We start from the raw sequence: 288,358 nt of genomic DNA, 5'->3' as shown, positions 1-288,358 counted from the left end.
AGAAGGGCTACGCTTTCGCCCCTGCAGGGTCCTGTAATTATTTTATCTCCAGTCTTGAGCATTTGTTGCATTAGTAACAGCTACTCAGCACAGAGAGAGACAGCTTCCCTGAGGCAAGGGCTACTAAACTGTAATGTGACACTTGGCTTCCATGTCGATGATATCAATACACATGCACCTTCCCTCCCTGCCTCCACCCCCTGGAGTGAGAAGCAAGCTAGTTTTGGAAGAAAGGCAGTATTAAATCAAACCGTGGCTGAAGGATCATCTCATGGCTAAAGCACAGGGCTGAATGGTCAAGAGAGTGACTCCTGCTTTTGCAACAGCTCGCTGGGTGACCTTGGGAGAGTCACTTCCACTCTCCATGCCTCAGCTTCCTCCTTTGTAGAAGGGCAATAATGCTACTTACCTCAGGGGGATCGTGAAGCTTAATGAAGGGATCAAGTAATTTGTCTATCCATGTATGGAGGTACTGTAGAGGAGCAAAGTTTTCAGGTTACAAATTTCATGTGCAGGAAGATGATTTGGTATTGATTGTAATTATATTTCCCTTCAAAGCAGGAGAGAAATGGTGGTGCTTTGGGGGGCCCCCCGACATTCCTCCCCACCACCCACTCTCTAGACCCAACACCAGCCTTCGAGTCTAGGAATATGGAACGGGTGTCCTACCAGAACTGTCAAGCCTGCTCCCTTTTCAGCCACGAGGGGCACCACTGAGCAATGCAAGGGTCTGCCTCCACTGTCCCAAAAGCTGAGTAGGTTGCAGGTGACTGATGGAGGAGAGACAGCAGGAACTGGATTTTCCTGTACCTCCTGCTGTGCCATGCAGAGTTCCTTTTTTACTGTTTTTTTGCTATTTGCATTTAGCCAGCAAAGCCTTGAGTGGATCCTGGCCTGTAGGCAGTTGTGTGCATACAGTACACATGCAAGCTAAGCCTTGTTTTTATTGGAAGAGGACCTATGGGGACCTACCAATTCACTGTTCTAGCAGTGTGCACAGTGCTCTCATGGCCAAATTAACAAATTAGAGACTCCAGGAACAACAGCTTGTTAGTGAAGCAGCACCGCCAGCCTTAAGCATTCAAAGATCAGCAGCCAGGCCCCAAAGAATCAGGCGATTGGCTTAAAAGTCATAGGATTTTGAAAACAATTAATCCAGGTAGGTTCTTTCTCTTGCCTTCTGTTATATGAGCCTTTGTGATGTACTTGGGTCACATTTTCAAGCTTTTCTCTGCAGCCACGAGGGCTAGAAACTTAGCTTTTTTTTTCTTAACGAAAGCTGAGATTCTGCCATAATCACTTGACTCCAGGAGCTGGGGCTTAATGAAAAACACCAAGAGGCTTGTGATAAAATCATGAGAGTTGGCAGCATGGACCTCCTGGGACATAGGCAGGGCCTAATTCTGCTCTCATTCTCCCTGTTTTGATGCCTGTGCAACTCCACTGACTCCACTGACTCTCCCTAATGCAGAGTTCTGTGACTGAGAGCAGGGTTAGGCCTACAGTCTGGTCTGTCACTTTGGTACTGTTCCCCCGTGGGCTCCCCACCCAACACAGAGCAGCTGTGAAGCTGGTGCTGTGATGGGCACCCAAAGCAGGGTTGGCTTCTGCTTGGAAACCACAGAGTGTCTTGTTGACGTCAGTCCCATGGAAACCTGCAGGATACAGGGCTTGTTAAATAAACTGCCTGCAAAGGGCTGGGGAGCGCTCAACAGACAGATTGCTCTCACTTCTAGCAGAGTGATATCTATCTGACATGAATAGACAGGCAAAGTGAGGACAGGAGGAAGAAATACATAGCCCTGAAACTGATTCCATTGCAGCCCGCTCAGTGATCAGACAAGACATGAGTCTGTTGACTCAAATTCTACAAGAGCAATGCCACATGGCACCCCACACCAGGTGGACCACATAGGAAGCTACAGTGGTGTTGGTGACCAAGTCTTGGAATCAAAGGGGCCATAGGGCCCAGAGTCTAATCTCCCACCTCTAAGCAAGCTGTAAAGCTTGCAAAAAGCAGTCTCCAATGCCAGTGTCCTGGATCACTTCCAGTCTGACTTTCACCAGGGCATAGTACACAACCAGCACACATTGCTCTGCTGGGTGACCTCCTCCTGTCTATTGACTAGGGATTACATCCATATTCACTCTGCTGGGCTTCCCTGCTGCATTCCGTACCACTGAGCAGCAAATACCCTCCAAGGAGCGTCAGGGGTGAATGGACATATCTTGAAACAGCTCAGGTCCTTCCTCTCTGACCAAACTCATAGGGTCCTGTGTGTTGTGTGAGCAACTGCTTCTCCCCCTCCAAAGCCTTCACCCACAGAGTGGCTCCTTCCACAACCATGACCACTCACGACAGCTGCAACGACATTGTCAATCCATAGAGCAAGACTGGTGAGTGCAGGAGACTAAACTTTCACAGCCACTTGACCTAGGATGATCATGGAGCTCACTCCTGGAAGAGACCACATGCCTCAATACTTCCAAGAACAAATGCAAATCTCATTTTTTTCATTAGCTTTCACCCAGTCTGCTCTTCAAATGTTCGCACAAAAACAAGACACATAGACACGACATGCTCGCACTCGGTGAATAAACCAAAACCATCCTGCAAACTCATCCAGCTATTCCTCCTCCAGGTTGGGATGGGGAAGGGCTATTGTTGTTGTTCTCTTTAATGCTCAGAAGCACTCAGATACTGCAGTGATGGGACCAAATCAGACAGAGAAGAGATGCAGAGCAAAATGGACAGGCTATCAGACCCACATGGGGCAACGGTAGGCCTGGAATCCTTCTTGGGCGGCTGGAGAACTAAGCACTAGGAGCCCCGTGTGGGAGGCATCTGGGAGCTGACAGGGCAGGGGAGTCCATGAGAGGTTCTTTCTCTTCCATGCATATTTCCCAAATCATTGCCTCACCTTCTGGAGATCGTCCTGTGTACTGCCTCTTCCTAACCACAGCACGTCCACCTGCTCATTGGTTACCAGTGCTAGGTGCCTGCCCTGCTGTGGCTCAGTGTGTCCTTCTCTCCCACCGTGCCTACCAGCCTTCTCAGACAGACCCTCTGTATGGACACAGCATCAGCTTTACTTTATAGGCCCCATCAGCCCTCTTCAACAAAAGTACTGATGGGGAGACCATGCAACACTGTGTTCTCCTCTTTGGTGATACAGGGCTCAATTCATCCCTTCAGTGGAGTTATAGCAGGAGGAAATCAGTGAATGTGCAATGGCCCATGTTCAACACCGGGGCGTGCCCATCAGACGAGAGAGGCAGTGTTAATGTCACCGACCCCAGCTCATTGCTGCACACTCTCTTTGGCTGGGCTTTGACCGTGAGTGTCTCCCAACTTAGTCGCCCGGAGGGAAGCCAGCTGACAGGCGTGGGCCCCCAGTCCCCGGGCAGCATTTCATGCTGCCCATCAGCCAGTTCTGACACAGGACTGATCCAATCACCCTAACTCAGGCACAGCCCACTTCGGAGTCCTGTCCCCCCCCGCCCTCCATGGCTCGCCTTCCGCTATGCACCTACAGGTTTATTAGGCTGCACTTCCCAAGAGTCTGGAGAGATCGGAGATGTGTCAAGAGCTCTGACACAGAGCTGAGAAGCGACTTGAGTCTCACAGCTATAGGTGCCCAGCATGCAACAGACTGGGTTTACTCAGCACTAAATTGTCAGACAATTTTTAGTGGCTTTCATGCTGGCTCAGCCCCGATCATGTCTTTTGTTCATCCACAGAACAGACAGCATGGATAGCTGCAGTGCAAACGTCATACCACCCATTCTAATGTGCCTCTCATGGACAGAGCCCACTAGCACGGGTGTTCAGTGCCCATGGCCTGTTCAGTCCTTGATCTCTCAAGATAGTTTAGTGCCATCTGACATAATAGTTTCCCAGATGCCTGTCTTAGGTGGCCCCATCCCCACAGTATCTGAGCTCTTTCTACTCTTTAGTTAATTTATCCTCATCACGCTCCTGGGAGAGAGGGAAGTGCTGTGATATTAGTTTACAGAGGGGGGATGGGGGCACAGAAAACCTAAATGACTTGCCCATGGTCACATAGGAAGTCTGTGGCAGAGCAGGGAAGTGCTAAGCTAAGACCCTAACCACTCCATCTCTTCTGTCCATCATGGGCATCTATATTCACCATGAGCTGGACTGAGACCATGGAGTTAATCCAATTTATTTCACTTAGGCCACTAAATGAGAGAAACTATCCGTCACTACTGTGAACCTGCGCAGGAGTCAACCTGGCAACCTAAAGGCAAAGGGCTCTCCACAATAGGAGCAATCCTGTGAATTAGCCACAAATGACACTTGTTATTAATTCAGTGATCATTAAAGGGGAGTTAAGAACTCTGGCCCTATGGAACAGAGAACAGGCATAAAGAGAAGGGGCTGTGACAAGAAAACAGCAGGGAAACACCAGCCCAGGAGAATTTTCTGGAGTTCAGCATTGTTGTATCCAGCATTGTTGTATCCTTAAGATTTCTTCCTAAAACTGTTGCCCCCAAGGATACAACAATGTGGCAACGAAGGTGGGATAATGACATGTCTCCCGCACAACAAACAACCAGACTGGATCGATAATTCCATCCTCCTGGACATGTAGGTAACAAGGTCAGATGAGACAGGAGAGGTTCGTCGAGATGTTCCATGCATCACCAGGTCCATAACTTGGGTCAATACTGGGTTAACACCTGTTGCTTTCTTTTCCTGAGTAGCAGTGATGGGTGTGTTCTCTACCTGTTCAAAGTAAAAGATTTCCTTCTGGGCAATATCTTGACGTTTGACTGGCAAAGGCAGCCTTGAGATACCATCTGCATTCCTGTACAGAATGGATTTCCGATATTTGATTTCATATGTGTGTGCGGAAAGCAACAACGCCCAATGTTGCATACGACTATCAGCTAATGGGGGAATGCCTGTGTGGGGTCCAAAAATTGAAGTCAGAGGTCGATGGTCTGTGAGAAGTGTAAACTTCCATCTGAACAGGTACTGATGAAACTTCCGAATTCCAAAACCGATTCCCAATGCCTCACGTTCGATTTGGTTAGTTTCTGCTTTGCTTAGAGCGCGTAAAGCAAAAGCAATAGGTCTCTCGTCTCCCGAAGGCATAATTTGTGACACAACCACTCCCACTCCATAAGGGGAGGCATTGCAGGCCAACCATAGGGGTAAGGATGGATCAAAGTGCGTCAGAACTTCAGAATTTAGCAGTGCACCCTTAGCTTTGTTAAATGCAACATCACAGCCACACTGCTAAAACCACTTCATGAACTCCTTGTGCAGAACAAGGCCTGGAAGTGGACTGAAGCCTATCTGCGAGATGAACTTTCCATAATAGTTCAATAGTCCTAGAAACGAGCGAAGCTGGATAACATTTTGAGGAGGGAGAGCCTCCACAATAGCCTTAACTTTTGCAGAGACCTTATGAAGACCTGTAGCATCAATGATGTGTCCCAAATATTCAACAGAGGGCTGGAAGACTTCACACTTGTCTTTGCGGACTTGTAGGCCATACTCTTCCAATCTTTGTAGGGTAGCCTCTAAATTCTTTAGGTGATCCTCCTCATTCCTTTCAGTGACCAGGATGTCATCCAAATAGCACTGAACTCCTGGCAAGCCACACAAGATCTGGTCCATAGCCCTCTGGAACAAGGCAGGAGCCTTATTCCAAAGGGTAGGAGACAGTATCGATAAAGCCCTTTATGCGTCACAATAGTCAACAGCTCTTGGGACTTTTCATGGACGTGCATCTGTAAATACGCTTGACTCAGATCAGTCTTACTGAACTTTTGTCCCCCAGCCAGGCCCGCAGAGGTCATCAATGCACAGAAGTGGGTATTGCTCTGCACACAACACCGGGTTGACAGTGACTTTAAAATCACCGCAAATCCAGAGAGAGCCATCTTTCTTCACTAATGGAATGATAGGAGTTGCCCATGGGCTATGGGTAACTGGTATTAGGACTCCATTTGTGACCAGGTGCTTCAGGTCTGCTTCAACTTTTGGCCTGATGGCATATGGCACAGTTCTGGCTTTCAGATATTTTGGTTGACTATCAGGTTTAATGTTCAATGTCACAGTGATACCCTTCATACTTCCCAGATCCTCTCCAGAAACAGCAGCATGTTTCCTTAATAAAGCGGTCAGACTGGTTTCTTCTTTAGTCATTCAGTACACTTCTGCCCAGTGTAGCTGCATCTTCCTAAGCCAAGACCTACCCATTAAGGCTGGGTAATTACCTCTCACCACAAACAGTGGAAATTTAGCAGCCTGTCCATTGAGCTCCACCTTAACATCAGTAGTGCCCAACATGGGCACAGCTTCTCTCGTATATGTCTTCAGAACAATTTTTGTTGCCTTAAGCAGAAGATGCTGTAGCTTTTCTTTATACACAGTATCTGAGACCAGTGAGACGGCTACACCGGTGTTCAGTTCCACGCATATAGGTTTGCCGTCCAACAACGGGGTTACCCAGAATTCATGTGAGCCTACCGCCAAAGACAAAATGTGGAGTGGCACTTCTTCTTGCGATGAGGTGTCTCCTTGGTCATCCTGGGTCTGCTCTAGGATATGCAGATTTCCCTTTTTGGTCGGCCAGACCACCAGCCTCTTTTTCTTTTGTTTACAGGCACACTCAATGTGTCCCTTTCTGCCACAGTGTCGACACACCAGGTCATTACACCAGCATTCTGATGCATGGTGACCCAGCTTACCACAGCAGTAACATTCCTGACTCCCCACAGTTTGTGGGTAAGTTCTTGTGACACCTTGTGCACCCTAGGGGATGCACCAATGTATTGCGCTTCCTTTGTAGCCAGTTCTATGGAGACCGGAATATCAACAGCCTTCTGTAAGGTAAGCTGAGCCTCTGTCAATAGGCACTTCCATATAGCTTCACTGTGCAGGCCACACACTAACCTGTCACATAGGGCATCATTTAATATCTCCTTAAATTCACAGTGTTCTGCAAGCTTTTTCAAAGTTGCTACGAATTGTACAACTGTTTTGTCTTCTTTTTGGTCTCTTTTGTGGAACCTATATTTTTCAGCAATTACCAATAGTTTTGGAGAAAAATGGGACCCCAGGATTTCTACAATGTCACCGTAAGATTTGGTCTCAGGCTTAACAGGGTGTAGTAAGCTGTGTAGCAGGGAGTAGGTCTTAGGCCCTACAACACTTAAGAATACTGGCACCTTCTTCTTCTCTGTAATGTCATTTGCAATAACAAAAAGCTCAAAACGCTCAGTATATACGTGCCATTGCACTGTAGTCTCCTCAAAAGGTTCCAGCAGCCCTGTAAGTGTAGCCATGGTTTTGGTTTCAGTTTGCACAGTCCATGCAAACAAGCCAGTTCTCACCCCCTTCCAACAGCAAGCAGGGTTTGTTTTTTGGTGGGGTTTTTTGTACCTTGACTTCTACTTCCTTCTGTTGCTGGGGCAGCACAGGAATCCCATCCTCGTCACCGTGTTGTTTTATTCTTGGGGGCAACAGTTTTAGGAAGAAATCCCTTGAGACACGGAGAGCTGTAAACCTTGTAAGCAGCCATTTATTGCCCCACACTGAACTAACCAAAAACCAGCCAAAATCGGCTGGGCAAGATTCTATTACGAGGACAACCAAATACACAACAAGCAGAGGTTATGAGTCTTCTCATTATTCCCCCTAAGCAAAAGACCACACCCAGGTCCTGCAAACTATTCTGCTGTAGCTAGTCTTCATGGTTTAGGGTGCCTAGAAGTGACCTGCAGCCCCCCTTCACCCATGATCTGCAGCCAATATTTCCTGATTCAGGCCCTGAAATAATTAAGTGACTGAATGGGAAGAACATATTGAGACCTTAGCCATGGCGTTCCTGGATTGACAAAACGGCTGAAAACAAGCTCAGGCAGGATGAGCCTTGCAGCACTCCTGATTTCCACAAGGTGGCAGGGTTGAGCAAGCACAGTTTGCCTACTGACTCCAGTAGAGCTATCCCACAACCAAGCTCGCCCAACACATCTTTTATTAGACATTAGCGCAACTCACAAATGGCCCATCTGGGCAGGGGATAACATTGTTAGTCAGGCAGGAAGACTGAGATAAAACAATGGGATTATTGGCAATCAATTAATTTCCAGGGTATATCACAAGCTAAAGGGAGAGAGATTGTGGGAGCCTGCTGTTTATAACATTGGCAGCACACCGCTGCTTTGATCTCTGCTTCGGAGGGGTCCTCAGGGCTGCTTCCTGAGGTTCAGAGACTCAGGCTCAGCATAATTCAAATGCTGCCTCGTGAACAGAGCTTCCCACAACAGAGAAAACCCGGAAGGCCAAAGACACAGATGCTGTCGCCAGTTCCGCATAGGAAAGGCCCGACCTGATCTCTGCTAGTCTCACCCACAGCCATTCTGCATCTGCTCCTCCTGCACTCCGCCTATGCATCTGGATACTGTAGTCCTCTACGTTCCCAGGCCCCCTGGTTCCACAATGGTCCCTTCTGCTGAGTTCTCATTATACTGCCTTACTGAGGTGCTGATTCTACTTGACCCATTCATTTCCCACCTCCTCCCACTCCTTTCCCCCCGTAGCACTGACTCGCCCTCTCTTCCCATTCATTACCCCTGTAGCTTTACAGAAGCCCTCACCCTTGAAATTCTCCTCCCTGTTCAATTTTGCCCTTGGCTCTTTTGTCTCCCAAGCCCACGCACCAAAGGCAGCAATTCTTCTGGCACCCCTTGCCCCTCCCCTTTTTAACAACTGTTGTCCCCATATTTTGTGGCGAGAGTCTCACCTCTTTTCGCATTTCTCAGAGCGGGAATTCCCGGGGAGATCTGTACCTCCAAGAGGGGGGGGTTGTATAGCTCTATCTAGTTACCTACCTATCTGTGTCATAGGCCTGTCCCCATGGTATCTAGATTCATCAACCTGAAAACTCTTGTAGCTGTGCCCATGCTTTGAAGACCCTGTGGGAAGGCTGCTGTTGATCTCTGCTCTGCCAGGGTTGAGCCATAGCACCGCTTCTTTGAGAGACACAGGGAGGTGGTCCTGAGCACAGCTGGCCAGGCTGCTATGGACTGACAGGCAGAAGCTGGAACATTGCCGCCCCACCCCAGTGCAGAGAACCAAGTGCTAGCCCTACCCAAAAGGTCTCCTGCTGTTAATTGATTTACCTCGTTAGACTGACCTCACACTTGGTAAAGCAACCCCCATCCTTTCATGTATTTATACTGCTCCTGTATTTTTCACTTCATGCATCTGATGAATTGGGTTCTAGAACACGAAAGCTTATGCCCAAATAAATTTGTTAGTCTCTAAGGTGCCACAAGGACTCCTCGTTGTCAGAGCTTAGTGTAATCACTAAATGCAGCACCAAAGCTCTTCAGCGTGCCAGGTATACCATGACTCTGAGGCAAGCACTGAGGACAATTCTTCTTCTGGGCCCTAAAGGTGCCAGCCCTGATGGGTCTCAGTAAGCACTCAGAAACAAGGCTCAAGCAAGGGGATCTTTGCCTAGGGCTGGTAGGGAAGGGAAAGGTTGCAAATATCCCTAAGTGCAGGGGCTTAAGCAGTGACACGTAAAGGTAAATCCCAGTGGTTCCTGGCTTGGCTGCTGGGGTCAGTTCACGTAGGGTTAAGGCCAAGCTAGCCTAGAGCCTGGGGAGCCTGCTCCAGTCCTGTCTCTATTAAAGGTTAGTTTGTAACATGCAGGTTTCCAGGCCAGGATGAGTCCATGGTGTGTCTCGCTATGGGGACTCTGTGTCGGCCTGCTGCCGCTGAAGCAGCTCCTGGTCGTGGGCTGCTTCTGCCACAGTGGTAGACAGGATACAAGGCCCCCAGAGCTCCTGACTGAACACAATTGTCCTTGTGTTGGCAAGCACACTAGCCCCTTCCCTGGCCTGCTGTCGAGGACACTTTTGCTGTAACAGGCTGCTGTCCTTTGAAAAGCTTGAGCTCCGCCTGCGGGCTAGCTCCGTGCCACCGAGAGCACCTGGCAGGCCCCTTTCTGTTCAGCCTGGAGAGTAGCAAGTGTCAGCATGGAGAGGGTTGATGAAATGGTAGTTTCCTGCTTAGCCTGGTGCTTCATGCTGTGCACTGGCTCCACTCCCTCCTAGACTAGGATGTATCCCATATCCACTGAGGTGGAACCTGGCAGGCTTCGTTTACCTTTTTGACCCCACTGTCATTCCTCTTGCAGTTGCTGCTGCGCACACACGGACATTGAGCCACTACTTGAAAGAGCTACGTGCTGGCAGCACAACAAAAGCTGGCAGCTGAGGGTGTCGCAATCAGCACATTGTGAAGAGCTGGGTACACACTGTACTGCCTGTGTGTGTGCGTGATCTATATACACCCCTTACTCCAGACTCCCTGCAGTACTTTGTCTTGCTTCATGAGGACTTGGAATCTATTGTGGGAAGGGAGAGGGGAAACGGGGCTTCTCTCACCACTGAAAAGCAAAGCTTGTTTTCTTCTCCCCTTGGGTAAAGACCCTCTAACCAATTCATTTTGATCCAATGGATTTAGAGCCCCATCCATCCCGCACACAGGCCTAGATCCCATTCTTGTCTATCTGGGATAAAAATTAAAGGGGACATTTTCTGCCACAAGCAATTAGGCCCACAGATTTGATCTGCTGTAAATTTGTTCTTATTCCCTGAGGAAATTTGTCTGAACACTCTAGTGAAAGGTTTAGCTGGGTAAGATGCTCACAGTCTGGCCCAGACTGGCACTACGCTCACTAGGTTTGGGAAAAGTTAGGGTTTGGTTCAAGTGCAAAACTCAGACCAGCTTTGTTACAAGGTCTCATGGCCTTTTGGATTCCAACCCTGGGAAATTTATGGTTTGGAGTCAAACTTGGTAACTTAGAAGGAACTTAGGTTTGAATTTGGTCCCACTGACCCAGTTCCTGTCTCCCAGACTGTTTAATGCCAAATAATAAACAACTCCCCCCCCATTTACTTTGAACCCCAACTCTGCAAAATTTTAGGATTTTAACTCAAGATCACATTTGCAAAAATGTTTACACAAAACCCTTATGAATTGAAGCCTCTGGGCTTCGTCCAGGTCTACTGAAAAGCAGAATTAAAATCCATCCCCCTGTGATGGAGAAATGAAAATGGCACCATTTATTGGCCTGCTGTGTATCTCTGCAGCCCACAGAGCAGAGGGAGCAGATGTTAGCTAACAAACCTTAAGCCTGGGCTACATTTAAAATGTTATACCAGCAGAGTTATGTTGGTCGGGGGTGTGAAAAAACACACCCCTAGTGACACAGCTCTGCCAACAAAAACCCCAGTGTAGACAAAACCATGTCAATGGAAGATAGTGTCTGTTGGCCTGGTATATGTAAGGGGAAATGGAGTTTCTACACTGGCAGAAAAACTCCTCTTGGCGTGTGCTGCATCTACACGTAGGGGCTATGCCAATGTAGCTACTCTATCATGGGCTCTGTAGCATAGACATCACCATGGTCCCCATGCCATGCTGACAATGATGACATCATTGGCAGAGCTGATGGGTGCGAGGAAGCAGCTAGGACAAAGCGATGCTGGTTGGTGCATCATCGTAACTGGATGAGGGTGGGATTGAATGTGAAAATGACTAAACCTGTTGTGAAAGAAGTGGCATCAAAGAGGGTGTTACAGACTGAAGAGTACACGAAATCAGCTCCCAGTTAAGCTCATCTGATCCAGATCATCTGTAGCTTAAGGGATCTGAGTGAATAGAAGGCATGGTAATGAAAGGGCGTTGGTAGAGTAGAGTGTAATGAGCCAGCTCCAAGCTGTTGTATTGCTTGAAATGACAGGGAGAGGAGGCAGGTAACCCGGGATGTGGTTTGCTCCAGGTGTGAATATATAAATATTTAGGATGTTGTATAGCATCAATTATGCAATTTTCTCATTTAATGTGTTAGCCTAGGAGTGAAAAATTGCATAAACACTGGATGAAAGATGAGAATCTCCTGCACATTAATAACTACAAAGTGTGAATCACAGCCCAAATCAAGGACAGAATGGCAAATAATCCAACAACTGAGTACCTTAAGGGGTAACTGCAAAAAAGAAATAGATGAACCAGGTGACAATAGAGCTGACATTCTCGGAAAGAAATGCCATTAAAGATGCTGGCTGTAAAGCACATGTGGAATGCCACTGAGAACCAGGCACTGATAGAATATATATTTGGGCTTAAACATTACATAGGAGTCTGCTTTGCAAAGTGGCTGGACTTTGCAGATTGGGCCCTTACCTCTAGGACCCAAGAGAAATAAGTAACATGTAAGGCCTCCTGTGTCATAGATTCATCAATTTTAAGGCCAAAACAGACGGTTAGAAGTTTGACTTCCTGTATAACGTAGGCCACTAAATTTCATCCAGTTACCCCTGTATTGAGTTCAGTAACTTGTGTTTGGCTAAAGCCTTTCAGTTGGGAGGTGAAGTGGACTGAAATTGGATCACATGCCTCAGACCTACAATTATTAAACTCCAACAATCCATGGTAATTTTGCTGTATATTGCGTGAAAAAATGCAAGACAGTCTGCAGTGGCAACCCATCTGGCATGTTCAATATGTCTTTATTCTTCTAACTCTTCTAACTTTATTCTTCTAACTTGACTGGAGAGGAAAGAGCTTGTCTGATACAGGAACGGGCATTACTATCCTGACTAAAGAAAATCTCATGAGTCAAAAAAAGCCTGGCATTTTAAGACGATAAAATTATTTTACCTCAGGGTGACCTGATTTCAGATCCCTTAAACATGTGAAATGAGCTGGCTGGTCCCATCCTAATTGCCTGTGAGCAATTGTCCACCTAATGCAATAATCACAAGACCTAACATAATTTGCCAGGCTGGTCAATCTTTAATACACAAGAGATGACAGAGTGGCGTGGCATGGGGTGCTGCTGAGAAGCATTGTCAGGACGGGACACCCTGGGGGAAGAAGTTTTCTTTCACAGCTGTTAGCCACCTTACACCTCAGGCCAGCAGGTGATTTTAGTTCTTCAAAACTCATGTGCATTAAACTAAGCCAAAGCTTATTTCCTTAAACCAGTGGTTCCCAAACTTGTTCCACCACTTGTGCAGGGAAAGCCCCTGCCAGGCTGGGCCGGTTTGTTTACCTGCCACGTCTGCAGGTTCAGCCGATCGCAGCTCCCAGTGGCCGCGGTTCACTGCTCCAGGCCAAAGGGAGCTGCTGGAAGTGGTGTGAGCCGAGGGACGTACTGGCCGCCGCTTCCAGCAGCTCTCATTGGCCTGGAGCGGTGAACCGCAGCCAGTGGGAGCCGCGATCGGCCGAACCTGCGGACGCGGCAGGTAAACAAACTGGCCCGGCCCGGCAGGGGCTTTCCCTGTAAAAGCGGCGGAACAAGTTTGGGAACCACTGCCTTAAACTATCAAGTTAAGAAAAAGCAATTCACATCAATGTATTGATTCAGGAGAATTTTCCTGGGTGCTAGGACTGAAATAGACACACACAGAGCTAATGTAAAGTCACACGAAGGCCACGCATACTGAAAACTGCTCCCGCACAGCATAGATAATGCAGAGAAAACCTCCCTAAAGTTTGTTTGGTTTTCTTCCAGCAGTTCCTAATCATGACTCTTTCTCTCTCTGTATCTGCGGACATACTGAATGCACCACATAGGATATCTCCATGTTGAATATAAAACACTTCATAAAACCATTTCATAGTGTGAGATCCATTTAATTTGTCCAAATGATGCAGTAATTTTATGCCTTTTTTATGGGATGTTTTAAAACCCAGAGTCACTTCAGAGTGTGTTTCCAGCCCAGGATGGCTCAGGGATTCGTGCTGAGCTCATTCCACCGCATGAGGTGGGAGCCCTCTGAGATCTGTAAAACTGCATGAAAAATGGACTCCTCGCGAGACAAAGAAGCGCTTGAGAAAGGTCCCCCCTGACCATGAGCACAGTTGAAACAAGGCTTAAAATGTGGATGTGGATTCTCACCTTGATTTCATACCCCACCAAGGGCTTGGCTACACTTGCGAGTTACAACACAATAAAGGAGTCCCAGGCACACTAGCTCACTCCCCGTCCACACAGGCAAGGCATGTCGAGCGCTCTGACTCCATGGCTACAGAGCTGCTGGTACTCCACCTCGGCGAGTGGAATAACGTTTGCTGTGCTCCCGCTGGAGTGCCACGGCGCCAGTGTGGATGAGGTGTTGCATTACTGAGCTCTGATCAGCCCCCGGAAACGTCCCATAATCCCCTTAAGTCAAGTGGCCACTCTTGTCATTGTTTTTGAATCACTGTAGGAATGCGGATATGCCCTTTGAAAGCTCCATTTCTGACATCCAGCATGTTTATCTGCTCCGAGACAAAGCAACCATTAGTGTGGAATGCTGTGCGTGAGAGAGAGAGGCGGGGGGGGGGGGAGAGGGGTCTGCTGCTGTCTGAACTTACAAGACAGCATGCTAACATGCTCTTAGCCCCTCAAAAACCCACTCTCTCTCCCCCCACATACACACAACACACTCCCTGTCACACTCCACCCCACCTCTCACCCCCCCATTTGAAAAGCATGTTGCAGTCACTTGCAATCTGGGATAGCTGCCCATAATGCACCATGCCCAATGCCGCTGCAAGTGCCGCAGATGTGGCCACACCAGTGTGTCTGAAGCTGTCAGTGTGGACAGACTGCAGCGCTTTCCCTACTGCACTCTACAAAGGCTGGTTTAACTCAAAGAGCTCTACATCTGCAAGTGTAGCCATGCCCCAAGTTCAAGGATCCTCTTTTTGAACTGAGTGCATTATAGAGATAAGGACCATTTGTAAAATCCAGATCTGCACCCAGATTTAAAATCTGGGGGTGTTTCCAACCAGGGCTTTGGTTCAGTCCCATTTTTCACCAAGCGGGTCAAAGAGTTGTCCAGCAGTGATAGATATATTAACAAGAGGAAACTTGCTCTGCATTGGTGTATTTTGTTTCCTTCTACTGATTTGGAAATGCCATGTAGTTCTTTATGTTTCAGATTTTCAGTGGGCCTTCAACTTGTACATATCGCACCTAGCACAATGGGGCACCTTTCTCAGTTGGGGTCTCTAGATGCACTGCAATGTAAATTATAAATAATAATAATTCTGAGCCAGTCATTTGTTGCCTGCAAACCAGATTTGTGCATTCAGATGGGATAGTCTGACATCTCATTGCTGAAAGTGAATGCACAAAAGATTGCAAAAGTGCAGATTTACAGTTTGTTTTAGAAAGTGTAGCCCCGTGCTTAGCAATTTTGCCCTCATAAGCAGCCCTATAATAACAAACCATGTACAGCCCAGAACTCATAAGCAATATTCTAATCACAAGCCAGACCTAACAGATGTTGCTGAGCAGGATAAACCAAAGGAAACGAAGAGAGAGAGTCTTAAACCAAGTTCAAGTCCTAACAATGAGTGAGGACCTGCCAACACAAGCCTTCTGGGTGTCATAGATAAGGAAATTTCCATTTATAGCCACAGGTGCAAAAAGACACAGGAAGAGTTCATGGTATCATAAATTTTAAAGCCAATTACAAAATATTGCTAATTCCTGGCTCCCGGTGGCTGCAGTTTGTGTGATGCACTGTGGTTGTTTTTAATGAAATGACACAGCCAAAGATAGTTACATAATCCGCCATTCAGACACTGCATGGAAATGGAGATTAAGGACAATGGCCCTTTCTTCATATCTGCATTGGGTATTATTGGCCATACAGAGCCCGACCTTTAGAATCAACTCAGGTAATTATGTTCTGGATGGTTTACTCCGGAGGTGTTTTAACTCTACATCATGTATTAGATCTAGTTTATAACCTTTGAGGAGTTTTGCTCATAACCTAGTGTTTGTCTAGGCAGTTTAGCATGCTTGTTCTCCCTTCTCATAGTGCTGTTGGTTTCCTGACCTTGCTGCATCACTGGTGCAAGAGAGGTGTTAGAAAAAAATGTTGTGTTGGTATTGTTTAAATGAGTTTAATTAGTTGTTTTAACAATGTATATAAGATAAAGGTTACGTAAATCACTGGCGCTAATGAAATCCAATATGGAGTATATCATCTGTGACCCTTGGCCCCATCTTTGTAAGCAAATTTGTTTACAACTTAGACACTGGAGTCCCCTGGCTCAAACCGGACAGAACCAGTTTTTCCCGCCAAAACCAACCCCCAACACTCTACTCCATCAGAACTTTTCCCGCCTTAAAGATGGTATAAGATCTTGCTCAGCGCCTGCACGGGGCTGTCCATTCCAGCAGCAGCGTGTGCACGGTCGGGTCTTCCCAATGTTCCAGAGCTAGCGAGAAGAACAGCGTCTATCCCGAAGTGAGACGGAGGAAGGAGAGGCCTGTCATCATCAACATTCCTGCCACAGCGAAACCATCTTACCTGTGAGGGAATCTTGCAGCTTTCCTGGTGTCCATCATCCCAGAGGGTCTCCCTGCCTGCGACAAAGTCCACCAGTTGTCAGGACTCCCCAATGGTCCTCCTCGAAGGCTCCCAATCAGCCAGGGAGTTGAAGGTCCTGGGCCTTGCGTCTGTCCATAGCATCCACTGTGCCTGAATATAGTAGGAGAGGTTTCTGTATTGGGGTTTCATTTATTATTTTTCTGAACACCAAGGGAGGTTTTGTGGGTCTGAGCTTCAAGCTCCTAAAGCCAGTCACTGTTTCATTGTATTGGTTAGGTTTGTGTTTCTTCTTCCCCCCCCCACCCATTTCTCCCAGTTTTCTGTACCTTTACCCTGAATACACTTACCTTTGTTCGCACCATATCACCTTGTCTTCTCTTTATTTTATTTACGTTACATAAGGAGGGAAAGACACCCTTATTGTCAGCTAAATCGACTGGTGACAGATACAGGAGGGAGTCAAGTCTGCGCCTTCTGAGAAAAGGGGCTTTCTTTTTATCTCCCCTTTACCATTTCTAAAGTTTTCCTTTCTGAAGTGTTGCCTTATTCCCCTTGAGGTAACAGAGGAATGAGGACAGAAGTTTAGGAGAATGGCATGAAGCTCTTGACAGTTCCCACCAGTCCCTGGGAAAGAAGAAACGAGAACACTCAGATCCTAGTTGTAGACCATAGCCATGGGTTTGTGTCATTGCATAACAGCCTCAGATACCACACTGTGCTGTAAACGCATTAACAGCCAGATGGATAGATACATTGTAGTGACAGGAATCCGCTCAAGGGAAACACTCCACTTCTTCATCACGCTGGTGCTAAACTGTAATTTAAACCAAAAGTAAATATAGCCCCAATCCTTCAAATCCACCCACACACTCAACTTTGACATGTATGTCAGGGTTTGTAGGATGAGCTCCATATTTGTAATTATATTTACATGATAATCACTATTACTATTTTATAAATAAAATGGATATTCTGAACAGGAACTGGTTGGTTTAAGCAACTGGCAATGAGTCTCCCACTTCAAGGTCCCTGGCTTGAATCTCACTAGATTCAGTAGTAAGTGGAACATAATGGACAATTATATATATCAAGACATGTATCATCATCCCACTGTGCGCTAACTAGGGTTAACTGGTTGCCATACTCGGCTTTCAGCTGGCCGCCAGGTACAGGCCAGTGGCTGTTCTGAGTCATATGCTCTGCCCTGGATTCTGGGAATGGGATCTTGAACTTCTGTGTGATAATCAGAGTGGCAGACTTCAGTCCTTTTCAGGACAACAGGCTAATCAGCAAAGTACCACACAAAGCTTTGCTCCTCCACGAAATGCTCCGATTTGCTGACCAAGCTATAAAAGTCAGGTCAGCTTCACACCCGTTCTCATTTGAATGGAACAAAAAGCTCCCAGGAGGAAGCATTCAGACCAACATTGGAGTGATGCCAGCCCTGAACCCTGCCTGGCACTGGAACAAGGAGCCCTGCTACTTCCTGTGATGGATGGGGCAGGGAGGAGGTTCATACTGAATGAAAATGTTTCCCACCTACTATCTTTAGTGGCTAAACTGCAGCCCTGCTACAGTGAATGATTTGTTAGCTGTCCCTTTATAGAAGATTGATAGAAAGTAACCACCTGGCTAACCATTTCTCTGCTTCTTTGACTCTCAGCAAAACTTCTTTAGAACATCACAATGCCCACCATAGCCCTGGCAATCAATATTGGGCAGTACATGGTTCCACTTGCCCTGGACATTCACACCCCAGCCTAAGTCACTAGACAGGGCACTAACCAGAAGAGGGATTCATCCTGCTATGGACTTTATGTAATGATTTGATTTATTGTTAATGGAGGGCAGGGAGGATGGAACGGAGACTCTGGTATGGGTTGTTCTGTTGTGACGGTTTTGACATGCAGCATAGAGTCAGTATGACAAGACTCTGTGACTTAAGCATCTCTCTGAAAAATAGCAGGACTGTTAACTTTCCCTGTAATTAAAGAACCTTGGTAAGCTAGATCTAGGGATCAGCTGTGAAAAGCTCATGAACTGAGTGACCCTTTTATTTCCCTTCCAGGTGCTGTAACAAATGAATAATGGCAAAGCATATAATACTGCACTGTGTTGTGTCTGCCCTGCAAGATCTGCACCTCCAGCACACTGCTTACATAGACTACAGGATCTGACAAGCAGCTCACAACCTGTAAAGATGAAACAGAGCCTAGATCCATTCCACATTTGCAGGGTGGTTAGAGTCCTGGGCCCCAGCTTCAACCTTCCATAATCTGTGACTGTAACATTTCTGACCCTCCCCATCCAAGAACACAGCCCGGTCAATGAAAAGCTTGGGGATAGAAGACAGTTAGGTATTGTACCACATCTGTACCCTAAATCCTGCTAATATGAGAGCAATTCTGTATGACCCTCTACAGAATTATACAGAAGGGTTTTAATTTCCCCCCATGGGTTTTGACATAAAAAAATCCATCCCAGCTCTTCCACACTTCCCAGCTCCCCTGCAATAACAAACCCGTGTCCATATCCCTACACCCACACGCTGGGGTTGTGTTTTATTACCTACCCCGTACACAGAAGTTCATGGTGAAAGCACTTGACAAACATTAATCTCTCCTAACAGCCCCACTGCAGGGCCATCTGAGGCACACAGAGGTCATGTGACTTGCCCAAAGTCAAAAGAATGACTGTGAGAACCCAAACTGGGACTCGGGCTTCCCTAGCTGCCAGGCCTAGGTTCATCTGCTGAATCCCACAACTCTATTATTAAAAAAAAGAGTGAATAAAATGACTGACTGCATAATGCTTCACATACTTTGACACTGTCCTTTTAATGGCTGTTCTGAGTGCTGTGTGCATGGACTGTAATTCTACCCACTGGCACAGGAAAGGATCTGTCTGTTACAGACAGTATAATACATCTCAGGTGGCCTGGCCCAGAGAGCAAGCCTGGATGCTGCTTTTCCATTTTCCTTTTAAAGGATGACTGGCTTCCTAATGACAGATTTCAGAGTAACAGCCATGTTAGTCTGCATTTGCAAAAAGAAAAGGAGTACTTGTGGCACCTTAGAGACTAACCAATTTATTTGAGCATAAGCTTTTTTGTGAGCTCACGAAAGCTTATGCTCAAATAAATTGGATAGTCTCTAAGGTGCCACAAGTACTCCTTTTCTTTTGGCTTCCTAATGTCTCCCTAATTGCACATGCCCTGTGCTTCCCATTGTTCAGCTGTTGAGTGCTGCAGTCGGTCCCCAGGTTATAATGACCCAGGGCTTTATAGCACAGTGCAGTGGATAGGAAAACTGAAAGCAGAAAATTAACCTCTGGGCTTGGTTGCACATACAGTGTAAACTCAGCCATTCTGCAACAGTATGGGAAAAGCTTTGCTGCACCACAGATCCATCATCCAGTCCCATTGTCTGCAGATAACAAACACTTTGCTACCAAGCCAGCAAGGCATTTCATGGGTTAGCAGGTGGAAAGGAAAGTTCACGAAGAGGCACAACTAGCATCATATTTACAAGAGCATTGCAGGGCACATACATATTTTTACTCTGAGCCATACTTTGATTATTGTTATGAAGTGCTCTGAGATGCCTGCCTGCAATATAAGTTAGGAAGATTGATTGATTGTCATCTTTAAAGGTCAGACAGCATCTTGTGATGCCTGCATGATCACCTGCTTTGCAAATGAGATTGTAGCCAGATTTTTTAGAACCATGTGTATAAAAATACACATGCATTTTTTTTTGCATGCTCAGTTACTGTGATTGCAAACTCCAGGTGAGATATCTGTTTCATGCATATATATATATTAGGGCTGTCAATTAATCGCAGTTAACTCACGCGATTAACTAAAAAAATTAATCGTGATTAAAAAAATTCATCGCGATTAATTGCACTCATAACAATAACCAATTGAAATGTATTAAATATTTTGGATGTTTTTCTACATTTTCAATATTGATTTCAATTACAACCAGAATACAAAGTGCACAGTGCTCACTTTATATTATTATTTTTTATTACAAATATATGCACTGTAAAAATGATAAACAAAAGAAATAGTATTTTTCTATTCACCTCAGACAAGTACTGAAGTGTAATCTCTTTATCATGAAAGTGTAACTTACAAATGCAGATTTTTCTGTTTACATAACTGCACTCAAAACCAAAACAGTGTAAAACTTTAGAGCCTACAAGTCTACCCAGCCCTACTTCTTATTCTGCCAATCACTAAGACAAACAAGTTTGTTTACATTGACAGAAGATACTGCTGCCCGCTTCTTATTTACAATGTCACCTGAAAGTGAGAACAGACATTCACATCCCTCGGCCCACGCAGCTTCCCGCAGCCCCCATTGGAGTGGAATGGCAAACCGCAGCCAGTGGGAGCTGTTATTGGCTGAACCTGCAGACGCTGCAGGTAAACAAACCGTCCTGGCCCGCCAGCAGATTTCCCTGACAGGCCGCATGCCAAAGGTTGCCGATCCCTGTGCTAAACATTTGTATGCCCCTTCATGCTTTGGCCACCATTCCAGAGGACATGCTTCCCATGCTGATGATGCTCGTTAAAAAAATAATGCATCAATGTGACTGTACTCCTTGGACGGAGAATTGTATGTCTCCTGCTCTGTTTTACCTGCATTCTGCACATATTTCATGTTATAGCAGTCTCAAATGATGACCCAGCACATGTTCATTTTAAGAACTTTCACAGCAGATTTGACAAAATGCAAAAAGGGTACCGATGTGAGATTTCTAAAAATAGCTATAGCACTCAACCCAAGGTTTAAGAATCTGAAGTGCCGTCCAAAATCTGAGAGGGACAGGTGTGGAGCATGCTTTTAGAAGTCTTAAAAGAGCAACACTCTGATGCAGAAACTACAGAACCCAAAACACCAAAAAGGAAAATCAACCTTCTGGTGGTGGCATCTGACTCAGATGATGAAAATGAACATGTGTCAGTCTGCATTGCTTTGGATCGTTATCAAGCAGATCCTAACATCAGCATGGAAGCATGTCCTCTGGAATGGTGGCTGAAGCATGAAGGGACATATGAATCTTTAGCACATCTGACACATAAATATCTTCCAACGCCAGCTACAATAGTGCCATGCGAACGCCTGTTCTCACTTTCAGGTGACAAGAAGCTGGCAGCATTATCTCCTGCAAATTGTAACCAACCTTGTTTGTCTGAGTGATTGGCTGAACAAGAAGTAGGGCTGAATGGACTTGCAGGCTCTAAAGTTTTACATTGTTTTATTTTTGAATGCAGTTTTTTTGTACATTATTCTACATTTGTAAGTTCAAATTTCGTGATAAAGAGATTGCATTACAGTACTTGTATGAGGTGAACTGAAAAATACAGTTTTTTTGTTTTTTACAGTACAAATATTTGTAATAAAAAATAAATATAAAGTGAGCATTGTACACTTTATTCTGCATTGTAATTGAAATTGATATATTTGAAAATGTAATAAACATCCAAAAATATTTAAAATAAATGGTATTCTATTGTTGTTTAACAGCGCGATTAATCGTGATTAATTTTTTTAATCGCATGATTAATTTTTTTAATCACTTGACAGCCCTTATATATATGTGCCTTATATAAATGCACAGATATCTAACTAGCTTTTTGCCTTGCCTATGCAATTACCACACTTGTGCACACAATCTTGCCCTGTATGATTGAATAGCTTTGAATTTGGATGTGTCATACTAGATATTATTGTACTATATACAACTACACTGTGCTCTATTGTTCTGTACAGTAATTCATTGTATTGTACTGCATTGCATGGTGGGGCACTCTGAGGAATGAATAAACTCCATTCATGTACAACACTGCTGCCAAGCTAAAGTAAAAGCATTTGCCAGCTGCTACATAGAAACAGTGTACCTAGACAGGTAAAAATAAATATACTTATTTCAGATATACAATGTTGTAGAACTGACCACTTTTAATTAAATATTGAATTAAATGGCAAAACAAAAATTTCAAATATGGTTTAGATACAATACAGCGTACATGCTCCTGTGTGTGTTCTGTCTTACAAATTAACTGGCTTTGTGGTATGTCTAGTAAGGCCAGTAAATACTGGACAGAGTTCTAGATAATTGTATCTAGGTAGTGGCGGGCGATGGCCTGGATAGACCTTTTCCATCTCTTGTATCTAGGATTCGGCCACATTCAGGACTCCAGCCACTTTTCAAGCATTAAAAGTAACTGCAACTTTTTTTAGGGGTTCTCAGTCCAAACACACCCCTCAGCCTCAGTACGGGGGGAAAGTAATCAAAGCGGCCTCTCCCTACTGAAATCGTTCCTGCTGAGTAATGGCAAAACTCCAGTTGAATTCGTTCCCTCCTTCCATAGCCTGTGGGAATACTCTTTCACCCAGGGGAATGATTCCAGGACTCCAAAGGTATAAAACTGACAAAAGTTTCCTCAGCTGAGATCTGTTAGACCATGTCCCTGGGGCTATGCACTTGCTTCACTAATGAGTGGAATGGATTCAGTCCGGAAAGGCCAAGCCCACCAGGGTTGCAATTGGTTCAAATGAGTTTGCACTGGCATGATGAAGAGAATTTGATGTGAACTAATGAGGGGGGCCTGCCTCTTTGAGGAGACACAAATCTATGGTGGGGTGGACCCAGGTGTTCTGCTATTGCTGATAGGTAGGCTGAGGAGGAGGAGGCATTCTACAGTTCTTTGGCACCATTTTGCATAAGAGGAAGAATTTCCCACTGGAATGTTTCTCTCCAGAGTGTGGTTAGATCTTAACCAATACAGACCTGTGCAACATTTGTCTTCACTTTAGTCTGAAATGACACTAAATGTTGTTGTCACAGGAAATAGAGGTCTCCCACCACTCTGCATCTGCTCTATTACACTGAGTGATTCCCAGTTATTAGCACCACCCAACCAGAACTATGCATCAACCATCTTGCTGCCCTTATTTGTGTCTGAGTGAAGCAATGGGCTTTCCTCTCTCTCTCTCATGCCAAACATCTCCTTGTTAAGGTGCCATTGCAGTCACCCAAAATATCCCCTCCTTATTCAGCTTACCTGCTCCTTAGGTCTCTCTGAGTCACATCTGCATACCCAGCTTTCAAAACCAAGTCTTCATTCCGCTTAAAACTGCACAGCCAGCAAAGCCACAAGAGAGCAAGCTGGGGCTGGTCTGCCTCATGCCTCATCAACCAGTGTTGCCAGACCAAGTCCTGACTGCGGAATCTTTATTACTGGGGAGGACCCCAAGAGGCAGGAGTAGCTCAGCTATGTTGATCCCAGATCCCAGGCTGAATCTGTGGCAACAGTGAATAGAAAGTCAGCTTTTCACTTGTAAATAGAGAAAAAATCATCTGGCATCCCTGAAAGAATAAGTATGAAAGCTCCACGGTGACAATTTGTACAGTCACTCTTCCACTGTCACTATTCTATGATGCTAGAAGCTTAGTGGTCCTGTCATGGGCTCTATCCACCCCATGCTGGTTCGGCAGCCAAAGGGCTAACAAGGCAACTGCTTGTTCAGCCAGAACTGATTGGCAGCCCCACAGCGACTGTGAGGATAAAAGGTTGTAAGGCAGGAGGGTAGGGTGGGGTGACTGCCAGGGAGAGGATCTCCCCCTCTGGCTGGTGAGAGGCTTCCAGGCAAACCAACTCTCCAACGAGGGAGAAGCAGGACAAGAGGCTTGGGAAGCCTACAGAGCAGGAGCAGTAGGGAGTAGCTAGGGTGCCCCAAAGGAACTGAGAAGGACTGGCTCTGGCTGTTCCAAACAAGGACCCTGAGCTGAAACCCAGTGCAGTGGGCAGGCCTGGGTTCCTCTACCTACTCCAGCGAGGGGCTTTTTGAGAAGGAGGTCTTAAACCCAGGAGATCTAAGGTTGACTAGCCACTGCTAGAACCATGGAACTTTGACCCCATCCGCTGAAGGGGACAGAGACTGTTGAGGACCTGGCCAGGAGGGCTCAGATCACAACAAGGATTTGATAAATGCAGAATTGGGTGTGGTGACATAAAAGGATGGCGTCAGGTTGTTGTAGCTCCATATCTCACCACAAAGGGAGGCTGAAGGACACAGGCCTCTAGATTAAAGCATAAGAATTTATTTTGCATGGTCCCTGGAGTCCCTCCATAGCAGAGGGCATACACAGTGGAGTCTGGAAAGGAGCTCATTGAATTCAGAAACTGATCAGTCAGGAGCAGCCCTTCCAAGTTTTTGCATTATTATATTATTTAGAAAGAGACGATGTCATAAATTTGGGGAAGCTCTCAGCCAGACCTGTCAACAAGTCTCTCCCTCTGCACTCTCGAAGGTCTTAAGTGAGCAGACTAGCAACCACAAATCATGTATGGTAAGAAATGGATGATGGATTAGAAATGATCATCCACAAGGCCCCAGCTGTTTTCTTTTAATGTAATCCCATTTTTGCATGGCACACATAAAGTGCAGAGCCCCATTTCTGTGTCAAAAAGAGCTGAGCACGCCTCCTGTTCCCCCTCTCCCACACAGATTTCCCCCAACATGTCATACACTTCATTAAAAATAGGACACCAGAGAGAAAAAATAGTCACTGTTAATTTTCTCATTCTGACACTTCAGTGACAGCTCTATCATTTCCACAGAACCATCCTCCGCACCAGGTGAAAATGAAATGTTACGTTCTCGACTTCATAGATTCCATGTCCTTGGCAGCTGTCAGTTAAGCCTCTGGCATCCACTCTCTGGTGCTGTAGGTGGGCAGACGGTGTTCATAAGCATACGGGGGATTGAGGGAGAGGTGCTCATTGTTTTCATTTATCTCTATCTGCTTAAGGCTGGTTAGGGCACCCATCAGCAAAGAATCTCAGTGCACCTACAGCAGCACAGTTATCTACCACCAGACCGCCTCTGTCTTCTCAAATTGTCATTGACATAAAACAAAGTTAAGTTGAGTTCCAAAGTTAAATGCAGGGGAAGGGAATATTTAACAATGTTTAAGAAGTTTAGATACTGATGGGAAAACAATGATGTTAAGCAATGTTGTCTCATGGTTCGAGTCAGATGCTGGGATCAAGGCTCTTGGGTTTTATTCTTAGCTCTGTCACTAATCTGATGAGTGACCTTGGCCAAGTCACTAGACTGCTCTCTGCCTCGGTTTCCCCAAGCTAAAATGATAAATGGTAAAATGAGCATAATGGGCAGAGAGCAGCTGAGAGGTTTAATTTGTTAATTCCTGTAGATCTCTTTGAGAGCTATCTTTAGCTATTCCTTCCGGGACTGAGAGATCCAGCTATGATTTCACAGCAGGCGGTTCTGGATTTCAGGTGCCTCATGAGTAGCAGTTTATGGGTGGGTTGTTCGTATGTTTTTATTTTGTTCTGGGCAGTTCTTGTGTGTTAAACAAAGCATGTTAGAAAGAGCAAATGAAAAGGGAGACATTGTTCTCCGCCAGGGTCTATTCGTACTCCATAGAACACAGCGACATGGAAGGAAAGCACCGCAACACTACAATAGGCAGTGGGCCCAAATAACTGGGGAAAGGGTAGCATGAGAATGAGTGGGTTGAGAAGATCTCATGCTGCTGTAACCCTCCTTGTTCCCCTTTGTTTGTTTGTCATTCTTTGACATGTTATTTCTAATCTACTGTGAAAGCTCCTTGGGGAAAGACCTGGCCAATTTTATTCCTATGTGACGTGTCATGCAAACAATAGCTAACAAGTATCAGTTGTACTCCACAAAGGTAACAGATGAACGATACTAATGCACCAAATTCTCAGCTACAAGTTCTTTCCCTAGCCAATCTGGCCTCGGCCTGCCTTTCAAGAGCTGTGTGACATGGCACGGCTCAGATTGTTAGCTCTTTGGAGCAGGGACTGTCTTTTAGTTACATGTTTGCACAGCAATTAGCGCAGTGGTCCATAATTAGGGCTTCTAGGCTCTAGACCAATGAGTGTAATTTCTCCGGTATAGCGTAGGTGTTGATGAGGTAACAGAGCATTAAAGGGGAAATTCACTCCTGGTAATAAGTTTCCCAATAGGCTGTAGGGGGCGCTGCTCAGTCCAGTGTGCCTCAGCACCCTTTAGGTAACCATGGGAACTCAACCTCAGGGAAAGAGCTCTTTGTGCATCAGGGGTGGAAGAACAGAAGACAAGGAGAGTCTGAGTCAGCAGGGGCTGTAGCATGCTGCAGAGGGAGTGCTCTGGAGACAGAAGAGAGGTTAATGTGCTGATCACTGCAGCTCCCTTACACCATAATGGCTTTTGTGAGTGCTCAGCATGCCTGGAGGTGTATTTTGCCCATGGTTGGGGCCCAGTTGCTTGCCGGAGCTGTGATTTTGAATTAATCTCAAGCCCATCTATAAGAGTAACAGGCACAAACTGAGACAGGTGACAACCCTACTCGTTCAACCACTCCTATTCCCTCTCCGGGACTGATCCAGTTCCCCTTGGAACCAGCGGGACATGTTCCATTGACTTCAATGGGAGCAGGATTGAGCCAGCAGGGTCTGAAACAACAACAATGTCCTGGGCTTTGTCTATTTGTTATCTAATGGCAGCATCCCTTCAGTTCACAACTGATTTAGCCAGACAGCATTAACTATGGCAATACTGTTAGTTTTAAATTTGAAGAGTTCCTATGCAGAGGTGAAACAATAACAGCGCAGATTCTTGGCAGTGTCCTTGAGAAAAGGAATGTTAGCAACTCCCCCTCTTGTTTATGTTCCTGTGCATGCCCCCTCCAATATGGTTTATCAAGCATAAGCAGATATTTCTGGGGCATCCTGAAGCACCGATAATGACCTCTAGAAGTGCTTATATGACTGTGTATTGCATTCACACTCACATCCTGTAACAGCTGGCCAAACATAGTGTTCTGACTTATTCTTCAATCGCTTTAGGTGACAAAAACATAAATGGCGTCAGGAAAACTGCCAGATACTAATAGGCACCTGGAGGAAATGGGATCATTTATATCACAAAACAGCTTCTCGGCAACTTTGCGGCTGCTGTGCATTCTAGGTATGTCTAGTACTTCTTCGGTTTCGTTTTGTTTATCAGCGTGCCCACCCTGGGCTAAGGGTCCTAAGGAAAGCAGCCTTTGCACCCTAACACTTCATTGGCCGTAATAATATTGGTAACAAAGCAAATAGAGAACCACCCACAAAACAGTCACTGCTCAATTTAGCTGCAAATAGGGACCCAAAGCTGACCTGTCCTTGGGAAGGGGACTCCTATAGAGGGTGGGGTTCTGCTTATCACTGGCTTATCTAAACACTGCCCAGTCATCAGTGACTTCATCCTCACTTCATCCTCACATGCCCCTATATAGTACAGGAGTGTCATTAGCCCCATTCTATAGATGGGGAATTGAGATGTAGAGAAATTAGGGCCAACATTTTCAATAATGGCCAGTGATTCTGAGCGCCTCAGATCTCAAGAGTTCAACTTGAGACAGGCCAGGCCTGATTTTCAAAGTGCTGAGTACTCACAACTTCTATTAAGTCAGTGGGAGCCCTGGGGTTCAGCACTTCTGAAAATCACTCCCATAATACCTCAGCATGAACTCCCCACATTAGCAGCCACTCACATTGGTCACCATTGTTTGAAAATTTGTAATTTCAATGACAAACTTGAGGGTTTTTGTTTAATTTCCATCATTTTTTTTGACCAGCCCTACGGGCCACCTGTGACCTAAGCAACTCATCCTGGTCACATGGGGAATATGCGGCAGAGCCAGGAATAGAACCTAGATCTCCTGAGTCCCAGTTCAGAGCCATAACCATAATAAAACCATTTGGTGTGATAGTCAGTGGAAGGCTCACAATGCTTCGCTAGTCACCACACTTCCATTATGCTTGAGATGGACCTAACCGTGGACAGCGTGAGTCATAGCTAATGATAATAATATCTCAATGTATGCAGCCCAAAACAGTCTTTGTTTTTCTTTGCTACTATATCATTATGGTATATGCACTGTGAGTCCTTGCTTTGCAAACTCTCAGATATGGACAGGCAAATAATGCATGACCGTGAAAATGAGGCAAGCCTTTCAAAATGATGAGAAACCCCCTCCACCCAAAAAAGCCACATTGCTGCAGGGTGAGAGATGCCATCTCTGTAGCATCTAGAAGACTCCTTCTATTTCCTGCTTTCATAAAGGCATTTTCCCCTCATTAAACTGAACAGAGTCTGACATATAGCAGAAGGCAGAAATTGAAAGCGTTCCAGCTGAAAGGAGATGTGTTTTGCAAATGACACTTCAATAGTGCTCCGGTCACCTTGCGATCTGATTGCCTTTTTAAAATGAAACCTTGAAATGATCAAACCGTGAGGATACAACAACAATATTCCCTCCAACAGGGTGTAAGGAGACAATCTGTAGTAACAGAGTGTGAGCTACACGGAAACTCCAAACCTCGTACTGCGATAAAAGCAGATGGGGAAAGAAGGGCTCTTGTCCCATTCCCTTGTTAAAGGGCCTGCATGTCCTGTTTCTCCAGGAGGGGCTTTCAGTCTTTGAAATGTTGCGCAAGGGCAGAATGCATAGCAGAGGGAAATGCAGGGAGAGAAAAGCCTACAGGGGGAGAATATTGACTTGATAAATAATATCCTATTAAGTAGATCTCACAAGGCAGAACTGCCCGTGCCCCGTTAACCAAAATGGATAATTACAGATGAGGTTAGGGCATGCAAGCCCTTCTCCTGTCTGGAATAATGGAGGGGATAATAAACTTAGCATACTCACAAAGGCGGCTGAGGAAATCTGACCCCTTCTCACACAGTTATCTGGGGTGAAGTGAATGTGATTAGGCCCATAATGCAATCAGTGCCACCTGAAGCTTAACGTTTCTGACATAGTGAGGAGGGTATTGACACCAGTCCTTGGTAATTCATCTAATTTCTGCATTAAAATGCCTCCTGTACTGAAACTAACAGGGAGAAACCGAATAAACCTCTTGAGTAAAAGGGGATTCATTGCCTGCGGAGGATTTACAGGGTACCATCGTTACTGAGTTAGCCGCTTTGGAAGCAGCCAGCTGCTCTTACAGAGCTTGAGCTGAATAATGATACCGGGCCCTCATGTTGTGCTTTTCAGCTAAGGAACGCGTTGCACTTCACAATGGAGAGTTTCCATTTCAGTGATGGGGAGAGTGAAGCACAACGAGGGGAAGTGACTTGCCCAAGGTCACCTAGCAAGGGGAAGGACAGCAGTCAAGGGTCAAATTTATCCCTACACCAGCACTAAGGCAGGATGTGGGAACAGAGGCGAGGTGCTTGCACCTTCTCTATACTGCTGGGGGCCAAAATGCAGGCTAGGGCTGCCCTGATTTGCACCTCCCATCTCTCCATATCCTGTATGTTGCTTGCTGCACAGGAGAGTCTTTGGGACACATCTGCCTCGGCCTTGCCTTTTCCTGCCCCCTTCTTCCTCTGGTCCATATATGCACCCCCAGACACTCCCTGCACTGGGGCATCTGTGGACAGAGTTGTCAGAGATGGCTCTCTGCTAGGTGGGGGCATGCTCTTGCGCTGTGAAGAATTGACTAAGAGGGCTGTGTAACACAGAGATGAATTCCCCTCAGGTCTTCTGTACCTCAGTCCCTGCTGTAATGATGAGACTTTACTGCCTCTCCTCTTTAATGGACTTCTTCTCTTTGCTCCTTGGGAGGAAGAAAAGGTGCTTTTTATAAGCCAACTGTTTTAAAGGGATAAGTACAGCTCTTTCATTAATGCGCTAGGAACAGAGATGTATGTTAGACTGGATAATCCATATTCAAAGACTGGAGAGAAACAGGAAAGCTTTGCTGAAGGCTAAATCTTCTGCATCCAGGTAAGAAAAGGGATGCCCAGATGCAGGACCCAGGTGTTAGGACACCCAGGGTCTATTCCTGACTCTGCCACTATTACATTCTGTCGCCTCAGTCACATCATTTATGACTTGATTTTTTTCAAATGTAGGCACACACTTTTATGCTTACAAAAATAGGTACACAAGCATATGAATAAATTATATATGCAGATCGAGTAACTGTGAATAGTAAGAAGAGTTACACATTTAACTGGCCACATACATGCACAATTACCCAATGTACATGCACAACCTACGCCATTTTGCATGCCTTCACCAGTCTGTACCTCAGTTTCCCCATCTGTAAAATCAGGGTAGTTACACCTGTCTACTTCACAGCTGGGAGGATACGAGGCTCTTTTAATTAATTTTTGTAAATTGCTTTGGGATCCTCAGAATGATGGCTCCATTGAAGTGGAAAACACTGCAATTGTAGTCACCTAAGATCATTGCTAATGCAAATACTTACATTTGATAAAAGCTTATTTTTACAAAACAGGTTAAATCTAAGCAGAGTTTATCCCATTAATGCTTTCACAGTGAATGTGAATCAGAGTGATCATAGCTAGCAGGAAAATAAAGATCTTTCTAAATCTGAGCAACTTTCCTGAAGAGCATTTCAATTATCCTGATAAACAGGAGTAATGCAAGCTGAAGGTTGTCAGTCATTGTGCAGCCTGTGTTGGATTCTTTAGCATGATAGTGATTTGCAGGACTTCCCTTTTATTCTTTATTGTTTCTGAGCACTGGATTCTGAAGCAAACAGGTTCTGTTCTGTCTGTTTGGCTTTGACCTTCACCTGGGAGGATTGTGAAATGAAGCATCAAAAAAGAAAGAAAGGAAACCAAGGGAATTTAAAAAAAAACACAAAACACCCTGCAGCACTAAATAAGTTTAAAAATAGCCTTAACCAGAGAGAATATAAATGCTGGCTGCTGATTTTCCTGCTCTGAGTTAAATTGCTGTAAAATGAAAAACTGAGAGGCATGAAAAGCTAAAAGCTTCCAAACTTTAGAGAACAGCTTCTCCTCCATAAGGGCATAAGAGCATGAGACAATCATCCTCAGACTTTGACCCATCATACTACACCTAGAAGTAGTTGGGGTGCCACCTTTCTAAGTTTAATCAGTGTCACTATGATGGATTATGTTGATACTGTACTTAAGCCAACCCACATACCACATGATATGTAGTTTGAATCCTACCTGTGGTTCATGGACCTGAAAAAGATGATCTTGTGACTAAAGCATAGGACTTAGGAGGCAGGACATCTGCATGATCTTCTGCTCTGCTGCAGACTTCTATGTGATGTTGGGCAAGCCACTTTGATTCTCTGAGCCTGACTTTCTCCATCCTTACTGCATGGATATTCATATTTAACTGCATCATGGAGGGGCGTCATTCACTAATTTTAGTGAAGGGCTTTGAGATCCTTGGGTGGCAGGCACTAGAGAATGGCAGAGTATGAATCACAGTCCCCTGTCTATTCATCAGGCTCCTCTTTCCATCTCCTAGGTGTCTCTGGAACTCCTGTAGTCTCTTTGCCCTAATCACCTTCCTGGATAACTTACTCCATGTGTTTCTCATCCTGTGTGCAGAGAGTGCCAGAGGGCAGGATTCTTGGGTGTGGTTAGTTCATAGCATATAAGTACCACACCTCTTGGCGAATTCACCTTTGTAGGGGAACCTCTAGCTCAGTGTGGAACAGACTGAAATGATACTGCCACCTGCCACTGTGCTGCCCACCCAAAGGGGGAGAGAGGCTATGGCATGGGCAGGGTGGAAAGGTATGGAACAACACTTCACTGGAGAGATGGACTGGTTTATCTAACAGGCCCTCTCCAGCTCCAGCTCTGGGCTTCACTCCACATTGTCCTGCACGTCGTATGGTCATTGACACCAGTGCAAAGTGAGCATAAGACACTACTGTTTGATTGGGTAGTTTATACACCCGCTTGCATTCATGGTATAAAGGCAATGGAGAATCAGGCCTTCCACTTCAATGGTTCTGTGATCCAGGCCTGAAAAAGGAAACACAGTACCACAGAAACATTTCTAATCTACCTGGAAGTATGTAGTCTTCCAGGAGAGCCTGTTCTATGCATCCTGATAGCTAGACCAAAGAGGGCAGAATACTCTCTTAGGTACTTTCTGAACTTAACCTCCAAACTTTGAGATTTGTCCATCAGTGACACTGGAGGAGGAGACTCATCAGTCTGGTGTTTAATGTACTTTATAGGACTTTCTGACTTGTTACTATTTTGCACATGGCTGACTTTTTCCTCCCCCTCCTTGTGTGTGTCTTGTCTGTTCACATGAGCACCCACTCCCAGATGCATTAGTATCCTGGGAACCCAGGACTGCTACTGACAGAATGTGAGTGTTTTATCAGTAGCTACTGATAAAGCACAGCTACAGTCGGGGAAGGGGGGTATTTAAAGGACACAATTACATTTCCAAACCCACTTAAGGTGGCTCTTTCAGCATGATTCAAGAGCACTCGTGGCTGGCTGCAGATGAAGGACAAGGATGTAGGGCAGAGGGCTGGAGGGTTCAGTGCAGTGGAGAACTAGCTTTTCACTTATGCTTCATAATGTCACATTGGGACTAATTTTTGCAGTTAACAAAACCAGTGTATAATTATTGGACACAACTGGCAATTGCTGCTCAGAGGAAACCCTGGAACTGAATAACAGATGTTCAGGTCAGGAGTGAGGTGCCTTGGCAGAGCTGTCTGGGAAGGTCAGGACTGGAATAGGAGAGGAGGCTGCTGGTCAGAATCAAGACACATTGAAGATGAGGGACCCATAACTGGAACACCAGGAGATGTTGCAGGTCAGGTTTGAGGTGCCTTATCAGAACGGGGTAGGGAAGAAGTATTCAGGACTGAAATACAGGGAAAGACTTTTCCCCCCGTGCTTATTTTTAACTCCTAATGCTTCTCGGATACTCTTACTTTCACGTCTGTAACCCTCACGCCTAATACTGAAAAAAGCCAGAGAGACAGTTATAAACAAACCCTACATGGTGCCTGTAACAGGGTCAGCTGCACCCTGAGGGCCTCTTCTATTTCTCCCCATGGCCTGGGGTGGCTCAGCAGCACCTGGCCTCAGTGTCCCCTCTCAAGTAACCCACTAACTTAATGCAAGCTCTGCTCTCTCAGTAATACCCCTCACTGGAGCTGGTTTCTTATTAAAGCCTCATGCAAAATAGTTCATAACAAAAGTCACGACATAAAACTCATTTATCATCCCCCGTGCTTAAACAGTCATTAAGATCACCTGACTTCTCATCCCTCCTTGCCCTACATATCACATCTTCTGGCCCTGACCAACTATCCAAGCCCTTCCTTCTGGAATGCAAGCCCACTCTTGCCCTTTGTAATGCCCACAGCCCCTCTGCTGGGACCATCCTTGCCAGGAGAACATTCCTCACATCCTGGCCCTCACTGTTCCTCTGGTCCAGCTCTCCAGCCTGGGAGATGTCAACAGGTAAGCTCCTCCACTGCTGCCCTGCCTCTTCAGCCCTTGGCTCTCTGGCTTGGGGACACCAGCCAGCAAACCCATCTTGCTACTCTCCTCCTTTCAGCCGTCTTCCAGGAACCACATAGGCTCTCTGCCAGCTGTCATCTCCCACTCATTCTCCTCCTCTCAGGAAGCCCTGACTCACCAGGTCTTTCTTCCTCTAGCACTCAGGTCCCTTCTTTGAACACCAATTAATTGGCCAAATTGGAGTGTGCTGATAAGTCACAGGAGTACTGGCCCCTCTCCTTCTTAAAGAGCCAGTTTCACCCTGTAACAAAACCCAAATGAGAAGTGCTTCATTCCTCATGGAGGTTGTCCTTATCAGTGTTGTAAAAGTAAACGAATACAATAGCCTTTCCTACAGAGGGAGACTCTTTCTACCACTGACTTCAATGGCACCAGGATTTCACCCCCGATCTCGGCCTTTCAGCAAAAGACCACTTCATGCTGTTAGAGTGAAACTTGTGTTAAAGGCCCTGGGCTTGATTCTGCCCTCATAGCAGGGCATATCAGGAGTAACTCCACTGAAGTCAATGGATATACCCCAGTATAAAGCCGGTGTGAGGAGGAGCAGAACCAAACCCAGAGGGAGAGAGGAGAGAGGCCAAATCAAAGTATTTAGACAAGCAGCAAATCCAGATAGGAGTAGGTACTGTATGGAGTGAAACTTGTATTAAGCAACTGTCACAGTTCAGGGCGACTGCACTTGTATTCCCCCATCTGTGGTTCAGCACAGGCACCCACTCTAGACTCCCAGCTCCTCAGCTGTCATCACTCCTGGTAGAGATCCATATCTTTCTCCTTCCAGACTGCACGGCTCTCAGCCTACACTGTGAATTCCCCAGCGGGTCAGACTGCCTAAGCAGGCCTGCTTTGCTTTCTCTTCAGTGACTATAAACCCACAATTATAAAGTACCACACAGCTTTTCCTAAGGAAGCACATTTATTTTTAAGGTGAAAGCATTACCGAGAACTTATTAATAAAAATACCTACACGTATGCTAATAAGATTATCAGAGATCACCTCAGCTCCCACAAGGGCTCTGGTAAGAGTCAGTCCTTCAAACCTCACACAGGGATATTTCTGTGCTCACAAGTTCATAACACCTTTTGCTCAGAACATGAACACCCATGCCTTTATACCAGTTGGGCCTCAGACTTTGTCATTGTGTAACAGGTGAGCAGCAGACACAGGTCCCCTTCTCAAAGCGAAGCTTCAAAAGGCTGCCTTCTTGCTTAACCAGAGGTGGTATATTTGCATGCCCCTCCCCCTAGAGATATCCTGGGAACCCCACTTAACTTTAGAAGTCCATTCGTGTCTGGCATATTGTTTCAAATTGTTCTTTTATGCGGATAACATTTCCCAGGGTTTACATTAGTCTTGTCTTCCCCAGAGACATTACATACAATCCTACAACAACACATAAACATTTGCATTTTAATATAATGAACTCCTCAAATACTTAAATTTAATGCCTTAAGGTTTAACTTAATTCAGTAAGGGTTGTCCAGGATACTGCACGAAATTGCCATACTTGTTACAGCAACCACTCAAGAGACTGAGGAAAAATGGTCTCTTAAGAGTGTTGAAACCTTTACATGAACAGCTCAGAGCAGACAATTGCATAGAACAGTAAATCATCATCTCTGACACCAGCTGTTATAAAGCCCTTACCATAGACAGTCTTGAATTATGTGATTTGCATAAACCTCAAAATACAAATATTTAATAAAAGGAGATTTTCAGTGTATAAAAGGTCCCTTACCGCAACATGCTGCTTTGATTCTGACAGTTCCCTTTTGAAGAGGGAAATAAGCACATTGTGTTTATTACCTGTGATGGCTGGCTGATGTTTCAGAATAAAAACTAAAGGTAGCACACAGGTGTGGGCCAAGGGCGCAGTCTCCTGTGTATGAACAGTAGGGCTGCTTCTCTAGTGCCCCGCACTTTGTGTCAGCATTTACACCTTGCAGAGTGAGCGTAAAAGTCTACCACTCTGATCTGGTGGCTTCTTGTACCCACTCTGTACAGGTGTAAATGATGAGAATCAGCCCCCCATACAATCTTGTCTGCCTCCTCTTGGTCCTTTAATTGGAAAGTATATTTGCTTGCTCCTGCTTCATGACGCATTCCCAGTATCATGTTCCATCCTGATGGTTTCCACTCTGTTTGCATATGTATTAATTCTTACAGATCACTGCTTGTTTCCACAAAGGCAGCCCATGCCTCCTGAAGACAGCCAGCATGCCAACCACACACACCACATTGTACACAGGGCCATTTGACTTTCCTGCTGCACAGCGAAAGAACACATTGTCTGGAATGGCAGGTGGAATTTTCACTCCCCATGAGAGCGCAGCTGACATGGGGCTTTGGCAGAGGATAGGTGGCAAAGGGCTCATACCAGGATGTCTATTATTATTGCATGGTAATGAAGTACAGCATCACAGGACCTGAGAAATGAGACCTCTAGAACTAGGTCATCTTGTACATACCACTGAGCAGTGCATGCTTGCACCCTCAGGTATGTCTCTCCAGCGCTTTGTCCATGGAGTGTGCAGGAGAACTGTTTGGTCCCTGGTAAACAAGGAGTTAACCTCGGCTCAGCCTTACCCTCCCCTTGCACAGGTGCTTACGGAAGGTCTCTTCATTTGTTACTTGGAAAGCAAACTGGGGAAGACGCCTTTGGAAAGAGAGAATTCCATACCCAGGGTCCTCAAGCTCATTGAACCCCAAGCTGGGGAGCTTTCTGTTTCCTTTTCTGCATTTGCTTTCTTGTTATAAACACATCCCTTCGTAGCTGCCTCCATATCCTATTCTGAGCCACTGCCCACAGTCCCCCAGTGCTGCAGCGAGCCCAGGCACAGTGACACCATGCTGGTCCTTCCGACAGGCAGTACAATGCCACTCTCATTTTATGGATCCCTGTTCTTTCTGGGGAAGTGTCTAGTTGGAAGGAGCCCACCAACATACTCTAGGCCAAATTCTTCTTTCCTTAACACCACTGTGGCACTAGACCAGTGGTTCTCAACCTATTTACCATTGTGGGCCACATCCACTACTACCCATATGGCCCTGAGGATATTACACGGGCTGTAGCTCTGTGCTGATTGGGCCACAAGCAGCCCACGGGCTTCAGGTTGGGAACCACTGCACAAGACCATCTCCCAAGGCCTTTGACGCTTCTCAAAACCCAGGGCTGACTTACGTGTAACTGTTGCTATTAGAGGCACTCAGTCTCACTGGAGTGCACAAGACCAAGGCAGAGTTGCACTGATTAATCGCTTTGTGTAGAGTCGTTGGATCCTTTGGCCCATCAGGAAGAAACTTCAAGGGGTTCTTCCTCCCTGCAACGATGAGCACTTTGCTTTCATCTCATTTATCATCAGCCTCGCTGTGCTTGGCAAGCCTTCCCACTCTTTTCTTCCTTTAGCTTGGATACATTTTGTCTTATGACTTTGGCATCCTCATTATCTAACTTACCACAGCACAGAGCTTTGTTCATGCAATCGGCAGTAATCACACCGCTCGCTTCCCAGCAGGTACACACAGCATAATGGCACAGGAGACATCTGGCCCGGTTTCCTGTTGTCTTCCCCTTTTCTACTTGGTCACTGGATATTTACTGGTATAACAACATACTTTCTTTCGAAGGATTCTCCCATCTCTGTGGCTGTGTGAGGGATTTTGCTTTGATGCCTGGAAGGAAAAGACAAGATAAAGCAATGCATTTTTCCTCTGGCAGGGCAAGGATATAACATTTGAAGAAGACACAAGTGCCATTTCCTGTATCACAGGATACTCCTGGAGCAGAGAAGGGCTCATGTACTCTTCAAATCTTATTTCCTGCTCTCTGCCACAATCGGGAACAAAATTAGCAAATTAGCATTTGCTTCCATTCTCTGATAAACAGAGGCATGGGACCAGCTTTCTCATACACACCCACACACCACTTCAATGGGTTTTAATTATGCCCTTGAGTTTGGAATTCATCATACTACAGTCATGGTCACCTGACACACTTGGCTTGTGACATTGCACAAACCATCACTGGGTGTGGTTTGGCCAGTACTGCCTCAAGTATCCATTGCAAGCTCAGCAAAAGGGCACAAAACATGCAAGTGATCACGTACGAAAGGTGGGCCAGAGCCAGACAGTCTTCAGCCGATTTCTAGCTCCTGTTACAAACCAGCGACACACTTCAGTGACTTCATGCTAGCGTCACTTCTAGGGATTTCTTCTCCACAGGCCAGAGCAATGCTGTCTTTCTCCAAAGGAAGGGTAATCATATGCACTGCTCTGTCCCGTATAGAGGAATTAAAATGATATGTGACTAATTATGTATTGTCAGTGGGGCCATGCTTTGGAGGAGACATGAAAATGAGGTCTCTTTGGCCCAGCTCACAATCTCTGTCCAGATGAACGTCAAGGACTGGGAGTGGATGGGTCATTGCACTGTTTGAAATGGGCCATCCTGATTATCACTACAAAAGTTTTTTTCTCCTGCTGATAATAGCCCACCTTAATTGATTAGTCTCGTTACAGTTGGTATGGCAACACCCATTTTTTCATGTTCTCTGTGTATATATATCTTCCTACTGTATTTTCCACTGCATGCATCCGATGAAGTGGGTTTTAGCTCACGAAAGCTTATGCCCAAATAAATTTGTTTGTCTCTAAGGTGTCACAAGTACTTCTCGGTTTTTTTGCTGATACAGACTAACACGGCTACACCTCTGAAAAAAAGGATCCTTCTGCATCTCTCCAAGAGCTGGGTAGTGAGCTTAGCTGCATTATCCCCTCTCTCAGTACTACTGCAATATCCAGCACTATGAGAGCTAATCCAGATGCAGAATGGCAACTAGCCTGCCCCATCTATGAGTTACTAATACCTAACTGATTGCTCTGGGATGCACTGAGCACAAATTGGTGCATTAGAAAACCCAGTCGTAGTCTCTTGTTTCATAGCATTGCTACAAAAAGAAAGCCCTTTCCCCACTCTGCCCCAGCTCAGGTTTTCCTCCTGGGGTGCTTTTTGTTAATAACATTTACATTTATAGAATAAGACTTGGCACATGCAGGGCCTGATCCACACCGCTGGAAGGCAATGAAGCCTCCCATTGACTTCAGTGGGCTTTGAGTCAGGTCCACACAGCAGCAAGAACCTCGAAGCACTATCCAGACATGAATGAACTGAGCCGTGGGGTAGAGGAGGTGACTACTGTTATTATTCCCATTTTACAGAGAAGGAGAATCAAGCACAGAGAGTGGCAGTCAATCAGTCTGGGGTTTCCATACCCCCAAGCCCAACCTTCCTCCATTAGGTGAAGACTATAAACAAACAGAAACGTCAAGTGGCTCCTGGGACAAAAAGTTTCTCTTTCCCCCCCCTCCGCCCTCTGCACTTTGGACTTGAGGAAACTACTCTGCCACAGCTAGTCAGAGCAAAACGGTTTTGTCAAATCGTCCCTGCTGGGTTGAGCGGAAGCAGGAGGCTAAATGACATGGCCCCCTCACGTGAGGGTCTTGAGTAGTCCTCTCGGCCATTGTTCCATTTGTCTCAGGACGTTCCAACCAGGCTGTGAACAATTGCCTGGATAGAGCAATTTGCCTACTTGCAGTTTCAATGATTTTGGGAGCTTTCCTGCACTGCTGCTGGGAAAGGAACAGAGTGGCCTGATTGATCTTCATATTCTCCTTCGTTTGAAGAAAAACACAGGGCATTATTTTAAAATGCCTGAAATTATCCTTTTGGTATTTAAGACCATGATTTGCCCCCCAGCTGGGGAAGGCAAATGACAGGAACCTGCTGTCTAACTACAAAAGAACAGGAAAACTGCTGTTCCTAATAGCTCCTGCTACTCATTGATTACCATTATCTGGGTCCCTGGAGTGTGTACTGTAATATCAGCTAATCTCCCCTAATTACTGGAGCCGCTAGGAGACTCACACAGCTCTGCCAATGCCCCTTATTTCTGCCCACCTGTACCTCCTTCTTATTCCAGTCCTGCCCCTTCCCCCCTTCCAACTCTGCTCGTGCATGTCAGTAACAACCTGCAGCAACCCCTGAACTCCCAGTTCTGGATTCCCATGCAGCTCTGCTGATGTCCCTCAGTCCTGACTGGCAACATCCTCTGCTCGCTCACTCCTGAGCCTATTTTAAGGGGAGATTTTCCTTTCATACTCAACTCTGTGATGTGAGTGTAAGGGGACTGCTGCCCCCTTACTAACATACAGTGGGGGGTTTTGATTGGCTAGCTCCCAGTACTAGAAGGGGAAGGGTTGATGGGAATAAGGACCCTGAGACGGACAGTCCCCAGGAACAATGGGGAGAGGCCAATGCTCCAGGTCAGCCTGCATGATAGGGCGGGCAGGTTAATCAGGGAGTCAGGAGGCCAGGCGGGTCCTGTCCTCCATGTGAGCTGGAATTGCCTGGGTCAGACAGAGTGAGGCTGAGCTAAGGAGAAAGCAGGGGCCCGAGCTGAGCTGGGGAGCAGAGCTGTGCCAGATCCAGAGGGGCCAGAAAAGCAGCCCAGGAAGCAGGTCAGAGTTGGGAGCAGTCACAGAAGCAGCCCATGGAGAACAGATCCTGTGCTGGGAGCAGGGCTGCAGCCACAGAGCTAGGTGTGGTGAGCAGCTAGGGCCAGCCAAGGGGGGACCCTGGGCAAAGGGCCCAATGCAGAAAGACGCCCCCAGCCAAGGGTCCTTGCCGGCCAGACTGGGAAGGGGATCTTAACCCAACAGGGGGCTGATGCTGGGAAGAAGGGTCCCACCACCCAAAGCCCGGAGGTGTGTGGCCACCACCAGAGCGAGTGTCCAACCCACAGCATCCCTGCAGCACAGCCAGGGCCTGAGAAGAAGGCCTGGGACCTACATGGAACAGCCTGTGAACTGCCCTGATGTTCCAGAGACACTGTTTGTGATGTTCCCTGCCACAGAGTGGGGTGATGTGTTTCCCTTTAACCTTTCCCATTTTTCCTTATTCTTTTTTAAATTAATTGTTGATTAAACAACTTGTATTTGCTTTAAATTGTATGTAATGCTCAGTGGGTCAGGGAAGTGCCCAGTGCAGAGAGAGCCCCTGTCCTAGGTGACCACAGCAGGGTTGGGGGTCGAGCCCCCCAGGAATTCTGGGCCCAGCCTTGTCAGGGTTATGAGGACTCTGCCAGACAGGAGAGTGGAAGGGGAGTCCTCGAGGGCAGGGAGGTCTCTGGGTAAAGGAAATGGGAACGAGGACTCAGATCCTTTTGCTAGCCCACTTCACCAGGGTAGTGCAGAAGCCAGGAAAGTTCCCCACAATAGCGGGACCATTCCCCCTCTTACATGGGCATGGGCCCACTTAGGACTGTGAAGAGCTCCAACAAACTCATTTGTCTTGTGATCCAAGCCAGGTTTTGCATTCACATCTCCAGAGCTGGAGCATTAACTCCAAGCATCCAGACAACGTGTTCCAGTTGGCAATCCAGTTGGGTCAATGGTGGCATTTACTGCACTTAACTGTGTGCAGACATACAGGAGCCCTAGGGCTTTTAAGATAGCACGTACTCACTGTTCAGAAAATCAACTGACTGAAGGAGCAGAAAAGAGAGAAAGCAGCAGGGAGAGGTTCCCGCCTCTGAGGCTTTGTCTACACTGGAGGTGAAGCACAGAAAACACGACCCAGAGAGGCAGGTGGCTCTAGGCCATTTTTGCAGCACCCAGGCTCTGGACTGCTACAGGAGCTAGTGAAGTCCCCAGGATAAACAGCAGGCCTGACATCACACTACAGCAGCCTATCCAGGGCTTCCTACGGGCTGCTCCATAGTCCAGAATCTCCACAGCAGTGTGTAGTGCTGAGACATCCTATTCTGCCCCTGGCATACCCTTGCATCCTATACCGGGGATTGAGGGCTGATTATGGCAGCCCTACTCTGTTCCTGTACCAGGGGAATTATCCCCTAGCCCCTTGCAATGTCCATACATGCCCTGTACACTGCTGGGTGGGGAACAGGATTTCTCCCTGGGATTTTAACAACCCATGTACCTGTCCTGGTGCAACATCCTAGTGTAGACATGACTTCAAGGGCAGTGCAGCTAAATTTGTACTGATCTGATGGAGTAAAATGTATAGCATTCCAGTGTGATCTGAAACTAGGGTGAGCTGCACAGTATGAATCATGCAGCCCTGGTGTAAATCAGTTCTGTGCAAAGGCTACATCTACACTTGGAGCTGGAGGTGTGAGAGGCATACTCAGGCTAGGTCTCATTGAGTTAGCATTATAAAAATAGACGGTAGCTGCAGTGGCATGGGCAGAGGTGAGCAGAGGCCAGGGATGGGCACCCTGAGTACAAACCCACCCAAAGCCTGTGAGAATGTACTCGGGGCAGCTAGCCCATGCCACTGGTGCTTCCTATGCTACCACAGCTACACTACTATTTTTAGCACAAGCTTGATGAGTATGTCTGTTGGAGGTGGGAATCACACCCCTAGCTCCACGTGTAGACGTAGCCTACGGGGCTGCACTGGTGCAGCTGTACCAGTGGCTATAACCCCAAAGCAGACAAGGCCTGAGACTTGAGAGCAGAGTGAAGAAGGGGCGATGTTGCGTTGATATGGCCTGGGCAACAGTACATCAGTGCACGTGGCGATGCTGAATCTGAGTGGGGTGACATCCTCACACCCCATTCTGTCTCATGTCATATTTTCCTTATGTGCTCTGAGGTGGCACCGAGCAGTCTCTCTCTCGGGTGTTTGGCTGGCTGGTTCTGGCTCACATGCTGAAGGCAAGGTCAGGAAGGAATTTTCCCCCGGGCCAGACTGCCAGTGGCCTTGAGGTTTTTTTGCCTTCCTCGGCTGCATGAGTGATGTTTACTTCCCAGGATTATATGGTTATATCTCAGTCATTTCTCTGCCATTGCAGGGGCCCAAGGCATTGGTGCATCTTGGTCTTTCCTGTTTTCTGCCTGTGGCACAGAATAGTTTCATCTCAGGAGGGCTGTAGCACTTTGGTCTCATGCTGGTTGTTGGGTTTGGTGCAGGGGTGTCTTGGTGGTGTTGGTGGTCTGTGATCTACAGGAAGTCAGACGAGAAGATCTGGTGGTCCACTCTGGCCTAAAACTCAGTGATTCAGTATGATTCTATGTACTCCATGCACACACACACCATACAATGCCAGGACGTTTCTATGAGATAACTCCATAAGGATCTCTGCAGCTCCACTCAATTTACAGAGCACCCCCTCAGCTCATAGGAGAGCAGTGCTGCTGTGAATGGATTGTCTTTCCTCTCTGTGTCTGAGGGAGTGAATACAGGTTCCTGGGCTATTTTACGGTAGCCCCTTTACTGTAATTCCTTGAACTCCAGGGCATTGTAGAGCTGCTGTTGCACAGAGAGACAGCTGAATATCCAGTGGTATTTAACCCCAGCTAAGTCTTTCAACGAGCCCTGTACTTCAGCCACTGGAAGCCAGGGCAGGCAGTTTGGAAAAGTACCTAAAGCTTCAGTGATTCTTTCCCTTTCAGCCTCTCCAAAGAACAGCATAACTTTTAGGCCAAAGTAAACTCTTTGGTTCTGATGCAAGGAAAGAAGGGGAGGGTCTGGATGGATAAAATTGCCCTTCCCGGGCTCTGGAATCAAGCCGTATCAGGAGATATAAATGAGCCAGATTTGTTGGCCCCAATTCAGACTCCTCTGGGCAAAAATCCACAGCGAATAGTGCAGAGCTCACGTACACTCAGATTAGTGCCACGCTGCCTTTGATCTGAAGTAGACTGGGACAGAGGAGAACATATAAGCACCGAGTGGCATTCCATTACCTCTCCCCTCTGCCCAGCAGGAGCTGCCAGCACTTCTGGCTTGAAAGAACAGGAAAACAAGATCAAGAGCCACTGAGGCAAAATGTAGGGGGGGCCACAGCCCCCAGAAATGCTGCTGTGTGCATGGCAGATCACTGAGGATCTCCCCATGTGGCCTAGTGCAAACTCAGGACAGGTGGGTTCTGGGCTCATCTAAGGTCCTTTCGCATCACTCTGATGGTGCAAAGAGCCCTTAGTGGGGATTTGAATCTGTCCCAATTATTGTTCCACTCCCAAATCCTTGACCTCTCAATTGGCAATTTGAATGTAAAGCTCTTCAGGACAGGGACCCTCTCTTCATATGCTTCTGAACCACCTCGTACATCCGTTGTGTTATATGAACAGAGGAATAAATAACAATCATGCCAGCACACAAATGACTCAGATCCAATGCCCATATCTGGTCTGTTCAACTGGGGAGTACTCCATGGTACCACATGAAAGTCCTAAGTTTGATGCCCATATCTGGTCTCATTCCCCAGGCTAGCCTGGGCCAAGTTCACTCCACGATTCCAGTTGAGACATAACTGGTCTTAAACACTTGCAATGTGTACACATCCCATTCTGTGTTCTTACCATACATCAATTGATTTATTGGTTGCTGCACCAAAAACATAGCTGCACCAAAACTCCACCCCATGTGCACACAAAAAACACCATCTCCCCCTTCCTGGCATTGCTTGCATATATGCGGAGAAGCTGTAAAAAACATCCCTCTCAGAGAAGGAGAGTAGGGAGCCATGTTTCCCAAACAGTGGGTTCTGACACACCAGTGGGTCCCAGGAACGTTCCTGATGGGTCACCACATCCAGCGCTGTATTAACCCATCACTGGACCCTGGCCTAGGAAAACATAAATTTCTCCCAGCGTGCTGCACAGAGGAGGCCGCGGGAGGTGAGAGGGAGGTTGGGGAGTGAGCCAGTCCCACACTCGACTCACAGCGGTGGCGGTTGTCCCATGGGGCTGGGCCTGGCTCCCCATTCTGGGCATTGTGACCTGGCATGCTGGGTTGCAATGCCACTCAGGTTTTTGCCTGCCTGCCTGTCATCATAATGGAAGTGTGGCTGGGCCAAACCTGAGTGGCGCCATGACCCTGTGTGTCAAGTCGCAACACCACTCACTCAAATATGCTCCAGCCACCCCCGTTATCCCCAGAAGCAGGGTAAGAGCAGCTTGGGCTCACTGTCTCACAGCCGCCCACAGCCCTAGGCCTCCCCTCTGTACTGGGGTGGGTGTAGGGTCGCAGTGCCGGTGCAGAGGGTGCGTGCATTTAATGGTGGATCTCAAAAAGCACAACATGCAATTGATCGGTCACCTTAATCAAAAGTTTGGGAACCCCTGCTTTGTAGGGACCCTTGCAGGCAATCCAGGAGCGGTGCTGAGGGGCCTTGAAGATGATTCTCTCCATGCTTCCTTTAACTCCACACAGACAGTAACTGCTCTTTGCCATGCCAATCCTGCTGAAATACATCCAAAAAAGTTTAAAAAGAAGTGAGAGTCTACAGCACTCCCAAGCAGCAGGATAAGAATGGCTTCTCTCTGCTTCCTTATACTTCATGTAGGGGAAGGCTATAAAGTTTGTAAACACTCTCATTTGGCAACTTAATATTTACTTGGACTGTGAGTTATAACCCTGGCACTCTCTCTCCAAGAATAAGCTGTTTGTTATCTCAGTAAGGAAGTGTTAGAGGATCACACAGGGATGTGCTGTTTATAGCACATTTCTGTTAGGTGTGATATAAAGAGGTCAATGTTATTTCTCACTGTTTTGCATATTTATTACTTCATGCATTCTCCCCTTTTCCTTCCCCCCTCCCCACATATGTATCACAGCTGGCTGTTGGCTTTTCTCAGCTGCTTTTGAATCGTGATCTACTTTAATTCAAAGTATATTTTTTAAAAGTCTCAGTGTAAGAAATTGGCCATTGTGCATTCTCAGCACTGTCCTTTGCAGGATAAAATTAGAACTGCTCAGATGTGGGTCAGAAGATCCTACATAGCTAGCAGAGGTTTTCTTGCACCTCAGGTGATAGGGGCCAGCAGTTTTGGAACAGACAAGTCTGAGTTCTTTCCCTGCCATCACTAGGAATTGCCCAGTGTCCATTTTGTGCTGCAGTAGTGACGGCCCCAAATTTATTGCTAAATGTTCACAACCATATCTATTTCCTGGGAGTCTGATTTGTTGGAAGTGAACAGCCCAGATTACCGAGTGAGGGCCGTGCAATAACTAATGATCCCTTAGACATGCAAACCCAGCACCTATGTTTCAGGGCAATATTTTCACCCACACTGTGCTAGAATCACCTTGGTGGGGTTACCTACTTGGCCAGGCCCCAGATATGCCCAGGTATTGTGACACATTTAAAAAATATTTGAGTGTAGCCATGTTCATAGGGGCTCTCCACTGGATGTGCCACAATCTCAGCCATTCATGGGCCTCTTTTGAAGTGTGGAGTCTGGGATATTGATGTTTGCTCTGGACAAGGAATGGGCTGTTTGGCAAGAGATACCATGGCCATAAGTAGTCCATCCCAGGCACTGGGAACTGATCAGATTGTATGTGAGGTGCAGGGGCAGCAGCTGACCCTCCATTTTGTCTGAGAGCCACGGGGGTTGGTGCCGTACCTTACTCTTCTGCTGACCCTGAGCACTCAGATGCTCATGCCTCAAGAACGGCTGCAAAATGCCCTCCAGACAAGAAGTGAATGCCGTTGAATTTCAATTGCACCAGTTAGTGCTGGGCATGTTCTGTGAAGGGCAGGACGCCCAGAAGTGAGGGACAACAAAAACGGAGCAGCTGCTGCGGTGATTAAAATCATCTAAGGGAAGTCACTGCCCATTCTGAGAAGGAAGAACTGTTTCTGGGCAGCAGTCCCAGGAATTCATTTATCTTTCAATATGGCGCATAGATTTATTTATTAAGCCTCTTTCCAGCTGTGATGTCGGACAGACACGGGTGGTATCTAGGGGCCAGCTGAGAACAGAGTGCCCATTGTGCTAGGTGCTTTTCAAGCAGAGTAATAGACATCCCCCTCTCCAAGGAGCTTACCATCTAAATAAGACACGGCTGGGTAGCATATATTGAATATACCTCAGTACAGGCCCATATAGGTACTGTCACAGGGTGGCAGGCCCCTCAACGAAAAAGAGGCTTCAATCCCACCAGTTACACTGTTAACTCACCTCCCCAGGTGGGAAAAATTAAGATGGGTCATGTGATTCAATCAGGCCTTGGGAATAAATAAAGGACAGGCCTGGGCAGAGGAAGAGAGTATTTTGATAAAGGCCTGGAGAAGACTGCTGAGAGCAGCAAGGCTCCTCCAGGACACTGTGAGTTTTGAACTTTGTTATTTAAACCAACCCCAAGCAGTGGAGTTATTAGTCACCAGAAAGCCTTTGTGGCTTATTTCCCAGAACCTCAGAGGGAAACTGAGGCAGGGCTTTTGAAGAGCCACCCCTAGCTGGAGGGGGGGGCACTCTGGAGACAGTGACTCTGTAACAAGCACCTACATCGACTTAACTTCCCCATCCCACCAAACCAACCACGCTATTTCAGAATTTTCCTTGCTTTCTGCTCCTTCTCTAATGGATCAGGATGCTGAACAGTCATATATGTGGTGGTAAGTGACTTCAGACCAGGGGACAAGAATAGGTAGATGGAAAAATAGACCACCAGACAGATTGTGATAAGGCCCTGGAGGACTAGAGGCCATTGGTAGTTGTTTTGTGGCACTAAACTATATCCACAATCCCTCTAGTGAGCCACACTCTGGAGAAGTTCACTGGAGGTCTGCCCTCAAGTGATTCCTCCAGGGCCACATGATTTCAAGGGCTGTTCCTTTTTGAATTAACCTAGGAAACCATTGGGAGCTTGGAAACACCCTTTGGGTATAAAAATAGCACCTGGGAAGCCTGAAGTCAACCCTTGCTTTTGTATGAGTGGTTTATTATTATTATTATTATTATTATTGTATCTTCTAATCTGTTCCAAACCCACTATTTCTGAGGTTATCTGTTTCAAGGAAATAAGGAGTCACCACAGGAGCTCTGACACTACAAGGACCCAACAAAGGAAATAATATTCCATCTGAACTTGGCCTCAGGGCTGGGGGAGGAAGCAACAAAAATAGGTTTGATCTGACAGAAGAGAACATAAAAACAGCCATACTGGGTCAGATCAAAGATCCATCTAGCCCAGTGTCCTGTCTTCCAACAGTGGCCAATGCCAGGTGCCCCAGAGAGAATGAACAGAATAGGTAATTATCAAGTGATCCATCCCCTGTCGTCCATTCCCAGCTTCTGGCAAACAGAGGCTAGGGACACCATCCCTGCCCATCCTGGCTAATAGCCATTGATGGACCTATCCTCTATGAATTTATCTAGCTCTTTTTTGAACCCTGTTATAGTTAAAACAGTTTGGTATGTTGCTATAATGCCACCTAGTGGTGGTGATGCAAAAGAACTATTTGCATAAAGATGGCTGATGGATCCATCATCAATGACTCCTGGGGGAAGTCTGCACCATTGTGTGCAAACATAATTAATGAGCCATGCATATTTTTAATTTTTTGCGCCAAAAAAAGCTGCTGTTGGAACACTACTGCAGTTCCAACTTTTGCTAACCAGAGGGCACTGTGGTGATAGAACAGAGCAGCAGCTCCCGACCAGCTAGGGAAGAGAAAGAGCTGGCCTTCCTCACAGCCCCTGTTCGGCCAGGTCAGGAGATAGGGACTATGGGGAGACAGACAGTGTGGGGCTGCTGGGGGGTCAGACAGGCTCTTAAAGGCTAGTGGGGGAGGACAGACTGGAGCAGGGGCATGGAGATGCAGGGCCACATAGGGGCAGGGGTTGGCTGTGTGGGGGTACAGAGGCACACGGGGACAGGGGTAGAGGGTGCAGGGCCACATGAGGATGGGGCAGTGGGCATCTGAATTGGGGTGGAGGGACACATGTGGACAGGGGCAGATGTGCCTGACAGAATGGGAGAGGTTAGGGGTCAGCCAGTGTCTGCATGGGGGAAGCTCCTTAACAATCCCTCCCTGACCCCCAAAAGATTCTGTTCCATACTTTCTCACCCATACCCAACAACCCTCCAAGTTCACAACCAGGCTCCTTCCCAGCATTGACTTCCCACTCCCTCAGCTCCTCCATTACCCCGACTTCCCCCAAGCCTTTGCACTGCTTCTGAGTGGTATGGGAAATATGGTTCTGTATTGTATTTTAAATGAATTATTACTCAGAGTTCTGTATTAATATGCCTAGTAAGGAATCTATTTGTCAAAGATTTCATGAATCTTTTCTGTTGTCTGTATTGTTACAAACATACTTGCTGATGGGTATTTTGAAATAAATAACCAAAAATAATTGAAACTGGTGTGATTATATTGTATGTTGACAAATAAGATATGCAGAATTTGAAAATATTGTGCACAGAATTTTAAATTTTTTGGAACAGAATTCCCCCAGGAGTAGCATCAACTCACCTACTGCAGAAATTCTATCATGGGATGGCAGTCTAACTAGAAAGTCCACCTGGGCTCTCCCTGCAACCCCCTTATTGTCTCCATTGTTCTTTCTTGGCTGACTTAAGGTTAAGATTGCTTGGCTGTGAATATTTTGTTAATATCACAATGCCAATGGGAAGCCCTTGAGAGCAAAAAGACAACTCACTTTGCTATGTTCCTGGATTTTCTTTAAATGTAGCCTGTGAATTTACATTCACCTTCCAGTACATTTTAGAAGAACAGTTGGCTCTGCAGCTGATGGAATCCTGACCAGGATGATCCCTCTCTGCTATAGGCCCAGGAAAAAATATAGTAGAAGGTGTCCTCTTCCAGCACTCCAAGGCTACTCCACCAGTAGATAATGAAGAGAGAATTATTTTTCCTGGGTAGCGCAGACACAGAGCTAAACAACTGGTGAATAAATAAACCCAGACATTAAAGGATAAAGAATTTATTGATTTGTACAGTTAATCTGCAACCCCCATAAAAGGGGGAAAGTAATCACTAACAGATATAAAATTTATTGCAAAGAGGGTTTCATTTAACAGTTTATTGCATATTTCATTGGGTTTTATCAGTTGTTTTCCTTTCTGACAGTGTGACTTGATCAATTTTAGCACTTGCAATGCAGCCCCATATTTTTTATAATTTGTTTTAAATCATGCAGATGCCACTTGGCAACGCTAAAATAAAGTGAGAAAAGAAGCATTTAGATGTAGAGATGTAATGAATCATTATGTTGGCTTCATCTGAGACCAAATAATTGTTCCCTCCAGCCATCAGATAAATGAGCAGGATTGTTGGATATACAATGAGCTCACAATGCTGTCTCACTTTTCAAACCACAGCAGTGCAGGGATAACAAGACCTGATATTCCAGATAAATGCAGATGTCAAAGCGCAGCAGAATGCACCATCAACCAAAGACCTGTAGGGCCCAGGGCTAATTAAATATTGATTTCAAATTTTATTTGGGTTTTATTAAAGTCATTTAAGTTGTCTTGTTGTTGTAGACAGGGCTTTAAAATAAGAACGGAGAGATAATTTGTGAATATTCAAATGTTTTAAATAATTTCTCAAGATTAATTACTGTGTTTTCATAGACAAATTAGGAATCAGGTGGCTAGGTACTATTGCAAACAAGCATGCAAATAACTGCATGAACAGTTTCGGTAACTGCATGTGCAGATGTCAGAGTGCACTTGAGACACTACAAGCTAAGACTCTGGCTCCCAATATTGAGGGGTTTGAACCCTAGGCCCTGGTGTGTTTTGAGTCCTTTTATAGCAGTGCTGTAATCCCAATACTGGGAAGGATTCTCCTTCCTACTGTGATGTGCAGAGGCTATAAAAGCTCCTTAGCTGGCCAGGTTAGAATCCCCCTGGTACGACCATAGGCTGCCCCCTGCAAGTGGTGACTAGACGGGATATGTATAGAATCCCTACAATGTAGTGCAGAATCACTCAGTGACTGTGTATACTAATGAAATCACATGTTCCAGCCTCCCATTCCAATACATCAGAGGAGGAGTGTAAGCATAGAGAGGAAGACCCACCAAACAAATAGGATTAGTTTAGCTTCCCATCCAGATTCTTGAGAGAAGCAGCCTGCCTTCAGTATAAAGCCATTCTGAGGGACTCTTTTATCCAAAGTCTGTTCCCAATCTGAATAATTAAATCTCCCTTCCGGTTAGAGAGAAGGAACAAGCCGTACAGTGAGTTACCGTTCCCATGTCAACAGCCCTGAGTTTCCCATATCCATAGAAGAGACGCTTCCTGTAAGGCACCAGCTCTACATTTAACGCTTATTTGCTAATCTCTGCCATTCATGGAGCACGCGCAGGGCTGTGCTGATGCTGAACAGAAATTAGCCTCTATTTATACAGCAGATGCGCAAGAGCTGCTGGAATCTATTAGTTAAGCAAATAAGGAAAGGCTGACTTAACGAGCACAGCTGAGGTGGCATAATTCACTGAGTTTCCAGTCATGGGACCTAAAGCCTTATCTATATTGGCCCCGTCCGCTAACTTCTTTTGCCTTTTTCTCATCATGTGTTTTCCCATGTTGTACTGTTCTGGCTCAATATTCTTGACTAGACCCTCCCCTCTACTGGATATACTGCCAGAGCTGCTCCAATGCATGCAGTTATGTCTCCCTCTAATGGCTGCAGCCTGTGGAAGATATGAACACTAAGTCACCACAGCTAATGTGGAATTTTCTTTAGCTCCAAAAATAGAGTCCTGGGAGCATAGAATCCTAAATCCTGTCTTCAGTGCTGGGTGTCCCTGTTTAGGTTCCCTGCAACCATGGATTCACTACAACGGGAATGTACAGGCAGACTGAGTGGCAATGCTACAAGCTTCTGAGAGGAAGGGAGATAAGAGTACTGATCCAAATACATGACCTAGAGGGATAAAGAGCATGGGGCAGCAGACTGTAGGTCTCATGTGATGCGCTTTGGCCCAGTGGTGGCTCTGTCAGTCAAGTTAGAGTAGTTCACCGAAAATTCTAAGTGATCCACATGCTGCTGCTGCTGCTTTGGAATCCCCTGTAGAAATGCATTCATTCCTTAATGATACTTTTGAAAGTGCCGCAGTGATCTTTTGTGTCTCCTAGGCTATTCTGCTGTTCTGGAGGCCTGTGAGGGGCTCACTCACCTCAGGAGTACCTCCTCATGGCCAGGTACAGGATAGAAATTCTCTCCCCATATGGTGCCCCCTGCCAACGGTTCTTCTGTCACTGTAATATTCACTCTTCCTGCAACTTGACCCTTTGGGCTGGTCATGCTTTAACCCCTCCCGTCCAGGGTAACAGAGTTAAACTAAGCTACAGTCCAGTGACCTAACCACAGATCTTCCATCTGTGTCTGGGCTCCATGGTCCTTACCTCAAGGGGTTTCACGCCACCTTGCTCGGTGGCTGGTTGAGAAACCCAAAGTCTACTCCCTCAGATTCCTTGCAACCTCCATGGACTGCTTCCTACCTCTTCTATCCCCCAGAGAGTGACTACAGACTCTCTCCCTGCAGCCCACTTCTGCTACAAACTTCCTCTCTTTATACTAACCAGCCTGCTCACGCCAAGCTAGGCTTCATGATCAGTGAAGCCTGGCTCTCCCTCCAGGGGCAGCCAGGTAACATAACTGGCTTCTCAGGCCCACATTAACCCATTCAGGGCCTGTATGGGCTACACATCCCATCACAAGCCCCTTGCTAAAATGTGTATACTATGCATTATGTAGCCTGGGGCCCTGGAGCAGCTGCCTTTGCATGGAACTTTCACCTAGAAAAATTATCTGTAATGTTAGCAGCTCTGGACAAGGATTGAGGGAAATCCCTGCGCAATTGTGTTCCTGCAACTTTTAGCCTACTCTTCCTCCTCCCTGCACCTCCTTTCTGCTGTACACCTCCTGCCCTGTCTTATATTGTAAGCTGCTTGGGGAAAGACCTTTGAAGGAGAACTCTTTGAGGAAGTCACAAGCATATGGACAATGGTGATCCAGTGCATATAGTATACTTGGACTTTCAGAAAGCCTTTCATAAGGTGTCACACCAAAAACTTGTAAGCAAAGTAAGCAGTCATAGAACAAGAAGGAAGGTCCTCTCATGGATCAGTAACTGGTTAAAAGACAGTAAACAAGGGGTAAGAATAAATGGTCAGCTCTCACAGTAGAGAGAGGTGAATAGTGGTATCCCCTAGTGATCTGTACTGGGACCAGTGCTGTTCAACACATTCATAAATGATCTGGAAAAAGGGGTAAACAGTGTGATGGCAGAGTTTGCAGATGATACAAAATTATTTAAGATAGTTAAGTCCAAAGCTAACTGCAAAGAGTTACAAAGGGATCTCACAAAACTGGGTAACTGGGCAACAAAATGGCAGATGAAACTCAATGCTGATAAGTGCAAAGCACATTGGCAAACATAATCCCAACTATACATGCAAAAATATTGGATCTAAATGAGCTGTTACTGTTCAAGAAAGAGATCTTGGGGTCACTGTGGATAATTCTCAGGAAATCATTTGCTCAGTGGACAGCAGCAGTCAAAAAAGCTAACAGAATATTAGTAACCATTAGGAAAGAGATAAAGAATAAGACAGAAAATATCTTAATGCCACTGTATAAATCCATGGTATGCCCACACCTTGAATACTTTGTACAATTATGGTCTCCCTAGCTCAGAAAAGATGTATTAGAATTGGAAATGATGCAAAGAAGGGCAACAAAAACTATTAAGAGTAGGGAAGAGCTTTGATATGAGGAGATATTTAAAATCCTAGGACTGTTCAGATTAGAAAAGAGATGACTGATGGGAGGATATGATACAGGTCTGTAAAATCATGAATAGTGTGGAAAAAATGAATAGGGAAATATTATTTATCCTTTCACATAACACATGAACTGGGGTCACCCAATGAAATTAACAGGCAGCAGATTTAAAAGGACTTCTTCACACAACTCACAGTCAACCTGTGGACTCATTGCCAGGGGATGTTGTGAAGATCAAATGTACAACTAGGTTCAAAAAAGAATTATATAAGTTTATGGACGATAGGTCCATCAATGGCTATTAGCCAAGATGATCTGTGATGTTACACCCCATATTCTTTACGGAAATATGCTTATGATATGGATATGGCATAACTGAGATATATTTTATGCAAGATGGGACTTGTAAGGTATCATTGGAAAGGTTATAATTTACTGAATGTGATTATCCAATTTGTATCCATGTATCATTTCTGTATCTAAAATTAGGAATATTGAGTATGTAACAATTATAACTGTGTGTGTATTTGGGAGACACCCACCAGACAACAGGCCATCAGCCTTGATGGGCCATTAGGAAGAAACAATAAGACTTTGAAGATATTAATCTCTCTCCTTCCTGAGAGGCATCCTAGAATGTAGCTGTGACGCTACTATGTCAGGTGGTCCTGTCACCTGGTACTAAACACCATCTTGGACTTCTAGTAATTTTCCACTAAAAGGAGGGGGAGGTCAAGATTGGGAAACAAAAGATTCCCACCTTATGTAAATCTTATTTAAGACTGGGGAGTAAGGCAAATAGAACTCTTCTCCATTACCTTCCTGCCCAAGAAGAAAGATTGCTGAAAGTACCTGATGAGATAAAGGAACTGAGCAGTAGGAAAGGCAAGGGCTGAGTCCAGACTAAGACAAGAGTTTAGTCTGTAAAGAGAAATAACTGGAACTCTAAGCTACAGAAACTGCAACTTGCCTAAAACAACATTTAGGGTGAGAAATTACTTCTTGAAACCAGTCTCTTTAAGATCTTAAGCTTATTATGCGTGTTTTGTTTTATTTGCTTGGTAATCTGCTTTGTTCTGTTTGCTGTCCCTTATAATCACTTAAAATCTGCCTTTTATAGTTAATAAACTTGGTTTTGTTTATTATTAAACCTGGTTTGTGCAATTTATGCCTGGGGGGGGTGCAAGAAGTTGTGCACATCTTCCTCCACATTGAGGGAGGGGGTGAATTTATGAGGTTACATTGTATAGATTTTTCTACAGTGCAAGACAATATTATCTTGACTGTCCTTTCCAGAGGGGAATTGCACTGGACTGCTGGGCCATTTCCTAGCTGAGTCTTCTCATAGAGAGCTGTTTGCAGACTCTGTGTGATTCTACAGCTGTGCATCCCTATTTGTGTGTGTGCAGCCAGAGGCCAGAGAGCCTAATTCAACAAAACAGGGAGAGGGAACCCAGGCTAGTGGAGCAGGCAGGCTCAGTGAAATCCCAGTACATCAGGTAGCATCCCAGAAGTGCGGGTCCAATGCGTCACAGATGTAATCCTATGTTTCAGGTGTCCCTAAACCTCTGACTGCAAGAAGCTGGAACTGGACAACAGGGGATGGATCACTTGATAAATTTCCCTGTTCCTGCTGCCCTCTGAAACATCTGGCACTGGCCACCATGGGAAGACAGGATACTAGACTAGATGGACCACTGATCTAACCAGTATGGCAGTTCTTATGTCTACAGAGCTCTGCTCAATGCAGCTGCAGCCTGACCAGGGCTTCTTAGCACTTCAGTAATAATAATAATAATAATAATAATAATTGGGTTTTTTTCTGGTAGTATCCGCAGTGTGGTAGGGACTGACTACATACAAAAGAAGACACCGTTCATACCCCAGAGAATCTGTTAGATCCCTCCACAGTCTAATTTGAGGAGTAATTCTGGGATGCAGTGTCACAAGAGCTGCATTTCAGGAGGGATTAGAATATCACTTGTCTGCATTACTGGGGCATGGAACTGCAGTCTCAGGTACCATGGCAATATGGGGGCCATATAAGTATCTACTGTAGATAAACAGAGAGATCAGATGTCTGAAGAAGAACAATATTCCCCTTTTTTTCAGAACCTAGCACAACGGGGTCCCTACTTGACTGACTGCTGGGCACTACTGCAATATAAATGATAATAATAATATCAAAAAAGGTGCTTACGTGACAAATAATTAATTAAATTTGGGCCTCTTGATGGACAGTTGCCTGACTTTTGCTGAGAGGTGGGGGAAGGAGAGAGAATCTTTATCAGTCTTGGTCTCAAATATTTCTTCAGGGGTTCAGTTGTGCTCCTTAAAGTTGTTTTACTTGAATAAAGAGTTAATTTCATTCCCATGAGCCCATTTCACAATCTGAGTACAGGCCTAGCAAGCAGTAACATCAGAGTCCACATCCCTACTCCTTTGGAGGCCTTGGCTCTCAGCAACAGGGACATTATGACTTACCTCACAGAAGAGGTCGGGAGGGGAGGTTTGTTACTGTTTAAGCAGTGCTCTGAAGATGAACATTGACAAGGGCTAGACAAGTGCTACTTAGTATCATTATTAGTCATCAGCACTCCCTTCTGCAAGTCCTAGGATTGTTAGCCTGGAGCCCTGCACCAGGTCCCTTCTTTAAGACCTGTATGAAGAAATGAAATTGAACTGGCAGGGGAAAGAGAGAACCTGCTAGTTCCCATTGATCTACAGCAGTGCGGGGAGATGGATAATTCTTTGATCAAAACTCACCTTCCTGTTCTGAAAGTAGGGTGCAGGCAGTTCCACTGCATTTCTCTCATGTCCCTGCCAATGTTGTTTATTTGCTTGCATTCACTGTTTATTCACTGCATAGGGAGAGACCTTTTTAGTCTTGGCAAGCTGATGGCACATTGCATTCCTTCTGGATACTCAATGCACACTGCTTACTCTGAGAGAGAGAGAGAAGTGATGAAAACTCTCCATGGTTCCTGCTCATATCATGGCAAATGCAACAGAATTCTTGGACCAGCCAGTCCCGAGAAATCTAGCTGTTATCCAGACTTATTCATTTGTATTCTTTGGTTGGAATAGAAATAGTCTGAAGGTTTCATCATTGTTACACTCACTGAGCCAAAGGTATCCCTGGTGGACTTCAGTAGAGTCTTGCTAGGGATGAATTTGGTCCCATGTGGTGGCTGTACAAAGTTAATCTTCCATCCAGTGATGTGCTGCCAATATTCTTTGGGTCTCCAACAACTTTTTTCCCCCATAGCCTATGTTTCAGCAACAAATGTGTTTACAGGCAGGAGGGGTGAAACACAGCAGAATCTATTCAGTTTCCCGTTTAAATCAAAATGTTTTCCCATAAAGGAAAGGAGGGAGGCAACAGCGCTGGGCAAATAAACACTTATTAAAGTGCCCTCTGAAAATGTTTACACTTTGTTCCTGAAAAGTATGCTAAGTATATTGATTGTGTAGCACTGTTCAATGGGGTGACTTGGAACTGGGATTGGGGGGAGCATTTTTAGGGATGGCAGGAGAGAATGTCCATCCCACCACAATTTTTTTTAATTCCTGCCATTTTTGGTGCAATCAGCTGCCTAGCAAAGAGGAAAAATTGTTCTTCAGAAGTATGGTTCTGAGCCTAGTGGACAAGGGCTGGTGATTCAGGGGTATACAGAAGGGGAGTAGAGTTGCCACCTATCCAGGTTTCCCCAGGATTAGCTCTGTTTTGAGGTAGCTGTCCTGGGAAATCTGTCAGGCTGTTCAGTACACACTTGCAGCTGTCCAGTTTTATGGGCTCAGGATCATCCCAGATGTGCTGGTTTTTTGTACCTCAGAGGTGGCAACCCGAAAGGGAGTCATTCCATCACAGGCAGCCCACTTTGCTTCTTTCCTTCAGCACACGTCTTGGGACAGAGCGTGGGTGGGCTCATCAGCCCAAAACTGGATTTACTTTTTTTCCCTCTTTTCTCTCTTTGTCAAATCCATTCAATTCTTTATTTGGATTTAATGTTCTCTTCAATTTCATAGCTGAGCTTTAACAAAGGGGCTCCCATGAGAGATCCCCCTTTTTCCACCTGCTGTGCTCAACATGCAGATCTCTTCTCCTTTCTCAGCTGACAATTTACCCTTCTTTAGCTCAGCATGTCATTCTCCAGCTATCCAAATATTTCTTTCTCTTTCACATCCTTCAGTCTCTCCACCTGCTGATCTGTCTCACTCTTCCACTGGTGTGCTCACTCTCACTCTTTTTCTCTCTCTTCTCCATCTCCATTTCTCTATCCATTTTTCTCACTCTTTCACATCCTGCCTCACTCTTCTTCCCCATCTCTCTCTCATTCCTGTGCTGTCTCTGTGTCTCTCTATCTGTACATGTTTTTCTCCACCTCCTTTCCACTGCTTATTTTTCTCTCTCCCTTTTCATCTCTTTCTCACGCTCACTCACTCTCCACTTCTCAGTTTAGGGCTGATCCAAGTATGTGTCTCAATTTTGTCAGCCACCTGTTACTGTTTTATTTAGAGCAGGGATGTCAAACAGCCCACTTGATGTACGTATGTGGCCTGCAGGACATATTCAGATTGTCCAGAGTCTCATCTTTTGTGTTAAGAAAAAATAAGTGTCTAGTCCTCATGGTTACGGAGAAAACCTTCCAAACGTAAACTGAATGTCAGCTGATGTGGCTAAGCCTTCCTGAGTCTGCAGCCAGCCTTGAAAAATGACACAGAAATGTAAACTCTCAGTCTCCTATTAATCTCACTGGAATAATGACTCCATATCCCATGAGAACACTTCAATGTCAACATTAATTGTTTCATTGCCTATCATTTTAGTGGATATAGCATGGTAAGGGGTGGGAGGAAAGACAATGGGAAGGTGAGAATTGGGAGTTCCTGTAGGGAAGGAAAGGTAGAGGGAAGAATAGAGCAGACCCTGACGGGAGGGAGAGAAACAGAGAAGAGAGAATAAGGAAGGAAGAGAAACAAAGAGCAGTTTGGCTTCTCACCCACTAACCCACTGAATGACCATTGACCACCTGTGTCCAAAAAAGCAAAACACTGAAGCCTTTGCTGACATTTGACTTTCTGGAATATATTTTTCTTCCCCAGAATCAGGTGCTTTGTTCTTGTAAACAAATAGCCTCGGGAAAGCCTAGTTTCTTAGCCTCTTATTGGCATGTTACTTGCCCGACATTGCTAGCTGCATGCAGGGTGTAGCTTCCTTGTGTGAACTGACTATGATGGAGCTGCTCAAGGCCAGGACCATACAGCAGCATGAAATGACTCGTCTTATTTTGGCTGCAAAAGATTTTTTATGGTTAGTCTTTCCTTTAACTTTGTCAGACGACTCTTACTGCTAACTGTTGTTTTACAAGTGGAACCTGCTCACTGTGAGGCTGCTGTTTGGTTGGACTGAGTTTCCCACATAGGACAAGGTAGCAGGGCAGCTGTGTATCCATTACACCAGCAGGAAGTCTCTCGCTTCACCAAGGCTAAATAAACTTTGGATTCTTAAATAAGAATTGGACATTTGTGGAAATATTAAAAACAATTCCCCTAAGGTCCCTGCTCCAGGGAGTCTCCAGAATTGCCATCAAATGGTTGCAAATCCTCCAGGGTTGTCCTGGAGTGTCCAGGAATTAAAGATTAATCTTTCAGTAGAGATTATGTCATGTGATGAAACCTCCAGGAATACATCCAACCAAAGTTGTCAACCCTACCAGGGGGCTGGGGCTTTTGGAAGAAAGAGCACTGCATAATTTGCAGTCAGTCCAACGTTCTTTGAAGCCAATAGGAGCCTTCCCATTGATTTATGAGATTTGGTTCAGATCCTTATTTTGGAAAAGTAACCTCACCTATTGCCCCAAGCTTTTGGGGTGAGCAGTGAAAGTGGGTGATGCAAGGGGCATCTGTTTCTGTTTCTATTTTGCTCGGCCATTGCTGGCTATGAGGTTAAGCTAGTCGGGAAAGTATCACACTTTTTTTCAAAATCCCTCCTCTCCCCACCAATCTCTTCCCCTAAAAATTGAAATTTTGTAAAACTTCACAATTTAAAACATTTCCACCAGCCCCTTGGTTGGATGGAACCACAGAAAAGCTATGGGAATGTTGGCCACATTTCGTTTTTAAATTTCAAAATTTGGAATTTTGAAAAAATTTGGACCAGCCGCGCTCTGGGATTTGTAAAATCCCACAGGCTAGAAGAAACAGAACCCAGGGCTCTTATCACAAAGGGTACCCTTGTCTAAAGCTGCTGGACACACACAGACACCTGTGCTCCTTGGGTCTTTAGTTTGCAGATGGAGGCATACAGTCTCTGCTGTACAGTCACCGCACAGGGACTTCCTAAATCATTGCCTGGATTCAACAGTTGTGGAGCAGAACTGCTGGTTACACTGCAGGTGCAGGTGAAAGTGCTGAATTTAAATATCTGCCAATGTCACCAAGGGGCTCAGGCAGGCCCCTTTTTAATTTTTTAACTTTTTATACAACTCAAAATAAATAAAAATAAAGAATTGTATGGAATTTACAAAGAGATAAGAGAAAAAAAGAAAATTTTATTCTGGGCTAGCAGACCACATACTCACTGACGCAGGACTTATGCTGAAGTAAAGAAACGAAGTAGGTTGAATCTTAAACTCTATGAAATTCCATTATCAGACAATGTGTGCACTATTTATTAGAGTCCCTTTGGATATTAAGTGCCATATATCTATAGTGGAGCACCCCTGCATTAGAATGTGAAATCCCTTCTTTAGTTTCCTGATATTCACCCCCATTGGATATTTATCCCACCCCTCACTAGCCAAATAAGCAACATATTTAGATTGTTAAAACATACACCAAAATACTGAAAAACAAGATGAGGATGCTGAAAGCAGCAGGAAGGATTGATCACAGGCATCAAATGTAAGGGTGGATGCTACTGACAATGTAAATTATGCTAGCAGTAGCAGGAATCTCACCCTTAATGGTAGGGCTCATATCATCTCAAATGATCCACTCAGTGAGAGGTGAATGAAGCAGGAGGCAACCTAACCAGAGGAAGCACAGTACCGCACTCAATGCTGTGAGAGACGTAATAGATACAGAAGTGGACGGGCAAATGTTGGTCTGAATCAGGACTGTTCCTAACTGGGAATTTGTTTAATATATTTAGTTATAATAATGGTTCTCAACCTTTTCCATACCCATGCCCCTATGTTATAACAGGAAAAATGTTTTGGGACCGCTCTTCCATCTAGATGTACAGAGAAGGCAGGCGTTCATGACCTCCTGAAACTTATTTGTGATTTCCCCAGGAGCTACAGCATTGTTGTGTGGATTGAGCTGCCTGAACACGTTAGCAGTAGACAAATAGCAAATGACAAACATATACCAGACCTGGACAAAATCTTAAAGAAGCTGAATGTCATCCTCTGGTATCCATGGGCCTAAACTTTCTGCTCTGGCTCACCCATCTCTTAGAGAATAGGGTGGATTTCATGCTGTTTGTTCAAGGCAGTAAAAATTCCCCAAAGACTATTCACTTCTCTGCATTAGTGAATGTGGGGAATAAATGATGTCAAGCCACAGCTTTTGTTTTTTGCTTTTGGATGCACATGAAGGGAAGAACTATGTGACCATTTAATCTTAATAATGCAAAGCCTTCTGCACTCACATGAGAAGCCTGTTTGTTTAACCAGCAATATTGCACGCAAGTACTTGGCAGGCTATTTTAAAACTATTTCAAGAGGCCTTTTCTTAAATAAGAAAGAGCCTCTGCCACCCCTTGAAATGTTCTCCATGGGCGTGTTGTCAGGACTCACACTGCATGGGTATTCACCCTCCAGTGTGACTGAGCCAAGACCTCATGGGCCTTTTAGGGTTGTAAATGACTTAGAGCAGGCCCCTGCCAGGTTTATAATTGTATTTATATAGGTTGCATTGTATTTGTTGTCTCCACCTTTCGCCATGTAGCTAGAAAGGCTTATGAATAAATAGACGAACATCTGCGCTCCTACACTAATAGTCTTCACAGCTCACTAGTGGTTTCCTTTCCAATTAATTTGTAATAATTTTCTTTCTACTTTCTCCATCCACCCCCACACTCCCAAGCCCCATATTGACTTGTGTTGATTTATTAAAACTTCTGAAATATCCTGGGTAGATTCCTGGTCAGGAATTTGGAACGCCTTCCTCAGATAATCCATCCCAGTTTTTAAACTGAGCCCAGTGCATGCTGGGTTACGACTTTGGAAGTTTTGTCAGTGTGGTGTGAATCTTCATGCACCAGGAATAAGGTCAATAACATTTATTGTTTGTGTATCACCCTATCAAACCTCCATGCCTTGACTTTAGGCCCTCCACTCACTGAGGACATATTGTGCATTTCCCAAACTTATTTTAACAGTTTAGCAAGGCTGTGGACAGCGTTAAACTGAACTTAAACTGTTTGTTAAGGGACTGAGACTAGATAGTCAACTACTAACCTACATCTGTACTGAACCTTTTCTTTAAATTTCCCTCTGTTGCACTGCTATTTGTGCAGCGCCACTGGTGGGACACCGGCATTTTTAACCAACAAATCGTCGTCAAATCCTCCTCAGAGCAGGTCTAGGTGACAAGGTGGTAGAACCAAGAGCAGCTACTGGTGCCTTGGCTATGCAAGAGCTTCCACTGCTACTACCGCAGATGGGAAATTTTAAAGAAGAGCTCAGGGTAGATAAAGCCTGTATTAAAATCATGTACATGGTTTTAATCCAACTGAAGACAGGGCCAGAGAGCTAGAGGTCTGCACCCCTAAAGACATCTAGCACTATTGAGATTGCTGGGAAAAGCAATGGATAATTACATACAACCCACTGTGCTAATAGTGCACTAAGGGCCAGCTTTTCCAAAGAGCTCATCTCCCGCTCTGTCTGCAAAACAAGGGAAGAGGGGAAAAAAGTTTACCCAAAAGGTGTTGGGTGGAAGTTTTAATTGATTTTTCTCTTATCCAAACCTGTTTGCTCATATTATCTTGATTTGTAGTTGCATTTCAATTAGGTTTTACATCACAATTAGCTTTGGATATAATCTGGCGCACCCTAGAGGGTGCTTAGTGAGATCTGTGTAATTGCTTAGGGGGTGGTTTTGTTACAAAGCAAAAGTTAGTCTATTGCTTTTGAGCACTTCATATAAACAAATCCAAAAGCAAAGTGGGTTTTGCTGAAGATTCAGTGATCTGTTGCCAGGTGATAAGTGCTTTTTTATAAATCTCATGAAATCCCTTTTTCTGCTGCATTGCAATATCATTTGGTTTTATATGGTGCATTTCATAGTTACTAAAATAATAATTTCAACAACATAAGGTCTCGCCTGTTGGATGGCAATATAATCAAGAACTGTGCCATTAAGAAAGCCAAGAGCATGATCTGATCTGATCTAATCTTGCCCCCATCTCATAAATATGTTCCTAGAGGGCTGAGAGCTAATTAATGAATGAATGAATGACATAAATGAGTTGGAAGCTCCCAGTCTGGATCCTTCACTACCTGCCAGTGATAATCAGTGCTTTCATATTTGACACTGTAACAAAATGTGATGGTAAATATTGCACAATTAAATACTTAGGCCCCGATCCTGTGAATGTTTACATACAAGTATCTTTCTAGGTGTTAGTAGTACCATTGGCTTCAGTGTTGTGCATGTGTAAATTTGCAGGTTGAGACTTAAGGCAAAAATACACCCACATAAATGATGGGTCCCTCTCATAAAACATGAGACAGCAAAACAGCAGACCAAGGCCTTGACCCAAAGCCTGGTGACATCGAGAGTCTTTCCATTGACTTCAGTGGCTTCGGACCAACCCTAAATCATCAGCAAAATAGTTCTACTCTCTTCAGAGTTATTCAGAGGTTTGGGTTCTTATACTTCTGGTTTCATTTTAAAAGCACTTTCAGCTCAGACTTCCAGGCTGGCGTTTAGTTCCTAGAGAGGTCCATAAATGCCTCTGCACCCTTGTCTGGGGCTTGATTGCCCTCAGAGAGCTATGTTGTATCACCAGCCATCTGGCCAAGGAGCGTTATCCTGTACAATTTAATAGAAAATGATATTAAGCTGATAAACTTTTTAGAGATTGTTATCGAATCACCCAGTAGAACTGGGCAGAGAATTCAATCCCTGCTATAGAATTCTATAGGCTGGTTTTAAAAATACCCACACAAGTAATTAAAGCAATAATCCTGTGCTCAATAGCATAGGTTTTTAGTGTAATTGCTAAAGAACCTCTTTGGTTTAATCCCTATTAACATTGATATGGTTTCCCCACACAGGTGATGAAGTCTCCTTCACAGTCCGTCACTGATTCTCCTTGATTGGTATGGAAGGGCCACAGTTAAGTAGATTGAGTAGGCCTGGACAGAGCCATTGGGTGAATGGACACTGGCCTCAGGGGCCACTCTGCTTCACGCTGGTTGCTTGTTATGAGACCCCTCTTTCTGCCACATCTGTCATGTTCTGAAGGAATTCACGTTGATTCTGACAGTTCCTTCTCTTGCTTTTGCTGCCCGTGACTCACCAGACAGAGAACTCAGCTGACAAGACTACCTCAACTGCAGTCCCCCAGCCCCTGTCCGGGGCCTTCATTAACAGGCACAAGGAGTGGCAGGCCTGAGGGCTCTCTCTCTCCATACCATGTCAGGCTGAGCAGACCAAGGGCTGATCCCATTTCATGACACCCAGCAGTACTGCTGCCATTTGGAAGAACGGAATCACCTGCTCCCCAATAACTCAAAGCACCAGCTTTCATTTTGTTTGTCCGGGCTGCAGACTCAGTCCTGACTCCCTGGAGCCAAGTGAATGGCGGGTGGGGGAAGGGGGGGAGAGAAGAGATGGATTTGTGTGGGGAGGAGTCAAGAGCTGAAGTCTATATATCCTATGAAATCACACACATAACTTCATTTGATGTTTGTGTAACCCACACACCTCCTGGGTGTGGTGTTCTATCCCATCTAGTGGCACTGAGACCACTTAGAGAGAGAGTTAAATGAGTCTGCTCTACAGCTTAGCTAATAGTTAACTGGCTTTTAGCTCATGCTGTAGAGGCTCATGCATTAAGCTCTAGAAGTCCCAGGTTCGATCCCGCCTGCCAACGACCGGGGTCTGTCCGTGTTACATTTGCTCACATTATTGAAGGGAACAATCATGGGGGTCTTTGCCCACAAGCCGCTCCTCTGCCCCTTCCAGGAACTAAGTATATAATACTTCAGTCCCCAATACAAGCCCCCCTCCTCTAGGGGAGCAGCAGACCTGACTGGCAGTGACACACAGGTCTCTGGCATGGCAGGCAGGATCTCAGAAAGGGTGATGTCAGCAATGACTTTACTCCTTCTCTTACTGTGTGCACAGCTTTTCTCCACTAGGGATGGGCAAAATGCCTGGGGCCTGAGGTTTGGCAACCTCTTGAGATACTATTTGGTATGTGCATGGTTGGTGAAAGCTCATGAACTTTTTTTTCTGTAATCAAAACTTATTTTTTTCCCAAGCTGATTCCTAAGAAAATACTTTTTGATTAGGATGTAGCTGAAGGGAGCCCTGGGGTATGTGTTAAGACTAATAGAACCATACCACCAAATCTCAGCCGGCACAGTATGTGACTTACGTAGTTCATTTTTACATTAGAATTTGTCTCTCTCTTCCTCTGCTCCATTTTCAGAGTCTTCATATTGTTGGGGTTTTTTTTTCAGTCTGCCCTGCCCTTCGATGCATTTCTATTATTCCCCCATACGCTCTCCTAAGGGAAACAACAGTCGGTATTGAGTGTCTCTTTAGGATCCATAATTCTGAATGTGTTTAAAATGAGAGATGGTGTGGTCTAGTGGCTAGCCCACTGGGTTACAACTCAGGTGACTTGGGTTCTAGTTCTGGCTCTGCCACTGACCTTGGGAAAGTCACTTCATCTCTTTGTGTTTCTGTTTCCACTTCTACCATTTCTCTGTCTTGACTGTGAGCTCTTCAAGGCAGGGACTGTCTCCTCTCCCCATGTTTTTGTGCAGAGCCTGACACAATGGGGCCCTGATCTCAGTTGGGGCCTCTAAGCATTACTGTAATACAAATAATAAAATTAGGCCAAATGTTTCATCTGAAATATCTACAGCATACAGATACTATGGACCAAAAGCAGCTCAGGAATAAACATGTGCACCTCTCTCTGTAATCAATGAAAGGTACATTTGCTCACACCAGGGTGGAATTATGGCCCTAGTAGTGCAGTCATTTGAGTTCCAGCCAGCTGTGTGCAATGGCTTCCATCCATCAGCCATGAATTTCAACAAGGAGCAGATTTGTTAAAAAAGAGACGTGCTTGAACCATAATATTCATGCGTGCACTAAAAAAATCATTATTTTATATCCCTTCTGTCCCCTCCTAAAATCAAAACTGTGGAAATTAGTTACCAAGATATAACTCTGCCCTCCCCCTCCTCACACACATTACTAAAGAAAAAGACAAAAGAGCAGGAATTTGACCTGAAACCCATCTTTGCTGTTTCTGTACCAGGTGAGCTAAAGAGGCAGCTCTATAGCAAAGCTGGGGGATAGTCTTGCATATACTTCTGGAGTTCACCCCACACAGCCAAACACTTCTCATTTAACACAAAATGCTAATCTCAGGAAAGCTGTATTTTCAGAAGTGTGCTGCCATCTACAGACAAGAGATATTAGTCCTATAATACTCACCTGAGGAGTATGTGATTTGCCATACCTCATCAGACCAGTGCTCTATCTAGTTCAGTAGTGTCCCTAACAGTACCAGCTGCTTCAAAGGAAGGCACAAGAGATCTCAGAACTGTCATTTATTAAATAACCATCCCTTACTAGGTGTTTCTTCCTCATTCCTGGGAGTTAGTTGTTGTCTTAGATCCTGAAGCATGAGGGTTTATAGCTCTTATACACTGTTGGCTTATCTAATGAAACTTTGGATGTTCTTATTATTTATATCAATATGCAATCCTTTCCCTGAATACTTCCGGGCTCTTTTCTTTAGTATTATCTTGTGTCAGTGATTTCCACAGGTTAACAACACTATTTTGTACACTTGAAATTAGGTGCTTGGATGTTATTATACTGTCACCATTACTGAGTTTGCTTTTTCATAGGCTCCCCGATCACATTAGAACATATCAAAGTAATGAGGTGTTTACACATGGGTGTAATCATAAACACTGGCTGCTTAGGTGGGAGATGGTATATTTCTAACTGTTCTTTGGCTTTTAATGAACACTTCACTTTGATCTATGTGGTTTCCTATGTGTTACGTAGGGTATTTCATATGCTGCAGGTTCTCTCTATCCAGGTTTTATACTGTACCCGTCACCTATGCCAGTGGTTCTCAATCGGGTGCGTGTACCCCTGGTGGTATGCAGAGGTCTTCCTAGGGGTACATCCATTCATCTAGATATTTGCCTAGTTTTACAACCAGCTACAACCCACTAGCAAAGTCAGTACAAACTAAAATTTCATACAAAATGAGAAAGTAGCCATTTTTCAGTAACAATGTGCTATGGCACTTTTGTGTTTTTATGTCTGATTTTGTAACCAAGTAGTTTTTAAGTGAGGTGAAACTTGGGGTAAGCAAGACAAATCAAACTCCTGAAAGGGGGACAGTCGTCTGGAAAGGTTGAGAACCACCAGCCTAGGCATGGTAACCTCTCAGCCAGACCTTCCTCCGATTGTTTATGTGCTGAGGGGTGGCAGGGAGAGTCCACTGGCACAGCTGCATGCACTTATTGCTTAGTTTTGACTGTATTTCAGCATATTAAACAAGGCTCCCAGCAAGTAGCCAGCTGCTGTTTGAGTACCAGTCTCTCGCCCACCTCCAGTACATGGAGGCTGCACACAGATCGTTGACTTTGCACTAAAGTAGATCCGTATCTGTATAACTCACCTGAATCTTCGCTTACTGGGAACTTTATGTAGCTGTGCCCTTGTGTACCTGCACAGGTAGGGGTGGCATAGAGAGCTGTGTTTTTGTAAGGAGGTGTGTAAGAATGGGGCGCTATTAGCAGCACCCTGGTCACTGAGGTTCCTGCAGCACTGGGAAGAGTGCAGACTTAATTGAAGCCAATTAATCAGTATCAGTTGGGGATTACAGACACTTGGGTGTCAATTGTTTGGCTAATGAGGCAAGTGGCTCAATAACAGGGAGGATGTGAGTGAGAGGATAGGAAGCAAGGGGAAGCTCACAGGGTGATCCTGGTTTGAGGAGAGACAGCTGTGCGGAAGTCTCTTCCTGCTGTAAACCTGCAACATAGTCTATCATCCTTGGTAAGTGAAGAATAAATACATGTGTGGTGACAGGGTTAGACCATGGGGGGGGGGGCGGTGTGGTTAGGAGATCAAGAAGCAGGCAGTGTGGCAGGCTGTGTAGTGACAGAGGCCTCCCCATGACAAGGTGTGATGATTCTGTTTTCTGTGCATTGTGTGTTTTCTTGAATGATCATCAGGGAATGGGGAGTGTTGTGAGGCAATTAGAAATAGAGAATCTTATGGAGTGACAGATATTGTGTCTCAAAGGGGCCTCACTTCATGGGCTAGCACTCACATTAGTCCCAACTTAGCTTCTGGATAAGCTTGGCATCCCTCGTTTTAATTGTTGAAAATGACTTGCACTAGAAATACAGAATCATGGGGCTGAGCTCACAGAAACAGGTTTTCATCCTAAATGGCTTTAAATTCCCTGCATGTGTCCCTCACTTGGGGTCTTTGGCTCAATTGCACCCCACAATTGGACCATGGCAGGCTAAGAGAGATGCATACACTCTGTTCTCTCTCCCAGAGACATTTGTTATTTCCCTTGATTTCAAATGAAAAGCATCTCGGTCAGGAGCATATGATTCTCTTTGTTGGTGGGAAATATAACAATAGGATTCTATTCCAAATTGTTGGGCCACTATGCAGCATAAATGGCTGCCTAGATGCTTTTTGTGGGCTGACACATGTTGGTGATGGGTTTTTTGGTTGTTATTTTTTTTATCTCATCGTCAAAACTTCAAACCAGATACTGAGCCAAATTTGTCTTTGGTGCAAGTCTGTCAAGGTCAATAGAGTTACCGGAGGGATGAATCTGGCTTGTTCTCATTAAGTAAAGTTATAAGAGGGGTCAAGTTTTTCACTTAATAAAGACAATCAGTCAGGTGCTGTCAAACCTTTTTTTTTTCCGACACAGAACTTTATTATCGATAAAAAGAACAAAAATACTTCACCTCCGGATGTTGCATGTAATGCTAACTTCTCTGAGATAAAATATGTCACCTGGAACTAACAGTCCGTGAGTATCCTGTATAGTTTAAAAAGTGACCTTTCCCAATCTTACTGTTAGTGTCCCGCCTAACAAAACAGAGGTTGTTCCCTGTGCTCTAAAATGCATTATCCATTTACACGTTTTTGAGTTCTCTGTTAGCTGTTTGATATAGGTTCATAGACCTGCATGTTAGACCACACACTTGCAGGATGGGGACTCTCTGCTATGGATATAGTGCCTCCTATGCAGACATAGGCCAGGTCTACACTACACGGTTAGATCTCTGCAAGCTGCCTTGTGTCGACCTAGCTGTGGCAGTGTCTTCACTGAAATTTGGCTCGCACCGACATGCCTCTCTGTGCCAGTTTAGTAACACCACATCCCCAGGTGGCATAGAGTCACAGTCGATGTAATTAAGTCAATGCAGTGTCAGTGTAGACGCTGCATTGCTTACATTGACTGTTACTGGCTTTCAGGAGCCATCCCACAATGTCCCACACTGACAATACAAGTGCTCCTAGGGAGAACACACACTGCCAACACAAGGGGCCAAGTGTGCATGCACACAAGTGATTTAATAACTGCAGTGGCTATATGCCAACGTAAGTTAGGTCAACTTAATTTTGTAGACATGGCCAGAGGCTCAACTGCTTCCAAAGCATTTTTCCTCCTCTGGACCACATGAAGGGTGCTCCATGTGTGCCGTCTGTACAGGAGAGGGTAGTGACTTGGCAGGCCACGGTGAGGAGTGGGGTGGCCGGCAGGTGTGAACACTGTCCTCCTCCCAACCCTACCGAGCTCGGGTGCAAAGAGTAACACAGCCTAGGGTTGGGTTCTGTTTCTGTCTCTATCACTCATATACAGTGTGGCCTTGAGTATGTTACTTGCCCTCTCTGTGCCCCAGTTTCCTTCTTTGCAAAATAGGGATCATGCTGTACACCCTCCCTTGTAACATGTTTTGAGATTTATGGATAAGAGCTCAGCATTAGCTATGACAGACATTTTCTATTTGTACTATTCAGCCACTGCATAGTGTTAAGGAGGAAGCTAGTACTATTCAAGTGAAAGCTTCCCAGATATGACTCTGCTTCCTAATAAGCAGCCCAAGAGACTGTTTGAGACAGAGATGTTAATTTTCCAAATATTTGTGATCAATCAGTTTTGTACATCTCTTAAAGTAGCATGTTTCGAGCATGGTTGATCCCACCATATGGGGACATTAGTCTGCATCATTAATGCCTGGCACTGCTTTTCTTTTATCAAAATCAGTTTGTTGGGTGATAGAATCTTTCCTCCCCGAAAGCGGTCTGACTTCCCCTTGAGTGCACCCACCCTTTAGAGCTCTACAGGAGGGCTACCTCCATGCTCCCCCTACCAAACAGTTCCTTAACTTGAGTGAGTGCTTTACATTTCTCCCAAGCAAGGCTGAAGGCAAGAGCAGAGGAATTCTATCTTTCCAGAGGGTGTCTTGCTGTTCATCAGAGCTAAGTAAAAGAGGTATGGGAGAGATGGGGGATGAGGGATTTTCTACAAACACTCATTCAAATTCAAAAGCGTATTGTCTCCTCCTGTCCCCTGCATGCTCTGCTCTGCCAGTGAGACCAACCATACCTACCAGTTTGTCAGCCTGTCTCTCAGCCAGATCCATGCTTCCTTCCATGCTGCTCCTTATGCATAGAACACCATCTCCCTCTGTGAATTAATTGAAACAGAAGAATTGGAGGACTGGATTAGACCCAGATAGTCTCAGCCAGTAGCCAATGCCAGCTACTTTAGAGGAAGGTGAAAGAAACCCTGCAATGAGAAGATCTGGCATAGTCTGCCACCCAGGGGAGTCTCTTCCTAACTCCCAAAAGTTAGAAAGATTGTCTTATGCCCCAGAAGTGTGAGGTTTCTCATTCCTTCTAAAACTTTTTTGTATTTACTATTATAACTCTGGCTATTCTTGTTATCTATATAAAAACTCATTTCCTATTTGAATTTTGCAAGTTCTTGCCTTCAGTGATTCCCTGTGGCTATAAGTTCACAGTCCAGTTACACATTAAGTGAAAACATTCCCTTTAATCAATTTTGAATTTGTCACCTTTAACTTTCATTGAATCTCCCCTTGTTCTTGCATTGTGAATCAGGGAGAACAGACTCTCTTGATCCAATTTCTCTGTCCCGTTCATGATTTGACATACTTGTCTCCTCTTATTTGTCATCGTTCTAAAGTAAACAATGCCAGCCTTTTCACCTTCTCTTCATAGGAGAGATTATCCATGCCCTTAATCATTCTCATTGCTCATCTGAGTCCCCTCCTATTCTTCAACTTCCCTTTTTGAGACACTGCATACAGTATTCCTAATGAGGCCATACCATTGATTTATATAGTGCATTATCCTATTTTCTGCATTGTTCTCCATCCCATTCCTTATGGCTCTGAACATCTTGTTTGCTTTTTTGACCACAGCTGATCAGTGAATAGAACTCTTCATTGAACTGTCTACAATGACATCCAGGTCCTTTTCTTTAGCTGATATTGTAAATATAGAACACAGTAAGGCATAGAAGTTCACATATTTCTTTCCAATTTGCATTACTTGGCACTTACCAGCATTGAATTTCGTCTGCCATCTTGTTGGTAGATTTCATAATCTGATATATGTAGGGCCACAATCCTCTCCTTCATCTCTGTCCTCTCTTCCCAAGACACTCAAGTGCTGTGATGCCTACATGAAATCAGCCAATACACAGTGGTTTGGTTGCATGTCATTCAGGGAGAGCTGATTTTGGTGCCTCTGGGAACAATCAGCTTGTGCATTAGCCACATATGTAACCATGTGATCTTATTTTCATAACTCTTGCCCTGATCCTAATGGAGGTCTCTAAGCACTACTGTAATACAAGTAATTGTTGAGAGGCCATTGAAATCCTTCATTACATAGTCAGTCATTCTGTGCTGGCCCTGTAGTATCCCGCAACCTGTAAATCAATTCATATTGCATCACTGTGTTTTACAAAAAGAAAAGGAGGACTTGTGGCACCTTAGAGACTAACAAATTTATTTGTGCATAAGCTTTCGTGAGCTACAGCTCTCTTCATCAGATGCATTCAGTGGAAAATACAGTGGGGAGATTTATATACACAGAGAACATGAAACAATGGGTGTTACCATACACACTGTAACGAGAGTGATCAGGTAAGGTGAGCTATTACAAGCAGGAGAGCGGTGGGAGAAAAACCCTTTTGTAATAATAATCAAGGTGGGCCATTTCCAGCAGTTGACAAGAACGTCTGAGGAACAGTGGGGGGTGGGGCGGAATAAATGTGGGGAAATAGTTTTACTTTGTGTAATGACCCATCCACTCCCAATCTTTATTCAAGCCTAAGTTAATTGTATCCAGTTTGCAAATTAATTCCAATTCAGCAGTCTCTCATTGGAGTCTGTTTTTGAAGTTTTTTTGTTGAAGAATTGCCACTTTTAGGTCTGTAATCAAGTGACCAAAGAGACTGAAGTGTTCTCCGACTGGTTTTTGAATGTTATAATTCTTGACGTCTGATTTGTGTCCATTTATTCTTTTACATAGAGACTCTCCAGTTTGACAGTTTGTCCAATGTACATGGCAGAGGGGCATTGCTGGCACATGATGGCATATTTCACATTGGTAGATGTGTAGGTGAACGAGCCTCTGATAGTGTGGCTGATGTGATTAGGCCCTATGATGGTGTCCCCTGAATAGATATGTGGACACAGTTGGCAACGGGCTTTGTTGCAAGGATAGGTTCCTGGATTAGTGGTTCTGTTGTGTGGTGTGTGGTTTTGCTGGTGAGTATTTGCTTCAGGTTGGGGGGCTGTCTGTAAGCAAGGACTGGCCTGTCTCCCAAGATCTGTGAGAGTGGTGGGTCGTCCTTCAGGATAGGTTGTAGATCTTTAATGATGCGTTGGAGAGGTTTTAGTTGAGGGCTGAAAGTGATGGCTAGTGGCGTACAAAAAGAAAGATTCTGGGTGGACTCCTCCTGAAGGTCGAAACAACAGACTGGACTTCTACATAGAGTGCTTCCGCCGACGTGCACAGGCTGAAATTGTGGAAAAGCAGCATCACTTGCCCCATAACCTCAGCCGTGCAGAACACAATGCCATCCACAGCCTCAGAAACAACTCTGACATCATAATAAAAAAGGCTGCCAAAGGAGGTGCTGTCATCATCATGAATAGGTCAGAATATGAACAAGAGGCTGCTAGGCAGCTCTCTAACACCACTTTCTACAAGCCATTACCCTATGATCCCACTGAGGGTTACCAAAAGAAACTACAACATTTGCTCAAGAAACTCCCTGAAAAAGCACAAGAACAAATCCGCACAGACACACCTCTGGAACCCCGACCAGGGGTATTCTGTCTGCTACCCAAGACCTCTCATTACAGTGTGTATGGTAACACCCATTGTTTCATGTTCTCTGTGTGTATAAATCTCCCCACTGTATTTTCCACTGAATGCATCCGATGAAGTGAGCTGTAGCTCACAAAAGCTTATACTCAAATAAATTTGTTAGTCTCTAAGGTGCCACAAGTCCTCCTTTTCTTTTTGTGGATACAAACTAACACGGCTGCTACTCTGAAACCTGTGTTTTACAAGGAGATCTCAGGGCTACTTGGTTTGTCCCAGTCCCACTAAGCCACTTCATTATTTAAAGCACTGATACATAATATCCACCTCCAAAAGGACAAGTAAATTAAAATGCAGTTGGAAGTGCAGGAAGATCTATACTCGCATATCTCTTCAGTCCATAGAGAGACAAGACTTGTATTGCTGGTTGAAATTTTGCATTATGAAACGGTGTGGTTGAACTTTGAATAGGGGACTCAATTTCTACAGATGCAATGTTATTATATACAGTGATATTCATGTTTACCTAGTATTTTACATTTAAAAAACCACCAATGACTCTATAAAAAAGATCATCAGAGTAACATTTTGTGTGTGTGAGTAGTTTAGTCTAACATCCGATGAAGTGAGCTGTAGCTCACGAAAGCTTATGCTCAAATAAATTTGTTAGTCTCTAAGGTGCCACAAGTACTCCTTTTCTTAGTTCAGTATTTGTGAATCTTTTTCTTGTGCATTACAGCAAGCTCACCACAAGGGGGAAGCTGAGTTTCATTTCTGGCTCCTTAAGAACTGAGGCTAAATCAGAAATAGTATACTTTGGCCAATAGAAAAGCTTCCACTGTGGTGACAAAACAGCACTCATTAAATATTTCATTCCAAGAACTGAAGGGGACAGGCACTGGAGTGATTGTGGGTTAAAAAAACTGATTTCACAACAGCTCGCAGAAGTCGGAACTTGTTAAAAAGGAGAAGTGCTTTTAAAAGCAAAAGATGCAGCAAAGCTGTCATCTTTCGTTTTGCTTCATGATAGTCCACAATGTCAGATGCCCTACCACTTGGTCTATCACAGTGGCATCCACCAGCTGACAGCTACTGCTTTATGGTACATTCATAGCACTTCTAGAACCAAATGATCCATCAAATGAGTTTGCAAGTTCTCAACTTCCAGTGTGGACAAGAAATTGAACCAATACTGAAATTGTGTGTATGTGCATATATAAATGTTTGGCCATACTGGATGTTCAAACTGATTGCAACTCTTTGCCCACATAAAAATAAATGTTTGACGAATATGATTTTTTACAACTTTTTTTCTGGAAGAATTAACAGTGAAATATCTGCTTAAACTGTAGGCTGATGATTTCCCCTACTTTCAAACTTCAGTGTAAAAGGCAAAAGATTTTTTAGAGCCCTTGTTCAAAATAAAGGCCCTGAGACAAGCAACTAGGAAATCCAGGTGTCTTCTGAATTAGAAAGATCTGGAGTTTCCTTATGAGAGTCAAGAAGATTGTTTGTCAGCAGAGTATCTATCTACCATTGCCTCCAGTACATTGAAGACTTCTGAAAAGTGGAGATGCCTCCACAGAGGAATTTGGGGGAACTCTGTGGCATCCTGCAATAGAATCTGCCTCACAGCAGCTAGATTCCTATTGAAATGATCTATCCCAAACATTGTCATTATACATTAAACAGCTATTTTCAGCAATCTCCAGAGCAAATAAACTCTTCTCTACAGTGTTATAACAATGACACATATTGCACAATCCTCCAGCATGAAGCTTGTAAGAGTTAGAACATAAATTTTGTTGTTATGAAGGGAGAGGAGAAAACCTGCAGATATAGCCCAGTTTTCAAACTTTACTCTTTCTCCTGGTCTCCAAATAGGGTGAGCATATTTCCCTGTGCTGAATATGGGACACCTGCTAAAATTACTCGTATTCAAGCAAGTTCAATGGCAATCAATCAGAACTATGCAGTACAAACATTCAAACTAATAGCAAGTTGACTGAGCTCCTGTTAACAAGAAATACTGCGTAGTTGGATTCTTTTTATTTACCTTCTTATCTTTAAGGCTTTAGGGGTCACACAGGGAGGGGTGACACACACACCCCTAGCCCCCCACACACGGAAAGGTGTCACACACGCACTCCTGTACACCTCTCTCACGAGGGGGTGACCAACCCACCTGACCCTCCCTGTCCAGCGCTATTTGCCCTCTGTGCTGGGCTGGGTCCCCAGGATGAACCTGCCTCTGCTGGTACTTGGCGCTGCATCTTTCCAAGGCAACATGTGGGGGAGGGGCATGCAGGGTCACGTGCCTCCCTCCCCAGATTTCTGCCAGGGTTCACACCAGAATGTGGCCAGCAGCAGCCTTTCAGCACTTTGCGCGAGGGGAGAGATGGGAGCTGCTTCCAGCTGCAGAGGGAGGGATGACCTGGCCTGTGTCTTTGCAGAGATCATCTCTTTTCCTGCTGCCCACCACACCTCCTTTGGCTGGAAGCAGCTTCTCCCTTCCTGCCAACACAGTGTCAAAAGGCAGCTAACACCTCCAAGCTGCTGCTGGCCACCAATGAATGAATGAATCCATCCGATGAAGTGAGCTGTAGCTCATGAAAGCTCATGCTCAAATAAATTGGTTAGTCTCTAAGGTGCCACAAGTCCTCCTTTTCTTTTTGCGATTACAGACTAACACGGCTGTTACTCTGAAACCAACATAACTCAGTCACCTCTGGCTACAGCACAGGCAGGAAGGGGTTAAGCCCTAAGGATTCATTGTGCACCAGGGCCCAGGGAACCTGACTTCAGGGGCTTCAGTGAACCTGGCCAGAGAGGTGGCTCAGCAGGGGATGGTGCCTAGGGGATGGAGCAGCCCCACGCTCCTTTGGGGGCAGGACCCAGGACTGTGGGGGGTCAGGTGAAGAGAGTGCTAAGCCCCTGCCCTGGGGCCTGATGTGGAGCCTGCAGGTTTGGGGCCTGAACAGGCTGGAAATTGATTTCCACCCCACTCCAGAGCTTAGCTGAGGGGCAGAGAGGCTTCCCCATGCCAGCGCTGCGCAGGGATTTGGCACATGCAGGGATTGGCTCCTGACCAGAGCCTCAAGCGGAGGATCTTGGGCTTTCCCAGAGCACCGGCCTAGCCAGAGGCAGTGGGGGAAGGAAGGAGCCTGCCAGCCAGGCTGTTGGTGAGCTGAGCACTCCGACCTGGAGCTGGTTCTCCATAAATGCTGAGAGTGGGATGTGTCCCGCCAGGGGGATATGGAGGAGCAGCAGGGCTGTGGGGGCAAAGAGGCAAAGCAGGGACAGGACAGCGTGGGGGGAGCACATAAAGGGCCAATAGGTGGGCAGCAGAGGTCACATGTAATTGGCCGCCATCTGGCGCCTGCCTGCACACACCAACCACTGCAGCTTGCAGCGTGCAGCCAGTGCTGGCTGGAAGCGGGGCAGGGCCCCACTGGCCAAGAGGCAGCACACAGCAGGGGCTGTGCTGACGGACCAGAACAGGGAGCGGCCAGTCCTGCACACTGCATCTTTGCCCCACCACCAGCCTTGCACACACACCCCCATTGTCAGCCACTGGCCCCTCCGACTCACCACTGGTGTGCGGATGGCTGGCGAGCAGAGATCCGGCCAGCAGCAGGACCGACCAGTACAGTGGTGCTGGAACATTTTTAATAGTGGGGGTGCTGAAAGCCAGTCCCCTTACCCCCTGTCCACCTCCCACCCCCCAAAGCTGAGGCCAGGACTCCAGGGGCGCGAGGCCAGCAGCCGGGGCTCCAGATGCACAGGGCTGGCAGTCGGGACCTGGGGGGCTGACAGCTGGGAGTCTGGGGGTGCTGCAGCACCCCCTGCACCCCTAGTTTCCATGCCTATGCATCAGTATTGATGAGAGGGGAGATAGAAAATACAGGACAGTTTGCCTATTTTTAAGAAAAAGTCGGGACACCTTCAAGAGGGCTTAAACATGGGACTGTCCCTTTAAAAACGGGACGTCTGGTCACCCTATCTCCAAACATGTGGGGCTCTGTGAGTGGGAAAAGAGGTCATAGATAGGGGAAAGCTGCTCGTTGTGGCATTATCCTCTTCCAACTGCATGGGGATTTCCTCACATAAAACAAGTTGACCTTACCAGTATCTTATCTACCAGGGATAGGTCCTTTCTGAATGCAATAATGAGCCCACTGGAATGCATGGGGGCATGTCTACTGAGGGAGACATGTTAGGGGAAATGGGAGGATCAGGGAGTAGTATAGAGGCATTGGGTCTCTATGGGACATGCCTTAGCCAGCTGTGGAAGTCCTAACATCTGCTGGGTTTCCTCAAGTATTGTGGGGTCTCTGCAGATTGGGAGAATTATTTCCTTTGCAAGTTCCATGAGGATGGAGCAAATTCAGCCCACCCTGACACAATGATTTTGAAAACTCTGAAGTCTCCAGGCTTCAGGAGGGTTGTAACTTTAGCCTTCCTCTGGGGTTTTTCCATAGGTGATTGTGGTTAGATGTTCTGCTGCATGTGTGCTTTTTATATGTTCTTCCTGTGTGCTGCCCCAGCTCTGCACAGACAGCCGGCACAGCGGAACTGCGACAAGTATAGTTCGCCCAGAGACAGGCTAACTATAGCAGGTAGATATTTTGTACTGGGAGCTAGAATTCTAGAAGTTGCATCTAAATGGATGTTCTGTTTGTTATGTTGGATCATATTAAAGAAGTTCTGTATTAAAATCACAAATGAGTTTGCTTCCCCATAGTTTAAATTCCAGGATATTACTAATTGAGAGGTCTCTTGGTTTTTGGTCTCTGTTTTTTACTGTTTCTCTCCCTCTCTGTGTGAAACTTGCAAGCTGCTAATTGTGTTAGTACATCCTAAGATAGAGTCTGTTCTCAAAGCAATACTTTGTAACAACAACTATTCACACAGAGAGGGACTCAAAGCGATACTTTGTAACAACAGAAACAGCACACAGAGACTCCCTGCCCTTTTGTTGTTTTTATCTCACTTTGTTAACAATTGTGATTAAAATAGAGATAGAGGATGTATGTGGATGGATGCTTGGTGTGGATAATAACTGAATGATCAGGGAGGTGCCAGCCTAAGAATCCAGTGTCGATCAGCCAAAGAAGGCGTCAAGTGGAAACAACCAGAGGACCCCCGGAGGGCAGACTGGAATCCACCCGACAGCCTCAAGGATGGGAGAACCAAAGAACAAGATAACATCTGGCAGCTTGGAGCCGTCAGGAATGTGCCATCTGCTGATTGATTCAGCAACAGCATGATGAAGCAATTCCCATAGACTGGAATAGGAATAAATTCCTATAAAAATGGACTCTAGAAACTGAGAACTTTGGGGTCTGATTCTGAAAACCAACTTTCAGGAGCATCAGATGAGTATCTGACAAGGCCCTGCTCCCTCCTCATGTCCAGGCCACCTGGCCAGGGGCTTGGCACAAGCAACTCTAAGGCTGGTAACTATTATAACAACCTTGCAGAACCTCTGTGTGTGTATATGAATTAATGTGTGAAAAAATATGAAATTGAATGGAATGTTATAGCTATAACTAACTGCTTACTATGATTCTTTCTGTATTCACAATAAATGTGGCATTTTGCCTTATTCCCTTTAATAAGATCCTGCTGGTTTTTTATTTATTGATATAGCATGTTTATCATGCAGAAGAGGGGAACCTTCCTCATGTCCCATTTCAAAATGGGGCTACTGCCTCAGTAGGATGAGGGAAGAGAACAGTATAGAGGTAAATCTGAAAATTGTACAATACCAGATTTCCTGAAACTCTCTGGGGAGAAGGATGGTCTCATAGTTACACTGAACTGGGCTGCAGGAGATCTGGCTTCTGATCTTGGTTCTGCCACAGACTCTATGTGACCTTGGACAAATCAACTAATCGCTGTCTGTTTCTCATCTATAAAAGGGGGATAATTCTCTATCTTGCGGGGGTGCTGTATGGCTCAGATACTCTGGTCGTGAGTGCCACTGAAAAGCCTCTAAACAAATATAAAAATGCTGATGCCTCAGCCAGAAGTTTGAGTACTCATGCAATTCATCAGCATCTCATACTGGTTCCCACGCAAAGATGAATCATTGGAGAACAGGGATTTAGCATGCTGTATCATCAATGTGATGGCAAAAGCACTATCATTCGCTGCAAGCAATCTGTGAGGCCCAGGGTGGACAAGCAAGAATGGCAAGTTTGTCATACAAAATATCTTAATAAAAATTTAATCCTGTAACACACAAATCTGGGCCTTCTTGGGGCTTTATGGATGCCTCTATGCTGCACAAAAGGCTACCTGGATAGTGAGACTTGACCTTAGATCCTCCTGCCACAAAAACACAGCCCCATAGCACTTGTGCCAAAGGAAAATCGCTCTGAGCTGTTGGCATGATAGAGTTTATGACTCATAACTGAACAATTCTGATGCCAGTTCATACCACTGTTGTGTTATACAAGTACTATTTGAAGATCAAAAGTATTTTACCACCAACATGCAGTCAGCAGTTAACAAGTAATGAAGATGAGAGTTAATCCTAATCATACCCCTGAAATGTATGTATATACATACTATCTTACCTACAGACACAGAAAAATAGAGAAGTTAAGGGATTTGCCCAAGGCCTCAGAGAAAGTCTATGGCAGAGCCATGATTAGAACACAGGAATTCTTTAGTGCCCATACCAGAGCTTAGGCCATACCCTTCATAAAACGTTTCCGAACGACATATAGTACAGCCTTCAAAATAAAAATTGCATTTAGAAACAACCATTGGTCTGTCTTCCGTGGCCTATTCCCTGAATTACAAGTATATCCAGAAATATTGGGCCAGTATGATCCTGCTGTAGGTTTGACTTTGGCCCACAATGGGTAGATTTACAACATTTTGGAGCATCCCAACCCAGGTCAACAGACTCAGACTAGCAGAGCTTGCACTGATGCTCTCAAACTGGCTGTACAGGCAGCTCTTTGAAGTTGCCACTTGGATGCTGAAACCCATCCCCCTCTCTCACTGTTTAATTAGCCTACTATTAAATGCATTAATATGTTGTGTGTTTAAACTTCATTGGATAGGCTATACCACTTCATGACCACTGAGTGGAAAGCTCTTTATGTTATGTAACCTGAATGTCTGTCTCATTTCAGTCTCATGCTCTTAGCCTGTAGAGTTAAATTTCCAAACTCTAGGGGTGGACACACAATCGATCTCAGAAATTTGTAAATTGTCATTACTTCTCTCCACAGTAGTTCTGCAATTCTGAACAAAATGTGTTGACTCTTCTAAGCCTTTCCTGAAAAGATTTGCCCTGATTATGCCTATGTTCTAGGCAAACACCAAATTAAACAGAAATTTCCAAATAAGACCTAACAAGATACCTAGACAACTGGGATCAATCAATATCTCCTTTGTTTTGTAGTTAATTCTTCTATACACCCAAGTACTTTGCCATCCCCTGTAACTAATGTGCTCTTTACTTTCATATTCAGTTAGTATCTTCAGAGAGAGCTCCTTCCTCATGTTTACTTATCAGTCCTGAGCATCATGCTTGGTCCTGACTGAGTGAGATGCAGAGCACCTTCACCTTTCAAATCAAATGGGAGTTGAAAGTGCTCAGCATCTTGTAGCAATGGGCCCTCTGCCTATATCACACCAGTTATTTGGGATCTTAATTATTTATACATGCATTTTCTTAAAGGTTACTCAAGTTCCTTTTAAAAGTTGCAAATCCAAATAAAACTAGAAAAATGAATTTGTCAATAGATTTTTGTTCCTTTGATTTTAGGGAATTGCAGTCCCATAAACAGCTATGATTTTTTTTTTAATTATGAAAAGTATCTCTGCAATGTGTTTTTAAGCAGGTAAAATAGTTTCGTTTTCTGTTGCCTTTTTTATCAGAAAAACAGCCGACTTCTTCCCTGCACAAACTTGTAGGGATCCTAATTCTCAGTCTGTTAACCAGATTTTATTTTTTTGCACTTTCTGTTTCCCCTTGAAATGTTCTGAATTACTGCTGAGTTGTTCTGAAAAGCTACAGTGCATCTGATAGCACATTTGAACCATAACTTTCAAAGCCTACTGTGATGTTGAAACTGAAATGATGCTTTTAGACATGAAACACCAAAAAAACCCCACCTTTTTTCCCACAGCACTGAAGTCAGATATTGACTAACTGCGGTGGCGGCGGTGACTTTGAGCTTTTAATTTGAACTGATATTTTATTAACTTGGATTGAGGATTTAATAAGTAGTGGTTATTAGTGAGCAGTGTCATCTTGTGTGAATCTAAGTTATTATGAAACTACCCAAAAATTAAGGAAAACAAATCATACAACAGGAAAAAGTAAAAAATCCTTAAATAAAAAAGAAAAAAAAACTCTATTAGAATCTAGTCACTCATGCTATTGTCCTGATAAGACTACTGCAAAATAGACAAATCAAAATCCACCATAAAAGTGTGGCATAATAAACAGATAATATGGGGTAGAAGACAGGCTGGTGTTCTTTTCTTGTGATCTAAATATAAACAAATATGTTATTCTAATCTGGAATATTGTTCACAACTTTCTGGTTCTGCATTCTTAATATTTATTCAGTTTAAAGATATCATTACATGTTTTCTTTAAAATAGCATTTTTGTTTGTAGACTCATCTGTATTCATTCCCAATAGCAAATACAAAATATCTTAGGCCAGGCTTAGCTGGTATAAATTGGTGTAAAACATAAAAATCTATTTTTACCAGTTGAGCATATGGCCTCCTGTCCTTATACAAAAGGGTAAAGAATTTTTTCATGAGGCACTTTAGCAAAGTTAATGTATTTTATTATCTAAAACACCAAACTATATAAGGAATCAGCTGTGATTAATGGTTAGAGCAAGGCAGTCAGGAGGTTCAGTTCTCCCTTTTACTGCTGACTGTTGACAATTGGTTAATTCAGTATATACTTTAAGAGTCCTCCTGGAAGAGTCCTCCTTCCTCACTAAGGCTAAACTCGCGCATCGCATTCATCCACAAGTAATGCTTTCTACCATCTCTGGTTAGCTAGGAAATTCCTTCCCATCCTGGTGGACAATGACCTGCCCCTTTGTAACCACCTGTCCACACTTCAGCAGGGCAAGACACCTATGCATGAACACATCAATCCTTAGGAAGTTCCAGCTAGTACAGAATACTGCAGCGCGTATCCTCAGCAATGGGAGCACATCAAATCTGTCCTCTGTTCTGCACACTGATTTCCCATAGAGTATCAATTCAAGTTGAAGATCTTGGTCCTTTTCTTCAAGGTGCACAATGGCCTGGGCCCAGGATATCTAAAAGATCACCTAAGTTCCGGGTTGAAGACCACAATTGACAGTTCTGCTTTTCATGCAAAGTGGAACCTTCTACCATAAGGGTAAAGCTTGGCTGTGCAGAAGATGGAGTTTTCTCAAAGTCCAGCCTGAGACTGTGGAATGAACTCCCACAGGAACTAAGGACCACCACAAACCTCACCGCCTTGCAAGGTGCATTTCTTCAATCTTTCTTCTGTATTGTAAACACAGACCAGCATGTATGTAAATATATCAAAACACTACTGCATGAACAGTTTTCTCCCTGGGGGAGGGCTGAGAGAACAAACCATGTGTGACAGATGTTAGTCACTTTGCTTAATGAACTACTGAAAGGTGGTCAGATACTACAGTAATGAGGATGGTATGAGAATCTTTTCGACTAGATCACAGACTAGAATAGACTCAGTGTGTGAGCTTCAGCAAGACATTTAATTTTTCTGGGCTTCAGTTTTTCATTGGTGAAATGGAGATTATAACACTTATGTATCTTGAAAATTATTTAATATTTGCAGGGTTTATTGAGATCATCAGTACAACACAATGAAAATATTGGGGGCAGTTTATACACTCATAAGTATTACAGATGTGTATCAGTATTTTACTAACATGCATTTAGTGCAATATTTCATTTGCTAAAATAAATTACATGAAAACCTAGATAACACAGAGGGCCTGATTTAAAAACAAAAGTCAGGAGTACAACTGTACAATCAAAAATGTGTAACTAATTTATATGTGTCTGGCTGGCATGATCCCTGTCTGGCGAGCAATATATTTTGTTCACTCAGACACCATAGTTGTACCTGTATATTAGGTATGCAATTGTACAAAGAGTTTTGCACAACTTCTTGGAAATTGGGCCCTGAATCTGAGTCATAATAATAATCCTTTGCCATCTTCTAGTGCTTCTCATCTCAAATACTTTGCAAGCTCTAACGCATCCTCACAGCTGAGACTGGGTTATGGCTACCCTCTGGTGTGTTATGTCTGATTTAGAACCTAAGCTTAAACACCCTCATGCACATGAATAACTTTATTCAGGTGAGTAGTCCCCTTGAAACTAATGGGACCACTCCGATGTGTAAAAATACTCCAATCCCTGAGCACTTGTAGGATCAGGCACTTACAGTCTACAGGCCTCATCATTTTCCGTCTGTCAGGGGCCGAGTCCCTTATGTACGGGATAAATAACAAATAGTCACAATGATTAAAATAATGAATCAAATTCATTATGAAGAGTAAGGCCTCCGCTTTGAGCTGAGATGCGGGGGCAGGGGGCCTGCAGGTGTGTGGACTCTGCCATGAGACAGGGAGGTTACTCTGGCTGCTGCCTGCATCTCTGAGCTTTGGGGTGGCGGAAAGAGGTGAGGAGAGAGGGTGGAGGATGACCCCAGGCTGCCCTCCATCACGGAGGGGGAGTTACCTTGGACTCCCCCAGGGTTCCTGACACAGGTGCAGGCAGGGGGCTCTCCCAGGCTGTCCCCGGGTCTGTACCACGGGTAGGGATGTGTTGTAGGTACTGGGGCGCTTCTGCCCGTGGTGGAAACAGAGATGGGGTGACGGTAACCCCAGGCTGCCCACCCTGTTCCCTACCCGGGCGAGGGGCTGAGGGGTGTTGCCCACAGGTCTATGGGCCGGGCAGGCGGGCGGGGAGACCCGCCCCAAGGCGGGGTACGTGGGGAGGCGGGCCCGGCGCAGCGCCGGGGCTGGAGGAGGAGGCGGGCCCAGGCGCAGCGCAGCGCGGCGGGGCGGGCAGGGAGCAGGCGGCGGCGGCTGCTTCGGAGCCATCGCGCCTGCCCGGCCGGTGGCGGAGCTCGGGCGGGGAGCGGCGGGTCTCCGGGCCGGGCGGGCCCCATGGGCGGGTGTGTGGGCTCCCATCACGACTCCTCGGGCAGCCTCAACGAGAACTCGGACGGCACCGGAGGTGAGAGGGGCCGGGCGGGACTCCGCGCGGTCCCCCGTCCCCCAGCCCAGGGACCCCCTGGGCACCGCGGCACTCGGGCCTGAGGGGCTCTCCCTGGGGGGCCTCGCCATGCATCGCCGCCCCTCCGGGGCCCCTCGCCCCCTGCCCAGGCCCTCCATCCCCTCCCCCCAGGGGTACAGTTGTTCAGGAAGGGGTGCCTGGCCCACCCCTCCTCAACGCCCCCCCAGGGGTACAGTCCCCCCCGTACCCCTCCCCCGCTCTGCCCGCCCCCACCCGGGGGGCATCCCCCGAGCGAGCCTCGCCCCTCCGCCTTCACTCCAACTTCCCCGAAGTCAGCTGCCATCAGCTGCCCGGCTCCGGGCCACTAGGGCAGGCAGGGGCGTGGGGAGAAAGCAGCCCTAGTCCCCAGCCCAGGCCGCGCACTCCCTCTGCCCAGCCGCAGGGCTCAAGCTCCCCAGGAGCCGCGGGAGCTTTTAAAAATGCCCTACGAATGCACAGTTCTGCAGGGTTCAAAAGGGCTTTGGGAGTGGTCCAGCTGGACCTAAGCCGCCCGCCCCCCCTTCCCATGCCTTGCTCAGAGGCCATCCCTGAAAAGGAAACATTTTTGTCAATGTTCAAAGAAATTCAGCTTTTGTCTCTCCTCCATACAAAGCCATAATTAGCTTAAAACCCAATACCAGGCACTAGAAACTCTTCTTGATAACGTGTCCCTTCAGTGGAGATCATGCTGCACTCAAAGCAGTGTGCTGATCAGAGTGGTGCCTTGCATTTTATTTAACTTGCATAGGTTTTTATCCTATAAAGTAGTGTTTGAACTCTGTTCTCTGTCTGGGACTTACCCCCATTGTTTCAGTATATAGAAAATAATTTAGCTGGTGGGGATTATCTCCTGATTACATTGCGTTACTCTGCTTTCCAATAACAGATGGACATTTTCCAAACCCTGTTTAAATTGTTGGTATTAAATAGTCACTTTAGTACAATTAAGTGCTGAAAACAGTGTGTTTTATCTATCATGTTAGTTACATACCTGTTTAAAAGGGGAGGGTGGGCAGGGAACAGTACTGCAATGTAAATAGTCTCTGTACTTAACTAGTTTCAGAGTAGCAGCCGTGTTAGTCTGTATTCGCAAAAAGAAAAGGAGTACTTGTGGCACCTTAGAGACTAACCAATTTATTTGAGCATAAGCTTTCGTGAGCTACAGCTCACTTCATCGCTTCTCGGCCTTATGGCTAAGATCAAGCATAGTATCTGTTCTTATCAGTTTAATAACTGATATGTCCTTTATTTAAGGACTGTATATTAAATTGATTTTTGGAACAGGGGGATGGAATAGGAGCTTGCTCTGTCCACCCCATGCATTGACCTGGTATTGCAGTGCCTCCAGGAACGGAAGGAATGCATCCGATGAAGTGAGCTGTAGCTCACAAAAGCTTATGCTCAAATAAATTTGTTAGTCTCTAAGATGCCACAAGTACTCCTTTTCTTTTTGTATTTAACTACTTGACATCTTATTTTTTTTTTAGGAAAACATAAGATAGAAATATGACCTATTGGGTCACCTAAATCGTCCCCCTGCCACTGCAACGTTGTTCTTGACAGTATACTGTGTATTGCTTTGTTTGATCTTCTTTCAAATGACCCTAGTGATGGAGTATTTTTAGAAACGCTGTAGATTTTGTGTGTATTGCATAAAATATAAAAAGTACAGATCTTAAAAGAACTTTTTGAAGCAGCTGCCTGTTCATTTCAATGGCTCTTTGAACTATGTGTGTATCTTAAATAAACTCCTGCTGTTTTGTTTTGTTTTTTTTAAAGCCGCGTAAGATTTAGTGTCACAATTCCCATTTAAAGTACAAGGGAATTTGGTAGCTCTTTCCAAATCAACTTTTTTCTGACTTTAGGAGGGAAGTGAATAGACTAACAAATTTTTCAATACCAGCCTAGGTGTGACCAGTTAACAAAGAATAGTAAGAGTTTTTAGGGGAGTGGGGAGAACAGGTTCATGTTGAAAGCCAAACAAGAAAATTTACAACAAAAAGTTGTCTTATAGCTTTTAATACTATTTACAGGAGGCCTGGATTTTTCAGCACATCCATGCAATGTCAGCCATTGTTTAGTAACTAAGCATTATGAAGTGAGGCAAAGTTGCAGGAACAGCCTTGACTCTGAATTTTCTCACTTTTATCTCACCTTTGATATCTAGTGGATTACATACAGTATCCACAAAATACGTTACAATTCTTCAGTGGAGGGTGTAATGCCATATCATTACACTCTCAATGGTGGTGTGTGAGGCAGGCAATTTCAATGGAATTGGTGAAGTTTAGTGTCCCAGATTTAGCTGGGAAGGACTCGCTTCTGCTTGCAGTTACACAGCATACATCACTGTGTATTTTGGGGCAAATAGCCTATTGTGCATGGGTGCGTTAGCACAGCAACTAGATTTTCCAAGCCCACAATTGCAAACCACATATTGGAGTGCAGGCTCAAACTCTAAGGATTATGCACTCCGAGTCTGTTTCATGTAAATGATCTGATATTTCAGTTGAGCTGTATGGGACTGAATGAAAATATATTTATAAACTACCTACTGCTGTGTGTGTATAGTAGCCTATTTTGAAATGTGCACTCTTTTTTTTTTTTTTAAAGTAGCTATAGTTAAGCTGAAAGTGCATCACAATATGTTTTTAATATACCATAATTTAACAGTCAAGATATCAAAGACCAACTTTTCTGACTCTTGGATCTAAAACTTTATAAAATGATTGTGATAAATATAAAATCTGGCTCTTGGTGTCTCAAGAGAACTTATGACTTGAGACATCTGACACTGAGCTAGGCAAAGCAGTAGAGCACATAATATAAGGAACAATCCTATTTTAGAAGGGGGATGGGCTAAATCATCTAGTAGGTCATTTCTGTCTCTAATTTCAGATTCTGTGATCTAGTACGGTGTTATCCACCTTTCAACCTGTTGCAAGTGACTAGGGCCATATCATAAACTCCAGGAAAATAGTTTAGAACCAAAACTTCAATGCTAAATGCTTCATTGCCAGTGTCTGAAATGATGATGTGATAATTGTTTGTTGCAAAGCTTTATACTGTCTCCTAAAGACAGTGATACATGAAGCAACTTTTCTTAGCGATGAGACTGGTTAACCATGCTTGATCCTGGAGGACTCTCAGAGCCAGATGTTGATCTCCATTGCACCAGTCTGAATCTATAAAAACTCCAAGGAAGTTGATGGAATTTTGTTGGATTAAATCAGTGTAACTCATATCAGAATCTTCTCCTATAATCTCATGAGTTCTTCAAGCAATCACTAGCACTTTATATATCCATTGCTGCTCATTTAAGTTGCTAAAATGGCTTGATCGAATACAGTTTTGTTCTCTTCTGATTTGCTGTAGAGCAATTAGCATACTTCAAGGTCAGCAAGATATTTAAATTAGCTGGTCCTTAGGGTAAATTCATTAAGGTGTGTGGGTGCGTGTACGTGTACACAATGAGTTGGCCAGAAATATTGGCACTTCTTTTGTTTGTCATAAGTTATTCTGGAGTGCAGGCCTGAGGCCCGCTCCTGCTCCCATTGACTTCAATAGGAGGAGCAGGCTCTTAGTTAACAAAAATATCTGGTCATCAGCAGGCACTGCTGTGTCCATCCTGGAAGAGGAACTGTCTCCCCAGGGTAGCTCCAGCTTTTCCACTATTTGTACTTTTTTTTATAGTACTATAGTGTTATACAATACTTTATAACATGGAAAAATAAGCTAAGCATAAAACAAAATTGTTGCTCCAAAATGCTTACTGTGTAAAAGCTAGCAGAGGTAAACAGAGTGATATGTGGTCATTACCATAGTTGGTCTTCGTGGAATTGGGGATTTCCAGGAGAAATGTGAAAGAAGAAAAGGATGATTGATGTATACTGATCAGGACAGTACTCCATAAAAACCCACCAACTGATGTTCTCAAATTTCTCTTTGTTATGCCTTTTTAAAGATCATGGTGAGCTTTGCCCAGGATTGTAAATGTGGGTTGGTGAGAAATTTCTCATCCCTAGCCACTCCATACGACAGGTTATTTGATCTGTTCAGGTGTGCTGTCTTCCAGTATATGAATCTGGGGTTAAATAATGGAGGGCTTCACATTTTTGTGTCTGCTTTTAGGGTTTCTAAAGATCTGCACCAAATTATGTTCAGCTTGGTTCACCATTACATAAGCATTTAGAAGAATTCTTTTTGCCAGAATGTTACATCTGGGTCCCATCCCCTCATGCAAGCTATTTATTTTACCTTCTATCCTTTGAAATTCTCTTTTCATTTTCTTCTGGTAAGTCTGTTAAAATCTTTTCTGTTAGGCATTGTGCAATGTTAGTTTGTCTTGCCTTTCTTTTGCCTGCAAAGTTCAGCAAGACAGTTATTTGTATGGAGTGAAGAGGAGGCAAGAGATCCAACTTCTTGAAGTATGGGCACCGCAAGTCATTACAGATTAAGTCTTTGGGCTGCAGCTGTCTCTCTGCTGCTGTTCTCTTTCTGACATGATGTTAGCCTGCCCATTGGAGTTCTTGTCTTCTCCATTGGTAAAAAAAACTCCAGTAGTTGTGTTTTTACCTTTGTCTTCTCTCCTTTTGCCTGTAACTTGGGGTGACAGCAGGAACAAATAGAAGCAGGTGATTGCATGCTCAACTGGCACACTGGGATAGCTGATTGATCTGAGTGCAAATTCTTACTACAGTGCTTAATATGGTGCCATTGGCTCAAAAACACTGGAAGGCCAATTACAGCCCTTGGTCTAAACTTTGGCCAACTGTAGAAAAAACAATTTTAAAATATCTTTATTGGATGGTAGCGTAGCATTGCACTGAGCACTTCTGTTTTGAGGTGACAATAACTGCTTTCATAGTTTGTTGAAGACTGACTACGGGAGTTTGTGTATTAAGTAGTCAGAGGTTTGTCTCTCACAGTCTGACCAATGCAGTAGCTCCAACCATGGTTAGCTTAGATTTTTTTAAAAAGGTCTAGTGACTGAAAGGTCAGTAGCTTTTTGGTACGCACCTTTTGTATCAGAACCCATGCAAAGAGTCCTCCACTTCTATATAATGTAATCTGGCTTGTTTTAGCTATTTATTTTAAGCCCTAAACTTAAAGTTTGTGGAGGAGATGGTATGATGGGATAACATGATTTTGGCAATTAATTGATCTTTAAATTTTCATGGTAAATAGGCCCAATGGCCTGTGATGGGATATTAGATGAGGTGGGATCTGAGTTACTACAGACAATTCTTTCCTGGGTATCTGGCTGGTGAATCTTGCCCACATGCTCAGGGTTCAGCTGATTGCCATATTTGGGGTCGGGAAGGAATTTTCCTCCAGGGCAGATTGGCAGAGGCCGTGGAGGTTTTTCGCCTTCCTCTGTGGCATAGGGCACGGGTCACTTGCTGGAGGATTCTCTGCTCCTTGAAGTCTTTAAACCACGATTTGAGGACTTCAGTAGCTCAGACATAGGTGAGAGGTTTTTCGCAGGAATGGGTGGGTGAGATTCTGTGGCCTGCGTTGTGCAGGAGGTCGGACTAGAAGATCATAATGGTCCCTTCTGACCTTAATGTCTATAAGTCTAGTGTATGCCAGTACATAGAACATTTGATTTGTCTTGCTATCTAAGAAAAAAGTGCTTACTTCAGCATTCTCTACACTGTGTACCAGGTATATTTTTGTAAGAGATGGTCTTGAATTCACAGATGGCGTATACTGTTGGCTTTCATCATACTTTTTGGTGTGTCATTTTCTTTGTGAATTTTGTGAAAATATAGTATAAAAGTTGTTTTACTTTTAAAAGCTACATAGTAAGAAAAGTTTAAACATGAACTGACACTTTTTATAATTTGCTCTAGATCTGTCATAAGAATGTTGTGGAAACTGTGAAACAGTCAGTATGTCAGAGATTTGTACAAAAATCAGTCAAACATTTCTTGTTCAGGTAGCCTAGAACTCCTGATTTCCAGGGGTGCTGAGCGTCCACACAACACCGGTTAAAACCAATGGCATCTGCAGTTGCTGTGCACGGCACTTCTGAAATCAAAACATTTTTCTTTTGAAGTAATGGGCCAGCTTAGGTTTATGCAGTTGCTTCAGTATCACTTCAGTCTTGTTTCACCAAATGAAATAAGGTGTCATCTCTTCTGTCAATAGAAGCAGACTAATTAATGCAACTGTTCTTTTCATTTGCTTGTTAGCATCATTCCCCTCCCCCAGCAATTGTTTGAGTTCAGTTACTGTTTGGGGTATAGAAATAAACAAATGTTTGATTACTCTATTTGGGGTTTCCAGTGCTACATGCAGCAAAATCATCCACTACTGAATATTAAATAAATATAATAAGTGAAACATTAGTGGTGCTTTAAAGATTTATGACTTTAGTAGATATGGAGAGAAGGTATCACAATTAGTATTCTGTTCCTGTGAATTGAATTTTCAAGAGGATTGATCCCTTTTTATTACAGCAAAGAATATAATTTTTTTTCCTTCATAGCAATGTTGAGTAATATTTTGAGTCACAAGTTGTATTTTCCACTGAATGCATCCGATGAAGTGAGCTGTAGCTCACGAAAGCTTATGCTCAAATAAATTTGTTAGTCTCTAAGGTGCCACAAGTACTCCTTTTCAAGTTGCAACACCATTCATGTAGTTAACGAGAACTCCACCAGTATAGTGTTCCAAACATCATAGTAAAGTGTTAATAGCTCAAGTCTTGCTCAGGTAATTTAGCTAAGAAAAATTATATGGACTTTCTGGCAAAAGGAATTCTTGTAAATATTTTTTCTCTACCTAGTAGGTACTAGGGAAGGTGAAATGATGCATGTTGGAAGTTGGTGGTTTGAGTACTTGTAAAATGTTTCCCAAGAAATAAAAATCTGATTTCATAGTAAACTGGGTCACTCCCCACAAAAATTTTGTTGCAAGTGGAAAATAGGTTCTAGATAGCTAAAGCTGATCTGGCATTGTAGTTTAAAATCAAGCTTCCGAAAATTCCTTTCATCTAATGTCCTGGTTTAAAATGAAATAAATGAAAAAAAACCCTACTCTTAAGCAGTGTTTGGTTTTTATAAGCAAAGAAAGATTGAAGTACTTGAGAGATCGTGTGTGTATAAAAGAATTCCCAGTCTCTCTCATGAATTCATCATACATTGTGTTTAAAAAGTCAGTTAAGTTCTTAAGCAATTGTTTTTCATTTACTGTCTCTACTTCCCTAAAACTCATACTGTTTTGATGTAACCACTAAAGTCTGTAGATTCAGACTGAGACTCACTGCCGCAGTTCTAAAACAGAGTAGACATAGCCAGTAACTTCTTGAGCATGACCTGACGCAATACCCTTTCCTCCTGCCGTGAGTTGTTGCCTGATCTGTAGGTTGCGTATTAGTTACATTGATCCTTAGTAATCCCCAATCAACACTCTGTGGTTTGGCAGGGTCTCATCAGGAGATCAGGCCTAGAGTTATTAGAATTACAATTAGTTTGGGAACCCTGGTGTGCACAGGAGCAACACTCACACTGAAGAAAAACCTTTTGAATTTGCAGTAGTTTTTATTAACTCAATTAATAAAACCACAGATGCTCCAACCCAAAGAAATAGGTAAATATACTACAGAATTGTCCATACATCCAGCATCAGAGCAATCATACACTCACATCGTCTTTGTGGAGACTAGAACTGATGGGTCCATGAAGATCTTATCCTATATCTGGCATGCCAAAAGATCCCAACTGCTTAGGCGATGGTTTACCCTATTGTAGGGTCGGTGGCCACGGTAAATATTCATAAGGATGTCCAGCCTCTTTGGTCCATTACTAAATTTCCTCACCCTGATAATGTTGGGATATTCTCATATTATAGGTTAATATATTAGTTACCTCAAAATTATTAGCATATAGATCAGTGGTTACTAAGGCAATCTTGCAGTTCAACTTCTGCTGATGTTCCTATCCTAAAATAACCAAACTTGCATTAATTGGTATTTTGCGGTTACCTGTCAGTAGTTTAGTCATACTTATCACAGGATTCTGTCTTATGCTGTCTTGTGATTTAAAGTTGCTCCTGGTTAAACTACTTATGCAAAAGCTTTATAAGTCTTATATCCATATGCTAAGCTATTGTCTTACAGGGTCAGGTGTGCGGGCTTCATGCATTGGTGCCTTATACCTATATCTTATCAAACAAATCTCTGTTATAGGGTCTAGAGGCAGCCCCCAGTACTTTTCTGTTCTTCATAGCTTTTCCAAGCATTACTCAGAGTGAAACTGGACAAAGAGGTTGGTTTCATGGCTAATATTAAGATGCTGGCAGAGGACTCCTAAAAGGGGCTAGATAAGGTGGCAGAGACTCTCCTCCAAGACTGGGAAGATCTTTCCACTTTGATGGAGAGGGAGGAAAGTTTGTGATGGAAGGGAGCTGTCTCCCAGCAGCCAAAGGTTTTCGGGAGGGCCTTCACATTTATCAGATATATACTAGAAGGATGTGTATATTTGAGAGAACTCTTTCTTGGCCCACCCTCATCTGGGGGAGGGGGGGACAAATTATGTACAAGTATCGTATGATTAAATACTTTCCAGTACTGCTGAACAGCAGCTATCAAAGTTAGACATTTTAAAATCAGCAGGTCCAGGTAACTTTTATCCCAGATTTTTAAAAGAGCTGACTGAGGAGCTCTCTGACCATTCATGCTAATCTCAATAAGTCTTAGAACACTGGGGAAGTTTCAGAGGACTAGAAGAAAGCTACTATGCCACTATTTAAAAATGGAAAACGGGATGACCCAGGTAGCTCTAGGCCTGTCAGCCTGACATCAATCCCAAGCAAAATAATGGAGCAGCTGGTAACTGGTTTCCTTTAATAAAGAATTAAAGGGGAATCATATAATGCCAATCAACATGGGTTTATGCAAAATAGGTCTTGTCTAACTAACTTGATATGTTTTGATGGGAACTGATCTGCTGATAAAGGTAATAGTGTTCATGTAATATACTTATACTTGGTACCACACAACAGCTTCATTAAGAAACTAGAACAATACAAAATCAACATGGCACATAGTAAATGGATTAAAAACTGGTTAAATGATAGGTCTCAAAAATATAATTATAACCAGGGTAACATGGTCAAATAGATGCTTCAAGTGGGATCTTGCAGGCATCAGTTCTTTGCCCTATGTTGCTTGATATTTTTTATCAATGATTTTGTAGGAAAATCCCATATAATCATTACTGATAAATTTGCAGATGACTCAAATTGGGGGATTGGTAGATAATGAAAGAGGACCGGTCACTGATACAGAGCAGTCTGGATTGCTTGGTAAGCCACAAACTAACTTTGCATTTTAGTATGGCCAAATCTAAAGTTATACATCTAGGAACAAAGAATGCAGGCCATTCCTACAGGATAGGGAATTTTATTCTGGGAAGCAGTGAGTCTGAAAAAGATTATCCACCATGGCCCCCAAGTCAGTTGAATATGAGCTTCCAGTGCAATGCTGTGGCCAAAAGGGCTAATGAAATCCTTGGATGTGTAAACAAGGGAATGACTGAATAGGAGCGGGGACATTACATTACCTCTGTATTTTGATACTGGTGTGACCACTACTGGAATATTGTGTTCAGTTCTGGTGTCCACAAATCAAGGAGGTTGTTGATAAATTGGAGAGGGTTCAGACAAGAGCCCTGAGAATCATTAAAGGATTGGAATACATGCCTTCTGGTGAAAGACTTAAGGAACTCAATCTAATTAGCTTATCAAAAAGAAAGTTATTGGGTGACTTGATCACAATCTAAGCACCTACAAGGGGAACAGAAATTTGATAATGAGGGCTCTTCGGTCTAGGAGAGAAAGATAGAACAAAGTCAAATGGCTAGAACTTGAAGCTAGATGAATTCAGACTAGAAATAAGACACAACTTTTAAAATAACTATTGGAGTATCTTAGCAAAGGTTGCAGTGGATTCTCCATCATTGGAGATTTTAAAATCAAGATTGGATGTTTTTCTAAAATATGTTCTATCTCAAGCACAGATATTGGACTTGAAATAGGAATTAATACAAGGAAATCCTATGCCCCGTATTATACAGGAGGTCAGACAAGTCAATCACAATGATTTTTTTCTGGCCTTAAAAACCTATTAATCTTTCCTGTCTGCTTTGGGCTAACAAGTGGCTAGGATGTAATTCAGGACCTGAAAGATTTATACTGTGACTTTTCTCCAATTGTAGCAATACTATATTTCTGTTAATGGAAGTTGAATTAGTGACATTTGGAAAAGCTGAATTTCCTAAATACATGTTAATTAAAGTGGTACTCCATACTGGACTTCAAATTCCCGATCCCTGCATTATAGGAATAAAGTTGCTGAGCTTGTAATACAATCTTAATTGACATCTTATTATTTTTGGACACTACAGCTATGAATTTTCACATGCCAAAAGTCTGATGACCAGAGCTACCGGTTGCTTTATGTATATATTTGGTTTTTAGAGTAGTCTGTTTTGTATACCAAAAATATAAGATTTTTATTTACTTACAACGATAATGATAAGCATTTGGCATTTATATTGTGACTTTGCAGACAGATTTGGCACCGCTGGTGGTTCTGCTTGTCAGGAGCTAATACGCAGGGACTGTTCAGTTAAATTCTCTGTGGAATTGGCTGTACCACAGCAGCAGATTTTCATAGTAGTTGGATACTGTCACATGACATTACTCTGCATAAGAGCCCAGTGAACACGGCCGTCCTCAAAATTACCCTAAATCTAAAGTGAAAGGGTGTGAAATGACCCATTGCATGAGCACAAGGAAGGAAAAAACCTGGAGTCACCGACTCCAATATTTCTGCCTAGAATCGTTGTTGAATGAGACATTTAAACTGTAACTGGAGACCTGAAGGAGTGGAGGAATCTGCTCTCTCTCTGTTATCTGGCTGAAACCTAAGGGTATGTCTACACTACGGAATAAGGTCGAATTTATAGAAGTCGGTTTTTTAGAAATCTGTTTTATATATTCGAGTGTGTGTGTCCCCACAGAAAATGCTCTAAGTGCATTAACTCGGCGGAGTGCTTCCACAGCACCGAGGCTAGAGTCGACTTCCGGAGCATTGCACTGTGGATAGCTATCCCACAGTTCCCGCAGTCTCCGCTGCCCATTGGAATTCTGGGTTGAGATCCCAATGCCTGATGGGGCTGAAACATTGTCGCGGGTGGTTCTGGGTACATATCGTCAGGCCCCTGTTCCCTCCCTCCCTCCATGAAAGCAAGGGCAGACAATCGTTTCGCGCCTTTTTTCCTGAGTTACCTGTGCAGATGCCATACCACGGCAAGCATGGAGCCCGCTCAGGTAACCGTCACCCTATGTCTCCTGGGTGCTGGCAGACGCGGTACGGTTTTGCTACACAGTAGCAGCAACCCATTGCCTTCTGGCAGCAGACGGTGCAGTACGACTGGTAGCCGTCCTCGTCGTGTCCGAGGTGCTCCTGGCCACGTCGGCTGGGAGCGCCTGGGCAGACATGGGCGCAGGGACTAAATTTGGAGTGACTCGACCAGGTCATTCTCTTTAGTCCTGCAGTCAGTCCTATTGAACCGTCTTATGGTGAGCAGGCAGGCAATACGGATTGCTAGCAGTCGTATTGTACCATCTTCTGCTGGGCAGGCAAGAGATGAGGATTGCTAGCAGTCGTATTGTACCATCTTCTGCCAGGCAGGCAAGAGATGAGGATGGCTAGCAGTCGTACTGTACCATCTTCTGCCGAGCAGCCATGAGATGTGGATGGCATGCAGTCCTTCTGCACCATCTGCTGCCAGCCAAAGATGTAAAAGATAGATGGAGTGGATCAAAACAAGAAATAGACCAGATTTGTTTTGTACTCATTTGCCTCCTCCCCTGTCTAGGGGACTCATTCCTCTGGGTCACACTGCAGTCACTCACAGAGAAGGTGCAGCGAGGTAAATCTAGCCATGTATCAATCAGAGGCCAGGCTAACCTCCTCGTTCCAATAAGAACAATAACTTAGGTGCACCATTTCTTATTGGAACCCTCCGTGAAGTCCTGCCTGAAATACTCCTTGAGGTAAAGACACCCCCTTGTTTGATTTTAGCTCTCTGAAGCCAACCCTGTAAGCCGTGTCGTCAGTCGCCCCTCCCTCCGTCAGAGCAACGGCAGACAATCGTTCCGCGCCTTTTTTCTGTGCGGACGCCATACCAAGGCAAGCATGGAGGCCGCTCAGCTCACTTTGGCAATTAGGAGCACATTAAACACCACACGCATTATCCATCAGTATATGCAGCACCAGAACCGGGCAAAGCGATACCGGACGAGGAGGCGACGTCAGCGCGGTCATGTGAGTGATCAGGACATGGACACAGATTTCTCTGAAAGCATGGGCCCTGCCAATGCGTGCATCATGGTGCTAATGGGGCAGGTTCATGCTGTGGAACGCCGATTCTGGGCTCGGGAAACAAGCACAGACTGGTGGGACCGCATAGTGTTGCAGGTCTGGGACGATTCCCAGTGGCTGCGAAACTTTCGCATGCGTAAGGGCACTTTCATGGAATTTTGTGACTTGCTTTCCTCTGCCCTGAGGCGCATGAATACCAAGATGAGAGCAGCCCTCACAGTTGAGAAGCGAGTGGCGATAGCCCTGTGGAAGCTTGCAACGCCATACAGCTACCGGTCAGTTGGGAATCAATTTGGAGTGGGCAAATCTACTGTTGGGGCTGCTGTGATGCAAGTAGCCCACACAATCAAAGATCTGCTGATATCAAGGGTAGTGACCCTGGGAAATGTGCAGGTCATAGTGGATGGCTTTGCTGCAATGGGATTCCCTAACTGTGGTGGGGCCATAGACAGAACCCATATCCCTATCTTGGCACCGGAGCACCAAGCCGCCGAGAACATAAACCACAAGGGGTACTTTTCGATAGTGCTGCAAGCTCTGGTGGATCACAAGGGACGTTTCACCAACATCAACGTGGGATGGCCGGGAAAGGTACATGAGGCTCGCATCTTCAGGAACTCTGGTCTGTTTCAAAAGCTGCAGGAAGGGACTTTATTCCCAGACCAGAAAATAACTGTTGGGGATATTGAAATGCCTATATGTATCCTTGGGGACCCAGCCTACCCCTTAATGCCATGAATGGCTCAAGAAGCCGTACACAGGCAGCCTGGACAGTAGTCAGGAGCTGTTCAACTACAGGCTGAGCAAGTGCAGAATGGTGGTGGAATGTGCATTTGGACGTTTAAAGGCGCGCTGATGCAGTTTACTGACTCACTTAGACCTCAGCGAAACCAATATTCCGACTGTTATTACTGCTTGCTGTGTGCTCCACAATATCTGTGAGAGTAAGGGGGAGACGTTTATGGCGGGGTGGGAGGTTGAGGCAAATCGCCTGGCTGCTGGTTACGCGCAGCCAGACACCAGGGAGGTTAGAAGAGCACAGGAGGGTGCGGTACGCATCAGAGAAGCTTTGAAAACCAGTTTCATGACTGGCCAGGCTACGGTGTGAAAGTTGTTTGTTTCTCCTTGATGAAACCCCCCACCCTTTGGTTCATTCTACTTCCCTGTAAGATAACCATCCGCCCCTCCTCCCTTCAATCACCGCTTGCAGAGGCAATAAAGTCATTGTTGCTTCACATTCATGCATTCTTTATTCATTCATCACACAATAGGGGGATGACTACCAAGGTAGCCCAGGAGGGGTGGTGGAGGAGGGAAGGAAAATGCCACACAGCACTTTAAGCACAGCACTTTAAAAGTTTACAACTTTAAAATTTATTGAATGACAGCCTTCTTTTTTTTGGGCAATCCTCTGTGGTGGAGTGGCTGGTTGGCCAGAGGCCCCCCCACCGCGTTCTTGGGCGTCTGGGTGTGGAGGCTATGGAACTTGGGGAGGAGGGCGGTTGTTTACAGAGGGGCTGCAGTGGCAGTCTGTGCTCCAGCTGCCTTTGCTGCAGCTCAACCATACACTGGAGCATACTGGTTTGGTCCTCCAGCAGCCTCAGCATTGAATCCTGCCTCCTCTCATCACGCTGCCGCCACATTTGAGCTTCAGCCCGCCACCTCTCCTCCCGGTCATTTTGTGCTTTCCTGCACTCTGACGTTATTTGCCTCCACGCATTCGTCTGTGCTCTGTCAGTGTGGGAGGACAGCATGAGCTCGGAGAACATTTCATCGCGAGTGCGGTTTTTTTTCTTTCTAAGCTTCACTAGCCTCTGGGAAGGAGAAGATCCTGTGATCATTGAAACACATGCAGCTGGTGGAGGAAAAAAAAGGGACAGCGGTATTTAAAAAGACACATTTTATAGAACAATGGGTATACTCTTTCACGGTAAACCTTGCTGTTAACATTACATACATAGCACATGTGCTTTTGTTACAAGGTCACATTTTGCCTCACCCCATCGTGTGGCTACCCCCTCAACCCTCCCCCCACCCTGTGGCTAACAGTGGGGAACATTTCTGTTTAGCCACAGGCAAACAGCCCAGCAGGAATGGGCTCCTCTGAGTGTCCCCTGAAGAAAAGCACTCTATTTCAACCAGATGACCATGAATTATATCTCACTCTCCTGAGGATAACACAGAGAGATAAAAAACGGATGTTGTTTGAATGCCAGCAAACATACACTGCAATGCTTTGTTCTACAATGATTACCGAGTACGTGTTACTGGCCTGGAGTGGTAAAATGTCCTACCATGAAGGATGCAATAAGGCTGCCCTCCCCAGAAACCTTTTGCAAAGGCTTGGGGAGTACATCCAGGAGAACCGCGAATGCCAGGGCAAAGTAATCCTTTCACATGCTTGCTTTTAAACCATGTATAGTATTTTAAAAGGTACACTCACCAGAGGTCCCTTCTCCGCCTGCTGGGTCCAGGAGGCAGCCTTGGGTGGGTTCGGGGGGTACTGGCTCCAGGTCCAGGGTGAGAAACAGTTCCTGGCTGTCGGGAAAACTGGTTTCTCCGCTTGCTTGCTGTGAGCTATCTACAACCTCATCATCATCATCTTCGTCCCCAAAACCTGCTTCCGTATTGCCTCCATCTCCATTGAAGGAGTCAAACAACACGGCTGGGGTAGTGGTGGCTGAACCCCCTAAAATAGCATGCAGCTCATCATAGAAGCGGCATGTTTGCGGCTCTGACCCGGAGCGGCCGTTCACCTCTCTGGTTTTCTGGTAGGCTTGCCTCAGCTCCTTCAGTTTCACGCAGCACTGCTTCGGGTCCCTGTTATGGCCTCTGTCCTTCATGCCCTGGGAGATTTTGACAAAGGTTTTGGCATTTCGAAAACTGGAACGGAGTTCTGATAGCACGGATTCCTCTCCCCAAACAGCGATCAGATCCCGTACCTCCTGTTTGGTCCATGCTGGAGCTCTTTTGCAATTCTGGGACTCCATCATGGTCACCTCTGCTGATGAGCTCTGCATGGTCACCTGCAGCTTGCCACGCTGGCCAAACAGGAAATGAGATTCAAAAGTTCGCGGTTCTTTTCCTGTCTACCTGACCAGTGCATCTGAGTTGAGTGTGCTGTCCAGAGTGGTCACAATGGAGCACTCTGGGATAGCTCCCGGAGGCCAATACAGTCGAATTGCGTCCACAGTACCCCAAATTCGAGCCGGCAAGGCCGATTTAAGCGCTAATCCACTTGTCAGGGGTGGAGTAAGGAAATCGATTTTAAGAGCCCTTTTAAGTCGAAATAAAGGGCTTCATCGTGTGGACGGGTGCAGGTTTACATCGATTTAATGCTGCTAAATTCGACCTAAAGTCCTAGTGTAGACCAGGGCTAAGACTAAGAGAAGGAAAGTTACTTTCTCTGCCTGGGACAGTAGACCAATAAAATGCTTTTTGTTTCTTTTCATTGTCGTTCTGTCTCAAATACAAAAGCAAAAACAAAAAGTGGCATCAAACCATCATTGAAGTTTCACTGTCAGTTACCAAAAATCAGCAAGTGCAACAGTTAAGGTTCCAAGAGCAGCTTTAACTCTTTCACTTTGCAAAGCCTCTATTTTATGGAGTGTGCTTTACTGTGTAGTTTGATATTTGACTACCTTGAACTGAATACAATTAAATATTCAGGAGGTCTGATGTGGTCAACTTAATGTTGCAGTTGTAACATTAACTTTGTATTTCCTGTTTTTTTGCTAACCATAGACCTGATTCTGCAGCCATTACTCTCTTTAGTCCTTTTCTGTTCCTGACTTTAGTGGGACTAGTACGGCTCAAGTGAGTAATGGCTAAAGGATGTGGTTGTGCAAGCTGAATGACACATTTTGCTTTTAATTTCCCAGTGTTCTTAAACATACCTAAAGCAGCATGAACACGTACACTGCTCTAAATGCTGAAGAGACTGGAACTTTTTAAGCTACCTTACTTTCTAAGGCCTTGCCTACACTAAAGGGAAAAGTCGATCTGAGCTACGCCATTTAAGTTATGTGAATAGCGTAACTCAAATAGACATAGCTTAAATATACTTACCGCAGGATCCACACTATGCGGCGGAAGATGCTGTCCCATCGACGTCTCTTTCTCTTCTCAATCAGGTGGAGTATTGGAGTTGACGGGAAAGCGATCAGCAGTCAATTTAGCGGGTCTTCACTAGACCCACTAAAATGACCACTGATGTACTGATCGCCGCAGCATTGATCCTCGGGTAGGTGTTGACAAGCCCTAGTGAGCTAAGTATCCTAATGCCCTGAAATCTTAGAGTAGTGTGAAATGTAGAGGCACTGTACATTCTCAATGCAAGTGCAGAGACGGCTAATTACATATGCCAATAAGGGTGCATTGGTTAACTTGAGCAGTTTTAAGACCTTATGGACATTTAAAGCCTGTTTACAGCAGAAACTGCCGACAAAGTGCAAATGGTGACTGAACAAAACTTTCTACTGCACATGTGTAGTAGCTAACTTTCAGTTCATATTTTTTTTTCCAGAATTGAGAGTGGAATGACTGACTTCTCAATGAGAGCTTACCAGCAAAACTTCAAATTCCGGCTGTTTTGAAGTTATCTATGAGAGGGCCACGGTTACCATTTTTTTTAAAAGGTTAAAGTGTAAATTTTTCCTTCTCTTTTGCAAAAGTCTAATATGACCAGGGATTTTGATGAAACTTAAAAAAAACAAAACTAAATTCTTGTTATGCTGAAGTTTCCATACTTGATAATTTGCCCCAAAAGATGATTTAAAAAAAAAAGCATAACTATACAATGAAGTTTATAATAGAAACTGTTTTTAGCCCTACAAGTTGCCTGCTATAATAAGATGACTACCAAAGAACTAAATAAGGTATTCATTCTGTAAGCTTTTTTAAATTAATAGAGCCAGTAGCAGATATTATCATTGGAGTTAGAGCAGAAAATCCTCTGCACAAAGACTGGAATTTGAAAACTTAATTTGCAAGCTTACTATGTAAAAAGGAAAGGTTTTATTAAAGGGTGGGAGGGTGGGGAAGAGAGAGAGAGAGAACGACCATGAACTGTCCTCTGGTTTCCCACAGTTTTAAGTGTGAGAGAAGGCAGGTTTTCAAATAACAATAACAAAGAGGAGAGCTTGGACTTCGCTCAATGAGAGAGTGTTCAGAAAAAAAAATCTGAGGTTAAAATGTTGATAACCTATGATATAATGTTGTATACAGTGTGGACTGATGCCATGCAATCTTAATAAACAGGAGAATGTTGAGCTATGATGTATCTGTTGGAGCTACTATTATTGACACTTAGAACTATTATTTATGGAGAAATTGACAGTTTGCCAACATTTTTTAACAGGAAGAAATTTTTTCACCTTTACATAGTAAGAAGGTGCCCATCCTTTGAGAATACTCTCAGGGCTAAATTGTGTCAGAATTAGGGTACAGCACTACAGTACGGGCACCTCTTATAGAAAGTTTATCTTTGTATATTTAAAATGGAACTGCAAAGCTAAATATCTGGCGCACATACTGTGAGCTGAGGGCACTCTAGGTTCTGTTTGCCGGAAGCTGGGAATGAGCGACAGGGGATAGATCACTTGATGATGACCTGTTCTGTTCGTTCCCTCTGGGGCATCTGGCACTGGCCACTGTCAGAAGACAGGATACTGGGCTGGATGGACCTTTGGTCTGACCCAGTAGGGCCATTCTTATGTTCTTATGAAAGAGAATAATTTGTTTTGTCACTTTTTTTTTTTTTTGGCTGAAGAACTACCATCCTCTGAGTTGCCTGTGTGAGTAAATATAGTTTCTTTTAAAAGAGAGTGCCTGTGAAGTAGTGGAGTGTACCAGCAGTGGGTGAATAACATCATACCAGCTGGTTTGGATTCATCAACATCCTAATATCTGCACAAACAAATGAGTCCTTTGGAAGACTGGTAATTCCTGGACAATGGCCCTCTGGTGAGGAGGTAAATTATTTACAATGAAAATTGCTAATCCACACGCCTTATATTTCTTTCATAAAATACTTCTTGGCAAAGGCATAAAATGTTGCATGAGTCTGGTACACCAGACTTCATAATTCTTACAAAATATTTTCAAGTGCACTTACTTGTACATAATTAAGTGTAATTAAACTACAAATATCAAACTAAATGAACAAAACATTTTGATGCAGCATCCGTGATAATGGGATTCCATTGAAGTCGGTGGGACTACTCATTCATCTTTGCAGGGTCAGTATCTTGCTCACTGTTGCAATGAGTAGAGTTTGTAATATCAGGGTAGTAAGATTCTACTGTGAATGCAGAGTCAGGTCACTTTCAGCTAAGCTGAAAAGGGAAAATGTAAGACATGACTACTCACATATTTGAAGCCTATTTTAAGATTAACATGTACTTTTATAGATTGCTACCATAGGTGGAGTCTCCAGTTCGAGTAATCATGGCCCCCAAGTCCCCCATACCTCTCAACATTTTAAAAATAGGCCCATATTGAGTTGTTGCTCACCCTGACCCTCCACCTTAACAAGTGACTCAGTACAAAGGTTAGTCTGACCTTTAATTTGTGTTCATCTCCATTACGTTGTCCTCCTATGCCATCCTTTTTTCCTTTAAACATTTCCTTACTGCATGTTCCCTGTCTCTCATCCTTAATTCTTTGTGCTATTGTTACCCTTTCTTGAGATCTCTTCAACTAATATGGAACCTTCTTATTCCAGCATTTGGTGCTATGTCCTATTAGGGATGTCATCAGAACTTCCCGCTCACTGTAATAATAAAAACAAATAATTTCCTTTGTACTGTGTATGAAATTCATTAGATATTGTGTGTCCTGGACAGGTAATTGAATGATAGAGTTGCAGGTCCCAGCTGTGCTCTGGCACTTCAGAGAGAAAAAAAACAGCTGTTTCTTTTTTTAGTGCAAGCTGTCAAATACCTATTAAAACGATACTTTTGTAAAATGCTGTAGCATATTTGTGAGTGCCATCTCTAAGGTCTTTACCATGTTTTGCTTAATAAAATACACAGAAGTATTTGGTGAAGTAAAGTTGTAGGAGGGCTTCACAGGAATGCATATTTCTACAAATACAAAGAGTAGCATGGTAACAAATTTGCCAACTTACAGTAGGTTCTATAATGTTCTTATCACTGTCAGATTCATGTTCTGTGTAACGAATATTTTATTTTTGTAAATTGTCCTATTCAGTTCTTAGTGTTTCAGATGTATACTTCTCCACGTTGCTGTCTAAATGCAAAACTAATTCTGTATCCAGAACAGTTCAAAGATGGCAATCCTAAAGTTGAATATGTGTTGTACATGACTACTTGATTAGCTAGGTCAGGGGAGGCCAAACTGAGCCTGAGAAGGAGCCAGAATTTACTAATGTACATTGCCAAAGAGTCACAGTAATACGTCAGCAGCCCCCCATCAGCTCCCCCATCCCCGCACCTCCTGCCCATGGCAGCCCTGCCAATCAGCGCCTCTCTCTCCCTCCCTCCCTGCACCTCCCGATCAGCTGTTTCATGGCATGCAGGAGGCTCTGGGGAGGGCCGGGAGGAGGAGCAAGGGCATGGTAGGCTCAGAGGAGGGGATGGGAAGGGCTGGAGTGGGGGCAGGGTCTGTGGCAGAGCCAGGAATTGAGCAGTGAGAACCCCCCGGCACATTGGAAAGTTAACGCCTATAACTCCAGCCCCGGAGTCTGTGCCTATACAAGGAGCCACATATTAACTTCTGAAGAGCTGCATGTGGCTCCGAAGCGACAGGTTGTCCACCCTGAGCTAAGTCCACATGATTTAAGCTGGTCACATATTGTATACACTTGTGCTGATAGTACGTAAGTAGCATTCCATAGGTCTCCTAGTCCAACTGAAACAGACAAATACTTTCATTGTACCTGTCCAAAATGCTTTGAGTGCTACATTGTAGTCAAAACTTAAGCATGGTCTTTAGAAATAACTCAAGCTTACTGTTTGGTTTTGAATGAAATGCCTTCAGGCTAGACAGGGAGGGAAGGCAAATTGCAATCTTACAGCTGTTCTGGCAATAGAATAACTTTGGCATTTGTAGAAACAGGGAATGGATATTAAAATGTGATAATACATGGAAATACTAAGAAATTAATGCACTTTAGATCCAAATAAGCCTCTAGTTTTTATAAATGCTCTCTGTACATTAGACACTTCAGAAGATGACTTTTTTCTTAAGTGCTGCATGATTCATAAAATTCACAGAAGGATTATTTTTCTATTGAAGCCAAATGAATTGTATTTCCCATTTGGGGAGTTAACGCCCTTATCTAAATGAAGCGGTTCCTTGCAAAACCTCTTTTCTGCTTTCTTAAAAACAAACTTAGACAGTGCTGTTGCCCAGATCTCCCTTTCAGAAGAGAGGGCATTATATGAATAATTCTTGCATCTGTCAGCATCCAAGTCCAGTATTTTAATATCTCTTCATTGCTCTTTCTTATAGAAGGAACAATTGCTTAAACATACTTTCCAGAGCTGACTTGTGTAAGAGAGGGGGCTCAGCATTTTGAAAGGCCTTTTTTCTTCCTGTGGGGTTATCATATTGTGGTTACTTTGAAGATGCTGTCCTCTTGATCTTACTCAGAATTATGTCTTTGGTGAAATGCACTTTCCATGTTTTCCTCAGTGAAGGTTGTAAATATATCAGTAGGATCAGGTTTTTTTCCACAGATTCAAAGTTTGGAAGGCGTGCATATGAGTATCCCACTGAATGTGTTTGTTTTCATGTAACTGCAAGTGTTGAATGCATTCTGAAGGTTGGTAGTCATGTCCTGCATGTGTCACCTGGAGCTTCTGGATCTAGCAAGTCAACTATACTGGCTATACCAGACTTAGGCCAGTTTTGTCACTCATGCTGAGCTCTTTTATTTTTATGATTAAAAGATACATGTTTGACACCGGTGACAATTTAGAGCAAAGTGCATCACAAGTTGAGAAATGTTGTTGAGGTTAGCTGTTTTAACTGGCACCCAGTGGGTAGATGAAAGCTGCTTGTGCTCTCTGATCTCCTCCCTCCCTGTATTATGATGATTGGGCCAAGTAGCTGTAACCTGAGGAGAAATCTGACTCCTGATGTTTGAGCACCTTCCTGTTGCTCTTATAAGTAAGCCTAAATGGGCAAGGTGATAGTAAACTTTGGAGTGGCTTATATTGTCTTTGGAGCAGGAAAGTGCCTCATTCCCATGTCAGGTCTCACTGGAGACTATCAGCTTCATAGTCTGGTAGCTTGATATTGTGACTGCTCACAAGAACCCCCATAGCTAATTATATTCTTAAAAATGAAAAACTGGACTTGTTCATGTTCTGTCTCACTGAAAACTGAATAATAATGGTCAGGTACACCAACAGTGTTTTAGTATGTCTAGGGGAAAGAAGAGCAGCAATTGGATCTAGGTAAAAGCTCATATCTTCTGATTAAATGACCATAGTACGTTTTTTTTTGGTTTGGTTTTTTTTTTTTTGGGTAGCTGTAGATGCAAAATAGAACTTTATTTGGGATGGGGTCGATACTCTTCCCTCTTCTGGATATCACAAACTGGTTTCAAATATGAGGAATTTAAAATAAAATAAAATAAAATGTGCTGGGTTTCAGTAAAAGGGAAATGATACATTCTTAAAGACTGCTGTCATCTGCAATTGCTTTAGTTTCATTAGCAGAGAATTCCAAATACTGTGTGTGTTCAATAAGGACTTTCTCCAAACCTAGTAACAGAGAGGGGAAATGTTGCATTTGTGAATGGACCCAAAATGGAATGTCAACCTTCTGCTGAGCAGTAGCAGGTGTTGGGACCTTGCTGGTTGGGTTCCTGTTAGAAGAGGGATTCCCAGCAATGGCAATCTGGAATATATTCATAGTTAACTCATTTTATTTGCAGACTTACACCTGTTGTGGAACAGAGGCGCTCACAAACGGCAGGCCCGCAATCCCCTCTTTTAGAGCTCTCAGCTCAATCAGGGATGACTGGTTCTGCTTCAGGAATGGATTAGGAGATTAAGAAAAAGTATACTCTCCCTTACTGATTGCCACGGCTCTCTCAAAGCAATGCTTTGGAAAACCAATAGAAGCACTTCTCCAAAGATTGAACAATGCTCAATGCTAAGAACAGCTCTTAAAATAATATGTAACAGACTCCTGAACAAAGGGCTATCTTAAAAATCCTTAAAATTTATTGACCATACATTTCTTTTGGTATGGTCTTCTGAGATGGCTCAATGAGCAGAATCCAATTGCATACTCCATGGAACATCTCTGAATATACCTTAGGAATATGAGCGTGCACCACTTTTTTGTACACCAGTAGCTACTTTTCTCTACTGATTGTATCTGGGGAAAATAGCGCATTTCAAATGGTACAAATGAAAGTGACCAATCTTAATATTTATTATCAACTTACATTTTTTACATACAGATGCAGTGGGAAACTCCTGTTAGGAGTTTATATCTTGCATTTGTACCCTACCCTGTGTGTAAGAGTGAGGTGGGACAAGATTCCAGTTCCCCTGAGAAAGAAAAAATAATTAAAGCCCTGTTAATTTCCTTGCTTGCTGGGACTATTTCCATCATTTGCAAACTGGTGTGAGGAGAGTCTTGTTCTGACTTAACATTTTTAAGTAGTCACCATTTCATAGCTGAGAACTACCATTATCAGGCTTGTGTGAGGCCTTCAAGTTTGAAACAGTGTTGCAGAGAATCAAATACAGTAACTCCTCACTTAAAGTTGTCCAGGTTAACCTTGTTTCGTTGCTGATCAACTAGGGAACATGCTCATTTAAAGTTGTGCAGTGCTCCCTTATAACGTCGTTTGGCAGCCGTCTGCTTTGTCCATTGCTTGCAGGAAGAGCAGCCCGTTGGAGCGAGCTGGTGGGGACTTGGAACCAGGTTGGATTGGCAGCCCCCCATCAGCTCCCCGCTCCCCTAAGTTTCCTGTGCAGCAGCTGCCCAGCAGGCTATCAATTGCCGGCAGTTCAGCTGTCCCTCCCCCCACTGCCACGTGCTGCTCCTGCCCTCTGCCTTGGAGCTTCTCTCCAGAGCCTCCTGCTTGCTGGGGGCGGGAGAAAGAGGGGAGCTAATGTCAGGGTGTCCCCCTCCCCCGTGCTCCTGCCATTACCCCGCTTACCCTATCTCTATAGAGCAGGGGGGACTCACGATAGGGCTCAGGACCTGGCAGCAGCTGCTGCGGTCTCAGCTTGCTGATTAACTTAACAAGGTAGTGTACTTAGGTGTGGTGTCAGCGTACTTAAGGGAAAATGCGCATCTCTGCCTCTCACACACACAGGCTGTGTCTCTGTCTGCCATGCTGTCTCCCCTCCCTCCATTCCTGCTGCCTTGTGGAGTGTGAGGCTACATTAACAACAATGAATTAACCCTTGAGGGCTCAGACAATTGCTACTTCATCATTTAGCAGTAAGGCATCCCCTGGGAAATATCTCATCCTCTGACTCCACCACCTCAACCAAGCTTCACAATCATCATCACTGTGTACAGTATTAAATTGTTTGTTTAGTGTGTGTGTGTATGTATATAAATTTCCCTAGAACCTAACCCCCTCCCATTTACATTGATTCTTATGGGGAAATTGGATTCGCTTAACATCTTTTTGCTTAGTCGCATTTTTCAGGAACATAACTACAATGTTAAGTGAGGAGTTACTGTATTTTCCACTGAATGCATCCGATGAAGTGAGCTGTAGCTCACGAAAGCTTATGCTCAAATAAATTGGTTAGTCTCTAAGTTGCCACAAGTACTCCTTTTCTTTTTGCAAATACAGACTAACACGGCTGCTACTCTGAAACCTGTAATAGCATTGAAAGGGGAACCTTCTGTGTTATCTAGTTCAACAGCTTCCATCAAGCAGAGAAGACTCCATGTTAGAAATTCCACCAACTGATCTGATCTTGCCTTCACTCTTGAGTTTGTCTAATCAGTTAAACGGTCACTATCTTATTGTTCTTCCTGCAGGAAACGTCTTCCAAATTTCCTTGTTGAATTAGTCTTTCATTAACGTAGTCTGCTGCTGTCCTCCAACATAAAGAGCCACCTTTCCAGCATTTACATTTCTTACCCTTTAAGAATTTATGTAATTATCATTTCCTTAATAAACTCATTTCTTTACCATGAAAGGTATGGTCTCAAGTCCCTGTGCTATTTTACTTGCTCATATTTTATACCTTTCTGTTGTATCTTCTCTTATTTGTTTGACATTGGCAAAGGAGGAACACAATTTAGAGCCATTTGGAAACATTTTCAAATATTTTGTAAATAAACAAAGATGTTTACATATAGATGTTTATGCAAGGTATAGGGTGGAATTTCACAGACCCTTCCCAAACAAGGATGCCTCTAATCAGTGTGTCTGGAACACTACTTGACTAAAGTCTCCAATTCAACAAGAAGATTGATTCAGGTCACAGGCTAATAAAAAAATTAACAAAATTCTTGTCTTGTTCATGAGCCAAAAATCCACAACTTCCATACTGCGTGAAAAGGGAGAAACAGTTAAAAAAAAAATAGTAGTTCCCAACTTGTCTCTCTTAATTTTTAATATGGCATCTATTGCTATGATACTCAAGCACTATCCTGATGTAATTCTGGGGACTAAGGACCCAATTTTGCAATGGGATCTGCTCATGAAAATCAATGGGGAGGTCTGGCAACTTGGATCTCGCTGTGGGACTGGGGCCTAATGTTTAATTTATTATGGGCACATCTGCACAGCAAAATTTTACTTTGGGACAAAGTATTATATAGCTTTGTTTCTCTTTAGCATTTTTAAGGTGCCAATCACAGTTATATTTAAAGGCAACATAGTGTCTTGACTGTGTTACATAGCTTGTCTTCTGTTGTTCTGGACTGTTACAGCCCTGCAACTCTACAGAAATCAAACTAAAAGACTCAAGTCCTTAATAGCAGGTACTGTACCATGTGTGCTCACTTTACCAATCAGGCTTTAATTTTATATATTGGTAAAACTAGCTCTTCCAGACACATTGTCTGTGGTCTCACTATGCGTTCAGTTGCTTTCTTGGAGCGGTAACTTGGATTAGAAGCTTGGGCTGTTTGGATCAACTCCTGCCATTCCAGATGTGGGTGTCTTAAATGCCAGGAATTTTTTCCATTTGGCAGTTTTCCTTTTTTATTTTTTTCTGAACAGTTGTTTAGCAACCATAAGGACTGATCCTAATCCAAAAATATTATCAAAGGTAAAATGTCTATAGTTTAAAACTGCCAAGTTAAAAAATAAAAGTTAAGAAAAGTAATGGTAGTGGAAGGTTTTGTTTTTTTTCTATACCAGAGGTCTCAATTTCAACAACTGAAATTTTGTAAAATTTAGCTTTCATCAAACTTTTATTTTGCCCGTGTTCCAGCCAGCTCTACTCTAGATAGAACTCTGAAACGTAACCAAAATGTGAATGTTTGCATGAGAGTTAACAATCACAGGACTGGTAGCAAATATCAGCATATTTAATTGCAACCAAATCAACTTCATTTTATATTTCTACTGCTTTATTCTTGATAAACTTGGACTGGTTCTAATTTCTGCAAGCAGCTCCACAGCCAGAACAAAAAGTTGTGGGGGAGCAGTTTTGTCTAGTTCTACTTGCATAAAGAACGCTTCACACGATGAAATTCCCCTTGGATTCAGATCCAATAACCATTAATTTTACAGTGGGAGATGAATTTACTAGCTTTACCTATTTTTGAAAAAATTTAGCTCCAGTACATTTTTTTCCCCCTGGGGTGCACTAATAGAAAAGTTCCATGTAACTTGTCAAAAGCTTTTCAACCTAAAATGATGTACAGCAGTTACAAATTCTTTTGACTGGATAGTGTATTTGATGATATATATAGACTGCTAAATATCAACAGAAATCAGTCTTGAGGCCTGTTAATCATCACTGATAGATGCTTCTCTAATCTTTCGGAGACAATCTTAAAATAATTTGTATTGCCATTAAGAAGCATTAGAGGGCTTAAAGGTCACCCCACTAAAAGTGAAATTAATTTTAATTTACCATTCTGAATTATGAGAATTTAAAAAACCTTCATATTAAATTCAAATATTTGCTAAAGAAGTTAGGTTTTTTGGTGTTTGCCTGTTCAGTATAGCTGATGCAAAACTCATCTTGAAATTATTTCTTACATAAGAACTGCCGAAGTAGAAAAGACCAATATTCTAGCTAGTCTGAAATTCTGTTTGAAGGGCCTATACTGCATAAATCAGAAGAAGATGCTTACCGTCATGTGAAGCGCACAGCCAGTTGTGCAGTACTATGCCCTGGGGTGGGGAGGGAATGTAAATTCTAAATTCAAGCATGAAAACAGCAGCACTCAAAGTCAAGGAGAACATAAACATTGACATAGTTGGAATAGTTAAGAGGATTAATCTCTGTTTCATTCTAGGCTTCTACCCCACTTGTAAGGAGTTTGCATCCTTTCTAGTTAGTTATGTATACATCAGTGAAACATTTCTTTCTGCTGTGGGGAGAGCAGATACATGTAATACCTGATCCTACCTGGTTACCTTCTCCTTGTTACTCTTCAGACTGGCCTCTGTTCTTCTGGGTCCCACCTCCAGCCACATCTGTGTGTTTTCTTTGTATTTTTCTGATAGCTGTTTGGCAGTGCCTCCACCTGGCACACTCCTTCCTGGCAAAAGTATCCGAGGGGCTGCTTTGAAGGAAAAAAATCTAACTACCATTTAACTCTGATTTAGCCACCTGATGTATGGAGACTTCCATGGAGTGTAACAGAGACATACAGTATATCAAACCAGGTTAAACAAATATTCATAGGGTCACCTGTACCCAACCTTGTAACTTACACCAGAGGGGAATAAGACTTTAATGTCCTGTTGGTATGCATACTATGTTGAGGCCCTGGCTGGCTGGTGAGGGGGATGCATTGAATAGTAGCAGATAGAAAGTTATCCCATTGCTGTAGGACATAGTTATTGGATAGATCTCAGAGTAACAGCCGTGTTAGTCTGTATTCGCAAAAAGAAAAGGAGTACTTGTGGCACCTTAGAGACTCACCAATTTATTTGAACATGAGCTTTCGTGAGCTACAGCTTACTTCATCGGATGCATACCGTGGAAACTGCAGAAGACATTATATACACACAGAGACCATGAAACAATACCTCCTCCCACCCCACTGTCCTGCTGGTAATAGCTTATCTAAAGTGATCATCAAGTTGGGCCATTTCCAGCACAAATCCAGGTTTTCTCACCCTCCGCCCTCCCCACCACCACCACAAACTCACTCTCCTGCTGGTAATAGCCCATCCAAAGTGACCACTCTCTTCACAATGTGTATGATAATCAAGATGGGCCATTTCCTGCATAAATACAGGTTCTCTCACTCCCTCACCCCCCTCCAAAAACCACACCCACAAACTCACTCTCCTGCTGGTAATAGCTTATCCAAAGTGACCACTCTCCCTACAATGTGCATGATAATCAAGTTGGGCCATTTCCAGCACAAATCCAGGTTTTCTCACCCTCCCCCCCCCCACAAACAAACTCACTCTCCTGCTGGTAATAGCCCATCTTCCAGACAATGGGCCTGACTACCTAAGTAATGGTTGATGCACTCTCAAACTCCATGACATGGAGGCTCCTCAGTTTCAGATCCTGGTCCAGTTCCCTCATTAGCTGTAGGAGATGTCTGACTGTCCATGCTATGCTAGTCATGTAGAACTTTTCGCTACCAAAATTGTACTGCTTCTGCCTCTGAGGTACCTCTTCCCATAGAGGGACTCAGGGAACAGTGCAGACTATACAAAAAAATTGTGTAAACCCTAACTCCTCATTTCTTATTCTATAAAACCCAACTGTAGGTTGAAACAGGCAGGGACTCTTGATCTAGCAACAAGTATTTCTTGCCTTATGGTAACTGTTTTAGCTAAGGGACTAATCAAGTCCTAAACTAATTCGGAGCTTTCCCAGCTGAAATCTATGAACTGAGAGATACCCATGAACAGGGTCTGGAACAAACTGAGGGATATTGCTGCCAAATAGCCAGAGGCCAGTTTTCATGGTGTAACCCTGCGTGCAGGCATGTGACTCCCAAGCTCACCAAAAAGCATGTCCTTCCTTCAGTGGCTGGCTCCTCTCTCTCCACTTGCTACCCTGGCGCAGTCTATCCTGAGAACCTTCTTCTTTGGTTAGTCTAGCTTCATGTTCCTGGTCTTAACCTGTCAGTCACCCTCACTTTAATCTGCTTGCTCCTTTGAGCAGGGATGCTGGTGGCCATCCAGGCATGTGCTGCAATAACTCCCCTGAGCTGGCAGAGTCCTCTGCCACTCAAACTAGTGTCTCTCCTCTCTCCTTCTTGGTTGTTGGGCAACTGAGATTCTGAGCCTGCCCTTGGGCTTGCGACATTCTGGAAGCAGCATTCCTCTCCCTGGGGTTTCCTCGGCAACCCACAGTGCTCCACACCTGAGCTACTGGCACCAACACTGCAGAAGCCAAGGTAAACTCTCTGGAGGTTACACTAGGTTGATGCGAGAGGCCTTCAAGTGATTAAAATATTAATAAAGCTGTTAACAATATTGAACTATATCCTAATGATATGTCTAAACATCTTTATAGTAGTGAGGATCCTGAGAACCAAATTCTATAGTTGCATTGAGCAAGGGTTCAAGAAATACTCCAAAGCATAGAAACTAGAACAAAACAAATCATAATGAAGTGAATCTTTGATTAAATTTACATGGGCTGTGGGTGGATTTTGATGAGCGAAACTAGATCCTTAGGCACTCAAGCCCCAACCATAGACGTTAGTGTTATAAGAAAAGGAGGACTTGTGGCACCTTAGAGACTAACCAATTTATTTGAGCATGAGCTTTCGTGAGCTACATCCGATGCTGCATCCGATGAAGTGAGCTGTAGCTCATGAAAGCTCATGCTCAAATAAATTGGTTAGTCTCTAAGGTGCCACAAGTACTCCTTTTCTTTTTGCGAATACAGACTAACACGGCTGTTACTCTGAAACCTGTCATTAGTGTTATAGTTATCACACAGGTTTACGCAAACCAGGAAGTTTGAAGACTATATAGTGTTTACACTAGACATTATCATGGGAGCAGAATGGGCTTCTTCTCATTAATTATATTCTAGTAGCACTCAAAGTCCCAGTCAGGATTGGTGTCCCATTGTGCTAAGCCATATATAAACACACAGACATGGTCCCTGCCCTGAAGATTTGTAATCTGAGTCTACAGATGGAAGCATTTGGTATATATAGTTACCAGATTAGTATTCTACTGGCAGTTATGCAATACTAGAAAAAGACTTTGCCATGCAATCACTTCTAATAATTATTTTTATTCTAAATATTACAATATACATAATGCATACTTTTTGTGTTCAATAATATGTCTATCTAAGCAAAAGTGGTAGTATACCTATAAAATAGCAAATATATTCAAAACCACATGGTAAGAATAAATCCATGGTACTTATTTATTTTGAAATAATTGCGGTTTGGGATTTTTGTACTTGATAAATCTTGTGGCAGTTGTGCCTAAGCATATCTTGTGCTAATACTTCTTAACTCATTGGCTACCCTCTATGTACCAACAAAGTCCATGTCCTTAAATTATTTAATTTTCAGAAAAAAATTAATTTCACTTAAAAGAAAAGAAAAACAAAAGGATCTGGAAAGTAAACTCAGAGCCAAGAAAGAGACATCTTGCTAAAATCTAATTTTTCCTATTCTGTTAATTTGAATGCACTTTTTAAAAGGATACATGTATTTAGTCTGATTTTAAAACGTTCTTGTCATTTTAATGATACGGGGAAAGAGAAGTGGAGACACTTGGCCCAGTAACTCACATTCCTAATTTTAGAGTGGAGTGGAGTGTTAACAATGGGAAATAAGAGGTATTTTTTGCCCCTTCTTGGTGGGTTTTTTAAATCCTATAGTGCCTTTCAAAAAGAGTAAATTCATGTCCTGACAGATACGATGTTCAAACCTGTATTTGAGCTCTTGCTGAGTACATAATGGCTTATCCCTCTGCCTACACAATCGCTGCATTGCCCATATTTATTTCACTGTGCACAACTCTCTGCTTTCTTGAGTATTAAAGGTGCTTTATTAAACCAAATTATATTATGTAACCGTACTTTCCTTTTAAAAGGAAGGAAAATTGATTTGGTGTGACATGAATGCTACCTTGTGTACTATAAAGCATATCATAGCCCATATAATACACGAAAAATACTCCTATCCCATCAGTTTTAAATCCAACTTATTTTAGCATTAACCCTTCATAAATAAGTCTGATTCCTAGACTATAATTTGCCAACATCTATTTGTGCAATAATTGAAACTGGTGGCACTTACTGTATGCAGTGTGCAACACAAGGCTATTCTTTGCAACTGTGAAGGTAGGAAAATCTGTTTAATAATAGTGGTTTCTAATCCACCATGCAAGGTGTGAAAAACTTCTCATACTGTTGCTAGTCTCTAACTCCAAAATAAATGTAGGCTACCCTCCCCTCAAACCCCCCCCGCCCCCCCCCCCAAAAAACAAAAACAAAAAACAAAAACACTTGTACATGAAACAGGAATTCTTTACACTGGAAATTTGACTTGACTTAGTCTTCTTATGGAATCAATTGTGCATATTGGTAAATAATGCATAATTCCTGAGTAGCATGGAATCTCTGCCTATTTATAGTTAATATTGCCATACATAAATTATTTTTGTTCCTATATGTATATCTAACAAAACAGTATTCCTTCTTTGTATAAGAGTTACGGGTTATTTTTCTTGAGGTAACAAAAATTCAGAAGAAATGTCTCTGCGGAAGTATTCTGTGAGTCTATCAAAACAAACAAATTCTTTGGTGTCTTGTCCAAGTGAATCCAAACTACAAGTCCTTTCTGAGAAGGAAAATGCTTTCTCATAGAGTGACTCAGAATGCAGCTGAATGTTTTGTACTCTTTTGGCAGCAGAGGCATACTAAACTAGCCCAGATTAATGAAGACAGCAGGTAATCTAGTGGAAACGGAGATAAGCAGTGAAAGCTGCTCTGGCTTTAAGAACATGTATGTGAATTTTCTTGTTCTGTACACTTTATGGATACAGTACATTTATATTTTGTGGCTAATCTATGGATTTCTTGTGTCTCAAGTTAATACCTAGCTCTGATTGTGGATTTTATCGTTCTTATGTCAAATAATGTCTCTTTGTTCTGTGAAGCATCATTTACCTATGTGCTACTATCTAAATAATACAAACAGTAGTAATTACATGCCCTGTAAATCTCATAAAGATGTAAAAAGAAAAGGAGTACTTGTGGCAACTTAGAGACTAACAAATTTATTTGAAATAAATAAATTTGTTAGTCTCTAAGTTGCCACAAGTACTCCTTTTCTTTTTGCGGATACAGACTAACATGGCTGCTACTCTGAAATCTATAAAGATGTAAAGCTCATACATGTAACTGTCTTGAAATGAATCACTTTGAATTAAGAATGTTTGAAACCTCATTCAGGGAATGTTATGTTTTGAGAGGATTTTTGACAACCACCCAGCCCTGCAAATTACTTCAGTCCTGACCAAGAGACTACTGAGAAGTAATTAAGCCTGTAGAATGTGCCCAACTAGTCCCCTGCCAAAAAAGGTAATCCTGAGTTCATGTTCTCGTTCCCTTCATGTGCTAGCAGTTCTTGTCATCTCACATTATACACTGCTAATGCACAAATGTTGTGAAATTTTCACAGCTTTTCAATATGAGGAGGATTAATCAAAGACAATGCTAGTAATTGATGATTACATTATCATTTAAATTCTACTAAACTCAGTGGCAAACGCTTTTAGGAAAGTGAGAAAGGAAAAGCAAGTCCTATGTGCTGATTGCAAAAGCCTAATTACCTGAAATAATTTCTTCTCAGATGCATACAGTTTGTTGCCCTCTGTCATCTGTAAATACCTGTCCATCTGGTGAATCCTCTGGCTATATAACATGATGCTTATTCTGTGCCTAAAAGTCTTCATTGTCATTTCAAGTTGCAAATATGAGATGCTATTTCAAAGTAAATTTTAACTGTGAAAACTGAACTCTGGCGCATTTTGCTGCTGTTCCAAGATCTGCATATTCCATGATCCAAGGAAATTAGATGATAGACAAATTAGTGATTGTCAGCCTGGCAGCGCAGAATATAGTCCGAAGAGGACATATTGGATATCAAAGTAGCATACCTCATAGGTCTGTCTGGCCTTCTCTGGTATATCGTCCCCCATAACACATTGTAGAATAAATTTTAAATTATCCATCCTTAGCACTTTACTTTTATTGTAGCAGGGTATAATCTTTGTCCTGTCACCCTGCTGTCAGAAACCCCTAACATTATGATAATTCTCAATTAGAACACATTCTTCCCAGTCAGTTTGATTTCTCAGTGTTTCATAGTCCCCAACATGCTCAGTTAGAATAGTTTTTCTGTAGATCAATTTGTCTCTGACTCTTGAAATCTGCTTTCAAGTTTACTACCCATTGCAATTATTGTAACCCAGGTCATCTCCAATCAGGTTCTAGTATCTGTGGTTTTCACTGGCTAGCACCAACATCATTTTGATAATCAAAGCTTGCATGCTACAGATGGGTCAGAAACTGAAAATAGACAGGCTTGTCTTGCAACTCATGGAAGCTTTGGAGTTCTACCACAACTTAAAAAGAAAAGGAGTACATGTGATATATGCCATCATGTGCCAGCAATGCCCCTCTGCCATGTACATTGGTCAAACTGGACAATCTCTACGTAAAAGAATAAATGGACACAAATCAGACGTCAAGAATTATAACGTTGGAGAACACTTCAGTCTCTTTGGTCACTCGATTACAGACTTAAAAGTTGCAATTCTTCAACAAAAAAACTTCAAAAACAGACTTCAAGGAGTTAATGAATTGGAATTAATTTGCAAACTGGATACAATTAACTTAGGCTTGAATAGAGAATGGGAGTGGATGGGTCATTACACGAAGTAAAACTATTTCCCCTTATTTATCCCCCCACCCCCCCACGGTTCCTCAGACGTTCTTGTCAGCTGCTGGAAATGGCCCACCTTGATTATCACTACAAAAGGTTTTTTCCCCCCTGCTCTCCTGCTGGTAATAGCTCACCTTACCTGATCACCCTCGTTACAGTGTGTATGGTAACTCCCATTGTTTCATGTTCTCTATGTATATAAATCTCCCCACTGTATTTTCCACTGAATGCATCTGATGAAGTGAGCTATAGCTCATGAAAGCTTATGCTCAAATAAATTTGTTAGTCTCTAAGGTGCCACAAGTACTCCTTTTTGTTTTTGTGAATACAGACTAACACGGCTGCTACTCTGGAACAACTTAAATAGACCTTCCTAAATTTATTTTCAAGTATCCTCTATCATCCTATGCATTAATAGCAAAACAAACCAGGAGTAGAAGTTATCTGAAATTTGATACCAAGTACACTGCTGATGGTTCCATACCACTCTGAGCTGAGATGATTGAGAGCATTGGCAGCTGACCTCTTTATTCCTCTTTACCCTTTCACCCACACCTGGAACACTTCAATTACTGAGGTTATTCTGCTGTTAGATGTCTGATTTTATTGTAGAGTAACAGGCCAGTACAGCAGGTTCGAGTTCATTTTTATGAAAAAAAAAATTAGTTTGCTATTTTCTAATTTTTCTCTCAGTGGATGTGATTGTTAGAGGATGGTGTCTGTCAACTTGATATTTACTTGGAGTTAGCTCAGGGCAAACACATGCATACCGAGGTATAAAGTTTCAGGCTTATTAGTTGAATATTTAGTCCAGAAATGTTTGACAAGGAGAATAAAGCAAACTGCTGACCTGTCTCTCCCCTCTTTCCTTGTATCATTATCTTTGATTTAAGTCACCATTTTATGATGGAGATCAGCCTGGTGGTAGTTTCATTTGTGAGCACTCCAATTTGTGAATGTTAAAATAAAATCATAAATGTTCTTTTTGTATCTTGCTATCTGAACTACTTGGAGACGCAATAGCAAAGCTAATGAACTTCTATATTTACACTCTTTAGTGTCAACTACAACTTGTTTTTTAAAGTGACTTTTTCCCTATATAGTAATTTTAAAAGAAGAAGAAATTTAAGTTCTTGCGTTTAAATTCCATCTTCTTCAGGAAAGGAGTCAAAAAGGTGGTGGTCAATATTGTAGGGAAGAAAAGTACTCCTACAGGTCAGGCTTCATGACTATAGACATTTAGGTTCCCAGTCCTGAGTGGAGCTTTGAGTGATATTGCAGTGCCAAAATCTGTTAGCATTTCGCATCTTAAACTGATAATACTCAAAGTCAGTGCTAGAGTTCGCTTTCTGTCCCTAATTCACTGTTGTGCCAAGGTTCTATATAACAGGGCCTTTGTTGATAGGTAAAATTGGAGAGACTTTACTACCCACCATTGGGAGATGGGTGATGGATTATTTCACAGAAAGAAATCTGACATTTGAGGAGTGTAGGGAATACATTTTCCTGTCACTATATATTCTATATGCAGTCTTTTTTGTAACCACAGGGATCAGCATAGTTGCATGCACACACAGCTGCTGTGTTTGATCTCACAGGGACAGAAAAGTTTTTCAGAAATTACCGGGTATAGTGATAAGAAAAATGAGAGGAGTAGGTTTGAGCAAGACACTCGTGTAAAAATGTCGATGAAATAAGCCAGGAGTGTGTACAAATTATTTCTATTAGTGATTTAACTGAGCATAAAACAGTAATTAAATCATAAAATACTGGCTTGCAAAATGAGGAGAGAACTCTGTTAATGCCTAGAAACATAGAATTTCAGTCAGATGTCTGTCTCAAGGAACAAGAGAAGAGATAAATAAGCACACTTACTTTCAACTGAGCAATTGTTTTTCAGTTTCCTGTAAGGCATGAGTGGATCTCCATTTCCAGCTATAAAACTAAGGGCTTGGCTACACTTGCGAGTTACAGCGCACTAAAGGAGCTCTGGATGCACTAGCTCACTACCCGTCCACACTGGCAGGGCATGTAGAGCGCACTGACTCAGCGGCTGGTCCGCTCCTGGTACTCCACCTCGGTGAGTGGAGTAACGTTTTGTGCGCCCCCGCTGGAGCACTGTGGCGCCAGTGTGTACTCCCTGGTCTGTTAGTGCGCGCTGATCGGCTTCCAGAAGTGTCCCACAATGCCTGTTGTAGCCACTCTGGTCATCACTTTGAACTCTACTGCCCTGCCCTCAGGTGACCAACCGTCAGACCTGCCCTTTAAATTCTCTGGGAATTTTGAAAATCCCCTTCCTGTTTGCTCAGCCAGGCGTGGAGAGCTCTCAGCGAATCATTCCAGGTGACCATGCCTCCACGTGCCAGGCGATCCCCAGTATGGAGCAATGGCGAGGTGCTGGACCTCATCAGTGATTGGGGGGAGAAAGCTGTCCAGTCCCAGCTGTGCTCCAGCTGTAGGAATTACAATACCTTCGCGCAGATATCAAGGGACCTGATAGAAGGGGGCCATGACAAGGGTGCACTGCAGCGCAGGATTAAAGTGAAGGAGCTGCAGAATGCCGACTGCAAAGTCCACGAGGCAAACCGCCACTCCGGTGCTGCCCCTACCACCTGCCATTTCTACAAAGAGCTGGACGCGATAGTTGGGGCCGACTCCACCTCCACTCTGAGGACCACCATGGACACTTCAAAGCCCAGTTCATCAGAGGAGGAGGAGGAGGAGCAGCAAAGCGGGAACGAGGGTGATGAGGCAGAGGAAGACACCCCGGAATCCCTAGATGCATGCAGCCAGGAGCTGTTCTCAAGCCAGGAGGAAGGTAGCAAGTTGCGGCGGCCGGTGCTTGGGGAAGGACAAACACCAGAGGAGGTTCCCGGTAAGCGGCTTTTATTTTGGGAAGGAAGTCATTCGGTGCGGGCCCTTGGGGTGTAGAGGTTTAGGGCTGCGTGCATGCCTAGATGCGGAATAGGGCATTGATGTGCTCTCTCACATCATGGTAATCAGCCTCAGTGATCTCTTCAAAGTCTAATCCAGAACTTGGGCAATGCACTTGTGCAGGTTTCTTGGGAGAGCCACTGTGTTCCTTGTCCCAGTAAGGCTAACTTGTCCGCGCCACTGTGCCGTGAGGGGCAGGGGGACCATTGCTGTACACAGGCAAGCTGCATATGGGCCAGGGCAGAATCCACATTGCAGTAGAATACCCTCCCTTACTTCCCAGTTCACCCTCAGCAGCAAGATATCTTCCAGGACGAACTCCTGTGGAAGATACGGGGACAGTGTTCAGGATAGGGGCCCCCTGCCACTGTTGATTCTCCCCAAGGCACAGAAACCCAGAGGACAGTACAGCCATGAAACAAGCAGTCACGCTTGACCCTGTGCTTACTCACCATTTTGGGGCTCCTGTGGATTATGTGCGCTCGCTTTGGGATGGGCAAATTATGCTGTTGTGTAGATTGCTTGCCCTTAAGTATGGGGAAATCATTGCTCTGTCTGGTTTGAACAATGCTACCTCTGTTAAGTGTTGCATTTTGCCTTTACAGATGCAACCTTGGGATCTCAGCCATCTGTGTTATCACCGGCTGAAAGACTCCAAAGAATCAGAAAGAGGCCAGGTAGAAGCAAGGAAGACATGTTGCATGAAGTAATGTAGCATTCAAGTAATGAAAATCAAAAAGTGCAGGAGTGGCGGGACAGTGAAAGGAGGATCCACTAGCAGAATGAGGGGCGCCGGCACAGAAGTGCGGTGCTCCGGCAACAAAGCACGGATCGGTTGATAAGCATAATGGAGCACCAGGCAGACTCAATCCAGGCACTTGTAGCCATGTAGGCGGAGCACTACCGTGCCCAAACCCCCCTTCAGTCCTTGTCCCAAAACTCTTTCCCTTGTGCCACCATTTCACCTCCAACCCACTTTCCCCAACATCTGGGTTCTTACCGTCACCAGCTGCCTCCAACACCTGTAGCTTCACCTCCCAGCCCTGAAAACTACCACCCTTACCCTCTGCACTCAACCCCCATCACCATGCAGTATAGCCATCCTGAAGTGCAGCACTCATTGCACAGCACTCCAGACAGGAAGGCTGAGTATGATAACAGGACATACGCAAATCTGTGATGTGCCATTCCCCTCCCCACCCCACCCTCTTGCCCTTTCTGTTTCCCAAGCAGTTGTGTTTCTTTTCAATAAATGAATTTTCTTTTCAATAAATGGACTTTTTTGGCTTTGAAAACATTCTTTATTATTGCATAAAGTAAAAGATACCTTAGCCCAGGAAAGAAGCAGGTGCTGCAAGTCAGCATAGCAAACACAGATTCCTACTAACATTGGAACCACTGCACTTCACTCCCTTGCAGGGCACCAGACATTCCTGGTGGCTTTCAGCCTCAAATTGCTCCCTCAAGGCATCCCTAGTCCTTGCAGCCCCACACTGGGCCCTTCTAATAGCCCTGCCCTCTGGCTGTTCATATTCAGCCTCTAGGTGTTGAACTGCCGAGTTCCATGCCTGAGTGAATCGTTCACCCTTCCCTTCACAAATGTTATGGAGGGTACAGCACACAGATATAACCGTGGGATGCTGTCATCGGCCAGGTCCAGTTTCCCATACAGAGAGCACCAGCGGCCCTTTAAATGGCCAAAAGCACGCTCCACAGTCATTCTTCACCAGCTCAGCCTGTTGTTGAACCGTTCCTTGCTGCTGTCAAGGCTCCCTGTGTAGTGTTTTATGAGCCACGGCATTAATGGGTAATCGGGGTCCCCAAGGATCACAATGGGCATTTCTACTTCCCCTATAGTGGTGATCTGATCTGGGAAAAAAGTCCCGGCTTGCAGTTTCCTGAACAGGCCAGTGTTCTGAAAGATGCGTACGTCATGCACCTTTTCGGGCCAGCCTGCATTAATGTCAGTGAAACGCCCACGGTGATCCACAAGCACCTGGAGAACTATAGAGAAATACGCCTTCCGATTAATGTACTCGGAGGCTAGGTGGGCTGGTGCCAGAATTGGAATATGTGTGCCATCTATCGCCCTTCCGCTGTTAGGGAAACCCATTTGTGCAAAGCCATCCACAATGTCATGCACGATACCCAGAGTCATGGTTCTTCTGAGCAGGATGCGATTAATGGCCCTGCAAACTTGCATCAACACGATTCCAACGGTCGACTTTCCCACTCCAAACTGGTTAGCGACCGATCAGTAGCTGTCTGGAGTTGCCAACTCCCAGATTGCAATAACCACCCGCTTCTCCGCCATCAGGGCAACTCTCTGTGTTGTGTCCTTGCACCATAGGGTGGGGGCAAGCTCCTCATAGTCCCATCAAAGTGGCTTTTCTCATCCGAAAGTTCTGCAGCCATTGCTCGTCATCCCAGACTTGCATGACGATGTGATCCCACTGCTCAGTGCTTGTTTTCCGACCCCAAAAGTGGCGTTCCACGCTGGTGAGCATGTCCGTGAATGCCACAAGCAAACTCATGTCATGTGTTACTCGAGTCGATATCGTCGGAGCCCTCACTGTCACTTTGGATCGTAAGGAATAATTCAACTGCCAAACGTGACGTGCTGGCGAGACTCATCAGCATACTCCTCAGCAGTTCGGGCTCCGTTCCCGCAGACCGAAAGGGAAGACAGCACGTGCAGTACAAAAAACGTGGAAAGATGGCGCCAAATGCGGACGGAAGCACAGGGATTGCTGGGATGCGAACCGATGCATCACAGGGTGTTGGGACAGGACCCAGAATGCCCTGTACTCACCACCCCCTTCCCACAAGCCACAGCGCCAGAACGGGAAGAGGTGCTCTGTGGGATAGCTGCCTGTAATGCACTGCTCCTAATGCCGCTGCAAGTGCCGCAAATGTGGCCACGCCAGGCCGCTTGTTCCTGTCAGTGTAGACAGACTGCAGAGCTTTCCCTGCTGCGTTCTCCGAAGGCGGGTTTAACTCAAAGCGGTCTACATCTGTAAGTGTAGCCATGCTCTTAATCATTAAAGATACTGCATAGTGAATTTGTCAGGTAAAAACCCTAGTTCAAGCTTTTTCCAATCTCTTAATTAACTGAGGAGCTTAAGTAGCTGAAGCAGGTTATTAACTGCATTTGGTTAATTGGCTGATGTGAGACTTGATCCCTGCTAATAACTATGCCTGTAGGATAAACTCAAGGTGTGGCATTAGCTGAAGTTACCCAGCTTCATCATTTCCCATCGTAAAACAATTGTTAGCTATGAGGTTTGCAGGTTTATTTTTATACATTTCTTTATGGAACTCATGCCCCTCTCATGCTAAAAATGTTAGTGGCTTCGCAATGAATACTTGAGCTAGAACATCACATTCTTTAAATGCAGTAAATAGGGACCTTGGTCTTGTGATTCATATCATATCACTGTATGTTTGTCCAGTGTAAATGTCATACTTCTATGAAAAGTTACCACCATTACCATAATGTGCTCTGCATGGTGCTACATATTGAGATCAGTACAAAACTGAAGCTAGTGCGGAATCAACCGCTTTTATTAAGCAATTTCACATTAGGAGCACATTATGTTAGTACTGTTGGAGCTGTGCTTGCTGAAAAGAGCTTTCCAGCTAGAATTCAAGACCTCAGCATTGACCTATAAAACCCTAAATTGTTTGGGAGCTGGTTAGCTAAGAGTCTCTGCTATCCTGCCATGGTTTAGATCAGCAGAGGCACTCAAGCTGGAATCCCTTCTGTATGAGAAATGGATCTGCCAGCAGGATGTTCTCTGTGAATGGGTCGCTTGACTCCCCACCTTGCCTTTTAACCTTCTCTCCCTTCTCTTCTGTGTTCCCCCCATTCCCCGATTTTCATGGAAAAGAGAGCTGAAGATTATAAAGGTTTGGGTTTATTTTGTTGGTTTTGGTCTAAGGAGTCATCTTCATGAAACTTTGTCGTCTTCAGTCTTTAAAAGTTGTCTCATATCTCCGTTATATGTATTGTATTGGTGTCCTTATTTGTGTACTGGCTTCAGGCATGAGTTCTTGAATTACATGGGAAAGTCAGTGGCAGTTCTTTAAAAGAAAAAATATTTCGCTAAATGCACTCTTCTATTTATAAAGTATATTGCTTTCATTTTTAAAATGGAAAAGGTGTCTGCACAGTGTGCTGGATATTATAACTACTCAATTTGTGGCAAAATATAGACCTGATGTACACCAGATGTCCCTGCCTATCAGTTCACAGAATTCCTGTTGACCTTCTGTGGTGCGTTTGAGAATCTGAGATAGCTGGTTGCTCAACTATTATGCTGCCATTATAAGTTTCGGTCAACATAAAAGCAAAGTTTTCTTTATAAGACTTCCAGCTTAGTTTAATCTTATTTTGATCTTGCTGCAAGCACACAAATTGGTGGTTGTTAGCATTTTGATGCAGGGGAAACACTTTGAACATCTTGAAATGTAAGTTATTTTTAACGAGATATATGTTTTATTTCAGCTTCCAGTAAATGTCAATTATTTTTTCTTTAAATCCTTTCCCTTGTACCTCATAAAAATGATTGTTGTGCTACAATTAAAATCCTGGGCCAGCACAGCATTCATTTGCAGCAGGAAGCGGATGGTCTGATTCATGACTTCAGAACTACACTATCTGAACTAGCAGACGAAGACCAGTTTATGCTGTTGACTTTGAATGGCAAGCAGGTAGTAGCATAATTGTCAGCATAAGATTCACTAATCAGTGGAACTGTGTACTCTGCAACTGCATCTGATACGTCTAACGCTTCTCTATTAACTGAATCCATGAGAAGATATAAAAGGCATTTAATGCTGTTTTTAAAAAAAATGTTTTCTTGATGAAACTGCTGAATTACATTCTTGGCGAGGGACTCAAAGCAATACGCAGTTTTTAAGTAATCTCCATGCAAGCTTTCTCTTGCATTCCTGAAGAGGTTACTAATTATACTGAATGAATTGTCCTAGGTACTGTGTGGTGTTTTCCCCCTTGAAAGAACCTGCATTGATGCCAGCATATTCATTTTCAGCTGTGATCCTAAATTTAAATCCATCCCTCCAGAAGTAAAAATGTGCATTTTGCTGTCAAGCTCAAACAGTGGTGGTAATCACATTCAATAGGAGCATGTGCTTGCTATTGACCTCAAAAGAAGACTTCCACTTCAGGATTTTAAGTGGTTCAAGTAAAGGTTTTGAGGCTTCAGCTACATGTCTTTATGTCTGTCCTAGCATTCCTCAAAGGCCTTGTCTGCTGTAGCATTTTCCCAGTGTCAGTTTAGCATGTGCACAGATCTACAAGTGCTGGCAACTTTATAAGCTCTAGTATAGGTGGTATTAAATGACACAGCTGAAAATGCCTACACCAAATCTGTCATGGCGCTTACACCATATCACTGGTGCAGCTGCACTAATGGTTGAAGAAATGCTGAAAATAGTGTGTCCATACAGGCTAGTGTTGCTACACAGACAATATAGCTGGGAAGGCAAGGGTTTCTTACAAGTTTAATATGGTTCCTACACTGCTGATGAGAGGATGCTGGAGTAGGATACATATAATTCTCTTCCCCATCAGGGCTGAGAACATGCCTGCTAAGTTGGCAGCAGTGTGTCAGACTAAGGAGCAGAGAAGTTGGCTGTCAACCCTGAACTTGATGTAGTGAGTCTGCAAGATGTCCCTCTCCCTTAAGAGGTGCAATCTTTCAGAAGAAAGGAATTGAACTTCGTATTGCGAGTTCTGTTAGGAAGATTAGAGATGTCTTGTTCATTGTGCTGCCATTAGACAGGCAGCCAAGCAGGCAGGCCTGGAAAAAAACCCTAATACTTAAGTTTACAAATTAATAATAAGAAGATTCACCCCCTGGAAAACATGGTATTGGTATTTCCTGATACTAATTCAATAGTTTCTATCCGAGCCACTTGGCTTTTGAGCTCCTCCCTTGATTTGACCCATAGAATGGAGAATTGTGCCCTTTGATATTTTTTTTATTGGCCTGTTGTAATAAATTGATTCAGGGCATTTATAAAGTTCACGTTATTTGTCTTTAACTACTGAGTACTTACTTTTGTGATATCTTGGAACCACAAACATTATTGTTGTCATAAAAATCTGGATGGGTAGATCATACTGACCCTTGCCATTTTTATGGATAGCTGTCTTGCTTCCTCTTGAGAGGTGGGCTTTTGTGTTATAAAATTGACATTGCTTCCAAATGTGAGTCCAATATTACAAGCAGCTTTTCATGCTCTATACCCCTCACTTGCTGCCTTATTTCTTTGGCAGATCATCACAAGGAGACTATAATGGTGGTGAAGGATGAAGATTAAAATGTAATTACCGGTAACTCTTGAGTCAGTTTCCTCTCTTTGCCACCACACTTTAATGCACCCTCCTCTTCCCTTGTGCTTTATTTCTCATGCTGTGAAGGAAACCTTCAAACTGATTATGCAGTGATTTAGGGACTTGTGTGTGGAAAGGAGGAATGGAGAGGAAGACAGTGGTGCATGCTTATTTGACTTTTAGTTGTCTCCAGCAGCTAAGAATTACCAATATAATTTATTTTTTTATTCACCAACTAGCAACAACTGTTGCATTACATTGCAGTACATTGCAGTCACTGTACCTTTAAGCGGGAAAAGTCCAGATAAACACTGAGAGTCCTTATCCTTCCCTCCTGCTTCCATAGTGATGCTTGCCTGGCTTTGTGCCCTAGTTCTGAGAACAGGTGAGCACTGTCTTTCTGATTGCACAGTGCCATTTGCCACCCTGGCTGACAGCATATGGATGCCACAGATGGTTGATTTCCCTTTTCTGTGGAGACTACGCACATCATTTAACACTGGTACATGCAGTGTTTGGCAATCTAATCTTGTAGGGAGTGCAAACCTTGATTCAAGTGCATAGTCCATTGTCTTCCACTGTGTCTATCTCATTGACCCGCTTTTAAAAAAAAAAATAAAATAAAAAAAAAAATCATTTCTGGTACTTGCTGAGCTTGTTGTGTGTGGTTCCCCTTTTTGAGGTTTATTACTCTGAAACATTTCTCCCTGTGATTTCATTTCCTGGAGTACTCACTTTTACAACTCATCCCATCCTGTCATTTGTCTTTATACTGTGTGCCTTACATTTTATTGCAAATTAATTTGAATGGATCACTCAAGATGCCATCAGAGAATGCTATCTTGCTTACCTTCTTTGTTCCCTTGCCCCCCACCCAGCCTCCACGCACACAGACCTATACTTAGCTTCTAAATTCATATACTGGTTAGTCCATGAGTCGATATAACATCTGAAACATAGTGACCTCAGTAGAAAGTCTCTTGGTATGTGCATATATTTTCTCCTCCCAGGGAGCCTGTGGGAAGAGAACACCTCATTGAGTCTCATAGGGTATGTCTATACTGCAATTAAAAACCTGCAGCTGGCTCGTGCAAGCTGACTCAGACTCGCGGGGCTTGGGCTAAGAGACTGTTTAATTGTGGTGTAGACATTCAGGCCCAGGATCTAAGACCCTGCGAGGTGGGAGGGTCCCAGACCTCAGGCTGCATCCTGAGCCCGAATGTCTACACAACAATAAACAGTCCCTTTGCCCGAGCCCTGCGAACTCAAGTCAACTGGCAGCTGTGATTTTTTCAGTGTAGATCTATCCATAGGCTATCTACTGTTGATCTTACATAGTAACTCTTGGCCCTCGGTAAAAGCAAAATTTCATTACAACAGTTAAGATTGAGAGTGTTTCAGTGGTATCCAGTTTACGTCTTCCACCCTAAACACTGTAGTTGTTTACAATTCAGTCCTTTAAAAAAAAAAAAAGAAAAGAAAAAAAAGGCAACTAATGTTGGAATAAACGAACAGCTGAGGTTTTCAGCCAGTTCTCCACTTCTGTGAGATCTTTCTCTGTACACTATCCCCTCAAGTAGTAAAGCTGTTGACCTAATGTAGTAGGGTTGCCAATTTTCTACTCACACACAACCAAACACCCTTGCCCTGCCCCTCTGAGGCCCTGCCCCTGCTCGTTCTATTCCCCACTCCCTCTGTCACTCGCTCTCCCCACCCTCACTCACTCGCTCATTTTCACCAGGCTGGCTCAGGGGGCTGGCGTGCAGGAGGATGTGAGGGTTCCGGCAGGGGGTGCGGACCCTGGGGTGGGGCCAGAAATGAGGAGTTCAGAGTGTGGGAGGGGGCTCTGGGCTGAGGCGGTGGGTTAGGATTGAAGAGGGGGTAAGGGCTCTGGCTGGGGGTGTGGCTCTGGGGTTGGACCAGGGCTGAGGGGTTTGGGGTGCAGGAGGCTGGGACTGAGGGGTTGGAGGGTGGGAGGGGGATCAGGGCTGGGGCAGGGGGTTGGGGCATGGGGGTGGGAGTGAGGGCTCTGGCTGGGGGTGCAGGTTCTGGGGTGGGGAACCTTTTTTTCTGTTACGGGCCATAGACCCACAGAGAGAAAATCAATCGTGAGCCACTCACCTGCCCGGGGGATGCGTGGAGGCTTGGGGCTCCCCTTCACAGTGGGGCAAGCAAGTGGTCGCAGCTCCAGCCCGATGGGGGGGATGGAGGCTTCGGGCTCCCCGCCACAAGGGGTGAGCAGGCCCCCTCCCCCGCAAAGGGGCAAGCAGGTGCTTGCGGCTCCAGCCCCATGGAGGGGGCGGGGCTCAGAGGCTCAGGGCTTCCCCCTGCAACAGGGCAAGCAGGCGCTCAAAGCTCCAGCACCGTGGAGGGGGGGGTGCAGAGGCTCAGGGCTCTGCCTCCCCCTTCCTTGCAATGGGGCAAGCTAGCGCTTGTGGCTCGAGCTCTGCCAGGGGGTGCCGCAGGCTGAATGAAATTAACCACAGATCTGGGCCATAAGTTCCCCACTCCTGTCTTAGCTGTAGGAGCTGAGGGGGGGACATGCCAGTGGCTTCCCGCGAGCCGCGTGGTGCGGAGGTTAGCAGGGAGCCTACCATCCCCGCTGCACAGCGCCACCAAGTGGACAATCAGCAGCCCGGTCAGTGGTGCTGACCAGAGCTGCCAGGATCTCTTTTCGACCGGGTGTTCCGGTTGAAAACTGGACACCTGGTCACCTTATGAAGTAGGGAAAAAAAATTTTTACATTTCTCAATTATTTTGTTCTTGTGAACCAAATTTCTATAGTGAGTCTTGGTGGTTGGTTTTTCAACTATAGTGGTGTAATTCATTTATTAATAGTGTTGAAACTGAGGATGATATGAGAAAATGGGCAGAATTAGTAGTAGCCCAGATGATATATCAAATCTTACAAAATATGTAAGGGAAATAAGGGGCACAAATACTTCTAAAATAAGTCTGTCTTTATTCCAACTCTATTCAGTGGCAAAGAAAAAATTTCTTTGAGATTATTTCTTGTTGAAATCTGGGAATAATAAATTCAGTTTTCTAAAAGGGCTTTGAGTTGGTAATTGCTCCTCAATTTAACAGGAAGAGAATTTTGTATTCAAATAACATTCTTGATCATTATTTATATTCATAATTGTTTCAAATTTGTATTTAATGCAAAGTTAGCCTGTTCTGACTTATCTCCCTTCTTGAAGCTAATATTTTTTTCTGTCTTTCAACTTACTTATCCCCAGAGAGGATGCAGTGATTATTTCACCAATTATACTTGGGTGTGTACAGTTTAAGCAACTGAACTTAGTTTTCTCTGCCAAACCCTCCCCACTAGCTCCATTCTCCATTGCTATCAAGTTCAGTAGGGTTCCATGCCATGAAATCCAGCTTTACAAATGTATTCCACTCTCTTCTATACAGCCAGGCAGTCATTGGATCTTGTCCCTTCCTCCTTTAGAACACTGATTAAAATCTGTTCCCCTCCTTCCCATTTCAGTTGCTTATAACCTTGTGTTTCTTGGTCATCTTCTGTCTTAACAACTGTAATGTTCTTCTGTCGGGGTCTCCCTGCATCTCCCCACCAGTCCATCCAAAATGCTGCTTCAAAACCCTGCCCTCTCCCAACAGTTGTACCTGTTTGTTTGTCCCTGTGTCACTCTTTCTCCCCGCCCACCGACCACCTTTTCATACATATGCTATCTTAATATACTGCTTCTGTGAAGCCTCCTTTGACGTTCTTTGAAGTATATATATTGTACCCAGGAGAAAAAAAAATAATTTTGACTTTGTGAATTCAAGCACTCAAGTTACAAATGCCAGGATTTTTATTTAATTCAGTGCTCAGGATGCATGGTACTCAGGGAGTGAATAGCATTGGGTATTGAATGAATCTGTTTGTATGACCCCTGCCTAAATTGTTCTGGAAGTTGGAACGGGTGTGTGAAGTGAATGAGGCAGGGGACTGCAGGAAGAAGACGGATGGTGTAATAGGTAAGGCAGTTGAATGCACCCTGGGAATTGATTCTATCCCTGTCTCTGTCTCAGAGTTTTTATATGGTTCTGGGCAAGTCACCTAAATCAAAAAATTCATTCATGTTCCTCATTGTCTGGCTACCCAGCTCAAGACCCCTGCAATCTGATTTGTAGAATTGCTGAGTGCTCTCAACTACAAGTGAGGTCAGTGGGAGATTTGCTTTGAACATGTAATGTGCAATAAAATGCCAAGTACTGTGAGGAAAAATTAGGTCATGCGCTTCTCAGATTGGGCATCCAGAATATTTGACACTTGTCAATTTTGGCGTTAATCTCTGTGCCTCTATTCCCGAGGTATAAAATAGGGATAGTACAGCCTCACCTCATGGAGGTGGTGTGAAGATAAATTCATTAATATTTGTAAAGAACTAAGATACTACTATCTGAGCATCACAGAAAAACCCAGCATAAAAATTATCAACTCTTATTCAGTGTAGGGTCTGATGATGTGAAGTAAATAAGGCAGCCACATAGTGTTGAGGATAAAAAGATATATTGAATAGCTATCCATTCAGTGGGGATTGTCCAATCAGTGCATGGGACAAAGGGAAGGGTCTTGTCAAAAAAAATTATGTCATCAAATAATTAGAGGCTATCCTAATTCGTGTGCACCAGGGCCCCAGACTATGATTGTACCATCAACCTTACTTCTGGCATTTCCTAACTGTTAAGTGTTTAACTTTGAAACCTTAATGCTCTTTTCATGTGGGTTTTGTTTGTAATTTTATAGGTTTTTTAAAAAAGCAACATGAAAAACAGGTGTGTTTTTTCAGGAGAACAGCAAAAGGCATGTGACACCAGGGCAGCCATCCCCCCCTTATCAAATTTCAAGTTCCTGTTGCAAAGAAAGGAGTCACTAGGCTAGAGCTTCTCAGTGGACAATTTTAAGAATATTTTAATCTAGGCAAAAAATATTTTTCCCTAACCTCATTATAATAAATGACCAAACTGTTTCTGCTGAAATGTTCTGGAAAAAATTAGCCTGAGGCAGACACTGAGCATGGTTAAAATAACCCAGCTGGTTAAAATTTGGCAAAATTTATAAGCAATTGAAGATGGGGTGGTGGTATGGAATATGTTGTGCAGCCCTTAACTAAGGGTTTGCAACTTGTGCTGCTTCTAATGATGAAAATCAATATATTTTGCACATATCTTAAGACACTCCCTCCACTGAAAAATTGCTCCTCTTTTTCTGCAATAGTCTGTTTTCATTATTTGATTGGACATTAAGTTCTTGGGGCAGACACATTATCTTATTTAATTGTAAGGTGTCTCACAACTCTGGTACTCTACAAGTAAAGTTGGCAGTTGGAGTTGAATTTCTGTCATTGATAATGGGATAACAGTATTCAAAATAATGAGACTTTTTTTTTTTTGGTCAATATTAATCAGTTGCTTCCCCTTATCTGGTCTCACAGGAGGAGAATTACTAGATCACATTGAAATTGACTTAGCAAGCATGATCCTAATAGAATGAAACAACTTTACTCATATAATTTGTGAAATTCACTTAAGAAACGGAGGTGACCATTTTGGGCTTTAGTCTGGATGGATTTATTCAAAAGTCCATAGTCAATAGTGCAGACAGCTGCACTGAATAAATCAAATTGATGACAGTGAGGAAAAAAAACTTCATGCTAGTCTGCAGAGGGTTGGAAACATGTTGTCCACCTGAAAAATACGGTTTCATAACTTGCCCAAAGCAAAGATTTAATGAAGCAGTTGCAGTCTTCTGAAGGATCCGCCACTGTACAAAATGTAAAGCAAACTAGATGGACCACATTTGTTCTGTGGTGGTTAATCCTACTTATGGGACTGTTTGTCTGATGCATACGCTTTCAGTGTGTTCATGTTGGAGATCATTTTCTTTGAGTCCAATGGATTAATATTTATCCTTGAAAAACATTTTTTTGTTGAGAAGGGTTCACATTTTTGGTTTTATGTGTGTGCATGTGCATGCAGGTGTGGAAGAGAATATTATAGCAGTTGTATGACTTTTTAGCCAGAAGACGTGGAGGAAGAGATTAACATTTCACATCTGCAATTGTCAGATATACCGACTATAAATCTTTACTTACATCCCCCACTAGTCAGCATTCTAGATTCACCAACATCTGTCTTGCTGTTTTTCACCTCATGCTGTTTTCTGAACCTGGGAAATTCACAGCAGTCCTGGTAATTAGCTAGAAAAGACAATAAGTTTTGATGGATTTTCTATTAGGAAAATATCCTAAATGAGACTTTAGTGGCTTTAATATTGTGTGTGTGGAATGTGAGAGAGTGGTGGGGGGTGGTTCTCAGGGGCCCTGTGATTCATGCTCTAATTGCAACATGAAACCTGGGTTTGATTCTTGTGGGAGAGGTGCATCTTGAAATGGAACTACTGAAGAGAGAATAGGCTAATCCCCGGAGGGTAAGGAACACTTTTCATGTGTTTGCAGTGACTCCTCACACTGTTCTAGGAACAGCATTGACAGGGTTGAAGGGGAGTCCCATCTGGTCGGCCTCCACTGAAAGAAGGCTTCTGTGACAAGGGGTCTCTGGGGGAAAGGGAGAGGTATCTGCTAGCCATGAGAAAGAAGATCTTTCATCCTTGAAACTGCAGTGCTATACAAATAATATATTGACTTTATAAATGTCTTTGCACAGCAGCCTGTATCTTGACCAATACTTGTAAATTTGACCTCTTCACCCTGAACTTATATTAAAGCTAGACAAACTTTTTAAAGTAAGATGCAGAAATAGACAATCTGTTCGATATATTGAAACCCAGTCACTTCTACTGCTAGACTTCAGCCTCCCTGTTTGACACCTTTAACCAGACCTAACTTCAACATAAAAATGAAATAAACCATGAAATTAATAATCACTGGCTAGATCATGTTGTTTATTGTGTTGTGGTAGCTGTATTGGTCCTAGGATATGAGAGACAAGGTGGGTGAGATAATCTTTTATTAGACCAACTTCTATTGATGGAAGAGACAGAGACAACAAGTGAGCTCTGGGTTGCTCAAAAGCTTGTCTCCGTCTCTTCTGCCAACAAAAGTTGGTCTAATAAAATATCTTTACCACTTTGTCTCTAGCTATATCATGACTGTTCTACCCACATAGGAAGGACTGGGCTATCTTGCCAGGACGGAATTGTTCTAGAATGGCAGAAATTACAGATCTTCCATGCTATCCTCCTCATCTAGAGCAGACCAGTTTTGGGGCCAAGGAAAGTGGGGGAGAACTGATGTGAGCATAGGAGAGGGGAAGAGATTGCCTATTCCAGTGCTGTAATACACTTTTGGATTGTTTGCAGAAAAGACTCAGTATTTGTAGAAAAAGCACTGTTAAAGAGTTGCAGGAAGTTATAACCCACTTTCATAATTAATGTTTGGGGGAGGAGGGAGAAGATCCTGTGGGATGAATTAGCATTTCTTGGGTTTATATGCAAACAAAGATTAGGCTAGCTAATGTTAAAGCAAATATCCACTGACCCAAACTGCCTTTTCCTTGCCAGAGGTAAGATTCCATTTAGAATCTGGTGCTCTGGCCATTTGTTTAAAAATGACACGTTTCATTGGTCTTTTAAGTTTATGTGGTGAGACACATTTTCATACGTTGTCTGCAAACGACTTTTCAGGAAACAATTTAAGTTTTAACAAGCTTGTTTTTAGCATTTCAGAATCTGCTGCCTAACTAACACACACATCTGTTTGGTCTGAACTGCATGTGTCATCATTGTTCCAGATTTCAGAGTAGCAGCCGTGTTAGTCTGTATTCGCAAGTACTCCTTTTCATTGTTCCAGACTGAGCCACTGTTAGTTTTTAGCTGCATATGCTCAACAAAGACTTGGAACATTATTATCTTGGCTTTGCCAGCAAACTCAGTGTCTGTTTTGTAAACAGTTATGTTTGCTGTTCTAAAATCTGGTAGATAGCACTTTTAAAGCAAATGGCACTAGTCCCATGTTAACTAAAAGCAATAAATGTATATGGTCAATTAAACTTCTGAAAGAATATCAGTTTTGCAATGACAACACAGCCTGTGTGCTGAGCTACTTTGGCTTTCTGGTGGTTTCATTCTTGTCATTCTTTAGTTTGTCGTTATCTGACTTAGTCACAACTCAAACATTTCCCTTGTTTTTTTTTTTAATCTGAAGAACGTGTGCTGTACCTACATATAATATGAAAAGTCACCTTGCTGTCTGAAATTCTTGTAAATGTTTCATTTTAATGAATTAACATTCCCAGATCCTAAAACATGAATGCTACTTTGAATTCATGTTTAAAAGAGGTGGTATATTGGCTGTGTAAAGTCAAACTGTATAACTCTGCTACCAGTAACCTTGGGTGTATTTCTTCATTCTTTAAAGAATGTGTGTGGATATAACATTCTTTCTGCAGTGCCAGTACAGACAGTGAGTAAATTAGGCTTCTTAAATACATCCTATTTGATCTTCTAAAGCCATTTAAACACTCCTTTTTTATAAAGGAAGATAATTCATGTATATGCCACCGCATTCCACCAGCAATGGAAGGCGCATGCCATTTTCATGTGTTTTTTGGTTTTAAAATAGCATCTAGCTTTCACTGGTCAAGAGTGAGAGAGAAATATCTGTGGTCAGGGCCATCCTTACCCATATGCAAACTATGCAGCTGCATAGGGCACCAGGAAATTTGGGGCACCAAATTGCCCCAAATTTCCTGGTGCCCTATGCAGCTGCATGCTGCTCCAGCGGCCAGCCTGATCCCCCAGCTAGCTGAGCGGACCAGGAAAGCTGCCCCCGCTTCCACCCCACATCCACTCCACTCCTTCCCCATAGTCTCCACCCCTATCCCCACCTCTTTCCACCCCCAACTCTGCCCCCACTCCACTCCTTCCCCTGAGCCACGTCCCGGGGAACTGCAGCAGGGGTCGGGTGCAGCCTGCACTCACCGGGTGGTGGGAAGTGTAGAGACCTGGCCCCAACCTGTTCCGTGCCTCCGGTGAGTGCTGAGGGGTGGTTCCCCCCGCCCACAAGTCCCAAGGCTGGGGGCCAGGGGAACAGAGCAGAGCCGGCTGAGGCTGGGTCACTCCACTTCCTGCTGCCCCGTGAGTGTGGAGTCCTGCAATCACCAGACGTGAGGAAGTGGAGTGACCCAGTCCCGACCCGCTCCGCTCCTCTGGCTCATGCTAGGGGGCGGTTTGCCCCTGCCCCCAAGCTTGCTCCTGCCCCCACAGACCTTGGGCACAGCCCCCTTCTCCCCCCCACCCCCTGCGGAGGCCTGGGGACATGCCTCCGCCCCCGCGGGGGTGCTGCATAGGACACCACAATGTCTAGGGACAGTCCTGTCTGTGGTGAAGGGAATTAAGGAAGGAAGGGACATGCCTGGAATAAAACAGCCACTCTTTGAAAATATAACTGAAACTAAGATTTTCAATTTGTTTTAAGCTTTAGTGAAAGTTGTGATTTCATGTCATTGGGAGTAAGATTATTTCATGTTTTCCTAATCTTTCATAATCTCGTAAATTGTTCCTATTCTTTGCAGTACAGTAGAACCTTAGTGGGTCCCCTGTTAAAAATGTCTTCGTTGTAGCTAATTGTAGCTGTGTATGTGAAAGGGAGGGGTTATGGAGAATATTCTGATTTAAATTGCTGATCTAAAATGTGTGGAATAAAATTGAGAGGGACATGGGTTTTGTTTTGCTTGTGCCATCATCTTTGCCAAAATGAGCAGAGTATGGGAAGAAAGGAATGTCACTCACCTCACCCCTTGTAAATGTAGATTTGTAGAACGTTAAATATAAACATTTCTCCTGTTCCATCAGTGCGTTGAGATTTTTAAGGACTAATAATTAGCAGCTCAATTAAACAGAAACTGTATTCCCTGGACCTCAGTGGCACAGCAGCTGCAGTCTTATTTTGATCAGAGACAATTTGTCTTCTGTATTGCAGAGGTGGGGTGACGGATTAGGTCTTTTACTGCCTCCCTAACCAGACAGTGATGTTTGTGATTCTTCCACAGTACTGGAAATGTAAAGGCTCCTTCACTAAGAACATGTCAAGGGAATCTTCCCACCATATGATATGCTGGTCTCCTAGACTGATTGACAGACTAGAGTTGAGGTGCAGGGCTGAGGCCGGGAATGAGAGGTTCAGGGTGTCACAAACATCCTTACATTTGGCTGAAGGACATTTGTTTCCCCTGTAAACACTGAACTACATACTCAGTCTTGTGATATTTGACCAGGATAGACGTTCTTGTTTTTTTTCATTGCTTTCCCATGCTGCTGTCAGGGGAAATGACCCATTTTGACAAGGCTGCTACTGCCAGTGATGGATTCAAATGCCACTGTTTGTATTAAACTTTTACTGATAGGGGCTTTCCCCCCTCTCATGGGATAGTTTCCATCATGCCCCTGCCCTCTCTACAGTTCAGAAGATGTTTTACCAAAAAAGAAAAAAAATGAAAAAAATCCAAGATCAGTACAAGGTTTCACAGTTGTGCAGTTTGTACACAAGGCAAAAGTTCCAAAACAACTTTTGGGCTTCCCAAAATTTTAATATATTATGAAATATTTAGAAAAAAACCAGTTAGTCCTGAGGATTTGTATGGTCCCAATCAAATACTCAAAGAGCTGACTGAGGAGATAGCTGAGCCATTAAAGGTTATCTTGAAAAGTCATGGAAGATGGGAGAGATTCCAGAATACTGGAAAAGGGCAAGTATAGTGCCCATCTATAAAAAGGGAAATAAGGACAACCCGGGGAATTACAGACCAATCAGCTTAACTTCTGTACCCGGAAAGATAATGGAACAAATAATCAATCAATTTGCAAACACCTAGAAGATAGTAAGTTGATAAGTAAAAGTCAGCATGGATTTGTCAAGAACAAATCATGTCAAACCAACCTGGTAGCTTTCTTTGACATGGTAACAAGCCTTGTGGATAGGGGGGAAGCGGTAGATATGGTATATCTTGACTTCAGTAAACCTCTTGATACTGTCTCATATGATCTCATAAACAAACTAAGGAAATGCAACCTAGATGGAACTACTATAAGGTGGCTGTATAACTGGTTGTAAAATGTTTCCCAGAGAGCAGTGTTCAGTGGTTCACAGTCATGCTGGAAGGGCATAATGAGTGGGGTCTCACAGGGTCCAGTTCTGTTCAATATCTTCATCAGTGATTTAGATAAAGGCATAGAGAGTACACTTAAAAAGTTTGCAGATGATACCAAGCTGGGAGGGGTTGCAAATGATTTGGAGGATAGGATTATAATTCAAAATTATCTGGACAAACTAGAGAAATGGTCTGAAGTAAATAGGATGAAATTCAATAAAGTCAAATGCAAAGTACTCCACTTTTGAAGGAACAATCAGTTGCACACATACAAAATGGGGAATGACTACTTAGGAAGGAGTTCTGTGAAAGGGATCTGGAGGTCATAGTGGATCACAAGATAAATATGAGTCAACCGTGTAACGCTGTTGCAAAAAAAGCAAACATCATTCTGGGATGCATTAGCAGGAGAGTTGTAAGAAAGACAGGAGTAATTCTTCCGCTCTACTCCGCGCTGATTAGGCCTCAACTGGACTATTGTATCCAATTCTAGGCGCCACATTTCAGGAAAGATGTGTACAAATTGGAGAAAGTCCAGAGAAGAGCAACAAAAATGATTAAAGGTCTAGAAAACATGATTTGTGAGGGAAGATTGAAAAAAATTAGGTTAGTTTAGTCTGGAGAAGAGAAGACTGAGAGGGGACATAAGTTTTCAAGTACATAAAAGGTTGTTACAAGGAGGAGGGAGAGAAATTGTTGTTCTTCAACTCTGAGCATAGGACAAGAAGCAATGGGCTTAAATTGCAGCAAGGGAGGTTTAGGTTGGACATTAGGAAAAACTTTCTTACTGTCAGAGTGGTTGAGCACTGGAATAAATTGCCTAGGGAGGTTGTGGAATCTCCATCATTGGAAATTTTTAAGAGCAGGTTAGACAAACATCTGTCAGGGATGGGCTAGTTCAGTGGTTTTCAAACTGCAGGTCGCTACCCAGTACTGAGTCACGGAATGTAAGGCATTGGGTCACTGTGTTTCTGGTCAGCGCCGCCAACCAGGCCATTAAAAGTCCCGTCAGCAGTGCTGCCTGGATAAGGCAGGCTAGTCCCTACCTGTTCTGACACCACGCTGCACCGCAGAAGTGGCCAGCAGCAGGTCCGGCTCCTAGGCAGTGGGGCCACTGGGCTCCGCATGCTGCCCCCATCCAGAGCACTGGCTCTCCACTCCCATTGGCCGGGAACCAGCCAATCGGAGCAGGGGGGTGCAGTGCCTTCAGGACAGAGCTGCGCAGAGCACCTCCGCTTAGGAGCCAGACCTGCTGCTGACCGTTTCCGGGGCACAGTGCGGTCCATGGTGCCAGGACAGGCAGGAAGCCTGCCTTAGCACTGCTGCTGACCGGGAGCTGCCTGAGGTAAGCCCGTGCCCCAAACCCCCGCCTCAGCCCTGAGGGCGCCCCCCCCAAACCTGGAGCCCAAACCCCTCCTGTACCCCAAACCCCTTATCCCTGACCCCACCCCAGAGCCTGCACCCACAGCCCTGATCCCCTCCCGCACCCTGAACCCCTCATTCCCGGCCTCACCCCCTCACCTCAACCCTGTGCCCCAGCCCTGAGCCCCTCCCAAACCCCTCAGTCCCAGCTCTGTTGGGTCGTGGGCATCAAAAGTTTTCTTCAACTGGGTCGCCAAAAAAAAGTTTGAAAACCACTGGTCTAGATAATAGTTAGTCCTGCCATGAGGTCAGGCCTCTCGAGGTCCCTTCCAGTCCTGTGATTCTATGAATCATTGTAGTATCTGAGTGCCTAGGAAGATAGGGAAACTTTTAGGCTTCCAAAATAAACAGGGTTCTTTAATGTTATCTTAAGGATGATTCTGCTGGGCCAATTGCTAACAAACCCAAAGTGATAATTTCTTTGATCACCAGCACATGATTACATAATGGGTGGTTCTTCATAATGCTTAAAAACTGAACAAGTAGGCCTAATAGTATGGCAAGAAACCTTTATAGTTCCTTTTTAGCAGTCTCTGTGTTAAATGAATATTGCTATAATTAAAGTGACGCAAATTCTCAAATATTTCATGTAAATGAAGTATCCACTATGGGAAACCTTGTAAAGTTACAATATATTCTTTAGAGATTTCTGTGTCTGCACTAAGATTTTAGCTTTGAAGTCATAAATACTTAAAAAGCTGAATAAATGCAAAAAGGGAAATAAGATGTACAAAGAGGACAATAAAAATACTTTGTTTTATAAAACTCTTATATTTAGTAGTGGAGCATAATTTGTGCAGAACTCATTGCTGGCAGAATAGAAAAGAAAGATCCTGATGCAGTATTGCCTCTGTGACAGTGGGATGCTACTAGTTGATTTGCTTCTCTCACTGTATAGCTGCTGTAGCATGCTGAAAGATTTTATTGTTTTATGAATAATTCATGCAGGCTGAAGCAGATGGCATAACGAGTGAAGAGACAGTTACCAGGGGAGCTTGGAGAGAAGTTCAAGGGCACTCAGGGAATCTTTAGACATTTAGAGAGGCAGGTATAATTGAAGAGGGGAAGGGAAACCCCTGAAAGAATTGAACAGTGAAACCTGAGGGGGGGGGGAACTTTTTGAAATGACCAGAGAGCCTTGAAAAAGAAATTAGAACAGTGTAGGGAGCATGTGCAGGATTGGAGAGCTTGTAGTGGACCGGAATTTCCAGAAAGAAAACTGAAGCTGCTCACAACTAAAATATAACCACATTGACTTTAGTAATGTGTGTTTGTATCTTTTTCTACAGTTGCTTTAGGTCGTAATCAACCCCTGAAAAAAGAGAAACCAAAATGGAAAAGTGATTACCCAATGACAGATGGACAGCTGCGCAGTAAAAGAGATGAGTTTTGGGACACAGCACCAGCTTTTGAAGGCCGCAAGGAGATTTGGGATGCCCTCAAGGCTGCTGCACATGCGTTTGAGAGCAATGATCATGAACTGGCACAAGCAATCATTGATGGTGCAAACATAACGCTACCACATGGTAGGTTTGTCTGAGATGGACAGAACCTGAGCAAGAATAGTAACAGGGTAAATGGGAATGGAAGGCTTGTGAGTATAGTTTACCATCTGGGAATAAATTTATGAGACACACAATATCCTAGAAGTCCTTGTTTGTTGATAGGTCACTCGATAATGACAGTCATTTTTCTCTGTTTACCATATTGATGTTGAAAGAAACCAGAATTTTGCTGGGATTCAAAAGGGAGCTGACAACATATAATCTTTCTAGTTAGCTAAGTCTCGGATGTATGCTGTTTAAAATGTGTATTAACACCTGCACTAAGGACATGACATACAAAGGCATGCTCTGTTTCAAGAGGTTACTTCAAAATACCCACATGTGATTTCCAGTACAGCTTTATTGTACCGTTTAAAAACCACCTCTTCTGGGCAATCATGTTTGTCTTCTGGTCTATAGGATAACTGTATATGGCAGATTTCATGGTGTTTTAATTGATTCTTCACGGGGGAAGATCATCATCTAAAACACCTGGTAGAGTTTGCAAATGCTTTGAGATCTCGGATGTCCCTATTTCATGTGTTTTCACTTCTACTGAATCTGTAGTTTGACTTTTGATCTCCTTCTTGTGAAGTTCTCTTCTTTCCTTACATATAGCGGTCAGTGTAAGAAATAAACTGCTTCTCATGTTCATTGTTTTTAAGTTTAGCAGGATTTTGTTCCGTTCCAGTTTTTCTAAGGATTGTTGGTGGTAGAGGTAGAGATTTGAATACCCACTTTCAGGAAATCAGAGCTGTAGTTTATTTTAAGTATTTGATGATTGAGGATTCAGGAAATATGGGGAATAGGACCAAAGTGGAGCACAGGCTTCAAAGCTTGCATGCTCTGGTTCGGCTGTACTTTTAGTCTCCCATGCCTGAAGTGGAATGATGAAGTTCTGATAGGCAGTGTATACATTCTGACCTTGTTTTGCCTGAAGTGTTAATTCACAGTACAGTCCAAGGGGACAGACGTGAAAAATGGCTATCCGGGAGCTTCAGTTAACCTGGGATATTGTATGTGATCCTTTTGGGAGTGATCATGTCCAGACTTGGGAATACAACAATGCACTGGTTTTCACTTCGTTTCCATTTTGAAGGTTTTTCTTTGTAACCAAAAGGATCAGTAGGTTTACTGGTATCTAATTTATTTAATTTTACAATAAAATTGTCACATAGATTGCTTCTCACCACATGTTCTTATCATTTTAACCTCTGTTCTCTATTACCTTCATTCTCCTTCCCTTGCATTTATGACACTCACTTGTTAAGTCTTTTCTGTTGTATTGGATTTTAGGCTCTGTAGGATAGGGACTATCTCTTAGGCTGTGTCTACACTGGCAATGGAACGACAAAAGTTTTGTCTTTCAGAGATGTTAAACCGCCCCATCCCTCCCTCGAAAGACACAAGTTTTGCCACAACAAGCACCAGTGTGAACAGCGCATTCCTGCTGACAACACAAACACCACTCAGTGGGGCTGGAAGTTTTGGGTCGGCAGGAGAGCCAACAAACAGCAGCTACACTGCACGACTTTTAGCAGCACGGCTGTAACCACACAGCCATGTCGCTAAAAGCTGTGTAGTGCGCACATAGCCTAAATGTATGTGTGGAGCCCAACACAATGCGGCTCTGATCCTGATTGAAGTTTCTGAGTGCTACCATAATACAAATGATTAATCAAACCATAATTGTTTAGAAAATGAAAGCTTGAATCCTGGAGCACATTTCTGCAGTGAGAGGTGGATTCTGTGTCAAATTCAATGACTGGATTATACAGGATACTGATTATGAGATATTTTGACAGCATTAGATCATGCATGCAGTTTAAATTTTGCACAAGGGTACAAATGAATTGTCATTTTCAGATGAAATGTGAAACTTGTGACAGCAAGCCATGCAAAGAGACTGTCTGACTTGTTAGATCTTTGCCATCCTAAAGATAGACTGGAAGATCAGTAAGTGTAGGAAAGGGTTCTGTAGGGGTGGGATGGTTTAGCACAGCCATTTACAAGCTTTTTTTGTGGGGACCCAGTTGAAGAAAATTGTTGATGCCAGTGGAGCTGGGGATGAGGGGTTTGGGGTGTGGGAGGAGCTCAGGGCTGGGGCAGAGGGTTGGGGTGTAGGAGCCAGACCTGCTGCTGGCTGCTTCTGGGGCGCAGCACGGTGTTGGAACAGGGAGGCACTAGCCTTCCTTAGCTGGGCAGTGCTGCTGACGGGACTTTTAACATCCTGGTCAGTGGCGCTGACCAGAGCGACCCAGTGACCCAAACTTTGAGAAATGCTGGTTTAGCAGGTTGCTGGGAGGGGTAGGGCTGTGCGTGGATATCCAGATGTGTACCTGCTTGTTTGTATATGTACATGTGTCTGCGCACATTCTTTATGGAAACCCACGTGTTCAATGTGCAGTTTTGACTTGTTGATCAAATGGAAAAGAAATAATTTTCTTTTCAAATTCTCTTGCAAAGCATCTGTACCTATGTCATTGAGGGCATTCAGAGTTTGAAGTTTTAAATCCCAACTGTTTAACTGAGTGCCAAAAAAAGATGAAAAATCTGAAAATCTTCGGGTAATTAAGAAGGCACTACTTTGAACATTTTTAGGAATTTAGGAGGAATATTATAAACCATAGAAAATTCTCCCTTCAGTGTTACCTATAGCCGCCTCTAGTGCCTTGCTCACAGATGGTTGGGGGGTGTACACATATTTATATATACACAGACATATAGTTTAACGCTGGCATTCAGCGGGTAGTACCTTTGGGATACTGCCTGCCATAGGGAGACTGAAGCCTGTTTTCTGAGGCCCATACTGGAAGTATTGTACACAGAACATTTCTGAAATGTAGGAATTAAAATTGCATCACGTGCCCACTGTTGCCCAAAATAGTGCCTAATTTTCATGCTAACTTTCAGTTACAGGTAGCCTGTAGTTATAGAATGTTTAGAATCCTTGTCAGGTTTTCCAGGTGAGGAGTTTTTGATCTTTGTACAGAGAGAATAGTCAATATTAGCCAGTCAAGTAAGCTGTTTTTTTTCGCCCCTGTTGTCTTCTGGTATGCCAAGTGTCTTCCCGGGTGGTGTTTCATTCTGTGCCTTGAACAGCTGGGAGGCTTGCTAGATCGAGTGACCTTTACATTGCAAAGCAAGATACTTACTTTAGAAATTAATATCTCTGCCAATTGCCAAAGAACCTGGGTGTCTTACATCGATAAATTATTAAAAGAAAGGCTTTCTGTTTATAGGCTCACTGTAACCTAACTGTTGTTCACAAACTTAGCTGGACTTCGGGGCTGGGGAGGAATCACATTTTAATCTTACCCTGTTCCAAATAACACTAAAAAACAGTGCATTACTTACAAGAAATCAACTACAAAACCTCCAAAATTAGTCTGTAAATGTGCAGTTAAGGAATTCAGTCACTCCTGCTTCTGCCATATAATCTGTCATCACTCTTGCCTGATATGATTTACACCACGCAGCCGTCTTTAACTTTGCCTTCTTGGTTTGTTCTTTAAATGGATCCCCTGCCTCCATATCTTTCTTTGCCCTCTGGTTCCATTCAATGCTTGGCCAGTCTACTACCTTGCACCCCCATTCTGAGACCAGGCAGCATAGCTCCTTGCCCCTCTCTTGGTTCCTCCAACACTACACCTCCTTTATGTTTTAGACAATGGTCTGTGTACAGTTAATGAATTCTGTATCTTGGTAATTTCCCCACACACACCTTGCCCCAAAGAACAAAACACTAAAAGATACTGCTTAGGAATGCCAACATGACAAAATGGAGTTTAGTCTATACCATTTTGGATTTATAATTCAGAAAAATAGAATAACATTAGCATTTTCTAATGCTTTAAAGCAGTATGGCTTTAATATTATATTAACATGGCTATTTGAATTTAATGAACAGCACTTTTTACATACATCTTAGCAATCAAAAAGAAAATGCAAAAAGTATATAATTAAGGTTGTGGTAAATCTATGTTTATTAAAATGTTGCAATGTTACTTTAACTTTTCAGCACACATTGTGTGTGTGTGTATGTGTGTGTATATATATATATAAAATTAAAATTTAATTGAAATGTGTCTCCGTTAACAAGACGACTTAAACTTTGTGGCTTGGTGTTTTCTGTCGTGTGGGAAGTTTCTGGTATACTGCACATGATATTTTTACCTTTCATCAAACAGCCCTGAAAGGGCTTCATTGCCAAGTCCAACAGCTTTCTGTTCAGGAACAGTCAACTACAATGTGTCTTAAGACTGTGGGTTCTCCTCCAGGGGTATGCAGAAGTTTTCCACGGGGTACATCAACTTATCTAGATATTTGCCTAGTTTTACAACAGGCTATGTAAAAAGCACTAGCGAAGTCAGTACAATATGACTGAAATTTCATACAGACAATGACTTTTTTATATTGCTCTATAGACTATACACTGAAATGTTAGTACCATATTTATATTCCAATTGATTTATTTTATAATTATATGGTAAAAATGAGAAAGTAAGCAATTTTTCAGTACTAGTGTGCTGTGACGCTTTTTTGTATTTTTATGTCTGATTTTGTAGGCATGTAGTTTTCAAGTGAGGTGACACTTGGGGTACTGAAGACAAATCAGACTCCTGAAAGGGGTTCAGTAGTCTGGAAAGGTAGAGAGCCACTACTATCAACTAGCTGGGAACACGATTTTTCAATAAGCAGTCTTGCAATATTTCTTTGTACATAAGCGTAACTGTCACATGTACTGTAGGCAACAGTTGTGTTCACTAAAAGTGGGGATGGTAATGCTAAATATATTGCTGGACCTTAGAAAGATCTAGTTAAGCAAACCAGCTAAATCTAGTAGACCTCTGTAAAGGATTTTCCTTCCCTTCATGAGAAAACATGCCACAGATAATATAGGTAAACATAAACTATATAAACAGAAAAGTGAAATACAAAATCAGATGCTTGAAAGAAATGAAACTTTGTCTATGCACATTTAGAAAAAATTCTAAACACAACTAAGGAGCCTGCTCTTGATTCAGGCATAATTCCCACTCTTTAGGGATCAGACTGTAGTTATGTAATGTTTTCTGCCTTTGGGTCTGGTTCGCTATAGTAAAGAGTAGCTTTTCATGTCGATGCCTAAGTGCTGTGTCCCTCTACTGATTTTTCCTTTATACGCTTTGCTTTAGCCAATGTGATTCTCTTTGAAAAAGGCATTTTAGAACCTTATATAACTTGAAGATGTTTACATGCTTTTTCAGTACTATATTGCTTCTCAACCTAATAGTTCTATTACAGACTGTACTGAAGTCCAGTAATACTGAGACCATCGACTCATATGTTTCATATAGATGCAGATTGACTGATCGTTTTTAGAGTACTTGAAACTTAAAAAGTGCTACGTAAGAGCTTGTTAATGTATATTGGATACTTCACAAGCAATGTTGTAGTCTACCTTATTGACCACTCCACTGAGGTGGAGTGGCTAAATAACAACAAATACAGTTCTTTGACTTTGAACAGCACAGGGCAAATGGAAAAGATACTTATATAATAAGGGAAAGAATGACAAGTAAAATAGAACAGCTGACCAAACAGTATGCTTCTATGTAGATGAAAAGACAGCCCTTAAGATATGTCTATACTACAATCAAAACCCCCTAGCTGACCAGGGCTTGGGTTAAGGGGCTGTTGAATTGTATAGATGTTCAGGCTCAGGTTGGAGCCCTGCCTCTAGGACCCTGCAAGTTGGTATGGTCCCAGAGCTTGGACTGCAGCCTGAGCCTCATCTACACCGCAATCAACTAGACCATTAACCTGAGTCAGCTGTCCCAGGCCAGCAAGGGCTGAGTAATTGCAGTGTAGGGATACCCTTAAAGAGTGCGCGTTCAGTGGTATTTGAGTGTTGATTTTAATGGAAAGTAAAATGAGATGCTCAACTGTTTTTCTCATTGGGAATTATGATGGACCTCCTGCCAGAGCTGTTCTGTCTGATACTATTTTGTTATCAGTTAATGGGAAAAAAAGTAGTTCATAGTTCAAATCCCTGTTGTAGCTCTCTTACTTATGACTGCTTCACGTTCTGCAGTTGGATCCAGAGTAGATCACAGGGAGAGGAAATGGAGCTTTCTCCACACCAGTCAAGATTTTATAGACCTCTATCATATCCTCCCTTAGTTGTCTCTTTTCCAAGCTGGAAAATCCCAGTCTTTTTAATCTTTTCTCATACAGAAGCTGTTCCATACTCCTAATCATTTTAGTTGCCCTTCTTGCTACCTTTTCTAATTCCTTTACCTCTTTTTTTGAGACGGGGCAACCAGATCTGCACACAGTATCATGATGTTGGCATATTATGGATTTATATAGAGGCAATATGATATATTCTGTCTTGTTCTCTAGCCCTTTCCTAATGGTTCCTAACGTTCTGTTAGCTATTTTGATTGCCGATGCACATTGAGCAAATGTTTTCAGAGATCTATCCACAATGACTTCAAGATCTTTCTTGAGTGCTAACAGTGAATCTAGACCCCATTATTTTGTATGCACAGTTGGGATTATGTTTTCCAATGTTAATTACTTCGCATTTATCAACATTGAATTTCATCTGCCATTTTTGTGGCCCAGTCACCCAGTTTTGTGAGATCCCTTTGTAACTCTTCGCAGTCTGCTTTGGACTTAACTATCTTGAGTAATTTTGTATAATCTGCAAATTTTGCCACCTCACTGTTTACCCCTTTTTCTAGATAATTTATGAATATGTTGACTAGGACTGGTCCCAGTATGCACTTCTGGAGGATGCCACTATTTACCTTTCTCCTTTCTGAAAACTGACTGTTTATTCCTACCCTTGGTTTCTTGTCTTTTAACCAGTTACTGATTCATGAGAGGACTTTCCCTCTTATCCCATGACTGCTTATTATACTTAAAGTACAAATGCAAAACAAGATTAAAATCTGATTTAAATCAAGCTTTTGTGCTTGCTGATTTAAATCATGATTAAAATCAGTGTTTTAAGTAGTGATGTAAAATATTAAACAGTTAATCGGTTAACCAGTAAGCATTAGTCTTACCGATTAACCCCAACCCCAGACCAGTGGTAGCGAGCCCACTGGTCCACACCAGACCCGCCAGACAGCCCCAGCCCCTCTCCCTTTAATTGGTTAACCAATTAAACAATGTCATCTTAATTGTTTAAATGGTTAACTTTTTAAACAATATTTACATTCCTAGTTTTAAATCAATCCACTCTAAGAAACCCAAGATGATATTGTCTTAAAGGAACACTATCAACTTAAAAATTACTTTTGGAGAAAAGTTTCCCTATTATTGTTATAAGTAATACCCGAGCAGAGTAGAACTGAGAATAAAGGAAAATGTTTTTTTCTATTTCAGCTTGTTTACTGTGTGTGTTTAACACACTTTGTGTGTACTTTTTCTATATGCCACGTATAGTAAATTCCCCCTTTCCCTGTTTTTTGTGCGTCTTTCACACAGCAACAGTGGAATGAAGGATGCTTGGATTAGGACAGAAATGAAATTACTCCAGGGCAAATGTGATACCTAAAACTGCTTTAACTCCTTTTTTTTTTTAAAATGGACTAAGATTCAAAATGGCAGTGTCCTTCTGAGGTACTACATATAAATTGGAACCAAACACATAGAAGTATCTGTGAAAGACAAACCTGTTAGTGAACATCAGACTAACCGGGAGTACCTGAAGCACTCTGCATGAATGTCCTTGAATCAGTGATTCTCAAGCTTTTGTACTGGTGACTTCTTTCACACAGCAAGCCCCTGAGTGCGACCCCCTTATAAATAAACACTTTTTTATATTTTTAACACCATTATAAATGCTAGAGGCAAAGCGGGGTTTGGAGTGGAGGCTGACAGCTCGCGACCCCCCACATTATAACCTCACAACCCCCTGAGAGGTCTCGACCCCCAGTTTGAGAACCCCTGGCTTAAATTATTTCAGGATTCTGAATTTTTAGATTCAGGTTTGTAGGTTTCTTGTTTTCCCATTATGAAATAGCTCAACTCCATAGAATACATGACATTTAATGTCTAGTTCATCTAGTTTATTTGATAGCCAACTTTTTTAAATTTTGCTATTGGTTCTGGTGCTTTAAACACTCCACCTTTTGTTAGCATTTACTGCAACACTCGAACGTACTAAGGCAAAAAAGATCATTTTTCTGATCCTCAAACAGCCAAGGAACAGAGCAGTGTTGGACAGACTAAACAGTATGTCCTTTCATCAATATAGCTGTTGGTGTTCCCATGCAGCCTTGACCTAGTTGACAGAAAATAGTGTGGGAAGAGCCCTCCCCTGCAATATAAAACTTCCAGAAGCCACATGTGACTTTCTTTAAGTGGATTACAAAGTTTGTTTTTGTAGAAACCAGTGATTAAACTAACATTCATTGCTTTTATTGATCCAGGACCAGACAGCTTTCTAGGCTGGACATATAAAGTTAGCTACAGAGTGCCACCAGCCCTTTTAAGGTTGTACCAGCGCCCCATGACAGTGCCATTTGTATATAGTAATTACTTTTATTATCCCATCACAGACAATAGAGTAGTTAATTTTAAATCTCTACTGAGATTATAAATAGACTGGCCTCTTTTTGTCAAGGCATCCGAGAATGAAATCAGCTTTTTTTTTTTTAATGATGGAATGAAGCATGGTCTAGTGGCTAAAGCACAAGACAGGGAATTAGCAGACCTGAGTTCTATTACTGGCTGTGCCACAGTCTTCTTACATCACCTTGGGAAAGTCCTTAACCCTGTACACCTTGGTTTCCCCATCTGTAAAATGGGGATACTTGCACAACTCACATTGTCTCTTAGTAGGAGCCTTAAGACTCGTCCTGATGGCAATAGAGTTTAGGTGCACTACAAAGCTGCAATGTTTAAGTGCTAGTATTTGGATGCTGTTCTAAATAAGCACTGTATAAGGGCCCATATGCAGCCATCATTATTTCCCTTTGGCTAGTCAGATACTACCTGACTTCCAAAACATTAATCCCTAAAAAACCCGCCCAGTAGACATATACACTAGAAGAAAAGAGGTGAAGAAGAAAGTCTTCCTCAGGAGATTTTGCGTGGTTTCTTGAGGCTGGTCTTTGAATCGGGCAATAACCTGTATTTGTTAGTCTGGAAGTACCCACAGCAAAATGGAGACTTTTAATAATGAACAGTTAGCACAAGTTTCTTTAAAGCAATAAATAACTTCAAAAACAGAACACTGATTTTGAGAAGTACTGCAGTGTCATTGCTATTTCTGGCTGTTCAGCCAGTGGTTTGGTGAATCTGAGGCCATGAAATGAGTTGGTGCTTTAAATTCTTTCAGGGCACTTTACCTTTTTAAAATTCACTTTACTTTTGTAAATTTCTGATCATAAAGCAATAGAGAGACAAGGTGGGTGAGGTAATATCTTTTACTGGATCAACTTCTGTTGGCAAAAGAGACCACTTTTGAGCTTACGCAGAGCTCTTCTTCAGGTCTGTGACAGATACTCAGTGTCACAGCTAAATACAAAATATGTTTATTTGTATTTAGTTACGATACGGAGTGTGTGTCAGACCTGAAGAAGAGCTCTGGGTAGGCTCAAAACTTGTCTCTTTCGCCATAAAATATACTATCTCACACACCTTGTGTCTCTAATATCCTGGGAACAACACTGCAAACATAAAGCAATAGGGTTATTTTTTCAAAGATATATCCATCACTTGATCTCTGATGCTGTTGGACTAAGGATGTAGGGAGATGCCTTCCTTACTAGTTCAATGAAAGAGCTTCCATTACAACTGACACACAAGCTTTTTAAATCCCAGGTTAATAGTCATCAGCAAAATCAGCCTTTCTATGATGTATTATGTTGTCTCTGCCCTAAAACAAAAAAGTGCATTTGAAAAGTATCTTCAGTGGGCCCTTGACCATCACTCATGGTTTCTAAGGTGTTTCGCTTCAAAATGCTATTGAATGATTTTACAGTGACTGCAGATCTGTCTGTGCTTAATTTGAGACTTCAGCAGCGTTCTGAAAGCTCTTGGGAACTCTGGGTATTAAGTCATCTCTGTCAATGTCATTATCAAAAATAGCCTTGTGGTGGGCCTGTGGACTCTTAAGGAAAAGATTGTGGAATCTCTATCCATTGTAAGGGATGTGACATCAAAACACAGTCCTCACTTACCTAGATTTGTAGCAAATTAGTTTCCCATTTATTATTAAACATCTAAAAAGCAAAACTATACTAGATTGTTGCTTTAGAGCCATCATGCCTGGTAAAAGTAACAAAGGCAGGGATAGGGGAACAATACAGTTGGCACTGTTTGAAGTTCATTCTGATGTACTAATCTTATAATTCAAGATTACTGCCAAAGGTCTCAGAAGAAATAAGATTATCCACAATGAGCATGGTGATCCAAAGAGAATGCTTTAGGAAATTCTGCAGATGTGAAGGATTGATGTAGCCTAAACTTCTTTCCGTTGCTGAGACTTGTGTAGTATTGTACAGTAGCAGGTCATTGACATCTAACATTTTTCAAAATTGACATTACAGTTTAGAAAAGTTCCTTGACATATCAAGTTGCTTCATTAGGTTCCTTGTTCAGCAAGCATGTTCAGCAAGTAAATTAAAAGCCCTATTAATATTAACGTAATACATTTTGAATCTTTTTCCCACCTTCATTTATAACTGCTAGCTCTCCTTTGATAGCATTCGGTACCTGGACTTCTTAACTAAAATGACAGCTGTATAGGTTACAGTTCTGCTGCTGTCTTTTTAAACTTTGGTTACTTTGATATTATGCCTTTGCTACATTCATTTTATTTACATATCAAGCAGTATCTCAATGCTTGACAATACTATATTTTTCTCAGTCTCTTTTATTTTTTAATCATTTCACTTTCTATTTTCCTTTCAGCCAAAAGGGCACATTTAGGGCTTGTCCACACTGGCAATTTACAGCACTGCTGCTTTCTCGCCACGGCAGCGCTTTAGCATTGCCAATGTAGACTGGCCCTTAATTCTTCTTCGAGGGCTTGTTCACGTCCATTCCACGTTAGGTGTGCACGCACCATGTGCACGAGCGTTGGAAACTTTCTCCCTTCGCGGCTCCCGTCGGGCCAGCAGGGCCCCCCAAGTGGCGCCACTGCGCTGTGCATATATACCCCCGCCGGCCCGACCCCCTCCAGGTCCTCTTACCGTCCGTGGCAGGGTTGGAACAATCTCTCTCTCTCTCTCCTAGAAGAGCAGCAGTCCCTTAGCCTTTAGAGTAGCTGTTATCAGTTCGTTAACATACCTATTGTGGACACATAAATGATTAGGTGCTTGGAGGCCTCCAGCACCCGCCCCGGCCCGCGGGGCAGGCCCACGGCTTCAAGGCTTGCGCCACGTGCCGCAAACCTATGCCAGTTAGTGACCCCCACGACTCATGTCGACGTTGCCTGGGGGACAGACATCAAATTGAACGGTGTAGGATTTGCAAGGCGTTTAAGCCAAGGACAAGGTAAGAAAGAGACTTTGGTCTAAAGCACCTGTTGATGGAGGCCGCATTGCAGCTGCCGGGCTCGGAGCACCCAACACTGGCTCAGACTTCCTCGGTGCATAGTGCCCCCGAGCCGTCAAGAGACCCGGCACCAGCTAAGCACCATAAACTGTTGGCCCCAAAGCGCCAGGGGTAGGCCCCGGCACCGCTCGTCCTCCCCGGTGTGGCCCCCAGCACAGCTGAAAGGAAGGTGCGGTCGTTCCACGCACAGGAGGCTGGCGCCTCCCAAGCGCTGATAAGAGCAGGAAGGCCACGGTACCGGCTCTGACACCAGCGGTCCCGGCAGCACAAGCCCCACCGAGCCCAGACCTAAGTGAGCTCCTTGCGGACGATGGGCTCAAGGGCATAACGGATCAGCCCGCTATGCCTGGCACCTTTGAGGCTGCAAAGGACTTCATCAAGCTGTCGGCGGTGAGCCCCCTCCCGTATGGGGAGAACCCTCCGGCACCCATGCCTCGGGTGCCGTCGAGGGGTAAGCTGGCAGTGGTGTGCCGCTCGAGGACACCGTCCCGGCACTGCTCCCGGAGTTGGTCCCGGTCGAGCTCCGACTCCGCGGACTCTCACTTGCCTGCGGCCCAGAAGGAGGTTGCGGCATTAGCAGCGGGTCGGTACGAAGAAGCACCGGAAAGGGCACGCCGCTCTTCGGCACCAACCAGAGACTGGCACTGGGAGGAGTTGAGACAGCCCTCACCAGAGGACTCCCGCAGACGGTCCCGGTCCAGTGCCAACTCCAGCCGCTATAGCTGCTAGCACCGGGCCCCGGACAGCAGGGACCCTCAGGGGAGCTGGCAACCCCAATGGGGGCTGCCAGGCCATTGGCCCTTCTGGATCCCCTGAGCCTATCAGGAGAGCCAAGGGGCCCCGTCCAGGGCAAGTTACTCAGTGCAGCGGCCCGGTCCCCACACTGACACCAGACAGTGACGGAGGCTACAGTATCCAGGCCCCCAGCATCTGCACAGCATAAACCGGAGAGACCGGCACCGAGCCTGGTGCCGTTCCATGGACTCCTGTCCTGGCCTGAGCCGGAGGCCTCTCCCGCGGGAGAAGGGGAGCAGGAGAACCAACCAGAGGGGGTCGAGCAGCAGCCAACCTTCTCGTCTTCCCCCAGTGAGGCGGTGGCGGATACAGAGGTGTCCAGCCCTCTGCCGATAGACCAGAGAGGCCACCAGGAATTGCTGCGCAGGGTTGCCCAAAACTTGGGGTTGCAGGCTGAGGAGACAGTTGAGCAGGAGGACCCCATGGTGGACATTTTGAGCCCCGAATGTCCATCCAGAATAGCGTTCCCGCTCATTAAGACCGTTCAGTCCAACTATAAGACTATATGGCAGACCCCAGCTTCCAGCGCTCCAACGGCCAAAGGAGTGGAGCATAAATACTTTGCCCCATCTAAGGGCTATGAGTTCCTGTTCTGCCACCTGAGTCCATGCTCCTTAGTGGTCTCAGCGGTAAATGAAAGGGAGCGCCATGGACAACAGGCTCTGGCCCCTAAGGCCAAGGAGGCTAAATGCCTGGACCTTTTTGGCAGAAAGGTGTACTCATCTGGGGGCCTTCAGTTGGGGATTGCGAACCAGCAGGCCATCCTTAACAGGCACAATTTCAACTCCTGGGCCACGGTGGGGAATTTTAAGGACAACATCCCGCAAGGTTCCCAACAGGAGTTCATGGCCCTGGTGGACGAGGGCAAGACTGTAGCCAAGACCCCTCTCCAGGCCTCCCTGGATTCGGCAGACGCGGCGGCTAGAACAATCGTCTCAAGGGTGGTCATGAGGCGCTCGGCGTGGCTCCAGGAGTCAGACCTGCCGCCCGAGGTCCAGAATACACTCCAGGACCTCCCCTTCGAAGGGTCCAGGCTCTTCTCGGACCAGACAGACACGAAGCTGCACAGCCTCAAGGACTCGTGAGTTACGCTTAAGTCGCACACCCCGGCGACCCAGAGGAAGCCCTTTAAGCCTCAGCCTCCCCCTCAACACCAGTACCAGCCTGGCCGTAGGCATGAGCCTTACTGTAGGCAAGACAGGGGTAACCGCCGGCAGCACAACAATAGTAACAATAATGCGCCGGACCAGATCCAAGGCCGGCACAAACCCCAGCCGGGCACTAGGCCAGGCTTTGGAAGGTGCGCTCAAGGACAGCGTAGCAGACCAGTCACCGGATCTGTCCCTTTGTTTCCTGAACCGCCTTTCCCGTTTCTCCCGTGCGTGGTCCACCATTACGTCAGACCGTTGGGTCTTATGCACGGTGCGGAACGGGTACTCGCTGCAGTTCGCCTCCCTCCCCTGCTCCCACCCCCTTTCCCCGTCCCTCTTCAGGGACCCCTCTCACGAGCATCTCCTAGAGAAGGAAGTCCGCTCGCTGCTAGAGGCGGGGGCGGTAGAGGTGGTGCTGCACAGCCTGAGGGGGAAGGGGTTCTACTCCCGGTACGTCCTCATCCCCAAGGCCAAAGGGGGCCTTCGCCCCATCCTAGACCTGCGCGGGCACAACAAGTTCCTGGTCAAGGCCCGGTTCCGCATGGTCTCTCTGGGCACCATCATCCCTTCCCTGGATCCGGAGGACTGGTACGCTGCCCTCGACGTGAAGGACGCGTACTTTCGTATCGCCATCCACCCAGCACATTGGCAGTTCCTACGCTTCACCGTGAGCCAAGAACATTACCAGTTTGCGGTTCTTCCATTCAGCCTAGCCATGGCCCCAAGGGTGTTCACGAAGTGCATAGCGGTGGTGGCGGCCTTCTTACAGAGGCAGAGAATCTGGGTGTACCCGTACCTCGATGACTGGCTCCTGGCGGGCCAATCCAAGGAGGAAGTGCGGGGCCATGTGGAGGTGGCCCTGAGATTGTTCTGCGAGCTGGGGCTCCTGGTCAACGTCCCCAAGTCCACACTCGTACCCACATAGAGGTGGAATTCATAGGGGCAGTCCTGGACGCGGTGCAGGCCAGGGCAAGCCTTCCGGTATCCCAATTCCAGGCTATCCAGCAAGCAGTGGCCTCCCTGTGCCAGTTTCCACCAACAACAACAGCCAGGTGCTGCCTGTGGCTGCTGGGCCACATGGCAGCATGCACGCATGTGGTCAGGCATGCCAGACTGATACTTGGGACTCTGCAGGCGTGGCTCGTTCGGTTGTACCACCCAGGCAGGGACCCCCCTGGACTTGGTAGTGACAGCCCCTAGGGACGTGCTGAACTCCCTGCTGTGGTGGCAATCCCAGCCTGTGGTTTGTGAAGGCATCCCCTTTGCCGCCCCACAGCTGGACCTGACATTGGTGATGGACGCGTCAGACCACAGATGGGAGGCTCACCTGGGGGACCTCATGACGCAGGGGTTGTGGTCCGGAGCACAGCGGTCACTCCATATCAATGTGAAGGAGCTCAGAGTGCTTCATCTCGCCTGCCAGACCTTTGATGCCACTCTGAGTGTTCACAGCATAACAGTTCTGACAGACAACCCTACTGCCATGTTTTATATAAACAAACAGGGTGGGGCTCGTTCCTCGCCACTCTGTCGTTAGGCTCTCCTCCTCTGGGACCTTTGCACAGCCCATGCAATTCACCTCGAGGCATCCTATCTCCCAGGGGTACGAAAGAAGCTGTCGGACTCCCTTAGTAGCTCGTACTTTATGCACAATTGGACGCTCAGGGCGGACGTCGTGCTTTTGCTCTTCCGCAGGTGGGGATTTCCCCCGGGTAGACCTGTTTGCCACCAGGCCCAACGCCCAGTGTCCGCAGTTCTGCTCTTTCCAGGGCCACAGAGCGGGCTCTCTTGCGGACGCATTTGCGATCCTGTGGAATGGGGGCTTGATGTATACCTTCCCCCCCGCTCCCCTTGGTGCACAAGGTCCTACTCAAGGTGCTCAGGGACAGGGCAGCGGCGATCCTCATCGCCCCAGCCTGGGCCCGCCAGCACTGGTACACATCGCTTCTAGAGCTGTCAATGGAGGCCCCAGTAGTCCTGCCCCTATGCTGGGACCTCATTACACAGGACAGCAGGCAGCTTCTCCACCCCGACCTGCCGTCACTGCACCTGACGGCGTGGAGGCTCTGTGGCTAAACGCCCTGGAGAGCCAGTGCTCCCTTCCAGTGCAGCAGATTCTGCTTGGCAGTAGAAAGCCCTCTGCAAGGGTGGCCTACATGGCCAAGTGGAAAAGGTTCTTGTGTTGGTGTGAACCCCGACAGGTGTGGCCATGCCAGGCCCCGGTGCAGGCCATCCTGGAGTACCTCCTGCACCTCAAGCAGCAAGGGCTAACCTCGTCCTCACTCAGTGTGCACCTGGCAGCCATCTCCGCCTTCCATCCGGTGTTCTCAGGGGGTTCGGTGTTTTCCCACCCAATGGTGGGACGGTTCCTTAAAGGGTTGGAGAGGGTGTTCCCGTACTCCCACCCACCAGTCCCCCCGTGGAACCTTAACCTGGTCCTCTCTAAACTCATGGGACCCCCTTTCAAGCCCCTCGCTTCCTGTTCCCCCCTCCACCTTTCCTGGAAGGTGGCATTTCTGGTTGCCATTACCTCGGCTAGAAGGGTGTCCGAACTGAGGGCCCTCACCTCTGAGCCACCGTATGCAGTATTTCACAAGGACAAGGTGCAGCTCCAGCCACACCCCTAGTTCTTCCCTAAGGTGGTCTCCCAATTCCATTTGGGCCAGGACATTTGTCTGCCAGTGTTCTTTCCAAAACCCCATACGGACCTGAGTCACCGCACCTTGCACACCCTGGATGTGCGTCAAGCGCTGGCCTTCTATTTGGAGCGCACCAACCCCTTTTGCAAATCCACACAGCTGTTTGTGGCTGTAGCCGAGAGGATGAAAAGCCTCCCAGTGTCGGCACAGCGGATTTCATCTTGGATTGCAAGCTGCATCTGGGCGTGCTCTGAGCTCGCAGGTGGTCCGGCCCCGGAGGTCACGGCCCACTCGACCAGGGAGCAAGCGACTTCCACGGCATTCCTGGCACAGGTCATGATCCAGGAGATCTGCAGAGCAGCCACCTGGTAATCGGTGCACACCTTCACAACCCGCTACGCGGTGAACCAGTAGGCCAGAGAGGACGCGGCAGTTGGCAGAGCGGTCCTCCGAGCAGTTGTTCCATGACTCCTACACTCCTCCAGAGGTAAGCTTGTGATTCACCTAATGTGGAATGGATGTGTACAAGCACTCGAAGAAGAAAAAATGGTTACTTACTTTCTCGTAACTGTTGTTCTTCAAGATGTGATGTTCACGTCCATTCCACCACCCACCCTCCTGCGCCTCTGTCGGAGTCGCTGGCAAGAAGGAACTGGAGGGGGTCGGGCCGGCGGGGGTATATATGTACAGCTCAGTGTCGCCACTCGGGGGCCCCCACCTGCCCGACGGGAGCCGCTAAGGGGGAAAGTTTCTGACGCTCATGCACACAGCGCACGCACTCCTAATGTGGAATGGACGTGAACAATACATCTCGAAGAACAACAGTTACGAGAAAGTAAGTAACCGTTTGGTTTTTTTTATCTAGAGTAAATAAATTCTGGGTGAGAGGAGCTTTTCTGGTCTCTCCGGTCTGCTTCAGAAAACTGCTGTCTTCCAAAAACAACCTGTGTTGAGCAATGTGTGAAATGTTTGGGCTGTGTTAGTTCTGGTCAGGTGCAGTAATTGTCATTCCTTTGGGAGATTTCACCAAAATTAACATTCTCATAGGATTTCTGTGTGTTACACGCCATTTATTTTATTACTGGTGAATAGAGCTTTTCTAGTCTTCAGAACTAAGAGCAAAAAAGACCCCCTTACTCCCTAGACTGCAGACAGCTGAGGGCGGGCAGGGTACTTTGAAATGTCTGTGGCAAACTCTTCTCCCTTTTAACAGTAAGGGAATATCTCTCTTAATTTGCAGTGGGGTTTTTTTTTTTTTTTTTTTTGGCTATGGATTAATGTAAAATGTAATAACCTCTTAAATTATCACACTTTTGTCCTTCTGTGGAAAGGTTAGTATGGGCACAGTGTATAGAGTACTGTAAAAGGTTAAGTGATTTCTAAAATCTCATTTATTGTTCTGAATTTTTTTAACTATTTCATTTTTCTGTTATATTTAAAAGCATTGTCAAGTTCATAAAGCCTCAGCACATAGGATTTACTCTGCTTGTCCTCTTGCTCGAACTGTAGGGCGGTGGCATTCAGTATTTAAATGTGAAGGAGAAAATAGTTCTTCATAACTGAAAGTACGTCATGTTATAATATGTCTGTTCCTGGAAGCTCCCTTTACTTGAGCAATAAATTTCCTAAGCTTTCCACTAAAGGCAGGTTTACAGCATTAGCTTATAGAAAAGCAGTGTGGAAGCATCCCTTGCTTCTGATTAAACAAAGAGTTAATCAGTGGAAGTTGAGTACTTTCTAGTAACCTTCAGTTTTTGTTTTAATTTTCAGTTGGAATTTTGAATTTCTTTGAATTTTTGCTAAATATTTTTCTCATGTCCCTTTTTAAAAGGGACACTGTTAACTTACTCTGCTCAGTTTTAAAAGATTTTTAAAGCATTTTGAGATCCAACACTTGCCCTGGAGTCCCAGTGTCAATTGCTGTGATTTTATAATCCCATTTTTCTTTCTTTTTAAATGGTTTTTCCCTTCCCTGTTGCTCTGAAAGACCTGAACAAACCAGGGAAAATGCCTATACAGGGAAAACAGTGAAATAGACTACAGCGTACAAAGGAAACTGAAAAAAAAAAAAAGTGTCCATTTTACAGTTAAATTAATTTTAGGTGTTCGTAATAATAGTAAACAAAGATGCAGTTAAGCTGTGCTTCCCTTTAAATAATAAAGATACTTCTTATAGTTGGCTCCTTCCCTTCATGCAATATGCAGTCCTGGTTGAATGGTCCACCGCTGTTTGGTGTACCGTTGATGGTACCAATGCCAGTGTCTACACTGAAGGAGCCTTCTCCAAGGCAGAGTCTCTGTCTCTCTCTTGCCCCGTTGGTACCGATGTTTCCTTGCCTGGGCCTATTAGGTCCTTAGGCGGCCCATGTTCTGTTGGGACAGTACCGTGTGAGCTCTGGGTACTGGGTTTAGACATTTTTAGACATAGCTCTAAAGGCACAGCGATTTCAGCTCAGAGACTTTCTAAAGGGGTCTAAAACTGCATCAAGCTCTGTTTATCATATTCGCAGTTTAGCACCTTCATCTACAATCCACACACTGTACAAGATCGATTTCCTCGTCAGTCGCCCTCTTCAGGGTCATCCCCATACCAGAAATCTGAAGAGTAGCTTCTTGGGCATCTTTACTTACCTTTTCAGAACACTATGCAATTATGTGGGACTCTGCTGCAGATACTAGGTTCTCCTCTGCAGTATTATCATCCATAACAGACTTGACTCCGAAGCCCCAGTTTCCCATTGGGGATACTGCTTGGGAGTCACCTACAGTCGAGCACCCATAGGGATTCTACTCGAAGAAGAAGATGATGACAAAGTTACCTTGTGCAGTAACAATGGTTCTTTGAGAAGTGTGTCCTTATGGGTGCCCCATGACCCACTCTCCTCCCCTCTACTTCGGAGTTCTCATCTTAGAATCTGTGGTAGAGAAGAACTTGGGGCGGGTTTGCCTGTGCAAAGCTGGTTAACCTAGTGGCAGAGCACAAGTCTGGGGACAGTGCATGTGCTGGCCAAATGGACACTGCTATAAAAATTCTTTGATCAGCAGCACAGGGACACAAGTGCACCTACAGCGGAGCACGCATAGGGACATGCATCTCGAAGAACCAGCATTAGTGCCTAAGGTGAGTAACTTCATCTTTTGTCTTTCACCCCTAAACGTTTTAAGGCTGGTGGTTTGGGATTGAAAAACAGGGCAGTTGACTACAGTATACCATGGTCAAGAGTTTAGTTTTTTACAGGTCTGAAATAATTTCATAGTCCAGTTTTACTGCCAAAATACTTACTTGAAGAAATGCAAACTAGTGCTGTTATAACATGCTGTGCATTTCTTAGCAATTCTGGAATACTGTGTGGCAAAGTGATCCTTAACAGCACAATTAAATGGGTTGCTCATTTTCCTTCTTCACTACTTCCGCTGTAGAAGTGTAGACTGGATTTAATTCCCCAGCTCTTGAGTAGCTCCAGCTTTTAGCTTGCATACTCTGAAAGAACTGTCTTCAGATAACTGAATCTACTGACGGCGGTTGAGGGGTGGAGAAGCAGATGCTTCTCAGCTGCCATCAAAGCACCTGACTGGTATCTTATTAGGTTTGTGCTGTGCATAGTGTGACCAAATTAAAGCCCCATATTTGTATGCTGCTTTTCATCAACTGGAAGCTTGTTTAAAAATGAAGAATTCCAGAGATCTCGTGACTGAAATTAGAGAGAAACAAGTAAATTGGTTTATATTTAGTGATCACCATTTAAGAAGTCAGCATTTTACAGTGGTTACTGTTCAGTACTCTCCAAGATAACAGGTTTTCCTCTATGCTTAGACTAAGAAATAAGTGTGTGGTACAGTGTTAAATGAATGCAGTTTTTCCTACTTTGCAACTTCAGTGTATTATATGAGTAATAATGCTGAGTAGTTACATGATTTTGGATAGTTAATATACAGTGTGTGGGGGGGGATAATGTCTAATTAGTGGTGCAGTTAAGGATAATTTTTTTTAAAATGCGCTTAACAAGGCATAGGCCTATCACCATCCTAACCGCTGTGGTCATAATACTGTATCCCTTTCCCTCACTTCCTTTATTTGTTTTTTGTCCTTTTTAAATTGTGAGCTTACAGCTACAGCGCTCTCTCTTTCCCTGGTGCCGCATACTTTGTGCACTTCTGTAATATAAGCTAATAATGACTGTATGTAAACACGATGTACACTGTGCACACACAAAGTTATTATGAATGGGGATTAGTGCCATGGACTACTTTGACATTTAAAGCCCTTCAGACCACTGCTTCCATATATCTTTGGGAACTTGTTCATGTCTTCATTCCTTTCATCCTCTTTTTCTTTTTTTCATCTTAATTTATTCCCATGGATTATTCATTACTGTGATCTTCTTCTCTGAGAACTCCCTTCTTTATCCAATGTCTTAAGTCTAAAATGAACCAAGTTTATTTGTTAGCCTTATGTGGTGTTAGGTTTGCTTCTTGTTCAGCATGTTGATATCAATGAAAGGGAGCTTTATGCTGTGTTATGCAGGAGATCAGACTAGATTTTATAATGATCCCTTTGGGCCTTGAAATCTATGAAAACTGCCTATCTCAGAGGACATGCAGAATTCATTCAGGTGGCTATGATCATGCTGTTTTGTTAACTTTGCCTGTAATTGACTTGTGTTTATTAAAATATGTCAGACACATGACTTCCTTCTAGTTGAACATTAAATCACTATAATGTACTTCAAATGGAGAGGTTAAAGAAAAATCATAATGTTCTTAAGAGGCAGGAGGTCAATTGGAATTTTTAGATATTGTCAAAAAAAATCAGCTTTTCCGATAAATACCCTCTAACTAGGATGTTCTGAACTATTTTTAAACTCCTATAACATTTTTCTTAAGTTTCTGTTCCCCTGATGATGCTGGCGGTCTTTCGGGCCAGCCCACAAACACCACCACCAAACATGCTTGGACCTTCCCTTCCTTAGCATATGCCTTCCTATTGCCTCTTTGGTTTGTGCTTTTGTCCTGGGTAAGACTGTGCACAAGAGCTGTTTTCAAATAGCACAAGTGATGTCATGCTAGTACAAGAGATGGGAAATGCAGCTAACTATCAACAAAACTGTGAAACCAGCTATACACAGTGTACTGTTAAATGCATCAAGTAAAAACTGAAAAAATGCAGAGGGAAACTTCCCTCAACTTCCAGTTAGTCATCTTACAGGTCACTTATAACAATAGATACAAAACTTTCTCATGGAAATGTTTTTATTTCTCACATTGACAGTGTCTCTTTGGCTAAAGCATAGGTTGGTCCAAGAGTGACCCTTAGTTAGACATTAAATGAATTAATTCAATGCTGAGTATTTCTAATATTTTTTTATTTTTTCAAAGAAGGTGAAAAAACCTTTGATGTCTGGAGATATTGCAATCAACTTAAAGTAAACCTTAAATATTTCCATTTCCAGTTTGTTTTCTGATAGGTATATATCATTTCTGTCACAGATGGGAGGCATTTTTAAGGTATAGGGGAAATGGTGTAAGGAGCCACATAAAGTGGAAGATACTTGCTAATAGTGAACCTGTTTGTTTCCATCAAAACCCCAATCAGGAGTATTTTTGTTTTGTGAGCCATTCACAAATCTGTCTTTCTATCTCAAGAGTATTGTTAAAAGTCTATTCCTACATTCAAAAATGTGCTGCCTTCATAGCAATGGAGTATTAAAATAATTCTAAGACTTCAGGTGCAATTATGTATTCTACTCTTAAATATCCTGTGACCGGGGGGTCCTAGTGGGGAGCCAGCTGTGGTCACTCAATTAGGGTGAACTGCAAAGAATGTGGCAGACAATCCCTGTAAAGCTAGTTGATATTCCAATACTTAGATTCACCAGGCCAGCATAAAACAGCTTCTTTATTACCGTACTGGTTATTCAGAATCCAAACAACACAGTTCCGTTAAAGTGATCCAGCCTCAGACCTCCTTCCAGGTACCCACGTCAAATCTGATGAAAATTTCTGTAAATCTTATTTCATCATATAAAAGAAAAGGTACTACCAATTCCAGTGGATCGGACACATCACCTCCCCAGTTAATGAATGTTTCAGATCTTACCCAAATACGCACTATAACCAATTCTTATTAACTAAACTAAAATTTATTAAAAAACAAAAGAGAGAGAGAATGTTTAAAAGATCAATATACATACAGACATGAGTTCAATCCATTGAGGTTCAGATTCATAGCAGAGATGATGAGCTTTGTAGTTGCGAAGAGTTCATAGGTCATAGTCCAATGTCCAAATATCATATTCAGGGCGTACCAGCATAACTGGGACCTCAGTCTTGCGACTCAGCTTCCCCGATGAAGCTTAAGCAGATCTGAGATGACAGAATCAGGACCCAAGGATCTTTTATACAATTTCATGTCCTCTTTGACAAGTTGGGATTTCCTCGGGGAACAAACGGTAATTAGGATGACTTTGAAGGAGGTCCATCACTGGTACTTAACTATATGAATTAACATAAGGCCATTTGCTTTTTTCTCCACCATTCACAATACATTTCAAAGAGAGATGAATACTGAGATATCCCGTGTTTACAATTCATTTAAATTATATCAGAATACAGCATAGACAGGGACTGTTGATTACATTGTCGACCCTACGCATACATATGTAAATACACAAAAACACAAACTTTATCTCCGTACATGTCTTTTGAGGGTTATTTATTTTGCAGGATGTTTAACCCTTTCTAGCCATGTGTCACATATCCCAAAGATTATCGGAATATTTGTAGCATGCAGTTAATCAATAGATTTATTTTGAATGTAGCTTGTTTATAAAATGTACTGATTCCACGGTAACATCAGTTATAACTACAACCATCACTACACTCTAAAATGGCGGCTCTGCAAGTGACTGTCCATATGGATTCCACTCTCTTGGTGCACATGCTCACAGGATCAGATTCTTTTGGCCATCAATGTCCATGCTCCTCACCCAAGAGCATAAAAGGCAGAGCCAGCACAGCTGGCTCTCAGTTTCTTCTGACTTCCATGACTCCAAAACTGGCATTTCGGGCACCAGCAATTCCTGTCTATGTGACTCCCTATAGCAAATCCAGTCAAGCTGGGCTCCCACAGGAGACTTTTTCTGTCCTTGTTCTGAGCTTCCATTAAGTATTCGCAGTGACACCCTTTCCAAAACAAGGTAACAATGTATTAGTCACCTGGCATAAAGAATCTGAAAGTCCATAGATTAGCATAAAGAAGCAAAAGGTAAAACAGAGTTCAGACTGGTCAACACCTGAGCATCACCCAGCTGAGCTGCTGTAGAATCCATCTTTTTGCGCTCTTTCCCCCACCCCCTCCTTTTTTTTTATCCCAGGTTGGGGCCCTGTGTCTCCAAGAGCTCAGCTCTTAAGACAGCCATGTGTCACCTTTTCCCTTTGTTTTCCAGCTCAGGGCCTTTTTGCTGCTTCCCTTCACAGAGGTGAGGGAAATCTTTCCTCTTGGCTGTTGGTCGCTAGATGTGAATGTCTTAGCTATTAGGTTTTCTGTTGTCTCTTCTGGATCCTCCATTCACATGTTTAGGCTTTATTCTGTTTGTTGATGGCTGTGATCTCCAACCAGGCTGCTATGTGAGTCAAATATCTGCATCCCTTCTCTTTACACTCTGTGCATAACAATGCAAAGCCCAGAGGGAAATTGAAGCATGCATAGGAATAATATTAAAATTCCCGTATTCATCACACGGGCATTCAGAACTCCCTAACAGATCACAATAGCTGACCGGTCTCAGATAACCACAAGTTGTGATTCGGAGACTCTGTTAAAACACTTTCACGAGTGAAGATACCCATCAACCAGAACAAGAAATGCAAGATGTTGCCAGAGGAAATTCCAGTCCAGACTCCCTGTTGGATGCCTTTCTCATCCTGGGCCCTGGGATTAGGCTTTGTCTGCACTGGCAAGTAAAAGACACAACTTTTGTTGTTCAGAGGTGTTAAAAAAACATGCGCGCGCCCCCCTGAAAGACAAAAGTTCTGCCAATGACAAGCGCTGGTGTGAACAGTGCTTTGTCAGCAGGAGCACTGTCCTGCCAACAATGCTAACGCCGCTCACTGCGGATGGAAGGTTTTTTTCAAAAGGAGAGCTCTCTCCTGCTGACAAACTGTGGTTACACTGTGCGCCTTTTAGTGGCACCGCTGTAGCGGCATAGCCATGTCGCTAAAAGGTGCGTAGTGTAGGCCTAGCCTTAGATATGCTTTCCCCCATCCCTCAGATTCCCATGACACCGAGTGTCCTGAGAGAACTGAGACGAGAGGCATGGTTGATTATCATGATACCCTTGGCTTAGCCCAGACAATTCTGGGATTAAGAACTGAACTTCTCAATGCAACAGCCAGTCACCTTGCTTGTCCTGCCTGACATAGTCTGATAGAACAGCGGGCAGCCTACATCTGGACCCAGCTTTATTACATCTGGCAGCCTTAATGCTGGCTAGATGACGTCCCCTGAAAAAAAACACTGAGCTGAAGTTCAGAACATTCTGCTCCAAAGCAGGAAAGCTTTTATAAATCAGTGCAGTTGAGGTTTTCTATTTGGACATCTCAGCCCGAGAGATCTCCCTTGACAACACCCATTTCAGCAATTTGCTAGCCCTGAAACAATCTGGACTTTCTGTCAGCTCCATAAGAGTTGCTCTAGCAGCAGTATCTGCCCATCACCCTTCACTATTCAAGGCTACATTTTTTTCTCACCTTACAGTGGTTAGATTCCTTAAGGGCCTTATCCACATTTTCTCCCGGTTCAAGAGCTGCCTCCCTGTTCAGACCTTAATATTATATCAATAGGGTTGATGGGTCCCCCCTTAAAGCAGTGTTTCTCAACTAGGGGTCCGGGGCCCCCTGGGACGGGCCACAAGCAGGTTTCAGGGGGTCCATCAAGTAGGGCCAGCATTAGACTTTCTGGGGCCCGGAGTAGAAAGCCAAAGCCCCACCTCCTGGGGCCAAAGCCTGAGGCCCGCCACCTGGGGCCGAAGCCTGAGCAACTTAGCTTCATGGGATCCTCTGTGGCATGGGGCTTCAGGCAATTGCCCGGCTTGCCTCCCCCTAACGAGGGCCCTGGCTTTTATATGCAGAAAAACAGCTGTTGTGGCACAGGTCAGCCCTGCAGTTTTTATAGCATGTTGTGGGAAGGGGGGGTTTCAGAAAGAAAAAGGTTGCTTCTTCGAGAGATGTCCTTGTGGGTGCTCCATTCCAGGTGTTGTTGCGTCCCTGTGCCTTGGCTCAGAGAATTTTGTAGCAGTGCCCATATGGATTGCAAACGTGTGGTGCCTACCTCGCGTGCCGTTGGCTGTTGAAGCATCATGTGCGCGACTCTGACTCCTCAGTTCCTTCTCAACTGTCCCCAGCCTGAGACGGAGCTCTGCAGTCCCATTCAAACCTGCAGTTTTATTCAGTCAAGTTACACAGTTAGTTTTAGTAGTCTTTCTAGTAGTTAGGTTTCATTTATTAGCTTAGTTCCTATTTTAAAAAAAAATTCTTATTTACTCTGTAGTTTAGTTCAGTGATAATGCCGGGTTCACCAAGTTTAAGCAGTGCACTACGTGCAGAGAGGCAATGGTGGTATCTGACCAACACACTCAATCTGTCTGCTGTCTGGGTGAATCCCATGTTCCCCAGAAATGTGCCCATTGCAGCAGATTAAAAACTAGGGCACGAAGGGACAGAGACCTGAGGCTTAAGCTCATTTTAATGGAGAAGTCCTTGAGACCAGCTTCTGATCCAGTACAAGAACCTCCTTCCCGGCATGGGTCACCAGTCCCCTCACCACGACGTCCCCAAAATCCAAAGGACCAGCAAAGAAACGGTCCTCCTCCACATCCCAAAGAGAGCAGAGAAGCAAAAAATGATTGCCAATGACATTGCATTCATCTCTGCCGACGGCACTGAGACTCACACCTATGATACTCCGGGCACCTCCAGCACCGTCCTCAAGGTGGCCACTGCCAGCACCCACCACTCCGGTGCCAAGGCTAATGGCTCTAAGTTGGCTGCCTCCACTATGGCACTGTCGTCGCCTTCTAAGGAGATGGCACCGACAACCGCTCCTGCCCCGGCGCTGCAGTCGAATGCTGCCAACACCACAGTGCTGATGCGAGTGACACCAGCTCACCACACTGCCGGTGCAATCGCCACCACGTCCTGTGGCACCGACACTATCAGGACCATGCTACTTCCTACACCATAAGAATTTATTGGTCTCCTCAACTTCGTAGTCTCCTCTCTTCAGCACTGATGCATCACTGAGGCCATCAGTACCGTGCTAACATCTGTTACTCATTCCATCACAGCTCTGCAGTGATGAAGAGGACGAGGTGGAAGGACAATTCTCCCTGCATCACTCTTCCTCGTTCAGGACACCGATTGCTACTGGACCATCGAGATCATGGTCCTCATACTGGCACAACATGCCTCCTTGGTATGGCCACCCCTGGATGGGGCCGCCGATGCCTTACTTGGGTCACTGGCCATATTGGAGTCCATGGGAGTCATATAGATGACACCATAGCAGACGTCCTAGCCCACGCTGGGAAGTAGCCAGATCTCCGCCCCCAGATCTCGGAGACAGTAGCAGGGGACACATGGGAGGAGCCAATAGCAGAGCAGGAGGAGGACGGTGCTCCTGACACCTCACCACCCAATAATAACTCTTCCTCCTCGCTGGACAAGGCAATCATGCCCCCACCACCAATCACAGTGGACAACTTTTCTCAATTTCGAGATCTGTTCGAAAGAGTGGCTAATGAGCTTAAAATTGCCCTCAAGGTAGTGTCAGAAACTCAACATGAGTTGACAACAAACATTTTACAACTTTCTTCCTCTTCCAAGAGAGCACTACCAATCAATGTGGTTATCATGGAACCCACGAAAACAATGTGGCAAACTCCGGCCACAATTCCGCCAACTTGTATAAAGGTGGACCGCAAATACTACATCCCCTCCAAGGGATCTGAATTCCTGTTCACACACCCAGCTCCCAACTCGCTGGTAGTGGAAGCAGCCAATCAAAAGGGCAAAGAGCAGCATTTTCGCTCCACCTTCTCTGATAAGGAAAGCAAAGAGGCTAGACCTCTTTGGCTGCAAAGTGTATGCATCTTGCACACTTCAATTCCATGTCAAATTATACGGCATTATTAGCCACATATGACCACAAGAATTACGGGAAATTTATGGACATTATTAATGACATTCCTGAAGACAAGAGACAACAATTTAAATCCCTGGTCTCCGAAGGACAAAACATTGCACGTATGGCTCTACAGGTCTCTTTGGATATGGCTGACACTGCAGACAGATCCACTGCCATGGCTGTGGTCATGCGACGGGCCTCGTGGTTCAATTAATCAGCATTTCCATGGGAGATCCAGAACACAGTTGAGGACCTCCCTTTCGATGGATAGAAATTGTTTGCGGCCAAAACCAACGACGTACTGCACACAATAAAGGATTCCCAAGCCACACTTTTGTCCCTCGGCATCCATACCCCTGCCACGAGAAGGAGACAGTACAGGTATCAACCTTATCAATGCCCTAGATATCCTGCATATACACAGCAACAACAGAAACCTTATGATCAACAACAGCATGAATGACAAAGACCACAACGGTGACTCCCCCAACCACCAGCAGTATTCCCACCTCCTCCCTCAAAAAAGCAAATTTGAAGTCTTAGTCGAGGGTCTGGAAGACCTCTCACCCATTCCAGAGCATACACTAACCATTCAACTCTTTGGAGACTGCTTGCTCCCTTTCTACGTCAATTGGGCAGCTATTACCACAGATAGATGGGCCCTAGAAGTCATCAGCTCGGGCTATACCATACTCTTCATGTCTATACCCCCCACCCACCACCCCTCCCTGTCCCTCTTCAGGGACCTCTCTCACGAACACTTGTTACGCCAAGAGGTAGATCATCTCCTCCAATTAGGGGCAGTGGAGCCTGTCCTGGCACAACATAGAGGGAAGGGGTTTTATTCCCACTATTTTTTTTTTAACACAAAAGAAAAGTAGGGGGTGGCAACCCATCCTCGACATCAGGTAACTGAATAAGTTTGTGAGGAAGCAAAGATTCAGAATGGTCACTTTGACAATGATAATACTGGCGCTGGAGCAGGGAGACTGGTTTTCAGCCGTCGACCTGCAAGATGCTTATTTTTGTGTTACAATACATCCCTCTCACAGGCAGTTTCTGAGATTTACTGTAGGCACAGACCACTATCAGTACTACAGCTTATCAACAGCACTCCGTGTGTTCTCCAAGATCCTCGCCATTGTAACAGAGCAGCTCAGAAAGCCAGGCATAATACTTTTTTCTTACCTAGATGATGATCTCCTGAAGCTGCACACCCAGTCAGAAGCTATGTGCTCCACACAAACGGCAATCCACTGTTTCGAAAGCCTCGGCCTACAAATAAATCTGAAGAAATCAGTAATACAGCCAACTCAACTATTCGAATTTATCAGTGCGTATCTTGACTCCCAGACGGTGAGGGTGTCACTCCCACTGGACAGATTCAACACAATACAGACAACAATATCCACAGTGTGACACAGTCCACAAATCATGGTCCACGAATGTCTTCAATTCTTGACTACAAATGGTGTATGTTGCCATTTGGCCCAAGTATGCATGCCTGCACGTGCGCTGCCTCCAAGGATGGTTGGTGACTGTATACAGACCAAACAAACACACAATGAGCATACAATTAACAATGCCCCACAAGGTCAGGGACTCATTAGATTGGTGGACTCACCCATGCACCCTGTGCTCAGGGATCCCGTTCACACAAGACCCTCTGTCACAGGTGATCACGACGAATGCCTCCCTTATCAGGTGGGAAGCACAAATGCAACGTCAAACAGCTCAGGGACTATGGTCCACAACCAAGACGAAGCCTACATATAAACCTTCTAGAACGCCGTGCCATCCGCAATGCCTGCCTCCACTTCCTGCTTTTCATAAAGAATCAACACATAAGGGTCATGACCAACAACATAGCCTACATGTTCTATATAAACAGGCAAGGGAGGGAGTCAGATCACATTTGCTTTGCACCTAGGCAATCAAACTTTGGAATCTCTGTATTCAATACAACATCCATATCTCAGCTTAATACCTACCTGGATGTCGGAACATGATGATAGATGAACTCAGCAGACGATTTCCCCATGACCATGAATGGAAATTAAGCAATCCAGTACTGCAACACGTATTCCAACAGTGGTGTCACCCACGCATCAACCTATTTGCCCGCAACACAAAGTGTCAAAAATTTCATTCCAGGGCAGGTCTGGGGAAGCAATCCTAATCCGCTGGAACACAGACCTACTATATGCGTTTCCACCAAAACCATTGCAACCCAGGGTAATACAGAAAATAAGGACTGACAAAGTCAGAGTCATCCTAATAGCCCCCACATGGCCAAAACATCTGTGGTATCCCTACATGACATGCATATCAGCACGTCCCCCAGTCACTCTCCCTCTCCACTCAAATCTACTGACACAACGGGAGGGACAGTTACAGCACCCCAACTTGCAGATGCTACATCTCAAGGCATGGCTTCTCTATGGCTCTCTCATGATGAACTAAACTGTTCAGACCTGGTCCAAAGGGTGTTACTCCATAGCCAGAAGCACTCTACTCGTAGCACCTATCTATATAAGTGGAGGACATTTAAAACATGGTGCATCGCCAAACAAATTGATGCAACATTTGCACCTCTCCCACTGATCCTAGACTACCTCTTAGAACTAAAACAATCGGGCCTTTCCATCAGCTCACTGAAAGTATACCTGGTGGCCATCACCACTTTTCACCAAAAGGTTGATGACACTACAGTCTTTGCCCACCCAATCACCAAACGATTCCTCAAGGGCATACAAACTCTCTACCCTGGCGTCAGATCACCTTCTGTACCTTGGGACTTGAATCTGGTGCTAACGACCGTTACTCGGAAACCTTTCGAACCTCTAGCAACCTGCTCCTTATTGCACCTGCCCATGAAGGTGTCATTTCTAGTAGCTATCACGTCAACCAGACGTGGAAGTTATAGGGGCGCTTATGGCAGACCCAGCATATATGATCTTTTTTAAGAATAAAATTATGCTTTCCCATCCCAAATTTCTACCCAAGGTACATTCATCATTTCACATTAACGAACGATATAGCTTCCAACTTTCTTCCCTAAACCACATGCGAACTTGTTGGAAGCTATGATGCACACCCTGGATGTTAGAAGACCACTGGCTTTTTACCTGGACAGAACCAAGCCATTTCGGGCTTCTTCAGATCTTTGTATCCATAGCAGAATGGTCCAGGGATACATCCATATCCAAGCAGAGACTCTCTAAGTGGATATCTGGATGAATTTGCCTATGCTACCAATTAAAAGGCACCCAGCCCCCATCAACGATTGGGGCACACTCAACTAGATCTATATCAATGTCCACAGTGTTCCTAAACAAGGTTCCCTTGACAGACATATTCAAGACCACCACCTGGGCCTCCGAACACACCTTTGCCAGACATTATGCTATCACGCAAGGCCCTAAAGCGGACACCCGGCTTGGCTGAGTGATACTATCCAAGTTATCTTACCAACTTCAAAGCCCCTACCATCCTAAGAGGGCACTACTTTACGATCACTTGGAGTGGAGCATCCACAGGGACATCTCTCTTGAAGAGAAGGTTACTCACCTTGTGTAGTAACTGAGGTTCTCCAAGATGAGTGTCTCTGTGGGTGCTCCACTACCCTCCCACCCTCCTCTCTGCTTCGGAGCTTGGTTCAGGCTCTGCGGTAGAGAAGGAACTGAGGAGCCTGAGTCACGCACAGGATCCGCCAACGGCATCCAGTCCGTAGGGGCACTGCTGTAAAATTCTCCTAGCGAAGGCGCAGGGATGCACCAGCACCTGGAGTGGTGCACCCACAGAGACACTCATCTCAAAGAACCTCAGTTACTGCACAAGGTGTGTAACCTTCTCCTTAGAAACAACAAGGAGTCTGGTGGCACCTTAAAGACTAACAGATTTATTTGGGCATAAGCTTTCATGGGTAAAAAACCACTTCTTCAGATGCATGGAGTGAAATGACAGATGCAGGCATTATACACTGACACCTGTGTAGTCTTTAATCTGTTAGTCTTTAAGGTGCCACCGGACTCCTTGTTGTTTTTGTGGATACAGACTAACACGGCTACCCCCTGATACTCTCTTCTACTTAGAGGCCTAGGGGTATATATGTCTATACTGCAGTTAGACACCCACAGCTGGCCTGTGCCAGCTGACTCAGGCTCGCGGGGCTTGGGCTAGGGGCTGTTTAATTGCAGTGTAGACGTCCAGGCTTGGGCTGGAGCCCAGGCTCTAAGACCCTGTGAAGTGGGAGGGTCCAGCTGCAGCCTGAGCCCGAACATCTACACTGCAGTTAAACAGCCCTGCAGCACAAGCCCCATGAGCCTGAGGCAGCTGGCACAGCCCAGCCCCAGATATCTAACTGCCGCGTAGGCATTTTGTTTTTTTGTTTTTTGTTTTATAACAAAATACAGCAACTATAATACTGGCCAGTATTACACATTTATAAATATAATACAACAACTATAATGCTGGCCAGTATTAGCCATTATCCTACCGCTCAGATGCTGTAAGTGCGAGAAGGATCAGGCCCTGTAAAGTAGGCTGGGTTGATTTTTTTATGACTCAAAGTGTTTTTATTACACATCAGGACATCTGGTCATTCTGATGGACATGCAGCCTCTGGACAAGCTCAGTGATAAGCATGTACATTATACTGCTTGCTCAGGGGTAATTACTATAGAAACAGCCAAGTACTGGCCCAGATCCTCAAATACACCTGAGCTTTAGACTCTAGGTTGTTCTAAATTATGCTGTCTTGTAACAGCCATTGCTGTACGGGAGATTGCTGTAGCACAGGGGTCGGCAACGTCTGGCACGCAGCCCCCTAGGGCAAGCCGTGTGCAGGCCCCAACAGCCTCTCCTGGCCAAAAGAATCTGATCTCTCATATGAGGCACATGTGCCCCAAGAGTGGAATCCACGTCGACAGCACAGCTGAAAGAATCACAGTTAGTATAAGTAAACTGCTTTTTCCCCCCAGAAAACTTCTAGAACAAGTTCATAAACTGGTACGAGAGTGATATTTTAAGTACAGCTTCCACTAGCCAGTTACCTGCCTCCTCCCTAATTCTCTCTGCTGTTTCTAGTAAAAGTGCTCTACTTTCATGACATCATGCGTTTATGGGCAGAACAGAGATTCTAAAGCACACAATAAACCTGAGGTGTTTCATGGTACACCATTGCAAAGAAAATGTGTAACAATAAAAAAAATACTTTGTCACACTAAATTTACTTCACGGCATATGTTATTACGCAGAGATAAAGAATAACCTGCTGAGACTTCAGAGTTTGTCCTATAGCAGGGGCGGGCAAACATTTTGGCCTGAGGGCCACATCGGGTTTCCGAAATTGTATGGAGAGCCAGTTAGGGGAGGCTGTGCCTCCCCAAACAGCCAGGCGTGGCCCAGCGCCCGCCCCATCCAACCCCTCACCCCCTGACAGCCCCCGCCCCCGGGACTCCTGCCCCATCCACCCCCCTCCCCCATTCCCTGTCCCCTGACAACCCCCCTGGAACCCCTGCCCCATCCACCCCTTACTGCCCCCGGACTCCCTGCCCCTGACTGCCCCCCGCCGCCCCATCCAACCCCTCCTCTCATAGAATCATAGAATATCAGGGTTGGAAGGGACCCCTGAAGGTCATCCAGTCCAACCCCCTGCTCGAAGCAGGACCAATTCCCAGTTAAATCATCCCAGCCAGGGCTTTGTCAAGCCTGACCTTAAAAACTTCCAAGGAAGGAGATTCCACCACCTCCCTAGGCAACGCATTCCAGTGTTTCACCACCCTCTTAGTGAAAAAGTTTTTCCTAATATCCAATCTAAACCTCCCCCACTGCAACTTGAGACCATTACTCCTCGTTCTGTCATCTGCTACCATTGAGAACAGTCTAGAGCCATCCTCTTTGGAACCCCCTTTCAGGTAGTTGAAAGCAGCTATCAAATCCCCCCTCATTCTTCTCTTCTGCAGGCTAAACAATCCCAGCTCCCTCAGCCTTTCCTCATAAGTCATGTGTTCTAGACCCCTAATCATTTTTGTTGCCCTTCGCTGGACTCTCTCCAATTTATCCACATCCTTCTTGTAGTGTGGGGCCCAAAACTGGACACAGTACTCCAGATGAGGCCTCACCGATGTCGAATAGAGGGGGACGATCACGTCCCTCGATCTGCTCGCTATGCCCCTACTTATACATCCCAAAATGCCATTGGCCGCCTTGGCAACAAGGGCACACTGCTGACTCATATCCAGCTTCTCGTCCACTGTCACTCCTAGGTCCTTTTCCGCAGAACTGCTGCCTAGCCATTCGGTCCCTAGTCTGTAGCGGTGCATTGGATTCTTCCGTCCTAAGTGCAGGACCCTGCACTTATCCTTATTGAACCTCATCAGATTTCTTTTGGCCCAATCCTCCAATTTGTCTAGGTCCCTCTGTATCCTATCCCTGCCCTCCAGCGTATCTACCACTCCTCCCAGTTTAGTATCGTCCGCAAATTTGCTGAGAGTGCAATCCACACCATCCTCCAGATCATTTATGAAGATATTGAACAAAACCGGCCCCAGGACCGACCCCTGGGGCACTCCACTTGACACCGGCTGCCAACTAGACATGGAGCCATTGATCACTACCCGTTGAGCCCGACAATCTAGCCAGCTTTCTACCCACCTTATAGTGCATTCATCCAGCCCATACTTCCTTAACTTGCTGACAAGAATACTGTGGGAGACCGTGTCAAAAGCTTTGCTAAAGTCAAGAAACAATATATCCACTGCTTTCCCTTCATCCACAGAACCAGTAATCTCATCATAAAAGGCGATTAGATTAGTCAGGCATGACCTTCCCTTGGTGAATCCATGCTGGCTGTTCCTGATCACTTTCCTCTCATGCAAGTACTTCAAGATTGATTCTTTGAGGACCTGCTCCATGATTTTTCCAGGGACTGAGGTGAGGCTGACTGGCCTGTAGTTCCCAGGATCCTCCTTCTTCCCTTTTTTTAAAGATTGGCACTACATTAGCCTTTTTCCAGTCATCCAGGACTTCCCCGGTTCGCCACGAGTTTTCAAAGATAATGGCCAATGGCTCTGCAATCACAGCCGCCAATTCCTTCAGCACTCTCGGATGCAACTCGTCCGGCCCCATGGACTCATTCCTGACTACCCCCACCCCAGGACTCCTGCCCCATCCAATCACCCCTTCTCCCTGTCCCCTGACCACCACTGGAAACCTGCCCCTGACTGCCCCCCACCGCCCCATCCAACCCCCCCTCTCCTTCCTGATTGGCCCCCCAGGACCCCTGCCCTCTGACCGCCCCAACCCCTATCCACACCCCCGCCTCCTGACCACCACCCCAAACTCCCCTGCCCTCTATCCAACCCCCCCTGCCCTCTTCCCGCGCTGCCTGGAGCACCGGTGGCTGCCGGCGCTACAGCCAACCACCCAGCTGGAGCGAGCCACGCCGCCACACAGCACAGAGCACGGGGTCAGGCCACAGTTCTGCAGCTGTGCTGCCTGGCAAGAGCTTGCAGTTCGACTGCCCAGAGCACTGCTCCAGCAGTGCAGTGAGCTGAGGCTGCGGGGGAGAAGCAGGAGGGTCCCGCGGGCCGGATGTGGCCCACGGGCCGTATTTTTCCCACCTCTGTCCTGTAGCAAACCAGAGTCTTATGAAGGTGCTACAGCTGTATTACGACCTTGAGTAATTAACCTGACTGAGGCTTAATGATCAGAATACAGATCCCTAAAAGCGTTCTTGCTAGATGTTTTCTGCAGAAGAGGCAGAAATGACTTTGATCAAGACAAGAATGTTTCACATCAAAAATTAAGAAATATACTTTGTATAATAAAATACAGAAAAGGTGAAAGGTATAAATAAAACTGATATTTTATAGCTAAATTAATTGTAACGTGCAGTCCACCTCTCAGATGCGTTCACAAGATAACAATGCTTGTGCTTTTTGTCATACAGTGAATCACCCAGTTTTTTTTTTTTTTAAACAAATGTATATTGTAGATTTCTTTATCTTTGTACCTAGGTGAAGTGTGGGATTGTGATAGTTTGTTTGGCTTTCCTGGAGTCTTGTTGATTAATTTTCCTTGGGTACTGTGCACACACGTGCATTCTCCTCTCCCAGAGATGTTGCATAAATTGATGCCATGCTGCTAGGAAAGATCACAGAAAGCTCATTTTGATAGAGTTCTAATGTGTAAAGTAGAACAGGTAGCCTGGGTGTGTGCTGGCTCCAGATTAGTTCTAAAAGGTAATCTCATTCACTATATTAATAGGTTTATGCTCTCTAAACAGCATTTTGCAAGCAGGCAAGTGTGCAAGCAGACTAGACACACAGCTAGCTAATTTGAGCTGTGTAGCCTAAATAATGCAGGTATTCTTAATTTTGAAACTTTAAAAAAGCCTGTCACTGAGGGCTAGATTGCGATACCTTCGCTCACTTTGAGTAGCACTTTACTCCCTTGTAGTTTCCCTGGCCTCAAGGGGACTGTGTATAAAGTACTACTTGGAGCAGGCTTATTAGAATCTGGTCTTGAATGCCTACATAGTAATGTGGGCAAATCCAGGGCTAGTAGGAGAAAAATGGCACACTGTGGAAACACAGGCACGTCTATATTGCCATGTTCTCCATTCTGTGTGTGCCTTTCTGCTCCATTGTGATCAGGCAGGCAGTGTGCAGACAGTTTTTAATATACATATATCTTATTCTGCTAATCTTTTTCATACAGTGCCTGTTTAAAACTGAGTTGGGACTTCTCCCACCCACACAGAATTCTCACTTGGTCACATGTGCAGTCCCAGGCTTGTCTTCACTTTATTGTTAACGTGTGCTGTAATGCGAGTTTTGCCCCTAATCCAGCTCCCATCCTCCACCACTCGCACTCACACTCTCTCTCTCTCTCTCTCTCTCTCTCTCTAATAAAGTGGTGCTTTAATCTCAAGCTAGCTGGCCCAAGGGGAATGGGAGGATTTGAAGATCAAGTTTGTTCACTGAAGCTAGTAATGCAATGGGGATGCAGCAATTGGAGTTACAACTCATCAACTGCTAATCCAGTCACTCTGTGTTCAAGGGTGTTTTGAAGTGTTGATACACTGACTCTGTTCACTGTTAAAAAGCTTTGTTTTTTTTACCTCCAGGTAGCTATGGGCTTTGAGATATCTCCTTTGTATCTAGTGGGGCACAACCAAGGTAAACTATGGGCTTGCCTACCCAGTGGGGTAATGTGCGCTATGGGGACATGATGTCTAAAGCACACTAATGTATTGTGCCTTAATTGGTCTGTGTAGACCCCGCTGGTGCACTTTAAGTGCTAGGGAACCTTCAGTGTGCATCCAGAGGGTCTACACAGACCAATTAGTGTGCTTTAAAAATCACACCCCCATAGGCATGTTACCCCACTGTATAGGCAAGCTCAAGCTCTATGTGAGGTCAGCCTAGGGTAGATATAGTGCTGACCTCACCAAGTTTACCTCATGGTAAAACAAGTGCCTGTTTTTACCTCAGGGTAGCTTATATGTGTGTGTTTAACGCGAGGTAAAAAATGCCTTTTTTAGCAGTGAATACAAGGCCTCCCTCGAGTTAGGCTATCCTGAGTGGAGTAACTTGAGCTAACTGTTGTAGTGAAGGCAAGCCCCAGGTGAAACTTGATTGCATTCATACGTATATAATTAATCAACCCGTTCATACAATACTGCAATAGACTCTTGTGTTACTATTAATCAGGTCAGGAAGTAGCTTGTTTGTAGTCTTGCTGAGTAGTGTGCTGCTGTTCAGACTTAAAGTAAAATCCTCTTACGAGTAAGAAAATACAAGCAGCAGATCTAATATGTTATCTTAAATACCAGCAGTAACTAAAAACCAAAGTCACTAGAGTTCTGTTTAAGCCCCTTAAATTGAGAGTGTCTCTTATGTTATTTTGGTTTTAGTCAGCACATAAAAATGTTACTGTCTCTGTATTAACCTCTTGGGTCCTGTCATGATGGGCAAAAAGAGGGTGTGGTTTTGATCATATTAAATTAACGTACTTGAACTAAAATAATTGAAAAATACCTCTTTTGCCCATAAAGACATTGCTATGTTCGGGAAACTGAAAATGTTTTTGCTACTAAGGTCAGGGAGTGCTCTTACCAATGTATTGGAGGACTCTGGCTCAGGTCTACTGCAGCTTCTCCCATCTCTCTGGCAACTTCTAGAAGTGTATGGGTTATATGTCATAAACTTCTGGCATTGGGGAGGAAGTGGGGTGTGTGTGCGCGTTTTTCCCAGTCTAATCCTAATGGCCATTTTATAACATCATTACAACCTCACAGATAGAGAACGCAGTTGGATGCTGCCACCCAACTGCTCTGTCCTCTGCATCCAGAAGGAGGAATTGAAGGAGGCTTTACAAATCTGGTTTAGGAGGGTAGAGGGAAAAGCTTCTGCGCAAGAAGAGCCTCCAGCAGAACCAAGATAGAGAAGACTGTTCATGCCCACTTTATTAACAACAAGGAGAAGCAAATCTGCAACTGTTGCATAAAACACTGTTTGGTTTTTATGGTTAATTCTCCATACTGAGAGCTGTTCACTGGGTTTTTGTGTATATGAGTGTCTGACTGCTAGGGCTCTCCTTTGGGGCACAACTCCAAGATTATTAAAAATAAAAACCTAGTGATATTAAAGGCTGTGACAATTTCTGTAATTCTGTAAATGCAGCTCTACAGACAGCCTCAAATTCACCAAATGCCTGGTCACTTAAAATGCTGGTAAATTAATTTTCCATGGGGTATGCAGTATAGGTACAGTAGATCCTGATCACCAGTGAATCCTTTTTTTAAAAAAGGAGATGAAAAGTGCAGAACAGTAAATGTATTTGAAGGGAGTGGGAGAGAAGAACCTCTAACAAAGATAACTGGAGTATTTTTAAGAAGACTGTCTAGGCATGGAATCTATTTTAATGAAATGCAAAGCAGAATGGCACATGAATACTTTATTATTAGCAAACAGGACTTGTCATCTTTGAGCCCTGATGTAATGTTTTTTGAATGTGGAAGTTATGATCCTGCTGCCATATTAGATCTATGTTCTACAGAGTGTTACAGAAAAGTGGCAGTATGTATGGTGATGTTGACACCAAGATCACAGAATATTAACACATAAGTGACTTCCTTTGGCAAATCTGATTTCTGGATAAAGCAACGTTGACTGACACATCTATTCTCCTTGTGGAGTATCTCATGTAGCAAAAGTCTAATGTGCTAAAAATTTGTGGTGGGCATGAGGAGGAAGAGAAATCGACTTCAGAAAATTGTCAGTAGAAAATTCAGTCTTGCTCCTTTAGGTTACTAGTTAGACTCTGGTTCAGGCTGGTAATGATTGAAAGCCATTGTCTTCTGACACTGTTCGTTAGTCCAAAGTAAATTGTTGGTAGTCTCGGTCTGGTGAGAAGACATTTATCCACATCGCAAACCACTACTACATGCTGAGCTGATTTGCACAGTTGTTGGGACTCCCAACGAGGGAGCGAAAGCTTGAATGGGCTGTGGAGTCTGAACTATCCTTTCTCCTCCTCCTCTTCCCCCATCCTCCCCCCGAGGTTTGTTCCTCCAGGAAATCTTTGAGGCATGTTGTTGGGAAACAGGCACACTACCTGTGCTTTGAGTGCTTGGTGGATAGAGGACTTCCATCTTCAATGCCTTCAGCTCATTATCTTTAACCAGCACTACATTTTGTGGATGGACAATTTCCGAATAACTGTAGTGGGAGGTTTCAGGCTACTGTAGAGTATTATGTGCATAATGGAGATGTAGGTCCTTTTCTGTACTTCTCCTCTTTAACTTTAAACAAACAAACTAAAACTTTCCTGGATACCCAACCCTTTGGCAGTCTCAGAATTATTCCTAGCAAATGTTTTCTACTGAACATGCCTGGAGCTGTGGTCCCCTGCAAATTGTTCCCTACTTCATGCTTCAAACCCAAGTTTGTTCCCTCAACCAGGAACATAGTAAAGGGAGAAACAGCTCATACCATGCAGTGCTGGAGCATGCATTCAATCTTGATGTTCTAGAACAGTAGTTTTCAAATGCGGGGCACGACCCAGTACTGGGTCACGGAATGTAAGGCACTGGGTCTCAGCGGCTCTTGTCAGCGCCGCCCACCGGGTCGTTAAAAGTCCCGTCGGCGGTGTTGCCCAGCTAAGGCTGGCTAGTTCTGACACCGCGCTGCACCCCAGAAGGGGCCAGCAGCAGGTCCAGCTCCTACGCGGGGAGGCCACGGAGCTCCACACACTGCTCCCCATCCTGAGCACTGGCTCCGTGTTCCCACTGCCCAGTTTCAGGGGTTTGGGGTTTTTTTGAGACACGTTTTTTGGCAGGAGTTAGTGTTCATTTTAACAGATGTAGTAGGTTTGTACTTAAGGTGCTACCGTGGCTAGCCAAAGGATGCTATGCAATTAGTGATGATAATCATGCTCAGTGTTCCCTCTAATTTTTTACATCCATGTGCAGAAAGAATTTTGTTATGTGCACCAATATGGAGGTGATGCGTGATACATTCATGTGGTGGGGGTGGGGCCAAGGGGTTCAGAGTGTGGGACGGGGCTCAGGCCTGGGGCAGAGGGTTGGGGTGTGGGGAGATGTGGGTTCTGAGGTGGGGCTGGGGATGAGGGGTTTGGGGTGCAAGAGGAGGCTCAGGGCTGGGGCAGAGGGTTGGGGTATGGGGGGGTAGGCTCTGGGGTGAGGCTGGGGATGAGGGGTTTGGGGTGCAGGCTGCCCTGGGACTGCATTGGGGAGAGAGGACTCCCCCCAGCCCTCTCTTACCGCAGTAGTTCGCGGCCGGGGAAGAGGCACCTGTCCCGGCTGCAGCAACTCCGGCGGGCCTGGGCCACACCGAGGGAGGGTCTCCTCTCCCCCGACCGCAGCAAGTCCAGGGCAGGTCCACACTGGGGCCAGCGGGGAGGGGTGCCTCTCCCCACTGCAGCCCTGAGCCCCTGCACAGGGCTTAGTAGGCAGCTATGCAGCCACGCAGCTTAGAGGGCACTTAGATCATGCTTTGCAGTTTTGGGATGGTAGAGTTGCTGACAGGGCAGGGAGAGAACTCACCAACATGGTCTGTGTCTCAAAATCTTTTACAGTTTTATTTGTGTTGATTACACTAATTTTAAGCACGTGAGTAGGGCCCTACCAAATTCACAGCCCATTCTGGTCAATTTCACGGCCAGAGGGTTTTTACATTGGTCAATTCAAGGATTTCAGATGTTTAGGTCTGAAATTTCAGTGTCGTAACTGTGAGGGTCCCAACCCAAAATGGGATCATGGAGGAGGGGGTTGCAAAGTTGTTGTAGAGGGGGTCCCAAGATTGCCAACCTCACTGTCTGGGCTCTGAAGGCAGCACTCTCCCAGCTTCCTGCAGTTAGAGGTTCCCGGAGGTGGGTAGGGTCTCCCCTGTGCTGCTGGGAGCACCCTGGACAGAGACTCCTAGCTGCTAGTGCATGCCAGGGACAGATTAAGGCAGGGGCCCCCAGCCAATTTGGGGCCCCCCCTAAGAAATATGAGTTCCAGCCCCAGAAGAAGCCTGGTTTTCAGGGGGTTAAGTTTAGCCACTTGCCACATTCTGAAAGGCCACTAGGCACCATTGGACAACTTTAACTCTGTGTTAGTGAAGTGCTTTAGCACTTAATTTCCTTGATTATTTTTTTGTTTTTAAATAGGGTCTCCGCACCCCAACTTACCACAGCCCAGCTCTCCCTATCCACTGCCTCTGGCTCCTTGGCAATGATTACCTGGTCACAGAATGCATGGGCTGCATGTTAGTCCCTTCGCTGCCTCTGCTTAGCGTCCCATCTCTCTGCCTGTCCAGCAGCCTGGTTCTCCCTCCTCAACCGTCCTTGCTGTGGAGAGGCAGGCATCAGCATGGGACCTACAGGTTGAGGTGCGAGAGAGAGGATGCAGAATCCATGCAGAGACCAGCATGCAGTTAGTAGGAATACTTTGAAGGGCGGGACAGATATTGGAGAGGCATAAGAAGAAGGATGGACCTGTAGTAAGAACCTGGGACTTGAGAGAGCTGGCTTCAATTCCCTGCTCCTCAACAGACTTCCTGTGTGACCTGGGGCAAGTCACTTTGGGCATGTCTACACTACAAAATTAGGTTGACCTTCGTTACATTGACGTACAACCACTACAGTGTTGAATCAGTTTTACCTGTCCACACTATGCTCCTTGTGTCAGCAGTACACATCCTCACCAGGAGCACTTGCACTGATTTAACTGCCAGTGTGGGTATTGTGGGATGGTTTCTGAAAGGCAGCAACAGTCTACGTAAACAATGCAGTGTCTACACTGACACCGCGTCAACCTAACTACGTCAACCTAAGCGCTGCACCTCTCATAGAGATGGAGTTAAATCAGGGTAGTGGGTGACTTGCGTCGATGGGAGCTGCATTTCAGTGTAGATGCTTACAGCATTAGGTTGACATAAACTCTGTAGTCTCTGTCTCAGTTTCTCATCTGTAAAAAGAAGCTGCCCTGAGCCTCTCCCATACACACATGCCCACTGCTTTGAGCTTCCCCTCCCATGCACACACCACACATCTCCTTGCCTCTCCATGGCCCTGATAAGTGTGAGAGAGCTGTGTAGGGAGGTGAGAAGGTGGTAGGACTGTGAGGAGTACATGGTATCACCTGGAGGCAGGAACAGGCAGGAGAGTGGAGATGCAGAGTCCCTGCCCCAAGACTAGGCCTAGGTCAGGGCTTCTCAAACTGTGGGTCGGGACCCCTCAGGGGTTCGTGAGGTTATTACATGGGGAGTCGTGAGCTGTCAGCCTCCATCCCAAACCCTGTTTTGCCTCCTGCATTTATAATGGTGTTAGATATATTAAGTGTTTTTAATGTAAAAGGGGGGAGGGGTCGCACTCAGAGGTTTGGTATGTGAAAGGGGTCACCAGTACAAAAGTCTGAAAACCTCTGGCCTAGGCCCTAAGGTATGGGGAAAGGTGCGCTACGCATCACCCTGCAACATAGGAGCCACAGAGAGGTGTGAAGTAGCCCATTCATCTCAATAATCCATTCTCAGCTGAATGGCAACACTCCATAGAGCTGAATATAGCTTAAAACAATAGCTTTGAGAGGTGTGAACTGCTCTGTTGAATTCAGCCTGTATTCTCCTCTCCTCTCCTCTCCCACCCATTGTCAGTGCTTGGGAGCCTGTCATACACCAAGCATACCTTTTCAGCCCCCCCACCCAAAGGGACAACAGGGCCCAGACCCTGACTCACCCACAAAGAAAGGGAGGCAGAAAGGAAAAGGGTCAAATTCTCCCCCCCACCCCCAGGGGCAGGGATCCCCAGACACCAGCTTCCTCACTGAGGACAGGGAGAAGGGCTCAGACTCCCCAGATTCCAGCGCAAGTAGCAGGGGAGAATATGGGGCTGACCATTCCACTGGCCTGAGCCCTCAACTCATGTCCCCTTCTTGCACTTTCCCAATCCCCACAGCCCCAGCACCCCCTCCACATGCTTCCTCAACTGCCCCAACCTGCCCATATTCCCTAGCTTTGCACCCAAAAAGTTATAAGAATCTAAAAGTGTTGTGAGCATCTCATGTTCAGAGTTCCATTGTTCAGAAGCATTATCCTGTCTTTCATCTTCCCTCTAGTTAATCAATGCTAATGGATTAATGCTTGCGCTCTGGTATAATAAACCCCCAAGTGGAAAAGTAACATGTCCAGCAGTCATTCTCTCATATCTGTGGAGCATGGGTAATTTATTATCTTTCAGAAAATAGCTAGAGCCCCTTCTAAATTAGCTGTAAAATGAGCAGGGCAGACTCCACAAAAGTAAGTAAACAAAACAAAACACTTGATAGAGGCAGATAATAGCTACATGACAACAGATAGCTGTTGCTAGACCTATCCTCTATTAATTTATCTAGTTCTTTTTTGAACCCTGTTATAGTCTTGGCCTTCACAACATCCTCTGGCAAAGAGCTCCACAGATTGACTGTGAATTGTGTGAAGAAATACTTACTTATGTTTCTTTTAAACCTGATGCCTGCTAATTTCATTTGATGACCCCTAGTCCTTGTGTTAGGAGGAGGAGTAAATACTACTTCCTTGTTTACTTTCTCCACGCCAGTCATGATTTTATAGACCTCTGTCATATCCCCCCTTAGTTGTCTCTTTTCCAAACTGAAAAGTCCCAGTCTGATTAATCTCTCCTCATATGGAAGCTATTCCATATCTGTCTATATTTTCTTGCCCTTTTCTGTACATTTTCCAACTTCCAATATATCTTTTTTGAGATGGAGCAACCAGATCTGCACGCAGTATTCAAGATGTGGACATACCATTGATTTATATAGAGGCAATATGATATTTTCTGTCCTATTATCTATCCCTTTCCTAATGATTCCCAACATTTGTGTTAGCTTTTTTGACTGCTGCTGTATATTGATTGGATGTTTTCAGAGAACTATCCACAATGACTCCAAGATCTCTTTCCTGAGTGGTAACAGCTAATTTAGATCCCTTCATTTTATATTGCTTCCCTAAAGGAGCTGTGGGTGACATGCACTAGCTGAGATAAATGTCAAGTGACTGGAATCAATTGTGGGTGCTCAGAGCCATAGTTTGAGTCCCCGGTGAGTGCAAAAATTAGTTACAAGACTGGAATTTGTTTTTTAAAAGGTGTTTTTTTTCAGGGAGCAGTATCTCAAGAATGCTTTGCTCAAATGACCTCAGATGTGGACCTTTAACACTGCCCAGTGCCTCCATGAGGCACATCAAATATCAAGACAATCCTAGTAACCATGAAGATTTTAGAGCACTTAGAAAGGTCATCCTTTAAATAGAAAGGACTTATTATCCTTAACTATAGCAGAGCAGCCGCTCCACTATAACATAATTTAGTATATTGTATTTTATCCAGCGGAGCCTCTTCAGGCTGAATAGTGTTCTTTCATTCTTCAGTGCTGAAGAAATGGGGTTGTAATGACCTCAACACCTTAATGTGCAGTGCACACAGTGTGGGTGCAGATGGAACTTGCACTTTCATAAAACGTTTAATTTCTCCTCTTTTTGTAACACCTACCTCTGCTACCTGTACATCCTCAGGTCCCCATGCTGATTTTATTTTTTTTAGGCAGTAAGCTGTCTATCTTCAAACTGGTTAAAGCCACTCTGAACTGTCCAGCAATTTTTCTCCGTGGGTGCTCAGCCCCGGAGCACCCACAGAGTCAGCGTCTATGCTCAGAACTCCTGCTGGCTCAGAAAGTAGTTTCCTTTTGTGGACTTGAGCCAGACCTGTAATGTTCTTTTAATGGTAGAGTTCTTTTCCATTGAATTTGGAATGAGAATTATTAAATGCTTAACACTTACTGTCTACAAGCCCTTGCTTCAAAGTGCTTGAGTAAGTGTTTTATGCTAAAAAGAGGATAAAGATAGAAGCTCAGTTGGAACCATTTGGTTATTTAAGCAGCTGTGAGACTGTTGGATTCTGGGAAAAGCACTTACACTTCATGAGGAGTTGATGAGGCAATGTAATGTACAGTAGCTTTACAGATGTTAAAATTTGTGTCGCAGGTGTAGGCTTAAAAAGTGTGGCTGGCAATTGAACATGAAAAGAGCATGGGGAATTCACACTTGTTTACTTTAAAGTACTTCACCCGCACCATTGATATTCATAGCTAGTTTATTGTTTTAGTGCTTAGTGTGGCACATAGGCTTCTGCAAATATTATTATGCCCCACCTTCCAGAAAACTCAAGAACTACGGTTGTTTAACTTTTTAATACTGCTCCAATCACTAAGTTATATGGGTTTGACTGCAAAGTAGCACATTTTTGGGTTTTTTTACTCTCCCAGTTTGTATTAATGATAGGTTCCATAAACACAAAATATCACAGAAGATGGTTCAGTGTTCATGTTAATAGTTATTGCCGTCTAGGAATCCCTAACCACTATGAACTAGAATAAGATAGATTCACTTCATATAGGCCCTCAAACCACCATCGGATGGCAATGTCTTTCAGGAATTAAGAAAAGGAGTACTTGTGGCACCTCAGAGACTAACATTTATTTGAGCATAAGCTTTTGCTCAAATAAATTTGTTAGTCTCCAAGGTGCCACAAGTACTCCTTTTCTTTTTGTGGATACAGACTAACACGGCTGCTACTCTGAAAACTTTCAGGAATTAGTGACCCAGGCTAGATTCAGAGCAGCAATCTATAGATGAAAGTCTTGCAATTGCCAGTGTTTTGAGCAATCCAAGCGTCCTTGAGTTGAATAATATACATGCTTTTGGAATGGAGATTTTTTTCAGTAATAAGAACAAATGAACCAGCTGTTTCTAGGATGATTGAAATGTTATAAATACACAGACGTTTAAACTCTTTGGATGAACTACTTGTCCTTGGCATGCTAGGAAAAAAATTCTCCTCAGACAGCAAATCTGTTGTTGTATTTTGGGGGGGGGGGGGTGTTAAGTCTGGTCAGTTTTAAATTTTGGGTTCTTAATGGGTTTATCTTGAAACTGCTGAGGATCTATGTAAAAGTGAAGCACCGTTGAGAACAGCAAATAAGATTTTGCTGCAGCTTCCTGAAGGGCTGTTGGAATTAAAGATTAAAGATTCTTTTATAGCTTTGAATAAGTGTGGGCATACAAACTTGATCTTGATTTCATCAAACTATTCCAGAAATTTTACATTAGTACAGTTTGAATCTATTAAATTAATAATGTTTAACATGCAGGACGGATGCATCCAAATTCTGATAGCATCATACCTGCTCAAGCACAGAAACCAGTCCTTTTTTCCACTAGGGTTTTCAGTTACTAGTCTAGGAAAAAGTTCTTCACACTGATAAGTAGTTAGGGTGACCAGATGTCCCGATTTTATAGGGACAGTCCCAATTTTTGGGTCTTTTTCTTATATAGGCTCCTATTACACTCCACCCCCGTCCCGATTTTTGACACTTGCTGTCTGGTCACCCTATAACTAGTTAAGACACAGTTTTATAGTCTATATAGTACTTCATCTTTAAAAAAATTTCTAATCCAGTGTGCTTGATATTAACTTTGTTTTTTTTATCAGTTTTGATTGTTTTTCTGTTTAAAACCCTAAAACTGTTGCAAGTCTGTGTAACAAGTATTAAGAAGCTTTCTGTGCCGCCTTCTGACTTATGCCAAAATGTCCCTGTTCTTCAAGAATATATTACTTCCTTTAAGTTAGCAGGACATTCTTCTTCCTCCTCCCCCCCCCCCCCCCCCTTTGTAAGCCTGTGTTGCATATTTATTACTATAAGAGACTCAACTTTGTTCTCTGGTGTCAGTCAACTGACGTGAGTCAGCGGTTTCGAAGGTTAATACCTGATACTGCCACATGGGAAGGTCAGTATCAGATTACTCAAGTAATTATTATTACAGTGGGTTCTCTGTTATTGAGAGGTTCTCAGTCTTTGGCTCATGGAATGTTTGTGGCCCACATACCACTACTTGGTGCTCCACAAAGTTCTGTAGTCTCTCCCGTGGTCCCCTTGTATCCACCTACTCACTTGCGTTAGAAGATAAAATACACAGCTTTCCTAATACTGTTCCTTGAAAGCAGTTGCTGTAGTTGCCACAATGTTATGTGCCAGTGGCATAGAAGGGATGTGATTTGCACTTTAAAAACGTTTTAAAATTGCTGCTTAAAATAAACATGCTGCCAAAGGAAGTAAACTATTGGTCTCTACTTCCTTGAGACAGACACAAAATTATAGTAGGTCATCTTACACATTACTTTCTCTGATGAAGTTTCATCCACCCCTTTCTTCCCATTGGTGCCATATCCTTCTGTATTCCCAGCCTCTTGCATATAGTTATGTACATGCTCAGGCTATGTCTACACTACAGCCTGTGTCGGAATAACTTATGTCACTCGGGGATGCGAATAAACCCCTAAGCGACATGAGTTACATTGATTTAAGTTTTCGTGTGCACAGCGCTGTGTCGGCAGGAGAGCTTCTCCCACCAACATGGCTTCTGCCATTCGCTGAGGTAGTGTTTTTATTCCAACAGGAGAGCTCTCCCCAATCGGCATAGAGCATCTTCACCAGATGCGCTGCAGGGGCGCAGCTACATTGGCACATTTAAGATTTCCAAGAATCTTAAAAATATTTCACAGTGGTGGAGAAAGATTGAAAGTTTTGAAGACGCAAAAAGAAAAGGAGGACTTGTGGCACCTTAGAGACTAACCAATTTATTTGAGCATGAGCTTTCGTGAGCTACTGATGAAGTGAGCTGTAGCTCACGAAAGCTCATGCTCAAATAAATTGGTTAGTCTCTAAGGTGCCACAAGTACTCCTTTTCTTTTTGCGAATACAGACTAACACGGCTGTTACTCTGAAACCTGTTTTGAAGACAGGGTTCCAAATACATTTTTTTGTATTTACAGTTTATCTTAAATCTTTCCTAGTCCTATCATTAGACCTGTGCATTTTTCAATGGCAAGACGGCAACTTTAGTTTACCCCTTTCAGATCCTCAAAGAATTGTGTGCATGTTCCAAGAAAACTGCTCCGACTTAGCTGTAGTTGGTTTTTAATATTGCTTATCTGATTATGATTAAGCAACCTGCTGTTTATTGCATATACTTTGCCATTGGTGTTGGTTCAAATGGACTAGGAATATGGGTCATGAAGAAATCCCTTGGCAAGCCTATCCTAATGGTACGTTACCATTGTATTTCATATTAACCCCTCGATGGCCCTGCCCTGCCACATCCTAAGATGTAGCTTTCTTTTAGGGCAAATACGTTTTTTTAAAAATGGATAGTGGTATATAGTTTCGCTTCCTTGGGACTATAAAAATGCTAGATCCATTTGGTTGCATGTAGCAAAGCACTCAAAAATATAAAATTACTGTTCACAGGAAAAATTAATCTTGCTATGTTGGATGTTTGCTATAGTGATTAGGTACTCAAAATAAAAATGTGTACTGTTTAAAAAAGGGGGGAGGGGAAATCTTTGGGCTGTGAGAGCTGAAGGACTTAGTTATTTCTCCTGTCATACTTTATATAAAATACCGGGTGAGCTACAGATTAAATGTTAATTAGTCCTGCTTGGTTTACTGTGGGATCCACAAGACAGCACAAAATTGAAATGGGTGGTACAGACCGTTATCTTCTTTCATGTAGTGGAGCTGCCCTTTTGACCATTTTAAGGGAAAAAAGGACCTTCTTCTAGGAGTGAGCAGGCAGTTTGGGGACACAACTATCACTGGATAATATTTGAGTTCAGTACAACTTCACTTGACCAATTCTAGAGTGCTCAATTTTTCAGAGAAGTTTGTCTACTCCAGACATCATTCTTTCACGTTTTGTTCACTTCTTCAAAACTTGCTCTGCTGCAGGAAAACCATATTCCTCTAGATTTGTTATGAAACGCACCGTATCATGATTGTTGCTGGTCGCACAAATAAGAGATGGAAGTCCTGACGTGTGACAGCTTTTGGGACATTTATATTTTAATTCGTCAATGCTCATTGTATGTTTAATTTATGTTGGTGAAGAAAGAGGTAAAAGTATCTCTTTTTAAAAAACAGAAGATTTTAAAAGAATATGTAGGTTTCTGTTTCAAATAAGTAGTTCTCAGCATCAGATGCGACTGTTAGAATGAAATGAAAGAGCTATGCAGTATGTCCCCAAGTTATAATTTCATGTTGCAGTAATTTTTGCTGATCAACCAAACAACAAGGTTTAAGGCAACTCATTGTCAGCATGAAAAAAGCCTCCAACTAGAAAAGGCCTTAATTTCTAATGGGGAACAGTTGGGATGGTGTGTGCACAACTGCAGAGTCAAAGAGTTTTTAAAATATTCTGTAGCTCAAGGAATTGGCTCATCTTCAAACATTTGTAACTACAAAAAGATGGATAATCTTGCAAGTGTATGTGCCCCATCTAGGGGCAAGAATGAGAAAATTCATTACAAGCAGGTAAATGCAAGACAATGTTGCAGCATTTCCTTGGTACACAAATGTATGCTTTTTAACTCCACTGAGAGGGGATTTCTGCTCTGATTTAGGAAAGCAAAGGCTGGTTTGCACTGCATCTCATTTTCCTGACAAGCTGCATGACTGTGATATGTGACACAGGTAGTCAGGCTTCAATTCTCGCTTGACCTTACTTTAACTGAAAACTTCATTGCTAAAAATGAGTGCTCTGCCACATTTTTCTAGTGTAATTCTTGAAAGTCTCATGGTGAGAAGTGTGCCTTTACAGTGCACACACTGTGATTCTTATTAATAGCTTTGTAAATGTAAGTTATAATTCCTGAGTTGTCTGTTGAACCTCCCTTACAACATCAGTAGTGAGAGAACTCCATATCCAAGAATGCAAACCAGTTTCCTTTTTGCTTTAACGCTGAATGCTGAATGGTATTTTTGTTCTTATTGTGGGTGGGCACCATCAAGGAGCTTGGGAGAAAAAGGGATTCTAACTTGTGAAATTTCAGGCATATAATAGTGTAATATCTATCCAAAACTTTCTGTAATTTTAATCACATGCATATAATGCAATCTTCCATTTTTCTAATAACAAGAACAAATGTTTTAATGGTTACCACTAGTTTGATTTACATGTAAAATGCATTTATTTATACTGTTTTTTCCTCTGTTTCCCAAAGGTGCTCTTACAGAGTGCTATGATGAACTGGGCAACAGATACCAGCTTCCAGTCTACTGCCTGGCCCCGCCTGTCAATATGATAGAGGAGAAGGGAGACCTGGAGACTCTAGATATTCCCGATCCACCACCCAATTCTGGGCATGAATGCCAGCTTCGCTTGCGCCTCTCAACAGGCAAAGACCTCAAACTTATGGTCCGCAGTATGGACACAGTATATCACATGAAGAGGCGACTGCATACGGTGGAAGGAGTGGAGCCCAGCAGCCAGCGCTGGTTCTTCTCAGGCAGGCCGCTCGCAGACAAAATGAAACTGGAGGAGCTGAAAATCCCGAAGGATTATGTGGTGCAAGTCATTGTGAGCCAGCCCTTAACAAATCCAACCCCAGTGGAAAACTGATTCTGTTTGTTTTTTGATTCTCCATTCCTCCTCCTCTATCATATGGGATTTATTTTCTCTGCTCTTATTTTTCCTGCTAATGGATTGGTTCCAAGAAATGACTAGCAAAAATTCCATCTGTGATGGAGATCTGCAGAAACAAAACACAAATGTAAACTGTCCCTTGGGATTTGCCTGATCTGATATTTTTTAACACCACAGAAAGAAACACATGGCAAATGCAATGAAGGGTTTGTGTAAGGGGGAAGTCTGTCATTTAAACAATAAAAACCTGTAATAATGCTTGGAACTGTAGGTGGAGCATTGATCCATGGAGAAAGCACTTTTTTAAAAAAAGAGAAAAAAATAAACCAAATTGTAGTACTTCATGAAATCGGCACCATTTACAGTTCATCCCAGAAGTGTAACTTCTCTGGTAGGTCCACTTTGCTCGGTATCTATGATGATTGTTTCTGTTTTGGTTTAACTCATGTGCTGTGTCCGATTTCTCCTGTGGCGTAGTGAATCTCATCCAGAGAGAGGTGGACTGAAGAACGGATTTTTGTGTTGCGTTCTATCAATGCTGTGTTCCACCCCAAATGTGGCTCTTCTTCATGTTCATACGAACCGGTTGTAGCACATTCCAGGATGGTGATAAATGGGCTTGTGCCGTTTTGAGGCTTCAGTGTTTGGTAAATACTGCGTTCTGGAGCATTAGGCAATAATTTAGGAAGTGTATACACATTTTAATAAATCCTTCATGTACTGTACTGTAAAGTTACTTGCTATAATGTTGACTTTTGCTGAAGTTTTCTGGCTCATTGGCACCTGAATAATGTGCCTACTAAATTACTGTACCCTTCTCCATCCTGTAAAACAGACAATTAACAAAAGGCTAGCTGATTACAAGAGGGACACTGATATGGGATTAAAAAAAAACGCACAACCTTTATCAGCTGACATTGGTATCCTAGCGTAGAATGTTTCCAGATAAAATCAGAAAGTTACACCCAAATATGATTGAATGCAATTTTCCCCTTTCTGAATTCTCAGAGGAGACACTCTGTGGAAAATCATAGAAAGGAGACTATAAAGCACACTACATTCAGTTGTTCATGTCACTACCAGTAGAAACAGAGGCCATTCCCTAAGTCTCAGTGTTGGAGGACATGGTCACTTTCTGGTCCGTAGTTGTGGAAATATGTTCACTGTAATGCATCAGGAGCTTCGAATGTGGTCACTCAGTTTAATATCTGGTACTTTCCCTTTAGAATGTAAAAGGAGCCTTTTTTTCTGGGAACAGACACCTCTGTTGCAGTGTGCTTTGGACAACATTTATGATAGTTTTTCACCTAACAAAATAAATTAATAGGATGAATATAGTGTTGAAAAAAATAATGTAATTATTGAGTAGTTGTTACCACGTTAAAAGAAATTGATCTAGTTCCTTTGTTTGGCTGCTCTGCATCTCTCAGAGTTTGGGATATAGGGTATATCCTTCTCTGAAACTATGTCCCGCACTCCTTTTATAAACACAATTATTTTGTTTTTCAGTCCTCGTGCACTCAAATGACTTAATTCCTGCCAAACCTCTATTCTGCCTATTCAGACATGGTTCACTGTATTGCTCTTTCTGTCTTCCATACCTAAATCTAAAATTGCCCAGAATGGCTTTTATTCCACTGATAGTGGAGTCACTATTTTAGGATTGACACTTTTAGATTTGAAGTGAAGAGAGCTTCTTTAATTCTGTACAGTTTAATGGGCGGTGGTTTACTTGGCAAATACTGTAAAATTGGAACTAGCAGAGTTCAGTTGAAATTGCCAGCTCCTGAGGCTTTCCATATTGCTCTAACCTTTTTATCTGTTCACTGGCTAGGTGGCACTTTGGATTTAGTACACTAGTCTTTCTCTTTTAGAAACTGAAGTTCATATTTGATACCACATCACACATGAGCATGAGCTTTGCTTTTATCATAGTTCCCATGTTGTATGTCACAAAACCAAAATGCTCCTTGGCACAATTCACTGTCAGATCTACTCCAGGTAGGTTGAAGCTTGGCAACACAGAAGTGCAATGACAGGGTTGTATGGAGGAAGCCATGTCATTTAGTCCCTCATTTTTGCAAGCACCAAATTGACTTCCACATTTTTTTTTTTGTAAAAAAGGCAAAAGTTAGACTTAAGCCCTGACTTGCACCAAAGCCTTTGGATTTTTTCACAAAGGGCGTAAAATTCACAAAAATCAGAATTTTTAAGACAAAATTCAGCTAATAAGTAGTGATTCTTTCACCACGTCTTTTGCATCTTGAAGGGGGAAATAATACTGGATTTCTGCACAACCACCTTAAAAATCTCATGGATTTTTCGCTGTTCAAATGTGCCTGGTAAAACTAGATTGTTTGTTTTATAAAATAAATGTTATATTTTATCTAAGCAACAGATAGTCATTTCATATCTGGAGCAGCATGTCTTGTGAAACATAGTACAAATTTTTGTTTTAATCTGTTTTTGTGATGGAGTTTCCCTAGAATCAATTCTGGAAGGGGGGAAAAGTTACAGCAGTAAAGTAACAAAGCTGTAACTAGGATAATGATGATTTTGTAACTTCCCACATCCTTTTGTAGAATGCATTTTCAGAGATAGTTTGAGGTGATTTACTGAATATAATTTTCAATATTACAGGTTTCTGACAAACAATTTAAATGCATTTTCACATTTCCTCTGAAAAAGCATCAACTGTAGTATGTTGTGCTGTAACATGTAACAATTTTTTACATTAAATATTTTGATGGCGGAGAGTGAGGAGAAGGACGTCTAAGCAATTTTGAATTGGTTTTCATGCATGTAGGGGGTTGAGCATTGCTGGATTTGATCACCCAAGGGGCTGTTGCATAGAAAACATACTCTCCTTCCTGTCTCCCTAAGCACATAAGCACAAATCTCAAAACCAAGCAGTCTGATTGCAAACCGGTTTTTTTTAAAAGGTGAAAATGAATACTGGTCTCTTATCCCTGTCTTGATAAGCTGACAAACCTAACCACACAACTTTATTTTTGAATATAGAAGATATAACTGGAAACAAAGAAATTTCATAAGATCCATATTAAGGAAAAGAGTAATGCTTCTAACAAGGAGATAATTTCTGAAAATGTACATATATGTGCGTTTATGCTGATGAACATATGGTATGTGGCTATATATATTCAGTGAATACTATACTTCTTTTATCTGTAAGATTATCAGGTTTGGTATTCCTACTAGACCCCGGCTATAAAAACAGAAATGAACAGGACAAGAGTTTGCCCCCACACAAATTTATGCAATTTCCACTGGACTCAGTGGGAACTGTGCGCTTGCATCCCAGAGCGGAATTGGGGCCCATGTGTGGCATTAGGAAGTAGATAGGCATGGGACACCATTCTGGGGCAAGAAGGAGGAAAAGTAGAACTTTGTGGGTAGATTTTGGATCCCCAAAGTGTGACTAGTGAAGTTCTAAAATGCAGCTTCTGGCCATGCTGTCCTCACCTTGCAGTCATAATAAGAAAATCCCAGCCAGCTGCAGGGCTGAATTACTCCAAGCAATTTCTATCCATCATTCAAGAAAGGCACGTATGAGCACATATTGTTGTATGCATTTTTATTTGAATATGTGTACTCAGATTCAGTATGGCATTTGTGCTCCTGACAGGTTTCCTATGTGACCTTTATTTGTTGTATTATAGATTGGGCACCCCAATCAATGTGCAGTATCACACTGTTCAGTGTCCTCACACAGGATATACTAATTGGGAGATTTTTATAATGTGTACCCAAGAGTTGATATAATCAAGTGAGGAGTAATAGGATAAAGTTTTCATTAGATTCATAGGCCTTGTATGTGTCACTCCTGATTAACTTTGGCCAGGAAGTGATTCCAGGAAATTACATTTTTACATTCTTATGTCAGTGACAGGTCTGTTTAACACAGAGCTTAGACTTTTGTGCTTGTTATTGCAAAGATGTCACTTGTATCTGACCCAGAAGTAATGGACAGGCTAAACTCTACACTCCCAGAATAGCTTTAAAGGCAGAGGATCAACAACACTACATATAGTCTAATGTAAAAATTTATCAGAAATGGGACATATTGGATATGTATTGCTAACTTTGTTACAAAGTGTTTTGTTTTACAAAAAGAACAAGTGATCACAGTTTTCCATGGTATGTAACTTTTGAATTATGTTTCCACTATGTGGGCCCTTTGTGCATTACATTTTGTGAATATCATCTACAGAAAACTCTATTTGAGACAGTAATATTAAGAAAACTTTCGACTTCCTTCTTAAAACCTGCAATCTCTTCTTGTCTGTATCTGGGAAATATTTGGAAAACTAAGTGATGTGAAAGTGCAGTGTAAATAGGGGATTTTTTATAGCGATTGGGTGGCTAAGTGCACCATGTAAAATTAAACCACCTCCCTATGCCTTTCTCAAAAAGCTGAATCAGTTGAATTAGTAGGAGAGGAAAAGCAATCAGGGTTAATATTTATGTGACAAAGCAACATATTCAGTTTACATCATGACGTTCAATAAAGCAAATGGCCTATTGATAAAATATCGCTATAATATCAGACATGCTTCTGCATACATATGCATTGTTAGTAAATATATTTTTGTTAGTTTGATGCAATGGTTGGGCTGCTTTTTAACCCATAGAATTTTGAAAGCATTTCAGCTGCATAAAAGTTGACAAATTAAATGAGTGCTATAAATTTGTCCATCACTATTCTATTCATAAACACAAATGCTAAAGTTACATTTCTGATTCTTGATTTATATTTTGCAGAATCTTTCATACATCATTGTAAATATGTTGTTAAAGACCTTGCATCTTATGAAAAGAGCTGATGTGTTCTTTATAAAAGATTTAAGAAAACCAATCAGCTCTTTTCATAATCTGTCCACTTTACTTTATAGATGCGTGTCAAGTGTTTGAAATGAAAATAATTTCCATTAATGAAAAAGGTTTCCTTTGTTTTCCACCTGTCACTGAGTGTAGGCTTGCTCATGAATGTTGGACATCAGACATTCTTTTGGAATAGATTGTGTGTTTAAAAAGAGAGGTCTAAAGAACTTGCTTTCGGAAACTGGGTGAATTCCATGCACATGGCAAACTTTTTTTTGAAAAAGGAAGAAATGCATTTTGAGCCAAATCAGCGCCCCTTAAAATTTATTTAATATCCCAGCTTGTCCAATGAGTTAAAACAACCGTGCTTCTCTCTTGTACCAAAGTAGATAATATCATACTGTTGCATTTGCAACTACAAAATTGTCAGACAATACAAATCTGCCTGTTTAAAACTGCTTTTCATAAAGCATTTTTAATTGCTTCATTCTGCAGATGGCTCTTCTCCTTTCACATTTCATCAGTTTCAACAAATGCTCCCTAGTGGTGTGGATGCCACTTCCTATTCATAGGACATGGTGGACCATCCATGATAACTCTAGGGCTATAGTTCTCCTTCCAAGAGAGAAACATAATAGTGTATATGCCACTGAGCCTACAAAAGTCAAATAGTTTGAAGACGTGGGTTTTTTTAATCAGCTGAGCTTCTTACTATGGACTTTGAAACTCTTATTAAATATAGCCACTGGACTATCCATGAAGAAGTGTGTTCCTATCCTTTTGAGCAGGGCCATTTGTTGGGTACCTATCCAGTGGAATGCTGTATTTGTACATTTAAATATGAAGACCAATGAATCAGAACCATGTGGCAAATTGAGAACTTAAAATCCTGACTCTTGCCTTATATTTTGTTCACCTGGAACTCCAAAAAATCCAGTTTTATTACTTTTAATCCTGTTGTGTTTTTTTTCTGGCAATTTGAATCTAGCCAAAGACTGGAGACAGTTTAAGGAAAATTGAAGCAAATAAAATATGTTGATGTGGCTTTATTAAAGTAATCAAATGGTCTTATATCAAGGACCCTATTTGTGCCTCTCTTCTCCAAGTCCAGGGAATGTCTAGAAACTGGAGATATCTTTGAGCAATGAGTGCAATATTGTGCACTAGTCAGTTGGAGATGTGTAAGACACTTCATTTTCACTTGTTATGTGCAAGGGACTTAGGTTTGTATCCTCTTTGCCTCATGGTAGTGACTTCCAAAGATGGCTGGTACCATCAAATTTGTACTTCTTGAAATATCTTCTCTTTTATGGTAAATCTCTTTTGTACGCAGTTTGTGTGCCATGTATCAAAGAAATAGTCATATTACATAGGATAAGGTGCTAGATAATTTGGTACTGATGCAGATAAATATTATTCCAACAGCTATTGAGAGAAGGATGAGGGGATTACAATGATGTGACTCTTCCCCCCCACCCCTCGCCCCGTAACTTTTATAAAATTAAATCTTTTAGCACTGAACACACCGGTTGTGTGAAACATGCTTTTTCCTCCCTGGCTAGTTCAGTCCAATGATTAATTCTTAGCCTATCTGGAGATGCTGTGAACATTGAGTTACATTAAGATTCATTGTATATTTTTATGTTGTACCTCTGTTATTTGGTTGACATATCACAGTAGTGTGCGCACATATTTTTTAATCAATTGCAAAGCACAAGTAGGTTGTCTTTAAACTTAAATTATGTGAATTTTTTTACATAGCTAGACGTCTATAACATTGAGAGCAAAACATGAATTTCTATGAGTCAGAAACTCTGTACAAAACTTCTTGTATTAAAAAAAGCAAAGAAAAACCAACAATTTTTTTTTCTGGATTTAAAAATAAAATTAATACTGGAAACACCATGCCTTAAGAAACAAACTGAGTGTCATTTTTCTCTTTTTAAGTTATTGGAATGTGATTTAACTCCCAGTTGTATTTCTGCAATCTTTTTATTATACTTTTGGCCACAGAAGGTTAAGATGCTCAGGTCATAAAAACAAATGTATCATTCAGCAGTATCTCACACAATTTGTCTGTCAGGAATAGTGTAAAATAGGGTATGCAATCAGTGGAAGAATCCAGGTCCCTGGGGAGTGGGGCAGGGAACCAAAGGTCAAGTTTCTCCAACACCTTCAAAGTGTAGTGTGTGTGATACCACACATGGTCTGGTATTGTGGGTTTTATGGATGGAGGGAAATATTAAGTAATTTATCTGTGAAGTTGCCCTTTAATATTAAGTGAAATGTTAGATGGATCTCTTAGGGCATGTCTACATGGTGCCTTAGTCCACACCAGAAGGGAATACATTTGAATACTCAACAGCATGTCATGCACTAACTGGCCAGGATGGACCCACTGGCATTCACTATAAGTTCCCTAATGCATATTAATGTAGTCCCATTTCAAACAGTACTACACAGTGTTCATAAGCAGGGTCCACACAAGCCAGTTAGTGCATGACACAGTAGTGTACACTAGAATTTGTACCCCTCTTGGATTAATGCACCATGTAGACAAACCATTAGTTTGGCCCATTTTTATAGTCTTAACTGCCTATCATGTCAAAAGGGCTTGAATGATCCTGGCTAAGTTGCTTTGCTCCCTTTATCATCCTTACAGTTAGTGTCACCTGTTTAACTTCTTTTTGGAGAGAGTGTTTTCATAACAGAATATAGAAAAAATAATGTAAGAACTAAATATAAAGAAATGAACATGAGGATTTTTCTGTGTGTCCTTCCTGACTCTCTCCTTTTTTGATGGGGGAAGAACAGGAGCATGGTCTACTGCTACCCATCCTCAAGAGTTGTCACAGCTGCTATCCCTCCTCTTCTGGGATGGGCAGATGTTCCTTTGGAGCCCAGTAATTGCAGCCACTTTACATTTTGAAAGTTTGGCGTGTCAAGATGTTGAGACAACACAATCTCCCCTTTTGACAGTGCCCTTCATTCAAGTAACATATGGTCACATGTAAAGTGGCAATAAAGACACACACAACTTGTTGCTAGTGTCCAGAAGCCCAATGCAAGAAATGGGCTTTAGGTCTATATTTACAATAACTGATGTACCACCTAACAGGAAAGTGAATTCCAAGTCAAACATTAACCAATTAAAGGGAGAGGAGCTTGGGTTGCTCCGGCCAGTGCTGGGGCTGAGGTTGGCCGGCCAGTTGGGGTGGGGCAGCTGGGGCAGGGGTCCCTCTGGCTGGCATGGGGAGGCCGGGGCTGGGGCCACTCCGGCCGGCGAGCAGGGGGTTAACGGTTAAGGTCAGTTAACAGTAAGCCTAATGCTTACCAGTTAACTGTTTAACATTTTATATCCCTAATAAAAGACTATGCAAACCACTGTCCAGTTGCAGCAGCTCTGATTGTATGGTTATGGCTGCTGCGTCTGTCCAATATACTCTGTCCTCACTCCTGAGTATGGAATAAATGTACTATTTGTACTTGTGAATGTATTTTCTTTTTTATTTAAGTATTCAGCTCTATCTCACTCTACCACGTTACATAATATCCTATAAATGGCACAGCATTGCTTAACTGAAGTAGGTGTTAACCCTGCTGAGCTGGTCAAATTCCAACAGGGTAATTACATTCTGCCCACCAGCACTCCAACTGAGGTTTGGATATTGCATTCTTCCCTTCTGCTCCTAAGCTCTTGTGTAATGGTACTGTGCATTGTATCAAAGGCTGACAGAGTTTGCTCCAAATGGGTCACATTATAGTGGTAGGTGAAATGATTCCTAGGTTGAGGGCCTAATTCTGTTCCTCGCATCGATACAGCTGGTTACGAAATTTTTGACTAAATGTTTTTATTGGAAAATGCCACTACTGTTTCTGCTCAAAGTTTTAGTTTCAATGAATCTATTCAGATGAAACATCCATCAGAAGATTTGGCAGGCTTGGGGTAGAATTTCTGGTCAGAGAGGCACTCATCCCAGAATCACCAGTAGCTTGATGATTAGGGCACTCACTGGAACGTGGGAGACCCTGTGAATCAGGCAAACCAGTGTTGAAACCTCCATTTTTTCCTGCAAGGTGGAATTCTTGTTTTCTGGTCAGCCCTAGTTGTTACATCTGGAGGAAGTCTACTGCAGCCCATGCATTGTGACTCCAGTTTAAACCAGTGTATACAAGAGGGGAATCTGGCTGAAAGTTTAGTTTTTGAAAGTTCTTCAGAATCTTTGGGTAAAAAGTGATAAACAGAAAGGTCACTTACTAAAAGGGGCCAGCGTCACAACAGCCATTCCACCTTTGTCAGATTAGAAAACATGAACTGTTTTCTCTGAATAACCTCAAAACTGGGGCTTCAACAGCTTCATTGTCTTGATTCCTGGGAATAAAGCCTTGGGAGTGGGGAAATAAAGGGATGGGGTCCTATTTCCTGTTATGAATTCCTATGCCACCGTTAAAGTAACAACATTGGTCCATGGTGGCAATTCCTCCATTCAGAAGCTGGGCCTTCATATGTGATTCGGCTGCCTTGTTATAGAATTACAGCTTGGAAAGTTCAGTGCGCAGAGGCTTAAGGCAAAAGTGGTGAGAAGGGGAACTGGGTTTAGAAAACTGTTCCATTTACGGTTTAAATGGTCAATACTTAACAAGAGAAACTGCCCATCCCTTCTCTTCTCTCCACAGATGGATTTAATTTGATGATTTATTTTAACAAAGAAAAGAGCATTGCCTTTGGCTGGCTCCATTCCCCACAACAACAGTAATGGGTGCAGGGAGATGAGACAAATCTAATTTCCCCCACGCTTATTTTTAATGGAGACATTTTAATATGGACAGAAAACAGCATAAGGGGGAAAAGCTGACAAACATGAATGAATCCAGTATCAGAGGGGATGAGCCAGCTGGGTTTTATGCTAAACTTTATTTCATCTGTCTCTTCAAAGGTGATAAAATGGTTGTATGGGGAGGACTGCTCTGTCTCAAGCAAGATGTAATGTAGATGGAGGGTGGGGCAGGGTTGCTATCCTAAAATACTTGAGCAATGCGGTATGGCAGGGAGGGTTGACATGAATATCAGCAACTGGCTTGGGGTGAAATATGAGGAATGAGCCTGAAGTACAAGCTGCGTCAGCTATTCCACATGGGATGACATCAGACCTGATTATGCACTTGCATGCAGTATCTGAGATGGGATCTGGGGACAAAATTATACAGCTATAATTATTTGGACCATTATTTGAGTTATAGGTTTCTTAAAAGTTGGTGTTTTAAGCTAACCCAAAACCCCCTGCGCCTGGGGCCTGGGAAAGAGATGGTTAAATCAAATAGTGTTGTTTTACTAGTGTAGTTGTTGCATGCTGGTCTTGGTGAGGTCTGGCCCAGATGATTCTGGAATCGCTTCATTCCACCTCTTCTTCTTTTTCTCCTTCTTTTTCTGTTGTCTATCGATGCAGAAGATTGTAAACATTTTGAACTCCTTGTAGCTCAGTTGCTAGTATTGGGGAAAAAATATGAAGTAGCATCTTAACAAGACAGTGATGGTTGATACCACTTTAATGTCAGAGATAAGCCTGACCCAAGATTTGGGATCTCAGAGAGACATACATACAATGTTCCTTCCAATCAAACTTTGGAGAAGTTTGGATCTGAACTTCATGGGCTGGGCCCATCTCAAAGGACCACACTGTAGCTGTGAGGGCATCTCCCCTACATGTGAATATCACTCTACCATTCCGCAGTGGTTGCAGATGTCATGATGCTTCTGGGTGGAAATCTCTGTGTTTTTTAGAATTATATCCGGCACAACCACAAAAGCAAGCTCTTACAAAATGCTCTTTAACCAAGCAGCCCATTTGCAAAGCGGAAATAACTGGGTTCAGGTCTATTATTTACATTAGTGTTGTGTCTGGATGCCCCAAGCACTAGAGTCCTTAGATCAAGGCACTGTACAAACTCTATTAGGAGGTTGTAAATCCTACAGGATAGGGAAAATCTAAGTTAAAATGCAACAAGTGGCTGTTAAATAATTGGAGGGCAGGGGAGAGGGAAGGTAACAATGGGGAAAACAAAACCACCAATTAGAGCAGTCCATTGCACACACAGTTTGTCACCTGTGGAGAGAAGGAATGAACTCCCCGTGACAGACATTAGTCTGTCATTTAATATACTGCTGGAAGGTGCTGGGATACTACGGGGATGAGGCTGCTATACAAACCCCCACAGAACAGTGATATGAAACATGATTAAATAAACCTTTTAATATATCAGCAATCCCTACCTATCTAGTCATTATGGGCTCGCAATTTATCAGACTTCACCTTGGTCATAGGTCTTCTGGAGGGATTTGAAAGAGGACAGGCTGATGGGCAAGGGAGAAAGCATGGAGGTGCTTATAGGAGGAGACAAACAGGCTATGGAGGCTTGCATTGTTAGCAAGAGTGGTGTAATCAGTAGAAGAGTAGGTAGGGAGGGGTAAAGTTACGAGCCTTGAAGGTGAGGTCACAAATCCTATATTCAATACAGTGAAGAAGGGGGAGTTGGCGGAGATCATAGAGGTCAGGTTTACGTATGTTCACTGACTTACAGTCCTCTATATTCCAAGGTGAAAGTGAATTACCTAGTAAGAAGGGCACCATAATCAAACCCTCAATCTCCAGATGACACCTCAGCTGATTTAAAGCCCAGCATAGCCTGGGACCTCAGTATAAAGAATAGAATAAACCAGTGTGGGGGAAAAAGAACGTGGCCCCGCAGTTGTCTGAATGGCAGGCTCTGCATAACCACTTTTGCTGCTCTAGCACAAGGTAACAGGGCAACATAAAGCTTCTCTGAATGGAAATGGAGCCAAGAGCAGTGTTCAAGAGAGGTACTCTACTGAGCTACATGGCCAGTCAGCAGGACTCATTAGACCTGAGCTCAACTACTGCCCTCTCTGTGACACTGGACAGTCAATCTTTCAGCCTGTTTTCCCTCCCACACTTTGTCCTATCTATTTTAATTGTGTGCTCCTGGTAGGGACTGTCCTTGGGCAGATACAATGGGGCTCTGATTTCAGTTGGAGCCTCTGTGTTAATAAATAAAATGCGGCATTATTAAGGGCTTGTTATTCCTCTAATCTTACCTCATCTCCAGAGACATCAAAGTCCTTGAATATCTTCTCAAGCTCTTGTTTCTTGATGTTAAAGAGGAACCTAGTGGCTTGGAATGCCCTAGGGCCAACTGTGTGTCTTCCATCCATATCCAGCAGCTCAAACACAGGCCCAGAGTGTTGATAAATGAACTGCTTTTCCAGATGGTTCTGTTTCAGGACAGAAATGTTTAAGAACAAATAATGAGCAGAGATATCCTGTTTTAGAAAATACATATAATACCAAACACAGTTAAAGTCTAGATAGTAAAAGCTGGTAACCTTCCTAATTCCAGCTTGCAATACAAAGAGAAAAGAACTCAGTGCTTCCTTGCACACATGCATGCCTAGCCCCATGCATCCAGATTTGTTTTCCCCAAGGCTTCAGACCCTACTAGTGCTGCAAAATAATTCTGAGCTGGATGGCCATGGAAATGAACTGAGCACACTGAGTCTCCCACTTTCCTTCATGCAGCCAGCAAAGCCACAAGTTGCTCTTGAAATGACTAAGTACTCAGGCCTGCTGTACATCCATGGATGGTCTTTGCCCTCTTGGCAGTGCTTAATGTGCACCTCTAGACTTGGCAGTTCATAGCCCTGGCACCTCTGGGCTTGCCGCATCAGTTATTCAAGTAAAAAAAAAAATTCCTTGAGTCCCGGCACCTAATTGCTTGAGCCCTGGCACCTCTTTCGTTACAAATTAAGCACTGCCTCTTAGGACTCTCCAGGATGACACTGCTAGCAGCCTGCCCCCAAAAAGGAGAAGCTTGGGCTACAGTATGACCCCCCAAAAGTGGGGAGCTGTGTATAACTCTGGCTTGTGTGAACATTCATTTCCCCCCCACACCCTTTAATTCTCACACCAGGCTACTGTTTTCTTTCGGAACAGGTCTGACCTCTAATAACGATCAATAAGAGAAAGAGTCGTAGTACGAAGATTGAAGAAGAATCGTGTGCTCTACTGCGCAACAGGGAGAGGGTGGAAAATGCTGACCTGTGAAAATGGGATCCTGTTCTAGTCTTGCTATTTTGCAGAAAGCAGCAGGCTCCTGCAGCTCATTTTGTGAGCTGAGTTTTTGTTTATTTTCAGTGAGCTGCCTCAGAACATAAGACCATTTAAACAGTTTCTAGCTTGTGGAAAGTTCCTCTACCTTCTACTTATCACATTATAAGTGAAGATTAGACTCCCAGCTGGCTGATTCAATTTATGAAGGCACTGAATAACATCAGCTTCTCTGAAGCCTCTGGCTGACACACCAACAGGGACCCCAGGCTACCTGCCTCATGAGATATCAGGATGCACACCAGCATGTAAAACTCATCAAAGCCAATCTCCCCTGTGGCATTCCAGTCTAGCAAGTCAAACACCAGCATGATCTGCTTCTTCGTCAGGTCAGTCACATAACGGAGAAAGTGATAAAGCTGCAGGTCTGGAAAACAGTGGGTTGTTAGGCCTAACCTGTGCAAAGCTGTTAGTAATAATTAATAGGATTTATAAGGAACACACTGCTCCAAGGTGCTCAGGTTACTGCACAGACAATTAAAACACAGTTACACGCTCCGAGAAATGTTCAGTAATAATAATGCGCACATGGTGACATCTGTCAAGAGAGAGGTAGTATGTGTGTTTGTGTGCATGCATGCATGCATGTGTGATTTTTTAAAAATTTTTGCTTGTTTCTGCTTGTTATTCAGCGGCCCAAAAGTGACATTTTTCATTTTTAGGTGTTTGAACAAAACACCCGAGAAATTTGCTTAAAAGTTGTAATTTTTCACTTGGAAAAAATGTATTTCACATGCGCTAAAAGAAAGATCTTTTCAGATGATTTTTCTTTACAGAATGGGCCAGGAAATGCCACACCTTCGAGGCAACTGCCGCAAACAGTCAGTCACATGCTCCCCTGAAATGTGATGATGGAGCCCCTGCAAAGGAACCTCATCTACCCATAGGAGGTACCAGGCCATGGCTGTGTGGTCTTCAGGGTTTTATTGAAAAGATCCAGCCACCTATTTTGTTTAGATTTATACTTTCCATTATTTTTAATTATAGTCTTGGAAACTGTGAGCTGCTGAGTGCCCTCAGCTGCCATTGACATCAGCCATATTTGAGGGCACTCAGCACCTCCCTGGATTGGCTCCAGCGTGTCTTTCCCTGCTGATTTTAGGCCAGAGGGAGTTGCATGTGCATATTATGAGGCCAGAATTCAGCCCTTTATATAGCAACCAACCCCACTGATCCTTTGACTCTTTTCTGGTTTTTTTCCTTGTACTTTGTCACTAGCATGGGGTGATGGTTCCAGCACAGTGCTGGGAAATGAGGCTCAACACCACAATCAGGTTAGATCACTACCATGGCATGGACAGCGGGGGGAACTCACATCACTCATTTCTTTGGTGGGTTCTGATCATTTTGGTCTCTTTTAAAAGATGTTTAGACTCCATGTGATGTTCTTCATCAGATTTAAATAAGACCTGAGCCCAAGGCATGAGACCTACATCCAAACGGTTGCCTTATTAAGGGATAAAAGGATTCAGTAGTCTGATTTATGTCCCTTAAACACACAGGCTCATTATGTTTGGATATGAATCTGGATCAAAATGTCCACAGAGTTTTTGGGGGTCCCATTGCTCATTATAACAGTCTTCAGGCAGGTCAAAAACTGGGCTTAAACTCCCTGCAGATACTGCTTATTTTTTTTAACTATTGAATAATTGTTTTAAACAATTTTTACACTTTTTAAATGCTAAACTTGATAGCATCATATATTTAGCTTGACAGTGATGTTGTACAAGTGTAAGGTGCACCTAGGGGGCAGGGAAAAAACCAACTTTTGCAGTCCACTTCAGTGCTCTGAATGGATTTGCCCCAAAGTGTTTCAGAACGAATATGACTTTGCCACCCATCAGCCCCATCACCCTGTGTGTATGATACCTCCTTTCGCCTGAGCCTTCATCTGTGGTATTTATTTAGATCAGTGATACTCAGACTGAGGCTCAGGAGCTGCAAGTGACTCTTTAATTTGTCTCCTGCAGCTCTTGGCAGGACATGATTTTCAAACACTTTGTGATTTAACTATTAACTAATTAGGCTGCTTTTACTATGTTATTAACCAATTGTAGTTGAAAAAAGAATAATACTTGGTCAGAATAACCAAGAAATATTTATATATATATATAGAGAGAGAGAAAATAAAACAATTCACACTCCTGTGGCTCTTTTGGGTTATGCTGATCGCTAATTTGGCTCCTGAACCACTGAGGTCTGAGTATCACTGATTTACACTGTAAGCTCTTTGGTGCAGAGACTATCTTTTATTGAGTGTTTGTACAGTGTCTAGCACACTGGTGCCTTAGTCCTGATCAGGGCTTTTCAGTGCTACCAGAGTGCTAATGATAAATAATAATGATGGTGATGATGCCACACAAGTTAATTTGAATTGCAGGACTGTCAGCTTTAAGAGGAACCAGGTAGAGAGAGAACAAAAAAGTTTACGTCTTAGGCAAGAGCTGAACACATTTCAGTTATTGCAATCATGCTAGTAGGCTGGGTATGAGGGCTGGGTATCATTTCATCATCTGATGTGTTACTAGTCAGGCCATATAACCTTTTAGAATGGATGGAAAGTGCTATATCAGTCGAGACACAGTGGTATATGCTACAACGGAAAGCCATCTATCTGGGGCAATTCCAAAACTTTGCATTAACCAAGCCAGCAAGTCAATTAGCATTACAGAATGCAGTATTTGTTGTAATAGCTGAGACATGGTATTTATAGTGTTTCTGGAAATTATTTTGAACCCTAAAGAATTTTTAAACAAATCCAAAACACTTTTTAAATGCTAAACTTGATAGCATCATATAATTCTTTTATATATATAGATAGATATAAACATTAATCTTAGTGATAGCAAATTCTAGGGCCTGTGGAAAGTACTTACTATTCAAAGTATTCTTATTATGAACATCTAGGAGTTGGAAATATTCTGCAAGTGCTCTAGCATTTCTAACTGATAATAAACAGTGTATTTTATCTAAATACAGAAACTGCAGAAAACATCCAGGTTTCAGCCTCATCTTGGCAGTGACTAATTCTGTTTACCTATGAATATTCACAGTAGCTGAGGTGATGCCCACATCACAGCAAGAGAATTCCATCTCGGAACCAGAACACAATCATGTATCCTCCTGACTGAAATGTGTGGGGTGTTTTTTTTTGGTTTTGTTTATTTTTGTTTGGGTTTTTTTGCCAAGCATCATCAGACTGTGCCTCTAAGGACTGAATTCCCCAGGCAGACAGGCTGGGTGGGTCGCTGTGGAGGTCTTGTTGCTATGCACAATCAGCCAGTTGGAACAGGACACTGAACAGAGCAGAGCTCTTGCAAGCACCTTAGGCATTGAGTGATCCACTAAACATTGTGGAGCAAATGGTTCTCTACCACTGAGGAGTCAGGGTACACATCCAAAATGAGCATGAAGAATTATTCTTTTATCACAGAAAGAAAAGGAGTCCTTGTGGCACCTTAGAGACTAACCAATTTATTTGAGCATGAGCTTTCGTGAGCTACAGCTCACTTCATCAGATGCATACCGTGGAAACTGCAGCAGACTTTATATATACACAGAGAATATGAAACAATACCTCCTCCCACCCCACTGACCAGCAGGACAGTGGGGTGGGAGGAGGTATTGTTTCATATTCTCTGTGTATATATAAAGTCTGCTGCAGTTTCCACGGTATGCATCTGATGAAGTGAGCTGTAGCTCACGAAAGCTCATGCTCAAATAAATTGGTTAGTCTCTAAGGTGCCACAAGGACTCCTTTTCTTTCTGCGAATACAGACTAACACGGCTGTTACTCTGAAACCTATCTTTTATCACATATTTTTAAAAAATGCAATTCTAGAACATTAGAATCAGATTGAAACTCACATTTGCAAGGAAACGTAGATTTAAGGTCCCAATTCAGCGAGATATGTGTGAGTTCACTGAGTCTATTGTGATGTCAATGGGACCACTCATATGCTAAAATTAGACATGTGCTTAAGCACCTTGCTGAATCAGGGCCCTAAAGCCTTGTCTACACTAGAAAGTTGTATCACTAAAACTAGGCTGGTGTAGTTAAAGGCAGACACCCCCCCAGGGCACACCCAGTTATATCAGTATACCGGTCCTTTATACCTGTACAGCTATGCCTGTATGGGAAAGGGGATGGCTATACTACAGTAAAGTATCGTTATACCAGTATAACTGCATCTATGCAAAGGGTTGTACTGGTATAACTCTATCAGTAAATAATCACACCCCTCACCCCGATCCTGTTTAAGAGCTTGATTCCTGAAAACACTTACTGCTGAGTGAAGTGCTTACTACTGTGAGTAGTTCCACTGAAATAAATAGAACTAGTCATGATAGTAAGACCCCTGACTACAGGATCAGGCCCATTCTTGTGAATCAAAGGCAGATTTCCAATGCTTTTTGAATATTTTTGCAGCCTACTTCTTATATTTATGTTAGTGTTTTAAAAAGACAATAAGAAAACAATTCCTGGATTGGTGACAGCAGATTTGCCAACATGGGTTGAGGTTTGTGGGCTTCAGGAAAGAAGTGAGTTTGGGGATGTGAATATGTCTGTATCTATCTTGTTTTATATTTAGATTGTAAAGTCTTTGGAGTACTATTTGTTCTATGTTTGTACACAGGGGTCCTGGTTGAGGGCTAAGGCTCTCGGTTATTACCGTAATATGAATAATAATTAATGGGTAGGTACATGGCATATTGGGAAGATATTCAGATTAACTGATCTATAACTCTGAAAACAATTGGCCTAATTCTCTTCTCACTCCAGTATTGCCAAACTCAAACGTATCAGCCCTCCAAAATCATGAGAATAGCTGAAAAATAATGAGCTGTTAAAATCAAATCAATGTTGGGTTATTTTCATTTGCCTTCTTCTTTCACAGGTATACTTCAGTCACATTTGCAAGCTTTCCTCCACAACCCCAAGGGCTAGAAACTTATTTTTTCTTAAATGAAACTGAAATCCTCACATGAGCACTTATGTCCAGCAGCTGGATCTTATATAAAGCACCAAACACCATGAGGTTCAAGATAAAATCACACCAGTTGGCTACTCAGTGTAAATCCAGAATCACAGAAATGAACTCAGTGTGAGAGGAGACTCAGACTCAATAGTCTAGGAGGGAACCATTTCAACGAACAAGTAAAAAACAGAGAGTCAAGGTGGGTGAGGTCATATCTTTTATTGGCCCAACTTCTGTTGGTGAGAGAGACAAGCTTCTGACCTTCTTTCTCACCAACAGAAGTTGGGCCAATAAAAGATATGACCTCACCCACCTTGTCCCTCTAATATCCTGGGACCGACATGGCTACAACACCACCGCATAAAGTAAAAAGCTGATCAGTCAAGCAAGACCAGTTGGTCTCAGACCTAGACATAAGGCTGCAATATCAAATAATTCCTCTAGATGTCCCCATTTTATTCCAATTTTAAATGTGCTGCAGTTAATTTAAAGTATGTGAAGGACTATTATGACTTTAAACAATTTGGGTCCCACCCTGTCTATCCATATTTACATGTGCTTATATCTTTAAAAAAAACAAAAACACCCAGAAGTTAAATATTTAGTGGCTATATTTAAGAGCTGAACTTGGGGAAGGAGAAGTGATTTTCTTCTGTTAAGATAGTTTTAGTCACATTTTTTTACACTCAGATGATTCAAAAACATCTTTATTTTACAATTTCCATCCTGTCCTTTGATCCTATATAAGCACTTATGCAAATGAGTAACCCCATTGTGTTCAGTTGGTCTGGTAACCTATGTAAAGTTACTCACCTGCATAAGTGCTGGCAGAATTGAACCCTTACTAGGTAGCCATGAATTAGGATAGGAAGCTGTGACTTGTTTGAAATCTTTTTTTTAAACTACATTTTATTTTATTTTTACGTAGTATGAAGCACAGGTGATCATGGTTTTCCTCCACACTCTCTCTTCAAAAGTTTATGTTTTAGATATATATTTCTTCTCATCCCAAGACATCTTTACAGACACAGGGAGCAGTACAGTGTCACCATTCATTCCTGTCCATGGCTTGGTCCTCCTTTAAGCCCAGCCTGGTCATATCCCTGTGCACAAAGTCCTCACATCTAGTTGGGGGTTGGCCTCTTGGCCTGACTGACCTTGGATGAATTTGCATTATTTTCTTGGGCATCCTATCATCTGGTTGTTTTCTACAATGTCACCACCACTGTAATCTTTTTGATTGCAGACAATCCTGTACACTGATTTCACTTCCTACTCTTCTTCTAATTTTATTTGTCTTAAAATCATTTCACTTTACTGTTGCCATCTTCCAAAGAACTCTCTACTACCTCCAGCCTTCTGATGTCTGCTTAATTTCATGCAACTCTGACCAGTCTGTAGAGTTATACTGTTAGGACACTGGTTTAATCAATTTTCACTTTGGTAGCAAACAATGTTTTTGTGAGTCCATAATTTCATCAGTTTTGTGCAGCACTTGTTGCTAAGGCACACCTCCTTTTAACCATTGGCACGGTTCAAGCTTCCTAGGTACATATAAAATTTTACTTTTTCTATGACTTCACTTCTGTTGCATGTCAACACTATATCTATTGTCCCTTTTCCAAGATGCAACCACTTTGTCTTCTTGGCATTTATTGTAAGTCCAAATCAACTGCACCAATTTTCCAAGGCAGTATCATCCGTCCACATTGAATCAAATGCCTTTGTGAAGTCAATGAAAACGGTAAACATCTTTAATCCCCATTCTCATTTTTTCCCCATCAACTATCGGAGCATGAATATCTGATCAAAGCAACTTGAGCCTGGTGTGAAGCCACACCGTTCCTCACCTACTATTTCCTCTAAAACTGGTCTTAATCTGTTGACAATTACTTTCATCATGATTTCCCAGTACTGATAATAAGCGTATACCGCTATAATTATTCAGATCGGTAGAATACCCTTTCTTCGGGCTTAGTACTACTATTCCTTTTAGTCAGTCATACAGTACCTCCTCTTGCTCCCATATCTTCTTATATATTTTTCATAATGATTTAAGAGCGTTTCTCCTGCTGGCTTGTAGCAGCTCAGCTCTTATATTGTCTGTTTCTGTAGCTTTCCCATTTCTTAATTGCTTCACTGCTCTTTCTACTTTTTCTTCTGATGGAGGTTCAGTGCTGATATCCATTCTGTCTTGCAATCTGCACTGTTTGTCTAGCATGTCGCGAATGCTTGCATCTCGAACTACAGCGGGGGTTCTCAAACTGGGGGTTGGGACCCCTCATAGGGTGAGGAGGTTATTACGTGGGGGGGTCATGAGCTGTCAGCCTCCACCCCAAACCCCACTTTGCCTCCAGCATTTATAATAGTGTTAAATATGTAAAAAAGGGTTTTTAATTTAAAAGGGGGGGGTCGCACACAGAGGCTTGCCACTCTGAAAGGGGTCACTAGTACAGAAGTTTGAGAGCCACTGAATTACAGTGTTCAGCACTTTGTCAGAACGCTCCTTCCGTACTTGCAGCACCTCTTCCGCATGTGTGATCAGTTCACCAGTAGTCTTTCTTACCACTTGCATCATTGGCCTGACTGTGTTTCCATACAACTTAACCTTTTTGTGTACCATTTTCAGATCTTGTTTTCTTCGTGCCTCCTTTAGTTGTGGAACCTCTTCTTTCCAGAACTTTTCCTTGTCCAGTTGTTGTGATTTCTTCACCACTTTGGTAACACTTTCACTTCTTCCACTTTCCCAGTAGTCTTGACTTGTTCACACTTTTCCTGTAATGTTCTTGTTTCATTGCTTGTCCAGATTTTTCTTGTTTGCTTATGCCTTCCAATAACTTCCTCTGCTGTATTTTATATTGCTTCCTTGAATATTTCCCATCCAGTCTGGAGTGCAATTTCTTCATCATCGCAAATGAATGGTTTGAAATAACCTCCAAGCCTCACCTTGTATGTCTTCCTCCCAGAGCTATCCCTTAATGTATCAAGATCAAATTGGGCTCCAGCTGGCACCCATCTTTTTCTTGGATTTTAATTTCGTATTAATCTTTCCCATTAGTATTTCATGATAACTGCCACACTTGATATTTGTATAGACTCTATTATCCAGAACTGACCTTCTTTGCCTTTTACTGATAATAATGTAGTCAATCTGGTTTTTGATGACCATCTAGTGAATTCCATGCAAACTTGTGCATATCTTTGTGAGGAAACCAAACACTGCCAATAATCAGATTATGCATCTCACAGCAAATTCTTAACCTTTACCCATTATTGTTTGCTATCTCAATGCCATACGGTTCAATGCTATTCATTTGCTGACCATGTCCGTTATCAACATTTGCATTCATATCTTCCATTATCAAAATCATATTATGATTTACAGTGTTACCCAACCATGGATAAAATTAATCTTTCTCTTCCTCTTCTGCTACTTCTGTTGGTGCATAACAGCAGTTCACAGTAATGCATAGTCTATAGCAACCTTGCTATGACAATCTACTCAGACACAAGTTTCCAGCTAGCTGTTTACTGAAGTAACTGTTCTCTTGTCCGCTGCTATAGCAACTCCATCTCTTTGCTTCACTTGTCCACTTGGTCTGTGAATCATAGAATATCAGGGTTGGAAGCGACCTCAGGAGGTCATCTAGTCCAACCCCCTGTTCAAAGCAGGACCAATCCCCAATTTTTGCCCCCAATCCCTAAATGGCCCCCTCAAGGATTGAACTCACAACTCTGGCTTTAGCAAGCCAATGCTCAAACCACTGAGCTATCCCTCCCCCCTTGAATGTCTGCAATAAAGGAAAGTATAATTTCCAACTGTGACTGCTCCTGTACCCAGCCAATCTGTCTCTTGTATGGCAGCAAAGGAAACTTGTATCTCTTAACTCCTCTGCTATTAGCTCAGTCTGGCCTGGAATGAATGGAACTCTAACATTCCAGCTTGCAATACATGTAATATGTTTAGCTATTGTCTGAAATCCAAGTCCATTTCCATTTGCTAGGCTTGATAGGCCTGTGTCAAAATCCATGTCGGTTTAGCTTCCTGTACTGTTTCTGTAACAAGTAAATTTTGGCTGTAATGGCTTTTTAGGCCAGTCCACCCTAACCTCCTTCCCCCTCCCCACTTCCAGGGAATACCTGCTGGCCTGCTAGGAACAGGTATCAGTGATTCCACCCTAGTCCACTAGCCTTCCAAGGCTAATGAGCTTAAACTGCTTGGATTTGAAAGCACTGTTTTCCTTCTCCTAGACAGACTTGCCCTGTGTGTGACCCAGTCTGAAATCAGAGTTTCCGTTCTCTTACATACAGTTCATTCACAGCACCTCCTCCTGTAATATTTGGTGTGAGCCTTCTGGGTTTCTGCAAGACAGGCAACCCCATGCACCAGTCCAGAGCTCCATGGTTCAGGTCTTTGTAACTACTACCGAAAAGCAATTCTTCAAATCATCATTTCAATGGCAAAGTCTGGTTTGAAGGCAGAGTGAGAACTACACTTCCCAGTGCTCCCCGCGAAGGGGGCGGGGGCAGTGGAACTGCATGGCAAGAGATACGCCAGTGCCCTTTTGGGTAAACGATGGCCAGGGGCGGGGCCAGCAGAATGTAAAGTATCTAGCAGGCTTGGGGCGGGGACAATAGAACACTGTGTATCCAATGGGCAGGCGTCGGCGAAGCTCCGGCAGGTGGAGCGGTCTTGGCTCCATGTGCTCGGGTTGAGGCTGCGCCGCCCTCCCCGCTCTGTGTATTGGTCCCGAGGGAAGCTCCGCAGCGCACCGGGCGGGCAGCAGCTCGAGCTGCTCTGAGCGCCGCGGGCAGTCGCTGGCTGCCGCTTCCCCTTTGGGAGCTCTGTGCCCGGCAGCTCCACGCCCCTATCCTGGCAGCGGCTGCCGCCCCGCAGGCAGAGAAGCAGGGCGTATCTGCCGGGCCCTGGGATCCCGGCTGGCCAGGGGCACGGCACCTTCCTAGGCTGGGCAGCGGCTCGCCCGGCTGGTGCGGGGATACTGGATCTGGGGGCTGGGCTGTGAAGTGCCTCAGTCCTGCGACTCCCCAGCCGCTCCTCTCCAGTGTGCCCTTCGCCCCATCTCCCCAGGCGACCTCTGCTCTGCCGGCCCCAGCTTTCTCCTGTGTCCCCGGGGTGCGGGCACTGACCGGCTCAGATTCTCCCCGGAGTCCCCTTCTGCCTGTTGTATGGTCGAGAGACCCCAGCCCTAGGCAGCACCATGGCTTTTGCCAACTTCCGCCGCATCCTGCGCCTCTCCACTTTCGAGAGGAGGCGATCCAAGGAGTACGAGCACGTCCGCCGGGACCTGGACCCCAACGAGGTGTGGGAGATCGTCGGGGAGCTGGGGGACGGTGCCTTCGGCAAAGTGTACAAGGTGGGTCCGGGGGCAATGCTGGGGGTACCCTTGGGGGAACGTGCATAGACCGCCCCCCGGTGTGTATGTGGCGGGGCTGGCCTGGGGGAAACTGAGACCCCCAGGCACGTGGGTGGCTGGGTGGGTGCCCTGGCCTTGCTGCGGCTGTGGCATGGCAGCGTGGGGAAAGGTTACAGCCGGAGCGGTGCAGGGCAGCCCGGAGGACTAGGGGGAAGCAGCGAAGAGGATGGGTGGGGAGGGGGCTCAGGCCATGGCCAGGGGGCTCCATTTCCCCGCCTCGGTCTTCGGAGTCTCCACATAAAGCTGTGGCCCTCGGGCAGGGCTAAGACGCTCCGGAACTATGATGACAAGGCCCCCTTGGCTGTGTTTACAGTTCATTCTCCAGGGTCCTTTGACTGGCATTTTACAGCCACTAGCCATTGAGTGCAGGCCTGAGGTCTGTGTGTGCAGTGTGGGGAAGCTGTGGGGAGACACCACACACCCTTTGGAGGCTGCCGGGGGGGAGGGCAGGTTCTGTATTTGCACAGAACCTGGAGCGGAGGAACTTTTTGACCGAGAATCTACATAAGTAGAAATAACAATATGTCAATTGTGCCGATTTATTTTTGAGTGTTATATCTACCATTTCCTCCTTCTGTCCTTCCCAAACCCTCTCCTGGTCCAGCATGTGTCAGCTGAGATAAAGCTGTGTCCTAGCAGATGTCGCAGGTGGTGACCAGGGCACCTCCAGAGGCTGTCCCAGAGCTCAGCAACACACGGCAAATCACCTTCTTCACTTTCCTTTTCTGTCAAATCTTAGCAGCATTGCGGGCTGAAAGATCTTTGTGCCCTGTTGTCTAGGGCTTGTTCACAGTTTGTCTCCTGACTTGTTAAACAAATCTAGAGCTGTCTTCAGCATTGCAGGAAAAATCCTTTCGGGAGCCTGAGTCAGCTTTGCAGATCCCACTAGCTACTGTGACTAGAAACTGATGAGAAGCTAGGTACTTTGCATGAGGGGGTGGGAGAGAAGAAAGCATCCCTGTGGTAGGTGCAAGGAGAGGTGAGATGCTGTTTTCTGAGTGATGCTTTAATAGCTCTGCTGGGTGTTCTTTGCCCAGCCTCTAGGTAATACGAATGAAGAGATCTTACTTAGAAGTCAGCACTCAGAAGGCGGCATGCAAGTTTTGTATGCTTCCAGTGATAAAAATATTCATATCACTGTGGTTCTTGAAACGGTGAGAATCTCTTGGAATTTGCAAAGGAGACATACCCGTTGACAGCAGGGACAGATGCAGTGCTATGAGTGCTTAACCTGTATGTTACCGGACCATGTTTTCAAAGGCCAGATACTCTGTTGTACTTTCTATTGCATGTCAAACAGCAGGCTTGTGCGATGCTGACTACCAGACAAACAAGCCTGCACAGTGGGGATGGACACTTCAGACAGTTAGAAACTTGTCGCTAATGGTGAAGAGGGTTGATGTTCCAGCCGTATTACAAGACCTGGCTTCAAAGGGTGTTTGGAGTCGGAAAAGATGAATTTAGGGGTCTTATTGAATCTACTCATAAGCATCAGTTTACATTGCAAAGTTGCCAAAGAATTTGATGGATAAGTAAATATTGCTGAAGAACGGGTCAAAACTCACATATGTGAAGGAAGCAGGTGGGCTGCAGATCAGGACTGAGGTGCGTTGCCAGAGCCCCTGGGAATGATTACTTGTCTGTCTCATGTTGCTAGAAAACCCTCATTTTCTTAAGCATTAATGATCTAATAGTGCACAACTTTTGCTGAAAGTGGCACCATCTTAACAATTACTCTTCTCAGAAATCTTTACCCTGCTGTTACCAATAGCACCTGAGGTTAGAAAGTAGAATATTTTTCTCTGGCTTCATCCTGCTTTGTGTATTGGAAGGCACTTTGTCGATATTCGCTTTAACTCTTTCCCTTGTATAATCAGTTGCCCCGTTTGTGTGAGTCTTTCAGACAAAGACAGGGGAAAGAATGCCTTCAAAAGAGTGAAAATATGATTGTGGGGAGAATAACAACAAATTGGAACAGGGTCTCTAAGAAGCTGAAAAGTGGCAGGGGAGGACAAGGGGTGAGAAGCAGTTTCCCTCTAACTGTCAGTTGTTGTAATCTCTGGTGTTATAAGTAACTATAGTGTGGGTACTGCATTGTCAGCTGGAAATGTGACCTTTCAAACACACTTTGCTATTGGCCTGATCCAAAATCCACTGACATCGGTGGGAGCCTTTCTGTCTTTTGGATCAGGCCCTGTAAAAGCAGGCCTGTAGCTACAGGAAGCCTTCATTAGCTGTGAATGCTATTCAGTTTTTATTAAGGGGTCTTTGCAGCCTCCAATACCTCTAGATTTGGAGACCGATAAATACAAAGGATAACTGTAGGATTTTAAAACCACCGCCCTTTTCCAAAGGAAGTGATTACTAGAGAAAGAAGTTTGATGGTGATCATGGATTATTCACGTTCTTCACTATGGCTGCACTAAGACAAGTCTTATACAACATACAGCCATAGCTCCATTGACTTTTAGTTTTCTGGAGTGGAGCTAGTTGCTTCAACTTCAGGCAGCTGAGCTGGCTCCTCTGTATACTAATCTCGGGCTTGTGTACACTATGTTCGCAATTGATTAAATCAGTAGTGGTGTGTAAGAAGTAAAGGAGACTCTGAGCCCTGGTCCAGCAATTCCATCTTGCAAATACTATTAGTGTGTTGTGCTTACAGTGGCACGAATATCAAAGGGGCTAGTTACGGGTGCATGTACAAGCTGACAGGTACATGTCAAAAGACTTCTTCCGTTAGAACTTGCTGTATTTAATCATGGGATTGTTTTGCTGTGTTTATGCCTTTTATAAAATGCTATCGCTGTGTTCCAGTATGCACACAGGAGAACACCTACTCCCCTGATAACACTTGCCTGTGGCAGGGTGTGGACAGGATGGCCCCTTCAATAGTGTGATCTGTCCTGCTGCTTGCAGTTGCAATGCCAGTTTTGCAGCAAACCGAATGCATTAATCTGAATTCCTGATCAAAGGGCTTTCAGTAAAAGGTTCTATATAGATATTATTCTGCCCCACCTAGCCCCAGAGACCATCTGACTGCAACTTCAGGAACACAAAGTAGTGTCTCCTTTATAAAGAAATTGTTTTATGCTTCCTCTTTTTCTTCTTCTCCACCTCAATTTAAAAAAAAATCTATTCTAATTACTCAGTCTGTGATGGCAGTAAGGTGCGTAATATTATGTACCCTGGAGAATATAACTACTGTTTAAAACTTGGTGTGGGGAAAGAGAATGAAAATAAAACAGCATATTTACTATGCACCATATAGCTGCAGGTTGTGCCTGGATCCCATGGTGATAGATACATTAGAAGTGCTTGGACTGTTTCCTCTCCTACCTGCCTCAACGCTCACTAATTAAAACTGCAACTCTCTGACTTTTTGGGGTAGATTTTGGTAACTCGGGCCTGATTCCGCCAAAATATCTCCATGCCGTTTTACCGACTTGCATGTTAAGTTTCTAAGTTGCTGGTCATTCTAAAAAACCCCATTAGTTTTCCAACTGTATCATAAAACATTCACAAAATATTTGCATGTTTTGTAAGGTCACATTTTGGCCTGTTAGTTTTGGCCTTGTCTCTTCGAACAGCAAGGGGGTTATTTTCCGTTTAAAATGGGGGAGGGGAAGAAGCTGCTTCTTTCTTAGTAAATGGGTATCCGCATCCTAGTGGCCCTACAATAACAACCACTATGGATGACATCCTGGCCCCATTAAGATCAAAGGGAAAACTCACATTGACTTCAGTGTGGCCAGGATCCCCACATAGGGCAACTGAAGACTTGGATTAAAACATGGATACAATATTCAAAAACATCTAAGTGATTTAGGCACCTATTGACTTTCAGTGGGTTTTAAACTCTTAAGTGCCTAAGTCACTTTTTGAAAACTTTACCCAAGGTCTTTTATCCCTCATGCTAAGTTTCAGCAAACATTTCTCTTAAGAAAGTGATGTAGCATTGATGCTGGCATGCTTAAGGTATTGGAGAGTTTAAAGGGTGAGATGCATACGGTGTTAAACTAGTAAAGGCCCCTTGCTTAACTAACTGGATCATTCACACTCTAGTTTGTCTGGCCTGACACTAGGTCTCAGACTTCATTCCCATTTCCCAGCTTTGCTTAGTTCTCAGTTAAGACAACCCCCAGGTCCCTTGCCTCTGAAGCGATGCCTGAGCATTGTATCCCAGTGCTCTCTCAGCGATGTGGGGTCACGGTGGGGCAGTCTGCCATTTGTGAGGAGAATATTGAGGGAACTGCTTCTGCTTGGAAGTGAAGTCTAAGTCAGTCCAATTTCTTATGTTTCAATTGACTTAATTACAGAAAAACAGCTCCCAAAGCAGCCACCTCACAAAGTATAAAGGCCATAAAACATCTCTTGTCAGCTGCAATAGCATTCTATTGCTTTTGTGTTCACTTCCTCAATAGCTACCTATTGTGATCTCATGCAAAAGTATTTAGTTAACCTAACTTGAGACACTTTTGCCTGGCATTCCTGTATCTTGGAAACAGTGACTGAAACTGCACACACAGGAGGTCCTGGAGGACCTGCTGGGCGAAGTGTGTGTGTGCTGGAACTTCTAAAGTGTTTGCATTGTTGTCGGTATTGAGTTTTGTGTAACATTTGCAAGCAGGTTCAAGCATGCCACCCATCTCCATCACCAAAGTCCTTCAAGAGGATCTATGCTGTAGAGCAGAAGCAATTCACAAGCTCAGCACACCAGCAATGATTGTTGGGTTTCTAACTGCGGAGGTAGGGAAGCGAAGAGCAAATTTTTTTCCTACAAGGGCCCGATTGATCTGACACATTTCTGGCATGTCGCAGAAAGGCTGAACAAAACGTGCCCCAAAATACTGTAGGCTTGGCTGCCTAAGCTTCATTCTCTGGCACTGACTCACACCAGCTATTCAACCCGCTGCTCAGCTGTGAGCTTCCTCTGCACCCAGCTCAATGTAGAAAGTTGCTAGGAAACTTCCAACAAGTGGTCGCATGTTTTTTTTTTTTTTTTTCTTTAGCGTTTAAGGCTTTTTGACAAAGCCAGGGCTGTGGGTTGGACTGAAGCAGGCAGGCTTCCTCCCCGGGGAGGAAGAGGTTAATAGTGAGCAATGCACAGTGTTACAAAGCTCTTGGGTCTATGCTGGCTGAGTATCTCCAGGAGACTGCGGGGGGGGGGGTGCGGGGGTTCTTCTTAAATCTTCTCTATCCCTTGCGGGGGCGGGGGGATTCTTCTTTAGTGGATCCTTGTCTCTTAAATCTTCTCTATCCCTTCCCCCTGCTTCAAAGCAATGAGGGCCCCCCCCGGGAAGGAGCAGATGCATTATCAGATAAATCCATTTGCTAGTCACGCTGCCCCATACCCACAAATATGACCTGAGCAGAAGGCTCATGAGCAGATGCTGCAGGGCAGCACTTTAAAAGGATCAACAAAGAAAAAGGCAGCTGCTTGGCCTTGCCACTTCTGATGCACTCAGGGCCATGGTACATAGGCACAAACTGGTGCATGAGAAGCAATACTGAGCTAGTCCTTAAAGGCCTGTAATTGCCACCCGTCTTTGTCTGATGTGCCATTCCTTTAGTCCTTTTAATCTCTCCTCCACTCTCCAGGAGAAATGATGCTGGGTTCTCCTTCAGCCCTCAGTGAGGAAGCACTTGTGTATCAGGGTCTTGTATCATGCTTCGATCACATTTTTTGCTTGTCCTTGTGATGTTTTGGAGCTGGGAGATCCACAGCTATTGGCTGATCTCTCTGACTCTCTCGTCATGCATCTGATGAAGTCGATATTCACCCACAAAAGCTTATGCTCCAATATGTCTGTAAGGTGCCACAGGACTCTTTGCCGCTCTCTGACTGTGTGACTTCTCATTGCACCTACTCTGCAAAGCTGGGGGATGTGTGTTCTGCTTCTCATTAACATTTCACAATTTGTTTTCCAAACCACTTCTCTTCCCCTAATCCTTCCATAAGGTTTCCATGGTTGCCGGAGTAACTGATCTTGGTGCAACTCATTAAGAGTTGGACCGTGGTTTTTCTAATCCTGGCTGAAATTACATTAATGGGACAGAACCCAATATGTTGCACCATATTTACCAGAAGGCTCTAAATCACACACAGTGGGCTGAAAGCTTTTGCTTATGCATTTTATGTGGGAGTTGTGCCTCAGCTAGTGCTTACCACCTAGGACTGTTGGGCCACGGACTTGGGCTTCTTTGTCTCAGAAGAGCTGTGTGATGTTATCTTGCCTGCCTCAGTTTCTTCATTCTGCAGATGACACCCTGGCCTGTCAGTCTGTGAGGACTGATAAACTGTGGTTAAACAGTGCTATTGAAAAGTGAGGTATCACTAACTCTTCTCTTCTCTCCCTCCCCACACCTTCCCTGAGGAAAACACTTTTCCTTCCATACTGCTAAGGATCAGAGTTTTTTACACACACGTCTCTTCCTGAAAGGCCATGTAGCAAGATAGACCCTAGAAACAGGCTACCCTCCCTCACTCATAGCCTGGTAACTGGAGCAGTCATTGCACATGATTTATGGTGCACTCCATTTCTCTCCCAGTGAATCTAGTGCCAAATGAAGCACTGAAGGATTTGACATAAGTAAACAAGGATGGGGATAGCAGGGAAGGAAACATGCCAAGGAGACTGAGGAAAGAATTGATCAGACAGAGCCTTAAATTGAAACGTGTTGTTAAGCTCCCGGCTTAATGCTTGTTCAAAGAGAGGCAGAGTTATACAGGTCAGTGGTGGTCACCATAACTTAATACAGCGGTCTAAGAATAAGAGAGAGGGCTTTATGTTGGTGAGCTTTGCGGCACAAATAAGAACACGTGAACAGAAATGAAAGCACTTGTGTGTGTGCTCGGGCAGCAATGGCTGCTGGGTAGAGTAAGGTTTCCTCTTTCTGGTTTGGGGTAAAATTTTACCAGGTCTAGCCTGCTGATGGTTTAGGGTGGCGCTTTTGAAGGTAGAGAGGATTATAAGAGGTGAGGTGATGAAGAGAGTTAATGAGCCTATCTACGTAGGCCTCATTTCCAGTAGGCTCAAAATAGTAGGGAGTGTTGAACCTCCACGCTGACTTGCATTTGAAGAGGAGTAGGAAGGAAATACAAATCAGGCCTGCTCTGCCAGTGTTTCTTGTTGTCCCAAGGCGGGTTCTTACCCAGTGCTATTAATCTTCCTCCTTTCATGTGCAGAGGGAATGACTGGGCATTTGCACCTTAATGCTTATGATCTTTTGTATAAAATTCCTCATAAAGCAACCCTTGAATCCCTTTTTACAGGAAAGTACTTCCCCCTCCTCTTCCTGTGGGTGGAACAGCTCCCTTAGGAGGATTTATTGGTCAACTCTTGTACTAGAGATCTGAACCCCCAGTGATTCAGCTGAACGTAGGGTAAGAACCTAACACACACACGCTGTCTGGCTCACTCAGTACTGCCAGCATGTTGCTTTGGTAGAGGTAGCGAGGTTAGAATGAGGGTGATGTGTTGGGTGAAAACCTCAGACTGTTGAGGTCAATTGGAGTTTTCTCACTGATTGGGATAGGGCCGGATTTTCACTCCTTTTGTACAAATGGATTCATAGTCACCTGGCACAGTGGTTGTGCCCACCACTCCATTTTCCTGCTTGCACAGAACGGACAAAGGACATGAATGACCAACGTCATAGCATGCAAAGAGTTGGGTAATGTCAGTCAAGGTCTCATTTTACTACCAGGTGTTAACAAGTGTTAGTTCCAACACCCAGTGGAGCGGGTGGGGATTCCTCTTAAAAAGCAACAACTAAAGGATATTGGTGTATATCTCTTCTCCCCTGCCAATAGTAAGCGAGTTTTTGTTGTGGAGTTCACTGTTTCACTCACAGATCAGTCTCTCTGCCCTTCCAGCGTGAGTTTAGGCTTACCTGTACCATGGTGCCTCCCAGCAGAGTGCTGGGAATCCCACGAGACTCTTGTTGCATCCTTAGTGCTTCATTCTGCAGCACTGACCTTTTTAATATCTCTGTCTCTGCTGTTTGTCATAGCGCTCTGCTGGGTGGTCCCAAACACTGAGTTCAGAGGGTATAAAAATACATCATTTATTGTGACAAACCTAAGTGACTCTACGGGGCTTGTCAGCTAGGAAACTAATTTCAGCTCTCATTGATTATCTGACTGTTATATGAACATTAACTCTAGCGTCTCTATAATGCGTTAATTTATTGATGCAGACAGCTCAGGCTAAGTTCATTTGAAAGCAATTAACCATGGTGTTGTCCCTGAGAAATATCTGAACGAGCAATTAGTAGATCTACACAATGTGACCATGCTGCATGCAAAGTCTTGTTATTGAGATTATCAACCTTGAAATGCAGCGCTTGATGAGAGAGGATAAACATACATTCTGTTTGTTTTAAACAAAGTAACTGGACTTTCCTGTTCAAAGAGATTTGAAGCGTCGAACTCCTCTCAACACAGAGAAAGGCCTTTTTTTTGGGGAGGAGTGGGAGGGAAGAAGTGATAGAAAATGCAAACTGCACCCTGAAAATGGAGTAATGTTATTCCAGTACAACATTAGAAAGATCAGCCTTTGCTTTGGGAGGAGTAAGTGGGTAATTTGGAAGTGCTGACAAGCAAATGGAGGAAGAATGTGCTATAGTACTGATAAAGCTTTGTTTTAAAAAAACATGCTTTCAGTAGTGATCTCTCCTTTTATAATGAAAAAGAGTAAGTTCACTTGGAGCCTTATCCTTACATCACCTCCATACCCATGACTCCCTTCTCTTTCAATGGACAGCAAGACCTGGCCTCTGGTAGAATGTGCATTCTAATGCACTTCTAATAGTTCTTGGATGGATTTGTCAGCCTCTGAATTTTGCAATAGCTCATGAGATGATGATCTCTTTGGCCTTTCACTTAGACTAGGTTTTGTGCAATCCAGTATTTCCACTTCTGCATTCTACAGGGTTGTTTTTCTGGAATCCAGACCAACCCTTTTGCCTTGTCTGGTGGGGAGGCCATATGTAGAAAGAAGATTGGACATTTCTTATACGTAGTCCTTGGTAGAGATCCTTTCTTCTACAGTATTCAGTCTTTATTCCTTATGTCCATAACACGAGCAATAACTTTTTTTGCCTCTGCCTCTTGCGTGTAATCCTAGAAATATGTTCTCTTGCTCTGGATATTCCCAGTGTGTTCAGCTGTAACATGGCTGGCAGCCACCTCGCTCTCTACAACTACAACTAAATCCTCTTCTTGCCTTGTAACCTTAGATTCTGATCCTTTGCTTGGTTCTGTAGATGTGCTTCAGTGGTTGACTTTTAGTTGATACGTTTCCCAGTGGTAAGTGCATGCTCCTATCTTCCTTCTGTATTTACTCTTTTCAAAAGCTGTCAGTCTCAGCTGCTTAGTGACTTAATCTCCAGAAAGGTGGGTGCTGGTCATAAAAGCATTGAGGATTTCAAATACCAGGGCTATAATTCCATCCATCGCTCGTCAGTACAATCTGGGCACCCCAGTGGCAGCTCTCTACTTTTTTCAGTGTTAAGCAGCAGTCCAGGGATAAATTTACCTTGGTGTGAAAATGGCCATGAGTGTGGGCTTAAAGGCGCAACGTGATGCACTTTGGAGTAAGCTGCTGTGGTTCATAATCAGATTGGTATCAGGCAGTTTATATTCTTGGCATCTGGGCACTGAAGTTCCTGAAGGTCTCTTACGTTGGTGAACTTCTGTGGAAAAACTGACTGCCTCTGAAATGCTGCTAGCTCTTTAAACGCTGAACAGCTGAGAGTATTTTACTCGAGGGCAGAAATGCTTTCCAGTTCCCTACTTCTTCATGCACCAGCACTTTTTCTGGCTGGATAGCTGGCTGATGTTCCTTCTCTGGAGCCCCTATAGCTGGGGAGATGTGTGCTGAAGACAGTGGATTGGTGGCTAAACTATGCTTTCTTTTAGAGTGGTGAACCCCAAATTGCTTTGCTGTTTAACAAGTCTGCATTATAAATTGGAGCAGTAGGTCCCCATAGTCCAAAATGCTTTCCTCATCAATCCTAATGCATGGCTCAAGCAATAAATGCATATACGGTGCTTTACCAACATTGATCCATTCTGGTGCTTTCTCAGTGCCCTCCACCCCTAAAAAACAACGCCCTTATGATACATTTTACAGAGAGGGAAACCGAGGCAGGCTGCAGGGGAGCCAGATTACATGTAACACAAGGCAGTAGAGAAGTTACATTTAATGACTCTTTTCTTATAGCTGGCAGTTTGTAGAGAGTGATTATAGCTTCAGTTACTCAGCCCGGAGATGTGTGTTCTCATTGCTATTAGGAATATTGTCCTGGCTCCAAGGTCAGAAACTTAGATGGACACAGATTCCTTGTTTATAATTGTTTGGTTTTCAGTCTACCTTCACATGATTTCTCTTCTTCTCCTCCCCCCCCGCCCCCCCCGTATCTATGGGGCAGATTCTGATCTATTAATGTGGAAATTGATATCAGAAGTTGGCTTGAGACTTCAAATTACCACTGGTCTGTCTTGTAAATCTGAACTGTAGTTGTATGGACAGCAGTGCAAGCATGTGACGCACTTAGAGTGAAAACCAATCTGTGTGGAAGTATGTCCATGTTGTATTCTGTCATGCCTAGCAAAACTCCAGCAAGCAGAGTTCAGGGAAATGGCCAGCCATAAGTTATAGAAATGCTGCATACCAGAACACAGCCCAAGTCTGATGGTATGGTCTGCGGGTATCTGGTGTCCTGAAAGCTGCTTTCTAGGTTGGCTGGGTGGGTCGATGATCCGTGATACAGCTGTCAGACTGTGGAGATGTAGCCGTGTCATTCAGTGCAGTGTAGGTGAAGTTGGCAGGTAATAGTAGCTCTAACTTCAAGCATACAAGGGGATGGTATAAGTGCAAAATATTCTTATGAACGTGACTGGAAACAATTGGCTTGAATTCCAAACCTCTTAGTGGGATTGTAAATGTGACTTATGTATAGTGTAATTCTGGGATGTATGCTATAGCCATTTTTCTAAAGCTCATGTAGTAGGAGGACCTAGGGCCAAATTCAGATCTGGAGTGAGCACGTGGAACTCCGTAGAAGAGAACTCACCTGACTGTAGCAGATTTGGATTTGGCCTCTCCAGTGCAGTCACTTGGGGAAGGCAGCGTAGTTCAGTGCATAGGGGTTAGACTCCCAGTCCAGAAACCAGAATTCAGTTCCCCGCTCTGCTACTGACCTGCATGTTCTTGGGTAAATCACTTTGCCTGTGTGCCTCATTCCCCGCCCCGGAAAGCGGCAGGAATTAGTGTCCTTATGTGAAGCACTTTGAGACCCTCTGGTGTAAGTGCTGCTTATTTATAACAATGGGCCCGCAGGGCAGCGCTGGTTTCGACATACAGATTCCCTTTCTTGAGTCACTGGTTCGCTGGGTTTGAAATGGGAGCAGCAGGTGCTCTGACTATTGGCTCAAAGTTATCTGCTCTTACGCAGGCTTCCTCTGAAATGTGACTTCGGAGCTTCCTCTCGCAGTGTTCAGTAAATCTGCCTTCCCTGCCCCAGATGGCCTGCAGGCATGGAGGAGAGAGGGCTCTGCTCTTTCTGTCTCTGCTGCTCAGCCTCGTCTTCCCTGAACCGATACCAGTAGTCTCCCCATTAATGGAAGTAGGAGAAGAGATGAGGAAGCTGAGATGGTCAAAAATGTAACTGCTGCAGTGCTGCCTAAAGTACAAGGCCTGGTTGGAAAGCTAGCAGTCCCTGTGCTGTTAACCCGATTGGGGACATCCTTAAAGTCTCATTGGGTATGTCTACACTGCACTTAAAAAACCTGCAGCTCAAGGGGTGCAGTCTAAAGGGCTGTTCTATTGTGTCTCTTTAATAGGGCTGTGCACTTTGAGTTGTAGGCCGTTGGGTGCTAGTCTGTTAGTGCTGACTGGTTTTGGCTAGATACAAGCCAGGGAAGACATCCCTGCCCTGAGGAGTTTCCAGCCCACACAAGTACTTCATGAAGTATTCAATCTAAATGGATACATAAGCATATATTTTCCTAAACATCCTGTTTTCTGAATAAGAATTGCTCATACCCAAAGGGAGACTGTAACAGAGGGGTTGCTCTGTGGTTACTCAGCCTGTTAGTCATAGTAACACCCCTCACTGGCATAGAGACTGTTCCTCTGGGGGTTTTGAGCTGCTTTGCAATCCCTAATTTCATGAGGCCTTGCAGTCTTTTTACTGTTGGGAAAACTGAGGCAGAGAGGGAAGTGGCTTGCCCAGACTTCACACACAGTTAGTGGTCAAGCTGGGAGCAGACCTCCTGCTCAAATCTGCCAAAGCTCCAACTCTTCAGTGTTGTGAAGCTTCTAAGCAACCTTTAACATGGTTGAAGTCTCTCTAGCAGGGGTGTCCTGTAGGTCTCTGCTAGCAAGTTCCTGGTAGTGCCTTGGCCAGTCTTGTAAGTTGGGCTATTGTGTCCTTGCTCTGAGGTTTTTCCCCTTGGGTCAGAACACGGGTGCTCTGAGCACTGTCTCTCTTTCTGCCGGTGGGTGTGTCACCATGCCTAATTTGACCAGCAGGGCTGTGGAATCTGCCGTAGAAGCCATTCCTTGGGGAGCAGAATTGTGCTTCAGAGTTGAAGCTTTTGGGAAGATCCCTGCAGCTTCTGCTGCGTGGTTCTGCATTTTCAGTGCAACGTTCTGCCTCATCATTCGTAATTTTCAATATAAAATTACGCTAGTACAATGGCTCATGTTCCTGGCTATGGTAGTAAATATCATATTTACGTCAATAATATCCCTATTAAAAAAATTGGGATTTCCCCAGAATTCCTATCCGCTGCATCAGAGCAAAGGCCCCTTGCTGTGGAATACAGACCAGGGGATGGGGGACGCAGGAGGGCTTGACAACTAAGCACCTAGGAGAGGGCAGGGGTTCCTTCCCCCCGGCTGTTCTGTGCACTGCATATGGCACCTCAGTGCAAATCTGAAATTAGAGGGGCTGCTGTGCGACAAATGCACCTTCTAAACGCCTGCCAAAAGGAGGCTTTATCTGGTGGCCCTCTTAAAAAGTGGCCGGAAGGGAGGGCCTTTCCATCTGGGGCTTCTGGCTCCCTGCACAAGCGAAACTCTGTTCGCTGAACTAATTGCAGAAGTCAGCAGTGCCGCTGAGGGATGGCAACTGTACTGCAGATACATCTCCCTGGAGTAGTCTGTGGAAAAACACCCCCGCCCTTGTAGACAGGCTTCCCCTCACACCTGCTGAATGCTCACCTTCTACTCTCTGATATTTATATTGTAAATGGGCTGCTGCACATTAAAATGAATGTTTGAATTGCATGATGCTCTGAATGCTTACTGGTGGGGCTTTCTGGCGCTTCTAAAGTGATTAATACAGTCCTCTAAATGCACTCTGGCTTCCATCTTGGAGTGGGGAGAGAAGAGGATTTGGGTTCATGATGGTGGGAAGCCCTAGAAAGCAAATGCATAGAGTGTGTGTGGGGGTGGGGGGTGGACAGGACCCAGTGTTTTGATGTGAGGCTTGTAACCTATGAGAGCATGCATGCACTAGAGAGGGTTATTCAGCATAGACTCATGGAAATGTAGGGCTGGAAGGGGCCTTGCCCCCAGCATGGAGGAGAGGCAATGGTATTAGAGATGCAGCTGGACTCTCTTGCCTTGGATCTGAACTAAAAGGACCCCAGAAAGTTTGGGGATTTTGGTTCAGGCTCATCGTTAAAATAGTTCGGATGTGATGCACAGTGATCAATGTCCCCTCTTGCCAGGGAGAACCCATCTAGAATTCAAGGACGGTAGCTATAAACAATGCCACTGCTGAGGACAGCTGAATGCAAGGCCTCTGGGTGCTTCTCAAGTGCATGGGGCACTGGAGGATGTTGAGTTTGACTGGCCTTGATCAGAGGGGAAGTGCATGCGTAGTGTTGTAACCACAAAGGGAAGCCACACCTTTTCTCACAGCACATACTTCCTCTCCGAGATCTCCACCAGCCTCTAACGCACACAGAGGCTCTATGGGGGTATTTATTCTTGCTCTGTACAGTCATTATTGTCCATTCTTTTGAAATAACTCGATTTGGAAGGCAGCACTTTCCTGTTTTTCCCACTGGTCCACTTACCCGCCCATTGCTTTCAGTGTCCTGGTGGTAATTCATTCTTTAAAACTTAAGAGGAAAAAATTAGAAGCACCCGTGTAAAACTAGCTTGACCTTGGAGCAATTACACAAGTCCTAATGGAAATGGGGTCACCACCCACTTCATCCTTTTAGGGTGTACTTGGGTCAGCAAGTGCTGGATTCTTCTAAAACCACTAGAATGCAAATATGTCCAGCTTGGAGAGAGAAGACTTTACTTTCTTCTACGGTAAACTCTCTCCATGCTTCATGCAGTTTCCCCCCTTCCCCCCCATTCTTTTATCCTCTGCCAGGCCATTTACTCAATATATGGTTGTATCCTCTAAACTGAGTAAGACTGATTCAGCTGGACCTCCTTTGTTTATGTCGGGAACTAATCCTTTTCTAAGCTCTCTGCATAGGCCTTCCAAACAGATACATAAAAAGAGAAAGCAACAAGGTAGATCATAATTGGAGCCTGCCAGCCTTTCCCCCTCAAACAATAACGCACAGAAATGTGACTTTCCCCCTCTCTCAGGTCATGGCTGAATGCATCATGCTAAACTCTTGTATGAAAGCAGTTGCCTGCCTGCCTAGAATACTCTGCGCCAGGTTCCCCTGCTTGTTCAGATGGAGGGGTAAACATACAGTGTACATGGGACACTTAAAAATAGAGTGGACAGAGCACTAGAAAATACATCATAGGGAGGACTCTTGCCTTGACAGGGAAATAGACTTGGTGACTTGAGAGGGATTTCTGCTACCCCTCAAACAGTTGATTTTCTGAAATTGTGAAAACAGTCTTTGTGCAGGGTGTGGCTTCCTGAGTCAGATAGTCGAGGGCTAGTCCCTTCCCCCTTGGGTGAAGAATGCTAGCAGTCCTGTGCCTTATAGGGAAGCTTTTTTCTGTGGGCTCTCACCTTTGCTTTGGTCTGCTCTGAATGTACTGCTAGCCAAGTGAAATTGAAAAGGAGTACTTGTGGCACCTTAGAGACTAACCAATTTATTTGAGCATAAGCTTTCTCTTAAATTATTTCTGGGGCCTTGGGAAGGGGAAAGTAATAAGAAAAATAATGCCGCAAGCATTCCTGGCTGATGCTCAATGTTCAAGCAGCCTGCTGCTGGCATGGCGTGGCTGCAAACAGCGGAACCACCCTGTCAATAACCTCCTTACAGAGCAGCAGTGTGTATGGGGCTTCAGTTACTAAAATACATCCGCTGCTCAGGCCCCTCCCTCATTATAAGTAACAGCCTGGATTTGTCAAAAACAAATCGTGTCAAAGCAACCTGATAGCCTTCTTTGACAGGGTAACAAGCCTTATGGATAGTAGGGAAGCGGTAGATGTGGTATATCTTGACTTAGGAAGGTTTTTGATACTGTCTCGCATGACTTTCTCATAAACTAGGGAAATACAACTCTAGATGGAGCTACTATAAGGTGGGTGCGTAACTGGTTGGAAAATCGTTCCCAGAGAGTAATCCTCAGGGGTTCACAGTCATGTTGGAAGGGCATAATGAGTGGGTTCCTGCAGGGATTGGTTCTGGGTCTGGTTCTGTTCAATATCTTCATCAATGATTAAGATAAAGACAGAGAGAGTACACTCAAGTTTGAGGATGATACCAAGCTGCGAGGGGTTGCAAGTGCTCTGGAGGATAGGATTAAAATTCAAAATGATCTGGACAAATTGGAGAAATGGTCTGAAGTAATAGGATGATATTCAGTAAGGACAAATGCAAAGTACTCCACTTAAGAAGGAACAATCAGTTGTACACATACAAAATGGGAAATGACTGCCTAGGAAGGAGTGCTGCGGAAAGGGATCTGGGGGTCATAGTGGATCACAAGCTAAATATGAGTCAACAGTGTAAGACTGTTGCAAAAAAAGCAAACATCATTCTGGCACGTATTAGCAGGAGTATTGTAAGCAAGACATGAGAAGTAATTCATCCGCTCTACTCTGTGCTGATTAGGCCTCAAATGGAGTATTGTGTCCGGTTCTGGGCGCCACATTTCAGGAAAAATGTGGACAAATTGGAGGAAGTCCAGAGAAGAGCAACAAAAATGATAAAAGGTCTAGAAAACATGATTTGTGAGGGAAGATTGAAAAAATTAGGTTTGTTTAGTCTGGAGAAGAGAAGATTGAGAGGGGACATGATCATAGTTTTCAAGTACATAAAAGGTTGTTACAGGGAGGAGGGAGAAAAACTGTTTTTCTTAACCTCTGAGGATAGGACAAGAAGCAATGGGCTTAAATTGCAGCAAGGGCAGTTTAGGTTGGACATTAGGAAAAACTTCCTAACTTTCAGACTGGTTAAGCACTGGAATAAATTGCCTAGGGAGGTTGTGGAATCTCCATCATTGGGGATTTTTAAGAGCAGGTTGGACAAACACCTGTCAGGGATGGTCTTGATAATACATTGGGGGCAGGGTAGTTCAGATCACAGATGCTGGTGTGATGGAGGCTGATGCTTTGTGTGAAAAGAGAAGACCATACTGCCTATTTGCATATGTTGGCATTTCCCCTCACTGGTAGCGTACGGTATAATGGATGCAAGTGTAGATTAGAGCTTGTTTCTCTCGACTGAGAGTGACAATAATTTGAGTGACAAGGTGAGGGAGGTAATATATTTTATTGGACCAACTTCTGTTGGTGAGAGACAAGCTTGCAATCTGCATGTCATTTCTGGCTGCTTCAGTTACATTGCATGCTGATCTGTTTTAAGAAGCAGGGAGGGAAGGAGAACAAGGGGAGGAACACTTCAGCTGATGTGGTGCAGCTTGAGATAAACAAAGCTGTTGCTAGTATGTCTGGCCCTTATCAAGCCCTCTGGAGGATGTGGGCAAGGGAGTATATCTCATATCTTCCCTAACGTGATCTAAGGCTTCCAGAAGTGTCATGGCAACAAAGATCAATAAAACATAAGGTGCTGGCTTGTCAAGGAAAGTTAGATTTAACTTCTGCTGCTGCTTTGCCCTGTTCTCTTCCCCCTCCCGCCCCCCCCCCCCAAAAAAAAAAAAAAAAACAGCTGCCTGCAGGTCCCATCTCCATTAGGTACCGCTACATTGGCAAATGCTAAGCATGTATGCTAAGCAGTGCGGAAATTCCAAGGCTGGAGCTGGTTCAGAGCTGTACAGCAGCAGGCCCTGCTTTGTAATTGTTTATGGTCTGAGCGTTTTCAGAGATGCTGAGGACTGCAGTTCCTGCCAAAACCAAGGGGATTTTTGAATCCCGTAGGACTTCTGAAAATCAGGCCATTACCTCCTATGCTATGGGACTGTCTTAGCTTCCCACTCCTTCACAGTAACATTGATGGGGGCTGTCTCTCGACTTCTTGAAAAGCATCTTCCCTCCTGCAGTGAAGTGGCAGAGACCAAGAAACTGGAGAAAGGTAAGAGGGATTTTTGTCCCCTTACATCAGTAATCCTATCCACTGTGTCTGTGTAGCAAAGCTGCATCTGCAGATTCTCCCCACTTTTATAGCAGGCAATTCCTAAAGGAGTTGAGGGTGAGAATTGGGAGAATGGAGACTGGGTTAACACCAAAGCCTCAATATTGTTTTTTCCTTAGGTCCATGTACTTACTGTGGGTTTTACATTACAGGCCAAGAATAAGGAATCAGGGGCATTAGCTGCTGCAAAAGTCATCGAGACTAAGAATGACGAGGAACTGGAGGATTATATGGTGGAGATTGAAATCCTGGCGACCTGTGATCATCCATACATTGTCAAGCTCCTGGGAGCATTTTACCATGACAGCAAACTGTGGGTAAGAGGCTATTACTGCATGCCATCCCCTCTTCTGTACATTCTTCATTCTCTCATTGCTGTGCTGGGAAGCCAAAACACATTGGCTCATGGCAAAGCAACCTCCGTAGAGCCGCTGACGTTCTGAAAGTCTCTGGGAGTTGCGAGCAAGGCACAAAATGTGCACTAGACACCCTTCTCATAGTCACCGTGTCTCCCTCATTTCTTCTTCTCATTGGACGAGCTGCTTAGAAATAGCCCAGACAAGCTCTCGAGACTCTCTCCTTAGGAAAAACACCACAGTGGTTGGATGTTCTGTCCAGTCACAGGTGCTCATGTAGGGCAAGAGCCTCATTTTCCTGTTTGGAGATTACAGAAAAGTTTAAAAGCCCACTTTCTCTCTTCCCCCTCCTCCCCCTCCCAATTCTCCACCCAGCCCCTCTTATTATGGAACCTGATTTAAGAGGAATCTGGACAGGTTTTTAACGGCATGAGTCGCTATTACAGTGTAGGCTTCTGTGGCACTAGGAACCAATGCTAAGAACTTAGCTCTGGGAAATGTGAAAGCCCTCACCTGGAATGGGCCTCCTTGCATGTACGCTTAAAACTTCTGGGCATTCTGTTGCTGTAACATAAAATGCAATCAAACTGGTTACTTCAGTGGCCAGTTACCATAAAACTGGAAGAACAGCTCCATAATGGTACACTTCCTCCCCCCCAACCCCGTTCCTTCTCTGTCAACAGACACTACTTAAAAAGAAAAAGAGTACTTGTGGAACTTTAGAGACTAACAAATTTATTAGAGCATAAGCTTTCGTGAGCTACAGCTCACTAACACAGCTGCTACTCTGAAACCAGACACTTCTTAGTAATCGTTCCCCTTGTGTTAGAGGAAAACCCTCTGATATTCAGCGTGCAGCTGCAGGGAGGGTAGAAGGGGTTGTGGGGCTAGAGAAGATTTCCCCCCTTTCCTTCCTGGATTCAGACTGTGGTGTACATGTCAGTGAGGATGGGGCTCCAGAAATTGGGGTGTATGTAGATCTTTCACCAATGTATTCTGTTCCCTCTCTGTTCATATCTGCCAGTACGGCTGCCCCTTCTTGCAACTACATCTGGGTGGCCCTAGAAGCCTCCAAGGCTATAATGTCAAACCATAAGCATACAAGATGCTGTGTTCCAGAGCAATCTTAATGCCCTTCCCCTCAAGCATCTTCACAACCTCCCAGCAGATTCCTGAAGACTCTATCTTTATTCATAGGTTATAGGCCAGAAGGGACCACTGTGATCTAGCCTGACCTGCGTAGCACAAGCCATGCGACTTCCCTGAATTAATTCCTGTTTGAACTAGAGCATGGCTTTGAGAAAAACATCCAATCTTGATTTAAAAATTGCCCATCACAGAGAATCCACCACAACCCTTGGAAAGTTGTCCCAATGATTAATTACCCTCGCTGTTTAACTAGTGGCTTCTGAAATCTGAATGTAGCACTCTGCTAGCTGCTAAGGTCACTGGCATCTGCGAGATGAAACGCCAAAGCCAGGGTCTCTTGCTTCACGTTAGGCTGCGTGCTAGGATGCAGCCCACACCGAAGCCTGTCAGGCCAGCATGTATCAGTGTCCTTTCTGAGAAGCACACTAACGCTCTCCCCCGTCTCCCGTGGCTTGCCATAAATGCAGGTTAAATGAGCAGCATCTGAGCTCTTAAATGTGAGTCTGAAACCCTCCTTTCCAAGAGCGCTGCAACTCTGAAGGGAAGGCGGCTTGCACGTTGTCTTGAGAACTAGCTTCAGGTGGCAACTGATCTCCATTTTAAGAGTCACTTTAGGTTCAAGCATCAAATAAATCTCTAACGTTCCACCAAAGTGAAAGGCAAAAGTCCTCCTGAGGAGGGAATCCACTGACATTGTGAATTTGCCAGAAATCAAAAAGTCAAACTGACAAGCTCAGGATTAGAGATCAGACTTGTCTTACTCTACACCTTCCCTACTCCATTTCTACCTCCTTCAGCTTCCCCTCACTTCAACTAGTCTTCCTGATTTATTTGTTGGCCTCTGTTTTCTAAAACATCAGCTTGTTCTTTTGACCTCCTCTCTCTGTAGGAAGCTTTCCTTCCTTCCTGTAGGAAATTCTGCATTTTCCCCTTTGCTCTGCTTTTCTCTGCAAAAAACTCTGTAACGTTTCATTGCCTGCTAAAATTAAACAGTCCTTTAGAAACTAATAAAACAAGATACCTCTGTATCAAAACCTCCCATGAGGGGAAATCTTATTATACCTCAGTTCCTTGTTAGGTGGCCAGCGTCCTATTTTTGGTTATTTGCAAGTGGTATTTGTCTTTCATCATTTATGCTGTTCATTTGAATACTCCTGAGTTTCACTGGGCTTGGTGGACGTAAAGAGGCCAGACAGTTCCACTTCTAGTTACATCTGCACTGCAGCTAGGAGGTGTAATTCCCAGCTTGGCTAGACATGTGCCAACTCTGATGAAGCTAGTGCACCAAAAATAGCAGTGTGGCCACTGCTCAGGCTAGTTGCCGGAGTACAAACCCACCCAAGAGCCTAGCCTCACTCAACAACATTTCCAAGATTTTCTTGCAACAAATACAAGGCTGCAGCTTTCGGGTTGCAGACTTTGCAGGGGAATGTTTGCATCCAGATAGGGGTGGTTTTGGGTTTTTTTTGTTATTTTAAGAACGTAAATGTCTGTTAAATAGAATGGTGTGTAAATGTTTTCTTCTGGAGGTGTTCAGAAGTCGGAGAAGCAGAACCGATAAAATGTTTGGCTCAGGCGGTCAGTGCGGGAGCAAAGTGCTATTGGAACACTCCAGCAGAAGGAAATGGGAGTGCTGTGCCGTATCGGCAGCGAGGTGGGGTTCCCCAGGGTTCTGAGAGTCGCATGCCCAAGTGTAGAGGCGCGGTAGGGCATTGCCTGGCTGGTGCGGAGGACGTGACTTACTCAGCCTCCCTGTCAGTGGCACGTTCCGCTCCCAACATCTTATTGCTGTGTAATGCTGACGGACCCTGGTCGTTGGTGGCTGGGATCGAACCGGGGACGTCTGGAGCTTCGTGCACGAGCCTCTACCGCATGAGCTAAAGGCCAACGGGCTCTTCGCTAAGGCTGTAGAGCGGACCCGTTTTGTGTGTGTGTGTCTGTCTCTTCTAGAGTGTCTGTCTCTCTCTAGAAGGTGCGTAGGTTATAGCTGCAGCCTGCGTGACACAGACACTGAAGTCTCAATGGACTGAAGTCCATGTTCCAGTGCTGGCCCCAGCTTTGAGCAGCTAACTGAGCGGATAGAGCAAGTGCTCCTGAATTAATAAAGAAAAGACGTGAAGAAACCTGGGATTCAGCAGCATCTGCTTTCAGTGTTGCTGGGAGCCCCTGTCACGGCCCTTGCCGTTCCCAGGTTTTGGTAGGCCACTAAGGGCAGTGTTTGTGGAGCTAACTTCTGCACGGTGGAAGGTGTATAAAATGCTCCCGACCCTGGTTCATTTAAAATAACTATTCACCCTCATTTTGGTCCCTGGCAACCCCTGAGCTATACAAAGTTGAGTGAAAAGAAACCCCTGCGTTCTCGAGTGGGAGCGTGAAAGCCTGCTGCAGGCCACAGGTGAAAGCAGTGCTGAGTTTGGAAACCACAGTGAGCTTTATGGGATGGAGCTGGCCTCATTACAGCATTCTGTATGAGGGATTTTAAGTTATAATACATCACCGTGATGCTGTGCTCCATGCACTGTGCCAGTAGTTACTGACTCACCCCACTTTCTTCTGCTCTGGGCAATGGCTAAGCAAGCTTGTGTTACTTATAAACCGCCCCAAGAAGCTCCCATAATTGCAGTGTTGCCACCTCCCATGACTTTTATCGCGAGGCTGGTGATGTTTGGTGTGCGTTTCTTAAAGCCCAGCTGCTGGAACTGGGGCTCTAAACCAAGGTGGAGACCCTCGTGCAAATAAAAGCAAGTTTATAGCCCTTGTGGTTGGGGAGAAAAGCTTGCAAACGTGACCTGAGTGCAGCCTATGGGCTCAGGAACCTGAAGACAATCCCCCCACCTGCCCGCAATATCTATTGTTAAAAATAAACTCACAACTCTTTGGGGCCCAGGCCTCATAATTTTTGAATGCTTGGCATCGGCACTACTGACATTTCTCTTCTTGGGGAGAGACTAAGCAGCTGTTGGATGCTCTGTCTTCCTCGTTGCTTATTGACTTCTAGACACTGCATGCCTTAGGAGCTGTAGACATGCTTAGAGCAGATAAGGAATGGCCCTGGGCCAGAGGAGCTTACAGTCTCCTACTTTCAAATGTCTCCACCTGTTTAAGTGTGTGTTCTCTTTTGGGAAGGCAGGAGGGGGGGAATAAAAAATCCTTTTGGGGGGGAGTGGAACTTCTCTTGGACTGATGTTTTCTCCACCAGCCTTTATTCGGAGCACCTGACTTTTGACCTGCGGAGAGGGAGTCTGGCTTACAGCTTGACAGTCTGTTTTAACAGGAACAAATATATCCCTTTGGCATCCTGAAAAGAAAAGTTCTGTGAACTTAATACAGAATTAGAACCTCTCTGTGTGAAATCCTGGGCTATCTGAAGTAAGTGGGAGTTTTTCCATTGATTTTTTTCAGTAAAACCAGGCTTGAACCCTATAGGTTTCTTGGACCATTCTATAGGATGGATAGAGGATCGTTCATATCTCCCAGCTATAGAATTTTCCAGGTGGGTTGAAAAACCTAAGTTAAATCAATAGGTTTTTAGGGTAATTTGTATAAAACCCTATTGCTTTAACCCCTATTAATGTCTACAAAGCTCTTCCATAAGGTGTGACGTTCTAATTGAAGTAAGTTGTGGGTGGGATACTTTTACTGCTTTGCTATAAACTGTGGGTTACTAAAGGAAACCCCCATTATCATGTAAATAGGCTTTTTCCTGAGAGCAATTTAATAATTTTATTAATATGTTAAAACTGGTACAGAGTTTAAGCATAGAAGTTTCTGGTTATCAGGGAATAAGGTACAGATTATCAAGGGGTGCGAAGTTCGGTTTAGTATTGGGTGGTGTAAGGAATACATAATATGCAATATCCCCGATTGGGGATAAAAGGTTAACGGGTCAAAGTACAGACATTGGGATATGAGGGTATGTTGTTCATATAATGGCTATGTTCAGGTGTGGAGTACAATGAATGGATACGATGATGAGGATGGATTTATCCTCATTTGGTGAGATTTAATGTTCAGTGAGTTTATGGTTCCAGTTCATTATGGTCCAATGGAAAAAGTCTCTCTGTCCCTTTCTCATAGTTGATGCACGATGTCGTTGTGGCTCACACCTGGTACTGTCGGTGGCCGGTGATGTGTTCGATGTAGATGTCCCTGGACCATCGGATGGTGTCTGAGACCATGAGGCGCCGCATGAGCCATGCGTAGCGTTGACCGATTCCACAGGTCCGCAGCACCCGCTCGTTGCAGGGGTCCCAGGCGCCCTAAAACCTCACGCCTCGGCCTGGTAACTTACCTTTGCCAGAGCACATCTGTAGGCCATCAGAGTTTATTTAGCTAATGGTTTGGCTGAGTGACTCAGTTTATGGAATTGGCCCAGTTTGCTTGCTCTGTATGTGTAAGTACCTAACTGAAGTAGCTTGAGAACAGATTCTGTTACCTTGCAGGTATTTCACTTCCACCACGAAAACCTTTTGAATTTGCCGTGGGCAGATAAATGTCTGTTTTGATCATTGTGCATATTGCATGGACGTTGTGTGGGCTTCCTGAATTCCAGTTGTATGTAATTATCCATATGGCACCATCACAGTTTCCCTGTCCTCTTGCCCATGGGAATAGGTCGTGTTCATGTCTTTGCATTCCAGATCTGATGGGGGGGGGCAGGGGAGGGAAAGAACACTGGGCTACACTCTGTTGTAGCCATCCAAGGGGGCAGTGAGGTTGGGGATGGACAGTGTGGACAAAAATAAGACTAATGTAACTAGAGAGGAGAACTGAAGTCCTGGATAAGAAGTTAACCTTTTCACACTAGCATGTCCTGTTGCATCCATTTCTAGTGATGGCCTTTGCTTTGGGAACACCCAGCTTCTAAGATCCTTATCAAAAGCAAATGGCACCAAGATGGTGCGTTCCGCAGGTTTCTGTTCCCTTTCCCTGTACCAGTTCATGCCAAGCATTCTTGAAAATCCTGCATCATAATAAAAAGTTCTTTACCTGCTGCCCCAGGATACTGAGTCCTGTGAGGCGCTGGGTGGCTTTTAACTTCTTTTAATTAGAAATAAAATGTGTGTGGTGTTTGTTTGTTTTTTAAAGCGGACACTGAAGTATCAGATTTGCTATGTTAAGTCCAGCTGTCCCAACTTTAAATACCAGGGAAATATTCTCCCTTATACAGTAAGCTTGGGTCATAGAAAGGTGTATTCATCAGATAACATGTGTGCAAGATACTTTCCCAGGATTTCAGAGTAGCAGTCGTGTTAGTCTGTATTCGCAAAAAGAACAGGAGTACTTGTGGCACCTTAGAGACTAACCAATTTATTTGAGCATAAGGTTTTGTGGGCTACAGCTCACTTCATCGGATGCATCCTTTCCTTTCCTTTTCCCAGGATGTTTTCCCCCAGAGTCCTTTCCCCTGGAGATGAATACTGTTACGTTTTAATGTTTAACATCTCACTTAGCAGGAGCATTGCAGGTCTAAATCGGCGCTTTATGCACTGTTTTGTGCTCTTGTAGTAAATGTTTCTCCTCCCTGAAAGTGCTTTGAACAGTTATACTGTGATTGGCACTGAATAAACCTAAGTACAGCACAGCTCCTACCCTTGTTAGGTCTCTCATCAACCAATGATTATATCTGTGTCACTAAAATTCACCCCAAACTTGGTCTAACCGGAGAACCTCTGCACAAGCACAGCAGAGGATTCACTGGCTGCTCTGTTTATTTCTAAATATTTACCCATGCCCTAGAACTCAGATGTGACTGCTACATGATCCAGCTAATCTCTGCCTGGCTGTTGTGCGTTAGCACATCCTCGGCTTGTGGGGGAATGCTTGTTTGGACTCTGTTTCAGAGTAACAGCCGTGTTGGTCTGTATTTGCAAAAAGCAAAGGAGTACTTGTGGCACCTTAGAGACTAACCAATTTATTTGAGCATAAGCTTTCGTGAGCTACAGCATCCGATGAAGTGAGCTGTAGCTCACGAAAGCTTATGCTCAAATAAATTGGTTAGTCTCTAAGGTGCCACAAGTACTCCTTTTCTTTTTGGACTCTGACATCCAAGTAGCTCCCTCTGAGGACTGGAAGAGAGTAGCACAAACTGGCTCCTGCAGGTTGCTTAAACGAGTGATTGGCTTTTTGCTCAGTGTGAAATTCCCAAGACCTGGGGGCTTATCCTCAGCTGGTGTTGAAATCAGTAGAGCCATGACAATTTATACTATTTTGCTACCACAGGCTCACTGTTCCACTGAGTCTTCCAATCCCCTCTTCTAATGCTTGTTACCACACCTGGTGTATGACCAGAAAGTCGTACATTCCAAGGTACTGACAAACTTAAAGTTACAGGTGCAGCAGGAATATTTATCTTTGAGGTGGGGTGATTCTGCCTTATCTAGGTCATCTAGTGAATGTCAGTTTTTATTGTACCGGAGAGATGTGTGTTTTTTTGTTTGTTTGTTTTATCATTTTCCTGTGTGAGTTCATAAAAACACCCTATGACCTGTTTTCACAAAGCGATCCCTCTATATCTGACCTGTCAGTCCTCAAAGGAAACCTGCACAACACTTTCAGAAGACTAGCCTGGGAACTTAATTTCATTACCCATAAATTTGAGGGAGCTATAGATAGGATTTACCTCCATCCCATCTCACCATGTTACCCCCTGCCTGCACCATCACTGATTTTATTAAATGAAATGCTAAGGACATAAATTTTGCACATAAATTAATATTAATGAAGGTGCTTCCAGGTGGGCGTATTACAGTGATTCAAAACCAAACTGAGAGCCCATCCTGTGATGAGTGATAAATTGCAGCGTTCCTCTCTGGACTCAACTTGAAGGTTTCTTTTTTCTTTTTCTTTTTTAAAAGTGCTTTTACAAAGCCTTGAAAGCCATGGAAATATTTCCATTGACTTAAAAACTATTCCATAAAAACAATTAAGAAATACAAATAAACATTTTCCCTGCTGTGTTTCCAACCCAAGCATCCTAGCACTGTGATCGCTTAGGAGAATCTAAAGCTCAAAGCTGACTAGAAACAAAAGGGAAACCAACTAGTGGCTCTCCACTGTGAAATGCTGATAGATATGTGCAAAAAGTGAATAGCCAGTATCATAACTAAGTAAAATTTTTAAAATTCAGTTGTACTCTATCGTGTCAGTAAAATGTTAGGAAACGTGTGCTTGATGTAATTCAGCGAATCTTAAACTGTGATTCCTTTAAAAACACACCCACCACCTTCTAGGCACAAACCTTGGTCTGTTCAAATTGGTGAATCTTAACTGAAATTGACAGACTCCTCCTGAGTGTTTAGCTATTAAATCTTCAGTCCTCATCCTGTCAGGCAAAAGCGTGAGTGGAGGGACCTTTAAACCATTCCTTGAAGGCCAGCCAACTCAAGCCATATCAGATCAGTGTGGGAAGCAAATTCCAGTTGAGAACCCTCTAACAGTGAAGGCTTTGTCCCAGGTGTTCAGACCAAGCATGTTAGCTCAGCTCTTAGGGCACAGCAAAGGGGGAGAGGTGGTTTCTCCGTACCAGTCTGCCTCTGGTCTGCATCGAGCAGCGGGATAAGTACCACAGCAGCAAACTCTGCAGTTGGGTACTTAATGGCCAGAGCACAATCTCAAACACACTAATTACTGGGATTGGCCACTCAGATGGAAGGGGGAGACTCATGAAAAACCCATCAGGCTTTGCCTTTAATCCTCCCTGTGATGACCTCAATACAAAGTGGAGCCATGCAGCTTTGTTCCTTTGAAAACAGGATACTGCAGTTCTCATGCCCCTGGCGTGAGGTGACATAAGTGACCCATCCCGTCACAAAGATGGGAGCTCCTAGTAGCCATAGGCATGCTCCATCTGACTCCAGAGCGGTGAGTGGAATCTGTTGCCTGCTTGTATTTTTGAACTATTCTTCCCATGGGGAAGCTGAGTAATGAGAGTAGTCAAACTGACAGTCAGAAAGTGGAAACGCCAGTGGGCCGGAAGTTAAACTTCCTGTGATGTCCAAAGAAACTAACTATGGCTTACCGGGGGAATGGACTTGTCTTTGCCTTTTGCACCCATTTGATTAGATCAGAAGTGTTTCAACCTGTGTTGTGCTTTTTTGAACTCGAATGGGAATGTCCCTCCCCAGCTCTGTCATTAGTTCAAGAAAGTGTTCTGCTACTTCAGAATGTGAGTCTGACTCAGAGGAGTACCTGGGATATGGATCTGTGCTTTAGTGGCTTGCACAGCTAGAAGGACTTTATTTAATCCCGACAATGCAAAGAAGGGAGCTTTCCCTGGTTACTAAACCAGGTGACAGAGCACAGACTAGCAGTTGTGCTCAGATACTCAAAATAGCTTTTTAAACGTTTATTTATTTAAGGGGAAATAATGTTTTTGGAAGGTGCCTTTGAGGTTAAAGGCCTGTCTGCACCCAAGAGCAGCAATGCAAGGTGCTGCCAATGTCTCCCTCTGCCAGTGTGTTTCAGCGCCCCCTGATTCAGGGCCCATCTTGCAGTGCAGAGGGGAGCAGGATTGGTTATTTGTATTTGTGCTAGCACCTAAAGACCCCAGCCTCCTTGTGCTAGGTACTGTGCAGATGTATAATAGAGATGGCCTTTGCCATGAAGAGCGTCGTCTAAGGGCGTGTCTACATTACAATCTAAGTCAACCTATGTTGGGTTTACTTATAACCACAGTAGTAATTACTACGGTGGCTGGTGCCCACACTTCTATCGGTGGTGTGCATGCTCACCAGAAGCACTTCCACCAGCTGAAGAGGGGCAGTGGGAGGGGCTGAGAGCCAGGGTCTCAGCTCTGCACAGCTCCCCCTCAGGAGCTCAGCTGCTTTCCAGCTCTCAGTCCCTGCTGGTGGGGGACCACCCAGGGCTTCTTGCCTCTGGCGGGGAGATCTGCACCTGGAGTCCAGTTGGCTGCCATGCTCCCAGTGGGGAGCAGGGAACCCAAGGGGCAGCCCAAGCCAGGAGCCTGCGGGACAGCTCAGCTCCGAGCGGAGGCCCAGCTGAGGAGCCAGGCTTTCTTGTCAATTTCACGGCTCTAGCCAACAGCCAATGTAAGGAATACATTGTAAACACAGACACTGCGTTGCCCTTACTACACCGACATAAGCCCTGCGCCTCTCGTGGAGTTACTATGCGGGTGTAGTAGGACACATACATTGGCGGGAGCAAGGCTGTAGTGTAGACACTGGCATAGTTAGGTCGACCTAACTCTGTAGTGTAGACCAAGCCTAAGTCTGCAGCTCATCCGGTGGATACAGCAGATGGGAACACAAAGTAATAATGAGACTGCTGTGATAGCATTGTTCACAGCATCGCTTTATGACCCACTTATTCTTTAGCCTCTCTGCTGAGACAGCCAACAGGGTGCTGTTGTGATGGTGGTTCTGTGATGTAGCCACAAAGAATGGGACTGGGACAACAAATTTATTTTGGAGGGTACCTTCATGTGGTGATGACTGTGGGCTGCTGCCAGCATGGAGTATGGTTGAAGTGGTTACTTAGCAGTGAAAAGACTGTTACCAAGCTCCATTCCAGCCTCTCAGGAACTCTGCATTTCAACATACATCCAACATGGGAATGTTGGCAGTGTGAATATGGCACCAGACTGGGAATCAGGAGAGATGGGTTCCATTCCTGGCTCTGTCATTGACCTGCTGGATGACCTTGGGCAGTTCACTTCCCCTCGCTGTGCCTCAATTTCCCCATCTGTGAAAATGCAGATAACGATGCTAACCACGTTGAGATCTACAGATGAAAAGTACTATATGAGAGTTTGGTGGTGGTGGTATGATTACTATTGTCTTCATGCTTCGTTATAGATGAAGCTCTCCATTGTGAAGTCCAAAAATATGTGTGGGGTTTTTTTCACCTATTGTCTTGCTGCCTCTTCCCCTGCTGATGGGGATTGATCTTTTTTATTCCAAATATTTCTCCTTGGAGGTTATTTTGTTCCAGGAAAATGATCTATTATACTTCAAGTCCCTGGTAAATAGTGCCCTTTTCTCATAAAGAATATTGGCAAGCTTGTAGCTGCCTGTCTTACAGAGAGCTAATTATTTCATTTCCACCTACAGAATATTTGCCATGTCAGACAAGCTGTTGACATTTGGGTTTTTACTGTATTAGCAATGAGGGTTTCTCTATTATTTTATGGCATAACCAGAGATCTCTAGTATGCACGAGGGTCTGTTGCTGCCTAGGAGGGAGGGTGCAGCTGATGGGGTGAAGTGGATGCTGATTGTTCGTTGGCCCTTCGTGCACTTCTGCGTGGGTGTGATGCTGACCTTGCAGAATTCTATGAAATAGAGTTCATGAAAGACTCTCTCAACCCCTGTGCCATTTGGAGCAGATCCTGCTGGGGCATGGGGCTATGTAAGCAAATTTATAGCTGTTAAGTCCAAAAGGGAGCATTATGGTCATTTAGTCTGACTTCCTGCATAAAACAGGCCATACATTCTTGCTTGGGAACTTACTGGTGAGCTATAGCATCTCTCTTAGAAGAACATTCTGTCTTGTTCAATGTGTCAGACGGTTCGCCAACAGCTCACGAGCATCATATGGGGCCAGATTTAGAGCCTGAAGGCAGTGGAAATGGCACCCCTCTCTTCCAGCCCTCTGCATGCATTAGGAAAGCAGCTAACAGGAGAGTACCAATGAAGGTGCCAAGCTAAGTAGGTGCAGGAATGTGTTCTTCTATCTGTTCATTCGCCTTCTGATGGGAGTTTAACCCTTGGACTTCAGACTCTCTTTTTTTTTTATTGAGGGAAGGAATGTGGCTTAAGGTACCAGGGAGATCCCCTGGACTTTGTAACAAAGTCGAAACTGACTTTCAGTGATGAAAACAATGCTTATGTGATTAAAAATAAAACAAAACAAAAAAACAGAGAGTGGATTCAATCAAATTTGAGGCCAGTTTATGTGAGCAGTAGTTACTAAAACTAAAACCCGACAACTTAGTATTCTATGCTCTCCTATGTTCCTGAAGAAGATAGTTCAGGTGTTTTGGAAAAAGAGGAAAGTTAATTCTGAATAAAGTTTGGGGTGTAACTTGTAGCAGTGTGAAGCAGACTAGCTTTTGGTCAGTGTGCGGGGGAAAAGATGTTCTCTTGCGTTATTAACAATCCTAAGACGGGTGAGTTTGAGGCAAATGGAGTGTCTCCTCTGGCAGCTGGCAGAACTGCCCAGCTTCATAATTCTGCGTCTGCCACAGAGGTTCTCAAACTTTGGGTCGCAACCCCATTTTAATGCAGTCACCAGGGCTGGCGGTAGACTTGCTGGGGCCCAGGGCTGAAGCCTGAGCCCTATCACCCTGGGCTTCAGCCTTGGGAGACAGGGCTCAGGTAGGTTACAGGCCTCTGGCCTGAGGCTGAAGCTCTTTGGCTTTGGCCCCCCCCACCCACGGCGGCAGGGCTTCCGATGGCTCAGGCTTCGGTCCCCCTCCTAGGGTCATGTAGTAATTGTTCCTGTCAGAAAGGGGTTGCAGTGCAATGAAGTTTGAGAACCACTGCTCTGCCAGATAGGCCAAGAGGAGGGCAGGCTGTCTGCTTCCTTCAGTCTGCTTGTTCTGTATCACAATGCGAACATTACTTTTGCCCTCTCATTTTATCAATGGCGAGTACTTTCTTTCCACAGAAATTTAAATTTCTGCACCCCCAGGCCCCATCATGAAATGCTGCCCACTAATATGTGGGGGGGGGGGGCATGCGCGCACACACCATAGGCACCGACTTCCCCTCTTTCCCATAGGTGCTCGACCCCACCCCTCTGCCCCCCAGCCCCGCCCCCACTTCACCCCTTCCTAGAGATGGCCTGACCTCTCCTTGATTGGAGACCAACCTGTTTCCCATCACTCCAGTGCCTCCCAGCCTCTGTCAATGGATGCTGAAAGAGCATCATGGATGGGTTAAGGAAAGATGTTAATTTGTGTCTGTGCAGAGTCTGGAGGGGAGAGTTAGTATGGTGTCCCCTCGGGCAACAGCCTGCTGGAGAGTGGTCTGCCTCTGAACCACACCTTCTGCCACTGCCAACACGAATACCTCGAGTCACTTTGGTAAAGTGGTGAAAGGATGCCAGCATTTTCTGTGTAAAGAGCTTGCCAGGAAACGTGATCCTTTCCTGGGCTGGGTGCTATGAAGGGAGATTCTGTCCTGCACCTAAGGCAGGAAATGTTTTCAGTGGGTTGGGATAGTTCACATAGAGGATACTGTTCTAAAGGTGAATTCCTCCAGCTTTATGTATAGCTGGGGAGAGTGGGAGGGGAATGCTTGCTGCACCCAGAGTGTGTCGGGGACACTGGTCTGAAATGTTTGCATTGCAGGATGACTGGGCGGAGGGGAGAAGGAATGGACCAAAGGCCATGACTCTTTTTAATAGAGGAAGGGTGGTGCCAGGTTTGCAGCTGAAATCTTTTGCACTTGCTTTCTTTTTCTCCATAGTTTAACTGCAGTGCCAGAGAGCTCCAGTCCTCTTTTGAGATATAGATGGGGACTTGTTTACAGGGATTGAATGGCTTTTATCACCCTGAATCTGTTTCTCTTTTTTTTTTTTCTCCCCTCTGAAGCTAGTGGGGTGACTTTCTGTTAATCACAGATGGTACAATCAGAGGAACTCCATTGTTAGAAATGAAAATGGAAGGACTTCACCCATGATGGGGATGATTATTACCAAGGCAACCAACCGGGTGTTACCTAATGCCACTGGGCTGTTGAAATTTAATCAACAGAACAAGACTCACCCAAACTGACACTGCTTAAGAGTGTTTTCCCTGGTGTATTATTAGTCCTCCTGCTTTCCACCTCCTTATAGTGGAAGGAGGACCTGGACTGTCTCTTTACCATTAAAGCAGACCCTGCCCTCATGTTGCTTAGAGGTTGCAGTCAGAAAAATGATGCCACATAACATTGGTCTTGTGGAGTTTTCTTGTCTCTTGTTTTTCAAAACATGTGCTCAGTTTTGTAAGTGAAAATGTTCTCACCACCATCCCTGCAAATGCAGCCTGGACTCTGAGAGTCAAGCTGGGTTCTTTACTTCTACAATATCATTACTGTAATAAGGGATTACAGATGTTGCTGAGGACCCTGTGCTTTCAGTGGGCTGCCTGGGTATAATTCTTTACCAAATTGCATTAATCAGCTTGATGTACACAAGGAGGAGGGGAATCCCGCTCTCGCTCAGCGGTGCTGGCTCTGCCTTGCTAATATGTGTAAAGGGGTGAAGATGTTAGTGGCTGATGTTAGCAGAGAGGATGCTGACACATGCACCCAGGAAGTTGCTTTTCAGAGCAGAACTGTACTTTGTGTCTCAACACTTGAAAGCAGAGCTCCAAGGCCCCTCCCCCCCCCCTTCTGAATTTGTTCACGGGAAGAATCTCTCCTAAGCAGCAGAACAGGAAGAGGATGTTCTGTCAGCGTCATTCCTGACACTTAGTGGAATCCAAAAGGCTTTTTTTATTTAGTAGGTGGAAATCCCTGTTGACCATTCTTCTGATCCTTCATCCCCCATCATGCTCTCTCTAATCTAGGGTTCGGTTATCTGTTTTCCCCTGTGACACCAAAAACTTTGGAGGTAGTCTGGGCCCCCTTATCTTGGACTCCTGAGAGAACCCCATCTCCCTTTTTGTCCTGCTGTAAAGCATATGTGCTGAATCGGGGTTCCTTATTCAGGCTTGACTAACTCAGCACTGCATAATAGAGGTCTGTGAATCACAGGGCTTGCTGCTATTTGCTGTGTTGCTCCCGCATTTCCAGTAAGCGGGTGTGATATATGCCAGGAAACCTCAGCTCTTGTTGAGATCTACAACACTGAACACATTTTGCTACTAATGCACCTCAGTACCGTGTGCTCCTGACTCTTCCCTCCTTCCCCCTCCCCTCTTCAAATCCGCTTTACTTCAGTGAACTGTGCAGGCGAGAAGGATCTTCTATTCTCTGCTGCTTCTGGGCTGAGGCGGCAGCCATACTGTTGTGGAAATACTGCCCCGGCCTGTAATTAAACAGTCTTGTGGATTCAAGCAGACTTGGTAAGGGAGTGTGGGTAAACTCCCTGCAGGGCTGGAGAAATAGATCATCTCTTTATCCTCTCCCCCTATACACACCTGCCAGGATTGTTGCTGCTCAAACAGATGGATCACTCCATCTGGCTGTAAAGATCAGTGGTTGCTGATTTTCAAGGCACAACAGGAAATACGGGTGAATGCCTTCCAGGCCGAGATACAGCCACTGAGCTGGAGGTCACGAGACAAACATTCACTCTTTTTGTCATTACGAGTGTCTGTCTCTTCCTCTCCCCTGCCATTCACCATTCCCGCTACTCGGTTTCCTTTTGTTTTTTAGTCCAGATCTGCAGTGGCAACGTGGTCTCCTAAAGGATAGCTGCTCCAGCGTGAAAAATATTAACACTGGCCCAGGTTGGGGTGGGAGAGGGGAAAAATGACGTGGGAACTAGCCTTAAAACAAGACATAACTAGCTACTGAGTTCGGTGCAGGCTTAGTGGGAGTTCTTAGAAAGGGGGAAGGCGGAAAGTATATGATTAATTTAGCCTAATTTCTGTATAGGTGTAAATGAAGATGAATCACGTACTGCAGCACATAGGGCAGTTCCTAGCTTTAACAGCAGGAGCTTGTAAATGAGACGGAGAACATGGGCCTCGCATCTCTCCCATCACCACCAAAGGCAGCATCTGTGTGTTTACTTAGAAGGCTGTAAACATTCTATACTGGGGTAGTGAATCTGCAGCCAGCAGCACCAGATGATTCTCTGCACTGCACTGTCACCTTCCCCCTCTTCCCCCCACCCCCCCCCCCCATCAAGTGGTTTCCCCTTTCCCTAGAAATTAACCCTTGGAATGCTGGGACTTTCCAGCCTTCCAGATAAATGAGAGTTGGATAGTGTCACATGACTAAGGTGAAGGGATGGTGCCCAGAGCACTTTCAGCTTATGTGATGAGGGGAGATGGAAAGCTTCCCACGTAGGCCTGGCAGTAGCATAGCAAAGAATGTGGGAATGCCACACTGAAAGGAGCCTGTGGCACAGAGGCACAGACGACGTCTGCTTCAAACCCCGCTCCACGCAGCACACACAGCTGCAGGATGCTGCTGCTTATTGTTTTTGTTGTAGTCGAAAAGCAGCCCGCTGATAGCGGTAAAGGTTAAAAACCTCAGCCCAATTCTGCAGAGCAAGTTACTGCTGTTCAGCCCGTGTGGCTGGGGATGAGGAGAATTCATGCCTGGGGGTGTACACAATCCAGCACCCAGGAGTTGTGAACTGCTCAATAATAAATGCTTAAATGAAGGGAGCTGACCTGGAACTTTTAAATGCTGCTGTCACTTTGCCTAGCACAGTTTGTACTATCTAATAGCAGCCTTGACACTCCAGAGCAGCGTTGCTGTTAAGAAGCAATAGTCTGCTTAATGTTCAGCCACAAAGATAATATCTCTGCAGCATCATAGCAGGGCAGAAACTTTTCTATTGATTCTGGGCTCCCTGCTTAGTCTTGAATGACCACCATGGCTCATCCTTGACCTGGAGACCACAGGTGCTCAGTCCATAGGCTTATGTGACCCTTCATGCCTCTTAGATGCTCAAGGAGTGGGCTTAATTGAGAGGCAGATCTTGCTCATTTAATCCAACTTTAATTACAACTACTAGTGATAGTTCAGAGACATCAGCTGCTCCTCACCATGTGAACTTTCAGTGTATAGGAAAAATAAATGCAAACTTTTTTAAAAAGCGAGAAGCTACATACCTGAGTTTAAACATATCCTAGAAAAAACAGTTATGCTTGAGCAGAATGAGCTCCCTAAACTTGCTTCAGGAAGATTGAAACCATTTATAAAGAAGCTTACTTCCTACTCTGTGTTGGATGATGGAAGGGGCGAGCAAGAGAGCTCTGTGAAAGAGAAAGGAAGTTCATCTGAAACCAGAAACCATGCAAGAATCTGATGACTTGCAGGTTTGGGTCTCTTCATTGTAAACCCTTTGGCAGGCTTCCTCTCCTCCCCCAACTTCTTCCATCAAATTTGTTCCACACTCATTCTGCATGGGCAAATGCAGTGGCTGGTGGGTGAGAAAAAACACGGTTTACTCTTCATTCTTAGCTGTGACATTGTTTTGGGGAGCGCTTGGCCTTAACTGTGACTTGATGGGAGCAGAACATTTTTTAAAATGTTTTTGTGACAGGGCACCAATGAACTGTAGCTTCTAGTAGAAGCAGTGGTAAAGGCAGAAAGCGACACTTGTCCTCTGTGAGTGTCTGTTTTTCAGAGCACTAGCGTGACTTCAGCAAACCCCTAGGAATCAGAGGCCCTATATTAAAGATTTGAGTAGCTCCTGGAAATGTGCGAGCATGGGCAAGTTACTGGGCTTTGTGTGCTCATCAGCTTTGCTGGAAAATTGGGTGTGTTCACTTATTGCAGGCTTGGGGAATGAGGATTGTTCTGGCTTCTTTGTTATCAAATCTGAAGAGTCCTAATGAGGCTGTAACCAGAGTGAAAGCCCAGGTGGTCCAATACACCATTCCTTCTTTACATATTGAGAGCGTTACTTTTTCTGCAAAGGAGCAAATCTGTAACACAGCACGAGCTCTATAATCATTGAGTCAGAAGTGCTCCTGACATTTAAATGTGCACTTTTTTGGGGGGGTGAGGGTGATGCGGTGGGGTGATGAGCTTTACTTTTACTATATGGGAAATGTGTCCCTCCTGTGGCCCTTTCTGCGTAAATACAGCTGCTGGCTGGCTGCGCAAAGAGCAAGGGGAGGGACAGGTGCTCTGCGGCGGTTTGAAAAAACTTGGAAGGCGTGTGGATTCTTTGGATCCTCTTAAAATCCCCTTCCTGCTGCTTCCCTGAAGCTTTCCAAATGCACAAGAGAGGGCGTGGGAGGGCTCTTGCTTGGCACCAACATGCAACAGAGATAGGATCTCCCACATAACAGGTGCCCAAGTTAACTATTGTTGCGGGATTCTGGTGAGTCTATTCGCCCTTGTGATCATAAAAAAGGTAGGTTGTGCCCATGTGCTTGATTCTGGGGGACAAAATTAACCCCTTTGGTGCAGGACTTCCCATTAAACTGAAAACTAGATCAGTGTTGCAGGTACTTCACTCCAACGTCCTACTCAGGTCTGTGCAGTTGTCTGCAACCTATCAACATCTGTAGTGGCTACAAGAGTCTGAAATACTCTCCTTGCTGCGCGAGTGTGTGTAAGTAATTTGGGGGTAAAGGTGGTGGGGGTAAAGCCCCCATCATAGTATCTGGTGCCAGGGCTAGACAAGAGACTGCTTGTTGCACTTTCAGTAAAGAGATCTCTCTAAACTCTCTGTTGTATCAGTGGTCCTTGTGATTTCTGATGACATTAACAGTATATTGTCAGCAGTCTGTCTTTTGTCTCTTGGGTCCCTCTGTGATGAAAACAAATACAAACACAGCATGTAGTTGGGTGGTGCTGCATTTACAGCATACAAAGTGTTAACCAAAGACTGAAGAGTGTAACCCAGGAGATTTGTGACTGCTTTAACAACTTGAATGAAAAGGGAAAAAAAAGCTATTGTTGAGGCTAAATTTCCTCTTCTGGAGCTCAGACCCCTAGATGGGCCCAGCAGGCTTTGCTAAGGAAGTCCTGAACTTGTTGCATTGAAAAAATTATTATAAACAGGATGTTTGCCAAAGCCCCTCTCCTAACTGCTCATAAGAATGCCAGCCCAGACTTTGTTGGCTCTACAGTTGACAGTGAGACTCTTGATTTGGGGGGGGGGGGGCGCTGCGGCGGCTAACCACATCTCCAAACCAACCTTTGTCGTTTTAGGAGGCAGCTTCCTGAGAAGGCTGTGCAATCTGCATCCTAGCAGCATTAGATCCTGTGCTTGCCAAGGATTATAAATATTGAGTGACCTCTCTGTAGAATAACTGCTGCCTTCGCCGGCTGGCTTCTGCAAGACACCATTAGGGCTGCAGGTGACTGGACAGCGCATGCTGAATCTTCGGTTCGCAGTCTGTAGGCTTTTGGTTAGGGAGTGGCTAGAATCCTGGTGTATCGTGCCTTTTGTAAGGCTGCTGTGCCCTGTTGCTGAAGGGTTAAGTGCCAGGCACGTGCTTTGTACCATACAGCATGCATAGTCCCTGTCCTAAAGAGCTTGCCCTCTGAAAGATGCCTGAGGGAAGCCAGAGGGCAGGATGAATAGGCAGTGGATTTTTCTTCCCTCCCTTCCCCCCTTTTGAATTATTATTAAACTCTTCTCTAGAGAGGGTTTTTCTTTTTCTTTTTTTTTTTTTTAAAGGGACTGGGGAGAGTTAAGGGGGGCGTGTCATGTGGAGGGTGTGATATCTAGACAGGTCAGCATGGCACAGGGCAGGGAGGAGGAGATGGGAGCAAACAGGGTATTAACATTGGCATCATTCATGGAGTGAGGTGGTACCAGGCTACCTGTGATTTGCAGGGTGACATTGACAGAAAATACAGTACAGTTAGCTAGCTTATCAAAACAAGTGAAAATAGGACTGAGTAAAGGGTTAATCTGTAGCCAATGTCTTTTAATGAGTTACAGGCATAATCAGTGTGCAGAAACATGGACTCTTGTCAACAATTCTTTTTACAACTATCTAAACTTGCCCAGAACCTCATTTAAATCGGACCACCAGGGTGCCTGCCCTGTGGCAAGTGAATGACTGAGAGATCATTACCCTTCGTGCTTTAAATCCTGTCTGTGTAATGTCCAAATCCTGCTTTTTGCCACCTTCCTCAACCCTCTCTCATTTCATGGCTTCAAGTTCAAGAGTCATAGTTCCTGGAGACATCCAGGACTGGCTTTCGATGTGGCTTCAGTTTATTAATAGTAATGATGCCTGGGTTTTTATTTTGTGTCAGGCTGGTCCTGTGTGTGTGTGTGTGTCCCACTGCATTCTGTGGGATGGAATGTATGGGATAGTGTATCCAGCACTAAAAGATGAACTCAGGTCATTGGACTTCATGCATTTGGAACTGTGAGAGTTGGACTGTTTAAACTCTGATTTCAGGGCTGAAAGGAGCACAAATGCTTTCTAGATGTTTAGACCAACCAGCCCTGACCCTTAGTTATTCATTAGCATCCCCGGCCTAGTTGAAAATGCATACTTTTTTTTTTTAAACCTTCCAAGATTCCCATTGTCTGGCTTTCTTCCTCCCTGCCTCCCTTCCCCCGCCCCCTTTCTCTGTGCTCAGCTGGTGTTTCAGATGTATTAACTTTCCTGGCTTTCTCTGCCTTCCCCCCTTCTCATACTGTAAACCAAAATGAGGTTTTGCAAAGGTCAAACACATCAAATATTGATCCAAACAAAGCTGGGTTTGTTGCTCCCCCCCACCTCATACAAACTCGTAATCTCTTTTCAGGCCAAACCTATAGAACAACCTCCACTCGCTGTGCTGGGAACACAAGTATCCATTCCCAGGGAACTCTGGGGATCTGGAGTGACGGCAGGCTCCTGTTGCACAAGAACCCCCTAGATGACGCTTCCCACCTGTGTCAGCTGACTGGCTCTGTGGCACTCCATTCTCTTTCAAGAGTGACTGCGTTTGAGGGAGGATGCTTTAGAGTATTTTGACCGTAAATGCTTCAGTGGGAGGTGTAACCCAGCAGAAGGGTGGTCTGGCAACCAGTTTAACATCCAGGCGTCTAAAGGTATGTCTACACAGCAAAGAAAATCCTGGGGCTGGCCCCGTGGAGCTTGGGCTGAGGGGCTGTTTTATTGCTATGTAGATGTTTGCACTGGGGCTGGAGCCCAGGCTCTGGGATCCTCCCACCCTGCAGGGTCCTTGAGCCAGGGCTCCAGCCCGAGTCCAGAACTCTATGCCACAGTGAAACAGCCTCTCAGCACCAGCCCGAGTCAGCTGGCACAGGTCAGCAGTGGGTGTCTAGTTGCTGTGTAGACATACCCTAAGGGGCTGACTGTGAGGTGCTCAGAACTTGCTCTGCCCATTGAAGTCAGTGGGACTCCTTACAGATGTAAGTGCCTCAGGGCTGGGCTTTGAGTTCCTATCTCTTCTTGGAGCTCTGCCCCCTGCCATTTACAGCTTCAAAGAATTCAAAGTACAAAAGTAAATATCGATGCTCCCAGAACAGGACTTGCATGTGGCTGGAACCTTCTGGCACAGCGCAGGAAGCATGTTGGTGACTGCTCATTGGGAATCTGAACTGACCCTTAAATACTGACTTCTCCTGGACTGAGCTCGAGGTTTGTGAACCCCAGGGTGAAGGTAGGTCCAAGAACTGAACCTAGGTGTGCTGCCTGGTGGTACAAGGAACTACTGGCAGCTTCTGGTTGGCCCTTCTTCATGAAAGCAATGTAAGTGGTGCTGAGCTGTCTGAATGAAGGGAGTCCAATCCCTTCTCGATCGTCCTGCTCTGACACTGCTGCTCCCGGAAAGAGCAGAGGGGGATTCTTGTTTTTCAATAGCCTTAGCATCTTATCCTTCCCCATTACGTGACTGAATGTGCCACTGCTAAAAAACTCCATGCCAGTCCCCATCATTCTGGATTGTTTGCCCTCTAATGCTCAGTCCAGAGGAAGTGCTTTTTCCCCTTTGGCACTTTCCCCTCTGCCTCATTCCTCGCAATTCTGCAGGTGAAGACGCCTTTGCCTTGTGCTGCTGCATCTGCCTTGGATCTCTTAACCTGGTCCAGGGTAATTTCCTCACTGACTCCTGAGTGCCAGCTGGCTCTCTGTACAGTGATTGTAAGGGACGCAAAGTAGTACGTTGCCCTTCTATAGGGCAAAAAAGCGCAACAAAAATTATTAGGAGTATGGAACAGCTTCCGTATGAGGAGAAATTAATAAGACTGGGATTTTTCAGTTTGGAAAAGAGATGACTAAGGGGGGGATATGATAGAGGTCTATAAAATCATGACTGGTGTGGAGAAAGTGAATAAGGAAGTGTTTACTCCTTCTCATAACACAAGGACTAGGGATCATTAAATGAAATTAATAGGCAGCAGGTTTAAGACAAACAAAAGAAAGTATTTCTTCACACAACCACAGTCAACCTGTGGAACTCCTTGCCAGAGGATGTTCTGAGGGCCAAGACTATAACAGGGTTCAAAAAAGAACTAGATAAGTTCATGGAGGATAAGTCCATCAATGGCTCTGAGCCAGGATGGGCAGGGATGGTGTCCTTAGCCTCTGTTTGCCAGAAGCTGGGAATGGGCAGCAGGAGATGGATCACTTGATGTTGACCTGTTCTGTTCATTTCCTCTGGGGCACCTGGCATTGGCCACTGTTGGAAGACCGGATACTGGACTAGATGAATCTTTGGTCTGACCCAGTGTGGCAGTTCTTCTGTTCTATAGCACCTTCAGTATGAGGAGCTCAAAGCATTGTAGAGACTAATGAATTATGCCTCAGGCGGTCTCGAAAACAGGGAAGCATTATTTCCATTGCACACCTGTGCAATCTGAGGCAGAAGGAGTGGGATGTGACTTGGCCAAAGTTGCACAGTGAGTCAGTTGGAAAGCTGGGAATTAAATCCAAATCTCCTGAGTCCTAGTCCTGTGCTTTTTAACCATAAGAGTGTCCTTCCCCAAAGCGGTGTGGATCGGTATTACCTCAGCATGAAATGCCTGGCTCCACACAGAGCTGTAGGTCACTCAGCTCCATCCTCAGTCGCCCCATCTAAAAAGGGGCTTTGCTTAGTTGGTTATTGTCCTCAGAAGTAAACTCTGGCCACTAACCTCTCTGCATGTTGCCCTGTGTGGTACCAGGACGTGAAAAGAGACACAGGGTGGTTTTATAGTGCAAGGTATCTTTCCATACTCTTATCTCAGACCCTGAAAGATTGAAAATGGACTCTTTGCTTACCTGAGCCCACTTCTGTCCCGTGAATGCATGCTGTGGTTGTTGGGCTGCTCTGGGGAGCTGGGCTGTTGGCACAGAGCAGCTCTTTTTGAAGTACGGTGTTTGAAGCATTCTCACTGAGATGGATGGGTGTGAGAGGCTGGGCTGGAAACCCAGGCAGTCTGCAGACCAGTGCCAGTGGGCTTGGGTGGCCCAACTTTGGACCCACCAACCTGGATGAGATCCCCCTCTAACATACAGTAAAGCGGCCTTATGTGATTGAGTCTCCAATGCTGCAGCTTCTTTGCCTGGGATCTCCTGAAGGGTGCAGTTGTGTGATCATCTAGCACTGCAGCACGCTGAGGCATAATCTCAAATGGCACTAATCCATTCTTGTGCCTAATCCTACTATGTAGAGGCTTTTGTTCTTGAGCGAGGAGTAAATCGCTAGCCAGGTGCAATTGTATTAGTGTTTGCTGGTCAATTTGGAAAGCCTCTTAGCTTTCTGCATGGAAATACGGTATCCACATGGCTTCTGCTGGCACTTCCTGCAAGTAGCATCTTGGCTGCGGCGAGAGCAGCACGGCAAGGAGGGCTAGCCTGGTGGCTGCAGCTTTGTACCACATGTGGGAGATTTGTCTTGTCTGTCTCACCATTGGGCTATTGGCGCAGGGCCTGGCTCTTCAGCAGTGATCATATCAACAGATTAAGAAGCAGCACTGGGTGAGGGCATGCCAGAAGGTTAGTCACTGTGGCTATGTCTGTACTAGACGGAAAGGGTTCTTCCATCGCTGTAGTAAATCCATCTCTCCAAGAGGAAGTACCTAGTTCGAAGAAAGAATTCTTCCAGTGGCCTAGTGCTGTCTACACTAGGGCTTAGGTCAGCTTAACTATATCTCTCAGGGGTGTGAATTTTTCACATGGTTGAGTGACATAGCTGGGTCTGACCAAACTTTCTGGGACTTGGCCTTGAAGGGTGTTTGGTGACGGGGCAGGAGGATGCTGGGATACCAGCCGATACATAGTAAATCCTCCATAGTGGAGGTAACAAAGATCTGGCAGTTGACTACAGCTCTGTACTGAAAATTTTTTCCTTAAATCACATATAAAACCAGGAGAAAGCTGTTAACTGTGGAGCAATCAAAACCAAACGTAAAAAAAACCCTTTTAAAAAAAAAAAAAAGTGATCTAGTAATTCCAGCCACGTCAGCTCTCTGCTGTGACAGCTATCTCATCCTGTTGGCAAGTCCACCGCCCTGGAACAGCCCCTGCTGTATCAAAAGCTGTAAACAAACATGAAGCCTTAAGGCTGCACAACATGGGCCTCCAGGTATGGGGGTCTAGGCTAGCTTTGATTCACGTGTGTGTCAGCGTAATAATAAAACAAAATTTCCTTCACTGTAGCCAAGTAAAGCTCTGTCCTGCTTCCTAAGATTGTGTGCCATGGAGACCTCAGGGAAGCTCTCGGAGGGATGCGCTCTGCGTGTGTGCGTCCTTTCTGTCGGGAACAACAGAGTGCCATGTGGATTCTGTCCCATGATCGCCTGGGAGATCTCTCACTCCAGGAGCACATGGCATATGTAGAACTTGTGGTTTTGTAGCATCAGGAATGAAACTCTGGCTAACAAAAAACACTGAGTGTCTCTGTGCTGCCTCCAGAGTGGTGAATAAATCTGAGCAGGACAGAGGGTTACCAAAAGCTAGCCTCGTCTGAGCGGGGAGGCGGAAGTAGGTTTGACTCCAGCACAAGCCCTTTTTGCTCCCTTTTCCCTGTCACATGGGCTGTACTCAGAAATACAGATTTCAGATCTCTTTTTATAACTGATTTTAACCCCTTTCTCTTTGTTTTGCTAGATCATGATTGAGTTTTGCCCTGGTGGGGCAGTGGATGCCGTCATGCTAGGTAAGTGCTGCAAATCAATATCCTTACTTTGACTAGGGACATGTCGGAGACAGAGAAATCTGCACCCCAAGGACTGCAGGGCAGCCCCCTCCCACCACATAATGTTCTTGTGCTCCTTAGCAGCGGACGTGACATCCTCCACTACCCTCCCGAGGCGTGGCTTCTTGCATGGCTTTTGTAGGGTGGTGGGTCGTGGTTTTCAGTGTAACTAAATAGAAACCCTGCTGCAGCCTTAACTATGGAGCCTCTGCGTGTTGGCTAAGTTGGCAACCTCTGGGCATTTTCCTAGCTCCTTGTGTCATTCTGCTGCGTGGTCTATAGATTGCTCAGTGTTGGCGAGCAGTGGGGTGGGAGTGATTTTTTTTTTTAGGGGGGATGGGTGCCTATAATACCTTCAGCCTGAGGAGGTCTCTTTGGGACTCCATTTATACAGCATGCTGATGCCGTGTCAATTGTATGTGCCTAAGGGAAGCCCTGCAGTAAAAGGAAAAGGGGTTTGGCTATTAATCTGGGTGTCATTGACATTGAGTCTCACGGAGTCTCTTTCCACCCCTGGCGTCAGTAATCCATCGAAACGGCTAGTGTTAGAGTAGCCTGAGACTTACATTATTGCCATGAAGCCACCACTTTAACTCCTCCCTTCCACATGTGGGCCCCGCCTCCAGTTGAGAGGAGCTGGCCTTTGGTTGCTACGAAGCATACTGATGTGAGCTAGAGTAGCACAGCTGCAGCCAGAAGCCCCAATTGGCGTCACAGCCCCATTGCGCCGGGCGCTGTACAAACCTAGATGAAGCCACCGTCCCTCCCTAAAAAAGTCTCCCCCTGTCGGGGAGTGACAGCAGTGCTCCGGGTCTCTGCTCATCTGGAGGCTGTGGGATAAGGTCATAACCTCGACTCAGGTCACTTTCTCCTGGGTTTTTTTCCCCAGTGGTCATGAAGATCTGACTATTTTCTCCTGCAGAAGTGTGCTGAGCCCATCACTTTCAGTTCCCAGTCTGCAAGTCGGAAACCTGTGCCTAATTCAGGAAACTTGCCTAAAGAACTGCAGTGTTCTGCCGTAGTGTCCAAATCACCATATCTTATGGTAGCCTGGCATCTGTGTTTGGGGGCAAGGACACCCAGTTAATAAGGGACGATGCGCTCTCTACCGCGAAGCTGTACTCTCAGTGCTGGGGCTGTGGTGTGGAATTGCTATGGTTGAGGTTTCCAACTGAGTGGTGGGTCCCAGTGGGGCAGGAGAGCTCCAACCCACCTAACAGAAACTAGGGATGCTAAGTCTCTTGGGGCTCTAGACTCCTGTCTGATCAGGCCTGGTATCTCCTGTTTCATAGCCAGGCAGCCAGCCTTGCAGAGAATTTGGTTTAGAATGGGGGAGGGAGGAAATAGGTATTACAAAATCCTAACTGACTGGCCTGGCCATACAAACCAGGGGATGGTGATGTTGCCATAATCTCCCAGTTCCACGGTTACCAGTATCGGGGTATATTCAATAGGGATTGGGGATCGGGAAAGGCTGCTGCCCATGTAGGTAAATCAGTCCCAAGAGGGTCTGACTAAGAGTTTCTTAACAGTAGAGGTGGTCTGGAAGACAAGGGGAATGAGAAAGTCACAACCATTTACATTTACCTTTGACTTTGTCTTGATAGCATGCTCCTGAACAGCTGTGCATCGAAAGCCTTGCTTCGGCCAGGCTCTTAGCTGAGGGTCACTGAAAATCTCCAGCTTTGAGTTACTGAAGGGAAGCGGGAGGTGGAAAAGTAGGAAGAAAAACAAAACCGCTGAACCAGCATCTTTTCTCTGATTCTGTGATTAAGTTCCTTGGCTTTGAATGAATGGCTGTCCTACTTAACATAAGCTCTCTTCAGTCCTTGAGTCTGCCCCCTCCTTTGGTGTACAATAGGCTCTTCTAGCTGCCTGGAACACAGCTACATCTATTCCAGCTGCCCGGATCTGCAGGTTCCAGTGTTGTTGATTTTTTTTTTTTTTTTTTTACTAAACTTTGGGCACAGAGGGAAGATTTAACACAAGGAGGCTGGGTGGGGAGAGGGGAGTGGAGGCCTGACTCTTCTCAACGTTCTGCAAGGTAGACGGTTTGCTGAGATGGTGCCTTACGATAAAGGTCATAGAGTGAGGATCTCCCTGATAGGTGAGGGAGCGCACACAAGAGCATAACTTTGTATCTTGGGCGTCTCAACGAGCTGCAGAAAGAGAAGGTTGCTGTCGTTACCATTGGGCCAACAAATTTGTATGAATTGTTCACGTGTCTGGTGACTAGGCCTAGCACCACTCAGGTCATGTCTCTCCCTGTGCCCACACTGTCTTGTGGCCAGCTTCTCACTGGTTGGGGCAGGGATTGCAGTCCTCCTTGCCTTAGTGTGCAAATCAGTATCCCAGTGCAGATTCTGGTGTCTCCTGCAATTAGAGTTCAGGTCTGTTCTCTCCACAGTGCACCAGTGGTGAGTACTTCTGTCCAGCCTCAAGGTGGGAAATCAGACTCCCTTTTAGGATTCCAGGGATGACTGATCTATAGGCTTCCCTCAAAGAGAAATGTGTGCGCCATCTGTGATGCGCTCATGCCAGTTGACCAACGTGTGGTGTCCCAGGGAGTTCAATAGAACACCAGTTCTGAAAGCATGTGGGAATATTGTGCTCTGAGTTTAGGGAATTAACTTTCTCAATACTGGAGCGATTTGTATTGGTGTCCCACTGACCTAACCGATGTATAGTGGCCATATACAGGTTGCTACACAGGCTCTGGGTCACAGGCTGCATCTGTTGCTCAAGTGAAGCCTCTCTAATCCCCTCTTGGTTTAACTGCTGTCTCTCTGCAGAGTTGGATCGAGGCCTGACGGAACCCCAGATTCAAGTGATTTGCCGCCAGATGTTAGAGGCTCTTGTCTACCTCCACAGTAAAAAGATCATCCACCGTGACTTAAAGGCAGGCAATGTACTACTGACCCAGGATGGAGATATCAAACTCGGTGAGCTTTTAGTTGGGGATGTCACAGAGAGGGAAGATGGGTGCATGCTTGCTAGGTGTATAATTCTGAATTGGTGGCGAATTCAGTCTCCCCTGAGTAGCGTTGCTGTACTTGTGACTGTATTGTAATAAACTCTTACAAGCCACATTTTAAGAAGCCTTGGTTGTTATCTGTACGTCAGAAACAAAACTTCAGGTTAACATTTTTTCAAATGCAAAACATTCCTCCAATGGGAGAGGGGTAATGTGCACTGGTTTGTAAGGGTCTCTTGCCCTGAAGCCTTGCTTCTCATCCTTATCTATTGGGTATGGTTATAGGAGGAAGGGGGCCAGCTCGATGTCACTCAGTAGGATACACGCTTGGGAGGCAAAATCTGCTGTGAAACTAGCCAGTGTGTTTAATCTGAGGAGTTTACTTAATACCTGGTGGAAATAAAGATGCTGAGAAGCTTTCTGCCCACTACTGGGGCAGAAGACTAGAACGGAAGCAAGACAGTTGGAAGGAATAAAGACGTTGCTGCTTGAGCAAAGCCGGCTGCCTACTGGCTGCACCTCAGCTTTCAGAAACCTGCTGCTCTATAGATTTTCTTTAACCTGAAGCTCAGGTTTGGCAGCTGAGCAAATGGGAGATGGAAATGAGGAAGGGGAGCATGTCTCTCTCTTTTTCCCATCAGCTATCGTGTAAGGGGACTTCCTACAGTGAGGGAGTGTTGGTCCGGCTTGCACATCCTTCAGGAAATTGCTTCACCAGGTCTTCCGCCCGAATGTCTTCATGGGTACTGTAACACGCTGGCTTGTTGACCAGTCACTCAGGGTCAGGCAGCGGCTTTGGATCATGCGTTATGAATTCTCCTCTGAAAAATGTACCACAGGTGATGCCAACACTTGCATAAAAGGTGCAGAATTTTCCTGCTGTTCTGCAATCATGGTTACAATAGGGAAAGGAACAGAGTTGTATTACGTTTAGGGCATCTCTCTTCTGTTCAGTCGCTTCTTGCAGTGATGGTTCTTCTGTTATTTTAATCACTGTTTCTGTTTTGTTTCACATCTTGCAGGATGCTCAGAAATTGTACTTTGGGTGTGAAACATGTGCAATGCAAAAACAGGCAGTATTCTACAGTCTCCCCTTTCCAGGGGAATATCAATGCTGGAGTAATGTGCCAGACTGGCAGGGCTGGAGACTGGACTAATTCCTCTATCCACAGAGCAGGCCTGGCACAAGGCAGGGCAAGGTTCCCTGAAGAGCTGCTCTGCCAACATGCTGTGAGCCTGAGTTGAATTGACCTCCCTCTACTTCCTAGGGATGAGAGGCAATTCTTTCTCTGCAGCCCAGCCCGTATTGTAAAAGGCCTCTCTCTTGAGGCTGCCAACAGGAGTGATGGTGGGCTTTTATGATGTGTCTGGGAACAGGACTGAGATCTGTTCCAGTTCATTACATGGGAACCAGTGAACAGGCAACAGGTGACCATTTAAATCTTCCTATGGGCCACATTCAATCAGCAACCCAGAATCACTTGACCCTTCTAACTCAGCTCCTTAAGGGATATATGATGGGATGGGAGAAGGAATCTTCCAAAGAGAATAAGAACCACAGAGACGGGGCTGGGCTGGAATGAGAGCAAAACTGATGACCTCTTAGAGTCGTGAGAATGATCATACTGGGTCAGATCAATGGTCCATCTGCCCCAGTATCCTGTCTTCCAACAGTAGCCAATCCCAGGTGCTTCAGAGGGAATGAACAGAACAGGGCAATTATTGAGTGATCCATCCCCATTATCCACTCCCAGCTTCTGGCAGTTAGAGGCTTAGGGACACCCAAGGCATGAAGTTGCTGGTGGAGTCTTATTGAGTTGGTTGGTGCTGCCTAAAGTGTCTCTTCTGTAGTAGGCACAGAATGCTTCCTGTTAACCAGGAGGGAGATGGCTAATGTCACTTAATAATTGCCATTTGTTGGATTGCGGGGAAGGGAAAGGAGGTAATTTTGACCTTTACTTTTGAGACATAAATAAGGCAGACTTCTTAACAAATTGTGCCTCTAAGAGACTTGGCAAATGGGCTTGCATGGAGTATCTGCTCTTTCATGTCTTGCAAAGAGGTCCATTAACCTGGAGAAATATTCTTAGGGTCTCACAGGTGGAAGGAACTCATAGGTATGTTTAATTCACAGTATTTGGTCTAGAGAGGATGCATATTCATACTGCACGGCATTCTTGCCTTTGCTTTACTATTTGGTTCTTTTAGAGCATCTAATGTGATTAATCTCTTTGCAGCTGACTTTGGAGTGTCTGCCAAAAACATTAAAACTTTGCAGAGACGAGATTCCTTCATTGGGACCCCTTACTGGTGAGTAAACTGGCTTGTTCAGCAGCCTTATGTTGAAAGTTGAATTCAGTGGGAGCTGTGCATTCTCAGCACCTTTTGGAGGTCAGACCAGAAATCTAGGAGTATAACATTGTCTTGCTAGGGACGAGGATGTGATGAACGTAGGGTCCACCTAACCAGGTTGCCTTATCGAGTGTGGATAGGAGGATTTTAGCATATGTTCAGAAATCTTAAGAAAAAAAATAACAAAAATACCTGTTCTGTACCCTCTCTGCTTTCAAGAGTCTCCCCAACTGTGTATATCGTAAAGGGGCAGCAAGGAGTGTGTTGGGGCAGCTGGAGATGAACAGAAATGCTCTTCAGAATACTCTTCTGTTGGAATGGCACCCCTCCCTCAAACCCAGTGCAATTTCTATAACTTGGAAGTGGGTGGAATCTAGGACATGTGCTCTCTCTCCTTCCTCCTCCCCCACCACATATGGTGGAATGTTCTTTGAAGCAGCTCCAAGTGCATGGGAGCCACAACTCACTCTAGGAATTTAATCTCTAAATCACCCTTGTGCTGAAGGAATGGGATCAATGAGCATTAATTTATTGTCTGAAGCAGCATCCGTGCCAGATGTCACCACCCTGGAGGTTTTCACAGACTGCTTAGTCTGTCTCAGCCAATCTGGGAATGGGGGCGGGGAGGGGAAATATGGGTCTTGTCAAACCGTGGGAAGGCTGCTGTTCCCCCTTGGCTAGCTGTGAAGTCCTGTTTCAGGTGAAGGTCCAGTGCAGCAGATCAGTGAGATGGTTTAAATACTGACTCCTGGGGCTTGTGTGCAGTCAGGCTACTTTTGGAAACATGCTTGTGTTGGTAGTAGGATGCCTCGGACCGTCCTCACTCCCCCTTGTGCTCCCCCTCGCAGGATGGCCCCTGAGGTGGTGATGTGTGAAACCATGAAGGACACTCCCTATGACTACAAGGCCGACATCTGGTCCCTGGGTATAACGCTGATAGAAATGGCTCAGATAGAGCCCCCTCACCATGAACTCAACCCCATGCGAGTCCTGCTGAAGATTGCCAAGTCTGACCCTCCCACTCTCAATTGCCCTTCTAAATGGTAAGAAGACAAATGACTCCCACACGTATGAGAGCACGGAAGCTCTTTGCTATGGCTTCCCAGTGATGCTGGGCTCAGCTGTTTGCACCGTGTGCTATGCAGACTCCATCCAGGGAGTTCCTTGCCAATCATTATGTGTTTTAAGGTCCCCAGAGTTCAAAGACTTCCTGAAGACGGCACTTGATAAGAACCCTGAGACTCGGCCAAGTGCAGCACAGCTACTGGAGGTAGGCAGATGTCCTCAAGAGAGCTGACCCCTTCAGACTGGCCTTTGTGTTGCATGTTTAGCTTGTCTTGGAGTCTGCTAAGCACTCCACATGTCTAAGTAACCTGTGCACATCCCAAACCTTGTCTTAAGCCAAACTTATTGGTCCTCCCTAGTTTTCTAGTCCACTTGTACGTCTCCAGGGTTTCTCGCTGTGCTGGTAACACCCTCTTACAGGCAGACTGAGCTATATATGAGCTTTGAGCTATGAGCTTTCATGTGTCTGCTTGTTGAAAGGCTGTGTCTGGACAAACTCTCTGGTATGACCAGAACACACTGTGCACTTGTGCAACAGACAATAATTTAGGAGTAATGCTTGGGGTAGGGTGACCAGATAGCAATGGTGAAAAATCGGGACAAGGGGTGGAGGGTAATAGGTACCTATATAAGACAAAGTCCCAAATATCAGGACTGTCCCTATAAAATTGGGACATCTGGTCACCCTAGCTTGGGGGTCCTTCTTACCCAAAGATCAGTAAGGAGTGGAAGTGACGTACGTAGTATTTGGGGTAGAGGTTGCAAGTTGTTTAGCACCCACTACTGGCATGCAGTGCCTTTAGGGCTAGCTCCAAAAACACTATTCTGTCTGGTCACCTGAATGTCTGGAGGGAGCAAGATATTGCAGTAATGGTTGCCAGATGATCTAGTTGGGGGGGATTGTCCAGGGAGAAGCTTCTGCCATAAACTGGAAATAGAAAATAATCTGAATGCTTAAACACCAACGGCCAGAGCGTGGAGCTGATCAGCAACTGGAGAGTTCGCAGTCCAGCCCAGGATAGCTGTAGGATCCAGGGGAGGGAATGGCATTTGACTGTACAATGGACTTCCATGATGTAGATGCAGACGGGTCAGTGTTAAGGTTGCACAGGCCATCTTAATCTGTCGCTTCCTGACGTCTGGCTGCTTCACTAAGGAGCATTGACCTTTTGTACAGAATATCCATAATGAAGTCTAACAGTCAAAGTGTAGGTTGTCCCTGCTCCAGAGTACACAATCTCATCCTCTGTTTGGAAAGTGCCTGCTGCATTTGGGCCCTACAGCATTCGAAAGCTGTTCCCATTGAAGCCAATGACAAAATTGCGATTGACTCCAATGGAAGCAGGAGTGGGCTCTGATTTCCTAGATGTGCCAAGGTGGCAGATGCTGTTCGAAGTTAAATTCACATCCCCACCCGCACCCTTCAAAAACGTAAAATGCTAAATGCTTTTTACTGCCTATCTGAATAACTTGTATATGGTGCTGGCGTATCTTCTTGATGCTTCAAGCTCTACACAATGGTCGGTCGTGGTTTTGTTTGACTGATGAGCATTTCATTTGGTATGTAATGTGCCTCTTTAAATCAGCTTCTGATCTGGAAAATTGATAGTTCTGGCCTAATAACCCTGAGTGGATGAGAGAAGCACTAGCCTGTGGTTTGCCACCCAGAAAAGTTCGACTGGGGGTGTGTTTACCCTGTTCAATGACAGGAAGTATACAATATACTCCATGGCCTCTTGATGAAGCTTAGCACAAATGTACGCTCTGTGTGTGACTAGGGATTTGACTGCAATTTCCATTACACATCCCTCCCCTCTGTTTATACATATGGTTCTTAAAGATGCCGCTCTCCTTCAGATGAGACCCACACCATGCATGCATCACGGAGACCTGAGATTCTGCTCCCGAGTCGTTCGGTGTCAAGGAGAGGGCATCGTACTGTATCACTACTGTAGCAAGTGCCTTTTGTTTAAATGCAGCTGTTGCTCTGCTTGGTAAATGTTAACGCTGTATTTTGCAAGGCTGTGTAGTGTTTACAACATTTGTATCCACATGCAGTTCCTCATACCACACAAAACTGAGTTCAAAACAACGTAAAGCTCTGGATTGGTATCCACAAATAGGCACAGCTAATGGCTGAAACTGTCTTTAACTGCCAGGCTTTCTGATCTCTGGCGGGACATTTGAATCCAGGACCCAAACTGGGTGGACTGGGCTTATTTCAACCTAGGAAAGCTAGTAATGCTAGCTAGCTGGCGAGGGCCTTAAAAACTGACTAGAAATAGAAAATAAAATGAGTCTGTTTGCCCCAGTGTGCTCTGACACGGCCAGTTCAGAGGTGGGAGTCTTTCTGACACGTGTGTGATTGGGTTTGCAGCATTCCTTCGTTAACAAGGTCACCAGCAACCGAGCCCTGCGCGAGCTGGTGGCGGAGGCAAAGGCCGAAGTGATGGAGGAAATCGAAGACAATCGGGAGGAAGGAGAAGAGGATGAATCATCAGAACCTCTATCTGTAAGTCCTGTTCTCTCCCTCCGCTCAGCCTCTCCTATTTCCTAGAGGGTGGAAAGTTCCTATAAAGTGGCTGTAAAGGTGCAGGCTGGGAGAGCTGCAGGACAAAGTTGCTACAGAAAACTGTCAGGATTGAAAGCAGTGACTTCTTTTTTTTTTAACCATCTCTGCCTCAGACTCCCATTGAGGAAAGGCTGCTGCCTTGTAAAGTCCATTCAGGTGAACAGGAAGTCAGGGGTGGGGGCCGCAGTTCCATGCCTGCCCAGGGTACTGGAAAATAATGTCGCTGGAGGGACGCCAAGTTTTCCCTTCAGAGGAGAAACCCACAATTGCTGCTGCTGGTAATGCCGGGCTTTCAGCAGGATGGCAGCACTAGTGCAGCCTGGCTAGCTGGCTCCAAGGGCAGGGAAGACATTCCCCTCTGCTGACACCCCTCCAGTGACGCAGTGCTCTTGGGCAGTGGTAGCTGAAGCAACAGCCAGTTGCTCTGGGATCAGGGCACTGCTGACTGTATTATCATCATCCTGGCAGCACTGGGTTCTGGTTCATGATGTGCTGCGAGGGGGCTCCTTGAGACAGGTCACCCCAAGAAGCACAGAACAGAGGGGGAATGGCAGTTTGTATCCTAACGAAGGCTAAAATAACCAGGCCCATTTGGTGACTTAGCAGGAAATATTTTAAGGCTTGGGAGCTGTCTGTGTGCTCCCCTCTTACTTCCATGCCCCACAGGATGTGGGGGGCTGTGGGGTCATGACTTCACCTCCAGGCTTAAGGGAAGAAAGGTGAGTGCCTTGCCCTCCTGCCCCTTCTCCTCTCTCCAGACAACGTAAGCAGTAATAAGAGCATCTGAAGTGGTCCAGTGCTGTTCCAGGAAGATGGTGAGCAGGGCAAGGACTCGGGAGGCTGGGGAAGCTTGGGGCTGGACAGCACAAGGTAGAAATGGAGACAGAAAATTCAGCGAAGTGGCAGAGAGACATAACCAATAGATCCAGGACAGGGGCTGGCAGAGCTGCCTCTGATGCCAGTGTCTAAGGCTCTTGAGAGCAGGCCAGCATGTGGCTACCCCAGAACCTTTATGGGAGAGATACCAGCAGGAGGTCAGGATTTTTCTGATCCAAGAGGGACTTAAACTCCCACAGCATGGTCACTGTTGAAATTGGACCCAGCTCCAAAAGAGGAGCTATTAAAAACCCAGTGGTCTTAGCCAAGAGAAGAGAGCAGCAGTAGTCTGGGCCGAGCACGGTATCTTGGGAAAGAACCCAAACGGCCCTGCCAGGATTTCACAGCCGTATGAGCTAAAGAGCAAAACCCAGCTAAACACACTGGACCTGGGTCCATGTCTCCTGCACAATCACAGCTTCTCCCAGGAAAGCTCCTGGAGCAAAAGCCACTTGGCTGCAGCACTTGCGGTGTCTAAAGATACATATACACTGCACACACCCCTAGCATGGGTATAAATAGCAGTCTAGGCACTGAGGCGCTACTTAGGCATATAAAGACACTCCCGAGCTTCAGGTGATGTAGCCTACGTGGCTCTCTGTACATCCAAGTACTGTTTCCCTCGTTAACACTGCTACTTCTGGCAGCGTAATGCCCCACTGCGTCCCATTGCTGCAGGAGAGGGTCCGGCAGCCTTTCTCTGTCCCCTGTAGCTACACGTCGTGGTGTGGACACAACCTGCTTTTCACTGCAGCACATAGCTACGCATACTTTACATGCTATGCCAGTGGTGTGCAGTATAGAAGTAGCCTAAAAGGAGCGGGCAGAATGAAGGTACAATGGGGTAACTCTTCTCTGTGCCTTGCTGTTAGCTGTCTCCCAAAGGGATCACCTAGCAAAGCCTTGCTTCCCCGTACAAGGATTGATAATGCAGAAACCAGCTCTAGTAGATCAGTACAGCTCTTCTGGGTCTCCTGTGGTGTTGGTTATTCATGGGCCATAAGGAGTATTGTCCTTCCATGTTACACTGTGACAGACCTCTGGAAAATGCTGAGGTCAGCGCATGTGGCTAGGACCTGCAGCTCCAGATCCAAACAGTCCAGGTGCTCTTTGCCTGCTGAGCCCAGGTGTACAGCATTGACATCGGGACTCAAACCATCACTCCTCCCCAGAATGCAGGCTCTTCCTGTGGACTCTGTTTGCTAAACCACATTGTGGCAGCATTCAACGCAACACTTTGTTAGAATTTTCCCAAACTTCTGACCCTCATCCCCAAGCCAACTAGCATCTGACTGGTGCAAACCAAACCTGTGCATGCCACTAATCTGATCAGTGAACCTTGCAGCATCTCAGGATCCAGGCACAGCTCCAGAATCCTGGCTCTGGGGAGGAGAGTTTAAGAGAGGAATGAACATATTGCATAAGGCCAGTGGTCCGTCTAATCTTATCAGACGTTGACAGTAGCCAGTACCACGTGCCTCAAGGGTAAAGTGTTTAAAACCTCCCATGGGGAACAATAATGCAACAATATGACCCTGGGCGGACCTTTCTTCCTAAGCCCCAAGCAGCTAATGGCTAGCTGAGTCCTGAAGCACGTGGGCTTCTATCTCTTGTGAATGGAAGTTAATATAAAGAGGTGGGGGTTGGCAGGAGGAATACCAGTTCAGTACATTAGTGAGAGTGGTGGACGTGCATCTTTCACTAGGAAGCACCCACAGTCTTGTGTCACTCGGGTGGTCAGTTGGGTCTCCTCGCTTGTGTGATCTGAGTTTCACTCTGATGCTGCGTGTGCCTCAGCTGTGTCCCATCTCTCTTTCCTGTCCTTTCAGCCCTCTGGGACTCACAAGCGAGGCCCCTCAGAGGTGAGTCAGCTGAGTTTTGAGGGAGAGAAACCTCCAGAATCCCCCTCCCCACTGGAGATGAATGGACCCAAATTGTCTGTGGAGCCAGCCAAGGAGACTGCAGACCGGCAGAGAAACAGACTCTCAGACGAAGGGATTGGCAGCGAGAACTCCATGAAAACCACCAGCAGCTCTGAGTCGTCCGGGACGGACTATGGCAGAACTGTGCCCAGCACCCAGGAAGAGCCAATCACCAACTCCCAGTCAGGACTGTTGGATGACAAGGTTAATCCAATGGAGGAGAGAAGCTGCCAAAGCAAGCACCTGGAGCCAGTGAACGAAGATCGTCAGAGCATTGGGAACTGGCCGGAGAGCAACCACCTAGAAAATGCTGCTGGGGAAAAACTTGCCAATGGGAATTTGGATTCTCCTATTCAGTTTGCCAGCAGTAAGTCCAAGAGGGATTCGGATTCTGGCAGCACTTCTGCTTCGGAAAGCATGGACCTCACCCTCTCTCTGTCTGCCGATCTGTCCCTTAACAGGGAGAGTGGATCGCTGTCCCTGAAGGTAAGGTAGGGGGCATTAATCAAAGATTAAAAATTGATTTTAATCTGGAACTGAATATTCAGACCTCGGCATTGAGACCCTGTTAGACTTCCCTGACTCCTTCCAGACAGCCCCCTTTCCTGATGCACCTGGCAAACTTTTGGGGGTTTTTTCCCCTCCGGATGGCGATGATCTTTTGTCATGGAACAAAAAGGGAGTTATCCCTCGTGTATGATGTTACTGGAGGATCCAGATACCCTGGTGATGGGTGGGGTAGATAAGGATGAATAGTGCAGGGATTTGGTTTTGCTTTGTGTTTAATGGCTGAATACTGCAGTAAGGATCAGCAAATTATCATCCCAGCAGAGGCAATCACATAAACGCATCAAAGCACCCAGGTTTCAGTTTCCAGGCAGGTGACACTGTAATAAACACCAAGCCACAAAATAATTCCAGTCTTCATCCAAAGCTTTCAGCAATAGAGCTTTAAATGGGTACCAACCCCATAGGCTGGGGAATAGCTTGGTTTAAGGGCAGATAATGTACCTGGAAGCAGAGGCTGTATGTAATGATTATTAATCTGTGGTACGGGGAATTAGCCTAACCGCTACTCCCTTTAAACATGTACTTTCTCAGTGTTGCTACTGTATGTTGCATGCTCTTTCCCTTGACGGTCGCAGATTCCAAGCCAGTGAAATCTAGTTAAGGTTTTACATTCTGCAACTAATTATAGTCTTTGGTAAATCGGCGGGAAACCTGAAGCTGACATAACTGCTCCAGCCTTCTCCCTTGCGGGGCCTTAACAGAGTCTGTGAACAAGTCCCAGCCAGAAAAACGAAAGAACTAAATTGCACCTTTGTACGGTGCTGATTAGCCTATTTCTCTCCCCTAAACACTGATAAAAAGACAACTTAATTTGATGTAAGTTTTCGATGGAGATCACTTGTGATTTCTCAAATGTGCCATGTCTCTGGCCTAGCTTGTGTCAGAGGTTGAACAGTTCTTTGCACTCAGATCTTCATGCAGTCTTAGCTTTTAGGGAGACTAGTGAGGACGATTGCAAAGCTCAGTGTGAAGGGTCAGTATTGCTTTGATCGAGGACACAAAATAAATGAAGTGACTTTATTTGCTGAGTCCTGGAAGGAGAAGCCAGGTGCAATGTGACTTGGAGAGCCACAAATGTGTGTATTGCACAAGATCTTTGTCCAGTTGTCTGTGCGAGTGATGGTTTCCAGGTGTAGAAACATGCCCAAATAGCATTCCTAACAAAATTCCTCCTCCAGCTCTGCTCTCTGCTGGGAGAGGAATAATTGGCACTTTCCCACCAGGAGTCCACAGTTCTGCTAGTGGGGGCTCTTGGTGTATAGCAGTCTCATCCCTTCTCTTTAGTCTCCCTGTGATAAATGATCCACTTCCAGAGGCTAGCCAAGAACGTATCACGTGTGTTAATCGTTCTCCCTGACGGGGGGCGGGTTGTAGGGAGCAATAAGTGACGAGAGATGCTGTTGCGTTTTTAGCTAGATGTGACTCTAACTATACTGATAGCACCCTCAGAATAAAAATGAGGACATCTAGCTCTAGTGGAAAGCTTTGGATCCTGTACTGTACTCGCTGGGAAGCAGTAACACTGTCTGAAAGGCCCACAAGACAGTAGGTTGATTTCTACCTTTCATACTGCGTGTTTGGGATTCTGGCACCAATTTAGTAAATGAATCTAATCTGAAGTCTTGTGCTGCTTTTCCCCCAACCCACTAGCTGTACATGATGCAGCCTATGACCCATTCATAGCACTGCGTGAACATTAATTCTTGCCATACTCCCATGAAGTGGGGAGGCATCCCTGTCCCCATCTGTAAAATCCCGCCCCTCATATACTTAAGGTGAAGTGACTTGTCCAGCTCCAGAGAGGGGGATCCATGTCTGAGCCAAAGTTAGGGCTTCAACGTTCCTAGTTCCCAGCCCTTTGATTGGCTCTCCTAGACCATTGCTTGTAACGGCAGAATTCCCCATTGGTTTCTAGATCTTAGTGGGCAAGGCCATTTTGCTACAAACTTGTGTAGAACTTTTCCTTTTTGCCTAGTATGCAACCAATTGCAAGTGTGGCTTTTAGTGGCTCTTTTAAAAGTTCTCATGTGAAAGCAGAGCTCAGGCACAAACTTCCTCTCTGTGCCCTGATTGTGAGAGGTGTTGAGCCCCCCCATTCACATGTTTAGTCCTTCTGGATTGAGGTCTGTGTGCTGAATTCCCTTCCTCCCAGCTGGGCAGTGGGGAGGGGATCCGTTAGCCTGTGCTCTGCAGAGGATGTTTCCGGCATGCTTTGGGACTTCCAGGCGGCTCCGATTTACATTCAGGGGAAGTGGCTGTGCTTATCTGTTTTGTTTCATATACTGAACAGATGCCGGGGGCAGCTGAGGGACATGGGGGGTCTTCACTGCCTGCTCGTCGTCCTCCAGATGGAATCTCAACACGTACATGTGCTGTTGCTTAGATGGAGCCTCATGCGCATTGCACTGAATCATACAGGACTAAGGGCTTGTCTATGTGGAAAGTTGCACTGAAATAATTCAGTGTGTGAATTTAAACCAATGTCACTAAACCTGTGCAGTTACCTGTGTGTGGATGCCCTTATTATAGTCTGAGCTGTAAAGACACCTACAGTCAAGCTTGCCTAACACTTTCCATTATAAGACCTTGGTTTTAGTTGCTTATAACTCTTTGCCAGACATACCATTTTGGCTGAAATTTTCCATGCTGGATGTCTGCCTTGGGTTGAATCTTTTTGGAAACATCAGCAAGAATGGTTCAGTCTTTTCTGGTAACGAGGTTAGGGACCAGGGGGGTAGGGCTGGGACTAGCTAGGCAAGGAGACTAAGACAAGGAGCTGGAGATTGTGGAGGGGAGACTGGGATGAGGACACAGGCTGGAGGAAATAGGGACAGAAGGGTCTTTGGCCACTAGGGGTACACTCCCCTTCAGAACCTAGATCAGAACCTGAGAGTCCTGTGTCTCAACATTCCTCTGCTGTCAGTAAATACCCACGGAATTGGATTCTGCCCCTACTTCACAATTTCTATGTCACATTGTGCAAGTCAGCTAACCCGGACTCTTCACAGGTGCCTCTAACTGTGTGTTCCTTATTTTCAGAGTGCCCAGCATGTTACTCTGAGGGCTGAGCGCACTCAGCTGCAAATGAAGTCAATGGGAGCTGTGCTCTAAACATATAAAGAGCTATATAATGCTAAGTACAGTGAAAAATCGGGCCCAAGCATCTCATGATGGGCACCTAAAATTAGTGGACACTTGACCTTAATTTCTGACTCAGTTCTCCATCTGTAGAATGGAATGATGATGATATTGGTACTTGTAGAGCACTTTTCGTCATTAGATCTCAGAGTTTTACACAGGAGGTCAGTATCGTTATTCCTGTTTTACAGGTGGGGAAACTGAAGCACAGAGAGGTAAAGGTGACTTGCTCAAGGTCATCCAGCAAGCCAGTGGCAGAGTCCAGACTAGAAACCAGGTCTTGCGTTCCAGTTCAGTGTTCTATCCGCTAGGCCACACTGCCTCTCTCTGGAGTATTGTGAAAACAAACTCACTAATCTTTGGAAAGCACTTGAGTACTATAGTGCTGAGCACCACAGAAATGCCCTCGAGGAAATTAATAATTCTGCATTAGAGCAGGAATTTGAATGCTATGCAGGTAGTAAGACATGAGGCCACACGGAGATATTGAATATCTGCTCAGTAACTGAGCACTGTGCGTCCTGTGCACTGAATGAAGCAGGAAAAATAGTGTGTGATCACGTAATTAAAGACTATACCATAATACATATGCAGAAATGGACTAAATTAAGGTAGCCTGGGCAACCTTAATTCTGGCATTTCCTAACCTCTGAATGTTTGGCTTTGCAACCATCATGTTCTCTTAACATAGCTATTTGGCTGTAATTTAGGCTACAGGTACCTTCTCTTGATTTTTAGCTTAAGTAGTTTGCTTACTGACTTAAACCAGATGAAGCTAGTCTTAGACAAGAATACCCAGGCAGCCTTTTGCACCCATGTATTGGTTTGAAAACAGATTTAAGTTATACAGGAGCAACTCCTTCATATAAACAAGTCCTTTGATTGTTCCCTTCGTTGCTGAATTGAGCAACAAGCTCTTGGTGGGCCCAGTAAACTTTGGGCTTCTCAGGCTCACTGGAAGCTCTTGCAACCTTTTTTTCCCCTAACGTAGTCATTATTGCTGGGGAAGGTAAAAGAATTGACTCACTCTAGCCTTCCCCTCTTCCTTTCTTTTTCACCCTCCTGCTGCTCCTTCCACCCCTATGGCCACCTTCCAAAATGCCACATGGCTTATGTCATTTCCTTCCCACATTCATGACAAAGAAATTCAGTCACTGGGCCCTATCCTCCAGCCTAACCGTATTCAGTGCCTCTGTAAGAACAGATGGCAACTGCAGCCTACTGCACCACTGAACGAGAGAGCAAAAACGCTTGTCTCTACCTGTACTAGGGAAAGTGAGCCAAAGATTTGTTTGTTCTGCTTCTTCCCTGTAAGGAGCTCAGAGCTGCCGGTGATTAGCAAAGTATAAATCCCTAGCAATATAGGGACCCAAATTCTGATCCAGCAGACAAAGCTGGATATCATTCTAAATGCACCAGTTAGGAATTTATGTCCTGACTTTTGAAGGTGCTGAGTGTTTGCAGCTCTTGTTGCATTTAGTGGGAGCTGCAGTGACTCGGGGTACATCTATACCGTAGTTAAAAACCCGCAGCTAGCTGATGCCAGCAGGCTCGGGCTAAGGAACTGTTTAATTGTGGTGTGACATTTGGGACTGGGCTCTAGGACCCTGCAAGGTGGGAAGCTCCCAGAGCTTGGGCTGCAGCCCGAGCCAAAACGTCTATGCAGCAATTAAACAGCCCTGCAGCCCAAGCCTCACAAGCCAGAGTCAGCCGTGGGTGTCTAAGTGCAGTGTAGACATAGCCCTAGGACCTTCAACAAGCTGTCACCGACTTAAAAAGGGAAAGGTCACAAATGTCCTGTCTGTGGATGCCTACATTCATAGATTCTTTATGCCTTAGTCTCATGGTATGAACAAGAGGGACCCTGACGTCAGCCATCTATATGGGTAGGTAAGGAGAAGAGAGTTCTACAATTGTTGGATTGCTTCTGTTTTTCTTTTAAGTAATGCTTTTGTACTGAGGATGCTGACTATCCTAATATGATCCCAATATTTCATTTTAACAATAAATGAGAGCACAGTGTGGATTTGCAGGATAAATGAGGCAAAGCTGTATGCTTAGTTTTGAATGAGTTCTGTTTATTCTCTTGGGAGGCTGATGTTTCTTTTATTAAAAATGCTAATGGAATTATTTTGAGATCTCTGGCCATAGTGCTTGGCTGTCATACAAGGCACTGGCGCAGCTTCAGCTCACAGTGTGTGTTAAACAGTAACCTAGAATTTCATTTCATGACCTCTCGTGTTTTTTGTTTTCGTTTTTTTCCTTCTCTCCTACTATGTGTTAGGATTCCAGGATGCACAACAAGACACTGAAACGGACCCGGAAGTTTGTGGTGGATGGAGTGGAAGTGAGTATCACCACCTCCAAGATCATCAGCGAGGATGAGAAGAAAGATGAAGAGATGAGATTCCTCAGGCAAGTTGGAAATTGGTCACTGGGAATTTGGGAGGGTTGGCTTGGCTGGCTCCTAGGACTAACAATGGGACACAGAGCCTTTCACCTGAGCACATACCCAGTAGTGAACTCAATTCTTCACATGGTAGCAAAATGTTAATAGGAACAGGCCAACTCACAATGGGCAGCTGTCCACAATGTACAAACCACCTCACTGGCACCCTTGTTGGCAGTCCCAGTATAGGCTAAGGATTGGACACTGACATTGGACATTGAGGTACCCTCTCACTTATGGGCCACGCATTCTCTGCTGAGGCTTACCAGTGGCGCTCTGTGGGGGAAGCTTGCGCTGCCTCTGTCTTGGCTAAGTCTGTTGCGTGGATACGCTTACTTCCATTTCCAGAGCCGTCAGTGTGACCCATCAACTCAACTAAAATAAACTAATAAAACTTCTCAAGATGGTTTTGTTCCTTGGCTTTTGTGTTTGCTCAGATATACTTCTAACAATGGAAGAACTAAGAGGAATTGTAAAACTTTGAGGATCACTTAGTATTGGGCATGTTCAGGCCCTCGAAAGCTTTGATTCAGTTACATTTTTGTAGCCTTCAAGCCTCTAGGATTCTAGTGTGGGGAGAGAGGGCTGTTTCTGGTTTCATTATGATTAGTGGTGACAGTGAAATGAAAGGCTTATAAAAATCCAGGGCCTGATTCTTTGTTACAACAAGATCCCTCAACATTGCTCTGGAGGGCCCGCTGAGGATATGCCTTGCTTGATGACAAGTCTCTAAGCCAGGGGTCTCAAACACGTGGGTTCTTTAGTGCGGCCCACCAAGCTCCTGCATGCCCCTCCTCCCATGCGCCCCTCTGCGTGCCCCGTGGCACCGCGAGCCCCGCACCGCTCCCTGAAGCAGCCGGAACCATGCCTCTGCAGCCCTAGGAGGGGGGAGGGGAGCAGAGGGCTCCGTGCGTTACTCTCACTTCCAGGCACTGCCCCCCACAGCTCCCATTGGCTGGGAATGGGTGGGGTGTCAGTGATGCAGCCCTCAGGCCAATGCACTAATCCTCATGTGGCCCTCGTGGTCTTTGGAATTTGAGACCCGGCTCTAAGCTATCCCTGCTCCCATAAGGTACATTTCTCTTCAGCTAGTCTGTTTCCCAAGTGCCATGGGAAACTTACTCTAAGTTGGAGCAGTCTTGAGGCTGCTTCAACTTGCACTGAGGGCCAGGCAGGTGCCAAGGGCCCTAGAATACAGGGAATGCAAAGATGGCTTAAAGCCCCCCTTGCACCCTCGTCTTCCTGCCCAAGTACAGGGAAGGAGTAACTGAAAATTGGGCCTCTGTTTTCATAACTGGCCTGCTCTACCTACGCTACTGGGTGTGTGTGTGGGGGGGGTAAGTGGGACAGAGAACGGGTTGAAAACTCACATGTCACTGCACAAAAGTGCATTCAGGGAAAGCTGCCATTTCACAAGGTTTGCCCTGCAGGTTTAGTACATTTTCTTTGCATATCTTTTCCCACTTGCAAGTTTCATATCTGGGTTGTTTTCCTGCTGCTTGTTGAAACGTGCCAAGATAGTGATTTTTAAGGCTGGAGTGGAGAGGAGCCAATCTTGTTGGGCCAATTGATTTAATGGGGTGAGTGTGTTTTGATAAGGGAAATTGCTCTAAAGTGGTTTTCCCAGCAGGATTCCCAGACTGTGTGATGTGCTGAAGAGCATAACGCTAATGCACTGTAGCAAAGGTCACACTGGGAATTTCACTTAAAAACCGTGAACACCCCCCCACACACACACACACACTCCCCACCCCAGGACATCATCAGTTTCCAGCTGAGCCAGCCTGTAAATCTGGCAAATGGGCATGGATGTGATACTCAAACCACGCTCGGACTCCCTAATAGATGCTTCAGTGCAAGGCAGATGACTAGATCAGATCTGAGGTGTAACATCTCCTTGGTTCACATGGGAAAATTACCCTTCCCGCCATCTGTGTCATGGACTGCCCTCACTCCTGAACTTGCAGGATGGGCAGGGCAGCCCGAACTCAGGTTGAATTGTATTGCAAAGACTACTATAAATTCAGACTGGATGGGATGTAATAGACCAGTTTTATCCTGCTGGGTAGGAAAGGCTTGTTTCCTACAAGTATATCTTCAAGGGGTTTCTCTAGACAAGTTTTAACTGTCCCAAGCAATGGGGCTTCCACTGCTATTCTGCTGGCTAATCGATCTTGCCTGTAAGATTTGACCCTCTTGCCCTTGTTAATATCGCTAACATCCTGCCTTCCTACAGACAGAGAACTGGTGCCATGGAGCCTGGATGCAAATCAATGAATCTGCATTTACCTCGCTCCCCAAGTTCAAAGCAGTAACCTTTTGCTGATCATTAGGTGGGGTGCCTGTGCGGTTGGTTGGCTTCCACTGTGGCTGAATAATCATTGAAAATGCTATTTCTGCTCCCATGTTATTTCACTTACAAATTCTGCCTACATGGGGAAGGCACAAAGTCTGGAATTTTACTGGTGGTTTTTTTTAACCCTTCTAGGCGGCAGGAGTTGCGGGAGCTGCGCCTGCTTCAGAAAGAGGAACACCGGAACCAGACCCAACTGAACAACAAACACCACCTGCAGCTGGAACAAATGTTGAGGCGCTTTGAACAAGAAATGACGGTATGTGAGAAGGGGAAGGTGAACCTAAACGTCCTGGTTGCTTTGACTTCTCCTTTGCAGCCGTTCTTCAGATACAGAGTCAGAGATGCCATGTGCTCTAACAATAGGCATTGAATATCCTTGCTGACCAGCCTACGCAAGCCACTAAAAACTAATCCTAAACCCTTGCTCACTCTTCTGAAGCGATGCTGGCTGCGTTCACTTTGCTGGTGGAATGCGTCACTCAGAGAGGGCACAACAAGGAAACCCTATGGGAGCCACAGCCCTACGCTTGTTTGCCAGAACCCATTGCTGTGGGCCAGAACTTCCTTTATACCCACTCTATCCAATAGCAAAGGGAAGGTGCTGGGCCAGCTCTTGTCCCCATATTCTGGTGGTGTCAGAGCCGAGCCCATAGGTGAGATTTTGGGTACTATAAAATGAATACAGGTGAATTGTACTGCAGTGATTTACAGGCTGTGTGCCGAGCTGAGCCTGGTCAAGGGAGAGAAGTCAGCATGGGTTGAAATAAATGGATGTTTTTTATACCAAGTCCAGGTTTTTTTAAAAAACCTTTCAGGAGCCAGCAGATAAGTGTGTCCTGTCAGTAACCCCCAGTTCTGCTTGGAGGCCAAGAGGGACTATATGCATTTCATGTTTCCCTAAATATTTAGAGACACTCTTGACCTGTTTGACGTGGTATCCAGTTTTTAATCCCTCCTTAAAAGGAAGTACCTGCTCGCTAAGATTTTTGCCAACATTGTGGTGTGACACATTAAGGAACATTAAGATGTGCTCCCTTTACAGTTCTCCTGAGGCACTTAAGTATCAAACCATATCCCACGAGGGTCCATGTTTCTCCTGACGCTGGAATAATGCTGGTGTGACTCAAGAGTAGAAAGAAGACAGATATGTCTGTATCGACAGAGTGAAATGTTGCAGAAGGCAATGTCCTTCAGTGGTTTGCTTACCTAGGGATGTAGAGCATGAAATCTTACATTTGGGCTTCTCCCAGCACCAGTCTCTACCCAGGACTGTCGCTACTAGAAGGATATTGCACGTCCGGAAAGAAATTCACCTGCTGAGCTGTTTGAGCCAGAGATGGAATAAGGGGGGTTCTGCTGCTCAAGATTGAGGTGCATCGGCAGAACTGGGGGTGAGACATTTGCACAATGCCTGCCCACCCCAGGCTTGGCTCTGCCCAATACAATTAGTATCTCATTTTCATAAACTTCTTGTGTCTACTCATGAAAAGAGGCTCAACTCCTTCAGTGCTTGCTATTTTTGATTTGAGAAAGAATAGAGCCCAGAGAGGGTTTAGTCTGAACCTCGTTCTCTTCCCCCCCATATAGGCAAAAAAGAAATTCTACGACACTGAGCTGGAGAACCTAGAACGTCAACAGAAGCAGCAGATCGAGAAGATGGAACAAGATCACTCGTTACGCCGGCGGGAAGAGGCAAGGCGCATCCGTGCTGAGCAGGAACGAGACTACAACAAATTCCAGGAGCAGCTTAAACAGAAGAAGAAGGAGGTAAAAATGGGAAGGGGATAGGGGAAGAACTGGTATGCGTTAGCTGTTATGGAGAACTTTTCTTCCAGGAGTGGATCACAGAATCCTTACCCAGGGGATAGCTTGAGGGTGGGGAGGTGAGAGGCAGCCGTAGCTGTCTTCAGTGGGAGGCTTCTGCTTTTCTCTTACGCCCTAGGATTGTTCCTGTGGCCCAGCTCCTGAGGTGGAGCTTCAGCCTAAGTTACTCACTGAGAAATCTCTTCTCCTCTCTCAAAGGTCAAGACCGAGGTTGAGAAGCTTCCCCGGTATGTCCGCAAGGAGAGCATGAAGGCGAAGACAGAGGAATTCGCGCAGAAGAAGCAAGTCTTGGTAAGCCCAAGAAAGGATTAGCCCCACACCAAAGAGCAGAGGGATGCAGGAGAGGGGCACATGGTGACTTGGCTTCTTACCTCAAAGTGCCACAGGGCTTAAAATACCGAAGGTGCATGTAAAGTAACAGCTGGAAAACTGCTCACTTTACTGCCATCTCCCCCCAGGAACGAGAGTTTGTAGCCAAACAGAAAGAGGATCTGGAGCTGGCTATGAATAATATCACGGTGCAGAACAGGAAGGAGATCTGCGACAAGGAGCGCGAGTGCCTGAACAAAAAGCAGCAGCTCATGAGAGGTGAGTGGGATTGGGTGGGGAGGGAGAAAACAAATGCTGTAGTGATGGGTTTATCCAATGCTGGCTCTTCATACACAACAGATGCTGACCTAGCTGCAAGCTGGCAGGAGAAAGATTTAGCAATAAACAGCCTTGCCAGATCCTGCCTGAGTGTTTAATAATAATAATAGTTAGCGGTTTAATCTCCAAAGCGCTTTACGAATACGAACCAATTAGACCTCATAATTACAAGAGACAATTCACAGATATAGTTTGCAACCAGGGCCTCTTGGAAAACAGGAGGTGGTGTATGATTGCCCCTTCATCTGCTTTACTGCTCCTGAGTAATGGGATCCCTAGAGCTCAGGAGAAGAGCGTGTGTGTGTGTGTGTGTGTGTGTGTGTGTGTGTGTGTTTAATTTCTCTCCTCTTCCTTAGACCGAGAAGCCTCCATCTGGGAGCTAGAAGAGCACCACCTACAGGAGAAACACCAGCTTATCAAGCAGCAGTTGAAGGACCAGTATTTCCTCCAGAGACATGAGCTGGTCCGAAAGCATGACAAGGTAACAGAGTTCAGCCCTTCCTGACCTTGACCCTTTCTGCCACCCAGCCAGGCAGTGAGCCACTGCCTGGAACCTGCCCCTGGTGGTTCTGCAAGGAGTTGTCATTCCCACTCTTTGAACTGCGTGCCCCTGAGAGCGAAGGGAATGGGAAAAGGGGGATGGTGGTTGTTGCAGGTGAGTGGGCATGTAACAGGACAAGGAGTGAATATCAGCCTGTTTTGTTGCTAATATGTGGGATCCCTTCCCTGGGCTGTGAGAGTGTTGCCTTAAGGAGAGAGGCATGTGCTTAGAGACCTTAGACAATGAGCTATTTCCAGAAAGTCTCTGATCTGTTGCTGGTTTACAGGATGGCAGGGGAATTGAAAGTATGAAATAGTTGCATGAAAGCAGAAGGGTTTTGTAGTTAACCTTACTCACTTGAAATCCTTCAGCAAGATACCTGTGATCAGGATTGGCATATGAGGATCCTAGCTGTTCTGTGGAGAAGAGCCCACCTGCCACCCTTGAGGGACAAGGATAGCACTGCACCTGTGTTTCTGCACCTGGAATGTTGCCATGATACAAATTACCTGGAGAACTATCTGCTCAGATTCTGGCTCTTTGCATCTTGCCCATGATCAGCTGTGTCTTCATTTCTCCCTTTGTGATGGGAGGGGCCCCACTCCCACCTGGAGCATGGGGAATCCTTGCCCACCAGGCCATGTCACGGATTCAGAAGGGAGCACATGGCAGCTCAGACAGATCTGAATCCCTGTTGTGGGCTGCCACTTTTTCTTCATCTTAACCTCCATCCCCCGCTTTTCCCGTGGCCTGTTTGACAGCCTCCCTCACATTGTTTTCCTATAGCCCTAGGGAGGAGCTTTTGTTCTAGTCACCAGTGCTGTGGTGTTCTCCACCTTTCCTCAGCACGGTAACCACCCTCATGCTCTCCATCGGCCTGACCTGCCTTTTCTCTTTGCTGACCTTGCTTTCTTTCCCTTTCGGCTTTGCTGTTCCAGGAGCGGGAGCAAATGCAACGGTATAACCAGCGAATGATAGAGCAATTGAGGATTCGGCAGCAGCAGGAGAAAGGTCGTCTCCCCAAAATCCAGAGGAGTGAAGGGAAGACCCGCATGGCCATGTATAAGAAGAGCCTCCACATAAACTCCAGCGGGAGCATGTCAGAACAGAGGGAGAAGATAAAACAGGTCAGGCTCACTGAGCCAAGTGGTAATGCTGCAGAACACATGGTGCTATGGAAACTTCCCCCATGGCCTAGAGGTGGAGCACTGCAGTGCTTTGCAGGCGACATAGCAGTGCTAGAGGGAAACGCCAGCCATCTTTCAACTGTAGCCCACCCTGGGAAACTAAGGGGGCAGCATTGATATGCCCTGTGGGGGGAAAGCAGTGGTATAACTTGTTGGTCCTCCTGTAACCCTTGAAAGCCTGTATCAAAGTAGTGCAGAGTCCTACACTCAGGGAGGGATTTCCAAAGGCGGCACCTAAGTGACTTAGAACAAGTCAGTGGGATGTGCGCTCCTAAACCCCCAGAACCCAGCCACGTCCCTGCAGGTCCCATTATAAGGAGTAAGGGAAACGATTTCTCATCTCCTGTTCAAATGAATTGACCACGTTCATTAGTGTTAGGAGCCTGAGGTGAAAACTGCTCCTCGGATCTGGGGTTGCTGCTGAATGCCCCCAGCTCGTCCAACCGCTCAGTGGATTTTCAGTAGAATAACAGCAGCATAACAGGCCTGCTGCAGGCCCAGCAGCTTAACAATGAAGTGGATCACTTCCAGGATGAGCTCTTGTTCACATAAAAATACCTGCGTGTGGGTACTGTATGTCCACGTGGGTCTGGGATGTTCTGGGGCAGCCTAGGGGAGTGCCAGCAACCACTATATTTAGGTCCATCATATGTTTATTTTCCAGGCTAGAGCTGGAGCCTCATTTTAAATTTGCTCAATTAAAAGAGCACCTGTTTTGATCACCAGCTCTCGCCTGACTCTGTGGAGTTGGGGTTGAGTTTTGGCCAGGTTGTTTTGAATGGGTTATATATGGATGTCACAGTTAAACTGAGCATTTAAGCATCCCCCACCTTGGCTCTTTATTCCTTTGATGGTGTCAGCTCATTAACTTCTTAGCCAGCCTCTGCGCTTGGGTGACTGAGGGTCCTGGGGCCTGCTTTCTGTTCCAGTTTGCTCAGCAGGAAGAAAAGCGGCAAAAGGCAGAGCGGCAGCAGCAGCAGCAGAAACATGAGTTCCAGATGAAGGAAATGAGTGCCCAGTGTGAGAGCAACGCGAATGAACTGCAGCAACTGCAGGTAACCTGACACTGCGGCAGAGCTGCACGTATGCAGCCAGACGTATAGGCTGAGTGGGGGAGAGCACCATTCCACTAGCATTGCCTGTACGGAGGAGGGGTCTTGGCTGCTGTGAGAAATAGGGTTGCGGGAATTGGCAGTTCAGGTTGACTAAACCCTCCCACCTGTTCCTATTAGAGGGTTCCCTTAAACATGTGATCATAGTTCAGAGCTCTGAGCTGCCTAAGGTTCAGCAGAAGTGGTGTAAAACCATAGGATGAGGCTGGGTGGAGAGGGGTCTCCATTTCATCTGGGGCATGTAGAGTGGGATGGTTCTAGTGTCTCCTTGATACAGTCCGCCCACAGACTCCTTATACCTTCTTCTGGCTGTTTTATTTAGAATGAGAAGTGTCACCTCTTGGTGGAACATGAGACCCAGAAGCTGAAGGCCCTGGATGAAAACCACAACCAGCACCTGAAGGACTGGCGGGATATGCTGAGGCCACGGAAGAAGGTAACATTCCCTGCATGCAGGCCACTGGGGCCTGGTTGGCTGGCAGGGGTTGTGTCAATACAGTGACGGCATGTGACCGCAAGTACAACTCTCTTGTTTTTGTTTTTCTGCATTAAGGCTCTGGAGGACGAGCTGAACCAGAAGAAGTGGGAGCAGGAGATGTTCTTCAGACTGAGCGAGGAGGCAGATGGTCAAACCCCAGCATCCCCAAACAAACCTGTCAAGTTCGTTCCCTTCAGCTCTGCAGAGTGCTCATAACGCCTGGATCCGGGCAGGCCGGCAAGCTAGCTGGCGCTCGCTCTACCTTGGTTAGCTGTGGATAAGCAACTCAGAACTGCTGGAACCCTCTCAGTGACACACCAGCCTCCCGCAGAGCAGTGCCCTTCTGTCCCTCTGCTCTGCCTGAGAGAAATACGGCCTCCTGCTACTTCTCTCTGACACTGTGGGAGATCAGCTTGATTCTGAGCAGAGGTGGCATTTTCTGGGGCTGGCTCACTCTTCTAGAAGAGCTGCAGTGACACTCCCTGCCGGGAGAGCTGGCAGGGCTCTGCCCGTGATCCTACTCGTGCTGTCTGCTGAACTCTTTATCCTGTGGATGAGCCTGGTGCCCATGCTGCGTACAATCCTAGATTGGAGCAACAAATGCTATGGACATGAGAGGTGTTAGAGGGGCTCAAATGCTGTTCAGAGTGGTTATTTAAACATCCCTGTTCTTCGTGGCTACCTCCTGCCCTTCTTTGTTGCCAGGGCAGTGGCTGGGTGCAGTTCGTCAGCATTAGTACTGTGTGATGCTACCCTGGCCTCCTGGATCCGTGAGGCCTACAAAGGTTCAGATGGTTTTCTTACAAAACGCAAAGCAGAGTTACCTGCGTTTTATTGTGGTCTCCATCTCCTCTGGTTGCTCGAAAGGGGTTCAGCAGTTTTTCCTCCCAATTTAAACCCTGGGGGACTAGCTGGGCTCCCCCGCTGAAATGTGTCTGCTTTTCCTTTGTTTGCCCTGGGAGTTGCTGTTAAGTGGCACGGCTCCCCCTCAGGTTCCTAGCTACTCTGTGGCACTCGCTGACCCCGCAGGACTGTGTGGGGTATGGTGTCTAAGAATCAAACCTGGCTGTCACACAGGGCAGTATGAAGCATCACAGCTAAGCTGCTAGGCCAGCCTAAAACTCTTGCTGACTAAGAAAGGTTATGGTTGGAAGGAGGAGCGGGGAGAGGTTCATGGTTTTACTCAGTTCAACACACTGAGGTGTCAGTAGTGATCATGTGCCTTCTATATGGGGGGTTACTGCTTCCAGAAAAGACTTTTAACAGCCCTCAGAGCCGTGCACAAGCTGGAGTTCGGAAAGTGCTGTGCATTTTTGGAGCATGTAGATTAGCCAGCCAGACCTTTGCAACACAAATTACTTGCTGCAAAGCTTAGTTTCAAAGGATTGAAACTGGCAAAGACCCAGGCAGTCTGGATCTTAAATTGGTGATAGGGGAAGATGCAATTGACACCTCCGGCTGGCTTGTAGCTGTATAGAGTAACTTCTTCCAGAAGTGATGCCTAAGCTTCTTAAGCAAAGACTTTGCAAAGACTTGTCATGACTTTATCTCACATTCTTCTGGCTTCCTGCCAGGGGTTGGGGTTGTACAAAACTAGATAGGGCAGTTGTACCTCAAGTTCAGTCTACCTTTTTTCACCCACGTCCACACGATGCTGCAAATCACAGTCTCTCTCCATCCCCAACACACAGATTGGCACCATGATGGTCTGCATCTCTGTTTAATTGACACAAATGCATTTTGTAATAGCGACTGGGTAGGAGTAAGATTCCCTTATCCAAGCCTAGGCACTGCCAATCCTGAGAAGTCCCAAGGTATCCAGTCTACGGCCAGTCTCCTTATACTGTTCCAATCAGCAGAGTAGCAAGTGAATCTTGTGTTTCTGATACAGCTGCTTTCTGATTTTGACAAGAGTACAGAGCACCTTGATATGTAGCATTCTATCCCTTGTGTGACTGTCTGATCACAGAGCATCATTTGGTAGCAGTTAGCTTTTGCTTCCTTTGGTCTGTGTGCCACATTGTCATTTTATGCTTAAATCATATCTTCCAATCATGGTATCCTTAGAAAAAATATTCCACCTAAGAGCAACTGTGTCGTCATCTCAGGTGGTGTCCCAAGAGACTCACTAACTCTGCTAGGTAGCACCAGCTTGAGGAGACACGTATGTTAGCGTAGAATCCTAAATACATGGGACGTTGAAAGACTTTGCAGCTCAAAGGTGTAAGTTTCAAAACAGCTTTGTACCAAAGAGGGGGACATTTTCTATCCATTTAGAATTTTTAAAAAGTATCTTTCAGTTTCCTGAAAACTTGTGTCCTCTTAGCTGTTCTGAGTTCCCTATGAAATTAAAGGTATTACTATTTTATTACTTTGCTCCCAGTATCTCTGACAGACTGACCTAAGCAGCCAGCCATACATAGTGGAGGCTTGACTGATACTTCAGCAGAAAAAGAAATGAACACAGAAGAACTGCATAGTTGCTTGTATCCTCTCTCAAAGCACCATGCGTTCTGAGACCTCGGGGTCCTCATTTTTTTGTTTTTTACTCACTACTCAGCACCTTTTCTGAAATGGTTAGTTTACCTCTATCTGCAGTATAACTGGTCCATTTCCCTACGTATCAGCTGTGCCTTCATGATGTACCATCCTGTATGGTGATGTTGTCTGTCTGGGAGTCAATGTAGGAATGAAGGAAGTGAGTTGTCTTTGAAGAAGGACCTGGGTTGACTTGAGCCTTCTGATAGTGTTAGAAATACCTTACAGTAGCCCTGGGGCCATTTCTTGTTCAGTCTTGCTGCTGTAAAATTTAGAGGAACTCTGTGAAATCACTAGTGTCCCTGCGATTGGAATCCGCCCCCTCATCTTGAATGCGTGTGTGGCTGAAATGTTGATCATTGGAAGGACTTTCTGGAATACCTACACATAAGATACTTTTCCGGTTTAAATCTTTATGCTGGAAATACAGAGAGGAGGAACATGTCAAAACATGAACACAATATTCTAGACAGGTGCTTCTCCGAACTCCATGCTGAAGAATCAGTCAGACCTAGACTTACTCCTAGCTTGGGCAAGAGTTTGATTTGTATGTTGTGCAGCAGCAGATGATGGGGACAACTTATGGGGGCTTCCAGCTTGAATGGGATATGCCAGCTCTTTGTAAATCAACAGTCATTCACTCATCAGTTCATCTTATTGGTGGCTGGGAACCTGTAACTTTGTTGCCATTTTCTTAACCTGGGGTTGGGAACTCTTTTTTTTTCTGATGCCATTTGCTGCCTCTCGATTGCTGTATAGGTGCACTGTAGCTTTACAAAAGTGCAATACTGATCTCTAAAAGGAGAGCAGTGAAGTGCGTTTTACAGTTGCAACATTTAAAGGAAGCTTGTTCTTCCTTTTAAGGGCCAGATTTTTTTCCCCTCTTTGGAAGTAACCTTTTTTTTAAGGCAAATAAAACCAACTTATTTTTGTCTGTTGTGGGGAGGGGATGTCATTTGTATGTGACTTTGAATAAAAGGTTTTTTTGGAAATATTTTGTAAAGTGTCTTCAGTGGGACAGTCACTCTGAATAATAATCTAATAAAGTAACAAAGGGAGATACTGGGTTTGTGTCTAACATTCTGTGTACTCTCTGAACTTGGCTTCAGATTGGCAGAGTTAGCCTTCTGCATGTATACTTGGGTTTCTCTGTGTGAGGGGACTCTGTGATACCCCTTCTGAGCTATGAACCTTGCAAAGCAGAATCTCCATTTTCGGAATCGACCTGGTGGCTCTGAAAACGCTGTCGCTGCGTGTAGCAACTTTGTATTGATGGATCTCTGCAGGGAAGCTAGACCTCTCTTCTAGATCTCAGCTTCAAGCTGTAGCTCTTCTAAAATGCTTGCTGATGTTAATCTAAAGGTAGTTAAAGAGTGACGCTGTTTGGCAGAGGTGAGGAACTGCACTTTCAATGGGACTTGTGTTCTGCCTTGAACTCGTCAGTAATAGTAATAGTGCTGTGACACCTTTAGTTGTGAGGAGCTCAAAACTCTTTACAAACATTTGTGAATTGGCCATGCCAACTTCTGATGCTGCATATGGTTACATATGAGACCCAGAGGTTAAGTGACTAATGTCCAGTTCTGTGTCATGAACCCCTGGACCAGGGTTTCATCTTTTGCTGGGGTGGACTCTGGCTTTGGGAACATCATAAGATTGTGATACAGTACTTCTTTCTTTACTGCGTTTATTCAGCAGGGCTGTCTGTGGCTTCTACACTACTTACTTCTCTAGTCTGCTCTGTCTAAATGTTTCTGTCTGTAACAGGCCATAGGGCCTGTTTAAACTTCATTTTTTAATGTTGCTATAAATTCAAATTATAAACCAGTTTATATTATCCCCTTGGTGACTGAAGTCTAGCATCAAGTGGGAGGAGGGGCTCTCGGCTGAGACTGTATAGTTTTATAATGGGAACGTGATGTGCTCCAGGACAATAGAGTAGGTGGTGGAAATAGAAAGCAAAGCGACTTTGAAGAACTGCCTGTGCGTTGATGTCTGCGTAAGAGTTGGATGTAATGCACCCCAGTGGAATAACAAAGAGATCAGACACC

General features: G+C 44.7%; 3 protein-coding genes and 1 non-coding gene across 4 annotated transcripts; 3 read left to right on the top strand and 1 right to left on the bottom strand.

The window, feature by feature from the left end:
- The first annotated feature begins 84,180 nt into the window (after positions 1–84,180).
- Positions 84,181–191,460, top strand: UBTD2 (ubiquitin domain containing 2). Its single transcript, XM_077824974.1, has 3 exons — positions 84,181–84,256; positions 140,853–141,089; positions 191,063–191,460. The coding sequence occupies exons 1-3, from the start codon at positions 84,187–84,189 to the stop codon at positions 191,458–191,460; spliced, it is 705 nt and encodes a 234-aa protein (XP_077681100.1). The 5' UTR covers positions 84,181–84,186.
- LOC144269680 (U2 spliceosomal RNA) lies at positions 85,469–85,665 on the top strand. The gene has a single exon (XR_013346990.1). It is a non-coding gene; the product is annotated as a U2 spliceosomal RNA (small nuclear RNA).
- A 10,198-nt stretch (positions 191,461–201,658) lies between the features above and the next one.
- On the bottom strand, positions 201,659–207,521 carry EFCAB9 (EF-hand calcium binding domain 9). The gene is made up of 4 exons (XM_077824725.1): positions 207,386–207,521; positions 204,728–204,876; positions 203,441–203,617; positions 201,659–201,811 (listed from the first exon to the last, which is right to left on the bottom strand). The coding sequence occupies exons 1-4, from the start codon at positions 207,519–207,521 to the stop codon at positions 201,659–201,661; spliced, it is 615 nt and encodes a 204-aa protein (XP_077680851.1).
- A 6,679-nt stretch (positions 207,522–214,200) lies between these two features.
- Positions 214,201–287,299, top strand: STK10 (serine/threonine kinase 10). The gene is made up of 19 exons (XM_077823738.1): positions 214,201–214,863; positions 232,615–232,779; positions 257,618–257,666; positions 260,498–260,647; positions 262,917–262,989; positions 263,880–264,074; positions 264,220–264,301; positions 266,474–266,608; positions 269,374–269,952; positions 275,459–275,589; positions 278,112–278,235; positions 279,567–279,746; positions 280,002–280,094; positions 280,262–280,391; positions 280,808–280,932; positions 281,931–282,119; positions 283,109–283,234; positions 283,614–283,727; positions 283,845–287,299. Exons 1-19 carry the CDS (start codon positions 214,708–214,710, stop codon positions 283,983–283,985), a joined length of 2,937 nt encoding a protein of 978 aa, XP_077679864.1. The 5' UTR covers positions 214,201–214,707; the 3' UTR covers positions 283,986–287,299.
- The last annotated feature ends 1,059 nt before the right edge of the window (positions 287,300–288,358 follow it).

The sequence above is a fragment of the Eretmochelys imbricata genome, chromosome 8, assembly GCF_965152235.1.
Source record: "Eretmochelys imbricata isolate rEreImb1 chromosome 8, rEreImb1.hap1, whole genome shotgun sequence".
Lineage (NCBI taxonomy): Eukaryota > Metazoa > Chordata > Testudines > Cheloniidae > Eretmochelys > Eretmochelys imbricata.
This window is presented reverse-complemented; position numbering and strand designations above follow the sequence as displayed.

What these genes read in the sequence shown, in the direction of transcription:
- STK10 (XM_077823738.1), top strand. Translation starts at nt 214,708, where the DNA reads ATGGCTTTTGCCAACTTCCGCCGCATCCTGCGCCTCTCCACTTTCGAG. An exon ending in CGCAGAAGAAGCAAGTCTTG is followed by an intron (nt 280,095 to 280,261) that starts GTAAGCCCAAGA and finishes ATCTCCCCCCAG; the next exon opens with GAACGAGAGTTTGTAGCCAA. An exon ending in ATGAACTGCAGCAACTGCAG is followed by an intron (nt 283,235 to 283,613) that starts GTAACCTGACAC and finishes TGTTTTATTTAG; the next exon opens with AATGAGAAGTGTCACCTCTT.
- EFCAB9 (XM_077824725.1), bottom strand. Translation starts at nt 207,521, where the DNA reads ATGAGGCTGAAACCTGGATGTTTTCTGCAGTTTCTGTATTTAGATAAA. An exon ending in TAATAAGAATACTTTGAATA is followed by an intron (nt 204,877 to 207,385) that starts GTAAGTACTTTC and finishes ACTGTTTTCCAG; the next exon opens with ACCTGCAGCTTTATCACTTT. An exon ending in GCATCCTGATATCTCATGAG is followed by an intron (nt 203,618 to 204,727) that starts GCAGGTAGCCTG and finishes GTCCTGAAACAG; the next exon opens with AACCATCTGGAAAAGCAGTT.
- UBTD2 (XM_077824974.1), top strand. Translation starts at nt 84,187, where the DNA reads ATGGGCGGGTGTGTGGGCTCCCATCACGACTCCTCGGGCAGCCTCAAC. An exon ending in GAACTCGGACGGCACCGGAG is followed by an intron (nt 84,257 to 140,852) that starts GTGAGAGGGGCC and finishes CTTTTTCTACAG; the next exon opens with TTGCTTTAGGTCGTAATCAA. An exon ending in AAACATAACGCTACCACATG is followed by an intron (nt 141,090 to 191,062) that starts GTAGGTTTGTCT and finishes TGTTTCCCAAAG; the next exon opens with GTGCTCTTACAGAGTGCTAT.